Raw genomic sequence first — 288,358 nt, forward strand, 5'->3', positions numbered from 1 at the left:
TTCCTAGGATCCTGACCGTAACCAGCCATGGGAGCATAGGGGTAGTTGGCCCTTTGATAAGCTAGCTGTGTTTGATAAGATGCATTGCGGATTTGTTGGTTTTGTAAAGCATTTGACAGAGCTGGTGATCCCCCTGGACCATAACCAGGGGGCAATCTTGATCCTCTCCTTCGTAAGTGTGTTCGGTATGACGCATTTCGGATGTTTTGGTTTTGTAGAGCATTTGTGAGTTGAGGACCAGGACCTGGGTCCTCTATGTAATCATATTCTGTCATCACCTGTGAATATGGAGAAGGAGGCATCTGTAGTGGTGATGTGTATGAGGCATTACGAAGGTAAGGATTTTGAATAGCTGATGACAGCACTGGAGACACAGGCTGACCGGGAATTTGCTCAAAAGCCTCCATTTCGGGAGCATATGGGGATATGGGTGGTTGCAGTGGTGAAACAAATGAAGCACTACGAAGACTAGAGGTTTCTAAAGCATTTGAAAGCATTGGGGATGATGGCTGACCAGGAAGCTGTACGGCTTCTGCATATGGAGAGCCTGGTCTTTGCAGGGAAGAAGTGTATGAGGCTCCACGGACCTGAGGGTTTTGCAAAGCATTTGATAAAACAGGAGATGCAATCTGCTCTGGATACTGCTGTATTATAGGAATTTCTTGAGCTTGTGGAGCTAGTCCAGGTTGCAGTACTGAAGTATAGGAAGCCTCACGTAAAGCTTGATTTTGTAAAGCATTTGATAAATGTGGTGGAAGTGGCTGCCCAGGAAACTGCTCTATACCTGTGATCTCAGGAGGATATGATGCCATGGGCTGCTGGATTGGTGAGGTATAGCCTTGAGGCATCATTTGGTTTTGAAGAGTGTCTGTGAGCACAGGAGATTGTGGCACATTTATAAATTGGTCAGGTCCCACAAGTATTGGCTCCACCCCAACAGGGTAGGGAGATGAATATGGTACTCCAGACATCTGCAAATTTGGTAAACCACCTGAGAGGAGAGGGGAAGGTGGTGCGCGAGGAGATGGGGCACGCATTGGTAATGGTGAGCCATGTTTTATTGAGGGGTGAGGAGACGTTGGTCTAGAAAGATGCCTAACAGAAGGTTGGGGTGATGGAGGACCCATGCGTTTTAGAGAAGGTTGTCGTGATTGAGGTGCCTGCCTCATGGACTGTCTGGCCATAAGAGGACGGCCACGACCAACTGGTCTTTGTGGGTTCCTTGTGGGGCCTGGAGTACCTGGGGGAATAAAGCGCCTCTGCTCCCTCATTGCAAACCCAGGGTGTTGGCCTGAGAGCTGTGGGGAGGATGTAAAGTCCTGAGGCATGACTGACCTGTTGCTGCGTATGGAGGTTCTAAAAGGAGGTACATTTTGTGTTGGAGGACCACGCCGACTCATTCGACCAGGAGAGGGTTTTACAGCTCCCATAGGAATGTTGGGACGCCCCATTCCACGTAGTCGGCCACCAGGGGATCCAAAAGGAGGTGGATCCCTTGCAAGACGGGTAGACCTTCGAGACAGAGATGGAGAGGGTGGTCTACGTCCACTTGGAGATGGTGGTCGTGCAGATTCAGATTCCACTGCCAAGCTTCTTCTGTTAGCAGTAGGTGATGCTCTCTGAGCAACAAATGGGGATTGTGGCCTACCAGGATCCCTCTGCTGAAGACTGGCCAAAGGACGCATGCTCATCTGTGGGGAGGGTGGAGGACTTGCTCGCCTAGGAGGAGAGGGTGAACCCTGAAGCTTCCTGGCACCAAATGGTTGACGAGCCATTGTAGGGGAAGAAGGTGGACTGGTTCTCCTTGTTGAAGCACGTGGCGAAAGTGGTGGACTTCGTCTGCGGATGGAAGCACGGGGGGAAGCAGGAGGGCTAGCACGAGGAGATACTCCTCGTGGGGCCATATGGTGAGGCATAGGCTGGGGGGATGGTGTTGCCTCTATGAATGAACTTTGAGGTTGGAAACGTCTGGAGAGTGCTGGGGAGGCAGGTGGACTTCCTCTTTTTCGTCCAAAAGGAGAAGCGGGACGTTGAACTTGCGATGGCATTCCTCTGCTTAGTGTTGGAGAAGGGGGCATTCCACTAGCTCCAAATTGACGTATAGAGGGTTGTGGTGAGGGGCTTCGTCTTCCAGGAAATCCTCCAGAAGGGTGCATGGAGAGTTGTGGAGATCCAGGAGGGATTTGTCGTCGCATCGGTACAGGAGAAAGTCTTGCATCCATTAATGGCTCCCTAAATCCTCCGAGTGCTCCCATAGGGGACATAGGACCTGGTGCTGCCATTGGGGACATGGGCATTTGGGCTGCCATAGGGGACATGGGCATTTGGGCTGCCATAGGGGACATTGGCATTTGTGCTGCCATAGGGGACATGGGCATTTGTGCTGCCATAGGGGACATGGGCATTTGTGCTGCCATAGGGGACATGGGCATTTGTGCTCCCATAGGGGACATGGATCTATGTGCTGCCATAGGGGACATAGGCCTTTGTGCTGCCATAGGGTACATAGAACCTGGTGCCATCATAGAGGAAATGGGACCTGGATCTGCCATGGGAGGCATGGGGCCTTGAGCTGACATAAGGGACATTGGCCTCTGAGCAGTAGAGCCCATCATCCCCATGGACCTCCTGCTTGGTGTAGGAGATGGAGGATAAGCACCACTTTGAGCCATTGGTGACATATGTGGAGACCGTGCCATGGTAGGGCTCATCATTCCCTGAGGACTGTTAGCCTGCTTAATTAACATGGCAGTTGGTGTTGGGATCTGGGGCTCTCCTGGATAGAGCATGTCTTGTGGTTGCATTGTGGGAGGAAACCCCCCAACCATAGGACCTTGAGGTATATATGGATCATTTTCATACTGAATCTCTGACATCTCTTCAAACTCATATTGTGGGGGTGGTGGTGGCAGCTCCACATCTATCTTATCTTTACCAAAAAGCTTCACTTGAGGTCTTGGAACTCGAAACATGTCCCCTTGAAGTACAACTGGCTCCATGGGGACACCACCAAACTCATCACCATACAGCGCATCAACCCCCCCACTATCCATTATATCTTGCATACCATAACCATATGGTTGGTACATGTTATAGGCAGACTCAAGATGTGGGGGAACTCCTGATTCACTGTAATTAACCTGGAAGTCCTGTAGATATGGATCTTCATAATTCCTGTATGGATCCATGTATAAATCATCTGGGCCAACCACACCATATGGATCATCGTAGAAACCCTGAGAGTCGTCATAATAATCAAACTGACCATCGTCATAGAACTCCATTTCATTTCCGTAAGGGTCATACACATCCTCCATTAGATACTGGCTCTCATCATAGTATTCCATTCCATTATCATAATACGGGTCCATTGATTGCTGTTCCCCATAGTATCCCATCTCCTCTGGGTAATAGGCCATCTGATTTTGTGCAGAATATGGGTTATCATAACCCATACCATCGTCATAATACATATCCCCGTTCTGCATGCCCATTTGTGTTTGATAGTATCCATCTTCTTCTAAATCATAATAGCCTTGATCCTGAGATGGTATGTCATAATAGTCAGCTGTTTCTTCATACTGTTCATAGTGCTGTGCATGCCCCTGCACAGTAGCAAACTGAGCCTCATATCTGTTTGGTTGTCTATGGATTGACTGTCTGTTGAATGCACCTCTTTCTACTCTACCCTGGTTATTGTAGTCATATCCATCAAAATCTTGTTCGTACCCATAATTGTCAAACCCACGAGCTCCTCTCATGCTCGCCTGTTGACTACCCCCAGGAAATCGCTTGCTGTTCGACTGGCCCCAGCCGGCCTGACCCCTGCCAAGGGTTTTCTGTTTTCTTTTGGTTGAGAGGAACTTCTTTGTAAGCCAGTTTGTTGCCCCTGCAATTTTGCCCATTACTGTACTCCGGTACTTGAAATTACCCCCATCTCCTGCGTTCTTTTTCCCAAAAAGACCTTTAAAGAACCCCGTTTTCTTCTCTGCTTGTTTGTTTCCACCTATTCTAAGGATCATGTAGGTTGGCTTATTTCCTGACTTGTCTTTTTCTTTCTCCTTCTTCCTTTTTTTACTGGCTTTAAAGCGCATCAACAGCCTGGGGGCATTCTTTAAAACGGATTTCCTCCTCTTTTTTTTGGCTATGCGTGTCTTTCGTCTGCCAAGTCCAAGAAAAAGCCTAGAAGTACCTTTGAATTTTTTTTTGGAGTTCCTCCTCCTCTTAAATCCAGAGAAACGCATAAAAAGTTTGGAGGTGTTCTTTAGGCCTCTTTTCTTCTTCTCCTCTGGTGGTGGCTCAGCTGGGCCATCGTCCTTCTTTTTTGCTTTCTTCTTCTTTGCATCTTCTTCAGGTTTTGATTTGGATTTATGTGCGTCTTTTGGTTTCTTCTTTCCTCTTCTGTCCTCTTCTTCACTTTCTTCATCTTCATCCTCATCCTCTTCTTCGTCTTCATCTTCCTCATCCTCATCAGATACAGCATGTTTTGATTTGGACTTTCCCTTTGTTGCTTTGCTTTTAGCAGCTGCCTTTCCTTTTCCCCGTTTGCCAGCATCTCTCTCTGATTCTTCGTCCTCATCCTCTTCCTCGCTCAACTCTTCCTCATCCTCAAGTGGCTCTTCTTCCTCCTCTGACTCACTAACTACTTTCGCTCCCTTTCCTTTATCCTTTCCTTTCTTTCCATCATCTTTTCCTTTGCCTTTGGGAGGTTCCTCTTTCCCTTTCTTCTTGTCATCTTTTCCCCCCTTCTTGTCATCTTTACCTCCCTTCTTGTCATCTTTACCTCCTTTTTTGTCATCTTTGCCCTTTTTTTCTTCCTCCTTGCCTTTACTCTTTTCCGGCTCTGGTTTTGCTCCCTTTTTGGCCGCTGCTTTTAAGTCCTTTTTGCCTGGCATTTTGTCCTTGTCCTAGGACCATGCTATTTTGCAGACTCTCTGCCAGAAAAAAACAGAAGATTAGAAAATCTTCACAATTTGAGACAGAACAGTTAAAATGATGATGTGTTTTAAATAATAAAAAATAATTTGGGCTATGTTCAGACCACAGGCAAATCAGATTTGTTTCTCAAATCAGATCTGTTGAGTTGACTTTTCACACTGTTATTTCTAAGTGATGAGATTGGATGAACACCACAAACATACCTTCATGGGTTGCTGTGGCATCAGTAACTAAACTTTGGCACTCTTCTTGGACCCACACACTTCTCTCACTCTGGATTTGATGAGGTCATTGTTTGTCACATTGTGAAAGAGGCACATAACACATAGAAGTCTGAGGCTAATTTCAAATCAACTTCAAATGGATCCAATTTGGTTTCTGGCATCTACACATGCCACAAATTTTGGTTTGGTCAGATTTGGTGGTCTGAACATTGTCATTCAAAACTTATCAAAACTTGTCAAGACTAATAATATGAACAGTCACAACTTTTTCAACTTTTTACACATCATCAGCATCACTTCTTCAACATTGTTTCTTCTTACCTTATGGTGGGCTCTCACTCTTCAGGGTGACGTGATGTGTGCAGTCTGTAGCGTGCCTGTGTAAATCTCTGTCCTCATGGCTCCACTCCTCAGCGCACCAGAAGGAGTCCTGCAGGTCTGCTCTGCTGAGGGTAGTGCTCCTATTCCCACACTCATCCACACAGTTCTCCTTTCTCCTTCTATTATCCAGCGTCTGAAGCTTCTCTACTAAGTACGGAAACATTAAATGACTAGTAACTCAATTTTAGTAGAACCGGCAGCTAGGTTAGACCTGTCACGAGTAACCCAGCGAAGGCTTGAGTTTCTGTGTGAGTGAGAGGATGTGTGTCACTGGTTTACTGCTGTTCCAGGGCTGTAGAAGGAGCCTTAATTTGTCAGCTCTACTTGCCTTGATGTAACTTTAGCTCGAGTCTCATTCCAACATGAATAATGTAGGCATTGAGGCCTGTTACTGCGCACACACACGAACACAACAAATACACAGACACAATTAGAAAGACAGTGACAGGGCAAGGGAGAGTGAGAGATATAGGGGGTGGACACTCATCAAACCCAACATAAATTAAAACAAATGAAGACCTTCATACTTTATACAGCTTTAAATTATATTTCTTTACCCTGTGATCACTGATGTACCTTTCCTGACCTGAAAGGGCATAAAGGTTATAACCTGACATGCCAAATGTCAAAGGACAAGAACTAGTGCCATGTCCCATGACTTCTTAGTCGTATCCCATTAAAGCTAGAAAAAACTGGACCCCCTGTTGGATATACATAAGTAGCATCTCCTGCATTAAATGAAAAAGTGTTTTCAGCCAGAGTTGTTTGTGTGATTGCATGGACATTTCTTGTCAGACACCGCCGGTCACCATCATTATTGCCTAATATGTTGTCCACTGTGAGTGGTAATGCTTTCTATAACATCAACCTCAACAATAATTCATATTGCCTTACAATGAGCTTGTTGACCAGTTTTCAATCCCACTCACAAGATAATTCCTCACAACTTACACAGGTGTGGGTATTCCTCTTAAAAATGGAGGTGCTAGAAATGTTTCTGTGATAGCGCTTTTCCACCGACAGGAACCGGCACTGTTCTGGTTCGCGAACCTAATTTTCGACCGGTTTCCAGTAACAAAAGTAGGTTCTGGAACCAGGAACGTTTGCTTGCAGTGTGAACCAAAAAAGTAATAGGTTCTTCAGTGTGTACCATAGCTGCTTATGTTTACCGCCACTGTGCAATGCCCTCTGTTGATGCCATATGATATGATGTTTTGATGGTTCAACTAAAACATAGGCTGGTTCACTGAAAAGCTCTGATTCAAGAACTGATTCAAGAACCAGTGTTCTTTTGGTGGAAATGTGCTATGAGTCATAAGACATGAGACATAAAAGAACTTGTTTTCTTTCAATAAAAATAAAACTGAACTTTTGATATGGTAAAGAAACTTTAACCTAATCAAGTGAGGTTTCATTCTCACTAGGGTTCTCTAGGTTCTCCGTTTTGTAACTTTGTGTGTAATAATAGTGAAATAACAGTTGTTGGATGCTTGTCAGTGTCCGTGCGACACTTGTGGAGGAGTAATTAAAAATGCCGTAAAACGGATGTAACCATAGAAGTCTCAGGGTCAGAGCCAGGGACAGGTGTAACTTGCCATCTCAGAACTATTTAAGGTCAGGACTCCACGCTGACATGCTCCAGTTTCTGTAATTAAAAATGTAGCGGCTCCTTCTCCAATTGTACTAATTGTTCTAATGAGTGTGTGTTGGTGCGTGGGTGTGTGTCTGAGGCAGCCAAAGGTTAGAACTGTGTAAATATGAACTATAAGCAAACTTACACAAGTTACAAAAGTTTACAGACTATAAGAAAAATAACTAGAGAAACACACTTGAAATGTGCATTTCCTGAAGAAAGCGCAAGTGGTTCCTGCTTCCTTTTTAATTTTGGAAAATTTATATAAATACCAAAAAAAAAAAGAAAAAAATACAAGTACAAAATCCACATACTACAATTCATCTAGACCAGAAAATATAAGTTAAAGTCAATTTATGTATTTAATGCAGTCCATAGGTTAGAGTTTTTAAAGAGTATATGTCTTTTATCATTCCAGTTCAGTGATGATGCTTTTAAAAACATTTCTACTCGATACAAAAACATGAACGATATTCATTTTGCTTCTTGTTTTCCATAATTTCCTTTTACAAAACATATTATATACCACATAAAATCCCTTTCTTTCTTAGTTACCTTCTCTTTAAAAATACCATACAAAAAGTTTGCATTCATTTCTATTTTTAGACCTATGTTATGTTAAGTCCAATACTTCTCTCGACCTTTAACAATGCAATAAAAAATGATCTAAGGATTAAGTGGCGCTACAGTTAGACATAGGACATACAGTAGTCTTAAAGCAGCTCCATTTTACTACTGCTCTAACTGGCAGTTGCTTCATAGCTATTAACCAGGAAATGTCTTTAGTTTTTTTTTTTCACAAGAGGCTAGTAATGCATTCCTGACTTCCAGAATGCGTTATTTTTTTTTATTCAACTCTTTGCTCATAAGTTTTATTCATCATCTTATTATATAGATCTTTATACGATTCATTAGCCTTATCTTTATTTTTATATTTGCTTACAAAATCACTGTATGATAACGTTTAATATGGAACTGCAGATCTTGCTCTTTCTTTTTTTTCTTTCCAATTTCTGAAAATAGAAGCTTGAAAAGCAAGCAGTTAGAGAAATATAGAAGCAAAAAAAGCCCACTATTGTTTGTGGTTATTTTGTTTGGAACTTTGTAGAAATATTGCATATAAATTTAAGTAAAGTCAACTTATGGGGAATCTAATCTTAAGGGACCCCACGTTTTACAAAACACAGAAGAAAACTTCTATTAAGCCTTTAATATAATACCTCCTTTAACTAGTGGCTATCTAAACCGTCTTAAAGTGGGACTGCATGGGTATCAATCAATGACTGATTATTTTTGAGATATTTACAGTTGTGAGGTGCCTGTGTTTGAGTTGGTTTTAGAAACACGGCGCTACAGTGAACTGTGTTGGCTTACAGCCATTTCTTGTAAATAGGCAAGCGTCAAACCAAGAGAAATGGGAAACTAGCAATAGGAGCTAGCTAGCATATAGGCTAACCGACCTGGTGGCCAGGCACGGTACAGCACTAGACGCTTACACACCAGGCTGGGCCGTAATGCTAACACCATGTTAGCGACCTCTGTGAGAGGACCAGAGTCATTTCTTGGGCCTTATCTAAGCTAACAATCCACCTAACACTCCAACAGACACACACACACACACACACACGCACACACACTCTCACGCAAACATGATGGATATTTATTTGTTTACTCTAATGTTACTGTTTTTATGTTAAACAGATACACACCGTCCAGATAAGTACTGTAGAATTTCACACACTATGACCTACAAGTCAATGGAAATCTTCCATTAAGCCATGTTTTGTCTGTGTGTGTGCGTGTGTGTGTGTGTGTGGGAATCGCATGACCTGGGGCACTCGTCCCTGCATTTCCTTGGTTTCTGTTTGATGACTCAATGATATCTGTAAGGGTTCAGATATCCAGTTGCCAGATCCTCATCCAACTCCTCTTGCATGTAAGTCAATCCCATCATTACCATGCATGATGCACAGTTACAGAGTTCGTAGGCAGCAGTAGCTATGTCACAGATCATGGAAAATCCCCTTTCAGCCTCTGAGAAAACAATAAGGATGTAGAGAGAGATAGCTAGAGAGAGAAAGAGAGAGAGAAAGAAAGAGAGAAAGAGAGAGAGAAAGAAAGAGTGAAAGAGATATGGTAAGATATATGGTGTTCAGTGCTAGCCTTATGGATGTGTATCTGGTGTTTACATATATACTACTAGTGAAATTCAATATTTCTGAAAAAAAAAAAAAATACAGTGGTTTTGCTAAATGGTTGCTATGGTGATGTTTAGTGGTTACTATGGTGATGCTAAATGGTTGCAATGAGGCTGATAGGTGGCTGCTGTGGTGATGCTTAGTGGTTACTGGTTTTGGTAAGTGTCTGTAATGATGTTGGAAGGTGGTTTCTGTGGTGCTGCTAACTGGTTGAAATGGTGTTGGACAGGCAGGTGCAAATGTGGGGGCGGCGGAGGGTGCTTGAGCACCTGACTGTTTGGGTCTTAGTGCCCTTACTCCCCTCAAAATGCCCTTTTATTAAATGTATGTATTTTATGTGCCCTGGTGTTGGAAGGTGTTTGCAGTACTGTTGGTAAAATGTTGCTGTGGTGTTGCTAAGTGGCTGCAATGCTGTTGGTGGTGTTTGTAGGAGGTTGCTGCATTGTAGGCTGCATTGGTGAATGTCTTGCCACATGTTTTTTTTTTTTAACATATAAGAAACTACTCACTGCATCTGTTAGGTTTAAATAACCTTTTGCCATCTGAAACATAATCACAAATACAGTAATTATCCAATAGGAGGCTCTTACTTATTTGCTTAGTTAAATCCAGGTGGTGAGCTTTTTTGGTCAGGTAGTGTATAACAGTATTCCAATTCTCATTTATAAATCGTCAGCCAATGAGCAGAGCAGCCATAGAGGGGTTTTAACACAGCGCTACACTGCCATCTTCTGGTTGTATCATATAGTGCAGTAAAGAGTTTAAGACTATAGTACCATCCATCCATGCAATCTTTTTAATTAAAAAATGTAGAAAACGAATGAATAATGGATAATATAATAATAGGTGAAAGGAATATATACTTGTAAATGTGTTCTCCTCAGATATAGCTAACTTTACATTAGTGAATACAGGTAATTTTTTTTGTTCAGTTTTATATCACTTTATTTCATGTTGTTTTATATTGGAATCAGTTTCTTAAAGACACTCAGTGGCAAACTGGCCTTTTCATAATCTATATTTAACTAATAATAATAAAATATAAATAAAAATCCACCAAGCTAAAATTGATTTTGTAAAATGTAAACATAAGAATAAAGCTGCTTGTTAATTTGGTAACAACTGACTTTTATGGAGATGCGGATTTAATTTTTGATCTTATATATTATGCTAATTTTTGGGTTTCTATTTTAGCCATAATTATCAACAATAAAATAAATAAACGGTTAAAAAAGAAAGATCACTCTGTGTGGTGACACATCTATATAATATATGAATTTCATGTTGAACCGAATTACTGAAAAAGTAAGTTTTTTAATCATATTTAATTTTTTGAGATGTACTAGTATATCTGTGCGGCTCTCAGCGTCCTCCTCTCTTTACCGCGCACGCGCGCTGAGGGCTCGTGGCCGCGCAGGGCTGGTGTGTGCGCGCCCCCGCGCTGCGCTGTGCTCGCTCGCGCGCTGCTCGGCTCTGAGAGAAGCGGAGATGAACGGAACGGGCTCGTACGGCGCGGGCCGAGCCGGAGCCGGCCTCGACCCCCTCAGCTTCGCCAAGAGACCGCAGACCGTGCTCAGACTGCTGGCCTGGGTAAGAGCCGACACCGCCATCATTACTGTTATTATTACTGTTATTATTATTAATGTTACTGATGATGATAAAGAGGAGGAGGCTGCTGGAGGGTCTACAGCTCTGGGTCAGGTGGGCCTTCGCTCTGTGGGCATCATTTATATATATATTTTTTATGCAGGATGTGCTGTTGTGCTGCTAAATATTAAGTGTTTTATCTGTTATTTTTTAGTTTTTTTATTTTATTTATTATTATTATTATTATTATTATTATTATTATTGCTCATATTGTTGTATTGTCATTATTTGTTCTTGTAGTTTAATCTATTGTTTTAAATATATATATATATATATATATATATATATATATATATATATATATATATATATATATATATATAAATATTTCTGAACAATAACCATAATTATGTAAAGAGGGACTTTTATGCATAGAGGACTTTTATGTGTTTTTTCTTTATTGTGAGTAAACGGGGGCGTACGGGTGGATGATCTCAAAGCCGAGACGTCACACGTTGCCGTGGTAATGACGCAGACAGCACGTGCGTGCATACTGTCAGTGTGTCAGCACAAAGGTGCTTCCTCAAGGGTCGAGCGAGCATCACATCACATCTCTCTTTCTCTCTCTCTCTCTCTCTCTCTGTCTTTCTCTCTCTTTCCATCTCTCTCTGTATCTCTGCTGGTTAAGATCATCTTTACATTAGGAAGCTTTTGGGTGAATCTGGCTCCTGATACAGTAAATCAGTCTAAAAAGAAGATGAGATGAACAGAACAGACCCCCAACCCCCATCATCACCTCCCCCACCATCACTATCTCCACTGTAGAGCTGCTTCAGATCCCATTAGATAGTCCCATCTGACAGTGTGAATAGAATTAGTTACAGATTTGTTAGATGATTCGGGTTGTTTAGTTTGTGATATTAAAAATATAAAACAAAATATCATCACTTTGCTCTAAAACATTTCAAGGGTTCTTTAGTAAAGCCAGTTATTTCATATCTAACTATAACTCTGAGACCACTTTTTCACTGCAGAACCAATTCAAGTTCCCACATCATTTTCAGTTAAATTTTATATTAGCCTACATAGGGCTAGTGGTCCAGCAGGCTAAGCGCTGTTCATGCAGCTTGCCACCGGCTACCAGAGCCCTGAGGGAGCACATCTGGCCTTGCTCTCTCTGGGTGGGTAGATGCCGCTCTTTCTCCCCACATCACTACAAAAGAGTGATGTCACTCAGCACAAGGCGTCTGTGAGCTGATGTATAGGAACTGAGTCGCTGCGCTTTCCTCCGAGTGCTGTAATGCTACTTGGCAATGCTGCAGTAGCAGCAGTTCAAAAGGAGGCGGAGTCTGACTTTAAATGTATTGGAGGAGGCATGTGCTAGTCTTTACCCTCCTGGTGTTTGGGGCATTACTAGTGATAGGGGGAGTCCTAATGAGTGGATTGGGTAACTGGCTTTGCAAGTGAAGAAAAAGGGATAAAAGTTTTAAATAAAATTAAAATAAATATATTAGCCTACATATATAAGGTGTCAGGGCAATTTTAGACACAATCTTCTTCAGTGACTTAAAGAAAGTGATTGAATGTGTGATCTGCAGACTCCAACTTCATAAATGGCTAAATTATTTTACCCTAAATGTTTTAAACATAATGCCAGACAAGAAAGGTCTCTTCTGTCTGTAGCCATAGGCATAGTTTCCTGCTTCCGCTTGAAAGCATAGAAGGGCGTCCCAAATTTGACTGCAGGATTCATCCCCTCTCACTAAATTGGAAGCACCCTTGACAGTTACTCTGTAGTGGAGTGTTCGTGAGGAGGGATTGGTTTGGGAAAGCCATGTCGAACAAAGCTTGTAGCCAGTTTACTAATGCAGCGGTAGTGATATGAGGTGAGGCAAATAGTCAGCACGCTAATACATTGGCAATGATATACAATGAGGCTGGTAGCCAGCGTGCTAATACCGCAGTAGTGATGCTAAACAACTACCTGTAGCCGACGTTCTAGTGCTGCATTAGTGATGTTGGACGAGGCATGTAGCTGCTGAAAGCTCACGCTTGTCCATGTTGCATTTAGTTATTACGCTTTCACGTGTTAGCATGCTAGCTAATTCTGTGCAATCAGAGTAGAAACTTTCCAGAACTGATTTAGAAGCACTGAAATTGGAAAAAAGGAACTAAAACCAGTCTAATGGGTTTGCAATAATGTGGAATACTGAGAAGGCCTTATCCTTGAGTGACAATGTAAATGCAGATTTGTTCATTGCAGAGCCAGGCAGAAACCATATGGGCTCAGTGTTTTAGTGTTTCACTCGCTGCTCTCCAGAAAATTGCCAATCCCAGAATTGTTCATTGGATTCCCTGGCAGAGAAGTGTGATTCATTACTCTGAAGAACATGTCTCTATGCCTCTCTGATCTAGAGTACAGTGGTGATGTGCTTTACTGCACTGCATGGGAGTAACTGCATGGAAACCCATTCAGTTAATTGTTCTTGAGTTATTATGAGAAACACATGATTTCGTTTTGTAGAAATCTGAGCATTATGCTCCTCAGCATCCCACTGTCATTTTATGAGGCCTACAACTTTGTGGCTGAGTTGCTGTTGTCCCAATCGCTTTCAATTTGTTATAATATTATTATAGTTGATTGTTTAATATTTAGTAAATAGGAAATTTCATGGCAGGAGTTCTCTGATAGTCTGCATGCCTAGGTGCTTAGTTATATACTCATGTGGTTGTGGATGTCATTGGAACACCTGAATTCAATGATTTGTTCATATTTTCCATTTGTAAACAGTTTGTCCAAATTGTATACACACAAAATGTGGAACTATGCACACAAATCCAAAAAACATGAAGCTCATATGTGAACATTGTGACTCCAAACTGCTAAACTCTAAGCAAAACACAAATTGCATCATTTAGCACAGATCCTCTTGCCTGACCGAGATCAGAGGTCTAATGAACAGTGATCTGTTTCTTTGCATTTTGCAATTAATACATTTTTGTTACCTCTTTGTATGTGAACGGATTTTCCTTGTCATGTTTCTCACTGTACTTACGTAAGTGAAAATACTACATATACAGTAAAAACAGTCAAAAACATGACCAAATACTTCTGATAATAGTGCTTTGAATTTATCTTGTCAGTGTTTCAAGAATCAGTTTTGCTAGAGATTTGTGGAGTTTCAACAAAGCAGTTTATAATTTTCAGTTTGTGTTTAGAGTTTTGAGAAACTGAGCCAAATTTCTAAAAATGCGTATAAACATTTGGGAAAAACTGTAAGCTAGTTATGGCATGCCCTAGTGAAGCTGTGTTGGACTTAATAGTACAGTATTTGTACACTGACTTGTATTGAACTCCAAGCTCTTTATACTCTAGTTTGTCTAATAATCAATAATATTTGTTACAACCTTTCTATTGTCTGTCTGTACTCAGACTCGCCTTGGACTTATTAGTATGTGTATTTGGACTTAATTGGTAAACAAAAACAACCAAAAACTACTCGGTTACTAGACTCCTAGTAGAGTTTTTTGCTTGGATTTGGATTCAGTCTTCTTAAAGCAACAGTCTGTAAGTTTGGACCTCTGGTGAGAATGTGTAATTACACAGATAAAGTGGAAGAGCACTTTTAACGCAGTTTTGTGTAAATAAATTGCTGAGTGCAATTGTGTGTTTTTGAGTGTATATTGTTTAGTTTATATTGTTAATTTAGAAATTACTGTCAAAATGCAGAGAGCAGTTACAAAACATCCTACAAACCTACCAGACCACTCTGTTTTTAGAATGAATATACTGTATTAGATGGTGCAGGGATTGGTTGTGCCAGGACACTTGATACCATTATTTTGAATATTTTGTTCCCTCTCCATTCTGGGATACTACTGCTTTCATATCAAAGAAAAAAATCTTAAGGACTGATGCTTTAACTAATCAAACTCTTGGAACTGCAGGCCAGTCAGTCAGTAGTGTGCCTATGCTAGTGAGGTGTGTTTTAATGAACAAACCCGTTGCTGTTGTATACAGTAGGTGTTTATAATAAACTGTCAACTCACTGTTAGTGAATTGACCATGTTTTTTCATCTTTTAGAGTAGATTGCCATATGTCTGACTCAGAGAACTTTCTTGTTCATCCTCTCAGCATTTTGCTCTGTGTCCTGCCTTTCAGCTCAGCGCATCCGGTGCACCAATAGCCTCTGCAGCTGGGGCTGTTGCTATGGGAACGGCGTGATGTGAGCGTATGCTTCAGTATGGAGTGCCGTGGCCTAAAATAGCACAGGCCTCCTTTACCGTCTCCTTTTCAGCCACATACTCACTCGAGACTGGCTGAGTTCTGCTGTTTGATAGATGTCTATAGTGTTCGAGATCTGTATAGAAAACTGAAGTATAGGGTAAGGAGGGCTCTGCAGTGTGAGACTTTTAAAGGGTTCGAGTGTTGGTGAGATCTCTTGTATCAGTGCAAATGAACCACATTCCGAGTCTGAAGTGTAAATGACTCCACACATACATGTCGAGTCAGAGCTCAGCTGAAGGCCTCTCTGTGAAGGTGTGTGAGAGAAAAAAACAGACTAGTTCAAACAGACATTTCTTTCTGTCTCTCTCAGATTCTTTTTTAGAGGCATTTAAAGGAACAATGTTTAGGGATCTATTAAAGTCTGCTCTTCACAACACATATTTCTGTGTGTATCATGGCATGAACAAATGAGATGTCTGAGGATCTCAGAAAAGAGTTATTGATCCTCGTCAGGCTGGAAAAGGTTACAGAACCATCTCTAAATTGTTTGCACTTCACCAATCGAAAGTCAGACAGATTGTGTACAAATAGAGTGGTCAACCAACAAAGATCACTCCAGGAAAAAGGCGTGTAGTGGTCTCAAATCACCCCAGGGTAACTTCTAAGCAACTGAAGGCCTCTTTTACACTGGTTACTGTTAATATCCATGAGTCACCAATAAGGAGAAAACTAAACAACAACGGTGTACATGGCAGGGTTTGCATGGGGAAAGAACATTGCTGCTCATCTGCAGTTTGCTAAAGATCATGTGGACAAACTAGAAGGCTATTGGACGAATGTTTTTTATAGACAGATTAGACAGTACTTTGTAGGACCACATTTAGCAGCAACTACAGCTACAAGTCTTTTGGGCTGTGTCTGTACCAGCTTTGTGCATCTAGAGATTTTTGCTCATTCCTCTTTACAAAATAGCTGAAGCTCAGTCAGGTTGGATGGAGACCGTCTGTAAACAACAAATCGCATGTCTTTCCACAGAAGCTCAATGGGATTTAGTTTAGGACTTTGATTGGGACATTCTAACACATGAATATTTTCTGATTTAAACCATTCCACTGTAGCTCTGGCTGTATGTATAGGTTCATTGTTCTGCAGGAAGGGGAATCTCCTTTCCAGTCTCAAGTCCTTTGCAGCCTCCAACAGATTTCTGTCCCCTACATGACTTCTTATAGTTTTATTTCAATATTGGCTTTCTTTTCTTTTTACTCTTCCATAAAGCCCAGACTTGTGGTATTTAGCTGACCATCTTATCCAGAGTGACTTACAAGATTATTTCTATTACAGAGGTGGGTCAATGTAGTGTTAGGAGTCTTGCCCAAGGCTTCTTATTGGTGTAGCGCAGCATAGTTACCCAGACCGAGAATTGAACCCTAGTCTCCCATATGATGGCAGCGGCAGGGTTGTGGTGTTATCTACTGCGCCACACCAATGAGCCACACGACTAATAACTGTCCTGTGGACAGATTCACCCACATTAGCTGTAGGTCTCTGCAGATTCTCAGGAGTGACCATGGACCTCTTGGCTGCTTCTTTATTTAGTGCATTTCTTGTCTGGGCTGTTAGTTAGGTTTTCAGTTTTGTCATTCTTCTTTCATTTGGGATGATGGGAACAATGAATTGTGAGATGTTCATAACTTGGGATATTTTTTTATAAACTTCTTCTGCTTAACCTTTCTCCACAACTTTATCTCTGGCCTGTCTGGTCAGTTTCCTGGTCTTCATGATGCCATGATCACTATTGTTCACTAACAAACCACTGAGGTCTTCACAAAACAGCTGTAGTTATACTGAGTATAAATTACACACAAATAAACTCTGTTTACTAATTTGATGACTTCTGGAGGCAATTGGTCACAGTGCCTTGTATTTAGGAGTATAAGAGTGCAGGAGGCTTTGTGCAGGGATTTGAGTTGGATTTAATAGCATTTGTGCCTAGATTTGTATTGGATTCCAAACTCTTTATAATCAGAGCTGTCTAACTTTTGCAACTTTCTGCATTTGCTTTTTTTTAAGTCAATTTAATTTCATGTAACTTCAACTCGGTTTCAAGACTTAAATGTTACATAGAGTAAATAAGTGAACTGAACTTCAGTCAATCCTTTCTTTTATTAAACTTTACTTCATTTATTTTTACTGAATCAATCCTTTCTTTTATTAAACTTTGCTTAATTTTGATTTGCTTATGAAAAAAAAATGATTTGCTTAATCATTTATGATAAATAATATATTATAATTCCTGAAATGTAAATATTTTTAGTTAAAACACACATATTACACTGTCTCAACACATGGATGGCATGTAACACATTAGTAAACTAAAAAGAATTTATTACATGCCGTCCATGTGTTGAGGCAGTGAGACTTGGTCTGTTTACAAAATAAATATTTGAATGTGTGTTTTAACTTAAATTAAAGATAATAATATTGTATAAATGAAGTAATTGTAATTAGGTAATATTGTATGCAGAAATTATGTAAAGTTTAATAAAAGAAAGGATTGATTCAGTAAAAATAAATGAAGTAAAGTTTAATAAAAGAAAGGCTTGACTGAAGTTCAGTTCACTTATTTACTCTATGTAACATTTAAGTCTTGAAACCGAGTTGAAGTTACTTAAATTTACATGAAATTTAAATTTACTTAAAAAACGTGAATGCAGAAAGTTGCGAAACTTTTTTAAAGTACATTTTACGCATCATTTTTTTCAGTGTGAATATATTAGATATTGCACGGATAGTTGTGCAAGGACACTGATACCACTAATAAGAATATTATTCCCTTTCTATCTCAGAAACAGAAGTGCTGTTAAAAGAATTTAGAAGAAAAGATCTTATGGACTTCTGCTTTAAATCATTTTTTGTTGTATTAATATTTAAACAGGGATAAAAGCTAAAAGCTAACCTGTCACTTTTGCTCTCTCTCTTTCTCTCTACAGATATTCTCCATGGTGGTGTTTGGCTCTATAATAAATGAGGGCTACGTGAACATGGGCAGCGAGCGGCTGCACTGCGTGTATAATAAAAACGCAGACGCCTGCAACTACGCCATCACTATAGGACTGGTGGCCTTCCTGGCCTGCCTCTTCTTCTTGGGTCTGGACATCTACTTCCCTCAGATCAGCAGCGTCAAGGACCGAAAGAGAGTCGTGCTGTTTGAGATGGGCTTCTCAGGTAGTCTGTGAAATCCACCCCACTCATTACAATCACAGCCTTTTCATTGATTTCTCCTCAACCCTGAGATTGTAGTTATATTGTGTTGTAACTGAGACTCAGTTGAGCTTCACAAATGGACACCATTGTTATAGCCCAACATAGTCTCACATGGATTCCATCTAAACCCAATCTAGACCCCATGTGTAGCCTACAACCCAGATGGGGTCTACATTTACCTTTTGCCGCTTACATCACTCACTCCGGTGGGCTTCCATATACAGTGCCCTCCAAAAATATTGGAACAGAGACAACTGATCAACATTTCAGCTTTTATTTTCAAGTATTTACACAGTTCAGAAGATTCAGCACCTTCTGTCTGAACCCACCCATTTTTCTTATGAGCAAAAGTATTAGAAGTAAAAGTATTAGATGTATCTGCCCAGGTGTGTCCTGACACATTCATTATTAAAACAATAAACAACACTCAGTTACAGATTTGGGCTTTATCTGTGCAGACTGTGCATTTATAGTTAAGAGGAGTAACGAACATGAAAACCAGAGAGCTTTCTATAGCTGAAAAACAAGCAACTGTGAAGCTGAGAGAAAATAAAAAATTAATCAGAACCATTAGAGCACAAATATTGTCCATAGCCAGTACAACAGTTTGAAACGTCCTAAAGAAGAAAGTTGTCACTGGTGTATTAAACAGAAGTACTTAAAAAAGTACTTAAAAATGTAATTAAGTAAAAGTACCTTTACTTTGCTAAAATTCTACTCAAGTAAAAGTAAAAGTACCCATTTAAAAATCTACTTGAGTAAAAGTACAAAAAAAGTACTCAATTTAAAATGTACTTTGAGTAAAAGTTGTATAGTTACTTTTAATTATTTGATGTAAAAAAGTACAACAAATAATAAATTAAATCTTTTTAATTGAACTATTATTTAACATAATAATTTGGACCTTTCAGGCAGAATTTATTTACCCCATAAAACATTTTCTAAGAACAAGTGGTATAGGTTTCAATGATCCATTTTTTTCTTTACTGTTAAAAAGTTATGGTAATATAGATGACTATAAACCGTATTTTTATAGTTTTACAGTTCATTATTATTTTTTAACTTGCCATTGCTATGCTTTAACTGCTATTTACATGTTTTTAACAGTCAAGCAGATTGTTTAATGTTCCCAATAACTATAGGGACACACAGGGTCATTTTTACTTAAATTGAATAGTATTTGCTGGTATTTTATGTAATGATCACTGTAATGATTCTATAGTATTTATCACATATCTATACATATTGCATTTATAGATAAGTAAATAAATGTAATAGATTGTTGTCACTGACAAGAATATGTATGTCATGTTTGTAAGCTAGTTTAGTGTGAAATGTCAGAGTAGGCGTGGCATTACTGTACATTTCCACTAATTGATTTTCTGAATCGTTAGCCAAGATCAAAGACTGTAAAGTCTGGGTTGCCAGAGTGCAAGCACACAGATAATGGACCTGGTTTCAGGCCAACCACAGAGATGCGTTACTGTCTGCCCTCCTGCCAAAGTGGCCACACCCTACATTTTATGCGCTGGCGGCTGATATCCGTTTCAGACATCAATGGCAGCGTTTCCTTACAGGCTATTCCTGCCTCTTCCCTGCAGGCTTCTGGACCTTCCTCTGGTTTGTGGGTTTCTGCTTCCTGGCCAATCAGTGGAGCCGCACCTCCCCTGAAGAGCTGCCACTGGAGCAGGCCACAGATGCAGCACGAGCGGCCATCGCATTCTCATTCTTCTCCATTCTGACCTGGGTAATAAACACTTAAACACACATTTATTCATTATTCATTCAGCAGATGTTCTTATTTACAGCAAGCAGTACACAAATCATACAAACAAACCAATACAAAAAGTATCCATAGATTCAGCATTAATTAATCTGCTTAACTTACTTATTGTTTAGAATGTGGTGAAAGTACATACACATATGTGTTTTTCCAGACGTATTCTCTTGTTCTCAGTGTTATTGGTGTTTTGTGTTGCAGGGTTATCTTTGCTTAATAACTATTCAGAGATTTAAAAACATCTCCTTTATGGAAGATCAACAGAGACTGCCCTCTAACCCGCCTCCTAATCTCACACTATTGTAGATTCCAGCACATTCTAATTCACCCAGGACTTTACTAATGCAGTTAGTAATGCATTATTACTGAGCTAATTAAACACTAATTAAACACTGTTTTCTTAAATTCACTTAAATTCCAATTCACTGAGCTCCTGCGAGTGACCCCCTTTCACTAATGTTTGTAGAAGCAGTCTGCGTGCCTATGTGCTTGGTTTTATAGCTGCGCCTGTGGCCATGGAAATGTCAGTAAATACCTTTGGCAATATAGTTTATCAAGCCTACTCCAATTTTGGGAATCACTAAACTAAATATTTAAAGCTCACCTTCCGTCGTTTTTTCTTTCATTTTAAAATGTCTAGTTGTGGTCTCTAGTATGAATGAATGACATGTGAGCCGTTTTTGTAAAAAAAAAAAGTGCTCAGGTGTCTCTGTATAGCTCTTTTTTAATGGACTGTTTTAGGGGTGTGTCCAAAATGACCGGATTCCAGCTTTGCTCATGAATATTCATACATGCAAACAGCATGCAAATATCTCTCCTCTGATTGGCTAGGAGCACTGCGACGCCCCTCCACCGCTCTGCCGCTCACTGCCTCCCACCTCCTAACTGATGAGCGGTGATGTTGCGTCGCTTCAGCTCCGCCTCTGGGAGTTTCTCGAGCCAAGGTGGGCTGGTCTGTGAGTTTCTGCCTACGTAGGCAGAAAGATAATTCAAAATTCACCCGTTTTTCGGAGGGGGGGAGGGGGGATTTCTTTGCTTAGCTCCTGCAGACAATGGGGGCTGCAAAACAGTTTAATGTGCAGGTGTACACATTCAACTCGGAGAGACCTACTGTATTCCACAAAAAACAAGAAAAATCGGATTTTCGCGGAAGGTGAGCTTTAAAAAAATATATATATATCTTTGATTGCTTGATCACAGCTGTTGGGATCAATGTGGGAACTTGCAAGTATCTAGTGTGACAGTGATTTTAAAGTAAAACATAAATAAAAACAGCTTGAGTCAAGTGTGTAATTAAGGTATTAAGGAATGTAGCTTGCATGATGAAAACTAGGAGTGGGCAATATGGCCCTAAAATAAAATCACGATATTTCATGTTATTTTTGCGATAACGATATTCTTGGCAATATTGAAAAAAAAGTAAAAATACACTACACACTGCAAGAAAAAATAATAATTATTATTACATACAATATGCACATTCCTAAGTGAGATTTTAAAAATACAAGAATTGTATCAGATTTGTAGCAGAAGTCAATGATCCAGAATATCATGATGGTAATAATAATGCACTCCAAATATCTCCATATGTCCAGGATTAAAGTAAAATAAATAATACTGGACAGAGATAATCTGTCTCTAGTATATATATAATGGGAAATGGGATGGGTGATATAGCATGATATTTTAGGGTATAGTATCGTTCACGATATTAAACATTTTTGACGATATTATCGTGTACGATACGATATGGCACACCCCTAATGATAACTGGTGTACATAACCTTGCATTACTGTATTTTTCACACTGTAAGGCGCACTGGATTATAAGGCGCACTATCAATACACATCTATTTTATTTATTGTATATTTTCATACATAATGCGCACTGGATTATAAGGCACATTATGAGATACTAGTAAAGAACAGGGGTGTCCCCATGTTTCTCTTCTAATTCAGCAGGTCTCGTCGGCCAGTCTGTAAAGCTAAGCTAAGTAAATAAAACTGTAATTCTTCAAAAAACATTTTTATTAAGTCAAACAAGTGCTGGATGTTAATCTACACAGAATTATCTCCTGAAAACTGTTTATTTGGGTGAACAAAGCACTTCCGTTTATTTACAGTAAGCTTAGATTACTGTAGGTGATATTAGTCCCACTAAGCTTGTTTTAAATTGGTAAGTGCGCAGGCTACAGTCAGATATACTCACCTCTGAGCGGCGAAAGAGCTAGCGCTTAGTGCGGTTAGCAGGTAATGCTAATACTGCTCCAGCAGTGCTAGTCAGGGTTAGCAGTAGTCTACAGGCCGATAATACTCACTTCTGAATGACTAGCGCTTAGCAAATTAGCATTAACTAATGCTAATACTGCTCCAAACTCTGTACTTTAGCGGAGTGTCTTTACTGCTCCTAATACCTGACTGAAAAACAATACACAAAAGGCATATTTTTGGAAAATAAAAAGGATTTTAGGTGCGCCTTATAGTGCAAAAATACGATATTTATCAGCGACATTAGCAGTGTAGCATTATTGCTATTAGGTCTACACTTAGTTTACATAACTAAGTGAGATTCTCTTTCACACTGCAGTAATCAGTATTTTCTGCTGCATTACTGAATGTTCAGGCTATATTATTGCTAATGGTCATTAACGATTAATCTGACTAATATGGTTAACGTTGCTAGGCGGCTCTGACGGCGTGCGCTGTGCAGAAGTTCCTGATGGGAACGGACATGACGCTCTTCACCACAGTGCCGACACCGGGCCAGCCGGAGCCCAAACAGCCGTACCCACCCAACGACGTGACCGGCCAGACCACCATCCCCGTCAACAACGCGTACCAGAGCCCACCACTCATCGAAACAATGGAGACCACCACACCCGGCTACACGATCACGCCAGCTTCTTTTTAATTAAACCAGTGAGAGGAGGGATAATGCAGGAAACGAGGGGTGGGGGGGGGCGACTTCTTTAGTTAAATGTATTGTAATTAGGGGTGTAAATCTGTAATGACATCATCATCAAGAAACGATTCAGTGGTGTATGAAATCAGAAAATAATCAATTTGATCACAGTTGGATTGTTTTTGTTTGATTTATATACATTAAAAACATATAAATACACTAAATACACAAATTTGATCAAAATAATTATCTGCTTTATTTTTTGGTTAAAATAGTCCAAATTCCAATATATAAATGCATTTTTATACCCCTAATTGTAATATTTAGCTTTTTAGTAGGGGTGGGTAGGGGGGCTACTACGCATTCCTCATGTATGCACTGTAAATGTAAAATTAAATCAAATATTAATAATAATATTAATAAAGGAAAAATGTAGCCTGGCTGTACAGCAAATGCTGCCTTAATGGGGCGTTTGTTTAGTTGCTTTTCCAAATGTTTTAAGAGTTTATGAATCACAAAGGAATGAGGAACAGGTACTGCTGATCAGTGCTGAGCTATTCTCAGGTTTTGGTGCCCTTTAAAGTAAGACGTTTGGTTGATATTATGAATTAGGCATCAGGAAAGTTTTGGCATGCTCTAACTGAGATTAAAAATACTTAGCCTGTTCCATAAAATATGTTTTAAATTCGCTACAGCATTTTCAGATTAGACAGAAAGCTGTAAGAAGTGCAGCGTTACATTAAATGGTTGAGTTTACTTTTAAACAGATTTTTAAAATCAAATCTAATCTAATCTTCACTGTTATTGTACAAATATCACAGATCACAATGTCTACAGGGGTTGTTGTGGTAACAGTGTAGGTGTCGGTAGGACCCTATACTCCCATCATGCTGGATTTGACATCATCATTGTATTTTGTAACATGTTTTAAGTGACCAGAAAGTTGGGACTGAGACACATCTATACAAATCTGATTGTATTTACATTTAAAACCACTTTCGAATGTGGTTTAAATCTGATTTGCTCAATTTTAAAAGACTATCAAAAATCAATCTGTAAGCTTAGATTTCCAGTACTTTGTCTAAGGGTGAGTTTTCAGTGAAGTTTTTCCAGCACTAAGGCTGGGTGCAGCAGCATTAGCATTAGCTAGCATTAGCCTCTAACTGCAGCGCTGGTGGGATGTAAATGCCACCTGATAGTGCTAGACTGAGGAATCCTGAGTGTTTCAGTAACCCAGGGGTGATATTAGCTTGTGGTTTTTTCCCATGTTGCTTGTTTTAACATGGTAAACACGCAGACTACAGTCTGATATACTCGCCTCTGAATGACGAAAGTAAGCGGCTAATGCTAATGCTTATAATGCTGTATTTAGCGGAGTGACTTTACTGCTCATTATAACCCGATAATAAGGCGCATTGACAATTTTGCCTTATAATGCAAAAAATACGGTATATAAAATTGGATTTTAATAATCTTTTCCGTCTTCACAGAGGGCACCTATTCCTGAGAATGCTGTTTATTTATTCATGTTTCTTTATGTATGTTGTTATTTATTCAGAAATGCTCTTAACTTACAGAATTATACATAATGCCAACATTTTATTTGCAAAAAATTATTTATTTAGTTTTAAATTTTAAAGAGTGTCAGATTATATATTCAATAAAATGTAACATAAACAGTGACTTATGGACTTGCAGCCTGTTTTAATTAAGATTTTTTTATATTGTTTTTTGTTAAATTGAATTTATTAATTAGTGCTTAAAGTTTAAGTTCTTTAAACGAGAGAAGTGAAGTGAAGGAGAGCATATTAGCCAATGAAAGGAAAGGGGAGTAAGCTGGAGGGGCAAGACTGGGTGGGAATCTCTTTTTGTATGAACAGAGTGTAAACATCAGCCGCTGGTCAGAAACCATACATTCCTACTGAGAGTCCTGGTGAAAGCATCTCAACAATCTGTTTACTGTACAATGCTGTATTTGTGCATCTGTATGAATGCGTGTGCGTGTGTGAGAGAGAGAGAGAGAGAGAGAGAGAGAGAAAGAGAGACAGAGAGAGTGTGTATGTAAATAAGCACCGTGTCCTTAGTCTTACTGCATGATAAGACGAGTCTGCAGGGTTGTAGAAACTTTAAAATAAGGGTATTAGAATTAGCAGTGCTGAGACTCGGGGGGTGTTCATTATGATCTCAGTGAAATAAAGATTCTTTCAGAAAGCGCTTCATTCAGTGTGTTTTACTTCAAGCTCAACTTAAGCCCTATCCAGACGGGATTAGTCTGGGGTAATTTTTTCTTTTATAGGGAGTCCTCTGTGATTTTATTCCTGTCCGGAACGACCATGATTGTGTTTTTATCAGACGTCCTCTGAGAAAATTACAGGCTGAATTACCTACTGTTTTTTACTGAAATTTAATTTTTACTAAAATTTTATCTCGTTCGGACTCACGTTTTTTGAGTTTTGTTTCACTCATTTTTTTTTTTTTTGCTACACCGTAATTACACTTTGAGCCCGCGTTTCCACGGAGATCCTTGTTGTGAACACAATAGCAAGTGGAAATGGAGGAGCTACTGAACACGATGTCATGTGACCGAGAAAGCCTAAAAACTCACTGTTCCTTCTGTTTTTTCAATTGCAGTCCAGATGCAAGAGTTTTGTTACTGAGTAGAAGTGTGAAATATTTTTCACAGATGTCGAGATAGGACTTCAAATCATCTTAAACCCAAGCCAAAATGAATCTTTTACATGCTTGTGTTGTTTTTCTGCCTTTTGCAGGTAGTTTTCATGGCACTAATAAAGTATTAAAGCCTGTAATAAAAAATACATTCACGCTTTTAAAAGTCTGTAAATGAATCATGTACAATACCCTCCAAAGTACTGGAACAGTAAAACCAATTCCTGTATTTCCGATGTAGACTGAAAACATTAGGTTTTAATGTTAAAAGATTAAAAAAAAAAAAATCAACTCACTACATCTAAAACACAGTTTAGAAAATATCACCCTCTGTCTGAACCCACCTATTTTACCCATTTATTAGCAAAAGTATTAAAACAGATAAACTTTAAGTAAATCAAAGTAAATAAGATTTAATATTTAGTTGCAAATACTTTGCTTGCAGTAACTGCATCATGTCTGAGACCCACTGGCATCACCAACCCTCAGCATTCTTCTTCTGTGATGTTTGCGCCTCGTTCAGTTGGTCTTTGTTTTGGGGGGTTACTCCCTTCAGTCTCCTCTTTAGCAGGTAAAATGCAAGTCTGGAGATTGATGATTGGGCAGTCTAAAACCTTCCACTTCTTGCTCCAGATGGGAAAAACATCACATAAAAAGAAAGCAAACGTTTAGTAAAGTTAATGGATCACAGATGTGATGCAGTTACTGCACGCAAAGGATTTATATCTAAATATAAGTCTTTCTTGCTTAGAAGAAAAATGGGGTGGGGTCAGACAGAAGGTGCTATCTTCTAAACTGTAACTGGATTTTTTTTTTCTTGTGTTCATCTTTTAATATCAAACCTTAATGTTTCCAGCCTACAGCAGAAATTGCTGAGAACTCAGGTCTATTCTGCCACCCTGCTATTAAATTAATTTACATCACTTGACCTCACTCTCTCACCTTCTTTTCAGGTGTAATTTCTCCACAGAAAATTCATCTTTACCTTTAAACATGCTTTACAGGCCCTGCAACGGACGAGCATCCCCACAGCATGATGCTCCCACCACCATGCTTCACAGTGGATGGTGTTTGTGGTGATGTGCAGCGTTTATTGTACCTACCAAATGTAGCATATAGTCTGAAACTTCACTCTTTGTTTCTTTAGTTTTACTCTGGGTAAATGAGCTACTGAGCTCTCAGTTTCCTCTTCTGAAGTCTCCATTGCTCCACCAGCCGCTCACGTTCAGTAAAACTGAGCCGGATCCTCTTTTAGAGGCTGTACGTGTGACGTAAGTACGTAAAGACGCGTGACGTGGCCTGAAGAAGAAGAACTCCTGTGAAAAGCAACTTGACACCCCAGTTTTTAGAATGAATATGTTAGGCTTAGCCAGGGCCGCTGCTAAGGTTTTGGAGGCCCTAAGCATAACTGCCACTTTAAGACTTGAAGAGTTTCCCACATGACTGGTTTTGATCATAGATGTTACTGGTGTTCTCATTCACTATTCTCTAGACCCCTATTTTTAATTGTAAAATCTGGCAAAAACTGGCTTTTGAAAAAGTGCACTGGACATGTCCCCCCCAAATTACGTCCGTGAATATGCCTAAACATTTGCGTGATGCGTAAAATCTGATAAAAATCTATTTCAAACTGCCCTGAAGGTAAACTCACTGAGACCTAACTGTGGAACTTCTACCACCAGGTGGCAGCAAAGCACTAATATTGAGAGCACACACTGCACACTAACGGTAGACACACTGTACATACTGTACTCGTGCAGAAACAGAAGAGTTATAATGCTTTACAACCACAAAAAACAGACCTGTGTTCTGAGGAGAACGTTCTTGACAATTTACCTTTTAATACTGAGCTCCCAGGAACAAAAGAATGGAAAACCCCCACTGAGTGCATCTCAGTACTCGTATACTAGTGCAATGATAGTACTGTAGGCTATAATGTAAAATCTGACTTTCAATTACTCACTATTATCCAAAACAACAAAACAAACTATTTTATTAATAAAATGATGGAGAGCACTTGATGTAGATGCTTCTTATCTTATTATAGTCAAAAACTAGTCTAAAATGTGACTTGTTTTGCTGAGATGTGAAGGAGGGACATTTTGAATGGTCCCTTTCGTCTTTGGTCCAGAGCTAACAGTGTCCATTTCTTCCAAAAAAGATCTGGAATAGAAATTCGTCTGACCACAATTCACATTTCCACTGAATTCATTTAAGGTCAGTGTTAATGATTCAGTAAAAAGAAAGAGACTGAGTGAAAATGTTCTCCATCTCACATTTACCAACTAACATCTTTATGATCTCCAGAACTTTGGGTAAATATTCTTTGGACTGATGTGACAAAAGTGGAACATTTTGAAAGGTGTGTGTCTCATTACAACTGGTGCAAAACTAACACATCATTTTAGAAAAAGAAAACATCATACTGAACTGACCTCAAGCTCAGGTGTACTTGGGTTCTGTAGCAGGACAATGACCCAAAGCACACAAAGTCCACCTCTGAATGACTTAAAAAAAAACGGAATGAACGTTTTGGAGTGTCCTAGTCTGATTGAGATGTGGATGATCTTAAACAGGATGTTTATGCTGGAAAATCCTCCAATGTGTCTGAATTAAAACAATTCTGTAAAGAAGAGTGGAACAAAATTCCTCCACAGAGATGAGAAAGACTCATTATCAGTTATCGGTGAAGCTTAATTGCAGTTGTTGCCGCCAAGACTGACAAAAGCAGGTTATTAGGTGTTTCACACGGGTTAAAAAGATTGGTTTGAATAGTTTTTTTTCTTTTAACAAATAAAATTATCATTTAAAAAGTGTTTTTTTATATTTACTCAGGTTATCTTTGTCTGATATTAAAGTTAGTTTGATAATCAGAAAAATATCAGTTTGACAAAACAAAAGAAATCTGTAGGGGACACATACCTTTTTGCGCCACTATGTGTACAGATATAAATATATAAATGTAATAGTTATAGGAAATGTGCCAGAGAATCTATTAGGAAAGATGATCATTTTGCTGTATAGTAAAGGTAGATTCAGTAGCATATGGTGGTACAGCTGGATGCTGTGGACACAGTTGTTCTCCTGAGGGTCTGTGAAGCTTCTGCTGCTTCAGGTGCATTTTTTTGGCTTTTTCTTTGGTTACTGTACAGTGTACTCATTAAAAGTCCCAGACAGTTCCACAACTATAGGCTACGGCCAGTGGTGCAGTGCAGTGAGCTTTTTAGCAGAGCTTTTACAGAACCTGAACAATCTCACAATCTCTTTTGTGAGCAGCTTGTTGATGTACACAAATGCAAGAAAATGAATGTGTAATTCACATAAAAAATTCAAATAAAACGTAATATTGATTAGACACATTTATAATCAATGTTAAATTTGAATATAGACGAGAGCGGTGTAGCCATTTTTCTGCAAAGCCTCCTCATTTCAGGGGCTCAAAAGTAATTGGACAAATTAACTTTGTCATAAATAAAATGTAGATTTTTATACTTTGTTGAGAATCCTTTGCAGTCAATGACTGTCTGGAAGCCATGGACATCACCAAACACTGTATTTCGTCTTCAGTTTTAGCTAGTTGTGGGCTGCTCAACTGGTTCAGATCTGGTGACTGACTCGTCCACTGAAGAATATTCCACTTTGTTCACCTCAAAAAACTCCTGGATTGCTTTCTGATCCATCATTCTGATACAGGTTGATCTTAGTTTCACCTGCCCAAAGAATGCTGTTCAAAAATCGGAGTGGCTTCTTTAGATGTATTTTGGTAAAGTCTAATCTGGCCTTTCTATTGCACCTTATGGTAAACCCTCTGTATTGCTCTCATGGTAGAACCATATATGATATAGATACACACAATGTGATCTATTCCATGTTTATTTATTTAATTGTTGATGATTATGGCTTACAGCCAATAAAAACCCAAATATCAATATCTCAGAATATTATATAAAACAAATTTTGTCTTTTTTTGGCAGTGTGGGCAGTGTGCCAAGTCCTGCTGGAAAATGAAATCTCCAAATTTCCATAACACTTGTCAGCGGAGGGAAGCATGAAGTGCTGTAAGATTTTGTGGGAAAACAAAACTGCACTGACTTTAGACTTGATAATAAAACACAGTGGATCAACACCAGCAGATGACATGTCTCTCCAAACCATCACTGATCATCAGTAAATTTAACATTTCACTTGTAAATAAAGGAAGCAGAGTCTGGAGGAGGAGTGGAGAGACACACAGTCCAAGTTGCTTGTAGTGTGAGAACAAGCATTATGGACATGTAGATTTCATTTTCCTGCAGGACTTGGCACACTGCCAAACGTACCAATTGATCTCATATAATATTCTAATATTCTGAGATACTGACTGCCATACTTGTAATTGATCACACTGTGTAAATCAATGTATGAGTTTTACTTTGTGAATTGAATTACTGAAATAAATTAACTTTTAAATGATATTAAATTGTTTCAGATGCACCTGTAGATGTGAACTGAAAATGAATACACGCCCCCAGTTTTCTTCTCAGTGCTCATTTCTACTTCATGTTTGGAATTTCATGTTTATGCAGCATGTTTACATGTGAACGGCAGGTTGCTTAAAGGTCAGAGCTGCCTGTTGTGTTGCTGTTTTGATTTCAGCTTGACACGAGAAAACTGACCTTTTCCCACTACTTGAGTGTCTTAAATGAACTACTTACGTAGTTTATCTCAATATCATTTCATAAATCGTTCATGTTGTACAGTTTGGAGATCACTTCCATGACTGATATCTCACTTATCTCAGTTATTTCACATTGAACTTAAGTCAAGTAGACACATCTTATTTTACACTATTTGTTCAAATGCTTATGGACACCTCTAGAAATTAGTGCTTGGCTGGTTCCTTAAGAGAATTACTGTCAATGGAAAAGGACACTCTGGCATGGACTACCGGGATATATAAGGTCCCCAAGCAATGAGTGTGAAGCAGTGGAACTGTGTTCTTGGGAATGATGGTGGTGCTCCAACCAATATTTTTAGAATGAGTTTGGGGAGTTTTGGACATTAGCACATATTTGTGAAATGGAAAGAAAATGATACATGGTTTTTAACAGTTTAATCAAAAAAAAAAAAAAAAAAAGTATTTAGCCCCAAAATAAAATCCAGGGCAGTCAATTGTATTGAAAATACTTAATAAGTTCAGCTGTGTGTAAATTAGTCTCAGTATGAATACACCTCTTTTGTGAAGACCTCAAGTAAACAAGTAAACAAACAGCATCATGAATATACTAAGGAACTCACCAGACAGGTCAGAGATAAAGTTATGAAAAATTTTAAAGCAGGGTTTTGTTATAAAAAACATTTCCCAAGTTTTGAGCTTCCCAAGAAGCACAGTTCCAAGTATTCTACAACTGCAAACCTACCAAGACATGGCTGTCCACTCAAACTGACAGATCAATCAAAGAGAGCACTGGTCAGAGAGTCAGCCATGAGGCCCATGATCACTCTGGAGGAGCTGCAGAAATCCACAGCTCAGAAGGGAGAGTCTCTCGACAGGACAACAAGAAGTTTTGCACTCCACAAATCTATCCTTTAAGGAAGATTTTCTTTTGCTTTTGTTGAAATAAAGACATAAGAAGTGCTGTTTGCAGTTTTCCACAAGCCATGTAGAGGAGGACACAGCAACCATGTGGAAGAAGGTGCTTAATTGATTAAAATTTTGAAAACCATATATCTTTTCATACAAATCCACTTTACAAATATGTGCTTCTGCAATTATGTGGTTTATGACTTTAAATCTCAATAAAATAAACTTAAAGTTTTTGGTTGTAAGGGAACAAAATGTGAAAAAAGTTTAAGGGGTATGATTGCTTTCGTAAGCCAATGTAAAATATTTACTAACCTCACTGTCAATGCAGCATCAGCCTGATCTTAAAGGAAGTCACTAGATTCCAGGCTCTGATACATCAGCCAACCGGGGATCACAGGGGAGAAAGTGCCATGATTCATGATTCAAACTTATGTCCTCAGGCCACAGTGTTTAGCCTCTTGGTCTGCTGATCCACTTTGAGCCCCTTACCAATAGTCTTGTCACTAAATGCAATCAAAATCAAATCAAATGAAGTCTTCCCTGGACATTACACCATTACGAGACAGTTACGCCAACAAAAGCAGGATAAACTCTTTTTAATATCTTTGATTAACACTCTTAAAGAAGTGTCCTGATACCTTTGTACCTTTTCTCTCAGTGTTTTGTTTAAATACAGAGACAGATCTGACCGAGACAGAAAATTAGTTGACTGTTTCATGCTCTTCAGATCAAATTTATTGGCTTTAAAAAACAGTCATTTGACGTCCACCATCATTTTCAGTGACCTGAATAAAACAATCAGTGTCCGCTCTTGCCCTGAAATCACGTTGTAAAACAGTCCAAAGGCACCTCTCTGGGTCAAACCGCTGCATATCGCTCCGACAATACGAACACTGAGAACACAGCCTTGCCTCAGGACTTCATCAGACACTTCTTTCATCTTTTACATTTTTTTAAAGAAAAACACAGCTGGAAAATGCTCTGAATGAAGGTGATTGACTCATCATACACAACTTACAACATACTGATTTGTGTTTAAAAGCCCTTGAGTTTCCATGTCTTTCTCTTTCAACCGCAGGACATGACAGCAATCAACACATTAAAATGATGGTGCAAAGTACACGTCAGCACACTCAGATTAAAGGTACGCAACTTTGATTTTGAAACTAAGTGAAGACCCTGCCACTAGATTAAAGCTGAAGGAATGGAGTTGGAGGCATTTCGTTCATATTAGATTTACCACCATTTACCACTATTCAAATAAAACATTTTGAAGCTTCTGATTGCTTTGTAAACAATGGGATATGAAACCATATCATGTGACTGTGCTGCAAAAACCTTGTATCTCCTTGTTTCCTTTACTATGTATAATTTTACATTACTTGTATATGTACAGGGGCTGGAAAATGAAACAGAAACCTGGTTTTAGACCACAGTAATTTACTGTCCTGATGGACAGTTCTGGTGGAAACAGGAGAGTTGAGGTGCACATTGAATTCTGACGTGATTTGGGCAATCCGGGTTAGCCCCCGAACATCCCTTTCAGACAGCTTCCTCTTGCATCCACAGTTAATCCTGTTGGATGTGGTTGGTCCTTCTTGGTGGTATGCTGACATTACCCTGGATACCGTGGCTCCTGATGCATCACAAAGACTTGCTGTCTTGGTCACAGATGTGCAGCAAGACGTGCACCAACAATTTGTCCTCTTTTGAACTCTGGTATGTCACCCATAATGTTGTGTGCATTGCAATATGTTGAGTAAAACTGTGCTCTTACCCTGCTAATTAAACCTTCACACTCTGCTCTTACTGGTGAAATGCGCAATTAATGAGGATTGACCACCAGGTTGCTCCAATTTAGCCATGAATCCTCCCACACTAAAATGATAGGTGTTTCAGTTTCATTGTCCAATCCCTGTATATTTACTGATGAATCTGTGAATCTGTGAAAGTTAGATTTACTATAGCTTTGTTTGAAATGTCGAATGTCAACCTAATGACTGTAGATAAGCATGGACAGCACAAATGAAAATTTTTTCTCCTGTAAACATGATCACACCTAACATTTTCTAAAATGAGTAATAGGGCATCCAACTGTCCAACATTTCATATAGTAGTCATGTTTGTTTTGTTTATGTGACAGAATATAATTGTGACATACCAATGTTTTTTTTATTGAGAAACTGTTTAGAAACATAGTCTACAAAATATTTTACTTTTACTTAAGTCAGTTTACTATATTGTGAATAGTGAATCAGTTAATCAAATGCTTCAAAATGCTAAAATTAATGAAATCTTCTTGAACTTACTTTCTTTTTCCTGTCAAGCTTCTATTTTGGAGATGCAAGGTTTTTGTGTGACACTTACATAACTGACAATGGAGAAAGAGTGAGCCCCAAAATAAGTTAAGAATATATGATTTACACAACAAATCTTATGTAAACAAGAACACTATAAATTACAGAGTGTGGTTAAAAACTATGATTGTGGTTGCTGAAGAAATGTTTCATAACTTCACCCAAACGTGTATGTACACTTTCATCTGAGTGGTAAAAGTGACTGTATTAAGAGGACAACAGTGCTCTCTCATCATGTACATCATGTAAAAAACAGTGGAACAATGTAACAGCAACTAGGATGGCTTTGGGATGCATCCAAAAAAGTGCCAAAATAAGGTTGAATGGGATTCTGCACCCCACGTTTTACTCCTTGACTGGCAGAAGTGTTCATCGAAGCGGTAACTGAATTAGCATTTAAACCAGCATTCGCATGCTTCATCACAGCACTGGGAACCTCGCGGTTCTCCAGGCACCATGAACAGAAATCAGAAGTTTGCTCTAATTAAGATGTTCAAATAGTCAAAACGACTTTCTGATTTCATGTGCAAAACTCTGACCTTTTTATAAAAATACAACAGGCCAATCCCTGCATCCAATAAATATATTACTTCACTATATATTTCACCCACTCTGTGGCACAGTCCTGATATTGCTGCCATGCAGTGTGTGTTTAGACCTGTTCATCATAGTTTCATGAAAACCATGAAAACATGTCAGCAGCTCCCCTCCCTCTGAACAAACTGTAAAGAAAAAATAAGAAGCATACATCTTTCTTAGACACTGAAACACACACATCATAGTTCATAGTTCAGGTTTTAATACCATAAACTAAGCTAGCATTCGCCTTAGTTTCAGGACAGGGTTCTAGAACAACCATGTTAACCATAATATAGGGCTCTAACAGTAACTAAAATATATAGAAATGATTTAAGGGTTGCTATTAAATATCACAAGAGTTTGATGATCTCCTGCATCAGTTTGTGAGCTTCAAGAGGCTGAAACATCACTGACAAATCAGTTTTTAGATCAATATTACTACTCCCGATACTCCTAATCAATATGATTAGGAAGGATTTCAGTCAGTTCTGCTGGAAATTCATTGCATAACTCATGACTTGACCTCACTTTCCTGCTTTGAAGATTCCTACCTGATGGGTGCACTGCACTGTCGATGCCTTACGTTTTTGGTTGCTCAGGCAACAGAATCAGGGTCTGCGCAATCCCTAGAGCTACCCATTCTGACCAGCCCCTTCTTCCTGAACGAACTACGAGCCGCGGCGCTCCCGACAGACCCCGCGCTCTCTGATTGGGCCTCAAGAGGGAAGGAGTGCGAGGACTGGTCACTGTCTGACAGCAGTTCCGACAGACTGCTCAGGGAGCTGACGTCCGACTGGTCGAAGGAAAACTGGGGGAGGGGCAGACGGCCTGGCAAACAAGGCTTGGAGTGGGGCTCGGGATGAGGTTCTAGTTGCACAGGGGGTGATTTTGTGATGGGCGGAGATTCAGGACGATCCTGAGGTTCCAAGGTGATCAGTGTGAGGGCTGACTCGAACGACGGCGCCCGCCTCCTCAGGACTGTGCTGCTCTCCTGACTGGACACTGAAGACTGGATCTCAGTGGAGTCAGTGGGCGGGTCTATAGAAATGCAAGGCGGACTCATTTTCTCCTTCCTGGGCACCGGGGATACTGATCTGCCTCGAGTTTGACAGGACGACCTGCTTTGCTCCTGCTGTAGCTCCTCCCCGTGTGTGGAGTGGCGGCGGGGGCAGCCGACCGGCTGAGTGAGAAAGCCATGTACATCCATGCTGTAGTACTTCCGCAGGTGGCAACCCCGGGGACCCTCACTTTGCTCCGAGCTCTGTGATTGGCTAGCGGAACACGATGGGGCAGCAACGTAAGGGGATAACGTGTGGCTACGTCTAAGCTGCTGGGAGGAGTCTCTCCTTTGGCTGGAGCATATGATTTGCTGAACCTCCTCGTCCACCTCGTCCGTGTTAGGCAGATGTGCACGAGGATGTTTGTCTGTAATAGTTAGTGTGTGTGTTGGCTGGGTGAGTGCAGGCTTGCGGGAGGGAATGCTCCGCTGGCTGTACACATGCCTTCTTGTCTGCACGCTGGCTGTTCGGCTGCGAGGGAGAAGAGGGGGCGTGGCTTGAGGGGTGCAGGGGGCGGAGCCTCCGGTCAGAGGAACGCTGGGTACTTTGAGGTGCAAAATGTCGTCGGAGCAATGCAAAAGCAGGTTGTCTCGGGAGCCGGGGTGAGCTGAATCAACAGAATCGCTCTTGATTGCCTCCTATAGAACAACAAAACAATGTTCTGTCAGAATCTTGCAATCATGAACACGCAAGCTATACATATTCATACCCCTTTAACTTTTTCACGTCACCTCATAACAAATAAGCTTAAATGTATTTGATTGAGATGTTAAGTGATAGACCAACACAAGCAGCACATAATTGTGAAGTAAAATGAAAATGATACATGGCTTTCAAAATCTGAATCAAACAAAAATCTATAAAAAGTGTGACGTGCAAAAGTATTCATACCCCTATATCAATACTTAGTAGAGTCACCTTTTACTGCAATTACAGCTGCAAGTCTTTTAGGGTATGGCTCTACCAGTTTTGCACATCTAAAGACTGATATTTTTGACCATTCTTATTTACAAAACTGCTCAAGCTTAGCCAGGTTGGATAGAGAGCATCTGTGAAATGCAAATCTTATATCTTTCCACAGAAGTTCAATGGGATTTAAGTACTTTGTCTGGATCATTCTAACACATGAATATTCTTTGATCTTAATCCTTCCACTGTAACTCTGGCTGTATGTTTAGGGTCATTGTCTTGCTGGAAGGTGAATCTCATTCTCAAGTCTTTTGCAGCCTCCAAAAGAATTTACCTTAATTTAGCTCCACCCATCTTCCCATCAACTCTGACCAGCGTCCCTGTCTCTGCTGAAGAAAAGCATCCCTAAACAATGATGCTACCACCACCATGTTTCACAGTGGGGATGGTGTGTCCAGTGTTCTTCTTTCAACAATGGTTTTCTTCTTGCCACTCTTCCATTAAGGCCAGATTTGTGGAATGCGCGATCTACAGTTGTCCTATGGACAAATTCTCCCACCTGAGCTGTGGATTTCTGCAGCTTCTCCAGAGTGACCATGGTCCTCTTGGCGTATTCTTTGTCCAGTGCTCTCCTAGCATGATCTGTTATTTTAGGTGGACAATCATGTCTTATAGGTTTTCAGTTGTGGAATACTTTTTCCATTTTTTAACTGTGCTCCTTCGGATGCTCAAAGCTTGGTAGATGCTTTTATAACTTAACCCTTGGTATGTGCTTTAAACTTCTCCACAACTTTAACCCTTTCCTGTCTGGTGAGTTCCTTGGTCTTCATGATGCTGTTTGTTCTATTGTGTTCTCTAACAAACCACTGAGGCCTTTACAGAACATGTGTATTTATACTGAGACTAAATTACACACAGCTGCAGGACTCTATAAACTAATTAAGTGACTTCTGAAGGCAGCTGATTGCACTGGAGTTTATTTTGGGGTTTCAGAGTAAAAGGGCTGAATGCTTTTGAACATCACACTTTTAATTTTAAATTTCATTCCACACCACAATTATGTGCTATTTTGTGTTGGTCTATAACTTAAAATCTCAGTAAAACACATTTAAGTTTGTGGTTGTAAGGTGACAAAATGTGGAAAAGTTCAAGGGGTATGAACATTTTGCTAGCCACTGTTTATCACCACAAATGTACCTGTCTTTGAAGCATCCTGAGGGTACTGTTTCTTTGTGGGTGCTGCTGTGGTCGGGATTGTAAGTGGGTGACGGAGGGTGTCTGTGGCACTGCCACTGGAGCCTGCAGCAGGGATCCCCATTCACATGGCTGAGAACTGACTGAAAGAGAAGAACCTAAAGAATACACACCGATATAAACACTAATTACTAAACTGAGAATTGTAATTCTGTACATATGTTATTGAATACAACAGGGGTATTCAATTTCAGTCCTGACAGGTGCCAGTGTCAGTGCCCTGTTTACACACCTCTACTAAACCAAATGTTGAATCAGGTGTGTTTGAGTGGGAAAATCACCAAGCCAGCCCTGGAATTGAACACCCCTGGAGCACATAATGAGAGGAATGCTAGTCCTCAGTCAATGACTGCACATTAATCATTATGTCACCTGCTAGTGTATTCCAATCAACGGACTGCTGCTTGGAGATGGGCTGATCAGTAGGCCTGTGTCCAGATTTAATGGGGTAAAACATGTAACTGTCATTTGGCAAAGACAGCATCCTTGATATGGAAGGCTTCCCCACTGAGAGCAGGTTGCCATTCTGAGGGTCTTCATGCTGCAAAAAAATGTAAAGTTTTTGCATTAACACTAGGATGACTGAAATTTCAGGATCTCAAGGACATCGCCCCCCTTCTCAACAGAGCAATCAGTCAACTTTTGTTATGTAAATGCATGACAGAGAAGCCAGCACCGCTCTTCCACCTAACTCTCACTCTGTCTCTCACTCTCTCACTAAAAATACAAGGTACTTTTATTGGCATAACTGTAACGGCAACAAGATTGCCATCACATTCCAACATTAAAAACAACAAAACTTTCTCTCTCTCTGTATATCCTAAAGAGATATACACAATATTGCTACCATATAAATGTATAAATAAATATATTATATATTAAGTATATATAAGACACTTATGTTTATTCAAATCATGGAAAATAACACTTTGTGATGTCAAACCATCAGTAAAAATGGTTTGAAAGAAATTGGGCACCACTGATAACTTTCATGATATTCCTTTATAAATCAGCAATTTCAGTAAAGAGACTACCTGCTCAGGTGCCGGGCCCACGGCTTTATTCTCCAGCCCAGAAACTCCGCCCATAGAGGCATTGCTCTGTCGTCGGTTTGCCTGCAGCTCCAGCTGCAGAGCTGCCTCCATCTCTGCCTCCTCTAAGGCCTCCTTGTTGCTCTCCTCCAGATGCTTCATGAGAACGGCCACCACCACGTTCACCAGCACAAACTGAGCCACCAGAACGAATGTCACAAAGTACAGCGGGGACACCAGTGGCAGGTAGCTCAAACAGCGGTCTCCACTCTTACACTCCCGCAGAGTGTCCTAGAACACACATGACCATGTTGCATAATGAATTCATTAATCTCACAGCTGCAGAGTGTCCCTAATTATGCGGCGGATCTCATTGGTGTCAGAGGAGAGCTTTACTTTTCAGGAAACTGTCTGGTCTGTTAACAGCTAACTGGAATACTAAACAGGTTACAGAAGTGCCTAAGGGATGGAGATTTTTTGTGTGCACTGAAGTTTCTCACCAGGTAACTATTAAAATGTCACATTTATCGCTTTGTAGAAGAGCTTTCTCACCAAGGCAAGCTGTTAAGTTTCTAATTACAACCCAAAATCAGAAAACGACAGCACAATGCAAAAACATAAACACTCAGGGCTCTAAAACTGTTAACTGTGCACTGCACAGATCTACTGAAGGTGTGTCAGTGTGTCTTTGCTATAGTAATTACGGGAAAAGTACAAAAAAGTACTTAAAATGACTTTGGTATTTTAACAGCGCAATGCTTCTTTGCCTCTTAGTACGTAAACAGACCTACATGTTTATGCTGTGAAAGTGCGCCAGCAGGTCATTTATGGAAACAGCAATGTTTTTTTCAAATTATTTTTTTTGTCAATGTAAAAGTTGGGTTTTGCACGGCTGTGCATCCCTGCGTGTGTAATGAGTGGGTGTGTATGCCTACCTACATAGGTAAGTAGCAATGAACGTCTGACAGTTGACTGTTCTCTAGGCTTTTTTTAGTCAGTGGTGCACCTGTGTTTTCTGCTGCCAAGATAGCAATACGCAGAAGTGTACCTAAACACCTCACTTCCAGACCACTATGCCCACTGGTATAGATATATTCACTCATCGTTTCTTTTAAAACAACATGCAAGGCATGACAATATCGACGCACCTTGTGCAGGGTGTAAAATAGGACCCTTAGTGTTTCTTCTTCACTTTGACTGCAGACAGTCTAAACTCAAGATATTTCAGGTATTGTCTGCTCAACTTCATTTCATCATATTTTGTTATTATACATCTATTCCTGCATGTTAAGCCTGCAACACATTCCTAATAATTTGGGACTGGGCTGATTTAGGGCTGGGAATGAATGTCAGCAGGTAAACAAAATGTCTTTAAGTAGCAAAGATGTGAAGAAGATTTCCAGTTTGTAACAAAGGCGTTCAGAGTTACACTTATAAATGCCACTTAAAATTAGTGTGTAAAACAGAAGCATTAAATAAGCTATCCCCATAAGTGGTGTCAAATTTTCTCATGCATCTGAAATATGGATGGACCCTAACACAGTGAAAACATACACTGAGATGAATACTTCATTAAAAAATCTTTTGAATGGGACTTATGTGAACTGATAGGCAATCAAATGAAGTCAGTGTGTATGTTTTTGTATATGTCTATTATTCCGAATAGGGGTAGTAGAATCATTACATTTAATAAAGAGGCCTTAAAATCCCAGTTTTAAGAGTGAATTAAAGGGCTAGCACATTTTTACCTTCATGATTCCATTCCAGTTGTCTCCAGTAGACACTCTGAACAAGGTAAGAAATGCCATGCCAAAGTTCTCGAATGTGGCGTGTCTGCTTAAACCTTCACATGGATTCTCTTCTGAGCATTCTGGGGGGAAATGAGAATAAAAGTAATTACGCATTCCATTAAGTCTATCCTGTGTGACCTCGGTGTACACCTCTGGGAGAGAAGGCTTAGGAACTGACCGAGTTTTCCGAAGAGCTCCACTCCCAGAGCGGCATAAATGAAGAAAAGCAGCATAAAGAGGAGACCCAGATTCCCAACCTGAAAAAAAAAGCAGAAATAACTCTTGGAATATAAAATCAAGTCCATACATCTTTGGGCTGTGATTACTTCAGCAGCACCACAGGAATAAGAAATGAAGCATATTATACAACAATTACACACTCAAGTGCAGATTTTCAGTTTATAGTCAAAAGGGTTTAACAAAAATATTGCAGTAACTGTTTAAGAATTACAAGCATTTCTACACAGACCTTCCATTCTCACAGGCACAATGTAACTGGACAATGAACTGATAAGAAACACAATGGGCAGGTGTGGCATGTTTCCTGATTAATTTATATCAAATTAAGGAGATAAACGACCATGAGTTAATTCCAAGCGTTGCAGATAAAAAAAAAACAAACAAACACGAAAAATAAAAGGTTGAGTATATCAAACTGTAGTCTGTGTGTTTACCATGTTAAAACAAGCTACGCGCTAGCTGATAGCGCCCTGGCTTACCGGGATTTTCAGGGTTCCTCAGTGTAGCAGTACTATTGCTGCTAACCGAACTAAAATACTGGAAATCTAAGCTTACTGTAAGTAAATGGAAGTGCTTTATTCGCCCAAATAAATAGTTTTCAGGAAATAAATCTGTGAAAGAAAACTTTCTTTTTTTTTTAAGAACTACAGTTTTTTTTTACTTAGGCACCCCCAGCGGCAAGACCTGCTGAATTAGAGGGGAAACATGGTGACATCGCCCTTTCTTACTACTGTCGCTTAAATGAGCCTTATAATCTGTGGCACCTTATGTTTTTTGTAGACCAAAAAACATACGTTCATCGATAATGCGCCTTATAATATGGTGTGCCTTATATTCTGTAAAATACAGTACAGTGGCAAAATTAGAATCTAATAAATGTGTATATCCACACAAGCACCAACCTGGGGTAGAGCTTGCACCACTGTGTCCAGCAAAGATCTCATTCCTGTGGCCATCTTAAGCAGCTTCAGCACTGTGCAAAGAAAAGCAAAAGTTGTTACATGCAATTCCTTTATTCACTCACAGCCCTTCCCCCAACCCGCATACCCATCCTTTTTCCAATCCCTGAATAATTTAGCCAGTTATGTGTTTCAGTGTGGAGTCTGATTGTGTTTTCTTGCCACCCTGTACCTCTGGCAATGCGAAGTACTCTCATGATGCGAATGATGGTTGGGTTAATGGGTAATGAGGCATTCAGGTCAATCTCCTCAAGGGTAATGCCCATAACAGACAGCAGAACAATGGCCAAGTCCAGCTGATTCCACCTGAGAGAAAGAGAAACAAACAGACAGAAAGAGAGGCTTAAACAAGGGCTAACAGTTTAACATTCTGTGAGTAAGTTATACTATTATAAAGCTGTGTTTATTATATGTATCACAGATTAATGTAGATCAATAGTATATAGTTTACTCATTATATACAACCCCAAACAAGGATAAGCTGGAACAGTATGGAAAATGCAAATAAAAAGTGCGGTGTTTCTTACCTTTTATTTAAATATTTTAAAAACAGATTTCCCTCTATGTAATGTTGCCATTTCTTCTCACAACAATGGCACTGAAGATATTAAGCAATTAGGTGGTTCAGGTGTTATTTTGTTTAATTTTACCTGCAAACACGCCTTAAGTTGTGTAAAAATTAAACGTTGTGATGATCATTTTACTCTTTTTAAATTCTCCACACATTCAATGACAAGTCAGGACTGCAGGCCGGCCAATAATCTAGTAACTGTAACCTCTTCTTCCACAGCAACTCCTTTGTACTGTATACTGTGTTTTTCACTGTTCTGCTGAAAAATTAATGGACATCCTTGGACAAGATGTCATCTTAAAGGCAGCTTATGCTGCCCTGAGATCTCAATGTTCTTTTCTGCATTACTATCATCACAGAAATGTACTGATATAAACTCAGACCATGACAGGCCCTGGCTTTTGAACATGATGCTAATAAGATTCTGGAAGTTCCTTATCATCTTTGGTTTGGAACTCTCAGCATCCTTTTCTTCTGAAAGTGCCATTTGTGAATTTAACATTGTACAGCTTGATAAAAGCCAAACTAATTCCTTGCCCATGTGGTTTTATTAGCTATTGTTAAATTACTTGTTCTGATGCTTGAAGAACTAGAGATCCTGATTTATTGAATTGTTTAATTGTATTATGTACTGTTTTTATTTCCCATGTCCCAACTTTTTACAGGCCTAAAGTGATATAAAATGATGTAAAATGTATAATTAACGAATGAAATAAGGTTAAGCAGACAAAACATAAAAAAATATACTAAGTTCACACCATCTGCAAAGAAACCATTTTCTAAATCAAAAAATCATTGCATTTATTTTATTTGCATTTTCCATACTGTCCCAACCTTTTCTTATTTGTGGTAGTAAATTAATGTAAGTAATATACAGCTCTGGAAAAAAATAAGAGACTACAGTTTCTAAATCAGTTTCTCTGATTTTGCTATTTATAAGTATGTTTGAGTAAAATGATCATTGTTGTTTTATTTTATAAACTATGAACAACATTTTTCCCAAATTCCAAATAAAAATATTGTTATTTAGAGCATTTATTTGCTGAACATGAGAAATGGCTGAAATAACAAAAAAGATGCAGAACTTTCAGACTTCAAACATTTGGGGAAATAACCCTGGTTTTTAATCACAGTTTCATGCATCTTGGCTTGTTCTCCTCCAGCAGTCTTACACACTGCTTTTGGATAACTTTATGCCACTCCTTGTCATTTTTAAGAGTTCTGTTATTCTTTTCCAGACCTGTATATGAAACTAGTTACCCAGTGTTACTGTTGTTTTCATTGTCTATATCTACAATTATGAACTGATTTTAATCATTTAGAAAACTGTATGAAACAGTTGTATAATTAAATTGATTGAAGTTCAATTTAAATAAATTTCCACACCTTTTCACGTTTTATCTCATGCACCACGCAGCATCTCACCTTTCTTTGAAAAACCTCCTGAAGCCAAAGGCAACCAGTTTCAGCACAGACTCAATCACAAAGATCACAGTAAAGCCGTAGTTGAAGTACTTTAGGGCTTCCTCCAGACGCTGAAAACAGAGCATGAAAAGACATTAAATCTATATGTACATTTATTTGAAAGGGCAGTACCATGCTATTATATACTATGCTCCCTGGGCTTTTTATGAATACAGATTCTATACACAACATACCGTAGATCATCACAGCTACAGAGGCTTGCAAAAGTATTCATACCTTTTGAACCTTTTGTCACCTTACAACCACAAACTTTATTCACTCTTTATATAAGTTATATGAGCTATGTAAATTGGGATTGTTTAACAGTTTATGGCTAGCAACAACAACAAATGTTGCTAATAAATTTGCAATAGGGTAATAGGGTAAAACAAAGCAAATGTGTTTGTCCAAAAATTACCTTCCAGCATTATATATTTTATTTCTTTCATGCAGAAATCTAGTATGTCAATTTTTGCTCATTTAAAATTTTGACAAATGGACTAATAGATGTGCTCCAAAATGACTTAATAATGATTAGTAATAATTATTTTCAATTGAATATTCAACTGATTTCCATTTAAAATGTTTTTTTATTTCCTGCAAGGTGGCTGTATAAGTGATATAAGTTATGATTTTAAATAACATGTTTATTTGTTATTGCATAGACTTTAAAAATATCAGTAAAAGTCTGTCTTGTTATAACTTAGCTTTATTTATTGATGGGCTTACCTTCATACCTGTTCTTTATCTGATAAATACTCTTACAGGCCTCCTGTATTCATACTTACACTCAGCAACTAATAACACTGATTGTTGGTTTTACAGTGTTATGACCAAGATCATTCATTTTCAGTGTGAGTCAGGAACAGCTGTGTTCAGTGATGCGACCATAAAAATAGTGGGCGAATTCAGCGATGCACTCAAGTTGTGCTTCTCTCAACTTTATGCAAATGAATAGTGATGGGTGGTGTTAATTACTGATTAGAAAAAGTTTTTAGAAAACACATTTAAATGGTCAAAATGTTTTTGCTACGGAAGATTTGTTCTTTTTTTGTATTCTGCACTTTCAAAGGATGATTTTTCTCCAAAAGTAACTACTAACTCCTCCTCTTCCTGCACCTCCTCCCTATCTATACCTTCGTCTCTCACCTCATCCTGATATTGAACTATATCACACCCACCTCCACCACGTCTCCTCCTCTGACTATATTTACTTAAACCACAGGGGGACTCAGCTTCATGCTCTGAACTCTCAATCTTTTGATTGTGAACTTTGTACTATATTATTTGCACTATAAGGCGCACTTAAAATCCTTTAATTTTTCCCAAAAATCATCCAGTGCATCTTATGTATGAACTTTATCAGTCAGGTTGTAAGTAGCAGTAAAGTCACTCCGCTGAAGTACAGCGTTATACAGGAGTTGCAGTTTAGTTCTCCAGCACTGAGGCAGGAGCAGTATTAGCATTAGCTGTTAACCGCACAAGCTCTGTCTCCGTTCAGAGTTGAGTATTATCGGCCAGTTAGCCACTAATGCTAATGCTGCTGCACCCAGCCTTAGTGGAAATCTAAAAATCTAAGCTTACTGTATATAAACAAGAGCACTTTACTCACCCAAATAAACAGTTTTTCAGGTGAGAAATTTGTTTAAATTAACATCCAGCACTCGTTTGACATAAAAAGAAAATGTTTCTTTTTTTAAGAATTACAGTTCTTAAAAGCAAGACCTGGAGAATTAAGGCCTCGGCATACTTCATGCGGAGACGACATTTGCGTGGCTTCAGCGAATAATGTGACTTAATTGTGGAGACAACGAACAGCCACAGACGTCTCACAGCGACTTTTTTCGCCGTGTCGTGCACGTGGAAGTTGGGCGAACTCCACGGCCGAAGACACAACGTGACAACGTCTGTAATTGGTCGTTAAAACAGAGGCGTGCCAAGAAAACAAACATGGAAAAATTCTAAGAGAGGCTCGCTGAGCAGCGGTACCGTCACCTTTATGACTCTTCATTGAGAGATACATACCGGAGCTTGTCTAGACAGAGCACGATTGGTGATCGTTTTCCGATAGTCATGAAACTTAACTTTACTAATGTCACAGCACCAGCTGTGGTTGTGTGAAGCAGGCAAAGCATGTGTGAGGCAGGCAAAGCAAAGCCGCAGAAAGTATGCCAGATTGAAAGCTCGCGAAAGTGCGCTCAACTTTGGCAATAAGGACGAAATTCGCTTCGCTGGAAGTATGCCGAGGCCTTTAGAAAGAAAACTTGGCGACAACCCTGTTAACTACTAGTGTTGCATAATGCGCCCTATAATCCAGTGCACCTTATAGTGCGAAAAATACAGTAAATAAATAAAGCCTATATCAACTTTATTGTTTGCATTAATTTACTTGATGTCGTAATTTAGTCCAGCATGCTGTCTGCCTGTTTTCTGGTAGACACTCCTGCTGCATGGGCGATTTTATTACTTGAATTGTGCATACAGAGACTGTGCTTTCACGTGAATAAAAAAGTGACAATTAAGAGTGTGCTCACTCTAGGTGATCTGTGCCTTACCTGAGCATGTTTCTGCCTAAAGCATGGTTAGTTTGACTAGTGTAAGTGTCACATTCTGTGGCCAACCATTGCACTGAACCGTGTCCTGGCCTATATAAGAGGTGGGCTCAGTCATGGCTCAGCTGGATTTGTGTGACTGCAAACTGTGCGTGAAGTGTGTTTATTTACGATAACTTCACTCACGTTCATAATAACCGTGAGGGGAAAAAAATAAGAGACAAGAATAGTTAAATATGGAAAGCAAGTGATATTTCCATAATCCAGATTAGCAAAGCTTTTGATTATAAATTATATTTAGCATGAGTCGAGAAGTAATTAATTTGTAATTGCAATGCACTACACAAAGTACTTGGGACAGAAACGCAATACAGGAGAGTTAAGGGCTTCTCACTCACTTACTTAACACTCAGCTTGGTCACCAAAAGTGACAGACACAACAGATAAAAAATTCTCACTAAATCTTAAAGAACATTTCACATTGAAATGTGTCTCCTGGTCATTTAAAGGGCATTTCAATCACACATTCAGCTGTTTCTACTGTTTTGAAGTGATGAAGAAAGCTTGGAACAGGAGCCTTCCTTGATGGAGGGGCATGGCAGAAATTTTAATTGACCAACCAACTAATCAGGAAAGAAATGACACATCATGTAGCAACACTTTAACAATGAGAAAAGTAACATAATACAAGAGGATGATAAATTCTGCACCTAACAACTGAAGTTATGCATAGGGCTCAGCCTGGATGTATTATTATTTACCCAACTAACAAAAACAACCACAAACGCAACAATCTGATACTGGCTCGACAAGGATCCAGAAGCACAGCATAACACTTTGTTCACGGTCCATTGCCTCAACTGCCAAGTATCCAGACCTACAGAGAAAATTGAACAATACTGTTTAAGAAAATAAGTACACACTCATTTACACTTTAGGGTTGCGTGAGCAGAACACAGCAACAACTACAATCTAATACTGGCTTGACAAGAATGCAGAAACACTATGTTTATGGTCCATTGCCTCAACTGCCGAGTACTCAGACCTTCTGAGTCCACACCCAGCCAATCCCCTTTCATCTATATTCTAAACACCACCTTCAATGCAAGCTTATCACAGGGGTCATCAAGTAGGCACCTTAAGTAAAGTGTGGCCTCCTTTCCAAGCTCACTGTTGAAACACTTTCAAACCCACTCCCTTACCCAATTAACCTCAGCCTTTCTTAGTCACATCCATTGACTGGATCTTTCAGCTACTTCATTTACGACTGTCCTCAGCACACAACCTCTAAATACAAATTCAGCCAGCAATCTTGTGGAAGACTTTGCCACAAAACCCCTAGCACCTACCTCTACCAGTCTAACATATGCTTGCCACCCACCCACACTCTCTTATCTTAGCCACCAAGTCTGCATAAGTCATCCTTTCCCTTTCATACGCTCCATCTACTTCATCTTCAAATGTAACAGTTAGTTCTATAAAATACACTCTTTGTTTGCTCTTAAACAATGAGAAAAAAATATGCTGTGAACATAAGCATGTTCAGAACCATAAACCACAATGTTAGAGCAGCAGGGGTACAATTGTGACCAGGCACAGTACCAGAAACCAGGCTTATTGCAAGTACACCCTAAGATTAAGGTGACCCAATATTGTCTAAAATTGTAAATCTGAGAACCTTAATAATTGTTAAATGAAGAGGTCATCTGGGAAGTCGCACAGAAATATGGGGTTAAATGGGTACAGCAGTGAAAACGCCAATGTGGGTGTTTTTGTACATTTTTGCTTTTATGTAGTATTATGTGGGTGACTTTATGGGACTGTGTCTGTGTACTGAGGCTCACCTTGGGCTGGTTGTAGTGCTCCATGGACATGGTGAGGACGTTGATGCCAATGATGACGGTGATGAAGAGGTCCAGGTAGTGGTTCGTGCAGAGAGTGTGGATGTAGAGGCGAGCAGGAGAATAGTCTGCATAATACGGTCTCTGAAGGGCCTCTGAAACACACAAACATGCGCACACACAGCATCCTCATTACACAAGATGGTCATTAAGGTACAGGAGCTTCAAAAAGTCTGCAATAGTGCTACGTCAGTATCCAGAGGCTGCAGTGTCCTTCCTTTGTGTGTGTGTGTGCGGAAATGCAAGAAAAGTGTGTGTGTATGTGTGTTGCGGAGGTGTGCTTACAGCCTTGCCCAACATTTTCTCTTTAACTCTCTGACAGGCCAGTGCCTGCTGCCTGCTTTTTAAACGTCTAACTTCATAAATATTCTGATTGGGCGTCCTCGCTTCACTCTGAGGACATTGGTAAGAACGTGAAAGATGGAGGAAGTCTAAACAAGTATGTGTGTGTGTGTGTGTGTGTGTGATAAAGCACTTTGTGGTTGCTTTCAGACACAAGCTTACTGACCCAGTTTTTTTGACCGGTGAAAATGCCAGCATGGCACAGAGAAAAAGAGAGACTGTGTGTGTGTGTGTGTAAGTGTGTGTGTGTGTGTGTGTGTAGTCACAGTTGGGAAACGTACAAGTCATCTGTGAGATCATAAAACTGTCCAGCTGAGTGTCCCCCCACATCCATCACAACTCTGACCGCTCAAGGTGTCTTTGGGAGAAAAATGGCTTAGGGTGCATGTGTGTGAGACAGAGAGAGAGAGAGAGAGAGAGAGAGAGAGAGAGAGAGAGAGAGAGAGAGAGAGAGAGAGAGAGATTGAAAAATAGATAGTAAGAGAGAAAGGGAAAGGGGGAGGGAAAGAGATTGAGAAAGAGATAAAAAGAGAGATGTAGTGAGAAAAGGATAAAGAGAGTGAGAGAGAGAGCGAGGAAGAGAGTTATATAAAGAGAGACTGAAAAAGGAAGCAAAAAGATAGTAAAGAAAGATAGTAAAAAGATGGTAAAAAAGAGAGAAGGAGAGGGGGAGGTAGACAGATTGAGAACTAGACAGAAGAAAAAGGAGTAATGAGAATAGGATAGAGAGAGTGAGACTGAAGAAAGAGATAGAAAAGGAAAGAGACAGAAATTGAGGAGCAGATAGAAGAAGAGAGAGGTAGTAATAGAAGGACAAAGCGAGTTATATATATATAATATATAGTGATAAAGAGACAGAGAAAAGCATAGGAGAAAAAAATAAAGAAAAGAGTAAGAGAAAGAATGAGAGAAACAGAAAATGTGTGTGTATGAGTGACAGAGAGAGAGACTAAGGAAGAGAGAGTGTGTGTAAGAGAGAGAGAGTGGTCTAATGGACTAATGGTCTAGAGACACTAAAGCAGATTGAGGTTGAGTCTGTGCCCAGATCAGCAGAGAGATACAGCGCTGCCAGTGAGCGAGACAAGCTGTGTGTGCACGGGCGTGTGCGTGCGCGCGTGTGTGTGTGTATCAGGTCTTTTTAGGCGCTAAAATTCCATGATTAAGTGCTGCATCATTATGCTAGTAAGGAATATTCCACATGTTTATTCATGATTCTCATGTTTATTCATGATCTCATGCTCTTATTGCTAATTGCCAGTGACTTTAATGAGGGGCAACAGCATGGAACCTGTGATGCAGCTGATTTAAGTGAACTCACACTGAACTTTAAAAGAACCTGATGAAGATTAAAGTTCCCCAGTCATCTGCTGAACAAGCTGTGATCATTTTAAAAACCGACATGCCAGCGTTTCCTAAAGACTGTAAACCTGAAGCAGGTTTAAGAGTTCAGATCTTCTATTAATTAATAATTATTTAAACATACATTATGAGTAAAGCCATTCTTGTTTAACATTCTTACTCTAGTGGCTTCATAATTGTGGACAGTGCTTGGACCCAGATAATTGCCATATGATGACATTTTTGTAAAAGAAGTTATAACGGTCTATAGAAGTCAACATAGTGCTTGAACCCCGATGATCGCCACTTGATTTCCTTTATAAGTGTCACGAGTCAACATAGTGCTTGGACCCTGATGACTGCTACTTTATTTCTCTCATAACGGTAAGGACAGTAATTAGGAGTGAACATAGTGTTTGCACCCTGATGATTGCCACTTGATTTCTTTCATAACGGTTACAACAGTAAATTGAAGTCAGCATAGTGCTTGTACCCTGAGGATCGCTACTTAATTTCTCTCCTGTTACAACAGTCCACAGAAGTCAACATGTTGCTTAAACTCGGATATTCAGCACCTGATTTTTAACGATTACAAGTCTACAAAAAGCGGCATAGACTTCTTTATTAAAAACAAGATGTTACGGCTCATGCTTCAATATCTTTGTCAGATGTCCCATAGCGGTTCCGGCAGTACAACTGTAAAAAGAAGTAAAATGAGTGCTTGTACCCCAATGATCAATGCTTGATATCTTTCACACTGGTTACAACAGTAAATAGAATTTGACATAGTGCTTGAACCCTGATAAGCACTACTGGATTTCTATTACAACTGTTACAACAGTAAATTGTAGTCAACATAGTGTTTGAAGCACCACTTGATTTCACTCATAACAGTTACGACAGTAAACAGAAGTCAGAAAAGTGCTTGGACCCCATTGTGATGTAAGCTGAAAATGGAAACTCAGTTTCTACTAAGTTCACAAGAGTTTACAGAAATCAATGAGTTCTACATCAATATGAGTCAGAAACTAAATATTTGAAGATGCAAATAGCCATATGTTTAGCAGGCCACATATTTTCCACAATAGAGTATTTTTAATATTGAATTTGAAGCAGATTATGGTGCTTTCAATTAGCAATCCTTATTCTGAATTTATTTTATTAGAACTTATTTTTTAACATTATGCAATTTACGCAGTGTTCATCAGACGTCATTTTAAAAATATTATTCTGGTCACGATTTTATTTATCATATATAGCATGAATTTCTAGTTTAAAGTTAAAATAAACTGGGGGCGCCGAGTGGTCCAGCGGTCTAAAGCGCTGCCACTATGAGCAGAAGGTCACAGATTCGAACCTCCACTCACGCAGCTTTGCCATCAAGCTGCCAGCGCTCAGAGGGAGCACAATTGGCCCTGCTCCCTCCGAGTGGGTAGATGGCGCTCTCTCCCCACATCACTCCTACGGTGATGTCTGCAGCACAGGGCGTCTGTGAGCTGATGTACCGGAACCGAGCCGCTGTGCTGTCCTCCGAGCGCGCTGGCTGCTCGACAATGCATCAGCAGCTGATTCACATGTATCACAGGAGGCATGTGTTAGTCTTGACCCTCCTGGTATGTTGGGGCATTATTAGTGATAGGGGGAGTCCTAATGAGTGGGTTGGGTAATTGACCGTGTTAATTGCGGAGAAAATGGGAAAAAATTGAAATAAAATTATAAAGGTATAAATAAATAAATAAACTTACACGGAAGACAATTTAGGGCAGGAAAATTAACTTATTATTTACAAACTATTCATTGTTTTACCTACCATCTTCTTTATGACAAATACTAATTTCTTATATCTTTAAACAAACACACACACACACACACACACACACACACACACACAATAAACAGACACACTCACTCCTGCGCCTTTTCTCCAGGCGTCGCTGCCTCTTCTCCTCCCTCAGCCGGGCCTCCTCTTCCTCCTGGTCCTGCCGGCACTTGTGGAAGTTCTCCACCACCACGCCCACAAACATGTTCAGCACAAAAAAACTGACAATCAGCAGGAAGGAAATAAAGTATAGCAGCATCCAGGGGTTATGGTTCCTTATGGGCTGCAGAAGAGAAACAAACGAGGCGGGGAGGCAGAAACAAAACAAGAGCAAGAGAGCGTTAAGCAAACAGACAGGGTGCCAGACAGTTCCTCTGCTCTTCATTTATTCATTCTTCCAAGAACAAACGACAAAAATCTACATCAATTAATCAGATTCAGACAAAGACTGCATGTTAAACATCTTGCACCGGCCCAGGGTTATGGAACCATATGAAATCATATTTTATTGTTAAAGGACCCACATTTATGATTTTTCGTGTACAAAAACAGTCAGAATTCCTTTTTACATGACTATTTTTTCCTCGCTTTTTACATTCACTTATCCCTTAAAAATAAACAGACTATGACCAAGGGTTGCGTTCTGTCGGTTTAGGAGCTTGAATAAATGACTTTTTCCAGTCACAAGGAGATTACTCTAAACTTTAGCCCATGGCTGCCCCATTTACAAGTTGCTTCTAAACCCCTGACCCTTCATGACAAGTTTCCTGCATTGTGAGACAATGAGCTGCTATACAACTACAGCGTCCGATGCTGTCTAAAAGCATAGATCAAAGAACTCATTTCAGATGATGAAAGTGAGATATTTTATAATTTAATGAATAACATGAATTCATTTAGAACATGATGGCATCTCAACAAAGTAGCAAATCAGGAAATTCTCAACATTCTCAGAATTGTTTGATGATATTATGTGCTATAGACAGATAGATAGATAGATAGATAGATAGACAGATAGATAGATAGATAGACAGACAGACAGACAGCTAGATAGATAGATAGAAAGACAGACAGACAGACAGATAGATAGATAGAAAGACAGATAGATAGATAGATAGATAGATAGATAGATAGATAGATAGATAGATAGATAGATGACATTTGCACAACAACTGTACATCGGGAGCTCATACAATGGTTATCCATGGTCGAGGAACTGCACAGAAGTCTTACATCACCAACTACGATGCCAAACATCGCATGGAGTGGCACACTGCCACTGAACTTTTGAGCAGTGGAAAGTATTTTGTAGGGAGTGACACATCACAATTCAAAACACAAATCTGGCAGTCTACTAGATCAGTCTGAGGTAGGCGAAAAAAAAAACATTACCTGCCTGACTACACTGTGCCATCTGCAAATGTAGGTGGAGGAGGGATAATTCTATGTGGCTGTTTTTCAGTGATTGGTTAATGCCTTTTAGTTCCAGTGAAGGAAAATCTTAAGGCATACCAAAACATTTTTCACAACTTTGTGAAAACCCCATTTCTGTTCCAATATCACTGTGTCCCATCACATAAAGCAAGAGATTTCTCTTATTCAACACAAGTGTTTAAATAAAAAATTGAGCAAAGCATCCCACAGACACACTTCAATATCTTGTAAAGAAAAGACCAAATTCATATTAATGCCTTTAGATTTATAATGGTGTGTCAGATGCACATGTCCAAATATTTTTCTCTTTATACATCAGGTATTTAAAGTATAGAGGAACATAACATATGGCAAAATGTGTTAACATTGTGCCCCACTTCATCCCTACATCGAAAAAAGCAGGGGAAATTCAGTTTTCATGATACAGAGCGTTAAATAGAACAAAAGACAGCATTTTCTTCATTAAACTAATCAGACTCCCCAGTACTCTGCTTCCTTTGAGCCATCTTCAGAATACTCATTAAAGCATTTGGCTCAGTTTGCTCAAAGGTATGATGAAAGCACAGCCTTTAATCATGTGCTCCCTTACTGCGGTGAAAGAGGGAGGGAAGAGAATCCAGAGAACAAGAGGACAGATATGTTAGGAGGGAGTGACATTGTTCCAGTGAGGAGGTGGAACTTCCATAATGAACGTGAGGTGAATTTCCCCATCAACTCAAAAGGAAGAAATACTGTCAGAGAGAAGGGGAGGGAAGCAGGAGAGGAGCTTATCAGCAGGAGAACATGGAGAGGGTGAGAGAGAAAGAGAGAGGAAGGGAGAGAGAGAGAGAGAGAGAGGCAGGAAGTATTTATAGACTGTTGTCACTTTTTTCAGGCAAAGCAATTGATTCTTGTCCTCACGCAAATATGGGCCTCAGCTTGAGCAGCATAACACACCTATTGTTTTGAAGGCTATTGTTATTGGTGCCGTATAGCATTGTGTATGTGAATGTGTGAGTGTGTGTGGTTTGTGTGTGCGTGTGTATTATGCGTATGTGTATATATTTATATTTGGATTTTGAAAATAGTCTTTCCTCTGTGCCTTTGTTACTCAGCATTTGGAGGAAAGTAGAACACACTGCTAAAGAATCTTCAGACACACACCTGCTGGTCCACAGCCACCGCATCTAACCCATCATACATGATGCTGACCCAACCGTCCTTAGATGACAGGACAAACAGCGACATCAGAGCCTAAAGATAAAAAAAGAACATATATCACATAAAATAAATATATATGAGCCTAATCATCATGACGCAAAAACAATCTCACAAATGGAAGCTTTTCAGAAAAAGGAAAACCTAAACTTTTCATCTAAGAAGGTGTTACAAAGTTTTAAGAGCATATCTATTGGTTCTTTCAGTATGAAACTTTGACTGTAAAAAAAATATTGAGAACAGCTACTAGGTTCAGATTATATAAAAAGTAAGTGGAGATATGAATCTTGTAATTTACTAATACATTAAACAAACTTTAATTCAGTGTGGTGATATTACGTAATCACCTTTCTTTTACTTTGATTAAAAAACAGCCATTTTGATGTCTCCCACTCTAGTTCCAAGTTATTATCCAGGTTCAAAGCTAATTAACCTGCTGATTCTAAGCTAATTCACCAACCACAGGCAGTCAGCAGTCAGCTCTAGCCCTGCTTCCTTACAAACAACCAAGGTTAGACACTAATCACTAACTAAAGCCCTGTTATCAAGCTAATGCACTGATTTTATTTTAACATTACAGTCCCAAGCTATAGCATTAACTACAAGCTAACATCCTAGACTTAGAACAAAGTTACAAGAGGAAGGGGTGAAGATATATAGCAATGGAGTGCTAAACTTCATCAACCTAGCTGTTGGTTAAGTAACTAGTAAACTTTAAAACATTCTATGTCTTCAGAAAGGGGGCAGGTGGTGCAGCAATTAATTATTGATGTCCATTTCTTAATTAATCTGTGATGGGAAGCTGAAATGAGCTTTTATTAAGCTTTATTTTTCTGCTACACCCTAAATACTGCAGCCTCTGTTTGGTACACTAATAATTTGTTAATGCTTGTTATGAAGGAAATGGCAATAAAACATTGAAACTACACATATATATATATATATATATATATATATATATACATATACACACACATATATATATATATATATATATATATATATATATAGGGTAATATAGTGGTTATTGTAATTTTTAATAAGGCAAATATAAAAATTTGTGGGTTTCTTTGGTTGCTTGTGCCTCCATCTTGACTGTGATTCCCTGTGTTTTGAGTGTGCATCTAAAAAATCTCTTTTTGTAGGGTCATGCAGCCCTAACACTTCTCCCAACTCCTCCAGCCTAACAGGACTTGGGACACAATACTATTAGGCATGAACGTGCAAAACAGAGGGGTAGGGCTAAGTGGTAGGGCCAAGGGGTAAAATGGGATAAGACTCTCCCCTTGTTCATTTGACAGCTCTAATCACCAGCCAACTCAATCACTTTTAAAGGAGCACTTGGCAGAATACTATCTGCAAATTCTTAAAAAAATAATATAACACTGACTAATTTACTTAATGTACATGTACTAAGTTCTGAGCCATATTTATTCCTGTTTTTTATTTTTATAGACCTTGATTTGTTTATCTCTTGCCATGCATAATGTTTTTCAAATGATCCTCTTTGCTTGCTTTTGACACTTTTTCAAAGCTTGAACTCGTTTTTAAAGTGTTGGGAACTTGTACTTGAACTTGTGCTTGTACAATAAACCCGTCCACATTTGCATCCTGCTTCTGTCTCATCTATGGTGACATTAAGGCCCTTGTCTAAAGCTAACGCACTAACAACAAGTGGACACTCCAGTGCCGTGCTAACGCACTAAACATAAGCTAACACAACATAAAAGATATATTTTGGATGTTTCTGTGTTCTTAGGTTTTGGTGTATCTTACCTGGCCCAGGTTGTCAAAGTTGTACTTCCTGCGGACCCAGCGGTAGCGTGCGTGCAGACACTCTGACTTGTTGGTTATGTTTCTGGTGTCAAAGCCTTCACAGTGATAAAACTTCCCCTTAAAGAGCTGAGAGGAGGAAAAGACTTATCAACACAACATATGAGCACAAAATGAATAAATAACACACGGAATGTCTAAATGACTTCTAATAAATACATTTAGCTATTTTAAGTTGCAAAAATTGCTAACACAGACATAAACACAGCTTGTCTAGTCCCTGTAAAAAGACTAGATAAACCTGAAAGTATTGGTACCATGTCTAATGTTAGAGATCTACTAGAGGATTATATATATAGTAGACTGGGTTCTTTAGATTGATGGTGCTCCATTCAATACTTTTAGCATGAGTCAGGGTGGGTAACCATCAAACATCCTGAGCTCACTAATGCTGTTGAAGATAAATTAATAAAAAAGGATAAACTTAACCCCTTAATTTTTGTAGAAACACTGAATGAAAAACAGGTATGCCAACGCTTTTGTCCATATAATGTATGTTAATATAAACAGTAATTGGAAATTTTTCCTCCAGGCAAGAGCTGATTAGATACAGGCTGATTCAGCATGAATAGTTCACACAGAGCGATGTGGAATTAATGTTAAAAATTGAGCTGGAACTGAAAAAAGGTTATCAACGTGCCTAATTAGTAGGCAATTAGCCTTTGACAGAGTTAGCTGGTTGCACTGTAATTATCAACAATGAAATATTGGCCCACATCACATATTTCAATTTGTGTAATTAAAGATAATTTGGCTAACACACTGAAGACTTTCAGTGTAGTGAAATTATATGCAAAGGAACTCTTTGATTTTTTTGATGTTTAAACTTAATGCTTCAGTACTTTTGGGTGAAATTGAGATGGAGCTGTCATTTTAAATGTACAAAAAATTGTAATTTATGTTTATATTGTAATAAATGTTTTAATTAAGTTAATCAGGTCAAATCTAGTTAATTAATTAACAGTCAAATATAGTCCTTAACGATATGGTTCACCATAAAAAAAAAAAAAAAAAAAAATCAGAACTTTCCAAGCCTCTGACCTCTAAAACTTACTAGGGCTACGTTCACACAGCAGGTAAAAGTGGCCCAAATCTTTTTGTAATATGTGACACAGATGGGATCTCTGTGTGGCATTGGAAACAGCAGCAACACACAGAATCTGTCATTTCCATTATGGGAAACTTTTATAAGTGGTATTGAAATCTGATATATATTGTATTTTTCGCACTATAAGGCACACTGGATTATAAGGCACACTTTTAATGAACGTCTATTTTCTGGTCTATTTTCATACATAAGGTGCACTCGATTATAAGACGCATTTTAAGAGTCATTATAAGGAACTTGTAATTCAGCAGGTCTCACCGCTGGGTGGTGGTGGGGGGTGGCTAATTAAGTTAAGCAAAGCTAAGCTAAATTGTAATAAAAAAAGACTTTCTTTTAAAGTCAAGCAAGCGCTGGGTGTAAATCTACACAGCATTAGCATTATTGGCTAACCGCTAGCTAGGCTGAGTAACCCTGAGTGTTCTGGTAAGCCAGGGTGACATTAGTTAGCAGTTCATCCCACGTTGCTTGTTTTAACACTGTAAACGTGCAAGCTACAGTCTGATTTACTCCCCTCTGAATGAAATAGAGGTTAGCGGCTAATGCTACTCCAGCCACAATGCTGGAGAAACTCCTGTATAACGCTGCACTTCAGCGAAGTGGCTTTACTGCTCCTTATTATTTTTGGTAAATTAAAGTATTTTAAGTGTGCCTTATAATGCGAAAAAATACAATGTATTAGAGTAGATCGGGGCAAAAAAAGTCGAGTGAAAGCGAACATTATACGGATCACTGCTCTTTTAATTATGTGCATCAGCTTAGGAAAGTGAACTGAACAGACTGATGTCAGATATAGGTCACATTAAAAAGAATGTGTAAGCTAAACAAAAGAGTCAGTTTTAGTGAGAAAATTGGTTATCTGCTGTGAGCACATACACTAAGAGCCTTTTTAGCAATCTGTAAGTGAGCTGCCAATAGTGCAGCTTGATTTAGAGCATGTCAGTATGTCTTTGCTATCGTAACAACAAGAAAAGTATGCCTTGTGTGGCTCAAAACACGCAAAAGGCATGTACTAAATGACTTATAATAATCATGGGTGTGTTTTGGGCATAACATGAAATTAACCAATCAGTGTGTCATCTGCCATTCTCTTTAAGAACCAAATGAACTCTGACTTTGATGCATTGCTATTTTAGGGGCGAAGTGCTTCTGTGCTTCTCAGCAGAGGAAACTGACCTGCTCGTTCATTCTGTTTACTGTTTAGATAAATGTTTACTTAACTACCAACGGGCATGGGCTAAACGAAGGGTGTGTGCACGTGTGGGAAAGCGCCTGTTGACAATTCACTGCAAAGATAGCAATGAACGTCTGACGGTTGTCAGGATTAATTTAACCTAAATGAACTTAAATTAAACCTGTGTTTTACGTTGCCAAGATAACAATACAACACACATTTACCTAAACACACCTCACTCTGAGACCACCACAACTATCAGTATATATATATATATATATATATATATATATATTAAAGCCGTTTTTGTTATTTAAATAATGCAGACAGAATGCGAGTAAAAAAATTGACTGTTGGCAGGGTGCAAGATAGCAATGAGCATCACAACATGCCTTATTTAGAAGGTAAGATAGATCACATAGTGTATTATAAACCACACAGTATAAAGTATAAGTATCTGGAAACACTGTTATATACACTGTGTCCATGCATTCATACCTGGACTCCTAAAATACCAAATACAATGAAGAAAGCACAACAGATGAGCACAATATTCCCGATTGGTCGAAGAGACGTTATCAGCGTTTCAACCACCAGCTTTAGTCCTGGAGCTCTGCTTATAACCCTGATGAGAAAAACATACACAGACACACTTAATGATTACACCCAACCAGGGCTGAATTAGTAATTCACTGGTCTAGACATCACCAACCTGATATTAATTATAAGCAGTGCTGTTTCAGCACCATGGACAGCATTAACAGTGTGCTACTTGTTCTGTTAACTTAACTGGGTATATTTATCTGTGTTACGCTATTGTTTTATAGAGACCATGCAAATAGCTGAAGAGGAACAGTGTACATATGCATTTAAAGATGTTGTATACACACTGCTTTGTTTTAAAACATTTATCTAAGCAAGAAAAGAGTGTTTTTACTTCAGATTAAATTAAAACAGATGCAGGCACACATAAATACACACAAAAAAAGTACTTTTGAATAAAGATCTTGTGAGTTAGCTTGAAGAACAAAGTTTTGTTTCAGCTTTCAGATTTCTCATAGGTAGCCCCAACCAGTGCCCCCCAGTGAATATGTTCAATTGCATAAGAAGCTCACCTGATTTACTATAATTAAGCACTGATTTACCAAGCCAGGTGTAAGGTAGTGAGGATATAAGGATAACTATAAATTATAAACACTATACTCCCATAAGGAGAACTTTGGAGATGTATTAACAAAAACAGTCAATTACTTTTTGTACGCATGTTATTTGCATTTATTCTAATATCAGTGTTTTACTGCATAAAAGAACACTTACTTTTGAGATAAGCCGCTTAGCTAGAGCAGTCTATCTATGATGATAAGTGAAAATGGACAGATGTGTTGGCTGGCCAAGGTTCACCAATGCTCAAGGGTATGGACAAAACTGACAGGGGGGCTACTGTTATAAATAGAAATTTGTAATGAGGAGTACAGAAGTACTGTATTACAACACACAATGTATCACCCCCTGTTGAGAACACCTGTCCAGCTGTTTTGGAGGCCTGTAGAGGACTAACAGCATATTAAGTAGGTGGTGTGGCATGTCTCTTGGGGAAAAGACCATGGTGAGCCAACGGTTGAAAAAAATAACAGTCGGGACAACACAGGGAAGATTAGGGAAGAGGAAGATTAGGAGTTATTGATAGTGGCTTTATTTACATAAAACCTGTGCATAACAAACTCAAATAAACATGTATATTAGCCCAAGGACCTATGGGCTTGTTCTAGTGATTAAAAAAATAAAAGAATGCTATTATTTGCGTGTAATGGACTGAAAAACAGGATTCAGTTAATTTAACTTTTTTTATTCTACACATTTTAATATATATGTATATATAGAGCTCTTAGAAAAATAAGAGACCACTTAAAATGGCGAGTTTCTTTGATTTTACCAAATTGAAAATCTTTGTAATATAATCAAGAGGAAGATGGATGATCACAAAGCCATCAAAACAAGCTGAACTGTACAGGCATAAAGTTATCCAAAAGCAGTGTGTCAGACTGGTGAAGGAGAACATGCCAAGATGCATGAAAACCGTGATTAAAAACCAGGGTTATTCCACCAAATATTGAAACTTTATGAGCATAATCTTGTTTTCTTTGCATCATTTGAGGTCTAAAAGCTCTGCATCTTTTTTGTTATTCCATCCATTTCTCATTTTTGCAAATAAATGCTCTAAATGACAATATTTTTATTTGGACTTTGGGAAGAAATGTTGTCCGTAGTCCCCTGAGGTCTGTCTGAAGTTGTCTCTTAATTTTTTCCAGACCTGTATATATTCTCAAAGCAGTAAAAAAAACTCATAACATGATGGGAATGCAACCATGCAACCATGCTTTACTTCAGTGTGCAGATTTTTTGTTTTCCAATACAGTGTGTGGGACTAATCTGCTGTTTGATTGGCTAATACATGTCTATTCTGGTAAATAATAATAGGTCTCAATGTGTGTGAAGTGAAAGAATACACAAGAAAGAAGATAACACAACATGCAATGGATGCAGGGTCGGAAAGGGTTAAAACAACTCCCCCGATGTCTCTGCTCCTCTATCTCCTTGTGTGAGAAGTTGACCCTTTTATGCTTCACCTGTGGATCTTTATCCTAATTAACCTCAAGGACAAGGCATTAAGAAGGTGTGCCTGGTACTATGGAGCTGAACCCCAGATCCTACACCTCCTCACCCCTGCAGTGGTTATTAAATTAAATATTTACAATTTGTGACTATATTTGCACAGAATTAAACAGGTCAAATATGTTAAACATGTCAGCCACAGGTAACAGGGTGGAAAATCCACTTCATGTGCTACTTAAGATGTAATTATCTTCTGATTCTTACAAATGACCTCAGTGGAGTGCACTACAGCCCCACTTAATTATGCAGAAGTGGCTACTGTACAAGCTAGGACAGAGATTGTATTCACTATACAGGATCATCTTAACTAAGCTTGGTTCTTTAAACTAGCTCACAAGTAAAAACAGAGCTGCTGTTATAAACGGTTCTTAATGTAATAATGTTTATTTATTTTAGTCTGAAGTCATCCAGACTATAAAGGGAAACATAAGGAATCATATAGTAACTTAAAAGTGTTAAACAAACCCAAATACTCTGTGAAGCACAGAGAAACTTCACACTAGACCTCAAGCAGCTTGGATTGTGTACCTCTCTACTCTTCCTATGGTCATTTTAAACGTATTGATGGTCAAAGGTTTATATATATATATATATATACGTATGCAACGGTTCTCTGTATTTTATCGAACCGTTCGGTTGGACTTGTTTGGTTCGATACACCCGGAAGAACCGCGATATTTCGGTGCGCGAACGAACGCTCTCAGTAATGCACAGACCCGCAGTGAAGCAGCGCTCTAGGATAGCAGACTCGCCCACATGGCTGGGGGAGGGGCTGCTGAGCATGTGCGTGAGGACACGTGTTTTTGTCCTTCCCCGCCCTGCTCCTCCTATTAAATTTGCCTGTTTTTGATTAATGGTAAGAATAAGTGTTCCTTTTTTTATAATAAATGTTGTGATTTTAATTCATCTGCACACAACAAGCACACTGCATGTTGGAGCTAGATAATATTGATATATATCGAAACCGAAACCGTGGCCCAAGAACTGCAATACGAACCGAACCGTGGCCACACTGTACCGTTGCATCCCTAATATACACAGACACACACACACACATAAGAAAATGTGTCAAATACATATCCCAAGAAGTGACATGAACCCACAATTATTGAATGACTCACTGCTCATACTGTATTTACACATATCAGTTTATATGACTATATATAAACACAGACTGCTATGACTCATCTTTCTCATACACTCCTACCTGAGCGGCCTCAGTGTTCTGAGGAGACGCAGGACTCGTAAAATTCCCAGGATGCGGTTTCCGCCAGATGAAGCCAGTGACACCAGAATGTCCACTATAGACACAAACACCAGCAGGCCATCAAGAACGTTCCAGCTGCTCTGCAGATATGAGCCCGGACCCACATACATCCCCATAGCCACCACCTGCCACAGCAACACACACTGCATCATCACCACCACAGTCCTGACTTTGATGGATGGCTTTCATTTTACTGTTTTTACAGTTATACTGCTTTTATTTACCTTGACTGTCATTTCAGCTACAAAGATCACAGTGAAGATGTAGTTGGAGACACTGAGGAAGACACGCTCCTGTGATGGAATAGGAAGAAAACATGGAAGAACAGGAAGACTGAGTGAAATACTGTTTAATCCATTAAAAATGAAGATATTAGCAAAACACTCCACAGATGGGCTTGGTTTATTGTTTACTCCAGATGCAGCTGATCAAGCAAGACATTTGATATCTGATGTATGCTTTCTAGTTTACAAATAAGGGATGCAGGTCTAATATTGCTTGCTTATAAACTTGTGGGCCAATAACCTGGAAATGTAATTCCCATCACATCATTACATTTACAGTCCCTTGCAAAAGTATTAATACCTCTTGAATTTATTTATTTTTTTACATTTTATCACCTTAGAACCACAAACTCAAATCTATTTTATTAAAATTTTAAGTGATAGACCAACACAAAATAGCACAAAATTGTGAAGTGGAATAGTAAATTAAAATGTTAATTAAAAAAAATTACAAGTATTCAGCTCCTAATATCAATACTTTTGGTGCAACATTTCTATGGTCTTTTGCGGTTTGTCTCTACCAGCTTTGTGCATCTAGAGACTGAGATTTTTACAAAATATCTCAAGCTCAGCCAGGTTAGATGAAAAGCATCTGTAAATAACAATTTTCATGTCTTGCAACAGATCAGGCCATTCTAACCCATTCCACTATAGCACTGGATGTATTTTTAGGGTCGTTAGATTTGAAGAGTTGTAGAATCCTTTTTATTTGTGGAGGATGGAATAAACTGTGCTTATTGGGATCCTCAAATCTTGGGGGACATGTTTTCATAACCTAACCCTGCTTTAAACTTCTCCATAACTTTAACCCTGTCCTGTCTGGTGAGTTCCTTGGGCTTCATGATGCTGTTTGTTCACTAGTGTTCTCTAACAAACCAGTGAGGCCTTCACAGAACAGCTGTATTTATACTGAGACTAAATTACACACAGCTAGACTCTTTTAACTAATTAAGTGCAACTGATTACTTAAAAATACTTTATTTTATTTTGAAATTTTGAAAACCATTTGAATTTTTCCTGCTACTTTGTTCTATCACTTAAATACATTAAATACTTACATACTTAAAATACATTTGATTTTGTGGTTGTAAGGTGACAAAATAAGAACAAAAAAATGGGTATGAATACTTTTGCAAGTCACTGTATCTCATCTCAGTTGGACTACTGTAAAAAATGACTCTTGGGACCATTCAGTGTTCACCTGCATGATTACAGCATGCAGCATCTCGACTCCACACTGGTAGGGAAATATACACAAGAGTTCACACTAATACGAGCGTTCCTACATTAACTTCCATTTCACTTCATAATTCAAGTTAAAATTGTATTCTGGGTTTATAAAGAACTAAATGGGCTGACTCCCACTTATAGAGCTGAACTATTTCAGCTGCATGCACCATCAAGAGCCTTGAGATCTGCTGACCAGCTTTTTTCTGACAGTCCCCGGGATAAGAAAAAAGGAAAAAAACTAAAGGGTGACTGAGCCGTCTCAGTGGCGGCACCACGGATCTGGAAAAGTCTCCCTATTCAGATCACTCAAAATTCATGGAGCACTGCTAATACGATTTTAATCTACACTGCATTAGCTTTTACTGCATATAAAATAAGCCATAAAATGCTTATTAGGATAAAGGGTTTCCGAACATTTGACCGAAGTGTACCTTTCTAAATTAAAAATAAATTAAAATAAATTTATAAATAACATGGTAGTGTAAAATTAAAAATAAATAAATCAGATTATCCTGTCAGTGTAAAGCTACACACTATGTAACTATCAGCTCTGCAGCAGAAAATTTAAAGATGGGTTATTTCTATATGGCTTTCTACATCAGCTCCAGTTCCCTCCCAACACACACAAAAAACATCCAGCTGGTCCAAAAATTGGTGACTATCCAAAAAAATACAAATAAATAAATAAAATCATTTCCATCCAGCTGGTGATTAGTAGGATCTGGAGTGGCTGATTACTGCTAGAGCTATGCAGTAGGCTTAGGCCACTGACATACTGCTTAGACTGTAAGGGACATAACAATGTCGAAGAAGTCAGTGATTTTAACATGAAAATAATGGTGCGTTCTAGTGGCCTTTGAGATTCAACACCTAAAATAACTACCCAACATTTGTCTTTCAATTGCTCCATAATCCAGTACAGTGCTTAGACCTCAGAGACTGTCTCTCACAATGAAGTTTGAGGCTAAATCCTCACAGGTTTTTTTTGATGCATCGGTTGCGGACTATTCTGAATTTATTCACAAATGCCATACATCGATTTAGATCTGCCAAAATAACAGGAACGAATTTTGACCTTCTATGTTTCATGTTGAGAGTATGCTGTGTGCTATTGGCTGCCGCTTCTCACCGGTGTGTGGATGAGTGTTGATGTGTAATGTGCTTGTGTGTAAAATGCGTAAATTGTAAAGCGTCCTTGGGTTTCTAGAAAGGCGCTATATAAGTTGAACTTCATTCATTCATTCATTTATTCTCAGCACATGGACTACAATGACTCGGCTGAACACATGACACTGCAGTGTTCAGCCTCGCCCACATTCTGACTGTTCATTTCTTACACCTGTGTTCTCCTGTATAAATAGCCCTCTCTTTCCTTTGCTCCTCGCCGAGTATTATCTAGCTTTCTAGCTTTGTTACAACACGTTTTCCTTGCTTTCTTGATATTTAGTTACCGACCTTGATATCCTCTTTTGATTACTCTCTTGCCTTATCCCTTTACTCCTGATTGTTTACCCGTGTACCAACCCTGCTTCTGGCTCACTACGTTCTGGTATGTTGCTATTTATTGCTGCCCTGTTTTTTACTAGTTGTACATTGTACACCAATCCCTTTGGGATCTGAGTTAACAATAAACCTGTGTTTTTTAATCAGCACTTGTGTCACTTTGTCCTGGCCCTGCTGACATAGCCATACTATTATAATCAACTTCTTGTTCTGCTTTCCATGTAGCTGGTCTTAATATTATCATAAATCCTAGTTTTTGTATTAAGCATATTGTTATAGAAATAGTGTTAAAGAACTTATTAAATAGCGGTATTCAGTATGGATCAAGTAGTCATGGAATAACAAAAAGAAATCCTGTATATAAGAAAGAAAATGCATAGATACATTAATAATCGTTTTATAATCACATCGCAGACCTCTAAATCGCAATCGAATCGAATTGAATCATCTAGGGTGTCTAGGGATTCCCCCTCTAGTGGTTACAGCAGCCTATTTTCATCAACTTAAAATTAAAATGAAATGAATGCCAAAAAATAATATCTGGCTGCCATCGATTATCCAAATGATTCAGTTAACCAATTCCCACCCAGAGTAAAAAAACACAAACAAGAAAACACATTTGAGCTTTGTTTTCTCTTTTTTGGAGATGTTATCTTGGTGCCAAAAGTCAAGAAGTTTGCACTCATTGTAACGTGTTAAGAGTCTACAGTGACTGACAGGTGGGATCAGGAGCTTATGAGAACTGTTGTTTAGGACAGTGTTATAATAAGTAATTAAAATAAGAAAGAGTGGATGTTGTACTTTGAATTAATTAAATTTACCATGCTGTAAGGTTGGATGTCAGGTCTCTCTAGTGCAATGGTGATGCAATTGAGGAAGATGAAAACCAGGACAATATGATCAAACATCTTATGAGTGATGACCTTCTGGCAACGCAGCCGGAACCTGTGCAGAGAAAGAGAGGTGTAAATACAGAGAGTTTCAGTGTCAGTTTGAATGTGTGTGTGTGTGTGTGTGTGTGTGTGTGTGTGTGTGTGTGAGAGAGTGTTTTAGCTGTGTGTGCGAGTCTAAGTGCTTGTGGAGCTGCTTGCTTGTTGACCTGCTGTACAGTATCAGTGCGCAAAAGCACTTAAATGCACTCACTCATTTTGAGGAGCGAACAGATACAGAGACCATTCCTCGTGATCTCTGCACCACTGGGGTTTATATGGCTCCAGAACCCTCTTCAAGATAAGACACCAGCTCTGCAACACACACACATACACACCAATAGAAAAAGGAAAAATACACAGTGAAATAGACTTTAGCCTTTCAATTTTACAGTCATGCAGCAAAATACAAGCCAGGTATCTAAATAAACCATCAAATGAAAGGATTTTAGTACCTCCCTACAGAAAGAGGTAAAGAAGAACATGGTGTTGCTGAACATACATGGTGTCAATCAGAAAAGTAGTCTGTGTGCAGCTTACATTTTTTCTTTCCTCAAAATAACTCAATATACAGCTTGTGAATATATGTACGCTGATTGGGGGCATGGTGGACTCTAAATAAGGTGTGTTCTGGTAAATTTCTAGCAATGGAGAACTTAAGTGCACTACTGATTCTGATTCTGAATTTTCAACACAGACCAGGCGCATGCCCAACACACATAGAACCTTGCTTGTTACACAAACATTGGACAGGCAGCAGTGCACAAACCCATAGTGTGTGCCAGTTGGCAGCTTTGCGAACTTTACATTAACAATACACAGAATACAAAATAAACAAGCAGGTCATTACTGGACACGTCCAGGGAGCTGTACCCCTGAAAAGGCATTCAGAGTGCACCTGGCTCTTAAAGGAAATGCTAGTGAAATGCAGATTTGTTTATTACATGTTACACCTTAAACACACCTATGAAAAATTAAGATTAATTAATCAAGCTGCGTGGTTGATGGCTTACCTAAAGATAGCAAACATAAAGCCAACAATCTCTTCATTAAATGTATAGTTCAAGTTAACCCACTCTCCCAGTCTTTAGCTATTACAGTAACCCACGCGGAACTGGTCATGGCAGTATAGCCAAAAATCTATGATACACACATCACTCTAAAGCTGGGCTATGATTTTCTCTGAGTTTTAATTTTCACTACCGACTGTCCCGAGCTTAGCCCCGCCCCTCTCTCCCGCGTGCAACCCCGCCCCTCTCTCCCGCGAGCAGTCCCGCCCCTCCCTTTCTCCCCCCCTCCTTCCAGCCCCCCCCAAATTTGTCTATAATAGGTTTGAAAATAAAGAAAACTTAAGAAAGCTAAAAATAAATTTCATAAAATAAAATACTGCTCTTATAATTACATTTAACAACACAGCAAAAAACTGATTTATGTAATTTACGTAAAAATAAAGATATTTTGAGACGTGACTGCCTATTTAAAAAGCAACAGAAGTTGTTCATTTGTTAGAGATTTAGAGTGTTTTTTTACTCTTTTACTTTTTTCTCTCTCACAATGTTAATCCTTTGCAGCTTTAAAAACATGTATTATGCAAATTAGGCAATGTCATTTAGCGACTTCTAGCGACTTTTAGGAGATTTTAGTATGGGAAAAAAATCGATTTAAATCGAAAATCGGATTTTTAAAAAAAAATCAAAGATTTTTTTTTTTGGGCCATATCGCCCAGCTCTACATCACTCCAAACATAGGTTATGAAGCTAAATCTATTGAAGTGCTCAGCTTATAAGAGCAGGCTCATGTCCTGTTTCAAGAAGCCAGCAAACCTTCTGGCTTGTTACAGTTTATCATTCTCTAGGTTCCCATACAGATTTCCCTTTACAAAATATGCTGACTTACTTTCTTTCAGGCGTAGGTGTTTCTATAGATAAGACAGATGGTTAGATATTTTCATAATTACTTTGAAAATACTCCCAGTTCACCTAAAGTTGCTTTTAAATTTATTTTGGATGCACTGCGGTTCACTCAGAATGTTATAAGGCTCACAGTAGCAGTTTCTAGGGTTTAAAAGAGGTTTCTCATAGCCATTAATGTGAATGGCAGATCGCAAAACTAGACCATTATCCCCGGTGGGCATACGTTCCACAGTACCCCAGTGTAAGTCTGTCTAGAAACATCCCTGTAGAGTTATTATAGACAGCTACGTACAAAAAAGGTAAAAAACACAAAATAACTGATGATGAAGAGGTCATAGACAGAGAAATACAGTTGGAAAGAAAGACAGACAGAAGAGAGAGAGAGAGACAGAGAGAAGAGAGAAAGAGAGAAAGAGAGAGTGGGAGAGAGAGAGGCCCTAACCTCTTCAAATTCCTCATCGTCGTCAGTCTGTGTGTGTGAAGGCTGTCGCTGAGGTGTGTATGGAGTCGAAGGGTAGGACCCGTCCAGTCTGCCGTTGCACTCCACATAGGGGCGTGTCATGGGCGGAACCTGCAGCAGTTCTGGCATGTCGAACGATTCAAATCGAGACACTCCGCCCAGGCTTCCCGTCCTGCTGGACTTCCCCTCCTCTGATTGGTCATCATCCAAGCTGTCCCGCCCCTCGCCCGAAAGAAGTGACTCACGCTCCCCTGACTGACCACGTCTTTTCAGACTGGGGGCGTGGCCTAGACTGTTCCAGCTTGAACGGCGACTTCCCCACAGACTGGTCTGCACACACAGACACAAACAAATTTCATTGCATTCAAATTTGCATTTTATAATACACATTATATCTACTCTATATATCAAACTTATATATACAGTAAACAACAGGATGCTGTATATACTTTATAAATGATATACAGTACACCAGCTATATACACTGTTTATAAGCAACTAAGTACACTGATTTCAGTATTTATGCTACTTACTCTTTGTAAACTCTATACAGGATATAAGTTATATAGACTATTTCAATTGTACAGAGTTAAATAGGCTAAATACAGTATATTCAATAAACAATAACAGTCAAAGATTTGAAGAAAAAATATGAAGAAAAACATATGGAATTATTTGTAAACAAAAAAGACCTCTTGTTTAGATGACAGCTGTGCTGAACTCATCAAGAGTTAAAAACTTGAATTTCTTGCCTCTTAAGTTGTTTGAGAGCATTAGTTGTAAAGTCGTGAAGAGGTAGAGTTGGTATACGGCGAATAGCTCTATATGAGTAATATTCTAATACATATTATGACAAGAACTACTCAACTAAGTAAAGAAAAATATTACTTAAAAGTCAGTGAATCCAAAAACGAACGAAAAAAGAACTTTGAAAGTATCTTCAAGTACACTCACAAAGACCATCAAAAACGGTATGATGAAACTGGCACTCATCAGAACCGTCCCAGAAGGCCAAGAGTTACCTCTGTTGTACAGGATAAGTTCATCAGATTTATCAGCCTCAAAATCCGCAAGTTAACAGCTCCCCAGAAAAAAGCACCTAAACACCTCAAAGAGTATTTTGCTTTGTTTAACACTAATTTAAAATGTAGGAAAAAATGTCAAATCATTGAATGAGAAAGTGTGTCCAAACCTTTGACTGACATTGCATATACTACAAAAACTGTTTTCAACATATAAGTTATATATGCAGTACAATCTATATACAGTATATAAGCTTTATACACTATACAAACTAAATACTGTATAAAGGCCTTATACAGCATGGACTCTACATACACTGTGTACAATATATATACAGAATAAGCTATATACACTATATAAACTAGACACTGTAAATAGCCTATATACAGTGTAGACACGTCACACACTATATATAACCCACATACAGTATATAAGATACATATAAAACATTTAGAAAATATATGCAGTAAATAGGCAGAATACAACACATACAGTTGTGGTCAAAAGTTTACATACACTTGTAAAAAAACATAATGTTATGGCTGTCTTGAGTTTTCAATAAGTTCTACAACTCTTATTTTTCTGTGATAGAGTGATCGGAACACATACATGTTTGTCACAAAAAACAGTCATAAAATTTGGTTCTTTCATAAATTTATTATGGGTCTGCTGAAAATGTCACCAAATCTGCTGGGTCAAAAATATACATACAGCAACAAAATTTGTCAATTTTGGTGATGTAGCGAGTTGTGTCAATCAAATTAGCTTCATGTCATGGCCTCTTCACTTCTTGTAAGTGATTCTGATTGACTACAGCTGTTGACTTCTCATGAGCCCATTTAAATAGGGCTCATTTGACCCAGTGATTAGACTCAGCTACAAAAGCTACAATGGGAAAGTCAAAGGAACTCAGTGTGGATCTGAAAAAGCGAATTATTGACTTGAACAAGTCAGGGAAGTCACTTGGAACCATTTCAAAGCAGCTACAGGTCCCAAGAGCAACTGTGCAGACAATTATACGCAAGTATAAAGTGCATGGAACAGTTGTGTCACTGCCACGATCAGGAAGAAAACGCAAGCTATCACATGCTGCCAAGAGGAGATTGGTCAGGATGGTCAAGAGTCAACCAAGAATCACCAAGAAGCAGGTCTGCAAGGATTTGGAAGCTGATGGAACACAGGTGTCAGTCTCCACAGTCAAGCGTGTTTTACATCGCCATGGACTGAGAGGCTGCCGTGCAAGAAAGAAGCCCTTGCTCCAGAAAAGGCACCTTAAGACTCGGCTGAAGTTTGCTGCTGATCACATGGACAAAGATAAAACCTTCTGGAGGAAAGTTCTCTGGTCAGACGAAACAAAAATTGAGCTGTTTGGCCACAACACCCAGCAATATGTTTGGAGGAGAAAAGGTGAGGCCTTTAATCCCAGGAACACCATGCCTACTGTCAAGCATGGTGGTGGTAGTATTATGCTCTGGGGATGTTTTGCTGCCAGTGGAACTGGTTCTTTGCAGAAAGTAAATGGGATAATGAAGAAGGAGGATTACCTCCAAATTCTGCAGGAAAACTTAAAACCATCAGCCCGAAGGTTGGGTCTTGGGCGCAGTTGGGTGTTCCAACAAGACAATGACCCAAAACACACATCAAAAGTGGTAAAGGAATGGCTAAACCAGGCTAGAATTAAGGTTTTAGAATGGCCTTCCCAAAGTCCTGACTTAAACCCCATTGAGAACATGTGGACAGTGCTAAAGAAACGGGTTCATGCGAGAAAACCATCACATTTAGCTGAACTGCACCAATTCTGTCAAGAAGAGTGGTCAAACATTCGACCTGAAGCTTGCCAGGAGCTTGTGGATGGCTACCAAAAGCGCCTAGTTGCCGTGAAAATGGCCAAGGGACATGTAACCAAATACTAATGTTGCTGTATGTATATTTTTGACCCAGCAGATTTGGTGACATTTTCAGCAGACCCATAATAAATTTATGAAAGAACCAAATTTTATGACTGTTTTTTGTGACAAACATGTATGTGTTCCGATCACTCTATCACAGAAAAATAAGAGTTGTAGAACTTATTGAAAACTCAAGACAGCCATAACATTATGTTTTTTTACAAGTGTATGTAAACTTTTGACCACAACTGTATATGCTAAATAACCTATAGACACTATAACCTATATTATAGACACTACATAAAAAATCTAAAGTGAATATGTTTATTTTATATGATAATATCTACCAAATTAACAATTCTATCTATTCAATAACACATATTTTACACAAACGCATTATTAATATTGGATCACTGAAAATTATTATTATTTTTTTTATATAGCAGAACAACAAAATACTGCACTGTCATGCTGTTTTAATATCATGCTTCCCTATCACTGTATATACAATATATACATTATATAAGCTTTGTACAGTAAATAAACTACATACACTCTAAATGCTATATACCACATATAATCACGTCACACATACATGTGCCAGTTATTTATAGAAAAAGTGGCTAATTAAAAATGTGTTTCAAAACAACAAAATATAATTTTACTAGGGGTTATTTCATCATGTGTACTTTGATATAGCATAATAATAACAGGCTTCATGATTTCACCTACAGCCTCCCACATTAAAAACAGAAGATGTGAAAACTGGCTGTGAAAACATGTCCTTTTTCTGCTGCTGGTATCTCCTGTCCTGCAGCTCACTGACGATCTGTATTAGACACACTGTCTGTAAAGCAGAACTGTGCCATTTGGCTCCGACTGAACCCAGCTGGAAGTCTAGGGGAGTGCAACTGTGCGCACGCCAAGAGGTACTGAAATGCATCGAGAGGTCAGTCTCTATTTTTGAGAGTTGTGTACAGATTCAGTTGGGTGTTATATAGTAAGAGGTAAACAGAGTGCTCGTCCTTCTGCTGTAAGGGAATTGAGCTTTGCAGAGGCTAAAGGGCAGATGGCTTCAAAACTGTGTGGCAGAGGAAGCGTGTCTAGACTTCATTCTCCATGACTGGGGTGATTTTGAGTGCTTTGAGGAAAACATCTATGATTTGACACTTGAACACTTTAAACTGTGTAAATTCTCATCTTACACAGCACAGCAGCTCACCAGTTCTTTCCAATTTTAATGTCCTGTATATAAATATTTTGCATACATAAATTGTTATTACAATATCTGTATATTATTTTTTTATTCGATTTGTCCTGAAAACACGTCTTGAGGTGTGCAACAGTATAGGGCTGGGAGCTTAAGCAAATTAATTTGATTAAAAGAAATACAGTTTTAATGCTATTTTCAAAACTGGGATAATGGAGATTATGCATCTTTTGTTCATAAGTTCTAGAATTAGTTTTAGTTTTTTTCATACTGGGTTAATTGTGAGGTGCAGGATTTTGTGTAATAAAAACTCAACAAAAGAAACAAACAATTATTTAGTAAGTTTACTATTTTTATTTATTTTAGGTAACAAAAATGTTTTTAAACTTTCAGTTTTACTTATTTCAATCATTTTCATTCAAATTTAAAATGAAATTAGGTGTCTGCCATATTATATCTTACGTGATCATATTGCCAACATATTTATATATCATGAACGATATAATATTGTGACATATCTCCCCTAATTATCACATCAGGGTACAACTATTTTGCTGTTTTTAAAAAAATTCCCATTATATATCTACTAGAGACAGATTATATATGTCCAGTATCATTTATTTTACTTTAATCCTGAATATATGGAGATATTTGGAGTGCATTATTATTAATATCATGACATTCTAGATCATTCTTCTGTTACAAATCTGATCAAATTCTTGTATTTTTTAATATCTCAGTTAGCGAAGTGCCATATCATATGCAGTAATAAAAATGTCATTTTCATTTACATTTTGTTGCAGTAGTGTATTCTTAAAATATATATTTTTTAATATTCAGTGTTATGTCATATCACCAAGAGTATCGTTATCGTGAAAATGCCATAAAATATTGTGATATTATTTTAGGGCCATATTGCCCACCCCTAAATGAAATGTAAAGCAAATAATAGCAGTGGTGTCAATCTATTAAAATATTTAATCAGATTAATCACAAAAACATTGTGATCAACTGCGATTATTCACACTTGTTCTTCTTATAGTGGATATTTAAATGTAAATAAAAGGATGAATGCAAGAAATATAAAATGCAATTATATTTTTATTAGTGATGTTAATTAAAATACTAGTTTATACTTGTGTATTTGTGGGGAGATAAAACCAGCGTGGGGAGCATGATGAATTGGCTAGAGAAAACCTTTTTTTTTTCTACTTCATTATAAACATCTTAGTTTGGTTGTAAAGACTAAACTTAATTTCTTGCTAGTGCCAGACAGTTCTAACCAATCAGATGAGACAATGTGCTTGCATGGTGAGGATTTTGGTGTGTTTAGGTTTGTGCCTGTGTGAAACCAAACCAAACAGAGGAAAAAAACACAAGTAAACAAGTAAACAAACTCATCAACTGATCTATCTGGACCATAAAAACTACAGATGTGAAAATGGCCTAAATTGAAATGTAATTTTTGTTTGTGAAAAAAGGGGGTGGGGAGGTGTCTGTTGGTCTGTTTATCTGATCATTGCTTTGATCTCTTAATTACCCCTGTCCACAGTTATACACAGAGTGTAGAGAGAGTGATGAAAAGAAGCTACAGTGTGTCATATTTAACTACCACATATAATTTGAGTTCAAGTCACATATCTGAAACATATATGAGCCTTATGGCTCACTTTATTCATCAAGATTGGAATTTGTTCTCCAGTAAAAATTGTAGAAGACACAAGACACTTGAAGCTTTTGCCTATTCAGAATTTATACAGCTACAGTCCTATAGCGTTCCACTATTCAGAAAATAAAATATAATCCAGATTTTATTTTTGATCTACACTTGCTTATTCTCTTACTTTTGAGTAAAAAGGAAACTTGAATTATATTAAATTGTGACACATATCGATATTGACTGATATGAAAACAATGTCATGGTAAGCTTTTTTTGTTTTTCCATATCGCACAGCCCAATAGAAGATTGTGGTACTTTCAGTTTGAATTCCACTTCACAATTCAGACGCTCTGAGAGAAATGGAGAACACACTGAATAATGCCTCAAAATAAATACGGAGCAGTTTTGATCATAGCCAGTATGTCATAGCCATTCCCTAAAATCATTGCGGCAAAAGTAATCTTCACACAACTGATTTCCCAGAAGTGTACAACATGCCTCAAACTGTGTTTTATTGTGCAGTGTGATAAGCCGTTATGGGTTAGGATATGGCAAGCACTTAGAATTAATGTACCTTCATTGAGAATGAGTGTCTCCAGAGTTTAATTACTGTATAATACAGACTACCCAGCTGATGGATGTCGCCTTCGCTTGTGTGGTATCTGCAGTGCTTTAAACACAGTATTTTTCTTGCTTGTATATAGAGGCTGTTCTTTCATCACTGTGTAAGCAGGACAAAGCCTCTGGGTTTCTCCTAGCTATTGTATGGTAGACTATTATACAGCATTATCACAGCATGTATTATCAACAACAACTGCACACTCTGGAAAACCAATTACTTGTTTATTGCTTTAATAAAACAGAATTAAATTGAACTTGCTGATTCCATTTGTATTACATTCAGCGTTTTCCAGCAGCAGCTGTGTACTTGTGCCGTACCTGAGTGTGCACGTTTCATGCATTGTGTGAACATTGAGCATTTCAATTTGTTCTCACCAGTGATCTCTGGTCATGGTGCTCATTAGAGGCGTTGCTGCTGCGCCGGGACTGGCTGTCAATGTGGGAGACCTCAGTCCTAGGCGTGGCGGTGGCGTGGGTGTGTATGATGTGCGGTGGCATTGCTGCTCTGGGCTCCAAATGTCCGTTAGAGATTGGCATCAGTGTCTGCATTTTCACCTCAGACCCTGTGACCAAAAATAGGACACACAAAGACTGCATACACATTCATACAAAACCTGCTTACACAGGACAAAAACACTCACGGACACGCAGACGAGTACACACCAGAGTTTAAAAGCTCCCTCAGTTTGTCCTCTTCATCAAAGTCAGAGGAAAGCACATCATCTTCACTCTCTGACCTGCTGGCATCTCCCTAAAGGGAGAGAGGGGAAAAGGGAGAGAGAGAAAGAGAGACAGAGAGAGAACCATAAATACAGTGCTGTGAAAAAGTATCTCCACAAAAAAGTATCCCCCAATACAGATTTATATAGATTATTAAATATATTTTAATATCAAACAAATATTACCTGGGTACATATAAAAAGCATTTTTTTATCTTGTGATTTCATTTATTAAAGGTAAAAATCAATTCAAACCAACCTGGCCCCATGTAAAAAAGTATTTGCAGCCTTAAACCTAATAACTTGGTTGTGTACCTTGGCGGCAACAACTGCAATCAAGCTTTACATCTCTATGAAGGACTTTTAGTTCACTCTTTTTTGCGGAATTGTTTTAATTCAAACACACTGGGGCATAAGCGTCCTGTTTATCACGCCACAGCATCTCAATCAGACTTTTATTAGGCCACTCCAAAACCTTCATTTTGATTTTTTTAAGTCATTCAGAGCTGGACTTGATTGTGTGTTTTGGATCATTGTCCTGCTGCAGAACCCAAGCACACCTGAACTTGAGGTCACAAACAGATAACACTCTCCTTCAAGATTTTCTGTCAGAGAGCAGAGTTCATGGTTCCATCTATTACAGCAAGTTGTCCAGACCCTGAAGCAGCAAAGCAGTACCAGAACATCACACTACCACCACCATGTTTAAAGTTCAATATGATGATGTTCTTTTTCTGAAATTATGTGTTAGATTTATGCCGTATGTAATGGGACACACAACCATCTATTTCTTTAGAACGGGGCATTATGTGTTGCTTTTTGAGATATTTTATGTTGTCAGACAGGTTCTATTTAAGTGTGTTTTGATTCTACAGGTCTGGCAGTCATCAGGCCTGGTTGTGGCTAGGGACAAAGAGTGATTAATAACAGTTAATTAATTTGTGGACAAAATGGATTATTTTGCTTTTTCCATTGAAATCATCATTTAAAACAGATTTTTGTAGTTATATTATCTTTGTCTAATATTTAAGTTTGTTTGATAATCTTATAAATGTAAGTATGACAAAACAAATGAAAAATGTAATGGGCAAATCATTTATTTAAGGCACTGTAAATAAACTAAATCCAAACAGTTAATGACTTTTAAACCATTGTGAGTAAACAAAGACCTCTTAAACCACTTAACAAGCAGCCTCTGCTTTGTCTACATGCAACACGTTTATAAGTAATCATTTTTGTCGTCACTATTTTTTTTAATAAGAGCAGACAATAAAACCTATGAGCAGTGAAAATGTGATACACTCACAATCCCAGATGGCATAATTTCTAGAAAAGAACTAGGTGAACTGTGACACTAAAATATAATGTTGGGACAATACAACAGTTCATTAAGTTTAACAACTATGCAAATTCAAAATTCCAAAAGTGAGGCCAGTGTAAAACATGGCTTTTAATGGCTCCATAACGACACATAGCGCTTGGTTAATGCGACTGACACTACAGGGGTCGTACAGGTCCACAGAACAAAATCCACCTGCACATGAAGCCACAGCCACACCAGTCACCTCAACCCATCCTGAACTGTTTATCAGCTGCTAAAGTGCCCTCAATGTGCCCTACTGGCTAAACCTCTCGTGGGGAAAAAATACAGAAGGTCTCTTTTTGAGATTTTGAAATTGACACTGCATCATATTGAGTATCCTACTATGGTTGCCCTTTTAACAGAAAAGGGTGCTCTTATAAACTACCCTCTATTGCACCCCTACCTGTCAGTGTCCCAAGGGGCGCCCTTTCCAGTAGAGAAAATGGGATTTAGAGCTGTATAGGGGGTTCTCATGCAGGTGAAAGAACATAGTGAAGTGGTCGGTTAAATGCTCCTCTAATGGAGAAGTTCCCCTATAGAGCTGGAAAAGTTTCCTAATGGATGTCCCTTCATGAAAAAGTGACGTTGGACTTCACAAGTGCCCTCAAAATGGGATCAAATGGACAAAACTCCCAACAGGAACCTTTTTAAGGGAAACACCTTGAGGTGAACACTTTTAGATCCTTTTCCAAGTAAAAACTCAATGAGAAAAAAAATATATATTAATAAGATAGTAAAATTCCCCATAGTGTCCCTACAAGGTGGATGCTGTGGTTCATACAGTATGTAATAAAGTAATACAGCAAACTATTTCTAAAGTTTAAAGCAATCGTAATCACAATAAAGGATGGATCAGAGTGTTTTGTGTGCTGGTGGGGCCCCATGTTGTGCAGTAGATGGCCTTTTAATATTTTCATCCCTGCCCTTCAAACAGATGAACAAAACATTAGCGGGTGGTCTTGTTTGCTAACAATAAACAAATTGCAACACTGTTTGTCTGGACAACTTATTTGATCAGACCCGCACCCTTTCCTCAGACCTCCTTCATTTAGTTTATATTCATTTATTCATCACCAAATCTGCTTATTCCATTCCGGGTCGCGGGGGAGTTGGAGCCAATCCCGGCAGCCATCGGGTGGAAGGCAGGATACCCACTGAACAGGCCGACAATCCATCGCAAGGCAGACAGACACAGTCCCTCCCACACTGTAAGAGCAAATACAAACACATCTATGGACTATGGAAAGAATCTGGTGCACCTGGAGGAAACCCATGTAGACACTAAGTTTACAATACTGTCAAACAACCAGTAGCAAGGCCCAGCCACTGTGATCAGGAGATCGCTGGTTCGAATCCTGATCATGCCACTTGCCATCAGCAGCTAGAGAGCGAGATAGATCTCTTGGTGGGTAGATGGCGCTCTCTTCCCACATCACTACTAAGGTGTCTGTAAGCTGATGTATTGGAGTGGAGTCGCTGCATTTTCCTCCGAGCGTGCTTTAATGCTACTCAGTAATACTACATCAGCTGAAGTTCAAAAAAGGAGGAGTTTTTTGGCATGTGCTAGACTTTACCTTTCTGGTGTTGGGGCATTAGTAGTGATACGCGCAGTGCAGCTGAGAGGTTGGAATAATCAGCAAAGCTAAATTTCACTGGATACCCAGTTTAATCTGCAAGCTGCTGCCAGAGAGTCAGTAAACACTGATGATTGATGATGATGATGATGATTAAAAGAAGAAGAAATAATAATGTTTAAAAAGAAGTACATTTCTGTGTGAGACCATTTAGAAATGTAAAACCTATTCCAACCGGTCTAACTGCTAACAGCTAACTAGATCATGCAACTGTAAAGAACTCTGTACAGATTGTCTGTTAATGCAACCATCAGCACTAGCTACCTGTCTAACAGCTCGACTACAACTCAGCTTCTCCGTGTAAATCAATGGATGCCAATCAGTTCATTCAAGTGTAATCCCACCTTCTGACGATATTGCAGGATTATTTTATTAAAACAGATTTTTGGGTGTAAAAAAATGTGTAAATGTTAAAGCAGGGAGAACTAACTGCACTGGAAAAATTAGGAGATGCAATGGAAAATGTATGGGGATGGGAGGAGCTACACATCATACTGCAACCAGCCAGCAGAGGCACTAGACCGTCTGAGAGACTATGCAGTCATTAATCTGCCATATGTTTCGCACTATAAAGCTCACTTAAAATCCTTTAATTTTCCCAAACACCAACAGTGCGCCATTTAATCCAGTGAGTCTTATGTATGAATTCTATTAGTCAGGTTGTAAGGAGCAGTAAAGCCACTCCACCAAATTGCAGCGTTGTTTAGGAGTTTCAGTTTAGTTTTCCAGCACAGGGGCTGGAGCAGCATTAGCATTAACTGCTAACGGCTATTTCCCCGTTCAGAGGTGAGTATTATCTGACTGTAGCCTGCTCCTAACCTGGCTAGCACTGCTGGAGCAGCATTAGCATTACCTACTAACCGCCCTCGCTATTTCCTCAATCTGGGGGAAGTATTATCAGCCTGTAGTCCGCTCCTAACCTGGCTAGCACTGCTGGAGCGGTTTGCTGCTAATGCTAATGCTCCAGCCTAGTGCTGGAGAAATTCAGTAACCTAAGTTTTCTCACCCAAATAAACAGTTTTAAGAAGTTATAGTGTCTATCAAAACTGAGCAATATAATCCAGTGCACCTTATTTATAAAAATAGACTAGAAAATAGACGTTAATTGATAGTGTGCCTTTTAATGCAAAAAAAAAAAAAGGTAAACAATTTACATAAACCACAGGTTCTTCTCTCAAAACAGTCAGTTCCCAGTGAACGGCAATATGTTCATCAGTCTGTTCAGTAATTAATTTGATAAATAATCACTTTCAGCTCTCAGTCTCTAATGACATGCTAGACTTGAATCATGGAATGAAAAACTTTGCTTCAAGAACAGCTGGTATTGTCCTGTTTTCTAAAAAAAGGAGAGAAACAATCAGCTGAGTGGAATCTGAATCCTTGCCATTTCTTTGTGTGTGTGTTGGGGGGCTTGTGTGCATATGTATGCATGCAGGCAGGCAGATACATTGTTTGTGCGTGTGTGCATGTGCGCATCTATGATACCTTTCAACAAAGGTGCGGGAAAGATGAAAGACAGCGAGGGGGAAAAAAAAGACAACAAAGGGGTTTTTGGTGAAAGCGTTCAGGTATCAAACACGTACACACAGCAGCTGTGCCCAGCCGCAATAGTGCCATTACACACACACACACACACACACACATACACACACACACACACACACACACACACACACACACACACACACACAGATGGCAGCAATGATTCAAATACCTCTGATTCTGATCTACATGAAAATTAATCCCACAAACCACTGTGGACAGGATGCACCTCTTTGATGCGTCACCTGCTGATCTATCATGATGTGTGCGTCTAAGTGCAGAGCCTCCATTCACCCGTATCTCCTTCCTCACCTGTTTTAATGCAGCAGATCCAATTTACACCTTTCCCCTAAACCCAAAATCTAGTCCATCAGCCAAGACATGTTTGGTGTCTGAAGTTCAGAAGCTTCATTAGTTCTTTGCTGAAGCTGTGAGGCTAATAAATCTAACAAGTAATGAGCACTTATAGTCACTAGCAGAGTGATTCTGTATGTGATTCTCTTTTGGTTTGGGGTTGTACAGTTTACTTTGTAGCCACTGTCTCCACATATTTTTGTCATTACTTATTAGTAGGGGTGAGACAAAATATAGATATTGCAATATATCTTATTGTTACATTACCGATACATGGGGCCCTATTTTAGTGATCTACAAATGAGCCTTCAATCGTGCACTTTGCAGCTTGATTTAGGGCATGTCAGTGTGTGTTTGCTATCGTAACGATGGGAAAAGTACACCTTGCATGGCTCGAAATGCACAAAAGACGTATTAGTTCTCTTAGTTAATAATGGGTGTGTTTTGAACATAACGTGAAATAAACCAATCAGTGTGTCATTTGCCATTCCCTTTAAGAGCCAGGTGCACTTTGACTTTGGCATATTGGTATTTTATCGGTGCAGCGTTTATATGCGTCTCAGCAGAGAAAACTGACCTGCTTGTTCATGCTGTGAAAATGCATAAGCAAGTCATTTAAAGGGAACAGAAATGTTATTTCATTCAGTATTCTGTATTTTGTACTATTTTTGTAAGATGTAAAATTTTGTATGTAAAATGTAAAAGTTTGGAAAAAAGGTTTGTGCACTGCGGCATGTTGACCGCGTGTGTGTAACGAGCTCGGGTTTGACACATTGAGCACTCAGTGCACCTGCGATGCCAGGATAGCAATAAACTTATTACGGGTGACTGTTTACAGGGTTCTAATCAGGTGGTGCACCTCAGTTTTATGTTGCCAAGATAGCAATACGTCAGAAATTTACCTCAACCCTCCTCACTTGGTCCATGACCATCGGTGTAGATACATTCATAAACTCTGTTGCTATTTAAAGAACGCAGGCGAAAGGTGTAAAAAAGGCTGTTTATGGGGTGTAAAGTAGGGCCCCAGTGAGTAAAATATAGATATTTTTTACTATATATAACATAACTCCCTAAACTCCCTAAAAATTGCCCACCCTAAGTTTGACTTACTAAAGTTACTGCTTCATTATTCCAGGTGTTGGTACCAGATTTGGCTCCTTTCATCTATACAATGTGTTTTTCTTATTGTTTTTTTTTCTGACTATGACCCCTTTTGTGTTTCCAATATCAATACTGCCTTTCCATGTTTTGAACACCTTTGCTTATTGTTAGCCACGCCTGTCTCATCCTGGCCGACCTGTCCTGGCTCAATCGTAAGAGTTTCACTGTATACCTTCACACTTTATAAACATACTATTAATGTAATTTATATAACATCCTCAGTTCTCAATCTTTACAGAAAAATGTTTTTCTAGGAGATTTCCAGATATTTTTCATATGTAATTACAGGATGTGCTCTTCAATGTCTATTATAATCTGCAAAAAGTTGCCATATGATTCAAATGTCAATTACTAAGTGTGTTTATTGGGTTCTACTACCCTTGGAGATGTTATTTCAGGACAGAGTAAAAAATAGCTAAATAGAGAGTCAATAAATACAATAAAGTTTTGCATATATGAGTAATATATTTTACTTCTGATCAATCAGTGATAAATATAATGTTTTAAATCCTAATTACAAAATGCACATTTGTGACCAAACTGAGCACATCCAGTGCAGACATCTAGAAGGCTTTGTAAAATTTTAACATCTACTATAAAATATTCTGTAAATTTCCCATTTTAAGTTTGACAGGAACACACTTACGCACACACAAAAAAAACAGCCTGGATTGCTGCAGAACATAGAGCACATAATTATGTCTCATGCAGATGCAGCTTTGGACAAAAAGATAAGAGACCACTTAAAAATGATGACTTTGTTTGATTTTACCACATTTAAAACCTCTGAAATATAATCAAGAGGAAGAAGGATGATCACAAGCCATCAAACCAGCTGAACTGTTTGATATTTTGCACCAGGAGTGGCAAAAAGTTATCCAAAAGCAGTGTGTAAGACTGGTGGAGGAAAACATGCCAAGCTGCATGAAAACTGTGATTAGAAAACAGGGGTTTTCCACCAAATATTGATTTCTGAACTCTTAAAACTTTTTAAATATGAACTTGTTTCTTCTCATTATTTGAGGTCTGAAAAGCTCTGCATCTTTTTTGTTATTTCAGCCATTTCTCATTTTCTGCAAATAAATCTCTAAATGCTCTAAATGACAATATTTTTATTTGGAATTTGGGAGAAATGTTGTCTGTAGTTTATAGAATAAAACAACAATGTTCATTTTACTCAAACATATACCAACAAATAGCAAAATCAGAGAAACTGATTCAGAAACTGAGTGCTCTCTTAATTTTTTTCCAGAGATAAGACCCTGCCACACAAGGGAGTAGAATAATCCCCTCTACCTTTGGTTAGTGTGCTTCTTGGTGAGAGATAGCCGAATGTTAGACATGTCTCTACAACGCAATCTAAGACATGTAACCCTCTGAACAGAGTTTGACAGGGGCACATTATTGGACTGAGGATAGTCATTTCCACAAAGTCCCTGCCATCTGGACCATCTGTAAGTCAGCCACCATCGCAAACACTGTAAACCAGAAACCTGCCCCAACTCATGTTGTGAAGATCAGGAGAACCATCACTGATGGACACTAACAGCTTAGCGATGCATGCAGGACTTCCAGAGCCTCAAACTGGCATTTTTCAGCAGTATAAAGCTTCCTAGGAATATCTCTGCCAGATTGCAGTAGTTCTTTGGCCTGCCTTGTTAACAGATTTATTGCCAGTTGAGCGTTAATGGGACACACCCCGAACGCCAGCTTCGGCAACCTACGGCTGTGCAGGACCTATAAGCCAAGCTGTTGTGGGCAAATCTGTATCCAGACTAGAGGCCAAACAGGGTAGCAGAGCCTCCTCTCAATTATTTGGTTTTCCCCAATTAACTTGTCATTAAGCTGTAATACTCTTATCACTTACATCATTTACACATACAAAGTAGGACTGGGGGATTTTTGATTCTTAGATGCATCTCGATTCAGATGTGAACGATTCTGAATCGATTCACAAATGCCAAAAATCAATTCAGACCTTCCAGTATGTATGCATTTTGTGTAACGGGCACGCATTTTGATCTCCTAGTAAGCAAGTACGATTCCATGTTATAAAGTGTGCATATTGTCTGATCTCTCATTTTCCTCATGTTGTCCCAAGTTTGCTCCCAGTTAAACTAATAAAATTCTTTAATTTTCCCAAAAACCATCAGTGCGTCTTATGTATGAATTTTACCAGTCAGGTTGTAAGTTAAGCCACTCCGCTGAAGGACGTCATTATACAGGAGTCTCAGTTTAGTTCTCCAGCACTGAGGCTAAAGCAGTATTAGCACTATCTGCTAATCGCTAGCTATTTTGCTGTTCAGAGGTGAGTATTATCAGCCTGTAGCCTGCTGCTAACCCCTGTTAGTACTGCTGGAGCAGTATTACCAATAGCTGCTAACTGCGCTAAGCACTGGCTCTTTCGGTCTGTAGCTGGCTTGCAGCCTGCGCATTTAGGCTGTTAAAACAAGCTATGTGGGACAAATTGCTAGCTAATATCACTCTGGGTTACCGTAACACTTAGGGTCCCTCAGTGTAGCACTGTCGGGCAGCATTTACAGCATTTACATTTACTAGCGGTTAGCTGCTAATGCTAATACCGCTGCTAAATAAACTGAAGCGCTTTACTCGCCCAAATAAACAGTTTTCAGGAGGGAAATATGTGTAGATTAACATTCAGCACTCGTTTGACTTTAAAAGAAGTCAGTTTTTTCATATAGCTTAGCTTTACTTAACTTAGTTAGCTACCCCCACCACCACCTGGGACCTGCTGAATTAGAAGGGAAACCTGTTCCTTACTAGTGTCATATAATGCGACTTATAATCCGTTTTTTGTTTTTGTAAATAACTCAGAACGTCACACAATATTCTCATTTAAAAGGCATCAAAACTACTCTGAGATAAAAAACAAAAATCTTTACTATATAATTTGTGTAATATTTTATTCATATGCAGATCAAACAATATTAAAAACAGCTCTGTATATTCAATACACTGGTCAGACATGACATTTCAATCTCCATATTGTTTCTGCTTTCCTTGTAGCTGTTTTTTAATATTACTTATTTGTATTAGTCATTTGATTAACTCATTTAACTGTTTTTTTTAAGTACATAGAAATAGTGGATTCATTATGGATCATTACAGATACTTTAATTTATAAGTTACAAGTAGTCATGCAACGAGGAAAAAGAAAGTTTTATTATCGCATCAGAGACCTCTGAATAGAATTTTAATCAAACCTTAAGATGCCTAGTGATTCTCAACTCTAATATAAAGCTTCATTCCATTTCAACAGCTTCTTACTGGTCTGTATTATTTGTCAATGGTAAAAGGTATCAAGGTAAAAGGGTTAATACGCAGATGATTTTAAATCACTGGGTGAAATCAACTTAGGTTTACCTTAGAAAAGAAAGTAAAAAAAAAACATCCGGCAGATGAAAGCAAAGTGACAGCTCTCTTCTCACTTACCTGATCTGTCAAAAGAAATAATGGAGCAAACAAACAGTAAGAGCATCCTCAGGACAAAGAATCAGTGCCTGCACCAGGAACTGCCGCAGTTATCTTTCTTTCCCCTCCGGTATTGTGTTTTTTTTTTTACACTTTCACTCACACTAGACATGTTCACACATCTTTGCGCTGGGGTCTTCTGGGATCAGGGCAGGTGGAGGTAATACAAAGAAGCCTTGCTTCAGCACCTCCGGACCCGCAGGGATTACGTGCCTTAGCAAATGTGGCAAAAGCACAGTTTTAAAGGGGTTAATGGAGGACATCTAACTTGTCTTTCTGCCCTGCTGGCCTGAGAACTGAGATTAGTGGCAAAAAAATAAAGGCTGTAAGTGAATAAATGACCCCTTGTTAGCTGGATGATAGAAGCACAGCCTTTGATCTCTTACCTCAGCCTGGAAGCCCTCCACTAAAATGGCCACCAACAGGTTGAAGAGCACATAATTGCCGAAGGTCATCAGAGCCACGAAGTACAGGGCCGCCCACGGAGATGTGGAGGCCATGCCGTTATATAACACTGTGTTCCAGTCCTCCTGTGTCAATATCTGGAAAGAAAGAGATTGTGTGTGAGTATGTGTGTGAGATGCGGCAAGAGAGAAAGAAAAACGACAGGACAGAGCCGTTAGAGAAACTAATTCCTCTCTAAGGAGAAGTCCTGAACATGTGGTTTATGGCTTCCGATAGACACAGAATGACCTTAATATGCTTAGCGTAATGGAGCTCTTAGACTCTAGTCAATTTATGGTTCAAGGACACCCCATGGTTATTAAAGGTGGGCTCTTTCCTGCTGGTTCACTTAGAAACAAAACATGACATTTGAGGTGTATGTCTGCCCTCCGAACTTACAATGAATATGAATAACTGTAGAAAAGCATAGACAGAACAATGCATCTCAAAAGCGAAGTCACCACAATATACTTTTACTGTGGAAATACTACACTTACTGGGCAAACTGGGTATCCGTTAGAAAATCCTCTCTAATTATGGTCTTTTAGGCTGCACTGTAAACTCACTGAAGATGTTCGAGACACATTTTTTTGAAAGAAGCAGGCAGAGTCTACCAAATAAGTAGGCAAGTGTGGATCTGTTTTTGGTCTCTACTGCCCAGATTCTGGTTTCAATTATGTAGATCGCCACCTGTAACTATGATGGCCATGTTTGCTATAATCATTGGTTTTAACTGAGCTTTGACTTGATCATTAACAAACTTCCAACATCAGCCTTTGGTCTTCACTGGTTAACCTGAATGCCATTTCAAATAGCTTCCCATTGTATTAGTGTTCTATTTTTCATATGCCACTTCATTTGGGTGGTAGCGTGGCTTTATTTGCACTGCATGTCATAACCATGTCCCTCCCATCATCTCCATCTCCCCCAAGTCATTTAACGATGCCTCAGTAAAAATATTGACCTCTGCTCCTGAGGGAGGTGCAGTAATAAAAGCCAGGTGGGTGAGTGGACATGTCCTTTTTTGGGGTGAAGGGGTTCACCTGAGTTCAGCTGATGCTCCTCTAGTGTTGCTTTACTCTCCCTCCTCTAATTGCAAATAAATGGGCCCTTTAAAAGCCCTTTAAAATGCCTAGACCAGCATTAAATCTAGACTCAGCTAAACAAAAACCCCAGATGAGACTAGGTTACAGTATATGTTCAATAAAGGAGAAAATGAGACTTTTGTTGAATAGCCCACCTCTGTTTACCCCAGCATTCCAAAATACAGAACTTTTAGCCAATGCTCCCAACTGGCTTACTATGCTAGCAATAGGGGCATAGAGTTGCCCATACAAAGGAACTGCTAGTTTTACGTCATTAACTAGAACAAAGTAGCTCCACACATTTCATTGGTAGAATTTTAAGGGTCCTGACATTTAAAAGAAGGCACTAAAAATTGAGGTTAAAGTAAAAAACACTGTTTATACACATAGCATCTTAAGCTAGTTCTCCGGGTGCCGCCACCTTCAAATTCTTTAAAAGTCATGATTAATCAAATAGGTAGGATAGGGAAACAGATTGCAAAATGTCTGTGGAAATGTATGAATTTCGGCTGTTGTTGCAAATCTCTCTACAATATTCATGCATTTGTTTTAAAAGTCAGGGCCCTCAGAATTCTTCCAATCATGTGTGGAGCTACTTTGAGCTTATTAATACTGTAAAACTAGTGTTTTCATTGAATGGGCACTGGTATGCCTCTATCACTACAATTGTAAGCCTGTTGGTAGCATTGGCTAAAAGAGCTGTATTTTGGAATGCTCAGGGCAAATAGAGGTGGGCTATTCAACAAAGGTTTGTAGTCCATTTTACACAAGATTTCTTCTTTAAGTAAGTCTTAATAGATTTTTATAAACATCCAACATCAGTTTGTTTACCTCAGATGAAGTCTAATCCTTCATTCACACTAGCAGATGACAGAAAAACAACTAATCAATCACCTGTCATGTCATTTGATTTGTTGAAATGATCTAGCTAACAACAGAATGCATCACAAAGGAGAGCTTGACATGAAATTGTGGCAAAATTGATCAAAATGATTAATGAGAGGGCTCCAAGTGGTCCAGTGGACTAAGGTGCTATCACTATGATACTATGATAGGGAGATTGCCTGTTTTGAATCCTGGTCATGTAGTTTGCCATCAGCTGCCGGAGCCCTGGAGGGGGAATTGGTTTTGGAGTCGCTGCCTTTTCCTCCAAGCATGCTGTGATGCTACATGGCAATGCTGCATCAGCAGCTGTTCAAAAACAGGCAGAGTCTGAATTCACATGTATCGAAAGAGGCATGTGCTAGTCTTCACCCTCCTGGAGTTGGGGCATTACTAGTAAGTCCTAATGAGTGGGATGGGTAATTGGCCTTGTAAATTGGGGAGAAAATGGGAAGAAAAAAATTAAAATTAAAGATCTGGTAAAGCAACATGACTGGCTCCAACTATTTTTTAGGACCAATCGCTGACATGGTGAACCCAAGTTCCCAGATTCTGCTCTCAGATTCTTTTGGTTCCTACCAAACTGCCTAAATTCCAACCCAAAGTTCTCAGAGTGCCTAACAAAATATTATCCCACATTATCATATCTAAACGATATCACTGGTTTAGACAACCTTTTCCAGACTTCCAACATCACACTCTGGTTTTCACTGGTTAACCCAATTGTCTGTCCATTTGATATATCTCCCTTTGCTTCGTTTATTAGTTATTACTTTCATCTAACTCTTCAGGGACTCCAGTCGGTTACTTGTTTGCTATACAGTGTCAACCACAGTAGGAGGGCTTTCCCTTGCTACTCTCACCCATAACCTGCTCAATAGAGGCTTGGATTACTCAATAGAACCTCTATAAACCTGCTTAGTGACAACGGCAGCTGTAGAAAATGCTATGTGAACTTGACTACCCCTGCGTTAGCTGTGCTGGCTGGGAGCAAATTGTCTCAGCACAGCAGATTTAGCTGAAAGACTGTGAGGTAAATTGGTTTTGCATTCATAAGCTGAGCTCAGACACTGCAGGAGACTCCAGTGGGTGTCCCATTTGCATCGCAACTGCTGCAGGATTCTCCATCAGTTCCACAGTAAACTTTGGTTAAAAAATGAAAAAAGTCTTTCTGATCAGTCTAAAATCATTACTGTGACTGGTTCTGTGTTCCTATTTCAAGTTTACATTTACAGTGTTTATCTGAAGCTCTTTTTTGGCAATGGGCTGGAGAATATTTTAACATAAAAAGTATTGTGATAGACAAATAATTTATTAAGTGAAACGAAAAACAAAAAAGATTACAAATAAAGTAAACTTTGACCAATTTTTGACATCATTTGGTATTAAGACATATTTGAGTATCCTTCATCTCCTGAAAATAATATTTGGTATGTGTAACTGTCTCCTAAAAGTTCTTTGTCATTTTTATGTGAATTAGTCTACATAAAAGTATAACAAATTTGGTTTAAAGAGGTAAACCGTAATTACAGCATTTGTTACTGACTGATGTTACAGGGCGCTGCTGTCAGTTCACTGCATTCAAGCCAAGCATAAAGGGCAGAACAGCCCAGGCTTCTGTAGTCTGTTAATGCTAGTGTGGGATGATGTCGCTACACCACAGATGGTGACTTATACTGTTCATATCGATAAAATTTTTTTTAAAATCATCACCGTGGGGGGGAGGGGTAGAGATACAATTTCATTTTCCATTATATATATTTTAGAGACAGATTATATCTGTCCAGTATCATTTACTCTACTTTAATCCTGGTTATATGGAGATATCTGGAATGCATTATTAGTATCATGACATTCTGGATCATTGTCTTCTGTTACAAATCTAATAAAATTTCTGTATTTTTTTTTATATCTCAGTAGAGGTGTGCCATATCATATTTTAGAAATATTTTTTTAATTCAGTGTTTTATCATATCACCAAGAGTATAATAATCGAGAAAATATCATGAAATATCATGATATTATTATAGGGCCATATTGCATACCCCAAGTTTTTATACAATTTTACATTTTACATTAGAATAAACACTAAAATCTAGTTCAGTATTGTATTCAGGCCAACATTCTATTCAGTATTGTATTCTTCCATCTTTGGCTAAATATGTCCTGATGCCAAATATTCTATGCACCCCTAAAGAATATTCTTATGAACTTACATGCATTTATCTTAATACCCTTTGTAATGTTTTTTTTTTCTAACAGACTATGGAAGTCTAGTCCAAGTTTCCTCACTTTTAAGTCTGAAATGATCCTAACAAAAAAGAAATGTGTTGATACATTATGGCCCATCATGGCATTAAAAATAACCAAATTTACTGTCCCTCTTTCAGGCATAAAAACATCAATGACACAATGCAATATATCAGCTATAAAACCAATAAAGCTAAACCCAACAGCCAGAGACAGACTGACAGAAATATTCAAGTGATTTTCAGTTGTTCTGGTTAAACAGACTCCAAGCCAACATCAAATTCTCACATCAATAAACACCCAATTCTTTGTTTCAATAAAAACCTCATCTAACTACATGACTGACACTGAGATGTTGTGCAGCGGATGCTATAAAACTGCCACGTGGCTCCGAAACAAAACAAAACAGCTGACACCAGCAACACGAGAGCACACCCACGCTCTCTACTTCTTACACTGAGTGCTGCACTGAAATATCACTGTTTATAGTGAAATTCAAAAAAGAGAAACTGAGAGGAAGTGTGTCTGCTTCAATTCAACTTTATATCCTTACCCTGAAAAAAACATCCTTCTGCCTCGGGCTCATTGAGAATTCAGGTACAGATTTTTCCCCTCAGGATGATATTTTTACACACAGTCATCCTAATAAAATATGAAATCCAATAAAACCCTTGTTTTTTTTTTAAAACATATATTAACCCTCTGTGACATGGTGACGCCCTTAGACAGATTAGACAGGATTTGTGTTAAAAAGATGCTTAATTAGTTTTTCACTGGAACTATGAGGCTAATGTATGTAAGTATTAACACTCTATGGCAAGGCGGTGACCTCAGGGAACAAAATACTTTTTGAATAATTACTGTATTTTTTGCACTATAAGTCACACTTAAAATCCTTTCATTTTTTCAAAAAATGACAATGACCCTCATAATTCGATGCATCTTATGTATGAGTTTTACCAGTCAGGTTGTAAGGAGCAGTAAAGCCACTCCATTGAAGTACAGCATTATACAGGAGTTTCAGTTTAGTTTTTCAGCACCAAGACTGGAGCAGTATTAGCATTAGCCATTAACTATGCTAAGTGCTAGCTCTTTTGCTGTTCAGAGGTGAGTATTATCGGCCTGGAGCCTGCTGCTAACCCCGGCTAGCACTGCTGGAGCAGTATTAGCATTAGCTAATCACCAAATCATTAATATAATTACCTGTTCGATACACCCTCTGGTTGAAATGATCATCAATTAGTAAATTGTTATCTTATTACTAGCCCTAAATTGTCTTCATCCCAACGTTTCTAATGCAGGAATGGATGAATATTAAATAATTTAATAAAGCTGACCAGAAAAAACATTACATATCATGGGGATATACTGTCTGCATAGAAAAAGTAAATGTGAGAAACACATTACTTGTTTTTCATTTTGTGCTTTGCAAATTTTTCTACATTTTTCTGATTTCAGGATATAGATAAAAGTGTTAAAGTTGCTCATATCTGAAACATTTATATAAAAAAGCCAGATATTGGAGCCAGAGCAGTCGTTATTTCAGCTAGAGAACATGGAGTGATGTGTTTTGGCTTTGCAATGCTTCATCACATCCTGTTAATACAAAATGTTTTCTTTATTTTTTTTATTTTGTGTACTAATCTGCCAAAGCAGCTCTACTAACATTTGTATATAATATATATCCAATTAGTATTAATGTATAGGATTCAATACATGAGCAGTCCGGGTTTTCTCTAGGAGTTCTCTGGCCAACTTTATTTTATTTCAGCAGCCAGGATTTCCTTCTTGCACACCTCCCATGAAAAGTACACTTGTTCAGTCTCATTCTGATGGAAGATGCTGTACCTTCAAATCAATTGTGTTAAGGGCTACCTGTAGCTCTTGTGCTCTTCTCTTGGCCTGAATTTGCAAGAACAGCATGATCTGGTCCTGTTCAAAGTTGTTTTAAATGTTATAATGTAAATTAGTTTTTGGATTTGTATTTCTTTTTTTAAATCTTTCTCAGACTCCTCTGCATCTATAGTACCACTCAAAGGTTTGAACACACCTTCTAATTCAACGTTTTTGTAAATTGATACTGAAGTCATTTAGACTATGAAGGAACACATAAGGAATGTATTAGACCTAAAGGTGTTAAAAACACTGCACTTGACCTTCATTTCTTAATGTATTTTTTTATTTAATTAGGTGAGTAGTTCTTGTCATAATATGGATTAAAACATTACTCAAATATGTCTATTTACTGTATATCAACTCTACCTCTTTACAGACTCACAACTGATGCTCTCAAACACAATAAGAAAAGTAAAGTAAGAAATTCAAGTAATTATCTCTTGACGAGTTCAGCACAGCTGTTTACTGAAAGCTTTGAATTAGGTTGTAAACACGCTATAAACCATTAATTAACAGTTACAACATATACATATAATGGGCAACAGTGGTCTGTTATTTGCCACATAGTGATTTCACATGAATTTATACTGTTAAAGCTCAGATATTTCTGGACGCCTAACTTACTCTGTTTGTTCCTTCAGTCAGCATTAACATATCTGTTAATAACAAATCTTTTATTATATCTAACGACTATTAATTAACGAGATTAATAATTTGTCCAATGATCATAACATGTTGTATATTGACATGAAATCACATCAAATAACTAAACTGACTTTCTTAATATTTTATAAGATATTTTAATGATTGCTAATTGATGAAAAATAAGAAGGATATATTTTATATGTTTGTGTATACCTATTACTGGATTATAAAGTTTTTACAAATTAATTATTAACCATTAATAAACTCCCTCATAGACCATTTATAAACCATTTATATAGAAGCATATTCTGGTTTGTTTAACACTTTTTTGTTAACTAAATAATTTTGGTTGCGCATTGCTTTAGCAACCATTCCAACACCGTTCCAACTCCACATTGTGCGGCCTCATGGTGCGATGCGTGCTTGTATACAGGTTTTTGATCGTACATACAGTTTTCCTAAAAAAAAAAAAAACATTTTTCCCATTGGAAATGAATGGGGAGAAATTTGAAAGCCTGTGTACGTTACATTTTTGGAGATATGAAGATCGGACAGCCTATAGAACTTATCGTGTACGAAACGATACGATGTTTTTTATACGGATTTCGTACAATTGTCGTACGAAGTCGCCCCATAGAAAAGAATGGGGGGCCCAAAGTTCTAAGTCACACACCAGCAGCTCTGCGCACGGAACCCTTTCTGTCCCCTGCTCTTCAGTACTGTGTGTGTATGGAGGAACTATTAGATAAACCATCTCAACCTAGTGTCCATTGCCGAGCCACATTTTTAAATCTCATTTATGCAAATACATTGCCTAGTAACCACCTAGGAACACCTTAGCAACCACCTACCAACTACTTAGCAACACCATAGCAACCACTACAAATACCATAGCAACAGCTTAGCAACCACCTAGCAACTGTTTAGCAACATCATAGCAACCACCATGAATACCATAGCAATGCCTTTGCAACCACCCAGCAACTGCTTAGCAACACCATAGCAATCACTATGGATACTAGGGGTGTCACGATTCTCTAAATCCTCGATTCGATTTCATTTTCGATTTGAGGGTCACGATTCGATTCGATTCTCGATTTTCTTGTTTTTTTTTCTTGTTATTATTTTATGCCTCATAAAATTTAAATAATATATTTATTATTATTATTATTATTATTATTATTATTATAAATATTATAAATATTATTATTATTAGATATATATGGTAATGCCATCTAGTGACTTTTTTTGGTAGCAACAGTGTGCACTATTAAAACAAGCAGTTTATCAGAGCTGTGTGTGGATGGCTGGTGAAACTGCTCATTACATGAAGCTGCAGTTCTTCATCCAACCACTAGCAGCAGCAGCACAAGCCCCGCTCTCTTCACTCAGTCACTACTTCAGTACAGCCCAGCCACGGGCTACAGAGCTCAGCCAGTCCGTTTTTACTGTTTCTGTAAACAAATAAAGGTTTTAACCCCACTAACCGGATAATACAGCTCACTACAGTTCATCTTTCAGCCCAAGCAGCTAACAGCAGCAGGTTAGAACAGCCGACACGGAGGCACTGCTCGGATTACATTATAAACAGGTCAGTTAGCGCGCTGCTAACCTCAGGATGTTTATAACTACGGAGTTTAGTGGACACACCACGGCCGCCAGGTAAGCCTTTTAAAGGCTACTGAAGACTATTAAAGGCTATTAGAGTGTAACCCCTGGCTCCCAGGGGTTACAAGAGGTTATTGAAAGCATTATTGGGGGGCAGAAATCAGTACAGGCTGGTTAGATAAGTGATGTGGGTATTGTCTTATAAATATTTACACATAACTTATATCTCTCCTGAAAAGCTTTTATTTTAGTCAGAAACACGCTTGTGTTTACTTTATCTGAGAGAAAGATGTTTTTTTAATTCAATGGAAAGCAACAGGTGTAGTCAATTATAAGTTTAAGATTTTTAATCCACCTCACTGTGATCTATAGTCAGTGTTCTCAAGTCTCACTGACACACGCATTTCAGCGAGTTCACACGCTCTCACCTGCGCGCACCCACCCCTCCGTTAGATACAGATACAAAACCTGCGCGCCCAACCCCCGCCCCCCCTCCCCCGTTGGACAGATAAAAACAGTGATCACACTCCCGCCGACTGCGCTCATGCAGTGGCTATCTCTATTTAAATGAATAGGATGCGCTGTGTTGGTGCCGCGCCATTTGCGTAGCGCGCTGCGCTATTTGCGTAGCGCGCGCGGGAGGGATCGTCGATCCTCTTTTTGACTTCGATACTCGAGATCGTGACCTCATTTCGATTCGATTTCGATAAAATATCGAGATCGTGACACCCCTAATGGATACCATAGCAACGCCTTAGCAACCACCTTGCAACACCTTAGCAACCACCTAACAACTGCTTAGCAACACAATAGCAACCACTATGGATACCATAGCAACGCCTTAGCAACCACCACAGACATCATAGTAAGTACCTAGCAACATCATAGCAATGACCACAGCGAACGGTGGTGCGCAACCATCCTGCGTTTCCTTCAAGAAATGCACTTTTCTAGTTACATATGTGTTTCTTTTAGTTGGTAACTTGTACTGTACAACCATGAGGCCTCAGATAGCTCTTTGGATCTGGCCATTGTGATCCACACACTCCAATCAGGAGCAAACAAGACATATATGGTTTTAAATAACACAGACTCCTTTCAAATCAGGTTCTAATAATTTTATCAGGTGTATGTGTTCACTTATACTATACCACCTCTCAATACTGTTCAAATGAGGAGCTAATGTTCATATTTGTTGGATTTCCATTGGGTGTCCTAATATTTGTACATCAAAATCCTGCTTTTTTCTCTCTACCTCCAGCTCTAGTAAAGGCAAAAACAATATGTGCACTTTACCTTGTACATTTTGCCAACCAACACACACACACACACACACACACACACACACACACACACACACACACACAAACACTCCAACCCACAGAGAGAGATTAGGGAAATTAAAGTGCGTTCCCAGGGCAGGAGAAACCCTGACCTCTGCTGAGTCCCTTAGAGCCCAGAGTTAATACAGAACCATATCAGCATTTACACAACTGTCACCTCCCGCTGACCTCATCACGCTACCAATATTGCAGGCCTAGGGATGATGACCTCATCATGCCAGCAATAATGAGGACCAGGTTTTGATGACCTAAGCACTTTTTCTTCCAACCGAAGCCACATACGCCTAGATAACCCTTTAAAAACACAACTGGACATCTAGACAAGCACATACACACACACACCTTACCATGGAGTCTGTCTCCATGGTCGCCCAACAGATTGTGAAAAGATGTTGAGTAAACACTCGGTTCTGCTACAGCTTGAACTCTTGAGTTTCAGAGGGTGGATAGCAAGCTTGTAGGTGAAATTGCCATTTCAGTAAATTTCAAGGAACAAAGCACAACACACACACACTTTCTGTCCTGCAGAATGTACTTGATGGAAATGTGCCAATCTGGTCAACTTTTGATACTGTCAGAAAGCCGGTGGGCTTAAATTAACTTTCACAAACACCAGAGAACTCTAAGAGGATGCTGACCTGGAACACGGTGACAATGGCCCAGAGGAGAGAGTCAAAATTCTTCCTGTCAGAGACGGTGTCCCCGTTTTCCAAGCGCAGAGTGAACTTGCACCCAAACAGATGCATGCCCAGTATACTGCAGTGAGGAGACAGTGAAAAGGAGAGAGAGAGAGAGAGAGAGAGAGAGAGAGAGAGAACGAGAGACAAAAACAGAATATGGATTAGGTTTCATAATAAAACATTCAGTCCTCTTCTTTCAGCTGCAGTATCCCAGGACCTGGAAAGTACACGAAACACACCAGAACCTGATAAACAATGTCTAGGTTGTGGAGGACCTTGCTTGCACTCTTTTTCACAGTGAGAATGGAGTTGAATTAAGTTGTAATAATATGTATAAAAATAATAAAATTGAATCAGTTGAATAGTTTGTTTACTTGGAGCGTTTTCTCTCTTTGATTGGTCTGGTTTCAGACAGGCATAAACCTAAACGCACCAAAATGTGAACCAATAAACCACCCGAGCAGGCTGTCTCCTCTGATTGGTCAGAGCCAATCTGGCTGGAGTTTGGACGTGCAGCGCAGATGTAAACATAGTAAACTGAGTCATGCGGCTGTGAACAGTGAACGCAGCACAGACCGCGCGTGCATGGACACAGAGCTTGTTTATAGCTATAATAAACGGGCTATATTTGATAGCTGGGTCGGATTGAAACCGGATTACGTTCTCACCACAAGCGAACCGCTCCAGAGTTCGTTTGGGACCGGACCAAGTCTGGTTCTTTTGATCTGCACCCGAGTGCGATTACTGTTTTCACACCTGCTCAAACGAACCGCACTAAAGTCACAAACGGACCAGACAGTGGTTTGAAAAGTATTCATAACCCATAACTTTTTCACTTTTTGTCACCTTACAACCACAAATTTAAATGTATTTTACTGAGATTTTGAGTGATAGACCAACACAAAGTAGCACACAATTGTGAAGCAGAATGAAAATGTTATCCAATTGAAATATAAAAAGTATGATGTGCAAAATTCCCCTCTTTATAAAACCCCGAATAAAATTCAATTAATGACTTCAAGAATCCAGTTGTGTGTAATTTAGTCTCAGGATAAATACACCTGTTCTGTAAAGGCCTCAGTGGTTTGTTAGAAAACCCTAGTGATCAAACTGCATCGTCAAGACCGAGGAACTCACCAGACAGATCAGAGATAAAGTTGTGGAGAAGTTTAAAGTAGGGTTAGATTATAAAAACATGTCTCCCAAGCTTTAAGCATCCCAAGGATGACTGAACAATCAATCACCCAAATATGAAAAAGGAATTCTACGACTGCAAACCTACCAAGACATAACTGTCCACCCAAACTGACAGATCGAGCTAGGAGAGTCTTGGCCATTCTAGAGAAGCTACAGAAATCCACTTTTGCACATCACATTTTTGAAACTTTTCTTCTTTGAAAATTAAAAAATGAAAAGCATGTATGATTTCTGTTTCACTTCACAATTATGAGCTACTTTGTGTTGGTGTATCACTTAAAATCTTAATAAAATACATTTAATTGTGTGGTTGTAAGGTGACAAAATGTGAAAAATGTATGAATATTTTTGCAAGCCACTGTAGAGGAGAATTAAGGAGAATGGTAGAGGAGAATTAAGGAGAATGGAAGAGGAGAATTAAGTAATCTTCATATGTGTTCCTAAATCGGATACATATCTGATGCAAGGACATGCAACATGAATGTAAACGGTCAAATTCATGCGTATTTTTGCTTTTACGCATTAGCGCTACGTGCTTCTCTCTCGTACACACACATCTCTTAGTGCAGCTGTGCGGCTATAGCTACAAAAACAGCAAAAGCAAACCGCCTGGCCTTTTTTTCACCTCCTCGACCTGACCATGAACTTCCACTCCAGCAAAAGATGCTCCACATATACGAGTTGTTTCTCAAATATGTCGTTTTTTGTTGTTGGTAAAGAAGGCGAAGTTTATACACGTATCAATGTGTGCATGTGAGACGTTTCAGGGACAGATTTGTTCACCTTACACACAAATACAGGTCACTTACCGTCAAGATCTGATCTGATCTGAGCAAAAAATTGGATTTAAGCAATGTGGCATGTAATGTGAATGTAGCCTAAGAGCCAATGGTTAGTCCAAAAGTTTGTAGATTCTAAAAAAGGGTGTTAAAGGGCAGTTACAGACTTCTTTTTTTCTCTGGGAAGCCACTGGAACATTGATATCATTATTTATTTGCATTTGATGATGAGATCTGGTAGTCCAAATCACCCCAAAGTGATTGGATGGTGCTCTATCACCTTAGAGAACACAGCTGCACTGCTCCACAGCCCAGTGCTGGCTGGCTTTATCCCCTCTAGCTAATTGTGTGGCATCGGGCATGAGGATTTTGCTGTATGTACTGCTGCTTCAGTGCCCCATTCTATTGGTCAGTGCTTTTATATGGAGATTTTAATCTGCAATCTGTGTGTGAAACTAAACACCTGTGTCAGCAATGGCGAATCTTAAGTTAACAGTTACCATAAAGGAAAGGTAAAACAGCTTTTAATTATAAAACGATAAACAGAGGTACACAAATTCACACCTGAAGATGAATATGAAGAGCATAAGCAGCATGCAGAAAGTGGCCACGTTGTCCATGGTCTTCATTAGGACCACCAGCTGTCTGCGTAGGGCTGGCATGAACCGCACCAGTTTTAGAACCCTCAGAAGGCGAAACGTCCGCAGAACCGACAAACCTCCGTCCGCCTGCCCTATGATCTCCCACACACTACACAAAAAAAAAGACAGAAGCAGATTAGCAAAAATGTCCTTGGTGCTGATGAGCATAAAAATAGTGTCAGTGTTAAGTGTTAGTGTAATCATGTATTGCGATAGAAAATGCATAAAGCAATCCAATTTTTAAGGAGAATGGTCTCATTGTTCCTGTTCATTTTAATGCAAATGTTACATTTTAATGAAAATTTAGAGAGAAAAAATTGCTGCAGTTTCAATGACCCTACAGCAATTGTACAGCAGTGGAACAGAAGCTTATTGAATCTGCCAATACTGTTATATTAGGAAATATATCTCTGCATCGATAATAAGCCAGCTCTCTGCTTTAATGACTAACACCACTGAAAATAATTATAATGAATAGGACGCAATTAAATCGACTGGATTCAAATGTAATTAGAATGGAATGGAACAGAACGGAGCCGTGCCTGATGATAACAATGATCAAATCAAAGATGTTGTAGGGGTTGCTGATGTAGCCAAATAGACCGCAGGCCAGCAGCTTCAGCAGCATCTCTAGGGCAAACAGGCTGGTGAAGACTATATTACTGATCTCCAACACATCTGTCAGCTCGGCCGGCTAGAGACATGGTAGAGACAAAGGGTGGGGGGAGGGGGGTTGGGCAAGGGAGGGAAACAGGCAGATGGGGAAGACAAGAAAAAGAGATCTTAGATTAAAGAAGTTTTACTGACATGATTATTATAGACATATTACAAGTCATGTTATTATTATCATTAGCACAAGTGATAGTTATAGTTATAGTAACAGTAGTGTTTCCAAAAAACAGTAAAATGCTTTGCAGTCCATCTGAAAAAAAGAAAGTTACAGTGATTTCATTTATTTAATTCCAGGGCAAAACAAGCCATTAAATCAGGGACATGTTTCTGGTGAGAGCCTCCTGTAAAACCTGGTAGTCCCCCAAAACTGTCCCTGTCAAATCAAGAGAAGTTAAGAGTAGGAGGGGTTTAGAGTAAGAATATAATCTATAAAATCATCCTTCCTGCAAGACCTAGTAGACCCTCAAAATTGTTCTTTTCAGATCAAGAACAGTTAAGAATAGAACCCTTAACAACCTCTTTCCTGCAGGACCTGGTAGACCCCTAAAACTGTCCTTGTCAGATCAAGAGAAGTTAAGAGTAGGAGTGGTTTAGAGTAAGAATATAATCTATAAAATCCTCCTTCCTGCAAGACCTGGTAGACCCCTAAAACTGTCCTGGTAAGACCAAGAGCAGTTAAAGTAGGAGTGGATTAGAATATAAATACGGCCCCTAACAACCTGTGTCTATGTCAACCTGTTAAATAGTATTAATGGCCTTTACCTAGCACTCAGTGCTGTATCTTTACAACTAAGGCTGAATCTTTGAAAACATTTTGTCCTTGGAGTTTTAGGGCTGCAAAATTGAATGTTGGCAAAGGCAGGAAGCGTTCTCTGCTGCAGTGCTGTTAGCCAATCAGAGGCGATATGTTTGCATTTATGAATATTCATGAGCAAGAGCCGAAATCCTGTTGTTCTTTAAAGACCACTAATCCAGTGAATTAAAGCAAGGTTATAAAGAAACACTGGAGCACTTAAAAAAATGGCTCACATGGCATTCAATCATACGATTCATTTTAAAATGAATTAAAAAAACAATAGAATAAGACCTTTAGGAGTAGGATTAAAGTAGGAAAATAACCCCTAAAAACCTCCTGCAAGACCTGGTAGACCCCCAAAGCTGTCCTTGTCAGATCAAGAACAGTCAGAGTAGGAGTGGATTAGAGTAGAATCGCAGCCCCTAACAACCTCCTGCAAGGGTAAGGAAGGCCAAGTGTGGCTAAGGCCAACTAGAACCTTCATTTCAGTTAGAGGATACTACAATGTGGGAGTTAATATTATTACATTCAATTATCTAAATAAAAATGTCAGTCACTGTATTTTGTAATAAATGAGCACATTTATTGGGACATTTCATAAATTATTTTACAGCTCACAAAGTGTTTTTCAGTCAATCAGGGGTCAGACAGAGGAATTCGTCATTTGTCAGTCACTGTTCCACTAATGCCTTGTTCACACTATACAACTATTTGAGTCATCAGGTCACGGTTTTGTCACAAGGATGTCCCAGAACTAAACACACACAAGAACTAGCAATGCCATGCCAGAGAATCTCTAGAGGAGAAGGAGAAGGATAAACTACCCTTGACTACAAAATGTATAGATTCATAGGACGCAAATGAACTAAATCAGATTTTATAAAGGTCTGATCATTTTTATACTGAAATATGTACTCATCTCCTCAACACAGAATAATAACAAATGTTTTCATATTGCAAAAATAATTTTAAAATCTTTTAATCAGCTCACCAACCAGTAATCACATAGTAGGTGAACTGCTAGCATCTTTATTGCCTAAAACCGGTTTGCTCCAGAAATATGAAAACATAAAGGTATACTTTCTTTTCCCTTTTGGTACATTTAATACATTATTCTACTAAAATTAAAGGACTATTTTGTAGCAATTTTAGCTTTTCGCTCCAATCACCCCCATACATAAAGGACACCTTGTAGCGTTTAACACTCATTTCCTGATATAATAGGGGAAACAGAAAGTGATAAGACTCTCTATAATGGCTCCCGCACAAGATGCATTTTGGACCCGTATTTTAGGCACAATTCTATTGGCTGTAAACCCAGTCGCCGACTGGGTCAGATAATAAACATGCTAGATAATAAACATGCAAAACTTAATGTTTTATAAAACTTAATATTTTCAATATTGTTTCATTGTGATGCAGAACAAAGCCAACATAACATGTAGATTCCATAAGCTCTTTTGTTCCCTCCTGCACATAAAAAAAAGAGGAAATGGTCAATTAAATTGTAGTCATAATGTTTATAATACTAATACTACTACTAACACCATTGCTACTAATACTACTACTACTACTTCTACTACTAATAATAATAATATAAACAATATTAAAAGTATCTTCTCTATAAATAATTATCAATGTCCAATCATTATTATCTGATTTGGCCACATTTTTAAAAGTGGAGCCTGATAATAAACCACAAAAACTAAATTTGTAAAGCGTGCAGATTTTGGTTTGTACCCTCGGTAGGGTGGGAGGCCCCATTGACATTTACCATGCACAAAGGGGGTCTCCAACTGACACGTTCCAGAACCGCAGTTTATTCTTTGGCAAGACTTATTTAGACCTTCCTGTTATCTAGCTCGCCGCTAGTGTTTGTATGTTAGTTAGACCGCTGCTAACCTTAGTTATCTCATTGGTAACGTAGCTAACTTACTGCTAATGTTATCTAGCTCTCTGCTAACTATAGTTCTCTCCTTGGTAACGAAGCTAGCTCACCACTAATGTTAGCTAGCTCTCTGCTAACTTTAGTTCTCTCCTCGGTAATGTAGCTATCGGTAGCTCGGTAGTATCCCTATCATTAGATTAGATGTTTACAGTGGGCCATTGTGTTTTCCCATCTGTTTTAAACACGTTGTCTAAAAATGTTTATTACCAGGATTTTAATTTAAGACATTTTAAGATGTTTTAAGGACACACGGGAACCCTGAGCTAAAATCGCGTGTGAACTCGGCATAACAGCACACTTGCGTTAAAATTGGCTAACTTTATTTAATTCTCCATTAGCAAACGCAGACATTTTAAAAAGAAATGTGCGCAAAGTTGGATTTCCACATACAAAAAAAATCTGTCTGATCCCCTAGATACTGGACTCTGTGTAATGTAGCCAGTTACCTGAAATGTGTATAAGTACACCCCCTACAGTGCTTATCTTTGAGAAAAAGGGGGAAAACAAGCTCCACTCTACATCTAACTGTCTATATCTGTCTATCTACTGCATGTACCAATCTGTGTTCTTTTTGTAGCAATGGTGCAATAGAGACACATTAATTAACCCTAAGCCATTGACATGCATATGAACAACTGACACGTGTGAAGATATTGTACATCAGCCAACTCACATGGCTCAGTGTTATACACCACACAACACACACACACACTCCACCAGTGTGACGCATTCATGTTTTCTCTGCTTCTCTCTCCTTTGCACAAAGTGCAAGCAGACCCTGCTATTATGGGTGTCTACTGTAATGTAAATAATCATTTCCCCGGCAAGAGTGTGAATGCCCTGTGCTTCAAATGATCCATTCACACACACACACACACACACGATTCCCAGTTCCATTCAAGGACAATTTTGATTAGCTGGGATCGGCTGAAATAAACTAAATAGACTATTTATGCAACCTAATACTAATCAGCCTATCAGTAAGTGAAACAGCAACAGTACTTAAAATGCTCTCATTAAACGTAACCTTCTTCTTTAACGGATAAAGCTATAATTATCAGCTCATTTCCAAACAATGCTGCAACCTCGAGGCAGCACTTCAGCTGGAAAGGTAAGTGTATTTAGATGAGCAGATGATAAGACTCCTGAGATGCTGAGATTTCTTTCTTAAGGTTGAACTATGGGATAAGATAGAAATAGAAGCTTTAAAATGTTACCATTAACATATTGTGAACCCTAAGCCAAAATATGAACAGTTATGCTAATTTAGTACACATATTACATTAATTGCAGTCAGATAAATGATGTAGTTTACATACAAGTTTAAAGGAGAACTCCGGTGTAAAATTGACTTTTGGTGTAGTAAAACATGATAAAAAAAGAAAAGTTATTAGTTTATTATTAGATTAAAGTTATTAATGCCTTGATTAAAATGTCAGGGCGTAGAGCTATTTGGAGCCTGGATAACGGTGTAAAAAGCAATTTATAGGGGGAAAATATGCCCAAAGGTAAGTACTTTTTATCATTTTTTACTACACCCAAAGTCAATTTTACACCAGTTTTCCTTTAAGTATTTGGACAGTGATAATTTTGTAGTATGAAAATCAAAATGGTTTTACACACTTTGCTTTATGCAGTATAGCAGATAAACCATAAGCTAATTTTGGGAGAAAGCACTGCTTCCGAGTTTAACAACTTGTTCCAAAAAACTTCGCACCCTCCTTTAAATCCAGCTCCTGAACAACACAAGCTTTACAGTGCTAGGATAGTATTGTTAGCACTGGTAAATTAGACTTATTAGAATTTATTTATGGCTTATTATAATTAGTTTGGTGTGATCTATATGTAATATGGTTTCCTGTGGTCTTTAAATTGCTTTAATTTAACATCAAAATGATTTAGCGTTTATGCACAATGAGGAACAAAACAGTGCTCAGTGTCATGAAGCCACCGTGTGCATCAACAAACCGTCTATCATTAATTTTTTTTAGGATGTGGCACACTGCGTCAACATTAGCAAGTTTAATACACCTTTTTCTCTTCTCTCCCTGTTTTTCCTATTTCTCGCTTGGTCTTGTCAGGTGCATAGAGATAAGCTGCCCCCCAAAATCCTAGGCTGCAGCTGAGGTAGGGTGTGTTTATCAGCTGCTACATTATAGAAGGATGTTCCAAAGTGTATACTTTGGTGTGTGTATACAACCGAGACTTGCAGCTGACATACGGAGCAATTTCAAGTTTGCAACTATATAATATTCTTTATGGCCCTTGGTTAACCACAAGACCACAAGTCCTTGTGCATAAACAATGCAGGGGAAAAAAGCATCATGAAAATTTGATGAAAACTGTGAAAAAAAAAACCCTCTAAAACATTTTTTTAAATGTTACTTTCAGTAAGTATTTAAATGTTGAAACAACACTATTAAAACACGTAGGGCCCGATTTTAGCTATTTATAAGCAATAATCTGTGAATCATGCATTGTGCAACTTGATTTAGGGCGTGTCAGTGTGTGTTTGGTATCACAAGGGCACACAAAAGGGTCCATTGCTTTAAGAGCCAGGTGCGCTCTGACTTTGGCAGATTAGTATTTTAACAGCGTAACGTTTCTGCGCTTCTCAACAGAGGACACTGACCTGCGCGTTCACAGTGTGCTTGTGTGTGAGCAGCTAATTTAAGGGAAAAGCAATGCTATTTATTTCTATTTACTTGCTAAGGTTCAGTTTTGTGCAGTGTACTAATCAATAATAACATCTATTATTCTACGTAGACCTTCCACAGACTTCAGCCACTGTCGGAGACATAATCTTAGAGGTCTTTCCTCCGCATTACACCTATGCTTCTATTCCTTTCAGTCCTGCTAATATGAATTTCATCCACGTCTCCTCAACCGAAAGCTTCAGCTATCCTCGGCTGCCCAGACAGTGCCTGTTTTGAGTCTTGGCTCCTCTCGAGGCTTTTTCATTACACCAGCTCGCAGAGTTTTCCCACTGCCAGTGTTGCCTTCGGCTGGCTCATTAGAGGTCTGGGCACTGACCGCTGTAAAGCCGCTTTGTGACAACTGTCTATTGTGAGAATCTCTGCACAAATATATATTAGAGCTGAGCTGAATTATTTCATTCTAGATTAGGCACGACGCTGCAGCTTCCAGCAGGAGATTCAGCTTCTGAAAGCACAATATAAAAATTTATGCAGCTCAGGCTCGAGGATAACACTGTTGGCATTCCCTTGATTATGAAATGTTAGATCGATTCAATTTCCTCAGATCAAACATTCAGCTCCGTTCGGCGTAAGAGCAGTTGGATGTGATTCTGCTATTAGAGGATCGATGCAGTTAAACTGCCAGGAATTCAAATTGATGCATTGATTCAAAGAATGAGTCACTGCACTAGTAAAACATGACTAACAAGCACATGCAAAGGCACAGCGCACACCCACTCGGGCACTGCTGGAACCCGTGCGGTCATTAAACATCTAGTTTAACCACAAGTCTTTATCTAAATCAAATGGTTTCTAACTCCAGAAGCTGCTTTAGTTCACACCCTTGAACACAATGAAAGGTAACGTGTATATATGTATATATATATATACATTAGGGGTATTAGAAATCTACGAAAATAAACAGGAATCTACAGTCGTATTAAGAATATAAATATACAGCTCTGGAATTAAAAAATTAAAAAAACACTTCAGTTTCTGAATCAGTTTCTCTGATTTTGCTATTTATAGGTATATATTTGAGTAAAATGAGCAATCTTGTTTTATTCTATAAACTACAAACAACATTTCTCCCAAGTTCCAACTAAAAATATTGTCATTTAGAGCATTTATTTGCAGAAAATGAGAAATGGCTAAAATAACAAAAAACATGCAGATCTTTCAGACCTCAAATAATGCAAAGAAAACAAGTTCATATTCACAAAGTTCTTAAATCAATATTTGGTGGAATAACCCTGTTTTTTAATCACAGTTTTCATGCATCTTGGCATGTTCTCCTCCACTAGTCTTACACACTGCTTTTGGATAACTTTATGCCACTCCTGGTTGAAAATTCAAGCAGTCCAGCTTGGTTTGATGGCTTGTGATTTTTCCATTTTTTAATTTCTTTTCAAAAGAAACTCATCATTTTTACGTGGTCTCTTATTTTTTCCAGAGCTTAATATAAATATAAATATATATAAGGAACAGTTGTCACAGTTTAGCCTTTGTCTGTCTTCTGTTTCTCCCTCGTTTGGTCTCTTGTGCTCCTGCCCCTCTGTTTTCCTGTCAGTGTTCACAGCCATGTGCTATTGTTGTTGTTAGTATTTGTCTCCACCCTAGCTCCGCCCCAGCCCTGCCCTGTAGCATCAGTGTTCTCACCTGTGTCCTGTTTGTAACCCCGCCCCCTCGTCTTCCTAGCCCAGGTGTTTCTCACTCTCCTCTTGTATTTAAGCCCCTCTGTTAGAATGTTCAGTGTCGAGTCTTTTGTATTTTGTCTTTTGTATCTTGTATCCAGTATCCTTTGTATCCAGTATCCAGTATGTATCCTTGCTACCCGTATGTTTCCTTGTCTTAGTTTCTTAGTCTGTGTTTCTTGTTTATATCATCCAAGCCTTGTTTTTGCGTTACCCGCGTTTTGTTTATTTTGATTTATCTTGTCTGTTTAATTATAATAAATATCTTTGCACTTACGTCCTCCTCCTCCTTCACACCCCTCCGACTCCCTTGTAACATAAGACTCGACCTAAATATGGACGTAGCGAAGAGGAATGCCACGAGGAAGGCGGACCTGGCGTATCTCCGGTTCCTCGCGGAGCTAATTCGGGGGGATGAACCGCTCCCGGCGCCTCTCCGTGGGGTGGAGAGTGTCAGCCCAGCTCCAGCTAAGCTAGCTAGCCTGCTAACTCCACCGCGCTCTCAAGCCCGGCCGCCTTCCAGCTCTCAAGTCCGGCCGCCTTCCAGCTCTCAAGCCCGGCCGCCTTCCAGCTCTCAAGCCCGGCCGCCTTCCAGCTCTCAAGCCCGGCCGACTCCCAGCTCTCAAGCTCGGCCGGATCCCAGCTGTACAGCCCGGCTGGATTCCGGGTGTTCGACTCCTGCTCCGGAAGCAAGCTCCGGTCCGGTGTTTTCAGCCACGCCCACTGCTGAGTCTGCGGCTCCTGTCCGGATCTTGGCGGCAGCCGCACTCTCAGCTCCCGCTGAAGCGGCTTCTTCGCCAGCAGGACCCACCGCCTTTGACTCTGTGCCCGCGGCCCCGGCCGCCTCTGACCCAGTTCCCGCGGCCCCGGCCGCCTCTGACCCAGTTCCCGCGACCCCGGCCGCCTCTGACCCAGTTCCCGCGGCCCCGGCCGCCTCTGACCCAGTTCCCGCGGCCCCGGCCGCCTCTGACTCTGTGCCTGCTGTTACCCCAGTTCTTGTGCCTAGGGGTCCAGCCTCTGCTCCTGTGCCTACTCCCAGGTCACGAGCTCCTAGACCCGCCGCGCCTGCTCAAGCTGCACCCGCCGCGCCTGCTCAAGCTGCACCCGCCGCGCCTGCTCAAGCTGCACCCGCCGCGCCTGCTCAAGCTGCACCCGCCGCGCCTGCTCAAGCTGCACCCGCCGCGCCTGCTCAAGCTGCACCCGCCGCGCCTGCTCAAGCTGCACCCGCCGCGCCTGCTCAAGCTGCACCCGCCGCGCCTGCTCAAGCTGCACCCGCCGCGCCTGCTCAAGCTGCACCCGCCGCGCCTGCTCAAGCTGCACCCGCCGCGCCTGCTCAAGCTGCACCCGCCGCGCCTGCTCAAGCACCAGCAGCACCCGCCGCTCCAGCCTCAGCTCCAGCCCAAGCACCAGCAGCATCCGCCGCTCCAGCCCCAGCTCCAGCTCCAGCACCTGCTGCCACAGCTCCAGCTCCAGCACCTGCTGCCACAGCTCCAGCTCCAGCACCTGCTGCCACAGCTCCAGCTCCAGCACCTGCTGCCACAGCTCCAGCTCCAGCACCTGCTGCCACAGCTCCAGCTCCAGCACCTGCTGCCACAGCTCCAGCACCTGCTGCCACAGCTCCAGCACCTGCTGCCACAGCTCCAGCACCTGCTGCCACAGCTCCAGCACCTGCTGCCACAGCTCCAGCTCCAGCACCTGCTGCCACAGCTCCAGCTCCAGCACCTGCTGCCACAGCTCCAGCTCCAGCACCTGCTGCCACAGCTCCAGCTCCAGCACCTGCTGCCACAGCTCCAGCTCCAGCACCTGCTGCCACAGCTCCAGCTCCAGCACCTGCTGCCACAGCTCCAGCTCCAGCACCTGCTGCCACAGCTCCAGCTCCAGCACCTGCTGCCACAGCTCCAGCTCCAGCACCTGCTGCCACAGCTCCAGCTCCAGCACCTCCGGCCTCAGCCTCAGCTCCTGCAGCTCCCGCTGCTCCAGCCTCAGCTCCAGCACCAGCAGTGCCTGCCGCCCACGTGGTACCCACTGCTCCAGACCCTGTGCCCGCGGCTCCGGCCGCCTCTGACCCTGTGCCCGCGGCTCCGGCCGCCTCTGACCCTGTGCCCGCGGCTCCGGCCGCCTCTGACCCTGTGCCCGCGGCTCCGGCCGCCTCTGACCCTGTGCCCGCGGCTCCGGCCGTCTCTGACCCTGTGCCCGCGGCTCCGGCCGCCTCTGACCCTGTGCCCACTCCCAGAACTTTGTATACCCCCAGGCCTGCCCCAAGGCCCCCTGTCTTTGCCCCCAGAACTGTGCCCAGGCTGGCTCTTTGGACTTCCGTACAGACTTTCGCCAGTCCTGGGCACCCACCAATGTTTGTTCCCGTGTCTCTCCCTGTCCTGGTCCCGGTGTCTGTGTTTGTTCCCATTCCTGTCCCCGGTGGTTTTCCTGTTCCCGTCCCTGTCACTGTGTTTGTGTCCGTCCCTGTCCAGGTATTTGTTCCAGTTCCCCGGTCCAGTTTTGTCCAGCCCCCTGTCCAGTCTCAGCCCCGTGTCCAGCCTCCTGTCCAGCCCTGTGTCCTGTCCCCTGTCCAGTCTCAGTCTCCGTTCCCTGTCCAGTCTCCGTCTCCTGTTCGGTCCCCTGTCCAGTCTCTGTTTCCGTCCACAGTCCAGTCCCTACCCTCTGTCCAGTCTAAGCCCCTAGCCCAGTCTATGTTCTCCTCCACAGTCCAGTCTCTGTCCCAGTCTAATGTCCAGTCCTCTGTCCAGTCTCCCTTCGTGTCCCCTGTCCAGTCCCTGTTCCCTCTCTCTCGGCGCCTCTGGTAGTGGCGCCGTTGAGGGGGGGTAATGTCACAGTTTAGCCTTTGTCTGTCTTCTGTTTCTCCCTCGTTTGGTCTCTTGTGCTCCTGCCCCTCTGTTTTCCTGTCAGTGTTCACAGCCATGTGCTATTGTTGTTGTTAGTATTTGTCTCCACCCTAGCTCCGCCCCAGCCCTGCCCTGTAGCATCAGTGTTCTCACCTGTGTCCTGTTTGTAACCCCGCCCCCTCGTCTTCCTAGCCCAGGTGTTTCTCACTCTCCTCTTGTATTTAAGCCCCTCTGTTAGAATGTTCAGTGTCGAGTCTTTTGTATTTTGTCTTTTGTATCTTGTATCCAGTATCCTTTGTATCCAGTATCCAGTATGTATCCTTGCTACCCGTATGTTTCCTTGTCTTAGTTTCTTAGTCTGTGTTTCTTGTTTATATCATCCAAGCCTTGTTTTTGCGTTACCCGCGTTTTGTTTATTTTGATTTATCTTGTCTGTTTAATTATAATAAATATCTTTGCACTTACGTCCTCCTCCTCCTTCACACCCCTCCGACTCCCTTGTAACAACAGTATTGGGAGTATATGTATATACAGGAGTAGACAGGAGTACAAGGAGGAATATACTGAAGTATTTAGCAACATACAGACATAACAAGCAAGCATTATGTTCTTCACCTGTTCATGGTACTCCACTCCCATGCTGAGTGTATTGATGAGGATTGCAAACATGATCCCTCTATTGAAGTACTTGCTGTCCACAATCCTCCTCAGCACTGTCCTGACACACTGCACACACACGCTGAAGCAGTTCCCAGTCGGGTTCTCCCTCATCTGCTTCTCCATGTCCGAGCCACTGTCAGAGTTGTAGGTCACGCCGCTGCCCTCAGGGGCGCAAATCGGGCATGCTGAAAGCTCGCCGGGTGCCAGACCATCGCCGCCTTCTATGCACGCACTTGAGCACACATCTGGGTACACACCTGCACAAAGCCAAAAACAATGGAGATGGATAAACATTCATTGCATAAACTGCAACAAAGGCTTAGCATGTACCTTCAGTTTGTTTCAATAAACCTGCACTTAAAACTAAAAGCTGCACACTTCCTCTCACTCATGATTACATATCTTATATATTTAACTTTAAAAAATAAAAGTATACAAGGTGTTATGCAATAGAATAACAATAATGTGAGAATCATTGTTAAGGAACATTAATACTGACTTCTTTAAATTTGTACAAAAAAAAGCTCTAATATTTGTTTCAAATATATATTTCAGAGTGCGGTGCGATATGACAAATATTGTAGGGACGATAAAAAAAAGTGTCTGTCGTGCTACTTACCTTCTATCGTCCCTATCGTTTCTACAGTAATTTCATAAATTATTCATGCAAATATATAAAGTAGGCTACGCTGAAATGTATTGGCGTGGTCACTTTGCATAAACTCTGTTTATATAAATGATAAAAAGCTTTATAATGTGGTTTTGCGACATGACGCTGCTTTACGTTATTGCGTGGACATGGCGGTGTGCGACATGCTTTACGTTATTAAACTCATGAGAGCTGAACAATGGAGACGCATTGTTTAAAAAAAAAACAGCTACTGCATCTACCTCATCTGTTTTCATTTGATACATATATATTGCTGCACTAAAAGGTAGTAATTCTTATTTGTAAAAGTTGGGTTTAATTTTCGAAGAATAACTGAAAACATACTCAAATGTGGTATATCATGATATATATCGTTATCGTGATATAAAAAATTCCATATTGTGATATATGATTTTTCCCATATCGCCCAGCACTAGAGTGCAGTTTTACAATAATAACTTGCAGCCAAAATTGTTTACTATACCTGAGATATTGAACAGTATTTCTATTTATGAAGGCAATAGAAGATCTCCACAAGGCATACTGTTAATTTTAAAACTAAACACTCTAAACAAGATGAGTCTATTATTGTTTCTTTTATACAATTTAAGAGTAAAATGAAAAAAAGAAAGATGCCACATTCAAAAGTTTTGGCACCCCAACAGATCTGAGCTCTTTGGTAACTTTTACCAAGATTTCAAAGTTTTACAAATAATCTGACTCTTTAATCCTTGCCCCAAAAATCAATAGCATCCTTTAGCTTCCCTGTAAAAATAATGGGATACAATATTAGTTCCTGTACAATGACTTTGGCATGTCACTGGTCCTTAAATATCTCTATTTATTGTAATTTATTCTTAATATTTATATTTGTCTTTTTAAAGTCTAGCATTAAAAAAGTTGACTAATGACATAAAAAACACTAAAAACCACTGACTTATATCAGAAATTACACAGTGTTAAGAAAAAGGCACGTATTCTTTAAAATGAGTAACTTTAGGAATGTGAGTAACTATGTCTGTTTTCAAACTCTGTTTGGATCGGTACTTATTTGCAAAGTATTGCCAATCCTATCACTGCATATCAATAATTTATTCCTTGAACACATTTGGCAGGTATGACCTTTGTTTCGTTCTTTGACTCTCTCTTTGTTTTAGTTCTCATTTGTTAGGAGTTGGGTTTACTGATATTGGCTCTATTCTGTTTACTTTTATCCTGAAGTTTGTGCCTAGCTCATTTAAAAACTGCTAGCCTGAATATAATAAACTCTCTTTTGTATCCGTGAGTATTTGATCTATTACTCTGTGATCTGTTATTCATTGAATCAACTTTGAGTAATCGCAGCAGCCCTACTGTATACATACTGATACAATTCCGATACCTCTGTCATTCCTTAATAAAAATAAGCCTTAAAATAAATGACTCAATACATAACTTGCCCTGTATATAGTTAATTTAGCTATGCTCGATAAAATGCAATAATGAAAAGATTGTGCAGTAAATGGGCGCAATTAAGGGCAATTATCATACAGACTAGTAAAATATGAGAAAAGTAAAAGCGAAATAGCTTCTCCTCTCTTGCGAAACCAATGGGCTTGTGTGAGAATGTGTGAGAATGAAAAAAGGGTGTGTAGTGGTTCCTGTGGATTCAATTTAGAATTACTAGAGCATATGAAGTGTACTGTGTGGAAATGTCTTCATTATCTACATTATTAAGTTGAGTCTCAGGAGACACAGGCGCGTGCGCTTGGTGTCCATCATTAGGAATTGAAAGTGTCCACCTTGAAGGCTGAGGGCTGCTCTGGTTTAACAGTAACAGTAAAAAGCACAGGCATGCATGGATGTATAGGAATGCACAAATTCTCACCAGGCTGCGCTTTGTTGTAGCTATCGTGGAACCCTCTGTGGACTGTCCTGTCGTATTGCGAGTGGCTGGCTGCAGGGGTCTTGACCCTGCTCGCGCAGCCAGGATTTGTGCGTGAGTGTGTGAAAAGTGCGGAGGGCAGTATGGTTGGGTAGTTCAGACCCTTTATGTGGGGTAAAGCAAGGGGGAGAGGGGGAGTCTGTTTGAGAACCTGACCTTCACCACCCAAATGAAGGGCCTTCATTTCCAGTGTGCCCACATCCATACCATTGCAGTGACGCTGGCGATGATTGTGGAGGTGGTGGGGTTGATGGTGATGGTGGTGTATAAGGTGTCGAGTCAGATCAAATTTCTCCCTGCTGCTATAGGGCCTGTTAGTGCCCACCCCGGCCGTAGTGCCGTTTTCAGGGCTGGAGGCCTTGCCCCGCCGACAAGGTCGCACTTGGCCGTAGACATGGCTGACCTGCCGACCGAGCTTACGGCAGAGGTGTCTCAGGTATTTGATCATCTCTTCGTAGCAGGAGCCAGGCTCGGTCAAGCTAGCTAGCGTTGACTCGTTGCTGCGGAAACGAGCCCGCTGCTCCCGCATCAGCTGGTTCTCACGCTGCTTGGTTTCTGAAAATTGTGTTGCGATGACGACCAGGCACAGGTTGATCATGAAAAAGGAGCCCACCTAAAGGCAAATAAAGAAAGAACAACTCTTCTTACTAACTGTTGTCATAATAAATAGTCACAAAATTATATCTACAAACTGCCTGGAGCAGAAATGAGCTATACATCCTGTAGCTATACGACTTAGCTCTGAATATATAAGCCTCATATAAATTCAGCTAAACATGACACATTCCCCATTTACCCTCCATTTACAATCACCTCCTAAATCATCGGCTAGCTTATAATGTACAGTTCCAGGGTTAAATACAGGTGAGCTTCATATTTCAAATGAATGGCTTATTCTTCAGACCAAATTAATTATGACAAAGTAGAAATTACAGCACTTAGAGCCGCTACAAACCCTGGTGTACCTGTGTGTGCTATTAAGCACCGCAAGCCATGATTTTCCTTCATTGTGTCTCATATTTGTGAATAATATGATAAATACAAATTAGTAATATACTTCTATATATGGTCACATGTGGTTCTGAAGCTCTGAAGTTCAGTATTTGACAAATATTTTGATATCTATTAAATATAATCAAGAATGCAATGCATAAAAATTAGGTGTCCGCAATCATAAATATTTTATTGCTTTTATTAATACTTACATCAAAATAGTTACATTTCATTTTATCAAACCTTTTCAAAGACTTAATATAAACTTTACCAGTAATTTCATGAATTTAGGAGGTCTGAACAATTCCCCAAGCTCAACTGACCATGTATAGAATCACAGTAGCTAACCAGTCAGTTCTGAAGTTTGCTATTGCAAATACTGACTGTCATAATGCTTACTGCTATTTACTAATGCTTTAATCACTTTAATAAAGCTAATGGTATAGTATCTCAAATTGCTTACTTATTAAAACCATTATGAGGGCCCTATTTTTTGATGTATAGGAGAGCCTCAACTGTGTATCATGCAGCTTGATTTAGGGTATGTCAGTGTGTGTTTGGTATCGTAAGGATGCAAAAAATATGCTTGACAAAAGGCAGGTGTTAATTCTCTTAATTAATCATGGGTTTGTTTTTTGGGCGGATCATGAAATAAACCAATCAGTGTGTCACCTGTCATTCCCTTTAAGAGCCAGGTGAGCTCGGATTTTGGCAGATTGGTATTTTAACGGCACAGCACTTCTGCTCTTCTCAGCAGAGGAAACTGACCTGCACACTCACGCTGTGAAGGTACATGGGCAGGTCATTTACAGGAAGAGCAAAGTTATTTTATTGTTGGCTCAAAGGTTGGTTTTGTGCACTGCTGCAAGTTTCTTGTGTGTGTGTGTAATGAGTGAGGGTGTATGCATGCTGAATGTGCACGGTGTACCTGTGTTTTTCATTCCCAAGATAGCAATACACCAAAAATTTACCTCGACACACCTTACTTCAAGACCACCAAGCCCACTGATATATTTGTAAGAGCAGACACAAGGTGTAAAATAGACTGTTGTTGGGATGTAAGATAGATGTAACATGTGGCCCATTGTGTTAATCAGTAGTAAAAAGCATTAAACAGTACATACTGCACACCTAGCTTCATGACATGTAATATATGAAATAGAATAAACATGTTAATAAATAAAATGTTAAAATAAATATTTAATTAAAAAGAAATTAGAAACACACTCAGGGAAAGATTGCAATGTACTATAAAACTTGATACTCAATCTCGATTGAATCTAGATGATGCAGCAAACGGCAGTACTGTACCATCTATTTTTCCAATCTATATTCTGTTTCGAGCCCTTTCAGATGATGTACTGTGCAAAACGTTCTTGAATTAGAATATGCAGATTTTTATGCTAAAGCATTTGATGATGTATATGGAATTGAAAAAAATCTAATCACAGTTTTTGTAACAATTTCCACAATGAGGATCAAAGGCCACACTGGAATGGCGAACGGACTATGAAATGCCCCTCCGGGATCCCTTTGTCAGAGTCAGTAATCAAGAACAGAGGGGCAGAGAGGGAAAGCGATAGGAATGAGAATCTACAGGCGCCCAGTTTAGCCAAACAGACTGAACCTTCACCAAAGGCTCTGTACTAACGACCTGTGTGATTCTGACAGCACAAAGGAAAGCGAAATTCACCAAAACCATCAAAATGGTCCAACTGCAGAAATAACCACCTCTAATTTAATACAACATGAACAAGATGAGGGAACACAACAAGCCGACAACAAAGCATAGAAATCTGTGGAACTTCTTAGTGAGATGAAAGATGAGACCAGTTTGATGCAGATAAAAGAGTATGGAGGAAACAAGGGAGAACCTGAAGCTAAAGTTTGCCTGAGGTACACAGATCTTTACGTATGACAGCAAAGAAAAACTTCATTTAAAAAAGGCAGATTGGCCAAAATGCAAAATCAACAATCAGCCATTATTTATCTGATTTAGCCATCCGATTTGGGAGCTGCTGTGGGGATCACTCTTGGGGCAGTTTGGTCACAGGAAGCTGTAGTTTCTCGTCCAGCCGCTAAATGAAACTGGAGCACATGTGCCAATATTAGCTTAAGGAATCCCACATTCCTTTTGGCTGCAACAAGACTCTCGTCAGCTCAGTTTATTCTGGAGTTTTTGCAGTTTCTGTAATTCATGTGTGTAGGATTGATGCACCTTATAGTGGAATACAGAGAATACAGGTTATAACCTCCCTACCTGGATAATACCACTCTCTACAGTTCACCTTTAGCACCTCTATCAATGAGTAACAGAGCTAACTAGCTACTTAAGACCACTAAAAACACAGAGCACCAAGCACTGCAGAAGTACAGCAGTAGCAGTCAAAAATGTTATCATTAAAATATTAAGTTAGTTATATATATATATTTAAAAAATAAAATGTACTTCCCTATTTGTAATCGAACACACTTAAAACTCAGTTGAAAGAGCTGTAAAATTATATGCGAAGAAATAGGACTGCTTATCTATTATTTTTATTCTATCACACCATTTTTTATTTATCTAGTATTGTAGACATGATTCCTTTAGCTTTTCAATTGTTGCTGCTTTATATTTAAGCATGGCTAATTGTGCTCTGCGATACTGCTGTTTATTGTGTGGATAGCAGTGTTTGTTAAATTTGATGCGTTGCATTCTCTAGAGGGGTATCCAGTTAGTGATGTTAAAAGTCTATATTCTCTTTCCTTCACAAAGCACATTAATCTTGCACTATATTATATATTTGTAAAATGTATAATTTAAAAACGGCAATATATAAACAAACCCCACAGTAAAGTGGATTGAAGACTGCAACCATAGTGAGGAGTGCAACACTGTTAAGGAGTGAGAGTCTGCAGCCATGCTCCAGCTTTATAGTTCCAAGAAAACTATAAAGCTGACTGATCAGCTTTAGAAAAATATTGGCTGGTCGCTAAACACATAATTCTGTCTGAACATAAACAAATGCAGATACATAGCTGACTGATCTTTCCACTTCTAATGGAAACATCAATAAACCAGAACCGGTGTGTCAGCCCAGATGAGGAGCAATGAATTTGACAGTTTATTTATTAAATGTATTATTATTATAACTATAGATTTGGACCGTCATTTACCTCTGAACTTTACTTGGCTTCATGGGACTTGTCCCTGTCCTATGACTTTTGGCATGCCAGTATAGAAGTCAGTAGATTTAAATTAAAATCATGCTTGTGTTTTTTTATATATAGTTCCTTAAGTAAACGACAGCAAGCATTATATTGCAAGTATTTTGGAACTGACTCATTAGCTAATGTACTCTTTGCAAGACCATAGCAACCACCCAGTAACCACTTGCAACTTCATAGCAACCACCTGTCATACAATAGCAACCACTTACTAACAACATACCTATTACTGCACCCACAAAGCTTATTATTTTAGCTGCACAGCCATTCTGTGCCTAAGAAAGATCATTTTCATCATTTGTATGTGATACATTGATACACTGGTGAGTCACATCTCAAAAAGAATGAATATTAAACAAGGGGAAGAAAGATACTGTGAGAAAAATTAAAATAATAAATCCCATAGATAATTTTTTCACCCCTTCACCCTCAAGCAGCACTGTTCTCCTTTGACCTCAATAATTCCATCAACAGAAAGACAGAAATACACAATTACACACAGTTCAAACAAAACACTGACTCACACACAGACATATGAACTAAGACAGAATGCTGTGAACTGTAGGTAATTGTAAGACTTTTATCAAATGGGTTCATGTGAAGGTCTGAAAAACATTCCTGAATAGAAAAATGAGAATATTTAAAACAGAATCAATGCGGACATGTTTTCCTTTTTATTAAGAGATATTTTTATAAGGTATTAGCACCTAGAACCCAGTGCTTAGTAGCACCCGTCCAAGGAGAAAACATCTGTGAAATAAACATAAAAATCTTGTGCACTCAAAAGCTATAATTCAGATGTAATTGCTGTGAAATTATATATTACTTTGAGTTCAAAAACTATGCAGACTCACACCATGTCCAAAAATCTTTCGCAGCCATACAGCTATTAGAAATGTGGCCAGTCGGAAAACACACATAGTTCTCGGTTTCCAGTGGCTGGTGCTTGCAATACAATTTAAAGACAAGCATTTATCTCTTAAAGTGTTTGCAACAGACCTTTAAAATCAACATGTCTTTTATGATTTAATCTGTCTATCTTGTTATGGGGGTGTCAGTAAACTTCTGTAATGACAGAGTTAATAAAAAAAAAATACATTGTGACCACAGAGCAACATATGCAGCCTTTAAAACTACGTGCTTATTTTAACAAACTATAGGGAACCGTCAACCCAGCTGGATTTAGGGATTTAGGGATTCTGGACTTCCAGACCACCACACCCAACAGCGTCCATAAGGTTCTTTGCTTTTTAAATGATGCAGCCAGAAAGTGATGCTGAGTTTCCTTGATTTTACTTAATTGAAAACCTCTGGAATATAATCAAGAAGAAGACAAGTTATACAAAAGCAGCCAACATGCTAAGATGCATGAAATCTGTGATTAAAAAACAGGGTTATTCCACCAAACATTGATTTCTGAACCATTAAAACTTTATAAATATAAATACCGTATTTTTCGGACTATAAGGCGCACCGTATTATAAGACGCACTATCAAAGAACGCCTATTTTCTGCTATTTTTCCATACATAGGGCGCATCGCATTATAAGGCGCGTTAAGTGACACTAGAAAGGGTGCCTATATCAAAGTGAACAGGGGTGGCGCCATGTTTCCCTTCCCCCACCGGGGGTGGTCGCTTGCCGGTGGAGCGTCTCAGTATATATAAATCTAGCTCTTTCAAAGTCAAACGAGTGCTGGATATTAATCTACACAGATTCCTCTCCTGAAAACTGTTTATTTGGGTGAGTAACGTGCTTCAGTTATTTACAGTAAGCTTAGATTTCCAGATGTCCACTAAGGCTTGCTGCACCAGCGTTAGCATAGCTATCCGCTAGCATGCTAGCTAGTCACCTAAACTAGTAAAGTTAACCCAAACTTAAACGACAGCGTTACACTGAGTAATCCTGCGTGTTCTGGTAAGACAGTGAGATATTAGCTAGCGATTCGTCCCCCCTAGCTTGTTTTAACACTGTAAACAAGCAGATTACAGGCTGATAAAACTCACCTCTGAGAGAGTTAGCGCTTAGCATCTAGCTAATGCTAGCCAGGCAAAGCAGCACAGACTTACAGGCCGATAACTCACCTCTGAACGGTGAACGCTTAGCGATTAGCATCTAACTCTAATAATACTGCTCCAGCAGTATTAAAAGTGCTAAATTTAGAAAATACTGATCTCTGAACAGTGAAAAAGCTAGCTAGCTAAGCGGTTAGCATCTAGCTAATGCTATTGCTGCTCTGCACGGAGTGTGTGTTTACTGCTCCTTACACCTGACGGGTAAAATTTAGATAATACTGATCTCTGAACAGTGAATAAGCTAGCTAATGCTATTTGCTGCTCCAGCCTCGGAGCTGCACGGCTCTGGACTCTGTATAGCACTGAAACTCTGTATAACGCTGCACGGAGTGTGTGTTTACTGCTCCTTACAACCTGACGGGTAAAATTTAGATAATACTGATCTCTGAACAGTGAATAAGCTAGCTAATGCTATTTGCTGCTCCAGCCTCGGAGCTGCACGGCTCTGGACTCTGTATAGCACTGAAACTCTGTATAACGCTGCACGGAGTGTGTGTTTACTGCTCCTTACAACCTGACGAGTAAAATTTAGATAATACTGATCTCAGTGAATAAGCTAGCTAGCTTAGCGGTTAGCATCTAGCTAATGCTATTGCTGCTCAGCCTCGGAGCTGCACGGCTCTGGACTCTGTATAGCACTGAAACTCTCTATAACGCTGCACGGAGTGTGTGTTTACTGCTCCTTACAACCTGACGAGTAAAATCCATACAAAAGGCGCACCGTATTATAAGACGCACTGTCAATTTTTGTGAAAATTAAAAGTTTTTAAGTGCGCCTTATAGTCCGAAAAATACGGTAACTTGTTTCCTTTGCATTATTTGAGGTCTGAAAGCTCTGCATCTTTTTTGTTATTTCGGCCATTTCTCATTTTCTGCAAATAAATGCTCTAAATGACAATATTATGATTTGGAATTTGGGAGAAATGCTGGATGTAGTTTCTAGAATAAAATAACAACTGATTCAGAAACTGAAGTGGCCTCTAAATTTCTTTCTATGATAATTTATACAAATCCATCTTTTTTCATCCTACCATTAGAAATTGAAAAGACAAAATAAAACACTCATAAAATGTAGATTTTTTTTGATGAAGTTATCTTCATCAAAACACTATCTATGAGATGGGTGAGTGACGACATGAGCTGGTGTGCTGTTGTGGGGTGAATGTGGGGGTTGGGTGGGTGCTTCTTCATAATTATCTGCTGGCAGGAGCACTCCTGGCCTCGTTTTAAAATGAAAAACTCTTCAAATCTACATGAACCACATGAATCACACAAGACAGCAAATTCCACCGCCTGTATTTTGTAGAAAGATTTTCTAAATGTGGTTTTACATACCAATTCAATTGGTGTGCCTCAGTAGATTCCACTGCTCCAGGATCAGAACGTGACATGCAAGCAATTTTGCAAGCTTTTTTTTTTTAAATGGGGAACACACAGTTTACAAACTCTAACACCAACTACTATACAGTATATACTTACAATAATGAGGAAGATGAAATAGATGAAGTTGTAAAAGGAATGCGCATCCATGACATAGTACATGATATCCACCCATCCCTCCAAAGTGATGACCTAAAACAATAAAGAAAAGAAAGAAGGAGAGGAGGGTCAGGTTTTAAACATGTTTAAATTAATTTTTCTTTCATGTATATTTCAAGTATAGTTTTTCAACCATCAATTATCCATTTTTTAATATCTATCATTATATTTTTATAAAACAAGTTTTATTTGGGCAATAAAGGTTGGCAAAAATAAAGGGCTAAAAATAAAGGGCAACAATAGGGTTGGGTGTTATAACGTTAATACTGAATCTCCAATGGAGTATTTAGTTTATGCAAATTGTAATGTGTGAAATTTCTGCTCTGTGTTTGTCTAGTACACAGTAAAGATTCCTTATTGATTTATGTACATTTAATAGAGCCACAGGGTGAGGGCAGTGTGGGAACTCACATATAGGTGATGTCAATGCGGTGATACCATTTTTGCCAGAGTAGCACCAGTTTTTAATCTCATCTTAACACTTAGAAGTTGGACTTGAGCACATTCTAAGAAGAACCACATGTTATCATGTCTAAAAGAGAAGGCATATGCAAGGATAATGACAACCACTGTGAGCTAGTGACCTAACTAATTACTAGAAATCATTATAAATAAAAAGCCAAAATTCAGCTGCTCTTATACTATTTATTTTCAGAAATACAATATTATGGAAAAAAGATTGCATGATTGCTTCTTGCTTTGGGTTGTGCAGCTTTTTCTTTTGTGACAAGCCACCACCAACCCAGAGAATCATGGGACATATACAAGGCATCAAAAGTATACATCCTGTTTTCCTTCACAAATAGAGGTGAAGGTATCCTAGCAGGCAGCAATTTATACAAAAATTCAGTTTAGACATTAATCTAGTCTTCCTGCCTTTAAATGCTGTGTGCACAGTGTTCACTTAATTTCTGACTCTTTGAACAGAATGAACTTTGTATTTAATCATTTTTCCATTTTAAAATAATGAGTGATTTGCATGTAAATGTAGAACCATCTGGTTGACTTGTGCAGCTTACAAAACTCTCTGTACCAGTAATACCTTTCGCAATATTTTGAAATGATATGTCTGTATAAAAAGTGAATGCTGCCATGCATAATAAACTATATATTTTTGAGTGTATATAGTTAATATGGGGACAGACAATCCCAAGTTCTGTTACTATGAAACCTCATGCAGTTGCATTAATTAAACAGAGGTCAAAATTCCACTAATGCAGGCGGGAGAACCAGTGGGTGTAATCAAAGGGCGGAGGACATGTAAGTTCATTTAATCTAAAGCCAATCACACAAGTCTTAAGGTTAGCCACGCAGGCTTTACAAGCCAAAAGGAGCAATACATGTTGGATAATGTAGAGGAGTTAATAATTATAATTTAATTTAAAATGCAGATGAATTAAAGTAAATAAAAGTCTCCAAAAATTAATTAATACTTAAGTAAAAATACAAAAAAATCTGTCTATTTAAGTAGAGTATATTTACGTCATTACTGTTTACTGAGTACTTATAGTACTGATTACTACTTCTACAAACATCTATATATTTATATAGGGTGCATTTGGCATTGTTTATACCATTAAGAAACATAAAAAAGTTTGTATTCAATGTGTGTTTCAAATATCTGGAAAAAAATCGAAATAAATTAAATTAGAGCAGAGAGCATCGTTACAATCCTTCTGTTTACTCTTCACATCTGATTAATATATTGTGAAAATCGAATCGTGAACAGAGTGTATCAATACACACCCTAATGGATATTGGCAGCACTTTAGGAACACTGACCAACTGCATGAATATAGTGCTGAAAAGTTCGAATTAAAAACGAATTGTTCTAATCAAAGATCATTTTAAATACTGAACTAGTACTAAATGTTGTCATCAGTGATAAAATATCTGTGCCATGTTGTCCAGAGCTGCAAGCATCACTGTGTGATTTACGCAGAAAACAAATGACTTTCCTTTTTCCACAGACAGTCATTATTATAGGCTGGTGTCTTGTATCTTAGTGTTCCTTGTACTGCCCAGAGATGAAGGTTATCTTGGGCTGCTATAGATCATTGGAACAACACCAGCCAATCAGATTAATCTGGAGAATGACAAATGTCATGCTTTAGCCAATAAGATTACTCAGGACATGATGAATCACTTTCACTTGGGCAACCCAGAAACCCTGAAACATGATAAATATCTTTGCCACAACCAATCTGATTAGTGGCAAACATGACAAATACTTGATTTCCTGCAATAGGGGTGTTGCTTATTGATGCAAATTGATTTACTCACACTGCTGCCACCAGCAACTGCTCACTTCATTTCCCTACAATAAAAGGAAGTGTCTCTTGGCTCAAGTAAAGATATGTGGGAGAGACGAGGATGAGCACTGCCGACGACGGCTGCCAGGCTGAATTTCACACTCAGCAAAAAGAGAAATAACCTTAATAAATAGCATGAGGCAGAGTAAAGAGGGTCAGTTTTACTTATAAATCATTTTTTCAGCACTCTTGCCACCACTGCAAGCCTAGAATATACCACACCCACTGGTTCTTAAGAGCTAAAAATCCTGCAGTATGTTGGCTGGCACATAGTTTAAATGAATCACTACAACAGTAATACACATTAAATAACATTACAATACAATAATATTGAAACGTTGGACACAGACTACCTGATGGGTGATGTGGCAAAAATATATAAAATATCCCAAGGACAGAGATGGGAACTAGTATTATGTCCCGTGACTTTTGCCATGTCCCGTGGAAGCTAAAGAATTGCACACTGACCTATGGGATATATGTGTGGGGTCTCCTGCAGTCAATGTGTATGTCACTTTTCTGTTTGCATGGACAACCCTAGCCAAATGCTGCCGGTCACAATTATTACAAACCACTGCGCTGTCCACTGTGGGTGGTAATTAGTTCTATAAAATTATATGCTATGTATTACTGGTTCTGCACAGCCTCAGAAATGGAATATACCATTCATCTAACATCCACTATAAGGCTTCACTCAAACTCCAGTGATCAGTCTCACTCACAAGATAACATCTTGCAAGTTACACAGATGTGAGTGTTCCCAAGCCATCTTCTGAGCTAACACTTTTTGCATAAGCAATCTGCATACTGTTATCCCATTTCTTTGATAAAAAAAAACTCTTTAAAGGCTAAGCACTACCTAAAGGACCTCCCTGAATATTTCTTATTATTTTAGCTTCTAAAAATGTAAATTTAAAATCAAATCAATCACATACAGTGAGTCCAAGAAGTATTTGATCCCTTGCTGATTTTCTTCGTTGGCCCACTAATAAAGACATGATCATTCTATACTTTTAATGGTAGATGTATTCTTACATGGAGAGACAGAATATTAAAAAGAAAATCCAGAAAATAAATCTAAGGAATATATATTAATTGATTTGTATTTCATGGAGTGAAATAAGTATTTGATCCCTTAGTATTCATTAGCAGTTCTGGCTTTTACAGACCAGTTAGACACTCCCAATCAACTTGTTACCTGACCTGAAGCCACCTGTTCTCACTAATCACTTGTGTGAAAAACACCTGTCCACAGAATCAGACAGATCACACAGATTTCAAGTCTCCAACATGGGTAAAACCAAAGAGCTGTCACAGGACCTCAGAGTCAGAATTGTTGACCTTCACAAAGCTGGAATGGGCTACAAAAAGATTAGTAAGGTGTTGGATGTGAAAGTAACAACTATTGGTGCAATTATCAGAAAGTTTAAAGAGTATAACATGACAATCAACAGACCTCGGCCCGGTGCTCCAAAGAAGATTTCGCCTCGTGGGGTGGCAATGATGCTGAGAACGGTCAGAAATCGTCCTGCAACCACTCGGCAGGAGTTAGCAAATGACCTGAAGGCAGCTGGGACCACAGTTTGCAAGGAAACAATTGGCAACACTTTGCGCAACAATGGATTCACATCCTGCAGTGCCCGAAAGGTACCCCTGCTGAAGAGAGCACATGTGGAGGCGCGCCTCAAGTATGCCAATGATCATTTGAAAGATGAACCAAGTTATTGGGAGAAGGTTTTGTGGTCAGACGAGACCAAAATTGAACTTTTTGGCCTCAACTCCACCCGCCATGTGTGGAGGAAGAAAAATGCTGCCTATGACCCCAAGAACACTGTGCCCACCGTCAAGCATGGAGGTGGAAGCATAATGTTTTGGGGGTGTTTCTCTGCCAAGGGTACAGGGCTACTTCACCGCATCACTGGGAAGATGGATGGAGCCATGTACCGCACAATCCTGAGGGACAACCTCCTCCCCTCTGCCAGGGATCTGAAAATGGGCCGTGGCTGGGTCTTCCAACATGATAACGACCCTAAACATACAGCAAAGGCAACAAAGGATTGGCTCAAGAAAAATCACATTAAGGTCATGGAGTGGCCCAGCCAGTCGCCAGACCTCAATCCGATCGAAAATCTATGGAGGGAGCTGAAGGTCAGAGTTGCCAAGCGACAGCCCACCAACCTTCATGATTTAGAGAGGATCTGCAAAGAAGAGTGGGCCAAAATTCCCCCTGGTGTGTGTGCTAAACTTGTGGTTAACTACAACAAACGTCTCACCGCTGTGCTTGCAAACAAAGGCTTTGCCACTAAGTATTGAGTGTGTTTGGCAAGAGGGATCAAATACTTATTTTCCTCATTGAAATACAAATTAATTAAAATATATTCTTTAAAATTATATTCTGGATTTTTGTCTTGATATTCTGTCTCTCCATGTTAGAATATATCTACCATTAAAAGTGCAGAAGGATAGTGTCTTTATTAGTGGGCAAACAAAGAAAATCAGCAAGGGATCAAATACTTCTTGGACTCACTGTATTCATTTTCCTTTCAAATTAATAAATTATGTAAATTGACAGAAAAGTCGCTACGGAAATTCCAGAAAGATGTCAACTGATGTCACTGGGGCACACAGAATAGCACCGCTGTCAAACACCATTAGCTATGGCAGACTTGGGACTGATTGTAGGGGAGACTGTACAGGTTAATAACAATATCTAGTCTTGTGCAGATTGTATTAGAATCTGACTCTTTCAAAGACCTGCAAAGTAACAAAACAGACAACGATATTATTAGTTCCTGACATTTTAGTTAAACCACATGCACAGAAGCGAAGCAGAATATAAACCTATCACATATCTAGGTGAGCTAGTCAGGCATCTATGTTAGCTGACTAAGGCTAACGTAATAGTAAAGTAAATAATGAAGATTTTAACTTGAGCAGTGAGCTATTCAAGGCACCTGTTAGCTAGTATAGTTTAGATTGTGAATGTCAAATTTAAAACAATTCTCAATCAGTAGAATCATAGAATCATCATTAGACTCTTAATTTTAGAAACAGTTCATAATTATCTCAGAGTTACCATCAGGGTTACAAAGTTACTACATCAGGCCTTACTGTCACATACTGTTAAATATTAAGAACACACTTTATTGTGAAGCTGAACTTTGCCTTGTATTCAGCAGCTTGTGACAAACCCAAGTGTGTCTGTGTTTAGTGTATTAATGTGCAAATTTCTAATAAAAGCATGAAATCTCCAGCATTTAGCTTACATTTTGTTTTTAGTTTTAGTCATTTAATTACTACAGTATATAAATAGTAATGTCAAATTTCGTTCATTTTCATCACCAAAATAAATATCACACACAATTTCAGCAAGGTGGATTTCCAGAACTGCAGGGATATGCTGATACTTTTTGAAATCACACACCTGAAAGATGGCAATCCAGGCATATCCTATGTTGTCGAAGTTGATGGCTCCATTGTGTGGATTGTGCTCGCTCGCCCTGCAGTTGTTGTAATAGGCATTCCAATTGACACACCCACTATGGGTGGCCTCTTTAGGGGTGTGGTCAGTGATATTATCTGCACTGAGCTGGCAGTAGACTCCTCCCACTCTGCGCGGCGGGACGCTGGAGCAGCGCAGCATTCCGTTTTCCCGATTGGTCGAGCAGATGAAGGGGAAGTCGTCAGAGTCGTCGGGCCTGTAGTAAGGGCTGAGTGACTGAGTAAAATTGTACATCCTTCAAGAAATGAAGGGAGGGGGAGAGAGTGAGAGAGAGAGAGGAGGTATAAGAGAGAGAGAGAGAGAGAGATTAATAATCTAACTCCTTTTAAGCTCTTTACTTATTAGCTTTAACTGCACAATTTACTTTCTGCCTTGCTTTCAGTGTATTTCAGAGATGCATTTATAAGATATTCATCGCACAGCGTTCCTCGGCCTGAAGCCGACGCAATTAAGGTGAGCTTTACTGCTGGTAGGAGAACTGAGAAGAAGAGCGCTAGAGTGATAAAAAAATTCTCTTAAGAGAATGTGATAGAAAGTGGCAGGAAACCTCCCTGAGCAATATGCTCGATCCTCAAAAGCACTGATATTATGTGGCTTCAAGAAGAGGCTCTGTGGCCCCAAACAGTGTCCTGCTCATCTTTCTCACAAACTCTCTCAACATTCATTCTCAGACTAGCACACACACACACACACACACACACACACACACATATACACACAAGGTAATATGGGAGAGAAGTGACAAGTGGTTTGGTTCACTCTTAGTCATTCTTTGACCATATAACTTCCAATCCAAGTGCTGTAAACTCTTAGGGGCGGTTTCCCAGACAGGGTTTAATTTAAGCTAGGACTAGGCCTTAATCTGGAATAGTTAATCATGTCTTTAAAAAGGGCTTTCTGAAACACAGATTAACCACTGATTACTAACACCTGAACTAAAGTAATCTATCTTAATTCAAACCCACCTGTGTTAGTCTGAATTAGCTGGGGCACAGTTGCCTATAAAACATGGAATGGACCCAGAAATGCCTAAAACAACATTGAACTGCAGAGGCAAATACAAGTAAAACCATGGCTGCAGAGAAGAGGGTTCGATCAAAAAACTATACTGAGCATGAGAAAACTTTGTTGAAGCAAATAGTTTCAAGATACCTGGTTATTGAAGATAAACAACACACATCATCTGCAGAATCAAAGAAAAGGAATGCCTGGAAATCAATTTACAATGAATTCAATGCAAATGAACACACATCTACAAGAACATTACAACAACTCCAGGTATGAATAAATGGCTTTATTATGTTTCTCTTTTGTGAAACTTGACGTTGAGAATAGTTATTTAATACAGGTGTTGTGGAAAAATATAAAAATAAGCCTAAAAAAGACTGCTGCTGAAGCCCGAAGAGAGAGGTTTAAGACAGGTGGGGGACCTGCACATAAAGATCCTGACCAGGTGGATGAGTTGCTGACAGGAATAATGGAGAGTCAGCAACCTTTGGAGAATATACCAGATGATGACCATATAGACAGTTCAGATGATGGATCTCAGGCACCTACTTTAGGTAAATTCATTAATTTAATCAATTCATTTCATTCAATGCCTTTTATTTCTAAAGTTTAAACATGTATTTGTGTCAGTGCCATGTAATCTGCAATTATCTGAATTGTTGTGGTTTCAAGGAGAAGACCATGTGGGCAGAACTGAAGTGGAGCTGCAAAGCAGTTTACCCTCCACATCCTCAACAAGTGTAGCAGTGCCTGCCAGTAGGCCTACTGGTCAGTACAACAAAAGACTCAGTATTCATGAAAGGTTGTCAATTGAATTTCATGAACATAAGTTAAAGTATCTTAGAGAGGAGCATGAAATGAAAATGAAGATCCTGCAAGTAGACCTGGAAACGAAGATAAAGGAGAGAGATGCTCAAATGTCTCAAATGCCACAGCAGTACATAAATCTATAAAATAAATAATTATGTTGTGTTGGATATATTATTTCTATGACCCACCACACAAAATGTACACATTTACTTTAAAAATAAAACGTATTAAGTCATTACATGTGAAATGTACATGATTTGAACAGAACATAAAGAAAATGGATAATGTTGAAAATATCTACTTAAAGTGACACAGTGCAAAAGCATCTCTGTACGCAAGTCCTTCTCTGGCATCTGTTGTAAATGGTGGTGCAACCGGATTGTCATCCTCTTCAACTGGAGGATCAGGGCATCCATGCTGTTTCAGGTAGTTGTGTAGAACACCTGTCGCAATGATAACAATGCAGCATCTTCTTGGTTTGAACCTGAGTGTTTTTCGAAGGCACTGAAAACGACTCTTCCAAATGCCAAACATGTGCTCTACTAGACCCCTAGTGCGCATATGAGCCTGGTTGTAGCGCCACTGCTCAGCTGTTGTTGGATGCAAGTATGGTGTAAACAAAAAATTCTTCTGGGCGTAGTCACTGTCACCAAGCAAAATATTTTTTATACATTGTGAAACGATCTCGAAAACTAATGTCATCAAAATGTTGAAATGGGTCACTTTTGTCAGCAAGAACATGTCTAGCTGGTGGTACTCTTTGGTCTTCATTGACATAGTCCAAGTAATCCATGTGTCTTCTTTGACAAACAACTTTAATCTGAAGTTGAACCTACCTCCTGTCAGGTTTTATTTAAGCCTCAATTTACTCCTGCATTAGCACTAATCTACCTTCAAGAAATCAGATTAGATAATTCAGAATTACACTAACTGCAGGACTATTTAAAGCCATGACTGAGAAAGCAGATTTCTCTTAGTCTGAGTTAAAAGGCCATTTTAGTCTAGGACTAGGCTTAATCTCTGTCTGGGAAACCGCCCCTTAATGTCATTAATTTAAATCTCATCTTTTTGGCTCCACAGAATTTCCAACATGAACTGCCTTTTTAAAGACTTGCTACAACATCTCAACAAGACTCAAGTCAGAACTTGATAATCAAAACTTTAATTTTGTTTCTTTTGAGACATTCAGACATGGACATGCTTGTGTGCTTCAGATAATTGTCCTGCTGCCTAACCCAGCTGTGCTTAAGCTTTAGGTCACAAACTGATGGGTAAACATTCTCCTTCAGGAATTTCTGATAGAGAACAGAAATTATGATTCAATCAAGCATGAACTGCTGCAGATCGTGAAGAAAATCCCATAAATTACAGGACCTGTCTTTTCCAAATGTTCTATATTTGACTCTTTAGTCTACATTCTGAAATAATAATTGCTTTAAATATCAATCCAAGTGGGTAATAAGCGAGGTCTTGATTAGGTTATTTTCTTCCCTCATTCAATTTAAGTTCCAGCTGATATTGATCTGATCTGATCTTAAAGAAGATGTGCTGCAAATGAATACTAACAGTTTATACAATGAGTTGTCATGTGTATAACAGCAGCTGCTGTACAGAAAAATGTAAATGGCAAATTCTATTCTTTACTGCTGTTGTTATTATAATTATTCAATAGCACAGAAGACAACCGCACCCCTCTGGACCTTATCAAAATTTCCTTTTCAGAAGATGCTGTGAAAGTCCTCTTTAGGAATATGTAAACTAAACTGGGTCTTCTTTGCAGCATTTAAAATAAAATGTTAAAAAGGAATCTGTTGCCTCTTCCTTTCCTACACTACACAATTTACAAACTGACAGGCGTAGGGGATGCAGACTAATGGCCCATTAGCTTTGACAGTGGAAAGGGGAACTCTCACCTGTGCATTCACACCTACCTTATAAATATTCAATGTGCAAGCCAATGGCTTTCAACAAAGTAGTGCTACTTCAGAGTTGCGGCAAGTTACAAGTAAAATCACAAAAAATCCATGTGTACAAAGTTCAGAGGTCAAAAGTCTTAGCTAGAAATTGTACCAGAACTTCTGAAAAGAGTTATTATGTGAAGTTTATGTTTAGAGTAGTTAGTTAAAAAGAAATTAATAACATAAATCTTGCATAAAAGCATGCGTAAGGGCACATTAGGAACATATTATTTGAGGTAGGTGTAATTTTTTGTCAAAGCATATCAGAATACCATAGATGTCAGTATCAAAATAGCCTCAGACAATGTGGCTTTAAGGCCTAATCCCTTTTCACCCCTTGGCCCTCTCTTTCTGTTTTGGGTGTGCATGCCTAATGGTAGGATGCCCTGATTCTTGTTAGGCTGGAGGGTTGGGGAAGTGTTAGGACTACATGACGTTTTAAACAGAGGGCTATGAGAATCACTGGCAAGATGGCGGCACAAGCAAACAAAAAAAGAAAAACAGAAACGTGAGCATTTTTCTTGTTCAAAATTTACAATAACCATTATATTACCATAGTTTAATGTGTATTTGTAATATTTGTATGGCTTTTTTCTTTATTATAAGCATTAAACAATGACTAGTAGTTAGTTTCAGTAGCTAGCTAGCTAGTTAACTTTCTCATTCTACTTTAAATGGTACCATAGATAGCAGAGGCTGCAGCATTTAAGGTGCAACAGAAGAATAAAATAAAAGTCTAATAAATATAAAGTGGAATGAAAATGATTGTGGTTTTCACAGTTTAATTATTTAAACAGTATGTAATTTAGTCTCATTATGTAATTCTACAACTGCAAACCTACCAAGACATGGCCACCCACTCAAAATGACCAACTGACCGATTAAGGTTAGCACTGTTCAGAGAAGCAGCCAAGAGGCCCATGGTCACTCTGGAGGAGCTGCAGAAATCCACAGCTGGCTAGTATTGATAGTGATGACAGTGGGGTGAATATTTGTGCACGACAAACTTTTCACATTTTGTTTGAATAAATATTTGTATGAAACTATGTATAATTCTCGTTTCACACCACAATTATGTGCTACTTTGTTTTGGTCTATCAATTAAAATATCTATAAAACACACTTAAGGTTGCGGTTGTAGGGTGATAAAATGCAAACCACTGTACATATTCACTACCACTATATATTTAATGGCCATTTTCACTGGATATTATGAAAAGAGACTGACCTTAGTGCATAGTACTGCACATTAGGCACAGTCCATCCAAAAACATTATGTTGCATGACCACCTTAATGTTCTAGGTGCTAAAATGTATAACATTAGCTTATGCCCCTAAGGAGGACATTTTCACAGATAAGCTTGCCCTTGGACATTTATGAGGTTCTACTCTCTGAATGTCACTGTGCTACGTCTTGCACAGCTTGCTGTTCAGTTATGCAGACAAGGTAATTACTCGTAATGTGGAGGTTTCTGTCCTGGATTCATAGCTGTTTATCGCTTGCCAAAGCTTTATTTATATTCAATTTATACTTTAATCTAATGAGCACCACTGCGTCAGACCTGCCAAAACAGTCAGAAAAGTTTCGGTAGGAGTTTTAAAAGTTTAAAGATCCAGCTGATGTGGAAATATATTGATTGTAAGTCATACAAGGGCACCTGCCTCGTACGAATGCATGCATATGTGAGAACGTGCAATTACGTTGTATTATGTTGTTTTGTCTGCATTAATATAAATGTATGCCAAGCGCATCTACTTACGTCCTCACGTTGTCATCTAGGAAACAGCGGTTCCTGAGTAGCCCCGCCCACAGCTGTACACCAACAATCCCGAAGATAAAGAATACAAAGAAACATAGCAGCAAAACATTCCCCAGCATGGGCAATGTATCCAAAAGCAAGGTCACCAAGATGCGCATACCTAAAACAATAAAAAACACACAATAAAAAAAGTTAATAAGTTTATTAGGAAAGACATTTCACACACAAATATGAAGAGACATACATATATGTAATGCTGAATACAACTGGAACTGCATCTGCTTGTGACTATGCATGCCACAAAATGACAGATTCTAAACAGCATCATATAATTAAAAAATATATATTTACATTTATTAATATGTTAAAATCTGAAATATGGTGAAAGGGAGGCTTTTAAGATTCAGTCAGAAAACTCAGTAACTCCGGTTATTTAGACATTACATTCCTAGGACAGAAAAGGTAAATATAAATATTATAAGAGAATACAATATGTTAACATTTCTTTTCTTCTTCTTTTACAGGTCACCTGAAACCCCCCTGTACCAGACATTTCCCCAAGCCCACTCAAGGCTACAAAGCTGGGCGGCCCGCACGCTGCCACTCCCAAAGGGACACAGGTAAGTATAAGAAGTGTTTAAGAGTCTTTGTATGTTTAGGATAAAAATGTCTGTTATGTACTGGTGATGGGTAGGAGTAGCTTACCTTACCACACGGGCATTAAAAAAATCATTTTTACAGTTTTATGGGCTCTTTCTGATGGACAACCTTGAAATATGACTTTATTATTCAGCAAGGCATTGTTAAAGAAGTATTGGAGCTGTTTCAAGACTACAAATTTGAGGTGGTCTGTTCGCGAGTTTTGGAACTGTTGTGAAATGTGTTAAGACCTATGGAATACCAGTGAACTCATTCTTCTTTAGGTGGTGTCTCTTGCTGATGCTAAACTGGCAATCCAAAAGAATTGCTCAGATGTGCCGATCTAGTAGATCTTTGTAGATATTAACTCAAAATATACCTAATCTAAATTCCTTATTTTTCATATTAATATAAATAGTACTTATCCACTTTTCTTGCAAAGAAACACAAATGAAATATCTTTTAATAAGACAATGTTTATCCATTGTAGAATAGTGATAAGAGATCAGAAATCCAACAGTAGCAAAGTGATGTATGGTAGCCATTAAAAACTAAAGAAGGATTGGCAATATCCAGGTAGCCTCTTCGAGTTGTCTCATACAGTGCAACATGTATCGTTATGGCTATATGAACTCCACATTCAGATACAACAGTAATTTCATTATTCTGTCATGCTGTGGTAAAAGCAAAGTCTCAGTTTGGTCTGTCAGTTTCTCATTTAAAATAAATGTTTCAAGCACCAGAAAAAGCAATGGGCGGTTGGGACCATCCCTCATTTTTAAACCATTTTTGACAAAACTGTTATTAAACTGGTAAAGATAATAAACTAGGACCACTCCCATATCCTGTATTCAGAATAAGAACTATGCCTCTAGGGGAGGATTCCAATTTGAACAGATACAAAAACGCTTTCATCCCTCTATCAGTGAATCTTATAAACGCAGGAAATAAGGAGGATGAGAAATGAATGATTACACTACAAGCTTTGTTTTTGTTTCTGAAATTATTTTAATTTATTCTGTGCATGCTTTGTCTAGCGCATGTTATTATTTTTTCGTGAACGCACTGTGAATGTCAGTGATTGCTTTAATAGTCTGTGTAATTTATGTACCAACCTTTATGTCCAAAGCAAATTTCCCTATGGGACAAATAAAGTAATTTTGAGAGAACTGAGAGAAATATTCTGTGAATAAGGCCACTGCTGGGTAAGCAAAGCAATGTCATATATTCTAGTGAGTGTGCTTACCTAGAAAGCTAATAAATGTATGCCCACCAACATTTAAATTTAATTTTAATATATAAAAAATGTTTAAAAAAAAGGTTATTACAAAGTAATGTCAATTAAATGAAAAATACGTAACTACATGTCTATTCACCTCCTTTAAATTGACTGACCTAATTTAACAGAGGAACAGGCAGTTGATGGTAGTAGTCTAAATGCGAGCTGGTTATCGTCCACCATGCAGCTTGATTTAGAGCGTCAGTGGATCACTATAAATGTGCCTTGCAGACTCAAACCATGCAAAAGATGTGTACTAATTCTCTTAACTTTGGGTGTGTTTTGAGCGTAACATGAAATAAACCAATCAGTGTGTCACTTGCAATTCCCTTTAAGAGTCAGATGCACTCTGACTTTGGCAGTTTGCTATTTCAGGGGCACAGTTGCCTGTATTTTTCCAACAATCAGCAGAGGGAACTGACCTGCGCATTCAACAAATCATTCACAGGAACAGCAAGGTATTTTATTTAGAATTTTGTTTATTGTTGTTGTAAAAGTTGGGTTTGTGTGTAACAAATGGAGATGTACGATGTGCACATGGCGCACCTGCGTTGCCAAGATAGAAATAAACGTGTGACTGTTGACTGTTGTCAAGTTTTTAATCAGTCAGTTGCGCACCTGAGTTTTCTGCAGCCAAGATAGCAATACTCCTGAAATGTACCTGAACACACCTTCCAGACCACCACGTCCATCAGCATACATATATTCCTAAACTCTTTCGCTATTTTAACGACACAGTTGCAAGTCGTGAAAATAGACTGTTGACAGTGTGTGAAATAGCAATGAGCACTGCAACACACCTTGCGGAGGGTGTAAGATAGGGCCCCTCGTCTGAAAGCTTCAGTCACTGATTAATCAGTATTCCTGGCTACAAACAAATACACCATGAAGACTAAAGTGATGTACACACTATGCATAAAAAGGTTTATTGAAAAGTATGAATCAGGATATTAATGCAAAAAATATATATTTTAGCCATTTTCCTGACAGTAATTTTGTTACCCAAAGTCACAAACTACATTTAATGCTATAACTAGAGATACACTGACATTCTAAACATTTGACCAACATTTGACCATTTGACCAATTTTTTTTTCACCACATAATTGCAAAAAAACTAAAATGTAAAAAGGTAAAAAAGAGCACTTAGTTTCAACCCAGCAGACAAATCCACAAGCACAATACATAGCTCGGTAGTGTTATTTTAATTATGAATTTTCTCTGGCAGTGCTATTCTGGTCACATATTTATCTACATTAACAGCTCAATGCTGTTTAGTCATCAACAACTCAGTGCTATTTTAGTCATTAATTTAGCTCAACAGTGCTATTTTAGTCATAAATATACTTCCACAGTTCTGTTCTAATTATAAATGTCTATAAGTAGTGCTATTCAAGTCAAATACCAGAATGAAATTTAAACAGAGAAAAGCAGCCAATAGTATGGCAAATAAACTAGTTAGCTTGCTGCCCAACACTAGCTAGTTTTCTACACTAACTTGCTAGACAATGTTACTATTACAGCCCTGCACAGTTTGTATTAGCTAGAAAGTTTGTGAACAGATTGTAAACTGACACCAGGCTTGATAATGATGCTGAACACCTGCGTTTGCTGGCTGATGCCTCCCTCTCACTCCTGCACTGTAGTTACAGCTGTGCTCTGATACACAAAGCTCTTGGACTGAGGGAGAAGAAGGTGAAGTGTGAGTCTGACACTAATGCGGCAAAAAAATATTTTCAATTCTAACAAAAATTAGGCCCAATCCCATTTCAATCTTTGGTCCTACTACTTAGCTCCCTCCTTTGTCATGGCCATTCAAATTGATTTTTTTCAGAGGCACACTCAAAACAGAGGCCTACAAGTATCTCTTGCAACAAGGCAGCTCAAGCAACCAAATAAAAACACAAATTTTAATATTTTCCTTGTTAAAAATTATGATAACCACTATGTTACTATAGTTTTATGTGGAGTTTCAATGATTTAGCTCCATTTTCTTCATTCCAATCATAAAAAAAAATGATAGTAGTTTGTCTATAACTTTCTCGTTCAACCTTAAATGGTGCAATAGATTGCAGATTCTGCAGCACATTTAAAGTAGAAGAGAAAAAAATATATATTAAATATAATAAATGCATATTTCAGCTCCCCATCACAGAGGAATTTAGAAATGAACAATAATTATGAATTGCTGAGCCACCTGCCTCCTTTCTGAAGATATATACGATGCACTAAAGTTTACTTGTTAGGCAGTTGCTGAACTTTAGAGCTCCACTCCTATATATCTGTAACTCTGTTGTAAGGGGAAGGGTTGCACTTAAAAACAAAGGGTAGGGGTACAAAAGTGAATTGACATTGGGCCTTAGTCATTGTTAGGTTTAAATTATTTTGGTCCTTTCACTTATTTAAACAAACACAGGAATTGCTTTTTTGTCATTTTCAGACAAATCATTTTGGTTGCCAAATATTTAGTGCATCCCTACATATAACAATCTCAATCAGCATTAATGACCAACTGGCACTGTCTCCTGGTGTATGGTCAAAACTGCATATAAAGCTGGTGGTAGGAAGATGTGTGATTAGAATGAGTGCAGGAGGTTACGGCAGGATATCCCTGTAGGTTGGACGTAATCCAGACGTGCTGTTTGCATACAGAGCTGCTCATGGCCATTACTGCTTCTTTACTAAAGTAAATTACTCAGTCAAAGACTAATACACATGAAGTCACTGGATTAAACTGAGCACGTGCTGTGCCTTCACGTGTTGACAGTGAACGCACAGGGCAGAGGTTAATGCACATATGGACATGCCTTTCCTAGCACTGTCTGTGTCCTGTGCATCTAAAAACTACAACTACAAGCTACAAGCTTCTAAAAGAGGTACACATCCACATCTTTCCCCCCACACACACTTTCCAATACGCAAATCAAATCAAATCAATTGAACAGTCTTGTGAGGATGTGCAAAAGGACACACACACTGAAACATGCACACACTGAAAGTGTGCATAATCACACTCTCGTGGTGCTTGACTAACACCCTGTTCAGTGGTTTGAGAGTAATTGAATTGGAAACTTAACAGCCACAGGGTCTCTTTCCTCGCTGCATCCAAAATCTATTACTGCACTGCTGCACACACACACACACACACACACACACAAACACACAAGCAAATCATTTATCTATTTGCCTTCTCTAAACCAAATGTATTCTTTTGCGTCTTCTAAAGTGTTTTGTCATTTGGTGAACCATGACAAACGATTGCTGTTTTTTAGTTTGTGTACTTCTATGATCTATCTATATAATGCAGAATTATTTAATCTCTGTGATGTTTGAGGAGTTTCATGCATGTAGAGAGTGTTTCATATCAACCCACTGTATCTCGACAGGATTAAGATTCAGGATTTGACCTGTCCAATCCAGAACTGTCAACTTCTTTCTTTAGAGCCATTCTCTGGAGGATTATTAGAATGCTTTGGGTAACTGTCATGTTGCATGGCCCACCTCTTCTTCAGTTTTTGGACACACCATAGACTGTGTATAGCAGGACAGAACATCGTCTCTCAAAAGTGAAGCCACCACAGGTCGGGTGCCCCCTGCTGTTCGGATGCAGAAGTTTTTTTTTTTCTCATTTTCCACCTGGAGTGCCCACCTTTATTGAATTTTACAAAGGAGAGTGTGCCAAGACTTCCTGCAGCAAATTATGACATTTTCTTCCTTTCCGTTCCATGCTTCACAGCTGGGGTTCTTGAACTTTATGTTTTATAGTTTTGTGCAGATCTTCTCTTTGGCCAACTGTTTCCCTGTCCTGGTGTTTATTTCTTGACATCAACAGTTTAATATTTGTACACGTTCTATGTGAAACAAACTCTTTTGGTTTCTTTTTTATGGTAAATGCTGTACATTGATATCAACTGTGGCAAGAGCTACCTGTAGGGCCTGTGAAGAAATTTAAGTTTAAATTGTTGAAGATCTCTTTACACATCTTGCTTGGGTGGCATAACCTGGTTATGCTGGCAGTTGTTTTAAATGTGCTACACTCATTTTGTTGAAAGTGGAATGGGTGATTACAATAAAAAAAAATTGAATTTAATGTCTCTCCAGACTCATCTGTGTCTACAACTTTCTTTTCACTGACTTGAACAATTAAAGCTCCACTAGGTAGGATTGAGATTTTGTGCTTGTGGGCTCCCCCTACAGTTGTAGAGTGTAATAAATGTTTCAGGCGGATTAGTTTCTCTTTCTCGTTTTCTGGCTTTCACAGATATATGCGGTCGGAAAGCAGGTCGCAGTTCTCGCGAGCATTGGTTGCGGCCGCCTAGGAAAACTTACAGAGTCTGGTTTGAGCTCAGAGGAGCCCGGCACGGACAAAAGAGCACCGCTATTCCTCCTATTACACCTCAATGCAGTGCTGCAGTGAGTTTCAAACTGTAATTTTACTTCTTTTAAAAAGATCAAAAATCAAGGAAGTCTTACCTAGTGCTGCTTTAAAGCAAACCAAACTCTAATGTTTGAGGTTTAAAATAAGACAACCTCCTCCAATGTTCTTTATGTTTTATGAGTTTTATGTGTTTAGTTATTTTGCCTCCATCTTTCAGTATCGTTTAAAAGAAGCTTCATTGCATGTAAAAAAAAAAGACAAAGCTTGGAATGAGCTGTACTCCTATCTTCTAGTAAACTGTGTCACTATGTATGTGTGTTAGTGTTAGAAACACTTGTAAGAAGCCAAGATATGGTAGCAATAATTCTAGATGGTGAGCTGTAACATTCAGCCCCAGTGAGAAGCTTCTTGCAGCGTTTAGGAAGCTATAACCACGCTCCTGTTCATGACAGAGAGAGTGAGAGAGAATGCGTCTATAAATATGGAGTGCGTATCTCGTTCCATCTCAGTGCAGCCCAAATCATTTCGAATCAATTCACATGGAAGAGCCAAAGAGAGTGAGAGAGAGAGTAAGTCTTGCCCTCAGTGACTGGCTTCATTACATCACAAAAAAAGAAAACATACAGCTGTGTTTCTTCTACAGCCAGAGAGCCAACAGGATCACTAAAGGTGTTTCCATTAAGCAGATATGTCTGCTAATTAGTCTTCTCGCTAACTGTAATGCAGCCAGTTCAAAGTAAAATAAACATCAATTGATACTGTGTTCAATTTTGCCTCTCTATTAATGCTCCTGTAGCTAATCATCTTTCAAAATAGGTGAGTAAGCGGCTGATGAGCCATTAATGCCATTAGCACACTTTGTTCCTATCTACTACTAATAGGGAACAAATGAACAATTATAGGCTTCTCTAAGCAGCTCATCATATAATATTAGGCTCATTCATGTCTACACAGCAAGAAAGTTCTATTTTGATGGCAGCATTAATGCAGAAATGTGTATTTGTCACGGTCTCGCTCTGTTCCCCTGTTTCTCCTGTAATTTTCCGTCACGTGTGTCTAATTTGTAGCTCCGCCCCTCTCCGACCGGAGTCTATTAGTGCTGGAAACACAGAAGGAGAAACTGACTGGCAGAGCAGAACAACAGAAAAAACAGTCGCTGCCGGAGATGTATGAGCTAAGCTAACCGGGGCCTGGCTAGCGGGAGCTAAGCTAGCCGGGGTGGCTACGCTCAGCTGGGCTAACTGAGCTGAGATACCCTGGAGACTAGCGGTTATCTGGGCTAGCTGGGAGTGTTGCTCGGTTTGCTGGGCGGTGAGAGAGCTAACAGAGTGAGTTAGACCCTCAAACAGCTGGCTATGCTGCCCGAGCATTCTCCTCTGGTTATCAACAGCCTGCTGTAAATCCTTAAATTCGGCCATCACAGCTTTTGGCGAGGTATTATGAAACACCAGACAGATAGGGGTGACGCTTGCCGAATAAAAGGTAAAGACTGGTTTATTTACAGAGCCGTAAACAGGATAACACAACCAGATAACAGATTGAACAGAACTCACAGGAAACAGTCCAAGAATCGAAGCCAGAGAGACAGTCCGATAATACAACAAATCCGATAAGGGCAAAGACAAAAGGCAAAATCCGTAATACAGGAAAAAGGGTCATAACAAAAGGGCAGTCGGAAAAGGGTTTGGAAAAACGCTCAGTACGCAACATGAGTCGGCAATACCTCGCAAGGAACCTATGCTAACAGAACCCTATATATACAAAACATAGAATTACTATGAACCGGAACAACTTAGAACACAGGTGAGTCTGAACGAGGGAGCGTGACGCGATTGGGTGAAGGTGAGCGGCTGACAGTGACGTCATCACCAGTGGGTTCATGGGAAATGGAGTTCGGGAGTGTGAAAGGAGAGACTGGAGACGTAACAGTATTGAGATCTTGGAGCAAGATATGCATGCATTTCTCAACAAGGCAATGCAAAACCACAAACTGCAGAAATGACAAAGTGTTGGAAAGGGGTTGGAAGAAAACAATATGGGTATTAAACTGATGTGGCTGCACTCCTGACCTGTCCCCAATAGCTTGAAAACTAGAGTTTTATTTGACAAAATCATATAACGGACACTTAACAGACTGGTTTCTCTTACACACTGATTCTATAAGAAATAGAAATAAGAATAAAAAATAGAAATAAAACTTTTCTAGGTCTTATATAGTGCAAAAAATAAGTGCAAAACCACAACCAGTCATATTAAGCCTATTGTTCGTGATTTTTCTCCTAAATCTCTTGTAATTTAACTATGCATACTTGTGTATGCATATTTATGCAAATAACACATCAGTGTTACTTTCTGGACATGTACTACCCACCTCTGTGTGTAAGTAACTAGGTTTACATAGGATCTCCGGTGGATTTTGCGTTTTACAGAGACTCTACATGTAGATCAGTGGCTAAACTGCACTGAGCAGGGTATTATTACACATGTTGTAAACTAATATGTATGAATATTCATGAGCAAAAGCCAAAATCCTATTGTTTCTTCCCACTCACTCCTCCACCGGACTAAAGCAGCCTTACATCGGATCACCGGAGCACATTTTTTTTCTTCACAAAAACAGCTCACATGGCATTCATTCATACTAGACACCACAATTAGACATTTTAAATAAATGAAAAAAGGATGGAAATATAAGAAACACTGCATTCTAATTAGCATTTATCATACAGTCCTAACTTATAATGATTTAGAGTTAAACAATAAATAAATAAGTCCCACCAATATTGCAGAAGCAATATCGCAGAACTAAAAGTGCTTTGCAGGGACGAGTTTGTGGAAAATGACTGAAACAAAAATAAATAAATTCCAAATTGTAAGACTTGTCAAAGGGAGCATTACAAGGTACTGTACACATTACTTTTTCTCTGATTGACGTGCATCATGCATATGCAATAACATTTGCATCTTTATAGCTTGCATGTGTATTTAGTTTTAACAAGCTGTTTGACTATTTTATAAGTAGATTGCCAAATCTTCAGGTCTTCAAATGTAGGTCTTCAGCCAAACAGGTAGGGATGCCAAATGTATTGTTACAAATGCATCTGCACATGCTGAAACAAATGCTGATATATAAAAATTCAGAAAATATAGAAATTGGGAGTAGATCTAAACATCTGTCCAATGCTGATATTTTGCTTAAGCCAATAATTTGTTCATTATAATTAAATCATGATATTTTATTATTATGACTATTATTATAACTCTAGTTTGCATCTGTGTTTGGATGCTTTTATGCTCTTTATAAGCTTAAATTTTATACAAAGGTGGCTAAATCTTAGAAGTGTTCAACTGCTTGAAACCACCAGTGGTTCTTGGTATTTTAGCCCCACAGTTTGAATAGATTTGCATGTATTTACCAATTAGCATTCCTTATGTTGTAATAAAAAATTCATGGATATAAGAGGTTAAGAACTGTAAGTTTGTTAGACTGATTGGTTGGTTAATGTTTAAAGGTGAGGAAATATAATTGTTTATGTCTAAGAAAGTTGTTTCACTCTATTCAATACTTCTTATATCAACCAAAAACAAAGTATCATTCTGAATGTTTGAGGAAAGCTTTATTTGTGTTGTCTGCATCATTTCATATGCTAAGCTGTTATCCAGTAATTATTAACTGCCCAGGGGAACCGGCACCTAAAGCTTAGACAGACGCTCAATGAGTAACGCTGCACTAGAGCGTGTGAGTATGTGATAGCTGGGAGGCAGAGAGAGTGAAAGAGAGAAAAAGAGAGATACTCACTGGGCACTCTGTTGATGGCCCGAAGAGGTCTGAGAACTCGGACAGTTCTGATTGCAGAGAAGCTAACGTTGTGTCCATCTAGAGAGTACTCCAACATCCTGTGTGCGAATAAATAAAATATGATTAATGTCAATTACCATTTATTAAAAAAACAATTTCATGTTCATTCACTGTGTTGTCACGACAATAACAAACCTGCTTCTAGGTAGATAACTATATGTACACATGTTTGAGAACACCCCTTCTATGTTTGCATTTAGTTAGCATATTTTTCGCAATATAAGGCGCACTTAAAATCCATTTATTTTCCCAAAATCGTCAGTGCGCCTTATAATCCAGCGGCCCTTATGTATGAATTCTAAAAGTCAGGTTGTAAAGAGCAGTAAAGCCACTCTGCTGAAGTACAGTGTTATACACAAATTTTAGGCTAGAGCAGTATTAGCATTCCGCGACGCTAGCTCTTTCGTCTTTCAAAGGTGAGTATATTGGACTGTAGTCTGCATGTTTACCATGTTAAAACAAGCTACATGGGATGAACCACTAGCTGATAGCATCCTAGCCTACCAAACCACTCAGGGTTTCTCAGTGTAGCGCTGTTGGGCGGCGTTTACTAGCGCTAAGCATTTTAGCAGTGTTGCTGCTAACTAAGGCTAGCACTGCTGCTCACCGCATTAGTGGAAATACTGGAAATATAAGCTTACTGTAAATAACAGAGAGAGAAATCTGTGTAGATTAACATCCAGCAATGTTTTTTAATCATTTTATTTTACAGCTTTATTTACTTAGGCGCCCCCAGCGGTGAGAACTGCTGAATTACAAGGGAAACATTGCGACACCCTTGTTCCCTACTATTGTTGCTTAAAATGTGCTTTATAATCCGATGCACCTTATGTATGGAAATAGACTAAAACATTGACATTTATTGATAGCCTTAAAATACAATACAGTGTGCCTTATAGTCCGTAAAATACGGTACTTTATGTTGCACTTTGATGATACTACAAGTCTGTGCCTACTCCAGTCCATGTAGTGAAGTATGGTCAATAGAATAGGGCTCTCTGGAGTAGATAAACATAAATCTATAGGCACCAGGCCTAATGCCAAGCATGCGCTGGACTAGAGAGGTATAAAACATCCTAGCATTGAGCTGTGGATCAGTGAAACTGTATTCTCTGGAATGGTGGTGCTAAATCCAATGTTTTTAAGGATGATTAAGGGGGTTGGGGATATGTTAAGGTGTGGATCATCCAACATTCTAACCTCAATTAGTCACTGAATACAATCAAATCTTCACAGCAATGATCCAAAATCTAGTAGAAAGCCTATTCTAGACAGCAGAGACAGTAACTCAAAGACTCAACATGCAATTTAGAAAAAGATTAAAACTTTTATAATAACCTTGGTTTCAGAAAACCAACAAATGTGCTTCAAAGTCTGGGTAGACAGAGATTGTGTTGTTAAACAAATATTATTGTCCATCGTTTAGAAACAGCACAGCAACCACCTTAGATACCATAGCAACTAGCTAGCAGTCACTTAGCAGCACCCTAGCGGCCACCTGGAGCACCATGGCAACCATTTTGGAACTTCAAGGTAACCTCTTTGAATACCAAAGCAACCACTTATAAATACAACAGCAATCACATGGGACACCATAACAAACACTTAGCAATACCATGGCAACCAGCTAGCACCATCATGTAAACCACCTGGAATACCACAGCAACCTTATAGCAATAGCCTTGCAACTGCCTGGAAATGAAATCCGCTTCAACTGTTTAACCATTTTGTATTTTCTTTCTTTTATTTTGTCCACATCGCACAACTACTTAGCAGCTTCTATAGCAACCACTTGGGATACCAAAGCAACCACTTATTAACACTTTAGAAACTACCTTTGACACCATAGTAATCACAGCAACACAGTAGCAACCAGCTAGCAAAAGAAGGAAACCACCTCGAACACCACAACGACCTCATAACCACAACCTAGCAACAACCAAATCAATCACTTACCAACACTATAGAAACTACCATTGCAATCACTTAGCAGTACTGTGTACGGTCCCAGTACTGCAACATAACGACAACAACACACTTAAGATTGTGCTGTACCAAAAAAAACTGACACAAGTGGCAACATCACTCACTAAAGCAATATCACTTGTGTATTAATGTCTGTTTAAAAAGGTTACTAATACTCCAAAATCTGAAACAACACTTAGTGTTGCAACTGATTTTACGGTTCATTGAGACTGAGACGTTTATTCTTTTCATTTAAAGAATTCAGAAACGGATTTGAAAAAGGTCCGTTTGAAAAGATATGCGGAGAACAAAAGGACTGGTTAAGCAGAGATAAAAAACTGCATATTACTGAGAGATGTAGAGAGAAACAGTGAAGTGAGCTGGAGTGACGGGGTGATCTTTGGGAGTGCCTAGTAGTAATTGTCATTCATGAGCATATCTGTGACACATCGACTTGACATTAGGACTGGAACTGACATTAAAACTGGAACTGACATTAAACACACACACACACACACACACACACACACTCTCTCTCTCTCTCTCTCTCTCTCTCTCTCTTAAGACAGGGAGAAAAAGAAAAAGAGGTAATAGGGTCTTTCTTTCTATCTCTTTTGCACTGCTACTTTATGATTGGTTACTTACCCTGCCATGACGATAAAGAGGTCCAGTCGGTTCCACGTGTCACCAAGGTAACACCTCGGTCCAAACACCCCCAGGGCCACCATCTTCACTACCATCTCCACAGCAAAGAACGCAAAGATGAAGTCATCAAATGCCTGTAGAGAAACAAACTTGTTTTCAAAGATTAGACAAAAAAGATATGCACCAGCATATGTAGTGCTGTGTAAAAGTACTGTCCCCCTTAACAATTCATTAGAATATTGCTATTTTTACAGAATTGTTTTACACTGCCATACCAAAACTCATGGGAGAAAAACAACTAGTATCGTGTCCCATTCCATATAAGCAAAAGAATGCCGTGGGGTCTCCTGCAGTAACTGGGGATGTAAATTCTGTCACATTTTGCTTGCCTGTTTACAAAGAAAATTCTAATCAAATTAATTACTGATCACTGTACTGTCTACTGTGGGCTGTAATGTCCATTTTATGACGTGTTCCCAGTGTATACACGAATGTTAAATGGACGCACAATGTCAAAAATGGAATGTCTTGTTCAAAACTAAATTTTTTGATGCCTGGTTACCTTTTATAATATATTTTGGGGGATTGCAAATATATGATTGGAATGGAACTTTTTGCAACATATATTTTGTACAGAAAACAGGCCCAGAAAAGGTTTTGTCTAAAGATTCTTTTTTGGCGTATTCAATGTATTTAATGTAGAAATTTAAGTACAAATATTATTTTAATGTTATTTTTATGTTATTTTTTGTTTATTTATTTTAGCTAACAATTTATGCTCTGAACTGAAGGGAGAGGCTCAAATTTGCCTTGAGATAGAAGGCCTGGGAAAGCATTAAAGCTATATTATATATTGTATATTGTAACTGTGTAATGTTTGAAGTTTAAACTTCAAGAAATACACAGAAATACACAGAATATACAAGACACCCACTATAAGGCCTCCCTCCAACTCTGATAATTGACTTTACCTTGCCATGAGAACGCTGGCCAGTATTCAACCTTACTCACAAGGTAACACCTCACAACTTATACAGCTGTGGTCTTTCTTAAGCCAGAACTGATCTCAAGTGTCACATGAACTGGTTTATTTCATAGCAAACGGCTTCACATGAGTGATAATTGTATGTGTCAGCACATTTTAAAATGCTAGTTATGCTAGAAGATTGATAATGAGAATTATAAGGCAGGGCTTAATGAAGCCTGGGCAGGGCATAAAGCAGCCAATTAGAGACATTTCTTTAAGGTCTTTGTCAGTGGAAGTATCAGCATTTGAAATTTCACCACCAGCATTATGTAAGGAATCTCTCATTTTTCAACTGAGCTGGAGTTACACTCACAATAGAACAAACAATACAGTTAGGCTATTTAATATTTTTGCGAATTGGCAAGATTAATGAAAACCTGCAAAAAATGTGTTAGGAATTCTGTTAAATGTTTATCTTGCAATTTTGCATAAAATACAAAGAGCTGGTGGTGTTTTTAAATGATGCAAATTTACTGAATATATATATATATATATATATATATATATATGCATTGTATGTCCACACACAAAAAGTATTTCACGAAAAACAAAGCCAGTAAAGCCAATATGATTACTATTTCTTACTGTACCTGCAGTATGCTGCACTTCTCCGAGTGGCACTCCAGGTCCTGGCACGGCTGGAACATGCCGAGGGTGACGCAATTGAGCAGAATCACCAACATGCTGACTCGCTCAAACCAGGTAGAGCTGGGGTTAAGGCTAATAACACTCCCATTGCACACACAGATGTACAGGGCATTACTTTTACAAATGCTGTAGCATTACTGTACAATAGAGCTATCTATAGCAGGATATACATACAATTTTTGATAGTGATATACATGGCTTAAAAATACAATAACAAACCAGAGTATTGAGTATTTCCCCAAATACTCATGAGTACTATTGATTCACATGCAAAAAAAAAAAAAAATATTATGCACTTGATAAAATATATATTGCTTACTGTTAAAACACAAACAATATAAATACAGACAGCAAGACTTTTTGTTTGTCCACTTTAAAAGCTCTCCTTAAAGTAGCCCAAAAGTTATGTCCAGTCTACAGGCTACTGGAGGTGGAATTAAATCTCGGCAACATCTTAGAACATTTAGAAAATTGGAAACCCAACCCTGTCTTCTAACTAGATCAAAAACACATCACCTAAAACTAGTTATAACTGACATTTTGGGATCTATATTATAATGCAATAATTTACTGATGTCACTTTTCTTGTTGCTTTTCATTTTCAGTGAAGTATTTGTGTACATGGATATAGTGTGTAGAATATATATTACACATTTCACATATTTGTGTTTGTAAATGTGTTTTTTAATTATAGACAATTTATAGACAAACAGAGACAGAAAGAGAAATAGATAGTATATAATAGATACACCGACACACACACACAAAAAGAGAGAGAGAGAGAGAGAGAGAGAGAGAGAGAAATGTATTGATACCCAGATACAGAAAAAGAAAGGAAAAGAGAGAGAAACAGGTATTGAAAAAGAAAAATGGGTAATAAGAGAGATAAGTATTAAAAGAGAAAGATACAGAAATAAGTATTGACAGAGTAAAAAGGTCGTAGATATAGTCATTCTTGTGTAAATGCATTCGTATCTGAGTTTATTGTAACGTAACATGATGTATTTACACGCTCCAAATCACACCTAATGCCAACATAAATGATTTTAAATGGATTGCTTAGGGGATAAAAACTCAGCATCAACACAATAGCTGTCTTTGAGGTTACCTGGGCAGTCATTGTGTTGATATAACATAATTAACTCCTCTGGAACCAAAGCACACATTTTAGCCACAGAAATTCAAAGATTGCATTGTCTAGGGTGCTGGGGGTGTCAGTTTGATCCAAGCTAAAGCTAACCTAATGCAGCTCAATGACAGGGGGCTTAATAGCCCCTCTAGACCACACCTCAATGGTATTCTATTACAGCACAACACTGGAGTTCAGTGAGCTAAATGTGTCTCACAGTATTAATACCCAATGCAAGTTGTGATAGTGGGTGCCAGATAGATAGTGCAGGCATTTAACATTTCTCGTCTCACATGTCTACTAAGCATAGTGCTGGACGATATGGCCAAAATTAATATAACGATATATTCCTTAAATTTCGGTCGATACGATATAATTTCGATATCTATGTATCGGAAATCTGTACCTACTACTGTCTGAAAATTTAATTTAAGCCTTTGAAACCTCCTTTCACAAAAACTTTAATACTTTAGAAATAAAAGTAGTCAAAATAAATCAATGCTCAATCAATATTATTTGCATATAGCAAAATAATAACATGACATCCCTGTCAAACATAAGCCTATATAACTATTACCAATAAAAATAACTTTAAATTACAACAGAGGCAGAGCTTCTTATTCTTTGTGAACAAATTTAACAGATTAAAACAAAAGTGTTTCAACTAGGATATAGAATACAAGAAGCCTTTATACACATAAAAGCAACAAGGTTTTCCCGTCAAATAAACAAACCTACAGGCTTTATCAACTATGAATAACTTAGATACAACATAAGCTATAAAAGTGCTTCAGTCAGTAACGTTATAAGAAAAATATTGTATGTAGTGGAGTTGCTTGAAGTGGTGGAACAGATTAGATGTATTAACATTACCGCTGCTGGTCGGCTGCACTCTCCGGCACAATTTGCAGCAAAGCGGCAAGGGAGCGGACCCGCGGCCGAGCGAGCGGACCCGCGGCCGGCCTCGAGGACCGGGGCCTACCGAACCGAGTCTACCTTAGCCTTGGATCCGCTCGTCCCGGCTCCGTTTGGCTCCAGCGCGAGACATTTTTGCTGCGTAGCGAAGCTACGAACCCGAGCCTAGCCATTTTAACCTAGCCTTGCCTAGCCTAGCCTAGCCTATTTGGCTACGTGCCTGTGTGGTTACGTCATCACGCACTGACGTAGCCCAGCTACGGGGGCTGAATGTGTTGAGCTCTGGGGCGAGCTAACGCCAGTAAAAAACGCCTGTCCGTGATTCTAATACATATCGATATACCACAAAACTGATATCACCGTTATTGAAACATTTCTTATCGCGATAAATACCGATATCGAATTATTGTCCAGGCCTAACTAAGCATATGTTATAGAAGGCATTACAACCCACAGTAGACAGCGCAGTGGGTTGTAATGATTGTAACTTGCACTGTGTGGCTTGTACTGTCTGTGTGATCAGACAAACAACTATAACATAAATCACATACACATCAGTACAGTAGACCATACACACATATCCTGCAAGTCAGTGCAGCATTTTAGCTTGTCCAATGACATGTCAGTGTATCAGTATATAAGTATACCATATATTTTACACTTTACACTTATACACTTCAGCTGTTTTTGACCTTCGCATATGAAATTTCATGTGTAACTGATCAATAATTTTTTTTTTTGGGGCAGAGTTTGATCGGCATTTGTCTTTCAGCTGGGGCATCTGATTGCCGATATTGGACAGGGCCAAATGCCACATTAATACCACACAAATGCCAATCACAGACTTGGCACAGCTCTGCCTAATTACACCCACCTCTATGCAAACACTCAAAATCTAAGTGTAAATAAACAGAAGAGCTTTAATCACCAAAATAAACTGATTTCAGAAGAGATAAAGGTGTAAATAGTGTTATTTTTGTTTTAAGTATGTTTTTTTTTTTTACTAAGACTCATTGCTTAAAATAGCCTGTATTTACTGTTAAATATATAACTAAGTTATTTTATTAATAACAACAATAATCTAATACTCCAGCACAGCTCCAGCTGAGACAGTCTGTCACTTCCTGTAGAGTGGAAACAACTGAAAATCATTGCATATCCAGCACTAAAACCAGTCTGAACGTGATTCCTTTAGCTTTGTGAAGAGCGTCATTACCCAGTTAGTGGGGTTAAACTACACTATTACACTGTTATATAATGCTTCTGATTATAAGAAGATATCGGTATCAGTATTAGCTAATACAAAAACACACACACATGTACTCATACTCATTTGGAAAAAAATGGTATCCATGCATCCCTAGTTAAAAAGGTTACTTCCTTCTGCTGAAAAGTTGCCACTTTGGGTTTTTTTCCAGTTTTTTTTTTTTTTTTACCATAGATGACATATTGTCCTCTGTTACAAAGACAGAATATAAATGATGGATAGAAGTGCAGAGCTAAAATGTGGAAATGAGTGGAACTACGTATAAAAAATGAATAGTGATGACTGTACACTTTAATTATTGACATCATTCACATGAGGATTACGAGCTGAAACAATATGAGCTGAAATGTTTAAAGAGATCCATGGTATACAGCAGGTTCTACTAAAATATCTATAATTTAAATTTTATGGCATTTATGGATGCAACCACAGCTCCATCAATATCCAGCCTAACATTCTGCTCAAAAACAAATTCAAGCCATCTTTTGTCTCCAGGAACAGCAAACACATTAAAGCTCCAATCAAGAATCGGCAGGCGGGCAAAGATTTGGCAGTGGAGCAGCCAAGCCTGTTTTCAAACTGTGCTTCAAGACTGCATGTGCTAAAAAGCTCAATATGGTTGACGCATGTTCTAATGGACTTTGTTAGTAAACTGAGAACTGGTCCTGGGGTGGCTGTGGGGGCGTCCAGGCAGTTAATTATCCAAATTACTTAGCTACAGTGATCTACATAAAACAGCTAGTACTGTTATTACCTCCTCGTACAAACATGACTCACTTATCGCCTGACAATATTTCATCAGTCAGATATGAAGATTATTAGTACACACATATAAGAGAACATAGTGCTGGACAATATGGCCTAAATTTATATTGCGATATATTTCTTAATTTCGGTCGATACAATATGATTTTGATATCAATATAAATACTTTGAAGGCCTCAGAAAAGCTGCTAAGGATCCCTACAGTAGAAATCTCTTTATTTAATTTAAGGCTTTGAAACCTCCTCTTACAAAAACTGCTTACTTTTATTTGCATATAGCAAAATAAAATCATGACATCCCTGTCAAACATAAACCTCTAACCTATATACATATTACCAATTTAAAAAAACTTTAAATTAAAACAGAGGCAGAGCTTCTTATTCTTTTGTAAACAAATTTAACAGATCAAAACAAAAGTGCTTCAACCAGGTTAAAAAATACAAGAAGCCTCCATATACATAAAAGGAACATGAAATCCCTGTCAAATAATCAAACCTATAGGCCTTAACCTATAGGACTTAAAATAACTGCGTTACAACATAAGCTACAAAAGTGCTTTAGCCAGAATGAGGAAAATATTGTACGTAGTAAAACTGCTTGAGGTGGTGGAACAGATTAGATGTATTACCGCTGCTAGTCGGCACCACTTTCCGGCACAATCTGCAGCAAGCTTAAGTCTGAAGTTTATCAGACCTTCGAAAGCCGAACCAAATCCTCACCACTGAATCAGTCCTCCCTCCCTCAATAATCACTTGTGGAAGTGTCAGATGCACTTATTTTGCATTTAAAATGTCCCACACTGGAGCCTAGACGACCCGAGGCTAACCAAGCAGACCCGAGTCTAGGCAAGGCTAGGCTCAGCTCGGCTCCAGCACGGGACATTTTAGATGCGGAGCCCAACCTAGCCTTGGATCGCCTATCTGGCTACGTGTAAGTGTGATTGTGTCATCATGCACTGACGTAGCCCGGCTACAGAGGCTGAGTGTGTTTAGCTGTGCAGTGAAATGATGGCAGCAAAATGCCTGTCCCTGACAGATTCTGTAAATAATATACATATCGATATACCACAAAAATGATATCATTGTTATTGAAACATTTCTTATCGCAATAAATACCGATATCTGATTATTGTCCAGGCCTAAAAGAACATGTAAAACGTAATATTATGTCGGGTCTTTGTCAGACAGCTGTAGTTATAATGCTGTCTCTTCATTTTGCTTTAAACTGGGGCAACTTTTCCTTCATCAAACATTTATTAAAAGCCCACATTAACGCATGCAGTCATCTGCAGCTCCCCCAACATGCGGTAAACATCGTGCTAACTATACACAGTAGCATCAACAGTGGCAGTGATGAAGATGGTTTTTGTCAGTAACCCGTCCCCATATGAAAATAGTCTACTAGAGACAGGATCTCACAAGCTAAGTTATTTTCTTTTTGTCAACTTTCATCAGTTTGCGAATGCAAACAATCGCTGAAAAGAAGGCAAGGCTGTAACCACACACAAAGACACACACACACACACACAAATATCTGTCTGTCATATAGCTTCAAAACTGCCAAACCAACTACCCGTTGGCTTCTGTCACAACGTATTTCAAAAACGGAAACTTGTCCTCTGGTTACAACTCTGGTTGTGAACACACCAAGAAAATCGGTCCAACTCCACTTTCAAAAACTAATCCAATCCTTAAATCAGGCTTTTAGAGCTTGGGGAGCTTTGAAATAATTTTGTCTGACCAGATCTAGTCACCATTCTGTTGCAGTTGGGTTTTACTGACAGATTATAATTAGGCTACTCTCTGTTTTAATTAATATCACAACCTGAATGCAGAAAAAATCCAAACTTACTGGCGTAAATAGGCATTCTTACTGGTGGAAAACTCTTTGTACTCACTTCCAGTTAAATCCTTACCCACCTACCCAGATTAACCAATAGACATGTGTCCTCTTTTCAAACATTACTGGAAGCACGCACATCCAGGGGGCAAAATATGTTTGGTAACATACCCAGTCACAAGACTGCAATATTTGTCTGCCGATAAAGAGTCCCGATCTGATACTTTGGCAATCCAGTAAAAAAAAGAACCCATGCAAGTTTTTTTTTTTGTTAATTAAATGGAATTATTGTTAACTTAAAATTGTATAAATACATACCATTTTATCACAACAATTAGTTTATGAAATATTAATATTTTAAAGCATAAAAAATGCTTACTAAATATATTAATGGAAACCAACTATTTAAGGCCTTTCCATTTATTTGAAACAAACAAAAATATTTAAAATTACTAGTGCAAATATTAAACAGTGCAAACCATGTGACCTTTCAGATTTTAAGCTTTTAATGATGGGTATTTTAATATAAATAAAAGAATCATGGTTAAATTAATGCAAAAGATTTAATTTTTATTTTATATTTATTATTTAAAATAATTTTATATTAGTGGATTCACATGAATATGATACATCAGAGATCCAGATATTTTTCACCTGATCTATTTCCAATTCACTTGCGTGATTAGCCGTGATTTACGCTCACATGACCAGATCGGGGACCTACAATTTGTAAATTATTGTTTACAATACTGTTTACAATATTGTAAACAAAACTGTAACGAAAAAGACCTTCTTTCAAAGTCAGATGAGCACTGGATATAAATCTACACAGATTTCTCTCATGAAAACGCTTTCGTTTATTTACAGTAAGCTTAGATTACTGACTTTTTCCAGCAATGCTGCTCCAGCAATGCTAGCTGAGGTTAGAAGGCATTGGCTGACACAAATAGGAAGAGGCATGTGCTTAACCTAACACTACTGGTGTTGGGAGCATTGCAAATAAAGTCTGCTATTTATTAAAAATGTTATAACTTGCTGACATGTCATAGCAATGTAGCTCCATTTGTCTGGTTCTGTTTATTCTGTTATCCTCTCTTCATTCAGCATGTTGAACATGAGAACATACAAAAAAAGATCTATTATATATCTAAGACCTTGACATGCACCATGTTTTAAGCCAGTGTAATTCTCTTCATAATGCTATGGCTCATTGGTGTATACACCACAAGGAGATTACAATACATAGGAGGAACCCTGCAGCTTAACACAAAAAGCTGAACAAGCTGATATGTCAGCAAGTTCTGTTGTTGAAACTAATGTAATCAGGAGCATGCAACGCCGGTTACACACTTTCAATCTATTGATCTTGCATCTTTCTCATGAAAGCTTTCACACCTTGCATATTAGACAAGGTTGAAAAGCTCTGCTGAAGACTGAACCAGTGTTTTGGGGGGGCAGATAAAAAAGTGAAGATGAGGAAGAAGAGAGAGAGAGAGAGAGAGAGAGAGAGAGAAAGGCGGTGGCTCAGTCCAAAGCAGGTTTCTACCAGCTCTGCAGCATCCAGACAAGCAGCAGGCTCCAGTCGGTGAACAGCAGGTCTTCTTTAGAACATTTAACAGCCATGTCTTGCACACGCTACTTACATAACAGCCTCCTCCCTGTTTGAAGCACAGCAAGACAATCTTACGTTTTATGTACATTCAGTACAGTAGAAAGTATTAACTTCTGCATTACATAACCCATGAAGTTATATGTATTGTTATATAAGTGGATATTATTTACATGCATTTACCTTAATTGCAATTACATTTCAATTAATTGTGGAGCTTTTCTGTTGAGTCATTCATTGTTAAATGATAAGACAAAACATTATTCAAAGAATAAGTGAATAGCTTTTCATCTCATAACAATGGTGAATGTAAATGTCTAGTTCTTATAGGATCTGGGCAATCTTAAAGACCTGTGTAACTCTGACAAGGACAAATCTGCTATGTCTGCATTATTCTGTTTGAAAACCCTTCTTGTTGAGGCTTACCAGTTAGCTGTGATGAGTATCTACCAACAGTGCTGCCAAGAGGAAAAAACATGAATGCGAAACAGAGAAACATCTTTGTAGACCCAATGCGCATCCATTGTCTACAACTACAAAGCCAAATTGTAAAAGGAGCTACTGTTTCCATCAAAACATTTTTCAAACGTTATGTGAAATTAAGTTTTGGCAGATTTTTTTTTTTTTTTTAAGAAACAAATATTTTTCCATCCACTACAATTATGCAAATGTAGACTACCGAGGGCAGAACCATCTTTACAGCCATTTGCACAGTATTTTTTTATTGCTGTCACCAGGCAGGACCAGCAGTGACCGATAATGAGGGCTGAAATCCACAAACATCTGGGAGCGCAGCTGCACCAGAAATTTCAGTATGTCTAAAGCAACCTTTGAAAAGTTATGTGTTATGTTTGGACCACCAACAGGGCCACTCGTTATCAGTCACCTGGCACCTGTGACAACTGGTATAAGCATCCGGTATAAGAGTACTGGAACACAGGGCTGGGAAGTATATTGTAAATATTTATATCCATATCAATATAACATTTAAAAATCAAGTATTTTAAACAATTCTATACAAAATATAAAAAAACAAACATATTGTAGTATAATGCTTGCTATGCAGTTTTCCATCTTCCAAAATAGACAATAGGGCCTATCTTACACCCCACGCAATTGCTTACGCTCATTGCTATCTTACACCCCACAAACAACCTATTTTCACACCTTGCACTTGCGTTGTTTAAATAACAAAGATGCTTACATATACATCTACACCGATAGGCATGGTAGTCTGGAAGAGAGATGTGTTCAGATACATGTCTGGCCTATTCTACCTTGGCAAAGAAAAACACAGGTGCGCCACTTACTGATTAGAACCTACATTACAGTCAACTGTCAGGCATTCATTGCGACGTAAAGGCAATGCAGGTGCACCCCCTCCCGTTACACACACACAAGAACACATTGTAGTGCACAAACCCAAGTTATACATCAACAATACAGAGAATCCAGAATAAAATAACATTGCTGTCCCAGTAACTGACCTGCTTGAACACCTTAACAGCATGAACGAGCAGGTCAAAGAGCAGAAGCGCTGCACTGTTAAAATACCCATCCGCCAAAGTCAGAGGAATGGCAAGTGACATGCTGCTTGCCCATTTTGAGCCAAGATATATTTTTTGCATCCTCACAGTACCAAAGACACACAGAAACGCCCCAAATCATGCTGCATGATGTACAGTTGACAGCTCATCTTATAGATCGCTAAATCGAGGTCCAATGTCTAGTGCAAACTATGTTGTAGAAACTTTGCAAATATGCCCAACCACCAAGGGGGAAAACCTTTGTGTAAGCGTGTCAATTGTTCATCATTATATATTTGGGACATAATGTTATGGGACACGCAGAAGGCCCTTACAGCTTGATAAATCATTGTCTATTCATTTACTTAATTATTGTCTATTCATTTTTCCATCACTTTTTTGTATTTTTTTTTATATTGTCCAAAATTCACAAAAACTTTGTAGGTGGAAAACCAACTCAGATGGAAGAAACACCAGCGGAACTATTTAAGGGTTAGTAGAGGAATGTATAAACACACAGTTCAGCACACCAGCCTCCATATATGGATCTGTCTAGACCAGTTTGGGATTACAAGCTGACTACTAAGGCTGCACAATGTATAATTTTAGCATTATTGTATACAAAATTTTATACAAAAATGTACAGTGTTCTCATTCTACATGACAATATCTGCCAGATCATTGAGTATATCTACCTTACACCATTTATTTTACTCCAAACACTGATCTGGCAAAATTTGGTAAAAAATAATCCAAAATTTTATATCACAATATGTACTGCAGATAAAATATATTGCAGATAAATAAAAACAATAAAATATCAGTGTAAGTTTTTAAGATTAGTGCAGCTGCAAACTCATATATTAGATATGCAGAGCTGGACACTTGACCTCATATTGGCACATTATGCATATGCATATTACTCCTGCAACCAGTACTGTCAAGGTTTGTCTGTAAAGATGCAGAAGTATGTATGGAACTCTGAGTAGATCCAACTGATTCAGACTAAATCAAGAGATATTGTAGAAAATATCTTAATTACTAAATAAAACAAAAGTTCATCACCAGTACACCAATGGCAGGAGACTCGCATCTAGTGAGGTTGATGTTTGTGCATTATGTGTTCCTCATGTGACTGAGAACATGATCAAGACATGATCAGACGAACAGCAAGAACAGTCCATCCACAACCTAATGTAAAGACTACAGAGCACAAACTCTCATAAAAAAAAAATGAATCTGAGGGACAGTGTAAAAACTCCAGGCGGTCTACAGTGACGTGGAAAAAAGTCACATGGTCAGATGAGTCATTCTTTACCACATTCCCCACAAGTGAGTGAGTGCATGTGTTGCCTACACCAAGAGAGCAGTCAAGGTGCAAATTCTTTAATAAAATCGTGGTGGCCATGTAGGTAGTGTGAGAGTTGCACAGCTCTAGGAGCCTGGGGTTGTTAGTTTGAAGTTTGGTCTATTCTAACGTATGCATACATGCGAGAATGTGAGGTTTCCAGCAGTTAACTGACAAGGGGGTATTCCTGCCTTGCACTAAATGATTCTGCGTTCTATACCCACTGTAACCCAGACCACAATGAAGCATATACAAATATAAATAAATCTACAATACGCTAGTGCCTTCTTAACAACTAGATCTAAACCCAGTTAAACGTTTTAACTACTACAGTAGCTTAATAATGCATGTTAAGTTTGTATAGCAGGATTGTACATTTAGAGTCGGCCAGCAGCAGGCATCTATTTAGGGATATTTACTCAGAGTCCACCTCTTTCACAATTTTCAGTTTGGTTCTATAAAGGCATTGCACCTGGCTCTTAAAGAGAATGGCAAGCGACACACTGATTGGTTTATTTCACATTATGGCCAAAAAAGAGATTAATTAAGAGAATTAGTACACGCCTTGAGTGTTTTGAGCCGTGCAATATTTTCTTTGCATCCTCAAACTAGAAAAGACACACAGTTGATGGCTCACCTACAGATTGCTAAAATAGGGCCCAAAGTCTTTTTTTTTTATTCTTTGTATAAATATACAGATCTGGAAAGAAACAAGAGACCACTTAAAAAAGATGAGTTTATTTGATTTGAAATAATTGAAAACCTCTGGAATATAATTAGGAGGAAGATGGATGATCACAAGCCAATTAAACCAAGCTGAACAGCTTGAATTTTTGCACCAGGAGAGAAATAAAGTAATCAAAAGCAGTGTGTAAAACTGGTGGGGAAGAACATGCCAAGATGCATGAAAACTGTGATTAAAAAACAGGGTTGTTCTACCAAATATTGATACCTGGACTCTTAAAACTTTATGAATATATTTTAAGGTCTAAAAGCTTTGAATCTTTTTTGTTATTTTAGCCATTTCTCACTTTCTGCAAATAAATGCTCTAAATGATTGTTATGTGGAATTTCTGAGAAATGTTGTCTGTAGTTTATAGAGTACAACAACAATGTTCATTTTACTCAAACATATACCTATAAAAATACCTATAAATAACAGAAACTGAAGTGGTCTATTGATGTTTTTTTTCAGAGCTGTACATATATATTTTTTCTTCTGTAAATTTACTGTTATGGACATACAGGGATTTTTTGTGTGGCTGCTATAAAATGTATTGACTGCTATAATATGTCTCTTTAAATGCACATGGGGTTTAGCTTTCCTATTCTGGGAAATGGCCGACGTTTTTTAAACAACTTAATATTTCTGCACGACCGAGATTCCTGGGAAAGATTTACAGCTCTGAGTCACGCCGTTCGCAGTCTTACACGCTTCTCACAAACAATGAGATTAGATCAGCTCCACCAATGACACTGTACCACAGCCAGCGGGTTAAACACGAGTAGAGGGAGGCACTCTGTGATATAGAACAGAACATGCTGTGAAAGACGTACCACTGTTGTTATGCACTCAGTCTCCACCAATCTCTCTCTCTTTCAAAAACACCCAGTCACTCTTTGAGCATGAACAGACCTGGTACATGTCATATCTCTTTTGTGTATAATGTGTATACACTGTGCGCAAACATTGGTGCTTGACTACTGACGCTGTGAACAGCTCACTGGAAGACATAGGCAACCCCACACACACACAGCCACACACACATGCATGTGTATCCATCATCTGTCACCCAATATCAGTAATCCCCTCTAGTGTGTGTCAAAAGAGGGCTTTTCCTGCATTGTGTGTGTGTGGCTGTGTGTGTTTGTCTATCAATCTAAACACAAACAGAACAAACTTGCAGACCTACACACCCCTGCACAAGCTGGCTAATATATGTGTATGTGCCATGCAAGGACCTATTAAAGCAGGTTTGGTGAAAATATTGGTGAACCAAGCAATGGTGTGAAGCATAGCATGGATCCTGGATCTGCTTTTTACATTGATTATGACAGACAAGGCATTTTTCTTTTCTACAAGCTGCTCAAGTTGCTCAGTTGACTCAGGATTTGAGTTTTCCATTGTGTTTGTACTTTTGCGTAATAGATTGAATGTGGCAGTCAGTAGGTAGTGTGTATGTAATGGAACAGCACTTGACCAACACATTGTGGAAAGTATTAACATTTTTAAAAATAAAGAATAACCTAGAAAGGGTAATAAACTGACCAACTGCACATTTCATTACAGAAATTAGTATTTAAATAACTGTAGTTTTTAAGTAGGAAAAGGAAATTTTGTGAATGGACGTTTAGTTGGCTTGAAAAAGAGCTAACAACATTGAAAAACTAAAATAGTTGCAAGGTTGCTTTGCTGTGGTATGGTTTATCATGTGGTTGTTAATGTGCTGTTAGATGGTCGCTGTGGTAATCCAGGGGTTGCTAAAGTGTTGTTTAGTGGTATCTCGGATAGTTTTTTTAAGGTATTACTAAGAAGTGGCCAAATAGCTGGTTTATCCAGCAGCTCCTCCATACACAGACAGTACTGGAGAGAAATGGAGAGAAGGGGTTCCATACACACACTGATCTGGTGTGTGGAATAGAATGCTGGGCCCCCATACATTTCTATGGGGAGAAGAGTACGTTATTGTTACAAAAAATGTAAATCATATCAATACTTGAAGCAACAATTTTGTGGGTAAAGCAAAAAATTTGTGACCTGTAGAGCTGACAAGAGCCAAAAAACATCCACTGTTTGAAAAACGTATGATATATTGCTCTTAAAAGCACAAGCAACGTAATCGGATATAGCTGTGGGATGAGAAACATTTTAAATTTGTGGAAAAAATCTGAATAATAATAAGAAGATTATGGACAACAGTAATTGGACGTTTCCAAGCCAACTTTACTTAGCAGTTTCAAAGAATCTGCCGCTACTAAAGCATTGCCTGCATGTCAAAATATGATGATAAACATAATATAATGTAAAAAAAATAATTAAATATCGTGATACTACATTTTACCATATCGCACATCCACAGAACACATACAAACACAATATGAAATCACCCAGGCCGTATATATCAGTTAACAGTAACTGTTTTTACAGTGTAAACATTTATGTTTCTCTTTCAGAATACAATCTCACCCTTCACATGAGACAGCATTCTCAAAAGACTGTTTGTCTCTCTGCAACATATCATTTCCAGGGACTACACATTTACATAGAAAAGTGTTAAGTATTAAGACAAGGTAAGCCTAAGATCCGATTTTCTCACCAAACCGAATGTTCTTTTTTATTTTAGGCTGTTCACACCATCTTTTTAATGTGACCCATATCTAACATTGGTGTACACAGTTCTCACTGTGCACAGTTTGCTAGCTCTTTAAACATTGTTGCTGGTGTAGTGCTCAGGAAAAGGGTTTTTAATCTCCTCTATATTAGTCTTATCTCATTTTAAAAAATGCCCTCTGGCTTTTATGTCACTGTGAGACAAACAGAGAAAGAGAGCATGAGAGAAAGGAGGAAGATGAGTTTATCTAAAGGGCTGATATAAATGAGAGGGTGAAAGAGAAGACAGGGTGACAAAAGGAAGAGAGAGGGGTGATGAGACAGTAGAAAGAGAAAGAGAAAAAGAGAGAGAGAGAGAGAGAGAGAGAGTTTGTTTAAGGGAGAGATATGAAAGACAAAGAGAGAGAATGATATGGGTGGGGGGTGGGGAAAGAGAGGAAAAGAGAGATAAAGTGACTGAGATCAAGAGCCAGACAAAACAGAGATGGGAAAAAAAGGGGGAAACCAATTACGGTAGCTTCCGATTCTTGCGTTACCATGGGAACCTCCCACTGGAACTCCGTGGGAAAGAGCAGCTTCAGTCCCTTAGGACACACACACACATGCACACACACACTCACACACACATGCACACACACACACAGTAATGTGACCCAATCACGTTGAGTTTATTCAATCTAAGCAGACTTCTATTCCATCTATTTCACCAGTCCAATCTTCTGTGATGATGATTTGGGAATTCTAGATTTATTATGAACACAGTTCTTCATTAGAACTGGATTTACCGGATTTACAGTAAAAATTGATTTGAGCTATCCAAGAAAAGCTAAGAGCATCAGCAAGAGGTGTGCTATGATTAACACTTAGAAGTCAATAGTTATTCTGGTGAACCTTTCAGAAATTCCATTTGGCAGGAATTGTATCCAAGTATTTTAATTAATACCAACCATACCCATTAAAAGGTGCTAAAAGTGAACAAAATCAAGAGCATCACAATAAAAAACTCAGTTGAAAAAATGGGACAACTTAGGCCTTTTCTACATATGTCTGGATATTTGAGTTTTTGGTACTTGAAAACTGAGCTTTTTTTTAAACTCTGTTTTTAGTGCTGTTTTGTGGGTATTATGAAAACGCTGATGTCAGAACACATGCTTTTGTTTTTGGCTGAATTTAAAAAAACTCCTTACTACCTATATAATGAATTACATAAGGCAAAAAACTACAGACATCTAAAAAATTTCTAACTTTTCTGTCTAAGAACATTTTTATTTTACATTCTTAAACATTCTGGTAATGTTGCTGCACGAGTCACGAGTCAGTGTTTAAAGTTTTAGTCTCAGAAATTATACTTTTAATGTTTGCATAATGTTAGTATTCGTCTAGCTGGGAACTTTATCTGAGAAACATTCCAATAACATTGTGATTAAAGCCATTATTACACCACACATTTTCAGAACGTTCCTGGAACATTATTTCTGTAATGTTACATGCTAACCTTTCTGTAAACGTTCTTACAACCCTCTCTGTTAGATGTAAAGTACCGGCCAAAAGTTTGGACACACCTTCTCATTCAATGCGTTTTCTTTTATTTTCATGACTATTTACATTGTAGATTCTCTCTGAAGGCATCAAAACTATGAATGAACACATGTGGAGTTTTATGTACTTAACAAAAAATGACCTGGCCTCCACAGTCACTCCACACGTGTTCATTCATAGTTCTGATGCCTTCAGTGAGAATCTACAATGTAAATAGTCATGAAAATAAAGAAAACGCATTGAAAAAGAGAAGGTGTGTCAAAACTTTTGGCCTGTACTGACTAAATATACAATAGGCCTGGCCAGGCCTGACTTAATAAACCATAGACGTTTCATCCAAATGCTCCATTAATGTTACAGAGGCTAAATTTGTAGGTTTTCATTGCAACTCCTTGTCGAATATGGAGGGAATTAGGACTGCAAAAACAACAGCACCAGTAAAACACATGATAATGGATAAACTTTGGTGATTTATTTAATGATAATAATAATTTTTACTCTGTGTTTCATGCCTGTTTTGCTTTGTATGTAAAGTGCCTTTGAGGATCTTGAAAAGCGCTATATAAATAAAATGAATTATTAATATCATTATTTGTGGTTCTCATGCATCCCTACCCAATCAGTTTCCCGTAGTTACTGAATATTCAGAGTATATAATCAGAGTAATAATATAATACAGTATAATAATCAGAATAATAAGAGTTTTAAGATTCAAACTGAAAATAAGCCTTAGTTATGAGCTTTGAAATTCTAGGGTTTTACTTATTTAGTTAAAAAAAAATTAAAAATCACACAAAGAACACAGACTGTTTGTTCAGTTACGTCAAATAAATGTTGGTGCTGAAATTTGAGAAAGTGCAGCACAATGTTTCTAGAGAGTCAAAGTAAGTACAACTACAACTATAAAACAGTGACTTACGCTACATTTTACTTTCTTACGCAAAGTCTCTGAGGTTGACAGTGCCACTCACAAGAATATCCCATTCAGCTTCTGTTTTGTTATCCACAGTGTTCAGCATTCTGTAAACACACTGTTTCAGTGTGCTTTCCTTGAAGATGCTTTCTCCTCAGGCTATCATCTTCCATTAAGGGATTATTTGCTTACAAGCAAGCAAGCACAAACACCTTGATTCTCACAGCCTGCGAGGCATTCTCCTTCGTTAAATGTGGCACTGCAATCTTTTCTTCAGTATCAAAGAATATGGTTGTACATTCTTGTTTATAGCAATACTTACAGTAAAGTCAAAGTGCTTTATTTGTGTGAAAAAAAATGGTGTTAATTAGAAAGGTAACATTTTAAGAGCAGAAACATGCCTGACGCTCCTCCTCCCAATGAAACGGTATCAATACATACCATTTTATCACCAAAAAATAGTAAATGTCTTATATTGTACTAGCCTGCACTTTATAAAGGATAATAACAGCTTACTAAATATATTAATGGAAATAATATATTTAAGGCATTTTTTATATACTTGAAACAAACAAAAACTGTCACGGAGACCCAGGCAGGGAGACGAGAAGGCGGACACAAATGCAGGTAGGGACGAAACGAATAATTTAATAAATATATATATATATATATATATAAATAACAAAGATAAACAAATAACAAAGAACACGTAATAATAAAGTAACCCAAAACAAACGAGAGGAACTAGTGAACATAAACTAAACAAACAAGAAGTACTAAATATATTTATATACAAACAGGGAGTAAATAAACAAAGAAACAAACAAAGCTAAGAACATAAACAAGGAATAAACAAGAAACTAGAAACTACCAAAAATAACCAATAAATAACCAAAACTAAACAGGGCAGGGATGTATATACAAGGGAAACAACAAGAAGCAAAACACTAAGAAATAAACAAGGAAATAGACTATATATATAAATGGCAAAAACAGAGAACAGAGAAAAACGCTAAGAGGACTGATAACACTGAGAGAGACAAAACAACATAGGAAGATGCAAAGACCGACGGAGACAAAGTGGCAGAGGAGGGCTATTTAAAGAAACAGGAAACACACTATAATTAGAAAAACCTGGGGAAGGGGCGGAGCTACAAATGAGAAACAGGTGGAAAAGTACTGAGACGGGAGACACAGGGGAGCACAGGTCACGTGGGGAAGACACACAGAGACACGACCAGACGAGACCAGGATGTGACAAAAACTTTAAAATCATATGTGCATATATCAAACAATGTGGCCCACCACCAGGTATTTAGTTATAAATAAAAGAATCAGTGTTAGATTGGCAGAACTGTTTACCCAACCACCATCCTACGTATTTGATCTCAGCACTTCAAATGGAATCCTTTGAGTTTAATTTGGGTTAGTAACAACTGAGTCAAGCCCTATCAGCTAATGCTCTCTAATCCTCTGTTTCACTAGATTTTTTACTCCTGAACCCCACAGGCTCAAACTCTCTTGTCAAATTCTCATCCTAGCGGACAGAATTTTCATTGTACTCAGACAAATCAATATGTCTTACAGCCTAAGAAGATTTGAATCACAGTTTACCCACGTGTCAGACCTTAGAACTCTTTCTTATTCACTTCAAGGGCCCTATTTTAGTGCACCGGTCAAATGTGCACCTAGCAGCTTGATTTAGGGCATGCCAGTGTATCTTTGGTATCGTAAGGGGGAGCAAAAAGCCTGCCTTTCTTGGCCTCAATCAGTGTGTCACTTGTCGTTCCCTTTAAGAGCCAGGTGTTCTCTGACTTTGTCGCGTTAACAGCACTTGCAGCACTTTTGTGTGTCTTATTTAAGAGAACAGCACAGAGATAGAATTGGATGACTGACTGTTGACTGTTGTCAGGGTTTTAATCAGTCAGTGGCACACCTGTATTTGTCGCTGTCAAGATAGAAACACACCAGAAATTGACCTGATCACACCTCATTTCTTGACCACCACGGCCATTGGCGTAAACATATTCACAGACTGCTGACAGGGTGTAAGACAGCAACAAGCACTGCAACACACCTTGCGCAGGGTTTACGATAGGGCCCCAAGTATTTTACAGTCTTCTCATAAATCATTATAAATAGAAAATATGGCTAAACTAGCAAATAATGACTTATGTTAACTGACAGCCGCTACACTTCTCCAGATAAAGCCGCCTAGCTTAGCAAAACATTCACCCAAAGCAATCCAGACAGTTCTCCTACCTACTTCTCTGGTGAAACATGCTACCTACCACTACCAGAGCAGGAGCTTCCCTCGCTACCTTCAATAAACTCCTAAAGACGGAACTCTGCAAAGAGCACTTACTCTCCTAACACCTCTAACAAACAAATTACTTCTAAACTAATTTCCTGCTCCCTCTTCTGTTTTGTTTTGTTCTGTTTTTTCTGTTTTTCTTTGAACTTTTATGTCCTCCACTGCTTACGTACCACGTAATGTGTAAGTCACTTCGGATACAAATCTCCATTAAATGCAATGTAATGTAATTGAAAAATGGCAGTTAACAGGAACAATGGAGGTCAACAAGCAGTCTGAAAGATGAAGAAACATTTGATAATTGTAAAATAGAAAGTCAAATAAAAAAACTTGCTCAATTGACGGAAGAGCCATTAGAAGAGAACAATTTCTCACCACAAAATCCAACATCAATTTACCTGGCAATAATTTTGTGCTGCATGTATAGTTTAATAAAATAAAAATCAGAAGGTGGAATTAAAATTCAAATTCTGTCATAAAACAAACATCTAAACAATCTTGGTGTTAAAATGTGATGGACGTTTTTTCACATCTTTAGCTTTGTATATGCTGAACAATGGGCTACTGAGTCAGAGCAGTCCATGCAGTTGTTTTCCTGTACATTGAACATATACTAAAGCAATGCAGCACATACTGCATTGCTGGCCAAGCCTGGACAGAGTTTTTTCAAAGTGCTTACCACTGCACTAAAACTCACACTGCAGTAAATTAAGAATGACACATTTCCAGGGTTCTAGTCGTTTTTTTTTTACAAGAATCCTGTAGTAATACTGAAATACTGCAAACAGAACTGAATGGTCGGATAGCCAAACACACAAATCTCACTATCGCTCACACTGTCTTATATACATTAAACAATGGGCAAGCACAGCACAGAACGTAAAGGACAGAGAAAAATACAACACGTACAAATACACAGTGCACACAGTGCATACACAGTGTATTGTTACAAAGTCAGGTGGGGAAATTGTAAACAACATCTTTCCAAATATAGTTATTTTCTAATATAAATGCTGTAATAAACTGAACACAGAAAAAAAAATGTGAACTGTATGGCCATACCTATCGCATTTGGCCACCTAGGGGTGCACTTCACATTGGTACAGATAAATATGGTACATGTTGCAGCTATTGACGAACCCGCATACTCATGCACCACATTGGCTTTTTCTATATATATTCAAATGGTATTGAAACACTGAGTGTTTGTGGTAAGTGGCTTCTAATTTAGTTAGAACAGGGACATCACCCCAAATATGAGGTATATATATATATATATATATATATATATATATATATATATATATATATACACACACACACACACACACACATATATATATATGGAGAACTTTTAGACTCTGCTGGTCACTCTGGTAACTGGTAACTCTGGTAACTTTGGCAATGTACATGAAAGCACACACAAACCTCCAAATACCCTTTTTCTTCAGAGGACACTCTGAAAAAGCAATGCCCCTCAACACACATTCACCCTATGTTCAGCGTCACAGGAGCTCTAAGGTCAGAGTGGGACAAACTGATGGATGAGGCAGGGCTGAAATACTGCCAGCAACTACACAAACACACACACACACACAAATTAATTAATGCGGCTAAAGTAGAAATCATATTGTCTTTTCCTTGTGATTAAAACCATACATAATACACATCTATATGAGTCATTTGATGTGTAATGCATCTGAGGAACTTTTGTTATTATGCTGCAGGCTAAACACAAAATGAAAAGCCTTAATTGCGTCTGTCCGCTTTGAGCGGAGGGTAAAAGTCAGTGTTTCATTTAATACATGGTTACCTAAGCAGCTACTGAGAAGTGTGCAGCTCAGAAAGATGCAGTAGTTTTACTGTACACCATACTGACAAAAATATTTACTCATCTATTCAAATTATTGAATTTAGGTGTTTTATTCACTTTATAAACCTGACCATAAACCTGTGTATAAAATCAGGTACCTAGGTATGCAAACTGCTTTAGAAACATTATTGAAAGCACAGTGTGTAGAGAACTTTATAGAATGGGATTATATGGCTGAGCAGCTGCATCCAAGCCTTACACCACCAAGAGCAATGCAACATGCCAAAATCTACACAAACTGGTGTAAAGCATGCCGTCACTGGACTCTGGAGCATTGGAGACATGTTCTCTGGAGTGACGTATTATGCTTCTCCATCTGGCAATATTATGGATGAGACTGGGTTCAGTGGTTGCCAGGAGAATGGTACTTGTCTGACTGCAATCTGCCAAGTGTAAAGTTTGGTTAAGGGGAAGATTATAGTGTGCAGTAGTTTTTAAAGCGTTTGTGCTCGGCCCCTTAGTTTCAGTTAAAAAAGCTCCTAACGCTTTAGCATATTAAACTGATTTTGGACAATTTCATGCTCTTAAATATGTGAGAACACTTTGTTCCACCAGTGCACAAACAAACATGATCTATAAAGACATGGATGAGTTAGTTTGGTACATGACTGGCATGCATATAGTCCAGACCGCAACCCAGCAGAACACCTTTGAGATGAATTAGAGCAAAAATGCAAGCAAGGTCTTCTCATCCAACATCAGTGTCGGGCGTCAAAAATGTGCTTTTGGATAAATAATAATAAATTAACCCCAAACCTTTCGGAACCCTCCCAGAAGAGTTGAAGGCAGACGAGCAAATAACTTTTTTGTACTATTGTTAGGGACTGACAGGCATAGTTGCATTGTATTTGAATTAGCACAGATTTGCTTAAGAAATACAAATACAAATACAAATTTCAGGTAGTTATCTATTAAATCTGTTATGCCATTACAGATTACAAATTAGCTGCTGGATCTGGATCAAAAATCTCAATGAAAATCTCAAAAAATCTCAAAAAAATGTCAAATTTTACTGTAATTAGCTATTATTTGTAGAGCATACTATAATAATGGGTGATAATTTGTGTGAAGTCTTGAGTAGCCTGTCTCTAAATATTATGGAACAGTGCATGAACTACACCCAGTACTCAAGTGAGAACAGTGTTTTCCTAAATCAAACACATCATATTCAGCTCATGAAAGGCTTGATAATTAGCTGATACACTGAATTAGGTTCTAAAGGACTAAATGCTCTGGGGATTGGGTGCTAGCAATGAAATAACGAATTATTTTAATTAGTCATTAAAAAAAGACCATCCAACAATACACTCAAAAGATCTAAAAGCAGTTAGTCAATGGCTGTGAACACAGAACTATCTCTGGCTCAGGGCTTTATCCCTATTTTGGTTCATTTAACCCATGACTGACCAACCCTCCCCTGTCCAGCAGAAGGCTTTAGTGCCCTTGATCCGAGCTAAGCTTTTAAAATATTAGCAAGCTCCACTTAACCAGAAACTTGAAGGTCACACAAACTTGGTTTCTGTAATGAATCTGATTCTCACATTAACAGAGTCAGTTGCTGATCTCAACCTAGAGACAGATACATTTCATCAGTTACAAATCTGCAGCCTTTTTCAATTCACTCTCATACAACATACTGTACTATACATTTATGTAAAAAGTTTAGGACAAAAAATGGACCATTAAACACGTTTCTAGCAAATTATATGGATCATATGGACATTTGATCTTTAAGGTGCAAATGGCTAGGGAATGGAGAGCAATGATTTTAATGGGGCCCTATCCTATTTTAACCTAAAACATTACTTTTTTTGTTCTTGTGTTAAAATATGTGGCTAACAATGGCCAGATCCATAGAACTCTCTGAGGTCTTCAGAAAGAAGGCTATAGATGCCGATGAGGGGTAAACAATTCAATATCAGCCATTGCACATATTGAGATAGCTGCCAATATTGGCAGATCAGACCGTCCTAGGAAGTTCAGCCTGAGAGCAGACTCAAAATATGTAAATAAGTCTTTAATCATCCAAAAATGTCACCATTAACTATCACTGCCACAGCTGATGTTAAAGTACAGCATCTATCATCAGAAATAATATGATTTTCAAGAGAGATATGGAAGGACAAAACCATTAACCGTTCAAAAAAGTGGCAAGCATCAGGGAATGCCAATGAAAAAAACAAAACAAGATCAAGCAAAGGTGGACCATGCAACATGACAATGACCCAAACCAGTAAATCCACAAAGAAACGATTTAAAAAAGGAAGATGGAAATGTGCATTTATTTCAGACAAAGTATAAAATCCCAGCTATTAGGGCATAGGGTGCCCCCATGTGTGCTGGGCATTAAGACTTTAAATCAAAATAAAAAAATATATAATTTTACCATGATTTTGATGAATGTTTATTTTAATGAACGAGTATTTACATTTCTGTTAAATCTGTGTTTAAGTTAACTTCATTTTACTTTCATGACACAGACAGGAGAGGGCACAGTCATATGACTACAGTTTCAGAAGTATGTTTTTAAAGGACAGTACACTAAATAAACAGTGTTTATTTAATCATTTCTACAGCTTAAAGGTCTTGTTTCATCGTCTTTTCAATCATTTTAAAATGTCTAGTTGTTGTTTTTAGTATGAATGAATGCCATGTGAGTTGTTTTTTGTGGAAGTGCTCAGATGATCCGTTATAATGCTGCTTTAGTCAGTTGTAGTGGGGGGGAGAAACGATAGGATATCAGCTCTTGCTCATAAATATTTATACATGCAACCATATCACCTCTGATTAGTTAAAACAGCACTGCGAGGGTGAGACGGACAAAAGTTAAAAAACTTTTTATAAAAAAGACATTTGTCATGTGTAATATAATGCTTAGTGCAGTTCAGCCACTTACCTAGTCTTAGAGACTCTGTAAGCCACAAAATCCACCGGAGATCCTATGTAAACCTATGTAAACCAAGAGTTGGGTAGTCCAGGTCCAGACCGTAAAAATCCACCCCGGGGTTGGCTGAGCTGCAGCACCCCACAGCGGGGTTTTTACTTTTAACTAGCATAAACAGAACTGTTTTAAACATACACCTACCTTTAAAATCTCAATTGTACTTTGCTGGTGGTGTTCCATTCTAACCATTTTGTTCAAATTCTAACCATTTGTTCCTTAGGTCTGATTTACTGGGCAAAGCATATAACACTGTTGTGTTATTTGCACAAATAACACAGGAACAAAGTTGCCATGCTGTTCCTAGTGTTGTGAGCTCCTATCTGACGAGGCAGCATCTTTTCTGAATATTTTCTTTTACTAGCTACTGCAGACAATGGCAGTTAAGGAACAGTTTCATGTGCATAATGCATCGGCATATTTCACAAAAAAACAAGAAAAAGTAGATTTTAGCAGAAGATTTTACCAGAAACATGGTAGTCAATATAAATATTGTGTCCCCTATATTTTTATTTACAAACTGTTTAACAACAGATAAGCTTATGATTCTGACTATTGTCAACATAGTGGACCAACTAGATAGGATTATCTAACGAAGTGAACAGTGGACACACTTAAAAATCTTGGCACCATAGCACCACATGCAATACCAGCTAACAAAACAACATTTCTAGTATGTTCTCTGGTCCCACAGATGGTATAAAGAATGTCTTTTCTGACATCATCACAACATTTAAAGAACACTCCCATATTTGGACTTCATGGACTCAAAGGCACATAGCTGCTTCCTATGCTTTGCTTATTGGGCCAGAAATAGTGTGTAAACCATAAATAGTATTAAACCAGCCTCACTACCTCTGCTTGACCAAACTCTCACATCCTGGTGGCAGTGGTGAAACGTGTCCAGTGTAGAGGTCTTAAGGTCTTAAAGATGCTTGTCAAGGTATCACTGACACAACATGACCTCAAAGAAACCCTTGTGTGCAGACCTGCCAGCCAAGACAGGGCCACATAAAGATGAAAGGAGTTGCATGAAGCCAACTGCTGAGCTGGGGTAGAAAGAAAAGAACTATAAGGAGAACAAAACTATTAGCAGGAAACCGATGCCTGTCAAGAACAGGAAATCTTCAGGCAAGAGACAAGCTGGTATTTACAGCACCAGTTTAAAAGACTTCAAGGAGAGGTGAACCAGTGTCCTTCTTTGGAGGACATCCAGCTGTGAGAGGCGGAGCAGTCTTCCAGAACTTCTGTCAGTTTCCTCTTATTGCCATTAAAATAGCGTATTAGTTTAGGAATAAGTCTACACTGATGGGCGTGGTGATCTGGAAGTGATGTGGGTTCAGGTACATTTCTGGCGTGTTGCTATTTTGGCGGCGGTAAACACAGTTTACACACACGAACATGCTATAAGAGCGCAAACGCAATTTTTAACTCAACAATGAACAGAATAATAAATAAAATAACGTTGCTGTTCCCTTAAATGAGCTGCTAATGTACCTTCACAGCGGCAACGCACAGGTCAATATCTGCTGAGATGCACAAAGCATTGCGCTGTTAAGATACGAATGTGCCAAATTCAGAGCGCACCTGCCTCTTAAAGGGAATGGCAAATGACACTGATTGGCCCTTACAATACCAAATACACAGACATGCCCTAAATCCAGATGCGCTATCCGTAATTAACTGCTGCGCTACAGATCATTAAAATAAGTCTCTGTGTAGCAATGGATGTGGATGAGTGAAACAAGGATGCGTTAGTGAAAGGAGCCATATTGAAAACGCACTCTATCAATGCCAAAACTATTGTCAGCAGTTTCGTTCCCTTGAAGTGCCAGCAGAAAAGCTTCATAAGAACTGTATGCTCAGCCGAGGGACATCTGTCAAAAAATCCTACTAAAAACTGTAAAATCTGTTAAGCAGACAGAAGAAATTCTCATTCTAGAATATTATTCAAGAATCGTATTATTATATATGACAATGCTGTATCCAGAACTTTGGAAGTTTGGATAAAAAAACACATGATCCACAGTCAGGCATCACTTTGTGCTGATTTTTTTTTGTGGCTTTCAGGCAGAAATAAACAGCCTACATTAAGATTAAAACCACTGACAGGTAAACACTCTCATCACAGTAGAACCTGTCAAGTGATGGTATAGTGGGTATGCATGTGACGTCACAGTTGGTGGGAATCACTGCAGTTCCGGCCACTGAGTGCCAAAAAGACAAACTGAGTGGCAGCATTAGAGTTCAGTGTGAAAACAAATACAAAAAAATCAGAGCAATCCTTCAGTAGACACTAAAAAGTAAGAAGTAAATTCACAGATTTTTTTTTGCTTAGTGCTTAGTGTTCTTTAACCTGGTCTTGTAGCGCTGCACAATACTGTAAAAAAAATGCTATATTTTTTGGTCTGCAGTACATTTTTTCAATATTAGAATTGCTTTGAACAGAACTGATTAGAACAGATTGGACTGTTGGACATGTGTAGATTGAGCTTTTTACAATTGATGTTGACGAAAGCAAGTTTTACAGAAATGTGGGATCAGAACAGAGAATGAGACAAACATTGAACGTACAACATAGAACCCCCAGTGTGCGACAGAGGCGAAGGAAAACTCCCTCAGAGCTCAAACTATCACATATACAATCAAGGCTAATATATAAGGGGGGACCCATCCTCCTTTGGTCAGACAGGTTTTAAAGGTTATACTAATTACAGCATACCTGATCCAACTAATAAACTAACTGGTGAGCCTTGGCTGAGACAGCAGAAAACCTCTAAAACAAAAAGGATATAGTCCAGGACCAGCACTGACTGACAACCACTGGTATAATACAGTACTTTGCAAAAGTTTTAGGCACCTAAGCAAAGCAAATTACACTAATTTGTTTATCTTAGCAATACAAGTGTTTTTGCCTAAAAAAAAGCACCACATATTATTTAAACAGATGCAAATAAACATGAATACAGTAAAAAGTAAGAAGAATCATTTTTAAGTAGGTTGTATCCTGAGCCAGACTCTAGAACAAAGTTCAGCATGTGCATGTTTAGTTCTATCAGCAGCTCACCTGATTTAACATTAGTAAGATTTGGTTTACCAAAACAGGTGCTGATATGATGAGAAATAACACTACTCAACTTGGATAAGGAGAGATTCGGAGATGTGTTAAGGAAAACAGTGCTGTAAAATTTCTGTTTGTATTTATTGCAATGCTTTTGTTTTACTGAGCTAATAAACACTTACTGCCCAGATAAGAAGCTTTTTCTTTACTTAAAATTCCCACAGGTGCCTAAAACTTTTGTACAGTACTGTATATTTCCCTGGCATTAAAATCAGTTACATTACAATGTCAAGAATCCTATTTCTCTACACAGACACAGTTATTATTTTTAAATTCACTGATTTAAGCTCATTTTACTATTTTAAATCTAGAACTTCATGCCAGGGTCTCTAGTCTCTAGTGATGTGTATTTTGGGTTAAGTGCCTTGACTATCTTGCTAGACACAATATAGCAATGGTGTACAAGAAAACAAAAATCATACTAACTTTTTTAGACTCTACCAACTAAAAGGATGGTGACTCAACAACTGAGAAAGGGTTATCACAGAAGCAGTTACCTTTCTGTGACACCTCTTCCTTTCACTGTTAAAGTGAAAGAGGTATCAGTGTCATGCTGGTCCCCTTTTTCTCTCACAAAGTGAAGACAATTTTTTATCTGTCTTGCACTAAGAATATAGAGGAGGATATAAAAATATGGGTCCTGTAAGATAGATGGCTCCTTACAGACATATTTTACACTATTCGTGGTCCTGTATTTCAAGTAGACATTTCTCGATAGTAGGAACTGGAAATGTGGAACCAAAATTCTGTATTATTACAGAGTATTCGTGTTGCAATACTCAACCCTGGTCAGGAACGATGAACAGGTTGTGTAATGTGAGGTAATTGAAAAAGAATGATTTGACACGAATCCCTGACAAAACGAACAGCAATCAAAATGTGGTGTATTTTTTCTCCGCGTTTGACTTGTCTCATTAAGTTTTTCTTGCTCCTTTATGTACATTAATGCTAGGGACAGTGCTGGGCCATTTGATTGAACATCTTAACTCAATTACAAATAATAGATACTTATTTTAATTTGTTCATGTTGCTTCTAAAAATAAATAATTAATTTATTAAATACATAAGTAACTGGCATGGGCAAGAGTATGCTGGTTAGGTTCTGAGACAGTATTTAAGAGTGTATTGTGAGAGTATGTAAGAAGAGTATATAACGTTCTGAATGTTGGATTTGAATAATTGCTCAGCCCCAGGTGAAGAAAAAAAGGAATGATGCCTCTGCAGCTCTCAGATAGAATATTGAAACTGAGAAAGGTTTGTAGAGCTGTAGCTCTGCCAGTGCCTCTGCCTTTTTAACCTTTCATTGAAGGAGTACCATGACCAAGTACAGAAAGATAAAAGTGTTTTAAGCATTTTTTCCTACATAAGCTGGATAGACAGCCCATACTATATGGCTATAGTAATTTTTATGACTATGTTTTTCACATTTTTGACAACAATATCTCCAGCAACATCTGCAGCCATGATTAAGGAGCTACAAACTGACAACTTTATAGACAAACTAAGACCCAACATTCAATTACGGCACAACTGTAAAAGATAAAAACATAATTTAGTCTGAGCTTGGCATTAGATTTGATTTATCTGCCATTTTAATACACAATAGTGTAAAAATATCAGCACAATCTATTATGACTTGACATTTTAGTTTTAGATTTTTTTAATAATAAGACATATTAGCAATATTAGACAATTAGGTAAAGACCTAGATGATAAGCCATTTATATGCATACTTGCTACTTACTGAGCTTGGAATGAAATATCAGAATATAGAAAAATATATAGATATTTTACAGTATTTTACACTTTTTTCAGATGCCACTTTTCTGACTGAGCAAAAAGTATACTTTCCTTTTGCTTACAATAAGTACTTACAATAACTAAACTTTTTTATTTTCACGACCTTGTTTACACATGTTCACAATTAGGGATGGGCATAGTTTTGAAGGTTAAACAAAGGCATTTTGACGAATTTGATACGAATAACCTTTTAATTGAACTTGCACAGCTATTTTACAAACATGGTTCCTTATTAAACTTTAAGTGGTTCTTCTACAGCATTCCTTTAAAGAAAATTTAAAGCACATTTTTAGTAGTGAAGGAGAAATAATCCCCAGACGTTTACCTTCTTTCTGGTCACTTGAACATCGTATGTGTGTGTGTATATTTGTGACACACAATCAACAAGAACACACCTGCCTTCTGGACCACTGAGCCGGAAGAGTCTGAAAGTGACCTGAGGTCTGTATGTGTGTGTGTATATGTGACTTTGAGAGAGGAATGGCAAAATTTGAACGATATTGGGGAGTTAATTAAATGGGTAAATGTCACACAGTATTAGAGACAACCTGCTCCCTCTCTGTAACACACACACACACACACACACATGCACACACACACACACACACACACACACAATTAAATATGAGCTCCAGGAGGTTTATTACAGCAGGGGAGAGAAGCAGGTAGACAAGTTGACAACTGCACATGCATACACGCGCACAGTCAGCAGACAGGCTGAAACCATAAAACACCAATAGAGAAATCAGGAGTAAATCCAACACTATTGCTAAGCAAATACGCAAATGTATAATACTATATAAATAATTAATAATTAATATAATATAATATATTATAATGTATATTATAATAATATAATATAATAAATAATTCATCAGGCATTGTCCTGCATTGGCCTACATTCAACCAAGTGGAAAAAGCAAGGGAAACTGTCCTTTGCACTTACACAGTGAAGGTACATTAAGAGGCAATTTACAGGAACAGCAATGTTATTTTATTCTGTATTATATTTATTGTTGATGTAAAAGTTGGATTTGCACACTGTGGCCAATCCATGTGTGTGTGTAATGAGCAGGAGTGTATGCACGCTAAGTGCACACAGCACACCTTCTTATCTAATATAGGTATGGACATCTGATGTATGTATGTTGTCAGAGTTTGAATCAGTCAGTGGTGCATCTGTGTTTTCCATTACCAAGATAGCAGCACTTCCATACCACCATGCCCACCACTGCTATTTAATGCTGCAGGCTCAAGGCATGAAAATAAGACTGTTTGTGGGGTGTAAGATAGCAATGAGCATCGTGAAGGTGTATTATTAGAATGATAAAACTGTGTACAACAAACACTATTTTATTATTATTCTCTATTTTATACTTTGTGTAGAGGAGTACACAAAGTAATTTTATTTCATTGCCCTACAATAATATTCCTTTTTCTTCGCGAGGATGATGAAGGGTTACAGCAGATTGTGCTTTATTGTGCACACTATAATTCCTAATTTGAGCTTCACTAGCATTTATCGTCCTCTGACCCTGAAATAAAATGCAACATTTAACCTGATTTCAGCTTTAATAATTATGCAATATATTACCATTTGGAGATGGAGAAAGAGAGAGGGAGAGAGACGTGTGAGGGGGCTTATTAGGGCAGCATTTGGAGTGGATGGAAAGTGCATGAGAGAGAGGTGCGTTTAAAGTGTTTATTCAATAAGAAAAAGTAGCACTTTTCATAAAGAATAGAACACAGCACTGATGAATGACTAAAACACTGTCATTCAGTCAAACTTGGATGAATCACAAGGACATCGCTATGGAAACTCCAACACACTTCCCCTTAACTCCCATCTATGTGCTGCTATTGTGTGTCTGTTCAGGTTGATCTGCAAAACTGGCCATTTCCAAAATTACAAAACTCTTACATTCTTAACATTATCTTTACATATACAAACACAGATCACTGGAGAAAGTCTTTCCAAAACACAGCTATTTTTTGAGAATATGGACGTGAGGCTTAAAGGATAAAAGCTAATGCTAACTTTTCTTACTTGTGCCAAACAGCAAAGCTCTTGCTTTTCTCTGCATCTCTGCATTTTCGAAGCATACTTAAAACAACTGTGACCACACCCTGTCGCACACAAACGGAGAGCATGCACAGAAACGCGGATCATTCAAATTGTCGATACGCCACCAATGCGCTAAAACTCTCTTTCTCTCACTCACGCTGTCTTCCTTTCTCTCTCTCTCTACTCTGAGATATTATAATACAGTACAAAATTATATGGTCTGCCAGACACACTACACTTTTATTACCGCCCCCGGATTTAGAGTAATTAATACAAAGCCCTTGCTAAAGCTACTTGAGTACTAATAGCACCAGCCCACCACCCTCAAGTGTGACTGAATACACACAAAAAAGAACCCCTTTATTTATTTTTATATATGACTGATCACCTTTCCAGTTTTATTGATTTTAACACATTTAATCATTTAGGTATTGAATCTAAATGGGGGCAAGTCTGTCATAGCAACAGCTGATACATCACTAGCTAAAGATTTATCAATAAAATACTTATGTTCATGGCTGTTTTTATGACAGTATATTTTATGGATTGTAATCCATTTTTGGACTTTATCCTGAAGACACTCTAAAATATATTCACCATCATTCCTTTACTATTTTTATCCTTCCTGGGATGATGGGATGGACACTGTTAGTCTCAATCCACACCGTTTCATAATTCACCTGCTTCTTCAAATTGGCATTAACCTAAATACACTGCTTCTCTCTCCTATAAGACACTCACCCTAACATTACCTTTACTGGACTGACATTAGCCACAGGCTATTTAGTAATGAGCACTATTCTATTCTAGTTATTTTCTTCTAGTTAAGTTCTATCTGTATTTCATAAAATTCATATTCATATTCATTCATATTAAAATGCACATTAATACAACAGAAGCCACACTGCCCTGCCCATGTTTAGAATATTGTCACAATTTTATGTATATATAAATACACAACTCCTAGAGGTGAACTACAGTTTAGTATCAGCCAATATGTGAAATTGTAAATTATTTCTCTTATTATTCAAACCCGAGAGCCAATCAGATCATTTACAGAGGTTAAGAATTACAGAAGCTCTTTGTGAAGTTCATTGTTAGGTATCTGCGGACACATGACACTGCAGTTTCTTATTTAATCTCTAGATCAGGGGTGTCAAATCTGTTTACCTATAAACAGAAGTCAATAATCCTACCTATACATCTAGTTACCGTATCCTTTATAGTTTCAGATTCAGTGCAGAACATTGATGAAACATGATGACATTTACGGTCATTTAGTATCATCTAAAATGTGTGTACAAACTTGCACAACAGATCAGATGACATTTAAGAGCTTTAAATTCCATTAATAGATCCTGACACTGGCACTGAAATACAGAATCTGTAAATAATTTTTGGCATTATCAATATTGTGTGATTAAAACAAGCAATAGTACAACTGCAAAATCTGTAATTTTACTGACAATTCTGTAAGAAGCTAAAAGAACTGAACGTCTTGCAAGGTTAAAATTCTGCTTGAATAAAACCAGCCTTTGTTGAAGTTTTAATAAGTTAAAAACAACTTACAAAACTTTGAACTAAGATACTTTTTATTTTCTTCACTGCTCTAAAATGAGGCTGTTAATTCAACCTTAGTTATGCTTAACCTTAGTTATACCATCGACTACTATGTTGTGCAAACCCCTTAACCCCCACATCTCGGCGCAATCACTCTCGCAAAATCACGGTGTGTCTTCTCAAAATGTACTCGCTAGTGTATATGTGTGTGTGTTCACTGCATAGATGAATTAAATGCTCTATGATACTTTAGGTTGCACCTACTCTCATATCCATCTAGAGCAAATAAACATGACCCTATTGGCACCATGTCTAACACCATGGCATGGAACAGAGTAGTGCTGTGCGATACAACCTCATTTACCACAACACATATGAGTATGCTTTTAAGTGGACATCACAATTACACATACATAACTGTTTGGTTATTCTGATCATGCAATATATAAGAAAATCAGTTCAATGAATATTATTAGGTAAAGGTTTAAAATGTTGGTTTCAATGAATATCCAATTAACTAACTAGCCCTTTGCTAGAGTGGTATATAGTTCCCTAGTATTGAGCTATGGATCTGTGTTCTGTGCAATGATGATGCTCTATATGCGGAGCTGGGTAAAATGAGGTTGGGTGGTGATCATTATCCAACATCCTGACCTCCGACCTCTGACTTGAATTCAATTAAATCTTGAAAATCATGCAAAGATGCATGACAACTGTGGGTCTGCATAAAACCCAGGGTTATTCCACCAAATACGTATTTATAAAAAACTTTATGAATATGAACTTGTTTTCTTTGCATGATTTAAGATCAGAAAGTTCTGCATCTTTTTTGTTAATTCAGTAATTTCTCATTTTCTGGAAATAAATGCTCTAAATGACAAAATATTTATTTGGAATTTAGGAGAAATGTTGTCTGTAGTTTATAGAATAAAACAACAATGTTCATTTTACTCAAACATAAACCTAGAAATAGCAAAATCAGAGAAACTGATTTAGAAACTAAAGTGGTCTCTTAATTTTTTCCAGAGCTGTATATACACCTTGTTCAAATTTTATATATATGATATATGTTAATGTATGTGAATGTTTGAACAAGGTATAGAAATGGTGGACACTGAGTAATTACCAGAGACTACAAACAACAAAGAATGTGTGTCATTCAACGATTAATCTCTACAAAAGCAACTGACACATACTGGCAGCTAATGGTTGCTGGAGAGCAAGTGGCAGTTTGTCTAATGAGGTCAGACAAAGCAAAAGCCTAGGTGTGTGGAGTTATTGATCCGAGACAAGTCCAGAGAAACTGACTGATCGATCTGAACGAGGCAGAGAGAAAAGAGGAAGAAAAAGGAGGAAGAGGTGCAGGACGGAATCACGGAAAGGCATGCAGTCTTAACGGAAGAAATAAATGGATAAGTGGATTCTCTCAAAATCCTCCCAGTAAGCTTCAGAAAAGCCTGTAAGGAAAGCAGAACGATAGCATATTGGATGCAACTTAATTATTTCAGATGAGAATGATGAGCAAGCTCTGAGTCAACTGAGTGCATTGCATTACTCTGCTGTGTTTATTAAACAGACACAAGCACACACACTCACACACACTACATCAGTTTTATGGCAAAACATTTCGGGCATAGCAGCAAATGAGATGCTTCTAATCAAACATTATTCAATTAAACTGCGGCTACGACAATCACATAGCCTATTAGATTAAACACCCCATATTAGCTATTAGGACTGTAATGCCTTCCTGTGATGAATTCATTTTAGACTGAAGGAGAGAGAGGAGAGAGGGAGACAAATAGAGAGCGAGAGAGAGAGAGAGAGAGAGAGAGAGAGAGAGAGAGAGGAGCAGAGGGAGAGAAAACAGTGCAGGGAGTGTGCCGCACCACGAGGTGTTTGACGTAATGTAAGGTGAAAGAAACAGAACACAGTGAAATGAAAGCCAGCGTCACCAACCTCAGACAAACTGCAGTCCTCAAAACTCCAGACAACTAAGACAATCCCTTTGAAAGCTCTGGACAAACAACAAAGACAGAGCAAAATCCCAGAAATAAATTCGGAAAAGGTACAGGCCATAAATCCGAGCTTTACAGCCAGTCTAGCAACACAGAAGACCCAGCAAGCCATTCATTCTAACCTGAATGAACAGCACGTAATGCAAAAAGCCCAACCGCTGTCAATTTGGATCAATTCAGTTGTATTTGTTTGCAGTGTTTCATAGTAGATGGTCATAAATAAGCGTCACAAAGAACTGGGCTTGATGGGCCAACTAAGCAAAGCAAATATGCTGCAGTAAGATTCAGGTAACCCGGACAGTCCAGCCAGTATAGATACAACGGCACTGTGATATTTTAATGGAGTGGTGTCAGGACCTACAGGATTTGCACAGGGTTTTGTAACACTGCACCATTTTAGACACTAATTGCAACCTTTTATTATATTCTGGTAATGATTAAATAAAAAAAAATTAAATTAGTGCCAAATTAAGATTCAAATTTATGAAGTTAGTGCCAAATTGAAAAGCAAACACTACCACAGAAAAATATAACAATTTTAGAAGTGGGTTCTGATTGGACCAGGATTACATTTCATTGTGGCACGAATTATACGCTGTTCCGAGATGGAATGCAATCCCTATGCATTGTGATTTGCTTTTGAACATTTGCAGTGCCACACAGTGAAATACAATGCAGTTGAGCTGACTGCATTCAGTTCTGACACAAATTCAGCATTTAGTTTTGAAAATGTAAATTCTTGTATATTGTGTAAATTGTAAATTGTGTATTGTTTTTTGGTGCTCCGCGCTGAGGCATACGCTTGGCCCACAGCATTGATAACATTTCTCGGCCGTTCGATGCTGAGTCTGATGCTAAGCAAAGGTTACGGGTTAACTTTACCTAGCACTCAGTGATGTATCTTTATAACTAAGCTGTGTCTCTGAAAACATTTGTTCCTTTGAGTTTTAGAGCTGTGTCAAAAACCGACTGTGGGGGAAGACAGGTAGGCATTCTCTGCTGCAGTGCTGTTAGACGATCAGAGGCGATCTGTTTGCATGTATGTATATACATGAGCAAGAGCCGAAACCTGTCTTTCTTCAGAGACCAGTAATTCAGTGATCTAAAGTTTTTTTTCACAAAAAACGGTTCACATGGCATTCATTTATACTAAAGACCACAAAAAGACATTATAAAATAAATGAAAAAACGATGGAATAAGACATTTAACTGCAGAAACTGTGAAACTCCAGACTGACTGAGTTGAGTCTGTAGCTGAGCTGAGTTCCAGAATCGATATGGCTATATCAAAGAAATATTGGCGTATAACGATATTGATACATAGCCGCTCAATTTTCCCATCTTTAATGAATGCTGCATTGTTCAGTACAGTATATACCAAAGAGCCTAATTTTTTAACAAATTACAAATTAAGTGATGACATTGAGATTAAGATATTGGCGACATTTTAAGTTCTGAATTGGGCCACTTTTATTTGTGGTCATGTCAAAAAATCATATTTGGGCTCCTTTTTCCTGCAGCGGGAATGTAGATATAGTCAAGATGTTGGATGCACAATAAATGGGCAGGCATGAATTTAACAAAAGTCCATGATGTGTCCATGATGACTGGGTCTGCAGCAAGTATTGCATGGTGCTTCAGGTCAGCAGTGGTGAGAACATTAGAGGTCTGTGGGACCCACCACAATATACTGTAATTTTCTGTGTTGTAGAAGGAGTGGGTGGTTATACAACCAAGTGAGGGCGAAACAACACGTCTGTGTATTACTTCAAGACTAGTTATTACATCAAGGCAACACTACTGCAAAACACTACTGCCAGGATGTTCCAACAAGAACCTCAACAACAAAAAAAAACTCAACTAACCCAAAATGCTGCAGCCATGATCTTTACTAAAACTGGACAACCTTAAAAAAACATAAAATTTTAAGACTGAAGCGTTTTACTGTCATGTGCACAGTAAACACGAAGTTATAATGCACTGTGGAATTGTTACATTGCTCATTCACTAACATCAATTAGACATCAAAAAGTCACAAACAGCACAATTTTAAAGTGCACTGTGCATTATGCAAACAGTAGTTAGACAACAGCAATAAATGTATAAAATAGTTCTCAGTTCAATCAGACAGACTGGTGGGAACGGGCAGTGTGCTGAAGAAGATGTTTACAAGCATAATGTAACACAAGATAACACCTTGCAACTTACTGATGTGGGTGTTCCCAAGTCATCTCCTGAGATAACATTTCATGATCAAAGGCAATTGCAGTTCTCCCTTAAGCAACACTGAAGCCCCATTAATCCTGCATTAACAGCAGTACAGAAGATGCAGTGGTGCTGCATGTATTTTAGAGGGAGGCTTCACCCTCTCTAAGCAACTGATTAAATTGTGGAGAACTGTGTTATCAATATTATCACAATGATAAAAATGTGCTAAAATTCTACTAATCATTTTAGTTGCATCACTGGGTGTGTCTACTGAATGTCCAAACTTTAAAACAAGTAATTAATGCTGTGGTGGTGCTGTAACATAAACAATAAAACAGAAACATGGAAAAAATCACTTTTTAGTGAAGTGAAGTTTTGTTTGTTTTAAAATTACTATGTAAAGAATAAAGAGAGAGTACTGATAGTCTCTTCTAATCAAGACATTGCAAACATTGTGAGCTAGAGGTAGAATGAGAGGAGAATGCAGTGCTGTGCTGAGGAGTGCTCCTGTTCAGAGCTTTTGATACCTTAGTTAGAGCTGATTTTAGACACAAAGCTCCAAAGTTAAAAAGCTCTTGTTTTAGTTCACAGTTGTTGTATCTATAGTACACTGCATAATTTATTGATCTTAATCTTAATATGAAACTTACACAATGAAAAATCTAAGGGCAAACATTACTGTTAAATTAAGCCATTCTGATTTTAATTGATTTGGGATTCACTTATTACCATTTAATCACCAAGTGCATGTGTGTGTATAGCTGTGTCTTTCCTTGACTTGTGGTCCAGTAAGCCCAGCCCCAAAACTGCTGACTCAGCCAATCAAACGTGGCTCTGTCTTACAGGACAGACAGGGGTCTTAGCTCATTTGTTGCCTGGCAACCAGGTGCTCCCTCAGTAAGGGTTGGTCCCTGGGAGAATCCATAGCAAGTGCTTTAATATGGAGAGAAAACCCCCCTCATTGTAAATGAACACACACACACATATACAGACACACACAAAATACACATATAAGCAGATCTGACCTCACATGACCCTGAAGGTCCACTCATCCTTAAAACCTCCCCATCAGGTCGATATGTGTGTGAAGGCTTGTGTGTGTAGGGGAAGACGGTGAAGACTTCTCAAGAGGGGCAAACCCATGGTGATGTTACCGTAGCAACCAGCCCTTTCCCGCTGACAAAAGAAGTTCAACTATGTGTGTGTGTATGTGTGTGTGTGCTAAGTGTTTCACTATGTAAGATTTATTTATTTAGCCATTATGTATTTATATTTCATGGAGAACACAAAGTACAACAACTGACAGATTAAACACAAACGAACACACACACACAAACACACACACACACACACACATCAAGACACATAACCCTGGATGCAGGGTCTCTTCCACTAGCAGGTCTGGATCTGTACAGGCTGAACTGATGTTAGGTGACAAGGGCGTTGCACCATCAAACATCACGTCTGTTTGTCAAAAGACACATGCATAGAGTGCATCAAACCCCCGTGGCCTGCCGGGTGAAATCAAGGTTTAACACTGAATAATCCACAAACCGCACCTCCAGACCTCCACAGTAAGTATATCTAAAACTCTGGCCTCCAAACCTGATTTCCTGATCGCTATTTAGATCTGCTTTTTCAAGTAAAATTTTGGCATGTGATTTTTAATGCAGTGGAACTTTTAAAAAAGTCAGATTTTCTGGCTTCTACAATTTATTTTTTTCTGCTCTCTGTGCATTTTGTCTGTTTCCCTTTTCCAAATGAGAACACACCAATGAGGAAAACTATAGTTTACTGTTCTTTGTGGACATGAAAAAACAAACAAACAAAGCAAAAAAAAAAAGGCTATGTAAAGAACTTACTGCCATTTCCCATCCATTCGGCTCTGCTTTTACAAATATCTTCTTTAACCTTCACATTTTTAGCCCAACATATAAGCTATATATATATATAAGCTAGCTGTTTGGCTGCTCTTTTAATGCTTATATGATTGGTCTACAACTTTGCCAGCAAAGCTCTAATCGGTGAATCTAAGTTTAACACATCTGTAATAGAGAAATTTGCCTCAACATAAATACAATAAAATAGTAATTGTGGCCTTCCACTTGTAAAGTAACAGGTCAGACCTTAATTATTTGTTACAATTGGTACTCCTCTAAACATCTACTAAAAATATATATATATATATATATATAAAAATATTTTTTTTTCTATACTTTTTCTATAAGGTCCCTTTAAAATGACAATATTACGTTTATCGCTATGATTTCTGGGACAATATATCGTTCTGACAGGCCTACCAATCAGAGGCGATATGTTTGCATGTCTTAATGTTTCTTCTTCTTAGTGTTTCTTCTGTCTTTCTTAAGAGATCAGTAATTCAGTGAAATAACGCAGGCTTATACAGAAACACCAGAGCACTTTTTTACACAAAAAACAGCTCGCATGGCATTCATTCATACTAGAGACCACAACTAGACATTTTAAAATAAATGAAAAACAGATGGAATGAGACCTTAAAGACCACCAACATTCACTACTATTAGAGGAATTCTGAAAACACTGCCCTTTTGTGTTGTACTGGGTCTATAATGGTGCACTGCGCTTAGAACCCACAACTGCCACTTGCAATAGAATTTGTCATAGACCACATAGTCATAGACATTTCATTGTTTGTTGCAAAGTAGTACTACATTAACAGCAAAGGCCCAGTGTTACATTGGTAAGGTAAGCCATTACTTAATTAAACAAGTTCTTACATTTTTGACGAAATAAACAACTGTCTTACATTTTTGAGAAATCAAAAAATACAGTCTATCTATGTGAGCACAAAGTATAACACAATTTGCACAATTATTTATTTATTTCACATAATTTGAAGTTATTTAAGATAATAAAAATTTTAGCCCCACTAACCGGATAATACTGTTCTCCACAGTTCATCTTTCAGCACAATCAGTGAGGAACAGAGCTAACTAGCAAACAGCAGCAGCAGTAGAAGGAGAAAGCTAAAGAAATAAAGCTCAGACTTCAGAAGTAAAAGTTTTTGGTGCTAAATGAGCAGCGATTTTCTGTTGTTTTCACCTTGAGCTTTACAGCCCACAAGCAAGCTCCTCCACTCATCCGCATTGGTTTATGCTTGACGTGTTGCACAAGCCATAGATTTATATTAGCTTTATATCGGAATCAGATCGGAGCTGAAAAAAGTGTATCGTTCTATCATTAGTTATTCTACCAAATATTGATTTCTGAACTCTTCCTTTAAACATAAGTATTGTTGTTACTAAATGAACTCTGCAATATTTTAGGTCCAAAGGCACCTTTTTTTTCCATTTCTAATTTTCTGCACATAAATGCTCCTAAATGACAATATTTTTATTTGGAACTTAGGAGAAATGCTGGCAGTAGTTTAGAGAAATAAAACACCAATATTCATTTAACATTTTACAATATATACATATCAATAGTAAAACCAGAGAAACTAATAATTTTAAAGTTGTCTAAATTTTTTGCTCTATCCCTATATATATATATATATATATACATAAATATATACACACACACACACAGAAAAATATATATATTTGTGCATGCTGTACTGGTGAACGAACATCATATCAGACATTTCCTCCATTCCACTCGTTTCACTCCCCTTTTTAGAGCTTCTCTCCTTCTAGCTCTTTCTGTACACCCCCTCCCAATCTCCCTCTCTCCTGGTCTCCCCTCTGCGCTTCTTCTCTCAAGGTTACGTGGTTGAACTCCATGCTCACATTAGTGACTCCCGTTGTCACGGAAACGATACTGTTACTGTGACAGCGATGACAAGCATCCGTAACCCCGGAGATTCATTAGTGACAGTAGCCATGGAAATCGCCAGCCAGTGAAGTTTTTTAGCCATTCGGAAAGTCATTAGGACTTTCTCCAGAGACCATGCATGTGTGTGTGCGTGTGTGTGTGCATGCCTCTTTCATATATTGACACCATTGTGTCACTACAACAGCTATATACACACACGTACATCCACGCCCATACTTTTAGCACTGGCACTTCCAGGACACACGCATGCACAGAAATAGCTTCAATTAACACATGGATCTCCCTGAACATGTGCAAAACAATTAACACTGCTGTACATAAACATATGTGCTCACACAGTCTTGGGGCTAGGGGGCTTCACACAAGGAACACGTGTTATATAAATACACTGCAGCCATTTCAGCAAGTATTATTTATGTTACATTAAAAAGATTACATGGCTTTAATTACAATATATTACATACACGGCTGGTGTGAAAGTGTGTGAAGGTTTGCTCATTTGTAGTCAGTTTTACATGCACAGGAGTACATTATATGTCCAACTGTCTGTGTAAAGAGTTGGAGAGTTGGGTATACAATCAATCTTTACTGCAGTGCTTCAAAATCTAATTAAAAGGCACCCCTGGATGCAAGATTTAACCGTTTTAATGATATACTTTCTACAACAACAACAATGTGCACACCTTAAAAAGAGTCAGTCTAAACAGTCTAAAATCACAGTTGGCAAAATTTCTAAACATGCAAACGGTATTGGCCGAATAATGTTTGATGAAATAACTACAAAATTTGTAAATGCTGCTTTTACAGGCTAAATGATATAAATCCTATACTTCTATGAAAATGCACAGTCACAGCAGCCACTTTGTGACTAATGTCAGTGGTGGTCAATAATGAAGGGGTTGTGGTTATCTCCTGGTTATCTCTGTTTTGTTTTATTTTGGAATATATTTTCTACATTTTAAATCCTAAACATTCTATTTAAAAAAATATAAAGCTCATTAGCAGAATTGTATCCACACTAATTAACAATATGTTATCACTAGTCCTCTTCTCATTTTCATTAGCTAGCGAAATTGTTCTCTTACTTAACTGTGACCTAGTCTTCTCTGTGTTTGATTTTTTTTTACCAGTTCAGTCCCATATCCTCTAGCCCTTTATCAGCAGTCATTTATCATTATAATTTTTTGGACAAAAGAATATATATCTTGAATCTTAAATCAAAAACACTAACAGTAAACTATTAAACACATTTTATGTCCATATACTGTACTACTAAGATCACAGCTTAAAAAAAGGCACTTACTCTCCTCACATCTCTAACAAACTAACTACCTCTAACCTATCCCCCTACATTCCTCCTCTATTCCACTATTCCTCTTTGGCCTTCTGTTAAAAAATGACTTCTATGTCCTCTATTACTCATGTTAATCATTATTTGTAAGACGCTTTGGTTAAAAGTGGATAAAATGCAATATAATGTAATTTAATATACTAGTACAATTTTTAATTTACAAATTTTCCCAGAGCATAATTGTTACAAAATGGTAAAGATGTTAAATGAACATTTATTTAATTGGTTTATTTTCTGTCATGGTATCAACATTTGTATTAAGAATTATAGAATTACAGTGGTATCAGTTTTGACTACCTGATTTATAATACTGTAACATCCCTACTGCAATGTGAAAATGGTTAAATGTGCATTGGTTGAAATGTTGAACCATTTAACCAGTTGATGCTAAATCATCATACTGACATTAAAACTGTAATAAAAAAAACTACAAAGTACTCCTTTTGAATTAAAACTTAAAGATGTTTAATAAGAAAAGAGCTCTATCCAACACAAAAGATAAAAAGCACAAATCAATGTCCACAATTTAGAAATAAAGTAAAATCCCAATATAACATTGACATTCAGTATGTAGTTTCATGTCTCATGACTTTTGTCATGTTCCATGAAAGCTAAATAGCTCCTGCACTGATTTCTATCAGTCACTTTAACACTGTTAACAATTCTAGCCGATCATGGTCACGGTCATTACCACCCACTGTCCTGTCCACATATGTGGCCATTTGTACGTTTTTACATAAATAATAATTCACACTTCAAAAACTTAACTAATCCTTTAACAGATTTCAAAGCTGTATAGCCTCTCTGGTCCCTGCCAGCAGTCTTTCTTCCATTGTACTACAAAGTGTACTAAATCGATGTACTCCTACAAATACTACCAATTCAGCTTAACTGATTCTTTGAAAAAAGTTTGTTCAGCAGCCCAGAGTGATGTGAAACAATCTTAAAATACATTACTCTTATACAACAAGAAGACCAGAATCATTTTTTCATAATAACGTCCATGTTAATATGCCAGTCAGGATCACTGTGCCATTACACCAACAGCCCACATCTTCATCATGTGATGACTACTGTGCATAATCAACCTGACACACATGCTCTTATCAGATCGTAGTTCTCACACAACTGTTCTGCTTGGCTAAGTGGCTTCTATCAGCTCCCATCAGAGGGTTTAGCACTGTGAAGTGGAAGTCACAAAAATATTGTGGGACATAAAGTTGCATATGCATTTCAGATGAATAAGAAATTAATGTGAATGAACATGAGAGACGTGCACAGGCTTAATACACAAGCTGTTATTGCAAATTTAGCACTTCCATTGCTTGTACAGCTCGGAACTTGTCAGCACTATTTTGACCCCAATCATAAAAAATTACTTGGTGGAAATTTTAGTGAATAGTTGCTCTTGCTTAAAATGCAAACATATTTAAAAACTTGGAAGTGGCAGTCCAGCCAATATAAAATGTACATCATTTTCCCTTTCCACAAATGCAGTCAATCAGCCAAGACATGATTGGTGCATAAATGCATTAATCAGAAACTTGTGAGCAGTGGAAAAGGTGAAAAGAAGTCAATCCCCTGTAAGCGGGCAGGACTGTTCCTAGAAAGGAAAATAACATTCATATTTTGTTACATTCTGATGCACCTTAAGACTAAATTACAGCAGAAATTATTAGACATAGAAATATAGTTAGGCTATGTATCCATGTCGATAGTTCAGACTGTATTATCAGAAATTACATTTGATTTTTTCCTAATACATTTTATGTGTCAGTGCTGTCTAATATGTCAACTTGTTATCTAACCTGTACTTGTTTTTGTGTAATAGTTGCACATCGGAGCCTGGAGAAACACAATCTTATTCAGCTGTTCACTTTTTGTTATGTATTTTGAATTATAATAAAGTTCATTATGACAAAATTCAGAGGCGACTATGGGCTTGAGTCCAGTTGGTTTTTGCTTGTGGTAGGAAACCAGTCCCCCATCTCTGATAAGCAGAGTAAGGAAAGACTGTTGTGAATACTTGTCATAAACATGTGAACAAGATTGGGGTGGTACACAGCTCTGGAAAAAAAAACACGTTAAAAGTAAAAGAGTCATTGATTTTACTGTTTTTAAGTATACGCATGAGAAAAATGAACATTGTTGTTTTATTCTATTCTAAACTTCTGACAACCTTTGGCAACCCAAGCAGAATGTGCACGGGTAGGGTTGTAATTGTAAAATGTGTACAAAATGTGCATTGCAGAGGAAGCAAAGAAAATATGTTTAACACCACTAACCAAATACACTCTCAACCAAATAATCACTCAGATCAATCAGTACAGCATGTATCAGAACACAGCATAGCTAGCCATGTCGATACTGTCAACAAACACGACGCTGTTTTCTAAATGTTTTTGACTTTGTCCATTAGTTATGTGTAAGTTTGACTATGATGTTTTGAAGCTAAATGATGGGCAAAATGAAAGCTGTCATCTGAGTTCCTGCAGAAGAGGATTGCAGGAGTTAAAAGCTGTACAGCAGCCAACCACCAGAGAGCATACAATACGTTTTGGTTGACTTTTTATCTTCTCCATTTCAGTTCAGTGTTACATACAAGCTGCATCCCGTAGCCTGTCCACTATGTCACAGAAGGCCATTCCAAAATGCAGGACCTTTAAATCCAATTGTTCAACAGAATTCTCTGCATAAGTATCACACAAAGGAAAATCAAGAAAAAAGACACCACGGAAATTAGCACTTTGAAACAGAGTTTTAAAAAAGCATAGTTTTATGCTGCAAAGCCTCATTAGATTGTTTGTTGTAGATATGTAACCAAAATGCATATGAAAAGGACCTTCATAGGACAGTCATACCAATGACCCTCCTTACTCCACTCCATACTAGGCTTCAGAATACAGCTACAGTCAGTTTGGGGACTAAGTTCTCCTATTAGTCCCCAAAAGCTGCTAAAAATAAATTATCAGACTTAATGTTAAATCTGGCCGACTTCTCCGTCACACCTGGTTCAGCAGCTAATAATCTTGCTGTTATCATAGATTCAGATCTAGCATTCGATAAACACATATCTAATGTTACTAGAGCAGCTTTTCTACACCTCCGTAACATTGCCAGGCTAAGAAATGACTTATCCCTGCATGATGCAGAAAAATGAGTACATGCCTTCATTACCTCAAGGCAAGACTACTGTAATGCGCTACTGTCAGGATGTTCCTGCAGTAACTGCAGCCAGGGTCCTTACTAAAACTAGAAAATTTGACCATATTAGCCCAGTCCTATCAGCACTGCACTGGCTTCCAGTCAAATTCCATATAGACTATAAAATTCTCCTGTTAACGTATAAAGTCCTACAAAGGTTTGCTCCTGAGTATTTGCAAGACCTCATCTCCCATTATGAATCACAGCGATTACTTAGATCTAAGTGCTGGTTTCTTAGTAGTTCCCAGAATTCTAAGGAGTTCTGCAGTAGGAAGAGCTTTCTCAGTGTTTTAGGGTGTCTCCGTGTCTATGTTACCTTCTGGCTCTCTCTCTTTAGTTAGGCTGTTTTATTCAGATCACATTAGCCACACTCTGATAATGTTTTATATTCTTTGTTTCACATTAATCTAGTCAAAACTAATTCCATCTCTCTGCCTTTCTGTGTTCTCTATCTATCTCTTTTACACGTATAGAGATGCCCTGTTTCTGATGTTGCCCCGCCTGGCTCTCCTCCGCCTGCTGTGTCATAAATTAGTACCTGTTACATTAGATATAGCTCACATTATATCTCTGTACTGTTGTTTTGTTCTGTTATTTGTTTGTTTGTACTGAGCGGGTCGATGTGGGATGGGTTGGTTTCTCCTAAAGTTTCTTCCTCTTAATGTCAGGAAGTTTTTCCTTTCCACTGTTGTCACCACAATAATTATCATCTCTGTGGTGCTGCTCATAAGAGGCGTGGACCTGGGTATCAGCAATCAATTTTTTTTTTTTTTTTTTTTTTTTTACAAGAAACCGATACCTGCTGATGCATTTATTGTATGCCAGAAAAATGCCAAGCACTGGCCACTCTAAGACTACAGTTCTGGTAAATGGGGCCATTGCAATGCAATGAAGACCAGAGTATTGTACAGACATCATACACATATCATATCAAACACTAGAACTGACCATATCTAGCCAGCAAATGGATATCATTCTGATTTTTAAAAATCAGCTATTAATTAATCTCTGAAAACATTTATCATTGGTGTTAACAAGTACTATTTGTAAAGCCTAGAATCTTCTGAAAATAATTTCTGGCATTTGTTATTTTTGGCGAATGGAGGTGCATCAAATATAAAATTTGACGTACAGCATCTGTTACTGACTGATGTTCATTACAGGGAACTTTTAAGTCTATACCAGTTATTTATTTATTCATTTGCTCCTCAGCTAAAGTTTAACTGAACTGTATGATTTAAAATACTCTGATCATGAATCCAATTAAATGCAATTAATTTAGATTTAGTCTAGTCTCTGTGTATAAATGTGTATATTGGCATTAGCAGATACATACATGTGTAATATTGGATATCAGTATCAGCCCAGAATTCCCACATTGGTTCATCCCTACGGATTGGACTCCAGTAATCCCCAGACCACTCATCTTAAAAGAATGGTCCACAGAAAATGAAATGGAAGATGATGATCTTGGTTGCTCACATTAATAATTGTCCAAGTTTATAACTAACAGTATTTTCCAGATTATTCATAAGCAAAATCACAAACAGATTGGTGCAAAAGTATAGTTAAAGATCTCAAAGCCATAACATGTGAGAAATATGCAGCTATCATGTCATAATTACTGTGAAACCCATCTGAGTGTAATTTGTGCATGTCTGTACAGGCACAGGCCAGTTAGTCACTGAAGATTCTTGGCTGTATTTAAGATATCCCGTTCAATGCGACTCTGTCAGACTCATTAACGTGGCCTTTCAAGTGGAAAGCCTTAGCCTACGGCGTAAGTATAAATTTGAGGAAATATATTCTACAAAGTCTTTCTGGGTCTTCTTTAATCCAAAAGCTCTTTTATGGATTTGAAGAAGTAAGCTAGTGTTTTACTTTATAGATATTTATACTTTAATATTGATAAGTATATATATTTTAATTTTTTTAAATATGAGTCATTCACTTTAATAAAACTGATGAAACACTACTACTTAAACAGTATACAAATAAAAAATAAAAAAAATCACTGAACACTAAACAATTTAATAGTGTGTGATGTAAAATATTGATATTTTATATTTCAAAGGAAACCAAAGTTCCTAATTGCTTGCCGCCTTAAAAAAACATATAATTCTTGGTATTTTAGGAGTATTTAGGAGAATTTTGTCCTCTTCAAGTGAACCGATGCCAGTACATATCATTAGGAACTATCTTTCTATATATAAAGTATCACAGAATCAATCTTGATATCATCAATATGACAATATTTTGTGAGATGCACGTAAAATCTATCTTGGATCGCCTTCAGGTCACCACTTATTCCTAAATCTCAAAATGAGAAAAGTATGGTCTGATCTTCCAAATCATGGTACTATTGTAGTGGGTCACCTTGACATCAGTGTGTGGAGGAAGTGCCATCTTGCTTCTTATGCTGGATAACATAATCTGATATTATCTGAGAATGGGTTGCGGGATAATGAGTTTAGGATCTATGGCACCTGTTCAAGCCAGATGCTTCCACTCAGTTATCATTTCACTAGAGGGCACCAGGGTGCAGGGCTCCAGACAAAAAAAATGTTTAAGGAGCCAGTGGCTCCTAAAATAAATAATTTGGGTGCCAATATTTTTTTCCAAGTGCCAAACAATAATGCTGAGTCTTTACTGCAGAAGGTGTGCTTATGGTACACTCCAACTCCACACCAATTGCTTTCAGCTTAGGCTTGCTTTTGGGGCTAATTGGAAGGGATTTTTGAGTGTTCAGGATTGCCAGTTCCAGTCTTTGAGGCAAACAATGAAATGAGAGAATATGTTTTCCTATCTCACTTCTAAAGAGTGCCCCTTGTTCTGTCGAGTTGTGCTACCTTGTCAAACCGTGCTACCCTAGTGTATATTTAACGATAAAAACTCAAAAGAAGCTCAATGTTAGACCATGTTTGCAGTAGAAGTCCCCAGTAGATGTAGTGTTAGTATATTTTTATAACATAAATCACTGTTTCATGGTAAATTTAAGGCAATGTTACAAACTGCTTTTGCTTTTTTGTATTTAAATTATAATTAATAAATTATTGTATTTATTATTATTATTATTATTATTATTATTATTATTATTAATTTGTATTTACACTCTTGTGCAATGACAGTTAGTCCAGGTTGTTTTATGCACAAAAAATAGATTTGTTATAAAAAAACACAAGAAATTATCAAAACGTGTAGGTTTGCACTTGCGCAGTGCCTTTAGGAAGCACGTATTGATGGGTAGCATAACTTGACAAAACACCGGTACACCGGTAGACCACCAGAAACGTGTCTTCAATAAGCGATTACGTAAAACTGCCGGGCACATCAGTCCCACAGTCAGTGATTACAGAGATATACTTAGCTTTCTGGGCTTCTGTCACGGTCTGCGCTTTGACGTTGTCTGCTATAACGTTACATCCTACAAACTCGGCACAAGCTGAGTCATTATCATACGTTTTCGACACATCCAGTCCATTTTTTTCTTATTAACAAGACGGGGTAGTTTCTCACGTGCATGTAGGCTCTATTAAATTTCATTTTTCAGTTTTATCACATGTGCGAGCTAAGGGAGGTTTTGTCGGAGCACACTAAAAACAGTTGCGTGCGTTTTTATGCTTTCGACTCTCTCCGTGTTTTTTCTTTTTTTTAAACGATGCGTTCCTGGTACAAAATACGTGTTTCCAGCGATATCTTTGCTTACTTTCAAACTGAATTCGCAGTACATTGTCTGCTTTATGTTGTCATACCTGAGCCACGCAAACTCCTGCAGCCAAGAAGTTTTGAAATGTCTGTGGTTGTACTTTTCTTGGATGGTCATCTTCGTCTGCATTTTCCAGTGCAAACTGCGCGCCAATGGATAAAAGCTCAGCTTAGCTACGCTGCTGTGGTAGTTACGTTTTAGGTAAAGCAAGGCTTTTTTTTTGAGGTAGGCAAAAAGGTCCATATGATTGGGCGCCGTAGTATAGTTACGCCAATAAACACAACCAAAAAAAAGCAAAAAAAATAATAATAATAATAAATAAACGCAAAAAACCCTACTTTGCCACCTGTCGCCACTGGCGACTTATTTAATTTTATAAATCGCAAAAAAATATTTTTGTTGCAGTCTGGAGCCCTGGGGTGGACAGCTTTCTTCCTGTGGTTGTTTCTTCTACTGGACTACTGGATTCTTCCATTAGAATGAATTAGTTATCAGTCCTATCGTTCAACATTGGCACCAAAAAGCTGCCTTAAAGGAAAATTCCTCACATTGACTGAATCTGCCTTAAAAACAATAATGACACAAACTACTGATATGGTGTGACTGCCATAGACCATAAATGTGCCATGTGTGCATTTTTCTCTCATTGCATTCAAAGTTACATCATAAACATACAAATGTTTGCATCATCTGTTATTTGCTTTATCATTTATCCTTTTTATTTCAGAGAGATATGAGATAAAAGGCTAGGGTTGTAAAATAAATATATCACATGGTAGCATGCTTTATTAAAGTAGCACAAATCAACAGAACATAGTTTTATACCATTCTAAATGTTAATAAGGGTTAGTCTTAAATAAAAAAAAAAACAGTATTTAATATTCAACCTTCATCAAAAAGAAATGTACCTACAAAGGCTACATCCCTGAACTTCCATGTTGTCCCCAGACAGTCTAGTGTCATCCCATCTTGTCAAGCAGTAAAAGAGCACAGGAGTTAACAGGAACCAGATGTGAGAACTGGTAATGTAATATGTTCTTTTAGAAGAACAGGAACAAGTAATGTGGACAGTGTCACCCACACACCATCATTTCTGGATGTCACCCAAAAATGTCACTCATTTTTGCAAAGAATACACAGTGGACTAGCCGGTGACATCCTGTTTTGCATGAAAATGGGAGACTGTTGCATGACCATTATTCTCAATTAGGTTGTTTTGAATTTATTGTCAAAAAAGGAGGTACACTTAAAGCATGTTGCTAATTCTTCACTAACAGTAAGATCAATGAATTAATAAAGAAACATTGTTAGTTTTAAATCCATAATTAACTAATTAGTCATACTTTTAATTATGTGTTTTTGGTCCACAGCAAAATGTCTCACATTATAGGCAACAGGTCATATTAGGGTGGACCCACACAAAGCACAAAATGCAGGTTTTACTGTTTAGGAACTGTCCCGTCCCCCAGGTGAAATTCTTATTTTAATTGATTCTGCCAATGTTGCTCTCCAACCCAAAACAAATAGCAAAAATCTTGGGAAGTGAAAATCTTTTAAAACATACTTTAAATGTATATAATTTCTCATTATAACATTGTTTTAAAATATTTATTTAAAAATAGAATAGAAAATTGCATCATTATTTAATAATGATAACTCAACTATATTCAACCTGTCAATCCTTTTAACCAACACCTGGCCCTTGTTAAAGCAGTGTCTTCACAGCTGCCTTAAAAAATTAATGCCATACCTGACTTGACAGAGCTTTACACAAATACGGCTCAAGCCTGTTCCTTCTAGATGGCCAAGGTACTTAGCTGGATGATTCTGAAATAAGCATAGCCCATGAGAGTACTTGTGTTAGGCATATTTCTACACATTCCAGATTAAGGGAAACCTAAACATACATGGTTTATGCTGAAACTATAAATACAGGTTTAGCCACGTTCATCAAACAGTGTTTAGAAGAGTTAGCGAGTACGGCTGTTTTGAAGCTGAGCACGTCCGTCTCTTCTCCTTGGGAGGGTCGATGAGTCCAACAATATGGACTGTGGAAGTATTATGTAATGAGTGTTATTGTGGGTTGAAGACCCTTAAGGTATGTCTAGAAGTTCTTGATGCTACTGGGATCAGTGTCGCACGGAGGTTCTTGTGGATGACTCACCAAAACAACACACTGTATGAAATGAATGAATAAAAATAAGAAATAACAAGCAAATAAAATTAGGTGGAATGTCACATTTCATTATGATAACAGCGTAAGAGCTGGGTCTCGAATAACACGGCTGAACGAAGAATTACAGTCCACTGTGTATGTGGGTTGGATGATTAAGCTTAAAAATAGGAACCAAAATGTAAAAAGTAATTTCTCTGAATTTACATTAAAACTAATTTTAAAGACTAACATGCTTGAATTGGAATTGACTGACATGATGTGTCTGTACATTAAAGAGATAGCAAGCAAGAGAGAGTGAGACAGAGAAGGAGAGAGACTCTGTTTAGGTGAAAGCTGCCCTGTGGACAGTGTTTACTCTGCCAGTAAACATTTACTGAGGGCAGAGAGACGCGATGAACAGAGCCATGCATCAGTTTTAGATGTACGGGTGTAAAGCTCCAAGAAAGTCTTCAGTATTTTCATTATCTTTCTATCTTTTATAAATATTAAACCTTTACTATTTATTGTTCCTCAAACTATAGGTATCCTAAAGCCTGTAAAAAGTCCTACACTCGTTCATTCATACATTCCAACCACTGTTTACTCAGGAGGTGTTTGGTAATGTAAACGCGTGCAGCACAGGAAACAGACAAAGCTCTAAAACCTACACCCTCACGCACACCTCCTAAAAACGCCATCTCAGCAGCTGCTCAGTCTCACGCTAAACTATGAACAATATGACAGGTAGCATTAAACACACACAGGGTTCTGAAACTGCGTTACATAACGCCACTATGCCGTTCTGATCCACTGCTTCCAGTCAACCTGAGAGAGGAATTTCCTATGATCTGAATAAACTGAGCACACATGAATAACAAACTCATCGCTTATAACATTCAGTGTTATATGGAAGCAGTGAAGGGAACCTCTTCATGTCTTTACACCTTCATGTCTACCTCACACAGCCTCAAAGTTAATGTTAAACTGCTACAGTAATTATCAAAACGTGTTTGCTGTAAATTGCCGGACACCAGGGCTTCTAACAAGGAATGATTGGTTTCTAAATCATGTGTCAATCACAGAAGCAGAAGCATTTCTTGGGTGCCAAATAAGGAAAATCTGTCTCGGAAAAAGAAAAAAGAGGTAAAGTATTTCCAAGCAAAACCTTAGAGCTCACAGACAGGGACAAGCATACTCAACCAGGCTGTTTTTTATATATAAAAAAAGCTCTGAACATGACCAAAGTACTAAATTTACACCTCCCAGACCAGTTCAAAAAGCTCCTGCCTCTTGATACAATCGCCATCTGGAAACTACTTGTCTCCAAAGCCAGTGTGTGAAAAGAAAAAAACTCAGATACCTACATGTAATCAGCCCAAAACCTGAGCCTTAGAGATGTGGAACAAAGTAATGAGATATGACAAGCTGTCCTCTTTTCTCTGTCTGGACAGCTTAGTTTCAGAAAAAGCTAAAAGAACCTTTCAAACCCACACTGCCAACTGTTAAACATGATTATAGGCACATCCAAGCCTGTGAGTTAAGCTTATCTAGAGTTTCTGATATGTATTCTTTTTCAAAATATGACAAATACATCAGACACTTGCTGTATTGTTAACCATAGACGTTTTCTACACCTGTTCTGCAGAAACCATATAGTATCTCCACTTTTTGTTTGCCACTTTTTCAACATAATATGAAGGGGGTATCAAAATTGTATAGTGAATAGACCAATAGAAATTGACTTCTACTAAAAGTTAAGACGGGTTTTTTTCTTTTTCTGTAAAGCTGATATTTCTGTAGATAGAAGATTCTATGTGACTATGTGATAATGTACAGTTAATTAATTCACTTGTCACTCTTCCACACTCAGCTCTACCAGCAATCTCCAATCTCCAGAATACGATACCCAAGATGCATCACACACTGACTCTCACGATCACATGACACAATCTACTGAATTCTACCTATCCCTCATACTGTAGCTTTTGTTATTAAACCTGTTTTATTGTATCTGTGCATGTCTTAATTCTGCCTCATCAAGACATCACTTGAGGGTCACAGAGAATTACGTTGGTTACATTCAAATTTTGGTATTTATTTGCATTGTGTTTTAAAAAAAAAAGAACCATATGAATTGGCAGAACCTTTGGAGAGCCACAAAGCAGTGTCCGAGGACTGTCAGATGAAATAACACGATTCAGGACGCACAGCAAGATGAGTACATAATTATTCAGCAGCAATGAGGCAAGCAGAGAGAGGAACAGAGAGAGCGAGAGTGAGGGAGAGAAAGAGTGTTTGAAACACAGGAAGAACAAAAGAAACAGAATTCAGAGGCAGGGTTTAGAATGCCCCCTTCACATGAAAGATAGCTGCTCAGTCTGTATGTTTTCACCAGGTTCATGCCAAAATTATTACCAGAGGAAATTATTACTGTAAAAAAGAACAGAGACTATTGAGCTGTATTTAGCATTGTTATTGTTAAACATTTAAAATGATTTTTAAACATTTGGTTAATGTGTGTACCGAAATGTGTGGGGAAGTCTACACATGTGATATGGACCTGGATCAGAGATGATTTTTTTTATTTTACATAAATGCAGGCACGGTTACATTCAGAGTAAAAGTAAATAAATCCAAACTTTTTAATAATAAATTTAAAGCCTTTTTCAAAGTATTTTCTGACTCAGCAAAGTGTATTTATACACACTACATACAATGTTGATGTATTATTATTAGTGGTGTCAATCAAGTAAGACATGTAATTTGATTAATCACTACAACATTCTGTGATTAACTGCAATTAATCGCACTTAATACGTTCTTAATATGCAAGTTTTTTTACAGTGGATAATTAAATGTAAATAAAAAAATGAATGTAAGAAATGTAAAATACAATTATATTTATATTAGTCGTGTCAATTAAAATACTAGTATATACTTGTATGTTTGAGGGGAGATAAAAGAAATTCAGCTTGGAATTTTTGAATTAGAACTTCATTAGCTGAGTATAAAAGGGGGTTTCCACACCTGTAGTTGTTTTTTATGATCCAGATCAGTTACTGAGTTTGATTAATTTAAGCATTTAAGGTTGGGGTCAAACTTGTTTTTGTAATTAACTTAAGTAAAACAAAATAATAGCACGTTACTGATTTCAAATTAATCACAAGCGTTAACGCTTTAATGTTGACAGCCCTAATTATTAAATATTGATCATTATAAAATGTAACTGTAAAATCTACCAAAAAGGGATGTGCTGAGTGGATCCAATTGTCTGTGATCAAAGCAAATCCAGCCATATTTTAATGGATCAGAAATTTCAGAGGAGAGTTCTCAGAATGTAAATTAAAAAGTTTTTGGAAGTAACTGTATTTAACAAATCTGAAACGATTAGGTGAAACCAAGCTCCTGCCAATACACGGCTCTAACATGCACATGCACACACACAAATCAAATATAAGTTATTTCGCCTTATTTTCAATTAGCAGCACATCTTCACATATTTTCTAAACTGTATGGCTGTATTATTTACAAACACAAAGATTATTTACAAACACAAAATTTGGATTGAACAGGGGACAAATAACCTGATTGTGACCATGCCTACCTTTAAAGGTACAGATTTGGCCTGTATTTATAGGCAATATCGTACAAATGATCATTTTTCTGCACATAATATACAAGCACCTAAATTACAATTACTGATGATAAAGAACAACAGACTGAAAGAAGAATGAGGGGGTACTAAATATAAGAGAAACAGAGAGTGAGATCAAGAAGGAAAGACAGAGAAGAACAAGGGGACAACAGAAAAAAGAGAGATAGAGGATGCAAATAAAGGGAGAACTATAAAATGGGTTGCAGTAAAAAGCAGACAAAGAAAAGAAAAGAACGGAGAAAATGAAGAGAGGATTAATAAATTGATAAACTAGTGAGAAATTAAGAGAAGAAAAAAGAAAGACAGAGCAAGGGAAAGGGAGAAAGGCATGGTAAAATAAGATATCAGCAGAAAGTGAAAGACAAAAAGAGAAGCAAGAATAAAGAGAGATGAAGGAAGAAACAGAGAATTAATAGAAGATTAGAAAGTGGCCAAATGAGTGAGGTATCACAAGAGCAAGAAAAAAGAGTGACAGAGCAGGAAAAGGGTGGAAAGAAAGGGAGAATATAAGTGTGATATAAAATACAAAGATACAGAAAAGAGAGAGAGAGAGAGAGAGAGAGAGAGAGAGAGAACGGAGCATAGACAAGAGAAAGGAGAATACATTGAAAAAGAAAGAAAGGGTGAGAGAGACTGAGACAGAGACAATAATACAGTTAAAGAGATTGAGAGGGGAGTGTCAGAAAGAGAAGACAGAAGCAGACAAAGAGACCGGCAGACAGAAATGAAGAGATTGTATTAATGTATGTTCGGAGTGAGTATCAGCGTGGTGAGGAAGAGAATGGTCTGTTGATGAAGGATATGGACTGCACACAAGTGCGAGGCACCAGCTGCGGGGTCTTGTGCTCTGTTGCAGACAGAAAAGCACCACCGGGGCGAGGGATGGGTACGGCAGAGTTGCTCCGTGATCTTCCTCACTCACCACCTCTCCTCCTCCTCCACTGCAGCTGAAGTCCCGCGGCGTTTCCGGAGCTCCGGAGAGCCCGGCAGCCTCCTGCTCGGCCTCCCCCTGAGGCGGGGCGTGGAGCTCCGGCCACGGGGCTGGCGGGGCTCCCTCACCGGAGCTCATGACAGTGAGGCAGGCAGAAGCGCGACCCTGCTGGAGGGAGGCATGGCGGCGCTCACTCACACACTCAAACACACCACAACTGTCAGATCCGCTAAAGCTAAAACACAACTGAGTTCCTACAACATGTACAGGGTCCGCAGTGCCCTCTCCGATGGGCCCATTTCTGACTAGTACACTGACAACTTCAGATATCTGCAGTGAAATACAGTTAAAACACTGGATAACATCTAAGTACAATCAGCATCAAATCATCTGTGGCTAATCAGTTTATCAGATTGCATAAAAAGTATAAAATTGCTATTGAAAAAATTAACTTGCAGTTAATTGCAGTTTAATCTGCAGGTTGAAATTGAAGATTAAGATAAACTCTTTAATAATGTTTTACTTAAAATCCCTCATTAAAATACACTGTAAACGGCTGTAAATGTCCATATCACTAAAACTAAATAAAGAAAATTAGTATGATATTCACTAACCTGTCATATAAGCTGTAAAAAGTGCCTGATTTAAATAAAAATTTAGTCAAAAAGATATGCTTTAGTCTGGACTGCTTTTTTTAAAAGAGTTTAAAAGAGAAAATATATATCTTAAGCCCTATTCAGGGTGAATTACCCAAAGAGTGGCGTGAATTGTCCAGGAAAAGAGCGTGGGCAAAATGATGAAGTGATATATTTTGTAAACGTGACACACACAATACTTGTGAGTATACTGTTAATATTATTGGTGCTTAAAGAACACAGAACCGCATATTTGATTACAAAGAGTGTTAACTGTCCTGTTTAACTGGAAGAAGGGCAGCAAATTTGAGGTGTTCACACAAATTTTCAAGGTTAATATGTTCGTTACATTGTGTAAATGGTCTGGTTCATTTTGGTTATACACTGCAGTTCAGCAAGTACTACACTTAATGACTGCTACATACTGTCATCATAAACTACATGGACAGCATCGAATTCTGTCTTTACATGCATAAAAGGTGACCGTAGGTTTCCTTTTATTTCTGCTCATAGAGGGTTAATCTACAGTTACAGCAGATAAAGAAATAACTTGTATAATCTGTTGTGCCCATTCTGTGGCGTTAAGAGGAGTCAGATTTCAGTACAACAACAAATGTAAGTACACCCCTATGTGAAAATGGCCAACAGCATGGGTTATTGGAATCATGTCCTATGGTCTAAGATGATCAAGGTAAACTTGTTTGGCTCAGATGATGTCCAGCATGTAAAGAGGATTCCTCGTAAGAAGTACCAAGGCAACTGCCCCCTGCTTACAGCCAAGCATGGTGGTGGTAGCATCATGGTCTGGGGCTGTATGAATGTTTCCAGCACTGGAGGGCCGAATTACATAATGTACTGTGACATTCTAAAGCAGAGCATAGTCACCGACCTCCAGGAACTGGGCCACATAGCAGTTTTCCAACAGAATAATGACTCCAAATACACCTTCAAGATGACAACTGCTTTGCAGAAGAAGCTAAAGGAAAAAGTGATGTACTGGCCAAGCATTTTTCCAGACCTAAAGCCTAATAAGCATCTTTGGGGCATTCTCAAACATAAGGTGGAGGAGCAACAACCAACTCCATGATGTGGTCGTGAAGGAGTGTAAAAGTGTTTCCAGAGGTAAGCTGTGAAGCACTAGTGAACCCCTTGCTCAAAAGATTTTAGCCAGTGGTGGGAAATAATGGTGGCCACACAAGATACTCACACTTTGGACACTTATTTGGTAATTTTCACTTAGGGTGTCCAGTGGTTTACACATTAATGGCTGTGTGTTAAATTATTTTGAGGGCACAGCGAATTTACAATGCACATAGATTTATTTGCATTGTATTAAAGAGTCACTTCACTGTTCTCCAATGAAAAGGTATATGAAAATATTTACAAAAATATGAGGAGTGTACTTACTTTTGTGAAATACTGTATATAAAAAACAACAAATATCTGTCTTTTCAAAGGAGTAATGGGGAAAACACACACAACTGAAAAAAGAGGGAATCATACCAAGAGCTCATGTCCATTTATTGCTGTCTGAATATAGCTTAATTGTTTTTTAACAAAAAGAGGTTTGAGATAAGGTCAACTGAAAAATAAAATTATGGGCCCTTAAAAAGTAACACACATCTGATCATCTAGTCTGTTTTATTGTAGTTTCTCCGCATGCAACTACAGTAAAAATCCTCACATTAAATAAAAGTATAACCGGCAACATATAAAATTGTTGCTTTAACTAATAATGAATTCTGTAAAAATTTTTGATTGGGTGGTAAATGGTACAGCTCATAAACATTTTAAAGCTATAACATAACAGCTGATGGGTCCTGAGGCCTCTCTTTAATGGGAAACATTACCTTTTTTGAGTGGTAAAATAATTTGGAATCCTGACTAAATGCAGTTTAAATGCTAAAATTGTGCAATTTACAACATGAACAAACACCATAGTTTTCTCTCAAGCCATGTTTGAGTGCTAATGGTCCTGTAAACTAAGAAAGGCAAGTTCAATTTAAATTCAATTAAAATGGCAGGAGACGTAATAGGTGCTTGGTGCAATCTCTAGGAGAACTTAATGTTCAACAAAAGAAAGACCTATCATTCAGTTACAATGATAAATGGCTCAGAAATAACAAGATATAAGGATCTCAAAACAAAATATAAGATCATGACTTTTACTGAAATTATTAGTTTTACTGGAAATAACAAATTCTGTAGACATTTCTGACAAATTAAAACATTAGGAACTGACGGGCCCTCTTTAATGGCCATGATACTATCTTTGAGTGGTATTATAATTAAATGTGTAAAGCACTACATCTACAAAGACCAATATGGTCTATAAAGCCATATTTGAGGATTAAATCCTTATTAAATGCAATGAAAATGTCTTAAATATTCAACATCAGAAGTAAGACATCACTGGTTCCCTCTTAGTTCTTTCTGTAGGGGAACCATTTCACTTAAAATGAGAACTAAATGGCTTCCAAATGACTTTTAATAACACATAAAATCATCAGTTTTACTGGGAATACAAACTGTGAAATTTCTTACAAATAAGACTAGAGCATAAGAGCTGATGGGTCCTCAAGCAGTGAGAGGTGAGTGGTAAACACAAATAAAATATATAGTGAGCTAATTATATGCAATTAAAATTAGACCTCTTTAGTTTTCTCTAACCCATGGTAATGGCTGTAAATTTAACCAAAAACAACTCTACTAATTAAAACTGCAAATGTGTTTGAGGTAATTTGTTCATTTTTTTTATGGAAATACCTAAATGTACAACAAAAGAAAACCATAAATTTTAAATAAAGTGAGAAATGGCTCACATCTGTTTTAAAACACAAGACACAAGACATAAGAACTACACTTCAACTGAAAATAGTTGGTAGTCATTTCTATCAGTTAGTTAGATAACTAAAATAATCTTATTAGAAGAGGTCACAGGCTGCCTTTTAGTCCCTTCTCTGTGGGAACTGAATGTACAGACACTCTAAAGAAAATGCTCACATTCATTTAAAAAATGATAAATGGCTCACACATCACTTTAAACAACACAAAAAACATTATTTTGTTTGGAAATAACAACATCAGTAGACACTGCTGTCAAATAATATCATATTAAAACATTAAACCTGAGCTGGGTCTTTGGTAAGTGATGATGAACGCTGATAAAATGCACAGGTTAATTAGCTAAATGCAATGAAAACAGTGCAAATATTGTGTGTAACTAGGACATGTAGAGACATAAAATTTCCTCAAGCCAATTTTGACTGTTAATATTTTGCTTAATCTAAAAATTAAACATTAAAATTCATTTTAATTAGTTTAAACTGCTGCGTGACAACCCGAGTGGACAAACGTCGTTCACTCAGCCATTAGCCTTTATATCAAACTGGGACCAAATAGCCCGGAGTGGCCCTTTATGGAGCTCTTCTGTGAGGAAAAAAATAGGTTATTTTACATATTTAGCTATTAAAAAATATATATCTCTTAATAACTGAGATAATAACCTCAGTGTGTGTTCTATAAGCTTAATTTTCTACTCTTAGCTAACCTACAGGTCTGAGGAAATGAGGAAATGTTAAAATTAGAATGTGAGATTTAAATAAACAGACGTTATGCTAAGCTAACCTGAGGAAAAATCACCAAACCCATTAACGTTATCTGCCGCCAAAAGTGTCAAACGCTGAAACAGAGAGTAAAAACACAGGCAGCTCTTAGTGTGTCACTCTGTTCTGTTTTTTAAACGCGAGTCTAAAGCTGTTCGGCGCTGTTGGGAGCCCTGCCCGGGGGTCTCCGGTAAGTTTAACGGAGGTGTGTGGGGGGAGTTGAGAGCCTACCTGCGGGCTGAAGGCTTCCTCTGGAGCATCGCCTCAGACCGCGACTCGCCTCCAGCCACCCAATCCCACACCGAGAGGATTAAAAATCAGTTAAAAACGGGGAAAATTAGTCCTCCGCTCCGGTAACCGAGTCATCCATCCTGGTGGAAACTCCCGTCCGCCGGCCAGTAAAACTTACATTTTCACAATTTCACAGCGTTTTCCGCGCCGCCCGTCCGCCTGCGAAACTCCCCGTCGGTTAGAGAGAGGAGAGCCGTTACAGAGGGGAGGGGGAGGGGGGAGAGAGGCGGGGGGGCTGCACGAGCGAAGTTTGGGGCTCGCGCGGAGCTCCGCACAGCACGTGACGTGTTTGGTCAGAACAGGAGGAAAGAGAGTGACAGAGAGAGAGAGAGAGAGAGAGAAAAATACCTCGTTTCGTATGGGATTCCTCACATATCCCACACATCATGTCTTTCCCTCTTTCTTTTCTGTCTCTCTCTCTCTTATTCTTTCTATTTTACAATTCTTCTCTCTCTCTCCCTCTCTCTCCATCTCTCTCTCTCTTACTATATATATATATATATATATATATATATATATATATATATATATATATATATATATATATATATATATATATATAGTAAGAGAGAGAGAGATGGAGAGAGAGGGAGAGAGAGATATATATATGTATATATATATATACATATATATATACATATGTGTGTGTGTGTGTGTCCGTGTGAAATATTGTATATTCACTGTCCTCTAATACCCCTCTGACACCCCTACCTACTATACAGCTCATTATTTCACTCTCTTGCTCTCTCTCTCCACATGTGTGTCTATATATATATATATATATATATATATATATATATATATATATATATATATATGTGTGTGTGTGTGTGTGTGTGTAGGTGTGTGTGTGTGTATATAAAATTTAAAACCTCTGGAATGTAATCAAGAAAAAGATTGATGAACACAAGCCATCAAACCAAGCTGAAATGCTTGAATTTTTGCACCAGGAGTGGCATAAAACTATCCAAAAGCAGAGTGTAAGACGTGGTGGAGGAGAACATGCCAAGATGCATGGTTACTGTGATTAAACAACAGGGTTATTCCACCAAATATTGATTTATAAACTCTTCAAACGTTATGAATATGAACTTGTTTTCCTTGCATTATTTAAGATCTGAAAGCTCTGCATCTTTTTTGTTATTTTAGCCATTTCTCATTTTCTGCAAATATTTGATCACACCTTCTCATACAATGTTTTCATTCATTTCTGTATTCAATTAATTTTCTACATTATAGATTAATATTAAAAACAGTGACACATATGGAATTCCATAGTAAACTAAAAAAAAAGTGTTTGGCCTCCGCAATCCCCTGACCTAAATCCATCTGAGATGGGTGATTTGCAGAGGTGTCAAGCAACAAAGTACAAATACTTCATTATCTATACTTAAGTAGAAATTTTGGTTATCTATGCTTTACTGGAGTAATTTTCAGTAATTTCTTTTTACTTTTATTCTTTACGTTTTGTTTTACGTTTACCTATCTGTAATTTCTACTGCTTACATTTTAAAAATGGCCTTGTTAGTGCTATTTCATTTTAGCTTGTTTTTATTCCATCTTGATGTTAAAAAAAAATGCGACTCATCACATCAGCACGTCACGTCACACTCCATCAAGGACATAGCAGATGTATGTAGCCTAGTATGAAGATAATTCGTGCAGAGACTCAAGAGAGCTGAAGTGAAAAGTCTCACCATGTGCTTCATCATGGAGATGCTAAGCAACCGCAGCTTTTGACTACACACCAGCAATGGCCAAAGCAGTAGGATGAGAAGGCTCAGGAACGGCGTCCCACAGGGTTCAGTGCTGGCCCCAATGCTGTTTAACATCTACATCCATGACCTACCCGTAACAACATCCCGGAAGTACAGCTACACAGATGGCCTGGCCATCTTACTCAGCAATCGATCCTGGGAAGCAGTAGAGGAGGGCCTCTCCAAGGACATGGAGATCTTGTGCTCCTACTTTAAGAACCGGCGCCTCAAGCTCAGTGTCAATAAAACTGTAGCAACAATATTCCACCTCTACAACAAGGATGCAACCCGTAAGATCAACATCACGGCTGATGATGTGCAACTACATTTCAAACCCGCCCCGAAGTACCTAGGAGTGAAGCTAGACAGAACACTGTCCTTTAAGCAACACCTGGACTGTGTCAAGGCAAAAACCACCGCTCCGGCTGCACTGATACGGCGTCTCGCTGGCACTACGCGGGGAGCTGACACAAAGACACTGTGCCTCTCCCATGAGGCCCTGGTTTTCCCCACCGCTGAGTACTGCGCCCCGGTCTGGTGTTGTAGCACCCGTGTAACGAAGCTGGACGCAGCCCTTAACACTGCCCTGCGGACTATCTCTATGCCTACGAGCCACTTCAACCTATCAACTGCCTATCCTTGGAATTGCCCCAGCAGAGGTCAGAAGAGAAGCACCATGCCGGTTCTAGCTCGGAAGGCACAGATGAGTGAATCCCACCTCCTCCACAAGACCGTCACATAGACTTCACAGAGCATGCGCCTCAAGTGAAGCCCAATGCCCCTTTGCCACACATGCCAAGGAAATGCTCTGTACAGCACCAGCTGACATCTCCAAGGCTTCCTGGGTAAGGGCAAGATGGAAGGACCAGAGGACGGCAGCAGGACCATCTACACTTCATCAATTCATCAATAACCTTTAATTGCCTGATAACAGGATAAGGGCGCTTTGGTGCAATGATGCAGAAGAGGGGTCTCACAGACAGTGCCCACTGTAAACGTGGGGACCTATTACAAACTCTGGAACACGTGATAACTACCTGCCCCAAATTCCGGCCACCAAATGGCTCAAGGTCTAATAGACCTGGATAATGAAACACTGGACTGGCTTGCAGCAACAGAACTGAGGGTCTAAGGACATATGCCAGAGAGAGACAGAGAGCAGTGAAAAGTCTCAGCTTCTTTAATATATATACATTGTACTAAAATACATTGCAGTAAATACAAATGTTTTAATATGATATGTATATATTTTTTTCCTTTCGTTCTGAACAGTCTATAATTTTAAGGGTAGATTAATTTTAACAGTGAAATATAGAATATCAAAAATAAAATACAAAAAAATCACATTGTATAAATTTATTTGGATTTTGCAATAAATAAATACAAAATTCTGGCTCCTACAGACTAGTTAAAAACTTCTAATTAACCTATTAAAGACAACTGACTTACATAGTCAACTGTATAAAAGACTCCTGCCAACAGACTTATCTGTTGATTAATCTGCCTGACTCTAATTTCTACAACATGGGCAAGACCAAAGAGCTTTCTAAGGATGTCAGGAACAAAATCATAGACCTGCACAAGGCTGGAATTGGATGCTGGTGAGAAAGAGACAGCTGATGGTGCAATAGAAAGAAAATGGAAAAAATACAAAATTAGCATTGATCAATCGACATTGATCTGGTGCTCAATGCATAATCTCACTTGGTGGGGTATCCTTGATCATGAGGAAGGTGAGAGATCAGCCTTAAAACTACATGGGGGGAACTTGAAAATAATCTTAAGGCAGCTTGGACCACAGTTACCAAGAAAGAGAAATGCTGACTATGACACAAAGAACACCAACCCCCCCTATCAAGCATGGAGGTGTGAACATTATGTTATAGGGGATGTTTTTCTGCTAAGGGCACAGGACTACTTCACTGCATCAATGGGAGAATGGATAAAGCCATGTACAGTAAAATCCTGAGTGACAGCCTTCTTCGCTTCGCCAGGACAGCAAAATAGGTCGTGGCTGGTTCTTCCAGCACGACAATGACCCAAAACATACAGCCAAGGCAACAAAAAAGTGGCTACAAAACAAGCACATTAAGGTCATGGAGTGGCCTAGCCAGTCTTCAGACCTTAATCCCATAAAAAAAAAATTATGGAGGGAGCCAAAGCTTCAAGTTTCAAGCGACAGCCTCAAAATCTTAATGATTTAGAGATGATCTGCAAAGAGGACTGGACCAAAATTCCTCCTGAAATGTACACAAACCTCATCATCAACTACAAAAATCATCTGACTGTGTGCCAACAAGGGTTTTGCCACCAACTATTAAGTCTTCTTTGCCAGATTGATCAAATAATTATTTCTCTCTATAAAATAAATGTATATTTTATACAATGTGATTTTCTAGATTTTATTTTTGATCTCTTTCACTGTTAAAATAAACCTACCTTTAAAATGATAGACTCTTCATATATACAAAATCAGCAAGGAATCAAATAATTATTTTCTTCACTGTATATACATAATGCAGTTACATATAGTTATACTGCATTGCTTATCATTGTGTCACTACACTGCCAGTACAGCAGGTAAAGCAGTAAACTGAAACTGAAACTGGGAGTGAGAGTCAGAGACAGAGAGACTTCAATAGTCTTTATTTAACCATTATCTTGCATAAGATTATGCAACGAAATAGGAACAATTTGCTCACCTTGGATGGACAAGAGGTCCAACTACACTAGCAGTTTGATAAAAGACCCACTGTAGTCTCAGACTTGAATTAACTAAAGCTTTGAACAGGCTCAAAGCGTTACTGAAGCCTTTCCAAATGGTTAATTCTGCTTAGCCAACTAAAACATTTGCCAAAACACATTTAGCCCACTAGGCCCAGGGAATACCCTCAGCCAAAAAACAGCAAACCTTTTTAAAAAATGAATTGCGTGATAACCCAGCCAAAAAGCACAAGAACCAAACAGGGTATTTAAAGCACAATGTGGTGAAACAGTTGAGTTGTTTAGACCTATGATTGTAGAAAGCAAGCAAACCATGGTCCCATTTCCTTCTGTTCTGTAGACATAAAGCCCAAGTTGACCGCATTGTCGTCAACTTTGCAACCAATTCCGTGTAGACCAGTATCCAGTAAAAAAAGAAAAGTCATGCACATCTAATTACACTAACATTAGCTGGCAGGATAAGTACAAATTAAAACATCAGCCATTTTACACTTTAGATTTACCAAAAAACATTTTGTCCTGAATCCTGCCTGGATTCACAAGTAAGCAGGTTTTTACAGTACATGGAACAAACTAAAGTACCCAGTTCCAGGTACCATATACCTAATTTGTCTTAAGTACACTCGAGTAGAGTAGGTACCAAGCTATGGAAAACTGCCACATGAGTGAGCTACCATTTTAACTGTTGCTGATTGCGATGTAACACCGGATGGAAACTGCAGTGACCATGGACATTGAAAGCTACATACATCATTTAGCAAGACTGTTAAAAGCAGATTAACTGTAGAACAAATAAACTTAGATAAAAAATATTCCTCACGTAGAATCCGTGAACTATAATGAGTTGAGCTAGGTTGAGTTGAGTGTGGGTTGAACCGACTTTGTACAATCTCTGGCCCTCTCATAGTGAAGTATCATCCACTGGGAATCTCCACAGTGTTAGGATAAAAGGTCTTCATTCAGCCGCCTACATGAAGGCAGAAGTCCCTAAGGGAAAGAAAGATAAATCCTTCGTTTTGTAGCACATCTTCATTTCAGTACAGATTTCATGGGTACCTGACACAAAGCCTTCTTTCCAGCTGCTGACAAAGGCATCCTCTGCAAAGCCTTAAAAGAGAGAAGGCTCCCCAACTTTCATCTTCAGAAACAATTAAAGTAACATAAACTCTGAGAAAGGACAGGGAATCAGTCCAGCAAAGCAGAAGCTTCAAAAACACTAAAGATCCTTTTAACATCCTAGATACATTTGAGGAACATGGAGAGATGATGCGAGTAACGTTCATACTGTCCAACCTTTTTCCCTATAGGCCTACAGTCAGCCTCTCTAAGAATTCCGCTTTGTTTTCATCAATGCCTGCATAATTCAGTGGTTGAGATGGAATTCACTGAGAGTGGTTAAGTGTAGAATAGAAAATGGGCTCACCATGACTATAATACCAATAAAATAATTTACTGCCCAAAGCCACCAGTAAAGTTGCACATACAGTACATTCTAAGTTTTACCCTCACTGACAAAAAAATATTTAACGCACCAAGACAGAATTACTGGAATCAAACAAAACTTTGTCTTTGTTGATATAATGATGATTCTGTATACAGTATACGTTATTACAATGTTAGAGTGAAAGGATAAGTTTCCTGGAGAAAACTGTACAATTTAAAGGAGGCTCTAGTACCCTGTTGGGCCTCCTTTGGTTTAAGACAAGATTAGATATGGTTGGGTATGGCGGCACACAGGTTCCACATGTGCAGATGTTGCAGCTGGGCCTGTAAATCCTGCCCAATAGTAGGTTGCAGAAACTGGCATTCCAGCTAGGCCCATAAATGCTTGATTTACGATGAAGTTGCTGACTGAGAAGGCCTGAGAAGTAAGAGTCTGGTGAAAACAGTCCTGGGAAATACTTGCTGTGTTTAGGTGAGCATTATCCTGCTGAAAAATGTCAGTTGAAATCCCTGTCATCAAGAGAGAAACACATGTCCTTCAAACTAACAGCTGAGATGTTAAGGTCAATTTATGCTTCTGCATCGACCCTACACCATAGCTAGGGTTGCCACCCGTCCAGGGTGCCAATCGTCCTTTATTTGGCAACTAAATGCTGCGTCTCATATTGAACCAATAAGGGACGCAATTTGTTCCGTATTTCCATAAATGCCCAATCCACATGTCTGTTACTCACACATCAACACTTAACCCTCCTCCCTACACAGTGCTCCTCTGTTTGCTGCTTCAGCGCTCACCTAAAGACTCCACCCCACACACACACACCCTGCGGTGGCACGCAGTGAGCTGTCTGATGGATCAGGAGAGCGACACTGCCCACACATAAAACACAGAAGACCCCAGTAAGCATCAGTCTCATAGTTCTTCATCCCCCACTTATCTCCTGAGACTGATCTGTTGATCTGTGGGTAATTTTATTATCTGGCTGTGATTTTGCCAGAAGATATCAGTGCATGGGCCATGGTAAAGGATTCACAGTTAATGAAGAAATACATTTGTTGAGAGAAAGCTTTCATTTTGAATATTTTTTATTAATTTTAATGTAAACATGAGGCGTGGCAGCCAATCACAGCTGCGGCTGTCCGCGTCAGGTACGCATAGTTACATGTCGAGGGAGGTGCGCGTCAAGCTACAGTGTAGAATACGGCATAGGGTATGTGGCGACGCGTAGACTACTGCGTAGGTTTGCCGTAGAAGTATTAATTGGCCTTTATTGTCCCTCATATCACTATTCTGGGACTGACTGTCATTTGTGATGGTTCCCCACGTCATCAATTCAGTTAAAAAAATTATGTATTATACAGAACTTTTTACAACTAATATTGACACCAAGCAGCTTTACAAGGATCGCGGTCCAACTTTATTTAGAATAAAATAAAGGCAACAGCAAGAAAAAAGTCCTATAAACTGAGAGTAAGAAATTTTGGTAGGAACCACATCACATCACATCTCTGGCCCAAACATTGTCAGATCCAAAACAGAACCTGGATTACTTAAAATCTTAAAGTCCTATCTGGACGAGATTAGCTTCTCAGGGGGTCCTGGGGTGATTTTCTCTTATATGGGGGATCCTCTGTGATTTTATTCCTGTCTGAAAAGACCAGATGTGTTTTTCTCAGACGTCCTCTGAGAAAATTACAGGCTGAATTACCTATTGTTTTTCGCTGAACTCCGTGGTCCTCCGGTAATTTTATTCCTGTCCAGACTCATGCACCGTAATTATACTTTGGGTGCACATTTCCACAGAGATCTACGTAAACACAACAGCGAGTGGAAATGGAGGAGCTACTGAACACAATGTCACAAAATATTCTTCACAGACATCCCCCTGAGAAACTAATCTCATCCGGATATGGCTTTAGAGAACATTGTACATGCATGTCTAGCAGTCAAAAACCTCTCACCAAGAGATACACCACCTAAAAGTGGCATCTGAGCGCTTTTTTTATAGGGCAGCAGTGAAAGCATTTTAATGCCCGTGAGATTGAAGACCCAGTGTCTAATCAGACCACACCTGCAATCATTTACATATCTGCCTGAATCATTACTGAATACAGAATTTTCCAGTTCATCAGTTCAGGGTTTATTTTTGTCCATTTTTTTTGTCTGGTGGGCAAAAGCTGAAACGTGTCAGACGAATCACTATTCCAGATCTTTTTGGAAGAAATGGATGCTTTTAGCTCTGAACCAAAGATGAAAAGAACTGTCCAGATTGTTATCAGCAACAGGTACAAATAGCATAGTCTGTCATGATATGGGGTTGTACTCAGTTCACTTCGGTGGTGGTGGCATAAAAGCAGAAAAATACACTAAGATTTTAGCGCAACACATGCTACCTTCAAGACGATGTTTTATCAAAGAGACTTTCATGCATTTTCAACAAGACAATGTAAAACCACATTCAGCACACATTATAAATGCATGGCTGTGAATGAAGAAGGTATGGGTACTGGACTGGCCTAAATTGCTTTCTAACCAGTCCCCATTAGAGAATGTGTAGAATGGGGAAAAAATCTTGTTTTCAGGAGGAATGGGATAAAATATCACTCGAAATACATCATGGCTGAGTATCGTCTGTGCAATAACATCTTTTAAGGGTTGAGAGTGGTCAGTTCTTGACTCTTCCGATTTCTTTGGACTGGGTTGCAGGCCTGAAATGCATGAATAGATGTATATTAATAAATGAAATGAAAACATTACATTTCAATAAAGTAAAAGTCAAACTAAATGTAAGAAACTCTGATTTTCCTTTACAATTTGCATTTTTCTATACTGTGTTACTTTTCTAGTTTGTGGTTGTATGTAATGTGCATACACATGTTGGCATTGCATGCTTTAGTAACCACTGTAATCCTGACCAGGGTGACCGGGGCAGGCTGAGGATGCACTGAATCTGAGTATTTACCTGAATCACATCATATCACTAAAGCTCAAGGCCTGTAAATAGCAGCAGGGCAGCATGCTCTCTAGAGCTGACTCTAATCCCTGAGATGATTCTATATCCTTGTGCTGGGGAAAAACATCCGCTTCATACACACCACAGCGAGCCAACCCACTCCCACCTCCTCTTATTGAGGTTAGTGAGGTCAAGTGGAACAGATCAAATGGCAATGGGTGAAGAAACAAGGAGATGGTGTTAATGAAGTGGCTGGTTGGCGTATCAGTATAGGACATATATGTGATATGTTGAGTGAGCGGTCAGTAATTAAGTTAATTAAGTGTTGTGTTAAAAGCACAAAAAATGGGCAAACATAAGAATCTGAAATAATTTAACAAGTGTGTAGTACCGCTGAGATCAATTTTAAAATAAGTTAACATGTACAATATTGTCATATACAGCTCTGAAAAAATTAAGAGACCACTTCAGTTTCTGAATCAGTTTCTCTGATTTTGCTAATTATATGTATATGTTTGAGTAAAATGAACATTGTTGATTTATTCTATAAACTACAGACAACATTTCTCCCAAATTCCAAATACAAAAATTGTCATTTAGAGAATTTATTTGCAGAAACTGGGAAATGGCTAAATAACAAAAAGATGACCTCAAATAATGGAAGAAAAAGATTTAAGAGTTCAAAAATCAATGTTTGGTGGAATAACCCTGGTTTTTAATCCCAGTTTTCATGCATCTTGGCATGTTCTCCTCCACCAGTCTTACACACTACTTTTGGATAACTGTATGCCTTTACTCCTGGTGCAAAAATTCAAGCAGTTCAGCTTGGTTTGATGGCTTGTGATCAACCATCTTCCTCTTGATTATATTCCAGAGGTTTTCAATTTGGTAAAATCAAAGAATCATTTTAAGTGCTCTCTTAATACACTTTTCCAGAGTATTATTTTAGGACATAAGGAGGGCTCAGAAATGCCCACACCTGTGTAAGAAATAAGGTGCTATAAGGTGTTGATAACAAGCTGCATAAATGGGATTCGAACCAGCAATCTCTCGATCATAGTGGCAGTGCTTAGTCCGTGGGACCCCTCAGAGCCGAACTAAAAATCTTTTGACTAAACTAAAGCTATGTTTACATTACACACCTTAATAATCAAGCCAGATTTTTTGCTTTAAGTTTAGCCTTCCTGTCGGTTCCTATCCACATATGTAAGTGTACTGTACACACATTCATATGTTTATGCCTGTTGGTTCTAATGTTAAGCCATGCTGCTGGTGTTGTGCTGATTTCTGCCTCAGTCCAAAATCCAATTCCCCTTAAGCAATGTTCTGTTGTTTGTTGTGAAGGAAAATTTAAAGATAATAGTTATTCATAAAGACAAATAGCAATTATGCACATATGCTCAAAGGGATAGTCAGAAATCAGCACAACACTGAAGCTGGCCAATGAGGACTGCTCGAAAAATGCTCTGTAATCATTTTAAGTTGGCCTGCATTTATATATTTTTTACAATGTATAGAAAACTGCCTTGAAGAAACTCCTTTTTCAGAGTGTAGTTTCTGCAGGAGAAATGTGTGTGTGTGTGTGTGTCTTTGTGTGCATTCTTATGTGTATTTGCAATAAGGCAGACAGAAATAATTGATTTTGTTGTTGGTTTTGATGGAAAAAAAGCATTCATGTTTCTCTCCAATACTTCAGTCTCTCTCTCTCTTTCTCTCTCGTCCTCTTTTACACACACACACACACACACACACACACACACACAAAAACACACACACAAACACACACACACACACACACACACACACACACACATCCCTCTCAGCTGAGATATTGTATGGACAAATCAGTGAGACATGACTTGTAGGAAGTCAATTTCTGTCCAAAACAAAAGAACTGTGCAAAATGTGTGCATGTGTGTGTGTAAACGCTTACTCTGAAGTGTGTGTGTGTGTATGTGTGTATGTTTGTGAGTTTGTTTATAAGACTGAGAGCACTACTATATTATATTTTTAAAATGCTATGTTTCAATAGTGCTGTATCTTGTGCGAACAAACTGGGAAACAGAGAGAAATCCAAAAGCAAGCTTGGGTATAAAGTTTAAAATACAGCTATTATTATAACTTTATACCCAAGTTCCTCCAATTAGAAGCAAGCTTACTCACTACAGAACAAATACATGTTTTAGTTTATTTTGGGTAGTGTACCTATTGGTGAGACACTGTTGACTCTACAACACACTGGAAGATATTTTGCCCAGTTGACAGATTTAGAGAGGGGGCAAATCATTGAACTGCCTGCAAAAAAAATAGCCTGCAATCTTGGCCGTCAGTCAGCTGGACAAAGCAGATGATTTGGGGAGCCGTTGCATATGACCGACAGTGGGCTTCCTCTAATAGTGATAAAAGGGACATTTACAGGTCAGCAATATGTGCAGGACATCCAGCTGCCACGGTGTTCGTGCTCTGTCCACAGGATCATACCCTGTGTGCGGGGGACACCAAAAAATTATGTAAAATATGCTGATAGATATTAGAAATATAAAAGTAACATATTTACTCGAGAAAACGATGGGTCTGTGCGAAAGTGAGTGCATTTTAAAACTGTATTTTGGAAGCTTTGTGAACAGCAGAGCTGCTCACACTTCTCATGCCAATATAAAAAATGGAACATAAACAAGTTTTACAACTCAATAAACATCATTTAAGCAGGTCTTATTAACAAATAGAAATTTCCCAGACCTTTTTCTTACTAAAAATAAAATACATCTATTTGACATCTTATTAAAGAAGAAAATCAATCTTATTAAATGTTTTATCAGTCGTATCAAAGTCTTATCAAATGACACCACTGGTGTCTTTGTAAAACACTTTCCATAGTATTAATCATATGAATTTCAAATGATATTACTGTAGGAATTTGCTGTAATGGGATGAATAAAATAGAAAAAAAAAACAGTTTGGTTGTAGATAGCCAGGAATTTAGACTTCTATAAAATAGAAAACTAAAGGATTATCAAATAGCACCCATGATGTTTTGAAGAACACTTCTATTCCCATATTTTTCGCACAGTAAGGCACACCTAAAATATAATTGTCCCAAAAATGCTCCTTATGTACAGTACAGGCCAAAAGTTTGAACACATCCTTCTCTTTTTCAATGCGTTTTCTTTATTTCCATGACTATTTACATTGTAGATTCTCACTGAAGGCATCAACACTATGAATGAACACATGTGGAGTTTTATGGACTTAACAAAAAAAAGTGAAATAACAAAAAAAAAATATCCACCCTTTGCTCTGATTACTGCTTTGCACACTCTTGGCATCATTCTCCCAATGAGCTTCAACAGGTGGCCACCTGAAATGATGGTTTTCCAACAGTCTTAAAGTGACTGTGGAGGTCAGGTTATTTTTTGTTATGTACATAAAACTCCACATGTGTTCATTCATAGTTTTGATGCTTCAGTGAGAATCTACAGTGTAAATAGTCATGAAAAAAAAAAGAAAACGCATTGAAAGAAAAGATGTGTCTAAACTTTTGGCCTGCACTGTGTAAAAAATATATTTTAATACAAACAAAAAGGCTTGAATTATATTAAGAAAAATGATTCTTCAGCTATATCTACAAATGTTTTTTTTTCTATATGGTATATTCTTACATTTCTAGCAATTATTTTCACAACTTTCTTATTCAAAACTTTAGAACAGACTGATTAATGTGAATGCACAGTTTACAGTCAGTTTGAAGATAATGAGTATGTTTTATTGGTGTATTGTGTGTAATATTTTATATTTCATATTGGCCTTCTTTTCATGATCTATCCAATTAAACTAAATGTGTATTTTGCTTATTTTGTGAATGTGCCGTTTTGGAGATACACGGTTTTGCAGTGACAGAAAGAAATAATGGCTTACAATAAGTTATGTAGAATTAAATGATAAACATTTTATTACATTTCTTAAAGCCAGGAAAGAAACAGTAAATAAACAGGAAACAAAATGTGAAGTGACACTTGTTTTCCATTGTTGATCTCTTTCCGGAGAAACAATTAGTGGGGATTTAATTTTTTAAAAGCTTAAAGCTGAAGTTACTAAAAGCACAGTATCACGTTTTACATAAATTCAGCATTTCCTTCTTAAAAAGCAAATCCCTGCTAATTGTTTCCCAGTAAAGAGAAAGAAAAGCTTTCTAATTTCTAAAGTGTTTTGTCCCACGTGTAACAAATGGAAATTAATGTCATTTATGGATTATTATTCTCTTCATGCTGAGGTATAGAATATTAACGCTTAAACATTCATACAGCATGTGCAAACATACAAAAAAAGCAATTAGAAAGGTAACTGAGTTTAAATCAGAAGCGTTTTCATGATAATCCCTAAAGCTCTCCCACTAACTAAAGCAGTGAAGAGAATAACCCTTTGAAAACCCAGCTTATATAATGTCCATTCACAGCTTCAATGACAGCTGCTGTCTGTTCCTCCTCTCCACTGGTAGAACATGCTGAATGATTGCTACAGCTTCACCATTTCATAGCAGTCCGGGTTGTCTATCCTTTAGACTATTTCAAATATTGAGACATTTAGTCAATATTTCCTTTCTTTCTATTTCTTTATCATGTTTGCACTAGTCAGCAATGCAGATCTAACATGTTACAAATTTCTGGACATCACAACTGGAAACACTTTATAATAGGAGTAGCCAATCGATTTATTATCCATATTTCACTCCAAATTGTAGATTAAATCATATAATGAAGCAAAAATGTGATTTAAAAACACTATTAATAGAGGTGTCATGTAATAAAGTACAAATACTTTGTTAGCGTACTTAAGTAGAATTGTTGGAATCTATACTTTAGTGCAGTAATTATTTTTCAGGCAACTTTTTGCTTCTACTCCTTACATTTTGACATAATTATCTGAACTTTTTACTGCTTACATTTTAAAAAATAGCCACATTACTCCTATTTCATTTAAGCCTGTTTTTATTTCGCTTTCTATCACCCTATCCAAATAAATCTCTCCATCCAGATAGAGTGAATCTGATTGTGGTTGGATGTATAGAAGTATAAACATATACCATTTGTAGCCTAGTATGAGGATGGTCCGTGCAGAGGCTCAAGAGAACTCGAGACAAACGTCCAACTAAGCTTCTTTAATATATTTACATTCTACTAAAATACATTCAAGAGGGAATAGGGAAGAGCCTAGTGCATCCCAAATTAATCAACATTAACATTTTAATAGAACTTTATAGTCATTATTGCTTTTGCTTAAATGTGTTTTAGGGAGGGGGGGGGGGGTTGTGCACTATAGTTTTTTTTTCCTTAATTTTATCATTCTTTCTCCTTACATTACTTTTACTCGTATGCTTTAAGTAGTTTTGAAAAAAGTACTTTTATACTTTTACTAGAGTAAAAATCTTGAGTTGATACTTCAACTACTACAGTATTTTAAACCCTAGTATCTATACTTCTATGTAAATAATTAAATAATCAATACTTTTCACACCTTTGATCATTGACCATATTAAAAGGATATTGGTGAGTAGTAGTAGTTTATGTAGTATTTCCGTCCTAAGTGGAATATTAGTAACGTAAATACAGCTCTGGAAAAAATAGACCACTTTAGTTTCTGAATCAGTTTCTCTGATTTTGCTATTTATAGATATATGTTTGAGTAAAATGAATATTGTTGTTTTATTCTATAAACTACGGACAACATTTTTAACATCACAAATTCCAAATCAAAATATTGTCATTTAGAGCATTTATTTACAGAAAATGAGAAATGATGCAGAGCTTTCAGACCTATAATAAAATAATGCAAAGAAAACAAGTTCATATTCCTAAAGTTTTAAAAGTTCAGAAATCAATATTTGGTGGAATAACCCTGGTTTTTAATCACATATTTCATTTCAGTTCTCTTCCACCAGTCTTACACACTGCTTTTGGATAAATGTATGCCTCTTCTGGTGCAAACATTCAGGCAGTTCACCTTGGTTTCAATAAATAAATATAAACTAAAAAATAAACTAAATAATCAGAACTTGTATCACTTCTGACCAATCTGAATAATTTCTACTTTCCTGAATAAATAAAATGCAGTGTTAATATAGTTTTATTGTTATTATGGTTTTTATAGATTTTAGGCTTTTTGGGTAACATGGATGCATTGATGATACTTAAGCTATTGGTGGTGTGTGTGTGAGGCCATGATGATAGATGAATTTTGAAGTGGTAGAGAGGTGTGGGGGAGGCAGTGGCATTTGGCAGGTCCCCAGGTGTTGTTTTTCCTGAATGAAACAGGTTTCTTTTTGAAAGGACTTCCGTTCTGCAGCAAGGTTACAGCTGGGTTAAATGGTATATTTTAACTTGGAGTACTTTGGTGTACTTTGGAAAGTTTTAAGTAAATATACAACTTTATCTAAAAGCTGTAGCTACATACTTCAATCTTTTCACAGTATTGCAACTAAATACTTGATATCTGCACAATAATTTAGCTACATCACATTTTCCACAGTACTTTAGCTATAGGCTTCTATTGCACAATATAAACTCTAACTATGGGGCACAATACTGTAAATAAATGTTAACCATTTGTATAAGTTAGTGGCTATATTATTCTTATATACTATATTGTGCACAACATAGTAGCCATATACTTCAGTTAACTTTTGCATAATAAAGTAGCTCAAATACTCAAATTTTACCCAATTCTGTAGCTATAAATAACTTTTGCACAATAATATAACTAAATATTTTAAATGTTGTAAAATACTTTAGCCACATGTTTAAAATTTGCACACTATTGTAGATACATATTAAACTTTTACACAGTTCCATAGCGGCATATTCAACTTTTGCACAATAATGTAGCTTCATACTCAAACGTAACCCAATATTGTAGCTAATTATTTACTTTTACACAATAATATAACTAAACACTTAACATTTTGTATTATGTTTAATATTTGTGCAATATTATAGATACATATTAAATTTTTGCACAGTTCTATAGCTGCTTTTACATAATACTGTTATTACATATTTAATTTTTATACAATACTGTAACTACAAATACAATTTCTGCACAATACCCTAGCTCAATATTAAACTTGTGTAAAATATTGCGGATACATGTAACATTTTTGCACAATACTGTATCTGTATATTAAACTTTTGCGTAATATTGTAGCTACATTTCTTAATGTTTGTATTTGAAGAACAAACATTGATGTTAGCACAATACTGTAGCTGTAAACATCAACCTTTGCATAGTTTTGTAGCTGCAGATGATTATTTTACTTATCCTACTACTCTGCAAAACTATTGCTCATCAATCAAGACCCCATTTTAGGGTTGCATAATATTATAATAACTAAATAAACATTTTGCACAACACATTAGCTACAGTAGATTAAGTGATTTAACTTGAGAAAATTAATTCATTACATAAGTGAAAAAAACATAAAATATTAAGCCCTATCCGGACGGGATTAGTTTCTCAGGGGGTCCTTAGGGGTCCTCTGGGATTTTATTCCCGTCCGGAGTGACCATGTATGTGTTTTTCTCAGAGAAAATTACAGGCTGAATTACCTACTGTTTTTGCTGAACTCTGTGGTCCTCCAGTAATTTTAGTCCCGTCAGGTCGCACATCTCTGAGTCGCATGTCACCTCGCGTTTAATAAAATAGCTATTTGTCCACTCCGTTTCTACGGAGATATACGTAACCACAACAGGGAGTGGAAATGGAGGAGCTACTGAACGCCATGTCACCGAAAAACGCCTAAAAAACTCACTGGTCCTCCTGTTTTTTTCCATTTTTCAAGTTTTTTTCAAGTGTGAAATGTTTTTCACAGACGTCCCCCTGAGAAACAAAGGGCTTTATTTGACTGGGTCAGAGAATGTTCAAAACCGGTCTTGAGGGGTGTTGCCTGAATGCAGTAGATAGCCCCTATCACATGTAGCCTGGGTCTTAAATACAAAAGAACGCCCACTGTTGTGGAGGTCTTTTGGAGTCCACAAGTCTCGACAGATTAGAGCTGTTTTGGCAACATTATTAGGTTTCAATGTGTTATAATGTCTGATTAATGCACATTAAACAAATACACACACACACACAAACACACACACACAAATCTCTGTCTACTGGAAGCTTAGCTTGCTAAATGGTCCTAAAGCGCAAGTAAGGTTGCTTGGCAACCTTTGGCCTTGATGAGACAAATCTGTCTACACACTATCTGAACCACACAAACACACACACACACACACACATGCAAAATCCATAAGGAAACTCTATGTGTTACCAATATGCTTGGAAAGATTGGAATTCACTTCAATTTTTCTAATAGCATTTCATAGCAGTGCCATATTGAGTATATGCTAAGTGGGTAGAAAAAAGGAGAAAAAATTGAAAATTGAAAGAGAGAGAGAGCGAGTGAGCAAAAGGAAGAAAGAAAGAGAGAGAGAGAGAGAGAGAGAGAGAGAGAGAGAGAGAACAAATGGCTTGCAGAATGAAATTAGCTGATAAGGGACTTTCTAGCCAAACGGCAGAATCAGCAGATTTACTACACTATTGTTCTAAAGGAGACGTCATAGAGGAGAGATATGTAGAAGATCATACCCCCTACCACCACTCACATACATGTGCTCTCTCTCTCTCTCTCTCTCTTCCACACACTCACACAGAATGTAGGAATAAAGACATTTCATGTAATTATGTAGTAGTATATATAATATATAATACATACAAACATACATTACAACCCAAAATCAGAACAAGTAATAATCCAATATATATATATATATATATTGCCAAGTAGCCAGCGAGCTTGGAGAAAAGCGCAGCGACTCGGTTCCGATACATCAGCTCACAGATGCCTTGTGCTGATTGACCTCCCCCTATGGAGTGCTGAGGGGAAAAAGCGCCATCTACCCTCCCAGAGAGAGCAAGACCAATTGTGCTCTCTTTGGACTCCGGTAGCTGATGGCAAGCTGCATAAAAAGGATTCGAACCATCTCCTGATCATAGTGGTAGAGCATTGCCCACTGGAGAACTTTGGTCCAATCCAAAATATATTGTTTTATCTCCTGAACTTCAACTAGCACTAGGACTAGCACATGCCTTCAATACATGTAAAGTCAGTCACCGCCTCTTTTCCAACTGCTGATGATGCAGCATCGCTGAGTAGCATCACACCGCACTCGGTTCCGATACATCAGCTCACAGATGCCTTGTGCCGAATATCATCACCCTTTCACAAATAGTTTCAGAAACTTTTTAACTATCCTTAAATGCAGTCCATCAAAAACATTATAATGAAACTGGCTCTCATCAGGACATCCCCATGAAAAGAAGAGTTATCTCTGTTGCACTGGATAAGTTCATCAGAGTTACCAGCTTTAGAAACCACAAGTTAACAGCTCCCCAGATAAGAGACACAAAATACAGGGTATTTTGGTTTGTTTAACACTTTTTTAGTAACTACATGATTCCTTATGTGTTTCCGCATAGTATGGATGATTTTAGTATTCATTTATAATGTAGGAAAAAAAGAAAAACGTGATCAGACAGCATTGCATCAAGAATTTTTATTTATTGATAGCTGATGAAACCAAATGTGAAACGGGATGCTTTTACTTCTGTGTAAAATGATAGATGAATCTATGGTAAGCATGTCCATTATGTCTGTTGTCTGAACTTACCTGGGTTTAGAATAATCTGGAATTAACTATACATGCTTATATATATGGAAACATATTACGGTTAGACAAATTATTTTCTCAGATCTTTTTTGGAAGAAATGGAAAAAAGAGCCGCCTAGACTGTTATTAACAACAATTCCAAATAGTCCAACCATATACCATAACAGCCAGGGTCTATAATAATAAAACTGAGATCTTAGAGCAATATATGCTATCTTTAAAATGACTTATTTTCCAGGGACGTCCATGTATTTTTCAACAAGGCCATGCAAAATCACATTACAAAGTCCTTACACATTTAAAGTCATGGTTGTGGGAGAAGAGAGTATGAGTACTAGCCTGGCCTACACAAGCCAATCATGCATGGACGACATGAAGGAAAAAGAGAAAGAGGATAGCCAGCAAAAAGATGGATGGACACAGTCAGAGATATCATTAACAAACCATTAAAAACCCCCAAAGACCCAACCTGAAATCAATATGTTCTAGAGAAACACCATGCATATGGCTGCTAGTAGTCAGAACAAGCTTAGGGCCCTATTGTATACCCTGCACAAGGCGAGTTGTTATGCTCGTTGCTATCTTACACCCCAACAACAGGCTATTATCGCGCCTTGAGCACAAGTCCTTAAAATATTGTTGGAGTTTAGGAATATATTAATGCAGATTGGTGCATGGTGGTCTGAAAGTGACGTGTGTTCAAATAAATATCTTTTTTAAATAGCGTCTTTCTATCATGGCAGCGGGAAACACAGGTGCGCAACTGACTGATTAAAACCAGGAAAACAGTCAACAGTCAGCCGACCAATCATGTCTGGATCACCGATCACTGTGAGCACTGCGCTCCCCATTCACTTTACCACACACACCATCACTTCTTTACCACAGCAAAAAAACACCTCACCCAGAGACTTCAGAACTCAACTATAAAATAAAATATACCTAAAAAATTTGCACAGTAACTATTAGTTATTATTAGTTATATTTATTTCTGACATTTAGAAGGATTTATATTTATGTTCAGTGCACAGACTTAATAACTGCAGCTTAATATAGCAGATATAGATATTCTGCAGTTTGAGAATTCAACAGAAGCTCATTCCTGCAGTTTTGGAAATAAAACGAATGAAAATAAAAAAGCACTTTGATTGCAAATACATTTATCTTATTTTATTTTGCTATTATTTAACTGAAATTTGCTTTAATATATTTTTTTTTAGATTTGAAAAACATCAAAGCACATTGCCACTGCGCTCTTACATCTCGTGCTGTCCGTCAATTTTTCAAAACGTTAAAAAATGTGAAATACACAGATTTGTGAAGCTACATTTATTAAAATATAAAATCTATTAATTCATGAATTAAAATCTTACCCAGCGCTCTAAAATGCCGCACACGTTTTGGGGTAGTGCTGAATAATTCTAAATTCTTTATTATTCCATTTCCAATGTATAAGTGAAACAGCCCCAGAGCATTGTGCTACCACCACCATGCTTAACAGAGTTCTTTTCTTCTTCCTTTTACTTCTCCAAAAATGCTTCTGTTCAAAGAGGATGAACAACTAAACCTTTGTCCTATCTGACTATAAAGACATTTCTTAAAGGCTTTTCGTGGTTCATATTGTCAGATGTAAACTTTAGTTGCAGGCCTGTGCTGGTTTTTTTTGGGTTGCCTCTGACAATCTGGACCAATCTCCTTTCAGCTTAGGATAATAGTTTGGGTTTTTCTTTATATCTAATGTGACCACATTTTCCAATAACTTGTTCTTATCTGCAATTGTTTCAACTGATTCTGATCCCAGAATCTGATAACCTTGACTAATATCTATTGCCATCTGTTTTAGATCTGCACTAGACTCCTTGGACTAAATGTTCTCTCGGACTCTGGCTGCTGATTGGAACTGGCAATCCCCATACCAAAATCCAAGAGGTTACAAGGAATCACAAGGTAACTTCTAAGCAACTTAAGGCCTTTCTCACATTGGTTAATGAGTTCATCATCATGAGAACACTGATCAACAATGGTGTTGATGCTCATCTCAGACATCCCAAGTTGCAAAAGTTGATTTCAGGGAGGTTACCCCCCCCCCCCCCCTTTTTTGGAAAAAAAAGCCTTTATTTGACAAAAATTGACAGTTACAATATCACAAAAAAATGCACAACATCAAAAACATTTCATATCATATTACAAAAATTATTAATATTGCCTCCGCCATGATCTGCTCTCTCGCTCTCACTGAACAAATCCCGTCCGGGAGAGGGGAAACACTGCCCGCCCACACTAAAAACTGATTGGCTGTCTCACAGACTCTTTGCAGAGAACAGGCCAATCAGAACCCTCTCTGTTTTCTCTCTCTCCGTCCCACACGTGATTAGAGAATAGAAGTCTGTTGCCTTTTTGAATTCAATTTGTACAAAGTTTTGCGACCAAAATCTATATGTCATGTTTGAATTAAAAGCAATATGTTTGGAGAAAGGAATGCACAGAATTCCAGTATGAAACCTTATCTCATCTATCATGGTGGTAGCATCATGATGGATTCAACAAGAAAATGACAGGAGCTGAATCTCAAGAGAACGTGGGTCATGCACAAAGACAATGACCCTAAGCACACAAGTTGTTATACCAAAGAATGGTTAAAAAGAATGAAGATAATATTTTGAATGGTCAAATTCCTGGCCTGAATCTAATAGAAATATCATGGAATGAGCTGAAGTTACAGTTCATGGGAAAGAATCTACCAACATAACAGAGCTGAAGCTGTTTTGTAATAAGGAATGTGTTAAATTTCTTTCAAGAGCTGCACAAGTGGGTCACACTATATACTGAAAGAAATCAAATGTTAAGATACCCTTTACTACTCAGAGATGTGTAATATAGAAATATTTTCCCCAAGAAAAACAAGATATTTCTTCATTTGTTTGATTTAGTTTTAGTATCTACATGATAAAACATACCTACAGATCTATAGACATCAGAACCTTTACTGTGAGCTATCCCACTTATACAGCTACAGTGTAATAACCAGGAATATTATGCCCACAAAGAACCTGTATCAGACTCCACACACACACACATACACACATTTCAATGGCAATGCACATTCTTCTCATTGATTCTGATGAAAAATGGGAGAAATTACACGGGTAGCCTTGAACAAGCAGCAGCACAGAAGATAAGAAAGGTAAGCATATTTCTCCTGATTATGAACTGAGATTTAAATGTCACATTGACTGCATCACCCAGGCTGCTGTTTCTTCATCTTACAAATAGCATGGGGCGAGATGCCAGAAAGTTGACACATGGGTTTTGTTTTTGGTCCGCTTGACTATGTAATGCACTTCTGCTGGTGGTGCCAAAAAACCCAGTTGATTGACTGCAACTTGCGGCTGAGTCAAGATTTTTAACAAGACCATGACAATGTGACACCTACTTGAATCTATTAGGGCTGGTTTTATAACCCTGTTATTCACCCACAGAAGCTGTAAACCATTTATTTATTTCAAAGATTTCTGCTGATTGCCTGTTTGTGTACCTTGAATGGATGAATATGTGAAAATTGTCCATATGTTTTAATACACACAGTAATTTACTTCAGGTACGTTTCACTATAAATGTGTAGGAAATCTCTACTACACTCATTGACAAAAAAAATACTCAATTTATACAGCCAATTACCCAATCCACTCATTAGGACTCCCCCTATCACTGATGCCCCAACACACCAGGAGGGTGAAGACTAACACATGCTTCCTCTGATACATGTGAAGTCAGCCACCGCTTCTTTTCGAGCTGCTGCTGATGCAGCAGTGCGCTCGGTTCCAATACATCAGCTCACAGACGCCCTGTGCTGTGGACATCACCCTATGTGGGGAGAGAGCGCCATCTACCCACCAGTTTTGCTCCCTCTGAGCGCCGGCAGCTTGATGGCAAAGCTGAATGAGCGGAGGTTCGAACCGGCGACCTCCTGCTCATAGTGGCAGCGCTTTAGACCGCTAGACCACTCGATGCCCCTCACCACCATGTTTTACATTTAGTATGACCTCCTAAATGTTCCACTTTTGTGACATCAGTCCACATAAGTTTTTCCCAAAGTCCTGAGGATTATTAAGATGCTTTTTTTGTCAAATGTGAGACTGGCCGTTTTATTCTTTTAGGTCAGCAGTTGTCACCCCAAAGAAGGATAGAGACTGGATGCAATTGCAGGTCAACTTTAATCCACAAAGAATAAACAGAATCAGGTCGCAGGCAAGAGTCGGTAGATCAGGCAAACAGAAATATCGCAGGAGTAATCAGAAAGCATAGTCAGTCAAATAGCAGGCAGATGTCGGTAGCAAACAAGCGGAGAGATAAAGATAAAGAAAGCTCAGAACCTAGGCTGAGTTCGGCAACTAAGACTTCGCCAAAAAGAGTACTGTGGAAGTCTCTTAAATATTGAGTGAAATTGCCATTAGTTTGAGTGGGCGGGCCGGTGATCAGAACTCATGCGACGTCAAACGCTGCTGTGATTGCAAGGGAGGAACCTCTGGGCTGACAGCTGTAGTTTTTACCTTGGAACCCCTTGAAGGGGTAACATTACCCCTTGAAGGGGTAACATCTAGGAACTCTAGGAATTGAGACAACCCTTCAAGAACCAGATACAGATATACACACAGCAGTGGAGTGCTAATGTTCAGCAACCTAGCTGCTGGAAAACTAGTTACTTCAGGACATTGTATGTTTTCAGAAAAAGGGGCAGGTGGTGAAGCAATGAATTATCATTGTCTTTTATTTATTCCTTTTGGATAGGGAGCTACAATGTGCTTTTATTAATGTTTTTTTTTTGTCCTTAATTTTCTGTTCCACCTTAAATGCTGCAGCCTCTGCCATCTGAAGAACTGTCTATCTCTATATTTTTTCTGCCTTCCTGACTGTTTATTTTCCTTTTTTCTTATCACATGGCCCCTCTCTATGTTCTCCTTGTCTTCAGTGCTACCACTTGCATTCATCTGTAGTTCCGCCCCCTCGTTACCTTTCCCCAGGTGTTCCCTGTTTTCTTCCCGCCTTGTGTGTGTACTGTATTTAAAGCCCTGTGTTTCCTGTTTTCTTTTGTTGCTTCTTGCATGTGTTTGTTTTAGGTTTGTTTTATCAGTTTCTATGTACTTAATTTTTTTGTTTATTTAGTTCTTTTTTATTTGTTTGTTCATTTTGTATTTTCAATGAATTTGTTCGCATTTGCGTCCGCTGTTCATGTTCTCTTCCTGCTCCAAGCTTGACACTTCTAACATTTTTTGTGTTTGTTGTGAAGAAATTGGCCATAAAGCATTGACTTTTCACATTAAACTACAATAATGTCATTGTTATCATGATTTTTAACAAGGAAAACATTGAAATTTGTGGGTTTCTTTGGTCGCTTTAGCCGCCGTGTTGCCAGTAACTTCTGTAACCCTCTGTTTTAAGTGTGCCTCTGTAAAATCTCAGTTTGAAGGGTCATGTAGCCCTAATACTTCATCCTACCTCTAAAGCCAAACAAGAATTGGGACACTCTACCACTAGACAGAAACAGAGGGATGGGACCAAGAGGTGAAATGGGATTGGGCCTATATATACCCTTGCACTTCACTCACTCCCTGTTGAGTATTTAAATGGGTGTAAAGCATTCACAAAGCATTTCTCTTGTCTGTGTTTTGTTTATTTCTGTGTATAACCTTTTTCGTACTTATGACCTTTTTGTATTTATTTTGCCTTGCCCACTGATACTGCCCTGCTGCATGTGTAACTGGACTGTCTCACTCTCCCTTGATATGTTTACTGCCCATCGTATTGGACGTTTGGTTTTGACCTTGCCTGTTTTTGAGTATGATTTTAGATTACACATTTTCAATAAAGCTTTGCTGTTCATTGTGGCCAAACAACTCAAATATATTTTGTTATCTTGTGAAAGATCAACACTGGTGAGTGTCTTTTTCCAATGCTCACTGCTGACTTCTGTTGGTGTTAGCATGATTTAGCAACATTTATGTGTCAGTTGTGGTGTAGCATTATTAAGAATGCTGGCCTTCAGTAAAGTGTTACTCATCAATTCACTGCATCACTTACTGAAGAAGTGAAGTACAGCATCCAGCATAAACATGACATTTACTTCCTGTTCAGACTAGCTGTGATGATAAACAGTGACTGAGTTATAGTGTCTCTTCTGGCATATGCTGTCATCAACTATGACCACAGCTCAGAACCTGCAGCACTTTCCAGCATGCAGCAGTCATCTCCACTGGCCTAATGCCATCTACTCTCACTTCAGAGTAGTGACGTCTTATCTTTCGCTGGAAACACTGAACTGTTATTTACATCACGTCATATGGCGTCTAGCTGTGATTCATATGAGATTTAGGTGGGCTGCAATGATGGGGCCCATTAAAGAAACCCAACCGGGTCCTAGTAACCTAGCCCAGGTTCTAACCATTTATGGTAATAGTAATATGCAATTTTGACAATGGATAATGTCTTAATTTTTTCCATTTTACAATTCACATCATTTTTTGTATTAATTAAGATATTTAAACCATTTTTTAGATTATTTTGTAAGTTAAACATACTTTTGTATTCATGTATTTAATTCTATATTCTACATAAGGAGGACCTTATGTTTGGAACCCCTTTAGGGCTCTCAGTTACCCACAATTCTCTGTGCATACAGAATGCTGAGGGAAACAAAGGGGAAAAGGGAAACACTATATCACAGCCTCATTAGACTGTTTCACATGTGTGACCAGTAGAGTACTGAAAAATACTCTTCATAGGACTGTCTTCTAGAATACCTTTCCTACTCTGACTGCAAAAATAGATTCAATACCGGGCAACCAGGGAAAGAAAGCAGGGGCTATCTATACCAGGGAAAACAGGTGTGAGCAATCTCAGAAGCATGGCGAGTCGGAGGGCTGAAGCGTCACATGATCCGGCATGTCCGGGAGGTTGACTGCAGGTGTATCCTGGGAACTGGAGTCTTAATTGAGAGAACTAGAGTCTGTGGCTGGCAGACAGACGGTGACAGGACTGACATACTGTTTTCGCTATGCGTTTTATTCGCACAGGACCTTAATATATTTAAGCAGACTTGGTTATCACAAGCCTGGAAGCAAACACCTTAATCCTTTATTGACAATCCTCGTGCATTACACATAAAACTGTAAATATAAAACAATATAAAATGGACAAACTCTTAGGGTCCTATTTTAGTGATCTATAGGGGAGCTATCAACTGTGCAGCTTGATTTAGGGATGTGTCAGTATGTGTTTGCTGTCTTATAGACAGGAAAAGTTCACCTTGTGCAGCTCCAAATGCAAAAGGCATGTACTAAATCTCTCCATTAATTATGAGTGTGTTTTGGGCTTAACATGAAATAAACCAATCAGCGTGTCACATGTCATTATCTTTAATAGTCTCTGATTGGTATTTTAACGGCCTTGTTTTAATGGAAGGTGGGTGAGCAGGTCATTTTTTTTATTCTATTTTGTTTTTTGTAACAAGCAACGGTGAACATGCTTTGAGGATGCCCAGCACATCTGCATTGCCAAGATAGCAATGAACGTCTGATGGTTGACTGTAGTGTAGGTTGTTTTCAGCCAGCAGCGCACCTGTATTTTCTTTTGCCAAGATTGTAATACTCCAAAAATTTACCTGAACACACCTCAAATCTAGACCACCACAACCATCCACGTAGATATATATTTACAAAAACGTCTTTGCTATTTAAGCGGCGTAGGGGCAAGGTGTAAAAATAGACTATTGGCGGGGTGTAAGAATTTTTTTTTTTAATTATGTGTATTATCAATGCATTGTATCGAAAGCAGCATACTGCCCTATTTTTTGTTGATCTATGCAAATCATATTTTGGATTTTGCCAACAATGATCCGAAGCTTGGTAGATGTGATAAAGCTGTGGTTTGATTCAGAAAGCTCCTAGTGTATTTCCAGAGACGGTTATAAATCAAGGCATATGGAGCTCCCCAAGGTTCAGTCTTAGCCCCTGTATTGTTCTCTGTTGTCTTCTTTCTCTCTCTTCTTTGTGAAGGATTGCAATTTAACTTGTCATATGTCTCCAGTTTGGTTCTGCCCTGTGTATGAACTATTTCTGTTTACTGTTTGCACTTTGGATATTCTCTTTATGCTTTGGTTCTTTTGTTTGTTTGTTCTCGACTCTACTTATGGCTAAGCCCTACTTACTAACTGTTTTGCTATTGGTTTAGACTTTGCTTGTCCCCTCGACTGGCCAACTATATGAAACAGTGGCTTACAAAATATTTATAGCCCTTTAATTTTTTTCCCATCTTCTCACCTTAAAACCACAAACTTAAATGTATTTGATTGATTAAGTGATAGACAAACACAAAGTAACACATAACTGTGAAGTGAACAAAAATGATACATGGTTTTCCAAATTTTATCAAATCAAAATCTGAAAAGTGTGACTTGCAAAAATATTCAGCCCCCCTATATCAATAGTCACTGAAATTACAGCTGCAAGTCCTTTGGGCTTTATCTCGACCAGCTTTGTGCTTCTCGAGACTTTTTGTCCATTCTTCTTTACAAAACAGCTCAAGTTCAGTCAGGTTGGATGGAGAGCATCTGTGAACAGCATTTTTCATGTCTTACCACACAAGCTCAGTGGGATTTACTGTATGTCAGGACTTTGACTGCGTCATTCTAACACATGAATATTCTTTGATTTAAACCATTCAATGGTAGCACTGGCTGTATGTTTTTGATTTATTTTTTCCAGTTTCAAGTCTTTTGCAGCCTCCAACATTTTTTCTTCCAGGATTTCAGCCCTGTATTTAAGTCCATCCATCTTCCCATCAGCTCTGACCAGCTTCTCTGTGCCTGCTGAAGAAAAGTATCCGCACAGCACGAAGCTGCCACCACCACGTTTCACAGTGGAGATGGTGTGTTCAGGGTGATAAGCAGTGTTACTTTTTTACCACACATATTGCTTTGCATTTATTCTACTATTTATTCTATAAAATCTGATCACAGCACACATGTTTGCTGTGTCATCTACAGGGCTTGTGGTAAACTGCAAATGGTACTACTTAGGTCTTTCTTACAAAAAAGGTTTTCTTTTTACCATTCTTAAATGGTAAAAGTCCACAGCACAGCACAGCTTATAGTTGAGCTGTGGATTTCTGCAGCTCCTCCAGAGTGACCATGGGCCTCTAGGCTGCTTTTCTGGCAAGTACTCTTCTTGCTCTATCTGTCTGTTTCATTGGACGGCCATGTCATGAGATATGTTTTTATAACCTAACCCTGCTTTAAACTTCTCCACAACTTTATCTCTGACCTGTCTGGTGAGTCCCTTGGTCTTTATGATGCTGTTTGTTCACTAGTGTTCTCTAACAAACCACTGAGTCCTTCACAGAACAGGTGTTTATATTTATACTGAGACTAAATTACACACAGCTGCACTCTATTAAATAATTAAGTGACTTCTGAAGGCAATTGATTGCACTGGATTTTTTTAGGGGTTTTCACACAATAGTTTTGCACATCACACTTTTCAGAATTTTATTTGAATAACATTTTCAAAACCATGTATTATGCTACTTTGTGTTTGTCTTTTATTTAAAATCTCAGTCAAATACATTTAAGTTTGTGGCTGTAAGGTGCCAAAATGTGAAAAAGTTCAAGGGGTATGAATACTATCACAAGCCACTGTAACGGACTATAATAAACTGTATCATAATCCACTTTCTAAAGGATTTTCACCTTCACACTTCGCATTGATAAAACTATTGTAGTTCTCTAAAGAACCATCCACTGAAAGTTTTTTTTCAGGAATTCAGAGCAGATTATTTCATGGTAACCCTCAACAAACCTTTTTAGCACATTTAGTTTTAGGAGCTCAGTAGGAGAACAGTTGTTTAACTAAAATGTCATTAAGTCCTGGATAATCCGCAGCTTACAGACGAATACAGCTGACATGCTATTAAGCATTACTGAAGAGTTAATCCTTTTATTTCTCAAAAAAAAGTCAACAAACCGAAAAATATGAGGCAAACGAAAAGTGTGCGCCGTGCAAGAATGTACAGAAAAGTTCAACAAGTTCAATATTAATATCTAGAGTTTTTGTCCCAAATGTTCCTAGGACACTGCTGCCATCTTATGGTCCTCCTAAATTAGCACTGACTTTTTAGGTGTGTGTTGGTCTGTATATCATCGCAGTTATGCAAAAATATATCTCCATTTGTGACTTTTTAACAAAATATCAGAATTAATATTCAGGATGAACAGACCAATATATGCAGCTCTGGAAAAAAATAAGAGACCACTTCAGTTTCTGAATCAGTTTCTCAGATTTTGCTATCTATAGGTATATGTTTGAGTAAAATGCACATTGTTGTTCTATTCTATAAACTACAGACAACATTTCTCCTAAATTCCAAATAAAAATATTGTCATTTAGAGATTTATTTGCAGAAAATGAGAAATGGATGAAATGACAAAAAAGACGCAGAGCTTTCAGACCTCAAATAATGCAAAGAAAACAAGTTCATATTCATAAAGTTTTAAAAGTTCAGAAATCAATATTTGGTGGAATAACCCTGGTTTTTAATCACAGTGTTCATGCATTTTGGCATGTTCTCCTCCACCAGTCTTACACACTGCTTTTGGATAACTTTATTCTTCTCACTCCTGGTGCAAAAATTCAAGACGTTCAGTTTGGTTTGATGGCTTGTGATCATCCATCTTCCTCTTGATTAAATTCCAGAGGTTTTCAATTTGGTAAAATCAAAGAAACTCACCATCTTCAAGTGGTCTTTTATTTTTCTCCAGAGCTGTATGATCCAGAATGACTTGGAATTCAAATCTCCACACATTGATGTCCATTGAAAGCCATTAAGATATAGTATATATATATATATATATATTGTTGTCAAATAGAGAGGATACTGTAGGTCTGGCTGTAGATCAGAAAGGGGAATTCATTCCAAGTTTTGTATCAAACTGCAGCTTCTGTCTCTTCTGGTATCTTACTCTCATCCTGTAAAACACACAAAAAAAACACACACACTGAGTCCATTTTTCTTACAAAAACAACTTAACTAACATCACACTACAGTGCATCACAGAATCATGTATATTAACAATATATATTTCATTTGTAGGTTGATTTGTACATTATGGTACAAAAGTCTGTGAACATTCACACCAATAACTATAATTCATACATTTTACATTTTTACTGAAATTTTGTAATTGTGTAATGGTAGTACTTTCTGCAGAAATGCAACAACATTTGCTGCAACTTTGCTGCCTGAAACTTAAATTTGTAATTCTTTACATAACTTGTTTTAATACTGTCCCATATCAGAACAGTTGGGACAGTATGAAGATGCTGATAAAAACATTTTTTTTATTGGATAGCGGAAAGTATGAACTCAGTATATTTCATGTGTCTGGTCAACTTAATTTAATTTTTTCATTTATATGCATTCATACATTTCAGGCCTGAAATACTTCACATAAAAGTTGGAGCAGTTAAACTGTTTTTTGAGAAAAACCCACAGCCCTTTGTTAGTGTTTTATTATAGGCGAGCCATCAACCAACCAACGCGCAGCTTAATTTAGGAGTGTCAGTGTGTGTTTGGTATTGTAAGGGCGCAGAAAATACACCTTGCATGACTCAAAACATGCAAAAGACAGGTACTAATTCTTTTAATTAATCATGGGTATGTTTTTGGGTGTAATATGCAATAAACGAATCAGCATAACACTTGTCATTCCCTTTAAGAGCCAGGTGTGATCTGACTTTGGCAGAGTGGTATTATAATGGTGCAGCACTTCTGCTCCTCTCAGCAGAGGAAACTGACCTCCTCATTCATGCTGCGAAGGTGCGTGAACAGGTCATTTACAGGAACAGCAGTGTTATTTAATTCTTTATTTTCTATATTGTTTATGTAAAAGTTGGTGTTGTGCACGGCTGCATGTCTGTGTGTGTGTGTAAAGAGTGGGGGTGTACAGCACGCATGGTGTGCAGAGCACCTGCATAGCCAAGATAAGAAAATCAATCCAAACCTTTTTTTTTATAGTAATATTAATGTAACTCAGGTTAATTCTTCAGATTTTTAATAACTGTAGGTTGTGTGTTATAATTACAATATTAGTTACAATACAATATTACAATATTAGACGTTAAGAAGGTTCTGATCTGAACAATATCAGGTCAAATATTTGAAATATATATTAAATAAATTATATTAATAAATACAGCTCTGAAAAAAAGACCACTTAAAAATGATGATTTTACCAATTTGAAAACCTCTGGAATATAATCAAGAGGAAGATGGATGATCACAAGCCATCAAACCAAACTGAACGGCTTGAATTTTTGCACCAGGAGTGAGTAGCATAAAGTTATCTAAAAGCAGTGTGTAAGACTGGTGGAGGAGAACATGCCAAGATGCATGAAAACTGTGATTAAAAACCAGGGTTATTCCACCAAATATAGATTTTTTTAACTCTTAAAACTTTAGAAATTTGTACTTGTTTTCTTTGCATTATCTGAGGTCTGAAAGCTCTTCATCTTTCTTTTTTTCGGCAAGTCAATGTTTTTAATGTGATTGACAGATTTAACAAATATAAAAATAATCATTAACTGTAGTCCAATAAAAACAATACAGTTCCAGATGAATGTTAAAATCCATTTACTTTTTATGGAAGTTAAGAAGGTTTTTTTCCTTTCACATGAAAAGTTTTTGTCCTATTTGCAATTAATACATGAGATAAAAATGTATTCTAAATATAATTATCATTTCTTACATTTACATTTAGGGTATTTAGCAGACAGCCTTATCCAGAGCAACTTACAAAAGTGTTTTGTAGTTTGCTTCAAAATACCCATAGCTAGTTTGTTGAGACTAGGATCAAGAGATACATTCAGATTTAAAATGTTTTGAACCCTATGATTTTTTAAAGGTATTTTTTTATTTTAGATTAGTTTAGGAACTCTAAGAGAAAAGAGGAGTCTTCAGTCTGCACGTGAAAACCGCCTTAAAGTCTGGATGTTTCTAAATCATTCCTGAAAAATGAGTAAAAGTTAGAAGCGTCATTGCGTAACATGTAAATCTAGGTTGTGTAAAGCAGATGAAATAATAAATAATGGTTGGTGCTTTGTCTGCGTGTAGAACAGTATGATATCAGGATGAAGCACATAATGCTCATTTGGGGACATCTGGACAGTAAGTCCTCCATTATCCCTGAGTCCAGCCCTATACTGGCTCTGTAGGTCAGATAAGCCCTGAAACCACACAACATACAGAGGACAGGGATTACAGCCTACAGGATCCACACGCACATCTGCCCGCACATTTACGTAACTCACTGTCTCCTCGCACAAGCACAGGTCATATTTTAGCTTCCATGCTCAATGTCACCTCATCTAACGTTCAGATTACCAGCACAAACGTGATATAATAAACACTGCTGCTACACATACTGCTACACATACCTTTATACAGCTTTAATTTGTATCCTATTTTCTCTCAAATTTACACAGACAATTACCCAACCCACTTATTAGGACTCCCCCTCTCACTGGTGATGTCCCAACACTAGCACTAGCACATGCCTCCTCCGATACATGTGAAGTCAGACTCCACGTCTTTACAAACTGCTGCTGATGCGCACTTGGAGGAAAACACAGAGACTCGGTTCTGATACATCAGCTCACAGACGCCTTGTGCTTTTCGACATCACCCTTTAGAGTGATGTTAGAAGAGAGCACCATCTTTCCCCACCCAGAGAGAGCAAGGCTAATTGTGCTCTCTTAGGGCTCTGGCAGCAGATGGCAAGCTACATGAATGGGATTCGAACCGCCAATCTCCCGATACATAGTGGCAGCGCTTAGCCCGCTGGATGATCTTGATGTTTCTGAGAGCCAGATTTGGATGTTGTAGTTTATTTATTCATATTTTTACGTAGCTTTATTGGGTGAGATGTTGATGTTAATGTTGTCAACAGTCAATACTTCAGGGTAAACACTCACCCTAAACTTATCCTGTGCTACAGAGATAACTCTTACGGCACTATTTTAGCGATCTATAAGTGAGCCGTCAGCCGTGCACCATGCAGCTTGATTTAGGGCAAGTCAGTGTGTGTTTTGTATGGTGCGGATGCAAAAATATGCCTTCCATGTACTAATTCTTTTAATTAATCATGGGTGTGTTTTGGGTGTAACGTGAAATAAATCAATCAGGTTATTTATAGTGGTATGAAAAAGTTTGGGCACCCCTGATCATTTTCATGATTTTTCTTTATAAATCATTGGTTGTTCAGACCAGCAATTTCAGCTATTTTGTTAAAAAAAAATATTGGACACTTTCTGTAAATCCTATAAACTTTATTTCACTTCTCAAATATCACTGTGTTCATCTGCTATATGATATATTCAACTGAAATTGCTGATCTGAACAACCAATGATTTATAAAGGAAAATCATGAAAATAATCAGGGGTGCCCAATCTTTTTATACCTCTGGATGGGAACAGAAATGTTATTTTATTTTACAATTCTCTTTACTGACCATGTAAAAGTTGTATTTGTGCACTGCTGTGTGTACACGTTTGTACGATTACTGAGTGTGCATGGAAGATGCATAGTGCGACACCAGATTGACTTTTGTCAGGGTCCAAATCAGTCAGTGGCGCAACTGTGTTTTCTGCCACCAAGATAGCAATACTCCAAAAATTTACCAAAACACACCTCACTTCCAGACCACCAAGCCCATCAGTTTAGATACATTCCTTAACTTTGTCGCCAATAGACTGTTGCCAGCTCAGGCAATCAGCTCTCCCTCCTGCCCTGCCTCTAAATACCTGCCTCTACCATACATCACCCAGTGCCCCTCCCAAACGGCCTCTCCCATTTTTTAGCCTTTTTTACATTTAAGCTGAGGGTGGAGTCAGCTAAAATCAGGGGGTTTAGTGCTCCTTTAAATTTCACAGTTTCCTACGAATAACTAAAATCCGTATCAGAATCATGTCTTAATCTTATCTGCACATGGTTTTATATTTCTGAAAGCATTGATTCCAAGCACATGAATGAAGCAATATAATAAGAAGAGCTGGAGACATTGCTTTGGGTCATTACCCGTACTTAATGGAGGCTATTACCTGATCTCGTGGAGCTTTATCCCCTCGTTGATGAACACGAGAGGGATTAGCCAGAATATACCCAGCAGCCATGTGGCCACAGGTATGTCGCTGATGTAGAAATGGTGGGGGGATGTCGGGGAATTCAATAGTAGCTGAGATCCTATCGCCATGGAAACATTAAGTATCGGCCTGAAAGATGAAGATGGCAAGTTAATGGTGACTAGTTTTATATTTTCAGGTAATGTATACTCTATTCAAATGCTTTTAGAGAATAAAGGACACTTTATTCAGTTTTAAAATTTCAGACTGTAGTCGGACAGCAGTGACACTGGTTTGGTGGTGTTGTGTTAGTGCACTCGAAACCCACAATTAGTTTGAATTCAAACAAATGAAGTCTGTTTAATGTAAAAATGGATATCTTCAAACATTACTCTGTTTTAAATTCGCTGAAATTCGTGGATTGAGTTGAATCCACTTTTAATAACTGAATTTAGTCTGTTGTCATTAACACAATCTATTTTCATACAGGGTGTGTCCAACAGTTTCTGACACACACTCACCATCAGTGTGTAGTGATTGCTCCCTGGACTACTTTAGGTAAACTTGTAGATCATATATTATGATGAACTGTTTTGTCTATGTGTTGTTCTAGGCTGTAAGAACAAGCATTGTTTTCTGAGCTGCTGCTGTAACTCTGTGTTGGCTGTGCTCTCAATACTCTTCACTCTATAGCATTTCCTTTATTCATCTAATTTAGATGAACTGTAAACCCATAAACTGTTCAAACTCAAATTAATTAAGTCTGTTTTATATAAAATTGGACATTTTTAAACATTACTTAACTATTTTGAGATAGCTGAACATTTGTGGGCACATATATGTGCTGGTCAACGAATTAGAATAATTTGAAATAGTGCAATCATGAAATTCTTTGAATGCATTTTTTGTGCAGAAAGCAAATCAGGTGTTCACCGCACCTGTCCTACTCGTTAGACTAATCACAGAACTCGTTACCTGGAAAAAAATTTGCTCAGGTGAGCTTTCCAAAAGTCCCATTTAGGCCATTTAACTGTGACACTGTTGTTTTATTGAATTAGAATAATGGAGAAACCGTTTCATTGAATTAGAATAATTTTTATTATAATTACAATCATCACTTTCTCAGTATTTTGTGGCTGCCCCCTTGGCTTGTATGACTGCCTGAAGTCTCCGCGGCATCGATTTGACCAGCTTGTCGCAAGTTTCCGCACTCACAGCTTCCCAGGCAGTGGCGATGTTCTGCTTCAGTTGGTCCAGCGTAGTAGGCTTTCTGTCACGAATTTTCCGCTTGACGATGGCCCAAAGGTTTTCAATGACATTGAGGTCAGGCGAGTTGGCCGGCCATGCCAAAACTTCAAGCTGTTTTTTAGTGAACCAATCTTTGGTCGACTTTGCCGCATGAGCCGGTGCAAGATCCTGTTGAAATATGAAGTCTTCTTCGCCGAACTGTTCCTCAACAGTCGGAATCAGGAACGTTTCCAGAACATCTTGATATACGGCAGCATTGACAGTCTTCTTGAGGAAGCAGAGTTTCCCTACACCTCGAGCGGACATGCATCCCCAGACCATAACGCTCTGGGGAAACTTGACGGATCTTTTCACGCACTCGTGGTTGTAGGTTTCGCCACCACGATGCCAGACACGAGGACCTTGGTCACCGAAGGAGATGCAGAAGCGTGATTCGTCACTGAAGACCACTTTCTGCCAGTCTTCAGCAGTCCACTCGCCGTATTCTTTGGCCCACTTCAGCCGTTTCTCCATTTGTTTCTTGTTCAGCATCGGTTTTACTGCTGGAACGCGAGATTTGAAGCCGAGTTCGCGCAGACGACGGTAAGTGGTTGATCTGGAGACGTCAGCGCCGGTCTGCTTGTTCCACAAGTCGGTGAGCTCGGAAGTGGACTTGAACCGGTTGCTGACTGCGATCTTTCTCAGCTGCTTGTTGTCGCGAGCAGAAGTTTTTCGGACGCCGGAACAGTTGGTGCGCTTGCTGCAGTTTTTCTTGAGAGCTTTGCAGATGGAAGACTGGCTGATGCCGAGCTGCTCAGCAATTTTAGTTTGGGTCAAGCCTTGTTGGCGAAGGGCTTGAATTTGAGCCACTATTCCGGTTGAGAGGTCGCGCTGCTTACCCATGATTGATTTTACAACTTAGAAATTCTACTCAACCCTGACTTTATACTGCACAGTGAACACTCTTCACAGAAAACAAAAATTCGAGCATTTATTCTAATTCAATGAAACGGTTTCTCCATTATTCTAATTCAATAAAACAACAGTGTCACAGTTAAATGGCCTAAATGGGCCTTTTGGAAAGCTCAGCTGAGCAAATTTTTTTCCAGGTAACGAGTTCTGTGATTAGTCTAACGAGTAGGACAGGTGCGGTGAACACCTGATTTGCTTTCTGCACAAAAAATGCATTCAAAAAATTTCATGATAGCACTATTTCAAATTATTCTAATTCGTTGACCAGCACCTACAATTTTAGAACTTTGAGTTAAATCAACTTACATTAACTGAATTTAGTATGTTGCCATTGGCAGATTCTTTTCTATTGGCTTCCGGCACAATCTATTTGCATATTGGGTGTGTTAATTTAGCTTAACTTTAATGTTACTGTTTATTTTAATTTTTTTGCGGTGCCCCTTTAATTTAGAATATTTGGCAATAAAACAGCTACAATATGCATATGTTATACATAAAACAACTTAATGTAATCAGTGTAGTAAGCTTAAATAAATAAGATAGACCAGTTGTGCAATAGTTACTTTAACTTAAAAAGTTACGTTTGTTCAACTCCATAAAGTATTATAAATTACAAAAAAAAAATAAAATTGAAATCTTAATTCATATGAGGCAACACATTTCCTCTAATGATTTGAGTAGAACTAACTTATTAGGGTTTACAGTGTAGAGTATATCAAATCTGTATTTCAATTAAATGAAATCAAAGAAAAGACTGAATATAAATCTATTTTATTCAACTGACCACTAACTAAGGTAAAAAAAGCTAAGCTGAGTAAACAAAGCTGTAATTCTTAAAAAGAAAAAAAATCCTTTTAAGGTCAAATGAGCGCTGGATGTTAATCTACATAGATTTCTCTCCTGGGGTGAGTAAAGCACTTCTGTTTATTTACAGTAAGCTTAGATTTCCAGATTTTTCACTAAGGCTGGGCGCAGCAGGGTAGCATTAGCGGCTAACTGCTAGCGCTAGCTGTGGTTAAAGCTATTATATGACACCTGACAGAGCCACACTGCGGAACCCTGAGTCTTCCGATAATAAACCAGTATGATATTAGCTAGCGGTTCAACTTACTTAGTTTTTTTAACACGGTAAACACATAGGCTACAGAATGATATACTCACCTCTGAATGGTGAAAGAACTAGCGCTTAGCGAGTTTAGCAGCTAATGCTAATGCTGCTTCAGCCTTAGTGCTGGAGAAACTGCACTGAAACTCCTGTATAACGCTGTACTTCAGCAGAGAGGCTTTACTGCTCCTTACAACCTGACTGGTAAAATTCATACATAAGGTTCACCAGATTATAAGGCGCACTGACGATTTTTGGGAAAATTTAAGGAATTTTAAGAGCGTCTTATAGTGCAAAAAATACAGTACTCTACTAGTGTACCAGTACTAGTGTCACTGCAGTACTGAGAATAACCCATCCCCCGAATAATACCTGACAAGTGAAGAACAGAGTGGAAGGAGGATAATAAAGTATGCAGAGAAACAGATACGAGACTACAGTCTGTAATTATTGAAGTACTCTGTTACTGAAACTCTGTTACTGCCTAATGATGAATACATGAACAACTTAACTTGACCATCATGCGTCACAGCTCTGTGCTGAACATCAGTAAATGTTCTCTCAGCAGTATTAACACTCACACAGTGCAGACGACCGCACACCAGCTGTGATTACTCAGTGGGCTTTGCTTCCACATGGGGGCTGAGCGATGGACATGACTGACAGATGTGCACACTATTACACACATCCACACACACGCAGACATAAACACACACGCACAGAGAGAGAGAGGAAGTGACATTAGCGATTTACATTCTCACAGTGTTTAAAAACGGTACTATACAGTTTCAATAAACAACAAATCAACAAAAAAGTAATAATAAAATGTTTTTAAATTCTATTAAATCCATCACTGTTAATGTTTTATTTAATTAGTTTACTATAGAGGAGTACATGAGAGAGATAACCATGGAAAAAAACTTAATTAAAAAATAATTTAACTTAGTATGTTATTTTTGAAGCATTTTTAAATTACAAATTATTTTTGCAGTAAAACGTAAATGCTCTAATAAGCAGACCTGATCCACCTGAGGTTTGTTTGAACATGAGCTTTAATGAAGAATCAGATTTGGAATACTGTACTTCTGGCCTCTTTGTTTAAAGGTGATAACATAGACATTGTTACCACATTTGCTTGTATTTTAATACTTTAATACTTCATCGACATTTTTTTTTATTATTTGCAATTTAAATACCTGTCACAGAAATCTTTTTTAAATGAGAAGACATCATTATGGTCAGTGGTTGAAATAAGACCGGTAATGTTCAAAATGGCCTTTGGTTATGATTAAAGAGTCAATTAGCTTGTGAGACATACCTTTGTTGATGTGGAGATCTGTGCTGGCTCAGCAGCCAACACATTATTTGTTTGTTAATTATTAAACTAAATGTTACAGATTATTCATAATTTTTTAATTAGATTTTAATAACTATTTAACCTTCAGTTTTAAGTGTTTTGGTTTCTCTCTCCTCATTTATAGTAGTGCGGGACGGTATGACCAAAATTTATATCATGTTTTTTTTTAAAGATTCTGGTGTTTTCATGGTATATCATGGTATATATTTATTTATTTATTTATTTTTTGCATGACTGGGTTTTTATATGACTTTGTGACTTACTGTTAGGAGTACTAACTGTAAAAAACTAAGGCTTTAAATTAAGGCTTTGATTAGTATTGGGTTTGGTTTGTCCAAAAAATTACATACAATTTGAAGAAATCAGACTTTATTAGCTGAAAAAAAAACAGCTGAAGAATGTAAACAATACACCTTAAAAAGAGATAAACCAACAACTTTACCACAGCTTCCTTTTTAAATAGTTCCATAAACACTATAAATGGACCTAAAATACTCCTTAATGTTTAAGGATCCAAATAGATATTTCTCAAACGATCTATTGCACAAGTATGACACAAGTTTAACATCAAATTATAAATTATAATGTTATTGTTGAAGCCATTAGATGCATTACAGTATTACAATTCCCTTCTTTCTCCAGTTAACACATAAATTCAAGCTTAAAATTAAGCTTTTTGCACCTTGTATCGAGAGGTTTAAGGAATTTTATCACTTGTGTTGAATAAATGATTCTGTACCTAGGACAGATTCTGGGCTCGTCTGGGGGCCGAAAGGATTTTTTCACTGAGCTGTAGATTGATTGCACAAATTAATTTGTCTCTTCCTAAGGGAATAATTGCTGTTTGCTCTTGTTTTTTTATTTTACTCTGATAAAAACACGCATACGGCAAGGAGAAACAACAACAGGAGCTCCTCAGATAAAGTACTGTTCTCATTTTTATCCAGGCAGGACAGAGCATGCAACAATTACTCCAGTGTGTTAGCTTGTTATGCTAACTGGCTAGTGTTAGCTAGCAAGCTGTACCAGTGTGCTTCTTTGGCGGTGCTGTTCTCTCTAGTGGTATGGCAGTATGTGAAAAATGCATACTGGTTTTAATTTCCCCTCCGATATATTGGATGAACCAGTATACCGCCCAGCACTTAATTTATAGAGATCAGACTCTGGTCCTGCATGATGGGAAATACAGTAACGTTAACTGGCTGATGGCATTGTAAAGATGGACCACAGAGTCTCCAAATGATTTTGGCTTCTCCCACCAACAGCATTAAGTGCATGCATCCATAAAATCCAATCTGACTGCTCATATTTATGTTGCAAACCCAAGAATCCTAAACAGATATGATCTAGGACCACTTATTACATATTAGGGCTGTACAAAATCTGATTTGAGTCACATGCTGAGTGTATCTATAATCTGTGCTTCCACTATTGCTACATATCATTTCAGACCTGTGGTTAATTTGAGTTGAATTCTACTCACTAGCGTAGAGCAGCACGAGGAATGCGATGACTTTCTGCGCGAGAGAAAGACCGTCTGAATGTTTACCGTACCAGTCTGGAGACCACACAGTTGAATTCCTTAAAAACACATTCATTAATAAATCAATTAGTATACTTAATGAAGTATGTTACAATTAAAGCAGCATTGTGTGAAAACTGGTTTCTTTTTATTTTTATTTTTTTATAATTTTATTAAAACATTTTTCCATTTTCTCCCCAATTCACACGGCCAATTCTGCTCCCTCTGAGCGCCGGCAGCTTGAGGGCAAAGCTGTGTGTGCGGGGGCTTGAACCTGCGACCTTCCGCTCATAGTGGCAGCGCTGTGGACTGCTGGACCACTCGGCGCCCCCAAAACTAGTGTTTGTTCAGACGTCAATAAAGGACATGCTTTAAACATGCCTTTCTGGACAAGCTGAGAGATACAGAATCGTCAATGAAATGGCAGGGGTGGCACCAGACTTTACTTTGCTGGCACTACAGCAAGGGTGCTCTATAATTTAGGGTTTCCTATGAATGTGCTAGTCAATACAGTTCATTTGATTACTACTGCAACAGTCCTGGTGCATATTCATACGCACTACCCGCTCCACAACATTTACAATGCCAGTTTGTGTTGAACTAGAGTCTTTTGTGGAGCTTATGAGATGCACACATATGGTTTACAAGCATAATGCAATGCTTTTAGGTCACAATCTGAATTATTATTATTTAAATTTCATTAAATTTAATAAGTACAGTATAAACAGTGCAGTAAAAGTAAGGTTTAAGACAAACCATGAATCTACAAACTCTGAGTCAATGTTAATTCAATGTGCACAAATAAATCGATGTAGTTTCAATGCATTAGTCACGGAAAAATGAAAGTTGATTTAATGTCTTTTTGCTCTCTGGGAAGCATCTCTGTCCCCTGAGTGAACTGACTTGCCTATAAGGACTTTGACACACACACACACACACACACACACACACACACACACACACACACATTTGCACTTACATGAGCAGTGCTGTTGGGTAGCAAAGCTTCTCATCTTCATGATTAATTTCCAGGCAGAAGCCGTGCAGTACGAGGCCGAAGCACGTTAAGTAGATGCAGACGGTCAAACCAAACTTCACCAGGAAACACAGCATGAAGAAGCGCAGCGTCTGCAAACAGACAAAAACAGCATTTATAATTCCTTTATAATAGAGAATATTCAGTCCAAAACATGAAACTATAACATAACATAACATAACATAACCCAATCAAAACCAAACTAATCTAAAACTAATGTCTCCTCCAGTAATGTAAGATAATAATAAAGATTCATTCAATTATTCATCATTTTTACATTTAATTCAATCAATTTAAATAAAAGCACTAATATTTCTACAATTTAACCAAATACAAAAACCAGAGCAAAACAACTCTAGGATTCTATATGAGGTATTGCATTTTACATCTTTACTGCTATAATGCCATCTTGTGGTTAACCCCTGATTATTTTCTTGATTTTTCTTTATAAATCATTGGTTGTTCAGATCAGCTATTTTAGTTAAAAATATCATGTATATTTAACTATATATATATCATATTTTTTACACCTGTGGACATGGAGGTGATTGGAATTCTATGATCTGAATGAATGAGCAAATACTTTTGGCCAAATTATGTATTTTGTATATTTATATATACTATATATATAGTGACAATTTTAACTGGTCTGTACTACATAAGGTACTACATATTTTAAAATGTGTATATGTGCTTGTAGTTATTAAGATAGCTTACAAAAAATAATATTATTTTTAAAAACTTTGTTTTTACCTTTTTAGGTAGGAATCTCAGATTTTTCCCAGTTGGAACCTTCATGATAGAACTGTCAGATGGCTTTCCCAGCAACGACACACTGCACACATTTAAAATAATGAAACAGAGGTCAAACAGCTCTGCAGCAAAGTCACTTCTTAATACATCAAGTGTTCCACTCACTATACTAAGGGTCTTTTTTTTTCTAAAAATAAAAAAAAATCTGACTCTGTTGAGATTCAAAGTTATTCAAATCAATTATTATTTGATTTGTCATATTTGTACAGTATTGTAAGTATTAATAGCATGTGCAATACCAGTCAAAAATTGGACACACCGCTTTTAATTGTAATTTCATTATTTTCTACATTGTAGCCTAATACTGAAAACATCAAAACTATGTAGGAATGCATATGAAATTATGACAAAAAAAACTAAAAAGTGTTAAATAAGACAAAATATGTTTTGTACTTCAGATTCTTCAAAGTAGCATCTTTGTAGCATCTTTTTTGCACATAATTTAAAAATATAATTGAAATTGAAATTCAAAATAGTATATAGAAAAGAGAAAATAGAGAAAAAAACACTTTTATTTAAATAGCAGACAGTATGAACCCAAGTTTTCATGATCTGTCCACGAAACTGTATTTTATTAATTATTATACCACAGTTAGTTCCAACCCTGCAATGTGATTGGCTGAGAGGAGTTGTATGAGTGACATTATCAGCTGGTAATGCACAGTAAACTAAACTCTCCATGTATTACTCTGCCACGTACAGGTAACCTAGCAATGATGCAGCGCCTACAAACCAAACAGAGCAGCTACAAACCAAGCAGCAATGGAACTATTTTAACTGGTGGAGTGTTTATAACCAAACAGATCGTATTTTCTCATCCTCTTTAACTCATAATCTTTAATAAACAGTGATAATAGAACTGTGGTATAATCGCAATAATACACTTGAGGTTTGTGCTATAATGTGTAATATTGGCATAGCTGTGCTGATCTACAGTACTCAGCCTGTGGTCTTGTGTCTACAACAGCAGTGCCAATATTACACATTATATCACTCCCTCTTGTGTGTTGTTATTTAATTATAAATCTAGAATGTAGAAAAAAAAGGACATGGAGCTCTTAGATCAACATACACTGCCATAAAGACCATATCTTTTTCAGGAATGTCCATGCATTTTTCAACATGACACTGCAAAGCTACATGCTGCACAGAGGCATGACTGCAGAAGAACAGGGTACGAATACTGGACGGGCCTGCCTGATAGAGAAAATGTAGAGGATTTTGGATATGAAAATGCAAATGAATAAATAAATGCTTTACTCTTCCAACATTTTTTTGGGATGTGTATAAAGGCAAAGTAGATGTAAATTTTTTTTTTTTTTTCTAATTTAGGGTTATATTACCATTCTGTAATGTTGATATTCGAGGCAATACACTCTTTAAACATCTTAAAAAGGATCCATTCAGCCTTAGTTCACTTACATTTTTACAATTTAATTACAGTACATAATTTAAATACATCATCACTGACACTTTATTTTCAGAAGATAATCAATAGTCTTTGCTAAAGCTTTTTATCACCAACATGCTAAAAATGGTAAAACACAAACTGCCTACTGTCAAAACAAACGACGCATATCTAACAAACTGTACATAACCAATGTCATCTTTCTTTTACACTGTCTAAACAAATCTGTGTGTGTGTGAGTAGGTTTGTATTTAGCGCTTTGTGAGGAACAATACCATTGTAAGGGGACATTGTGGGGACACATGCTTGATTGGATCAAATGAAAGGTTAATAATCTTAAGGAAAAGCTAATGTAGCACAACAGCATTCAGTTACAATTAAACAGAAGCAAAAAAACAATTCTCACAAAGACATGAATACAAAACAGCATATACAGTATGTGTAAGGGTGTGTGTGTGTGTGTGTGTGTGTGTGTGTTCACCTGAGCATAGGGAAATAAAAGCATGAGAGAAATAGGACATCACTCGTAGCCAGAGGAGGAGGCAGCTGGCATACACACGCCAGAATCTGTAGCAACACACACACACACACACACACACACTGAATTTATGTTATTAAGAAATAATAAGGAAAATTTCATCGTTTATTGTAAGATTTCAGACTCCACAAAGATCATATTTTCTCAGTTTAATCAATTTATATTTTCACTTTTTATTTCCTGTCATGCACCCTGACATGGAAAAAAACATGGCAGTGTGGACAATTATAATGAGAAATCCAGTGTGAAATAGACTTGGGTTGTAGTGAATCATGATAACGAATACAGACTTTTGTCAAATAGCCCACCTCCATTCACAGCACTTTTATCCAATGTTTCCAACATAGTGTTGCTTGTGTGTACTGTGTGTATAAACACTGTATTTTAATAAACTATCTGTGCATTTTCTACATTCTCAGTGCCTTATTTTAAATGTCAGGACCCTCAGAAATCTACCAATGAAATGTGGAGCTACTTTGAGCTTGTTAATGGTGTAAAAATAGTGATTCATTTGTATGGGTAACATTACGCCTCTATAATTAGCATTGTAAGCCTGTTGGGAGCATCAGCTAAAAAACGATGTGTTTCAGAATTAAACAGAGGAGGACTATTCACTACAACCATATTAATACTTGCTGAACATGCAGCAAGTGTCTTCATTCCTTAAAAAAAGTCTGAAGGTTGTGATGTCACTGATGTAAAACATTACTTTCTTAAAGAGGCAGTTATCTCAAGATGACGGGGTGGACAGTAAATTCTTGGACATGTTTAAATAGTATAATATTTTTGTAAAAATAACTCATGAATAACTGGAATACCTTAATAATAATAAAAAAAAAAGCTTCTAAAAATATATTTTTCAAAGGTTATTTTTTACCCATTTAAAAGAATTGTTCAACTTAACCAGGTAGCACTGCGGACCTGGCAAAAGTAAGCCCCACATTAAAGAAATTGCATAGAGAACTTTATAAAATGGGCACAAAATGCTTTAAAGGGAAGGTTAATAACATGTTTACTCCGACTAAATCTTGAAAAATTGGCTCCGGACATTAAAGGCATATTGATATTGACCCATTTAAAAATGCTTTCACCATGTTGATTCTAACCACAGAAGTGAAGAGTGAAGAGAACTGCAAAATTATCTCAATAAACATTCATAAGGAATGTAAATTTAATTAATTCTTCAGTTTTAGAGGAAGGAAAAACAAGCCTTTACACAGGATGCACTGAACTGTGAATACATACACTTCCAGTCAAAATTTTGCCCACACCTTAAGTTCAGTGTTTTTCCATTATTTCAAAATGTTCTGCATTGTAGAATAATACTACAGTCATCCAAACTATGAAGAAAAACATACTGATTTATTTAGCGAAAAAAGTGTTAAACAAACTAGAATCTGTTTTATATTTTAGATTCTTCAAAGAAGCACCTCTTGTTTAGATTATGATAGCTTGGCACATCTTGTCTGGATTTTCTCAGTCAGTTTTATGATGTAGAGTCACCTGGAATTCAGGCTTTCAGTTAACAGCTGTGCTGAACTCATCAAGAGTTATTTACTTGAATTTCTTGCCTCTTAATGTGTTTGAGAGCATCAGTTGTAAAGTTGTGAAGAGGTAGAGTTGGTATACAATGAATACCATATTATGGTAAGAACTACTCAACTAAGTAAAGAAAACTGGATTAGATTTTGGTTTGTTTAACACTTTAAAGTTACTACATGATTCATTATGTGTTCTGTTATAGTCTGGGTTTAGAACAAACTGATCTGGTAAATTGTATATTCTAACACATACTCTATATTGATCTGGTGTATATGTGTAAGTGTGTGGTATGTATGTAAGTTTGTGTGTGTGTGTGTGTGTGTGTGTAAATGTATGTATAACTGTGTGCCCAGATACGGATTGGCACTCTGTCCTAGGTAAATGCTGTAGTGCCCGATGCAGTCCTTCAGGTGGACGGGGTTGTTTCCTGTTGAGAGTAAGCTGTGCACAATTCGCTGTCACTTCTCACCGGTGTGTGTGGATTAGTGTTGATGTGTAATGTGCTTGTGTGTAAAACGTGTAAATTCTAAAGCGTCCTTGGGTTTCTAGAAAGGCGCTATATAAGTTAGGTGTCTTCAGCATTACTTTAAAATAAAGGAAAAAAAGAAAAACATTGCATGAGAAGATGTGTCCAAACTTTTTACCGTACTAGAACGAACAAAAGATGTTTACCCGGATTAGATGAAAAAAGCTCCAGCCTGCTTCAAAACACTGATCAACCATATAGGCTACTGTACATATGACAGATTAATATGGTAAATTGAGTAAAAATGAGGTACCTGGATCAGAACAAGTGAGAGCTGACACTGTAGCAGAAACAGAAAGCATTTTCGGATGCCAGCTGTAATGTGTCGTGCCTGAAAACGAGAATCTTTTATTAGCACAAAATATATAAGAAATATTTTTAAATGTTTTTGTATGTAGTTTAAGCATATAAGCATTACAGTGTTTAATAAGATAGTCCTGTAAAACTGCAAATAATAACATAATCAAATAATAATAATAATAATAATAATAATAATAATAATAATAATGATAATCAGTAGAAAGATGATAAATTAAAATAAAATAAAAAAATGAATGAGAAATGAGAAAATAACAACTTCAAAAATCTTTGCTAAAAATGTATATTTATTACAGCCTGTTATAAAAAAAATAAAATGAATACAAGACGAATACATTTTAAAAGTACATCATTTAAATTAATAACTTTGATGTAAAGATACCAAATTTAAATAGATCAAGAAAGTTCCTTCACACTCCAAAAATCTATTGTCTATTTGTTTTTATCTAAGCCCAACTGTCTGGATGCACCTGCTTGATGAGTTTGATGACTTTGCTGTTGTCCTGGTGGTGGAGCTGCACTGTGCAGGCCAGCCCACAGATGGCACTGGAGATCTGGGTCAGGCTCACAGAATCTCTGGACTCTGGAAGCCTCTGAGGCACATCTGAACAGGACTGACCACAGGTAGGAGCCAGCGGCTCTAAAGCAATACTGCTCACAGTGAGGACAGAACGATTACAACAGATTAAAATACACATTAGATCTCTTATCAGATTATCTGACCAATCAGAAGAAAGATCACCTGATGTCACTCTGCAGAAAGATGCCATTGTTGTTGATGTTCTGACTGCTGCCCAGACAGCACACCACTTCTCCATACTCCTGCATAATACATACCATCTCACACTCAGCTACAAAACACACACATACACACAAACACACACACATATTTGCATATATTTTAGAGGCACCACTCATGAGGTAGGGAAGTATCTAACAGTTCAGTTGTGTGCTTTCATTCATCATGTCTGTTTATGTCAGTTGATGCAAATAAACTTATTAATGAAAAAAAAACACACACACACACACCAATTACAAGTTATAGAATGGAATGAAACAGTACAGAAACAGTACGAGTGATTCAAAGCCTAGTTTAGGGAGCATAGCTTAGTATAGGGTAGTATAGGGAGTAAAGCTTAGTGCTGGTTAGTATGGGGGTATAGGTTAGAATTAGGAGTATAGCTTATTATTAGATAGTATGGGATATAGATTAATATCGAAAGTATAGCTTAGTATTGGGTAGTATAGGTGGTATAGGGAAGTAGCAGGAGCATAGCAGGAGTATAGCTTAGTATTGGGTAGGTGGTATAGGGTAGTAGCAGGAGTATAGCTTAGTATTGGGTAGTGTAGGTGGTATAGGGAAGTAGCAGGAGCATAGCAGGAGTATAGCTTAGTATTGGGTAGGTGGTATAGGGTAGTAGCAGGAGTATAGCTTAGTATTGGGTAGTATAGGTGGTATAGGGTAGTAGCAGGAGTATAGCTTAGTATTGGGTAGTATAGGTGGTATAGGGTAGTAGCAGGAGTATAGCTTAGTATTGGGTAGTATAGGTGGTATAGGTTAGTAGCAGGAGTATAGCTTAGTATTGGGCAGTATAGGTGGTATAGGGTAGTAGCAGGAGAATAGCTTGTTATAGGGTAGTACAGGCTGTATAGGTTATACTTGGGGGTATAGCTTAGTACTGGGTAGCATAGGTGGTATAGGGTAGTAGCAGGAGTATAGCTTAGTATTGGGTAGTATAGGTGGTATAGGGTAGTAGAAGGAGAATAGCTTGTTATAGGGTAGTACGGGCTTTATATGTTATCCTTGGGGGTATAGCTTAGTATTGGGTAGCATAGGTGGTATAGGGTAGTAGCAGGAGTATAGCTTAGTATTGGGTGGTATGGGGGTATAGGGTAGTATCGGAAGTATAGCTTTGTATATGGTAGTATAAGAATTAAAGGGTAGTTTTGGGTACTGGGTAGCTTCGGGACTATAGCTTAGTATGTGGTAGTATAGGGAATATAGAGAAGTATAAAAAGTATAGCTTAGTATAGGGTAGTATCGGGAATATAGCTTAGTATAGTGTATTATAGGGGTATAGGGTAGTATCGGGAGTATAGCTTAGTATAGTGTATTATAGGGGGTAAAGGGTAGTATCAGGAGTATAGCTTAGTATAAGGTATTATAGGGGGTAAAGGGTAGTATCAGGAGTATAGCTTAGTATAGGGTATTATAGGGGGTATAGGGTAGTATCGGGAGTATAGCTTAGTATAAGGTATTATAGGGGATATAGGGTAGAATTGGGAGTATAGCTTAGTATAATGTATTATAGGGGGTATAGGGTAGTATCGGGAGTATAGCTTAGTATAGGGTATTATGGGGGTATAGGGTAGTATCAGGAGTATAGCTTAGTATAGTGTATTATAGGGGGTAAAGGGTAGTATCAGGAGTATAGCTTAGTATAAGGTATTATAGGGGGTATAGGGTAGTATCGGGAGTATAGCTTAGTATAGGGTATTATAGGGGGTATAGGGTAGTATCGGGAGTATAGCTTAGTATAGGGTATTATAGGGGGTATGGGGTAGTTTCGAGAGTATAGCTTAGTATAGCGTAGTATAGGAGGTATAAGGTAGTATCGGGAGTATATTTCAGAATAGCATTATATATGGGGTATAGGGTGGTAAAGGGAGTATGGTATAGTGTAGGGTAGTATAGGGAGTATAGCTTAGTATATGGTAATATGAGGGTATAGGGTAGTATCAGGAGTATAGCTTAGTATAGTGTATTATAGGGGGTAAAGGGTAGTATCAGGAGTATAGCTTAGTATAGTGTATTATAGGGGGTAAAGGGTAGTATCAGGAGTATAGCTTAGTATAAGGTATTATAGGGGGTATAGGGTAGTATCGGTAGTATAGCTTAGTATAGGGTATTATAGGGGGTATGGGGTAGTTTCGAGAATATAGCTTAGTATAGCGTAGTATAGGAGGTATAAGGTAGTATCAGGAGTTTAGCTCAGAATAGCGTTATATATGGGGTATAGGGTGATAAAGGGAGTATGGTATAGTGTAGGGTAGTATAGGGAGTATAGCTTAGTATATGGTAATATGAGGTGTATAGGGGAGTATAGGAAGTATTGTTTGGTATAGGGTAGTATAGGAAGTAAAGCTTAGTATAGAGTAGTACAGAATTTGGGGAAGTATAGAGACTACAGCTTAGTATAGGGTAGTATAGGCAGTATAGGTTATTATATGCAGTATAGGGTTGTATAGGGTAGTATAGAGTAGTCTGAGCTCGTATAGGGTAGTATGGGTAGTATAGGGAGTACAGAGTAGTATGTAGAGTAAAGGGGGTATAGGGGTGTATAGGCAGTGTAGGGTAGTATAAGAAGAATAGAGTAGTAAAGGGTAGTATGGGGTAGTTTGGTGTAGTATATGGTAGAATAGGGTAGTATGAGGTAGTTTGTAAAGGGAAGTATCAGTAGTATATAGTACTAGGAGATATTGTCTCTCACCAGGAGGTACACTACCCAAATGTATCCTCTGAGAACCTTTTTATAGGCCCTCTTGTGGCGAGATCCAGTGTCTAATCAGACCACACCTCTAATCATTTACTGTAAATACAGTATTTTCCTTAGACATAACTGTGGGGGTTACAGCAATCTGAGTGCATTACTATATATATTTTTGTCAGTGAGTGTATATTAATGATTAAAATGTCTAAATAGCTCTTTATAAAGGCTGTGAGAGTGTGACACCTACTCTGAGACGTGCAGTCTGTGAAGAGAGGCACCAATAATGGAACGTTATCAATGTTCTCCAGGTGAGGCCGGACGTTCTCAATGCCTTTAGGAAGCTTGGCCTGTAAACATAGTGCACTTGGTTAGTTTTGAGTTAATTCATGGTGGATTCAAGGTTGGGCCTTGGCTTAGGTGTAAAGTTGAGTTCTACCAAAAATCAGTTGAAGGAAAACTTCGGTGTAAAATGGATTTTGGGTGTATTAAATCATGATAAAAAGGCCTTACCTTTGTTAAAGAGCCCACCTCCATTCTCCTGCAGCTTTCTGAGCTCCTGTATTTTGTGCACTTTGCCCAAACAGGCTTTAGAACTGATGATACAGGGCATCTTGCGTCTTGCGCCTGCATATAAATGTCTTTTTCTACCATTATCCAGGCTCAAAGTAGCTCCACAATTCACTTCACTTCAAATTTAAAAGGAGGCATTTTTTTAGAACTTTAAAACTGTACAAGAAGTTTATTAAAAGCTACTGTTTACATCATATTGCGTAGCATAGCATCGTTGAGCAGATTGCAAGAGTAATTCCTTGGAAATGCATGAATTCCAGCTGTTGCTGAAAATATCTGGTTTCTGACGATATTAGAATGCAAAGAACCAACAACAAATAACATAAACATTGCTCAAATTTTTTTACTATTTGTGCTCTAAGGTTGACTTATTATGACTTAAATTTCAGATGGCAGCGCCTGGACATTTACCTACACTATGGTATGAAAACAGTGGCTTTTAATAAAATTCCTTATTTTAAAGGTCACGTCTTTCCAGATTCTACCAATGAAGTGCAGAGCCTGAATAACGGTGGAAAAAGCGATTTATCTGCAGGGGAAAAATATGCCCCATATCATCCGTTCTAAAAGCCTGTTTGGGCAAAGTGCACAGAATGCTGGATTTTAGAAAGCTGTGGGAGAGCGGAGGTGGGCTATGGAACAAAGGTGAGTACTTTTTTATCACGTTTTAATACACCCAACCACTGCAACCAGCCTGCAGAGAAGCTGGTCCTGGAGTGGCTTCACTTCTGAGAAACGTAGTGCTCTCTCTCTCTCCATGTTTTTCTACAGTCATGCTATAAAAGCAAATGTATCCTACATACAAACAGCTCTACCATTACCAACATATAGCTCAATAGATAGCATCTGGTACCATCCCACAGGAACCATGGAAGTATCATCTCCAGAAACTGCATTACATAGCAGCTCTGAGATCTCCAGCACCATCTCCACTGTATAATAACACATCATCAGTTCCGCTGGATTGGCCATATTATATGACCGCCTGAGGACCACTTGCTACGCCAAGTCCTATATGGACAGTTACATCTGGGGCAGCGTTTAGCTGGGGGGCTGATACATGGATCAGTTCTTATGAGTCTAAAGGAAATGATTGAATTCTATGGTATATCTCAGCCTGAAGCATGTGGATCTGGATCGATCTGGCTGGATACAGTACTGTACTAAAATAATGATCATATGTACCATTTCTCTAGGAAACCCTAGTTTAGTCTAGTTCCCACATCTACAGACTCTACAATCACACAAAACATTACAACAGACATCAAATATGTATTCATAATACATGATGATCTATACATAGGAACTTATAGTATATGTATGTGGGTCAATATTAAAGTGGTAGTCCGTATTATTTGGTTTCTAAACTGAAAGCCACATTTCCACATTTCTGAGTGGAGAAGAGATTAAATATTGTGTTTAATGGTACCAGTTTGCTGAAACGACCACCCCTGCTAAGCCTAATATATTCATTCTAAAAACTGGGGTGTCGGTCGTTTTTCGCAGGAGTTCTTCTTCTGGCCACGTCCCGCGTCTTTATGTACTTACGTCACACGTACAGCCTCTAAAAGAGGATCCGGCTTAGTTTTACTCAACGTGAGCGGCTGGTGGAGCAACGGAGACTTCAGAAGGGGAAACTCAGAGCTCAGTAGCTCATTCACTCATAGTAAAAACAAAGAAACGAAGGAGTGAAGTTTCTGACTGAGCGCTCTCTCTCTCTCTCTCTCTCTCTCTCTTTCTCTCTCTCTTTTTCTCTGACTGAACATAACCTGGAATCGGATTCATCCGCTCTGAAAGGAGACCGCATCACACCCTCCCAGTTTAAAATGATTTTTCTGCATCCTCTGTGCAATTACCCTTTTAGAATAAGTAATATACATTATTCATTTAGCTATTTTCATAAAAAAATATCAAGCTATTTAAAGGGTAACTAAACCTACAAATTTTAGGGTGGGGTAGTTACAGAGGGGCACTGGATGATGTACTGGTTTAGGGGTGGGGCAGGAGGTAGAGCTGATTGGCTGAGCTGCAGCAGCAGCAGTGTGCCTCTGATAGCAGTAAGACCTAGAAGGTTGGATGTCAGCAGGGGGGCGGTATTATTAGTTGATTGATTGATTTGCATATTGTGAGTATCTGCGTATCCACAAGTACACAGAAACATCATCCTCGCCTTAAGTCATCATATTGCCTCCATATAAGGCTGAGGTAAAGTTTAAGATGGTAAAATATAAAGATAATTAAAAAATCTAAATATAATTACAACTCTAGGTCAACCATGTTTTCTTCAAATGGTAATTTCTGCTGAAATTGTGTGCAATGTAATTGGTGCAGCTTGCCATATCAATGATGCATGCAAGTGAAAATGAAAGGTGATTAAGCTGGATGAAATCTGATTTCTTATCAATATTATACATTATACATACATCTTTTTCAGACTATAAGACAATAATCCTTTGACTTTCCCAGAAATCGACAGTGAGCTTTAAAATGCAGTGTATGAATTCTACTAGTCAGGTATTAAGGAGCAGTAATGTTAACTATAAAGGTGAGTTTTCAGTGGTGTTTCTCCAGCACTAAGGCTGGGTGCAGCAGAATTAGCGCTCTGGGTATCCGGAACACTCAGGGCTCCTCAGTCCGCTAATGGATCACATTTATGTCCTGCTAGCATTGAGGTTAGCGGCTAATACTAATGCTGCTGAACCCAGCCTTAGTGCTGGAGAAACTTCACTGAAAACTCATCCTTAGACAAAGTATTGGAAATCTAAGCTCACTGTAAATAAACGAAAGCACTTTACTCACCCAAAAAAACAGTTTTCATGAGAGAAATCTGTGAAGATTAACATCCAGTGCTACAGTTTCGTTTAAGTAGGCTCTTTCCCCAGATTCCCCATTAGAAGGGAAACATGGAGACACACTTGCTCACTTTGATGTAGGCTTCCTTACCAGTGTCGCTTAATGTGCCTTATAATCCTGAGCACCTTATTTGGTTTATTTGTTGATGATCACATTAATGAAAGAAGTAAAACACCCACTCAGATATCCTGTCATAAGCTGAACTGTATTTAATAAAATATACTGTAGAGTAGCTCAGTTACAGTCTACACTAGGTACACATGGTAGAATCTCCTAGTGGTATTTATGTGTTTTGGCCTGTCTTACCCTGTTTAAATCCTCTATCAGACATGCTCCGTCATGCTCCATAGCTCTTGATTCCACCTCATCGCTGCCCCGATCTCCAAGCAGACATGAGTCTTCTAAGGCAGATTGAAATATATGAACCAAAATGCTAAACCAATCCAATCCAAACTATCTCTGTAGAGCACACCAGGGTTTAGGCCCCACCTTCAGCCCTTTCTGGCATTTCAATGTTTTCTGGATCAAGAGGGAAGCATTCCGACTGCAGGGAGATGTGGCAATTCCATCCTGTTTCAAGACCCATCTTTTCAGCAAACACCTAAACAAAGGACATTGAATTTATCACAATGAGATAAATTTGACAACCTCAAATCAGAAAAAGATGGAACAGTATAGAAAGTAATATTAATTGCAGACTGGATAAATCCTAGATATTTTATATTTTAGATATATCAGACCTGCAGCCATTCCAAGACAAGTTGGAATAATAAAGCATTTAATACTTTGTAATGTTGCCATTCTTTCTCACAACACTGCAAAGACCTTTGGCACTGAGGATACGAAGCAATAAAGTGTTTCAGGTAGTTTTTGGACCATTTTTCCTGCAGACATGTCCAAGTGTTATGGTGGCGTGGTAGCTTAATGGCCTCCCTGCACTGATGTGTTGGGCTCAAGTCCCTATCTGACCGCAGTTTCCATGTTCTCCCCGTATCTGCATTGGTTTCCTACATGGACTTTGATTTTCCTCATTTTTAAAGACTGCACCTTCCATTGACAAAGTTTTGTTTTGTACTAAATGATGCTTACACTAACCTGTTGACATCAACATGAACAACATCATGTTTGAAATCACATAATTATACTCTCCTTATTACCATCCCTACATTGTTCCTGCCCAAACCTATTTTGGAATGTATAGCAGGCCTATTATATTATTAAATGTATATTAACAAATTAAATGAAGTTGAGCACACAGTGATTTTTTCATACTGGTCCAACTTTTTTCAGATTTGAGGTTGCACCCCTGACACCTCCAGGTGTGTTTATGGCTGTTTAGAGCATTTTCATGTCCTCACTTTGCTCCGAACCTCCTCCTCGTTGGAGAAATAAACGAAGCGAATGCATGCGCTGTCCAGTCCAGAGATAAGCCTGATCATATCGGGTCGTGCCTGATACTGAGAAGAGACCAGTCCTAGAAATACCTGCTGCCTGAGGGGAGATAAAGAAATGTCCCCTACAAAAACACAACACACAGACACAAACACAAAAACAGGCATTATTCATATGGATGATTTCAGGTAAATGTCTACCTTTTGTTTATATACACATTGACAAAAACATGTGCAGCAAGAATGAGTTGTTCAGTGGAATAAATCTTTATACAATGCCTGGCCAGAAAAAGTTCACACACTCTAATAATTGGTTTGACTGCCTCTAGCTTTGATTATGGTTTACACATTAGCTGTAGCATTGTTTCCAGAAGCTTTTACAATGCCACAACATTCATTTCTGTCCATAGTTGCATACATTTTCCCCCCAAGATCTTGTATGGATGACAGGAGATTAGAACCACTGTGCAATGGGCTTTAGGTCTGGACTCTGTGGTGACCAATTTCATAAATTCTAGCAATATGGCCGTACCATCAGGGAAGAAAAAAATCAATTGATGGAATAAGCTGGTCTATATTCAGTATATTCAGGTAGTCAGCTGACCTCATTCTTTCAGCTAGAACCTAGACCTGACCAGCTGCAGCAACCCTCAATGGCAGTTGCCCTACAGGCTTGTACAGTAGGCACTAGGCATGATGGGTAGATCATTTTAGGCAGCTCTTTTCTTACCTTGATGCTCCATCAGTCTGGAATAGGGTAAATTTGACCTTCTTCCATTGATCCAGAGTACAAACTTTATGCTCTCTAGCTAATGTTGTTGGTTAGCCTCACAGCTATTTGCCTTGCTTTTGTTTCAACATGGGCACAGAGTGAATAAGGTGCATTAAAGGTGCATATTCCTGAGTTCTAGTGGTGTCTCAGTCCAGCAGCTGACAGCTGGGCAAAATGTCTTCAAGTGCTTTGTAAAAGCATGTCTATCAGTTACCGATCTCTCACCAAGAGGTACACTATGCAAAAGTAGCCTCTGAGCTTTTTTATAGAGCAGTCAATGAGGCATTTTTTATGCCCTCTTGTGTCAAGACCCAGTGTCTGTAGTCGTTGACTTACAGTTTTTGCCTAAGACAGAACTTTCCCATATTTTAAAGCAATCCAGGATCTGGTACTTTGTTTTTGTCAATAAGTGAATTCTACATTTGTGGATAGAACTTATCAACAAGATCTATCTAAGAATCTATACACCAAGACAACAAAAATAGGCATGCCTTCAGAGGTCTGCTGTTAAACAACAAAAAAAGAGGGTACCACTTTATAATAAGACTACCTTTCTAAAGGGTTTATAAATGGTTTACAACTAGTTTATTAATGGTTACTAATTAGGTTGTAAATGCCTTAAAACTCATTAATAATCAGTTATAACACACACGTAGAAAGGGCAACAATATAGATGGCTGTGGGTTCACTATTTGGCAAACAACAGGTCATTGTTGCTTCATCTACGTATGTGTTATAACTGATTATTAATGCTTTTTAAGGCATTTACAACCTAATTAGTAACCATTAATAAACTAATTGTAAACCATTTATAAACCTTTTATAAAGGTAGTCTTATTATAAAGTAGTACCAAAAAGAGTTTGTACCTGATGTTTCATCACTGTGACTGAGGGGCAGTTCCACACACATTCCATCTATCTCAGGCTCGTAAGGTTGGAGCAGGGGCTTAAACGACACGGCTACACACTGACCCGCCATGCAGGAGCGCTGGTAAAAATCCACCACCTTCTTCCTGTGCACGCACACACACGTTATGCATGCATCAGTAACAAGCATTTATCTCCACTAACACTACTACTCATGCACTCTATTTTTACCCAAACAGAGTATCTGACCTGTCAGAATCAGTCAGAAGCTGAAGATCCTCTCCGTCCCAGAATTCCGTACACGTTCCCAGGACGACATCAGCAGATCCATAAGAGAAAAGGTGTAGGTCACCTGGAGGCCAAAATAGTTTTAACATAACTATCACATGATCTCAGATCTGAAGAGCGATGTGAGGATAATAAAAAGCCTGTATTCTAAATTGTTCTTGTATTTTACTGCAGCATGTTTCATCACGTCCATGTCCACGTGTTTGCATGTTTATTTAGCAAAAACAGTCATAACTGACCTTCTTTTAGTCTCTGTAAATGCATTAGAAATAAATATGAAGTATTCATTACTGTAATGTTGATACTGATTTACAGCTCTGGAAAAAATTAAAAGACCACTTCAGTTTCTGAATCACTTTCTCTGATTTTGCTATTTATAAAGACTACATTTTCCAATATGCACCTGTGCTCTTCCCTCCACATCACATGACTGTTCCAATTGCCATTTCCTGTTTCTCCTTGCATAAATACCCCTCTGTTTCTGTTCTGTTAAATCTATTTTCATAGCTCTTCTACCCAGTGTTTCTTTTGTACTTTAAACTTTTTTGTTGCCGACCTGTTTTTTACATTTTGTCTCCTCTTTAGCCTAGATTTTTTTTTATAAGCTTCTCTTAGTGTAGACGATGCTTTGTTTTTTGACTATTTCTTTGCCTTGCCCTCTTGCTCTGTTTTGGATCTCCTGTGTTTGACCTCTAGCCTGCTTTCTCTGATACGTTGTTTATTGCTGCTCTATTGACCATGCCTGTCCCACGCAACTCTTGTAGGTTTTACCATTTTACTAATAAACTTACCTTAGGTACCTGCGCATGTCTACATCTCGCCTAATATAGAGCTTAGATTCTCTGCCTCAAACCTGACCCAAACTCGAGCCAGGTCGGGTTCCAGAAAATAGTGATGATCACAATATAGCTATGTAACCAATTATTATTATTTTACTTTCAGTATTAAAACCGAAAGTAAAAAAACATTTTTGTTAACTGAAACTAATAAAAACGGTAATTAAAAGAAAAAACTTAACTAACTGGAACTGTATTGTGTGTTTATAAAACTAACTAAAACAAACTGAAACTACCCATAGAATAATCTTCGTTTTCGTGTTTGTTCATGTATTTATAAGCACTGTTTGCACTTCAGCGGTTTTACAGCGGGCAGTGTTGTGCCGATTCTGCTCGTGATGGGGAACCGGATTCTACGGGGGTCAGATTTCGGCTCAACAGCGGCAGCGCGCGGCACCACGCAGTTCATGGCATTACTTCATTTTCTTGTTTGTAGCGCTCGCGCTAGCCACGAAATAATGACAGAAAACATTGAAGAAGCTGCATAATTCTGTGAGGGATTAGAATATGAGAGCGAGGGAAATAAAAGCCTGTGTTTTGCAGCGAAACAGGAGATACTAAATAATAACTCAACACAGCTATAAGTCCATTAGAAAAGCAGCTGAGAGAAGCTTTACCTGTGAGTAGCTCATACACCAGAACACCCCACGTGGAGGATAATAATTGATAATTGATAATTTTGGTAAAAATTAGTGAAACCTGTAGAGTTTATTACGTTTTTGAGTTTGTTTCTCAGATTGATCTCCTGATATGATGTGTACAAACAAATAAAAACTAGCAAACCCACTATAAAAATTAAAATAAGAGTACTGGAGGAGAAAAAGTGAAAACAAAGTAAAATTAAACTGTAATGAAAAATTCCGAACTATTATAACCTTGTAAGTAACAAATCAAACTGTCTCAAAAAAGTTGCATGAGTTAGGATGTTATAATCACGCAGCTCTAGGGCTCACGCACACGTGAATTCCTCTACTTGTCCACATTTGACTTGCAGTGCTGTGTGTAGCTGTTCTTAATAAACATTGTTATTAAATAATAGGTCTATGCTTCTTCAGTGTTGCAATGCTCATTAACATTCGGAATAGATTTTGCTGGGGCTGGTTGGGCATGAGCTCAGGCTCATAATGACAGTGTATGGGTCTGGTTGGGCTCGAGCAGAACGTGCACGGGCTCGGGCCGGGTCGGGTCGGATTTTTCGGGCCCTCTCTAAGCTGTAGTCTTGCACGCGTGACATTAATAGCTTAATAGCACAAGTAGAAACATTTACTCTAACAAAAGCAGGACAAACTCTTTTTAATAAAAGCATTGTTTGGCAACTTTCCATCCCTAGATATTCTAAGAAGACTACAGACTGGTATGTGCTTATTTTTGGGTACCAGCGTACAAGTTCAGCCGACTGAATGAAGGAGAAAGAGAAGGTGACGTCAGCTGAACTGAACTATAAAAAGCTCTTCAGTGAGTGTAATGGCATTTTGCACTGAAAAGATTTGGGGTGGATTCATGCATCAGGACAATGGTGTCGCAGAGGGGCAGTGAGTAGTTAGCATGGGCTGATGCAGTTTGACACTGGGGTCTGCTGCGGGGATGACTCACAGAGATGAGTTTAAAGAGGTCAGTCTGAATCTGTGTGTGTGTTCCCCCGCGGTGGTGGAGGGTCGTGACCCGATGTGTGAGTAGCATTGCCGATGAGAACTGAACTGAATCTTTGGTCAAAAATCTAATTCTCATTGTTCTCCTATTAGCCCTTAATGCAGCCGATCAGACGAGGCTCGTCTGGAGTCTGACGTTTGCTTCTATGCACTGTTAGAAAAAGAGTTCTTCAAGGCTTTCTTAGTAAAGGAATGGATTTATACAAAACCATGAGATTTCAGAAAACTTCAGTGGTGTTTTTACATTATTACAGGTGCATCTAAAAAAAAATGAATATCATTGAAAAGATACTTTATTTCAATAATTCAGTTCAAAATGTAAAACCCATATATTATATAGATGTATTACACACAGAATGATCTACTTTAAATGTTTATGTATTTTATTGTTGATGATTATGGCTTACAGCCAATGAAAAACAAAAATCAGTGTCTCCGAAAATTGGAACATTATATAAGACGAATTGGTGCCAAGTGTGCAAAGTCCTGCTGGAAAATGAAATCCTCATCTCCAGAAAAGATTTGTCAGCAGAGTGAAGCATAGAGCGCTGTAAGATTTTCCGGGAAAACACTGCACTGACTTTGGACTTGACAGAACACAGTGGACCAACACCAGCAGATGGCATGTCTCTCCAAACCATCACTGATCATTAGTAAAATTTGCATTTCATTTGTAAATCAAGGGAGTCTGGAGGAAGAGTGGAGAGACACACAGTCCAAACTGCTTGAGGTCAGTGATGGTTAACAAGGGCATGGTTGTCGTTAGACCACAGGACATGTGGACTGCATGGGTTACTCTGTGTTTACAGGCTTTCTTGTGCACCAGCTTCAGAAGAGGCCTCCTTCTAGCACAGTTTCATGCAGGCAGAGTTGATGCAGTGTGTGGGTGTATGGTCTGTGCACTGCAGGCTAACCTCACACTTCTTAAAGCTCTGCAGCAATACTGGCAGCACTCATGCCTTCATGTTTTAAATCCACCCTCCGGATATTATGCTGAACATGTGGACTCATGTTCTTTGGTGGACCCTGGCAAGGCCTGTTCTGAGTGGAACCCATTCTGGAAACTACAGTATGACCTTGGCCATCTTGCTGTATCTCAGTTTTATGGTGTTTTCCTATATTTTTCTATAGCCTTTAGCATTTATGGCAGTTGTCTTGATATTGCTTAGTGGTTGCCAGGGTGTCGCTAGGTGGTTGCTAGGAAGCTGCTTTGCACGAAAAGATAACTGCAGTTATGAGTTTACGAACCTTTTTCCAGTCTTGTGCTGTGAGTAAAAACATTTACATACTTGTATATTTTTGGTGAAGAGGTGGACATGCTAATGAATTATACAGTGTGTATATGTGAGGGTGAATGAGTGTGTGTGTGTGTGTGTGTGTGTGCGCTCACCAGTGTGCGAGTGGTGCGCCAGCAGAGCGATGAGATGTGAGAACGGGAGCCGTCGCATGGACACAGGAGGGGGTGCCAACATCCCTGGCTCACCAGAGCAAGGGATTGTGGGAAGGGTGTAAGCAGCCATGCTCAGCCTCTGCTGGAATGAGTCCTGAGCAGTAGGAGAGAAGCCTTCCAACACACACACACACACGCACACACGCACACACACACACACACACACACACACACACACACACACACACACACACACACACACACACACACACACACATCAATCAAGTTTAGTGTGAACTAAGTGAATATGTGGAGGTGATTTGACTGATGGGGCTTTGATGGTTTTCAGGTTAATGAAGAATTAGAGTGAGCTTATGCTCTAAATGGCACTTCAGATCGATTGAGCAAAGGTGGAACGTGTTTACACACACACACACACACACACACACACACACACACACACACACACACACACACACAAACACACACACCACAAAAAAAAATGTTTTTCACTCTCATTTTGTAATTTTTTCTTTCCCAGTACTAGGAAACCATTCTAAGAAGGATTTGTCCTCCACAATTACCCCCAGTGGAACCATCCACCCCCTACATACCCCAGACAATAAACAATAAACACCTTTAAATACTCAACACACAGTGGTGCTTGTGAACCCTTTAGAATTTCAGATTTTCACACAAGCCCTAAAAGTAGATAAAGAGAACCCAGTTAAATAAATGAGACCAAAATATTTGGTAACACTTTACTTGAATGGTCACTTTTTATGGCCTTGTTGATGCTCATCTGACATTCAACTAACACTGAATTGAATGTCCATTAAGTTTAACTTAACCCTATGTTGAATGTAAATGATTCAAAATAGAACCTAACCCTACACCTAACCCTAACCTTAACCCTTAATCAACCATAAAATCAAACCCTACACCTAACCCTAACCTTAACCCTTAATCAACCCTAAAATCAAACCCTACACCTAACCCTAACCTTAACCCTTAATCAACCTTAAAATCGAACCCTACACCAAACCCTAACCTTAACCCTTAATCAACCCTAAAATCAAACCCTACACCTAACCCTAACCTTAACCCTTAATCAACCCTAAAATCAAACCCTACACCTAACCCTAACCTTAACCCTTAATCAACCCTAAAATCAAACCCAACACCTAACCCTAACCTTAACCCTTAATCAACCCTAAAATCAAACCCTACACCTAACCCTAACCTTAACCCTTAATCAACCATAAAATCAAACCCTACACCTAACCCTAACCTTAACCCTTAATCAACCCTAAAATCAAACCCTACACTTAACCCTAACCTTAACCCTTAATCAACCCTAAAATCAAACCCTACACCTAACCCTAACCTTAACCCTTAATCAACCTTAAAATCGAACCCTACACCAAACCCTAACCTTAACCCTTAATCAACCCTAAAATCAAACCCAACACCTAACCCTAACCTTAACCCTTAATCAACCCTAAAATCAAACCCTACACCTAACCCTAACCTTAACCCTTAATCAACCATAAAATCAAACCCTACACCTAACCCTAACCTTAACCCTTAATCAACCATAAAATCAAACCCTACACCTAACCCTAACCTTAACCCTTAATCAACCATAAAATCAAACCCTACACTTAACCCTTACCCTAACCTTAACCTTAGCTTAAAATCTAACCCTAAACCCAATCCGACAATATTAAGATGAGCGTTTGGATTAGAGTTGAATGTAGGATTTTATTCAATAGAGAATCATTAACTCTCACCTTTTAGTTCATTTGCATTTAATAGACATGTTGTTGAATGTTAGCTGAATGTCAGTTGAGCATCAAAGAGGCCATCAAATGGACCATCCAAGTAAAGTGTTACCAAATATTATACTTGCTTATTTGTTTATTGAGGAAAATGATCCAATATTACATATCTGTAAGTAGCAAAAATATGTGAACCTTTGCTTTCAGTATCTTGTGTGATTTCCCCTTTTTTCCACTAAAGGATTCCAGTAACTGTTGATCAGTCCTAAACGCCGACTTGGACGAGTTTTAGCCCTTCCCTCCATACAGAACAGCTTTAATTCAGGGACATTGATGGATTTTTCACATGAACTGCTCACTTCAGATCCTTCCACAACATTTCCACTGGATTACGATCAGAACTTAAGACCAAGATACTACCACCACCATGTTTCACACATAGAATAAGGTTCTTATGCTGGAGTGCAGTGTTTTCTTTTCTCCAAACATAATGCTTTTCATTTACACCAAAACATTCTATTTTAGTCTCATTCAGTCACAAAACATTCTTCCAACAGCCCTTTGGCATGTCCATGTGATTTTTAGCAAACTGCAGAAGAGCAGCAATGTTTTTTTTTGGAGAGCAGTGGCTTTCTCTTGGCAACCCTGCCATGCACACCATAGTTAAGTGTTCTCCTGATGGTCGACTGTGTTTGTCTATTGTTGTGACTTAAATGAAGATCAGAACACATTTAGTGACCAATTTATGCAGAAATCCAAGAAATCCCAAAGAGTTCACATACTTTTTCTTGCAAATGTAACTGTTGTGAAATGCCTAGGCTTTGCAGCACATGTGAGCAGAACACAAAATGAATGGAGGCCTTTTAGCTAATGAGTTGTATTGAGTGTCTTGGGTCTGGAAACCTGAGAACCATCAATCCAGACAACCCCCGACTCACCCAGTATCCTCGGAAGCTGATAGAGGCCCCAGGGTGGGCGTACCGGTTGGCACGGGGGGCGTGTGCGAAGCAGGGCGGCGTGAGTGAGGTGATCAGAAAGCCGGAGCACTCTGGCCGCCACCACCGGGTCACAGAGCAGCAGCTGCACGGCCAATCCCAGCGGCCGCAGAGACGGGGCGTGGCGCTCCCACTGCATGTCGTCAAACTGCACCTGAGTGTTATTAAAGTGAGCCTGTCTCACTGACAGACTCAGCATCTCCAGACTGCAGGGGGGGCGTGTCTGAGAAAAGATTGTGGGTTACTGATTTAAAATATCATGCACAGTTTTCGATATGATACTTTCATGGTCTTCTTGTTACCACAACATATGGGATTTCAGATAATCTAAACTGGTCTTTAAAGAAGAAATCTGGTGTGAAATGGACTTGGGGTGTAGTAACACATGATTATGCTCATGCACAGAAATCACTATTTTTAGACTATTACAATCTTAAAGTAGCTCCACACTTCATTTGTAGAATTCTAAATCACAAAAAGTAAATTGATAAGCAATCGAATAGGTAGGACACGGGAAACAGATTGTAAAATTAATTCAGTGCAAATACATAAATATTATAGAGATATTTTTTAGCAACAGCATGCTGTGCCTCGTTTTAAATGTCAGGTCACTCAAAATTCTACCAATGAAGTGTGGAGCTACTTAAGAGCTTGTTAAGAGTATAAAAATAGTGATTTCTTTGCATAGGCAATGCTATATGCCCCTATCACTAGCATTGTAAGGCTGTTGGGAGCACTGATTAAAAGTTCTGTAAATTTAATTTCATGTAAATTTAAGTAACTTCAACTCGGTTTCAAGACTTAAATGTTACACAGAGTAAATAAGTGAACTGAGCTTCAGTCAATCCTTTCTTTTAGTAAACTTTACTTCATTTATTTTTACTGAATCAATCCTTTCTTTTAGTAATCTTTCCTTAATTTCTGCATACAATATTACTTAATTACAATTACTTAATTTTTAATACACATATTACACTGTCTCAACACATGGATGGCATGTAACACATTCTTTTTAGTATACCATGTGTTGAGACAGTGAGTCTTGAGATTATGTAAATATTATGTAAATATTTGAGATTATGTAAATATTATGTAAATCTTTGAGATTATGTAAATATTTGAATGTGTGTTTTAACTAAAATTATATATAATAATATTGTATAAATTAAGTAATTGTAATTAGGTAATATTGTATGCAGAAATTAAGTAAAGTTTAATAAAAGAAAGGATTGATTCAGTAAAAATAAATGAAGTAAAGTTTAATAAAAGAAAGGATTGACTGAAGTTCAGTTCACTTATTTACTCTATGTAACATTTAAGTCTTGAAAGTTGAAGTTACTTTTTTTGAGTAACTTTTATGCATAATTTTTTTCAGTGTAGTAAAGAACACATTACCTTCTTCCGAACATTATTCGGAGGAAGGTGATGTCTATGTCTATTGACATACACATCAACTCTGCCCTTTATTAACCAAAGTGCCCTTTTATTATTTTTACGATTTTACTGAGGCCGGTTTGTAATGATCTTTTGAAAACCTTAGCGAATAAAAACGAGTGAAAACAGAATGCCCTGAAATCAGCTCGCACATACCTGACCTCTCTCTTCCTCTGTCACGTGACCCTGCGCGGCACACTAGATGCGCTGCAGCAGCAGTTCAGTTCAGCGAGTCTTCAGCACAGTACGCACGGCACACATAGGCTTCTTCTCCCCACGTGTCCCACCAGCCACGTAACATACACATCAAGTAAAATCCTACCGTTTGCCCTCTAAGCCCAACCTGAAATTTTTCATTTTGTTGTGCAGTAAAATGTCTCATACAGCACCAAACTACTAAGCATCTTTAGCCGACTGGTCACCAGATAAACTAGCCGCTCTAGCCCAAATCAATGATAGATAACGTGAGGATGACCACATACAGCCCCGGTTCTGGACTGATTTGCTTTGGGGGGCAGTAAAATTAAGTGGGCATGTTGATATTCATGTTGAAGCCAGAAATATATTCAGGGCTTGATTTGTACATATGGTATTGATAAAAAGTGCCCTTTTTCCCCCCTGAGCACTTGCCCTCCGAAATGTCTGTGCACGCCACTGGGTGTGAATATGTCCTTAATTACCTCAAGCAGCTCTTTGGAGCCATTTTCTTCACTGTCTTTCTCCTTTTGTTTCCCTCTTTCTGCTTCGTGAGATTTGTTGATTTGTGTTTTGCTGAAGAACAGAATCTTCTCTGGGTTTGGACTGGGCCAAGACAGGATACCCTGCTTATCAACACAGCACAGCACCTAAAGCACACACACACACACACACACACACACGTGTAAACCCTCCAACTGCCATGCCACATAATTACACATTCACAGTCACTATTGCACTATTGTCTTGTGTCTCTTTGAAAAGGTACATACCTTTTTAAATTAAAATATATACTTAAATACATACTAAATGTACTATTTTGGAACAAATTATGGCAACTTAACTATATTCCAGTTTTAATTAAGCTAGATAACACAACATAAAAGTATTAAATTGTGCTTTTGATTGTGCTTTTTTCGTACATCTTCTGTGAACTTAAGTAGATTTATGTATGTGTTTTTAAACACTTTATTTAATACACTTGAAGCATATTGTAAATATACTACTTTGTGTATTGATACCCATATTATGTACACCTTAATGCTGCTGGAAAAAAATACACTAAAATGCACATTAAGCAGAATTTGATGCCATTACAAATATTTTCTATCAATACAAAATATCATTTAAAGCATGACTCAAAAAAAAACATTTATGGAAATACAAAGAAAGTATATTTAATTTGTATTTTCGTAAAGTATATTAAATTGAAAATGCCATTTTAGTATTCTTTATCTAATTTGAACATACTTTAAATGCTCTTAAGCATACTTCCTTTTCACAAGGGTTGTCTCCTGTATGTCTATTTGTTTCCTTGTTGTATTGTACATTTAAAGTTTCTTATTCTATTTATTTTTATATTTTTATGTTGCTGTACTTGCTGCAACTCTGGGAAGAAGAGACATTCTCTGTATGTCCTGTACATATATGGTATTGACAATAAAACTACTTGACTTGACTTGAAATTAGATCAAATAGCTCAAATAAATAAAAATAAAGTAAAAAACTAGGTTGATAATGACTGGTAATAAACTGAAAACAACAACAAACAGTGTGAGCTTCCCTTTAAATTCTGTGACATTCAAAGTACACAAGAAAGTACAATGAACATGTTATTTTTTCCCTCTTAAGAAGGTCCCTCCCACTAGTTGCTGACAGTAGCCAGCCAGCGAGGTTTGTGATTCCTGCAGTCTGCAAAATATGAAACTTTATCATGAAGTAGGGTTATCCATCATGAAGCCAAAAAGAAAGGAGGGAAAGGAAGAGGAAGAAAAAAACAAGACAGATGTAAGTGATAATGTACACTGGATAAATTAGGCCTATGTGTCTTTTTCAAATTTGGATCTGGGACAATTTTAGGAGGGCGGAGACGGGGGTAGCATTTTGCTTGGAGCCCCCTGTAGCCTGGAAAGTGATGCTGTTGAGCAGAATATTATGGGTTTTGCCTTGTTTATTTCGGGAATCATCCATTTCCTGTAGTGTTTCTGTTCACATCTCATGTGAATAGAGAGATTTTTGGAATCTAAACCATAGCTGTGTTAATCTTGTCTATATCTGTTTGAGTGTTTAAATGTTTAGATGTAGCCATTGCATGACCGGGATTCAAACCAGTGATCTCCCAGTCATAGTGGCAGCACTTTACCACTGGACCACTGGGCCACTTAAAGGATCCCTTAAAAAAAAAGTGTTGGCACATGACTTTGCACAGACCCACCCTAACGTGCCATAGATCCCTCCTTCAGACAAAGTCTAATGGCTAATCCTGCTGTGTACCGTTTGAGGTTCTTAAGCAGATGAACAAAATGGTGGATCTTCAACTAATCTAGTGGGTGGGGCTCTAGTAAGGGTTGACAGGTTATGGGTGGTGCCACGGTGGTTCTATGCAGGTTTCCTTATTGTGATGTCACAATAAGTGAGCCATCCAAACAGTTCATAGAAACAAATGATGCCTGACAGCAAACTCTTTCAACTGATTCGCAAAATAAAGGATGTATGGATGAAAAAAAAATACAAAAGCATGCAAAAAGTGAGTTTTACATAAAATCCCCTTTTTAATAAATAGATGTACCAATAGTTTTGTCCATGTAGTGTAGATATGTGACTAAAAAAAGAGTCTTCGTCCAGAATATATACAATAAGTGGATCAAATCTGTGGACGGTGGTCCACTCTCAGCACAGCAGGAGTGATCACATGACATCTGGTATCGGACACAGCGGTGCCACCCAAAAATATCCAGCCAAGACTCGACTCTGCAGCCAAAAACTGGCCACTGATGAAGGGCAAGAGGATGACTAACACAAACTGGGCACCAACAGATGGGCTGTAGTCTCTACTGTACACCAGAAAGCTGGGTTTCTGATAAAGTGGCTGCAGTTTTTCCAGTTTTTGTACTCAAATTCTTTATTAGACTCCAGAAAAAAAAATTTAATTGTAGTGCACTGAAATACAAGACGGTGTGCAGCAGCTGGAAAGCAGTGGTCCAATGATATTAGATATTAACACACACACACACTCACACACACACACAGACACACACACACACACACTCTTACTGTGACGGAGCCCAGGCTGTGCAGTAGACTGGCTGTGTGACACAGGCTCACAGACTGACCTCCAAGCACAGTGAGAAACGTTCTGCAGGTCAGCTTCCACATTTCCTGTTCATCAAAATCAAATTTGACTGGTTTAAAGGGTCATTGCATTTGGTAACACTTTACATTAAGTGTTGACTAACTAACATGAATGAATGCATTAGTTACCATGAATAATACATGAGGTAATACATTAACAATGCTTAGATAATGTTAATTAAACACAGAACTACAGCATTAAATAATGTTACATTCACATTACAAGTGAAACATTAGTAAAGATGAACAATAAATCATACACTTTACTACCATTTACTTTACTAATGTTAAGTAAGCAAGTAACAACTGTGTTAGTGTGTGTGAGTGTGTGCTGGCATTTTTGTTGGAGATCAACTTACATGTAGAAATTGTAAATATAAACTACGATTAACCAATAACGCGGACTCCGGTTTCCTCCCACAGTCCAAAAACATGGAGATCAGGTAAATTGGATACTCTAAATTGCCCAGAAAAATTTATCTGGTGTGTATGTGTAAAGTGTGTGGTATGTATGTAAGTTTGTGTGTGTGTGTGTGTAAATGTATGTATGACTGTGCCCAGATATGGATTGGCTCTGTCCTGGGTAAATGCTGTAGTGCCCGATGCAGTCCTCCAGGTGGACGGTCGTTTCCGGTTGAGAGTACGCTGTGCACTATTGGCTGCCGCTTCTCACCGGTGTGTGGATGAGAGTTAATGTGTAGTGTGCTTGTGGGTAAAATTTGTAAAGCGTCCTTGGGTTTCAAGAAAGGCGCTGTATAAGTTGAACTTTATTCATTTATTCATTTATAATGCCTTTGTTAAGCATTATTAACATTTGTTAAACATTACTAAGCACTTATACAGACAGCTCTGTTCAGTAAAACAAATATACACCTGATGTGAAGTAAAATTAAAATAATTCAAATTCATGAGGAGGTGTATTTCCAATAGAAATAAAAATGTAAAATATATAATATTATATTAGTTAAAAAATAAAATAAAAGAAATGCTGTTCTAATGTGTTTAATTAACATTACCCAGGAATTGTTAATGTATTACCTCATGTCATATTCATGGTAACTAATGCCTTAATTCATGGTAGTTAGTCAACACTTAATATAAAATGTTACCAAATATTTATATATCAAAGTATCGCAATATTATGTTTTAAAGTACAATTTAAAAACAATTCTTATAAATATAAACTATCGATTTTTAATTAAACATAGCACACAAATAAGGAAATTTGTGTTTTATAGATTTATTTATTGTAAAAATGCTTCTTGGCAGTACATCTTATACTGGATGTTGGAAAGCTAATGTTAATTCTCCTTTTAAATGGAGCTACAATAGTAAGGAACATGCATTTGTGAAATGAGCAACATAAAAAGCCCATACATACATTTGCCAAATCCTCTCTGCTATTGTCAAACAGCTTTTCTTCAATTGACTTGTTTGATGTTTGATGATTTTATTGTGGGTATTGTCAGTTTTCTTAAAATCCGATGTTAAAAAATATTGCAATTTTGAATTTAACCCCTGTATCGTGATACATTTTGTATTGCCAAGTTCTTACCAGTACACATCCCAGCATGACCAGCAAGACCAAATTGTTTCCAAATTCAAATATACCATCTGGACACAGCTCAAATTTAGTGTTTTTCCATTATTTTAAAATGTTCTGAATTGTAGATTAATACTAACGTCATCTAAACTATGAATAAAAACATATGGAATTATTTAATAAACCAAAAGCGTTAAACAAACCGGAATATGTTTTTGATTTTAGATTCTTCAAAGTAGCTCCTCTTGCTTAGATGACAATCAAAGTCTCAGTCAGTTTTATGAGGTAGAGTCACCTGGAGTTCAGGCTTTCAGTTAACAGCTGTGCTGAACTTATCAAGAGTTAATTACTTGAATTTTTTGCTTCTCTTAATGTGTTTGAGAGCATCAGTTGTAAAGTTGTGAAGAGGTAGAGTTGGTATACAGTGAAAAGCTCTATTTGAGTAATATTCTAATCCAGATTATGGCAAGAACTACTTAACTAAGTAAAGATAAAAACATACTTTGGGAAATTAGGGCCAGTCAATATGAAAAAAAAAAATCAAGAACTTTGAGAGTATCCTCAAGTTCAGTGGCAAAGACCATTAAAAATTATTTAATGAAACTGGCTCTCATCAGGATCGCCCCAGGAAAGGAAGGGCAAGAGTTTCCTCTGTTGCACAGGATAAGTTTATCTGAGTTACCAGCCTCAGAAACCACAAGTTAACAGCTCCTTAGATAAGAGCACCTAAATGCTTCTTCACAGAATATTTTGTATTTGCTTAACATTTTAAGTTTCTACATGATTCCTTACGTGTTCCTTCATAGTCTGGAGGACTTTAGTATTCATTTTCAATGTAGGAAAAAAAGAACAAAATTATGAATTTACAGGTCCAAACTTTTGACTGGTACTGTATAGGCTGTATATGTTTTCACACCAGATTAAACCATCTGAAACCAGCTACCAGCAGAAGCTGGCCAAGAATTGTATTTTTCAACAGGGACCGAATCCAAATCCGTGCAAAATTCAATATTTCATACACACAAACATGCCTACTGATGTGTGATCTCCATGGTAACGCACATACCCACCAGTCCATTGGCTGCGGGCCCATCTGGAGAAACACGCGCACCTCCCCGTAAATGCCCACCAGTAACCATAGTGACGGGAAGGTCAAGGGCAGCAGGGGCAGGATGCCATTGACCTGCAGCACCGAAAGAAGATGAGCTAATGTGATCATGCTAGAACATTTACACTGAGAGACGGGGTAAATAATTTACATAAACTCATACATTCAATCAGAAAATATCCAGTACATTAATCACATCAATCAATACATTTAATTTAGATTACAATTTATTATATTTTGCAGACAGTATAAACTGAAAATGCATTTCAGCCCTTCTATGCATTTCGGAAAAAAAAAAGGAAATAGTGAGGTAAAAAGAAAAAACAATTTTAAATAATTTAACAGATTAAACTAATTAAACTTAAAATCCTTACATTTCCCCCAAAAATCTACAGTGTGCCTTATAATCTGGTGCGCTTTATGTATGAATTTTTCCCAGTCAGGTTTTAAGAAGCAGTAAAGCCACTCTGCTGAAGTACAGCATTATACTGGAGTTTCAGTGAAGTTTCTTAGCATTAGCCGCTAACTGCGCTAAGCTCTAGCTCTTTTCCTGTTCAGAGGTGAGTATATTGGACGTATCTGTGTTTTTACTGTGTTAAAACAAGCTATGTGGGATGAACCAATAGCTGATAGCACCCTGGCTTACCAGAAACACTCAGGGTTCCTCAGTAAAGCTCTGTCGTTGCTAGCGCTGCTGCTAACAGCCCTAAATTACTGGAAATCTAAGCTCACTGTGAATTAAAGGAAGTGCTTTACTCACCCAAATAAACAGTTTTCAGGAGAGAAATCTGTGTAGATTAACATCCAGCACTCATTCAACTTGTTTTTTTTTAAGTAAACAGTTTTGTTTACCTGCTGAATTAGAAAGGAAACATGGCGACACCCCTGTTCCTCACTATTCTCGCTTAAAATGTGGCTTATAATTTGGTGCACCTTGTGTATGAAACTAGACCAGAAAATATATGTTCATTGATAGTGCGCCTTATAATACGCGTCTTATAGTCACAAAATACGATAATTAAACAGTCATGCCACTGTATGTATTTATGCAGCTTGTGCCCTGTAAAAGATGTGGTCTTAAAGGCATAATATGATGCTCTAAGATCTTATTGTACACTTTTAACTCTGTATAAGGTATACAAACAATCATGCCTTGCCCTGCCTTGACTTCTGAGCAACTTCAAATGTGTAATGGCATAATTCATCAATTTTAGCGAAGTTTTTTGTGTTTTGTGAAGTTTAAAAAATACTTGTACATTGTGCCCCAGGAAAAAAATGACAAAAAAACAATAAAAAAATCACTAAACCCAATACTGATGAGTGTATGTAAACTGTATATATATGAGTAATGTTATGTGGATGTGTGGAACTAACCGGTATCTGCAGTAGCGTAACTGGCCATGGTCCAACACCAGGAGCCCCCAGGATGTAACGCAGCAAATTCAGCAACAGCATCAGCAGCTGGATTCAGTGAAGAGGAGAACAGTAAGGCCCAATCCCATTTCACCCCTTTTTCTCTAGCACTCAGATCTACCCTTGGTTTCGAGTGTTTATGCCTAGGAGTAGGGTGTCATGATTCTTGTTGGGATAGAGGGGTGGGGAAACTATTAGTGCTACAAGGAGAGGGTTATGAGGAATCATGTTGTCTAAGTTGTCTAAATAAAGACACAAATTGAGAGTTTTCTTTTTTAGGAATTAAGCTAACCACTGTCTGAATTAATTTCTGGCATATAAAAGTTGTACAGTTGTACATTTCAGTATTTATCAATATGTTTATGTCCACACTGTAAAACTGAGCAGAGTATTACACAGAGTGTGATGGAACCTCACCAGTGTGAGGGGTACAGGACCCCGCTCCAGTAAACTCTGTACAGTGAAGCGCTCGTTATCTATCACAGAGATGGGCCTGTGTTGAGACAACTCCAAACACCTCCTACAAAAATACACAGTTCACACAGATATATCAGTATATATGCTTAGTCAATAGTCAATATGCTTAACAAAGGCCAGTATGGTTTGCCTTAGGTTAATTAAGGCGTTTTCACACCTGTAGTTGGTTTCTATGTTCCGGATCAGTTGATGAGTTCTTTAATTGGAGCACTCTCTCCCTCAGTTTGGTTTGTTTTCACACAGGCATAAACCTAAACGCATCAAATCACGCACCAATAAACCACACAAGCATGTTGTCTCCTCTGATTGGTCACAATGTTTTCAATGGGAAACGCGATGCAAATGTAGTAAACGGAGTTGTGTGGCTGTTGTGTGAGCAGTGAATGCAGCACAGACTGTACGTGTAAACAGCATGGAACAAAGACAGCATTGTTCATAGCTGTAGTAATTAGCATTATCTGGCTAATATATCAGATTAAACTGTGCCTTATCAGCAGTTTAGCTCAAATAAATGGCCTATATTTAATAGCTGGGTCAAATTGAGACAGGATCACGTTCTCACCACAAGCAAACTGCTCCAGAGTTCACTTGGGACCGGACCAAGACCACCTCCTCTAGCTAGTCTTGGTGCAGTTGTTCTAATCTGAACCTGAGTGTGATTACAGTTTTCACACCTGCTCAATCAAACCGCACTAAGGGTGAGAAGGCCACAACACAAGACTATACCTAAACAGGACTAAGTACAAAAAGCTTTTTTTTTTATATATATTATTAGCTTATTATGTTTTTTATGAACCTCTTTTATTTGAATCTCTTTCTTGGTGACTGTAGTAGAGCAGCATTTAAACCATATCTAAACTCATAGTGAGAGCTAGCCAGGCAGTAGTACAGTCTAATATATATGTATTCACAATAAGATTTGTGGGCACCCCTTCCAGTAAATGCATGAACAGACTTTATGTTGCACCCATTGCGGTGTCCAACAACCTCTGTGTGTATTGTGTAGCTGTATAATCAGACATTAGAGCTAATCTTTTTTATTTTACTTACTGAACAACTTCCACTGCTGGAGTCTTAGTCACTCTGAAGAGCTGCGGCTGGACCAAGCGGTGTGGGCGGGGCCTCCCGTTGTCCAATGGGGAAGGAGGGGAGGACATGTGACTGAACACATCACAGCGAGATAGGATAACATGCTCCTCCTCCTGTGTTTACCAGCCAATCAGAAGCAGAAAAATGGTGAGCGAAAGATTTAATCATGCTCTCATGTCTCTGATAGTCAATGCTTTTGAAAAGCCGCCCTTGTAAAAGAAAAGTGTATTAAAGTATACTCAACATGGAAAAGTACATACTTTTAACATTAAAATGAATGTGTACTTAAATACATACTAAAATCAGTTTAGTGTATTCCTATAAAAATATATCGTTGGAGGTGTGTGCTTCAGTTGAAATATTTATAAATAGCCATATGTGAGCAAAAATGAGAAAAAAAATACATACAAAAATTTTTTTTTTTTTTAGACATGGCAACCCTGACCTGAATGCCCCTTAGCTCAGTGGGGGCCTCGTTTCCTGGACGCAGAGAGATTATGTCACCTTCCACCAGCAGACTGACAGGCAGGTTGACCAATCGGCCGTCCCGGTAGGTCCACTGCAGGGACATAGCTGGGGAGGACGGTGCAAACAGGTCTTCTGTGCCTCCCAGCCAATCAGAGGGAGGATGATGCAAGATCTCTGTGCCCAATAAGAACATTACACTTGACTCAGTATGTATACATCAATTATCTATTCAAATCTCTTCAAGCATGAGATCAATTAATAAAATTAAGAATTAATAAAAACATAATGTACACTTAATGCTGCCACCACCGTGTTTTACAGTGGAGACACTATGTTCCGAGTGATGGGCAGTATTACTTTTCTGTCACAAATAGCACTTTCAATCTGACCACAGCACCTTCTTCCACATGTTTTGCTGAGTCCTCCTCTGTGGATTTCTCTGTGGAGCTGTGGATTTCTGCAGCTCCTCCAGAGTGACCATGGGCCTCATTGCTGCTTCTCTAATCAGTGCTCTCCTAGGCAGGTTTAAATACTTTCCTAATTGAGCAATATAGTACAGCAGGAAAAGTGAATATGTTGGTTGCACTGGTATTGTAAGTGGTTGCTATCATGTCTCAGGTGGTTGCTGATGTGATGAAATGTGGGTGCTAAGGTGTTTCTTGATGATTGCTACTGTGGTTGCTGTGGTATTTCAGGTGGTTACTAGTGTGTTGCTCTAGTGGTTGCTGTGGTACCCCATTGTAGTAGGCTGGGTATTACTGTATTTGTATCAGTCTGACATTAGAATAGTAGTGTGTTTGTGAAGTGTTTGTGAAGAATATTACTCTGCAACGAGTTCAGCAGTCTTTCCACTCGCCGGGGCATCTCACAACTCCTCAGCCGCTGGAGAGCTGCCATGGAAACCATGCCAGTCAGAAGGAGGAGCAAAACAGCACAGCCGCCAATCAGTGCCGTGCTGTCACTATGACAACCACGAGGAAAGACCAAATATGGGTAATAGGACTATAAACTGAGAAGAATATTATTATCAGACTTTTAATAGACAGACATTATTGTTAGACTTTTATTAGACAGACATTATTATTAGATAGCCTATTTTTCGAATATTAAAGCACTACCAAAACATATTCTGTCTTTATTTCTTTATCTGAGAGCACTAGTGAAAATGATTGCTTGAGAACACTTGTATTTTAAAAACAAAAGTGAATATATTTTGTCTGAGAGCAAAAGTAAAATGAATTCTGCCTAAAAGGACTAGTGAAAAAACAACCCCTCTTTTGTCCAATAGCATTAATAAAAATGATTCTGTCTAAGAACATTAGTGAAAATGATTCTGTCTGAGAGCACTAATAAAATTAAATGTCTGACAGCACAAGTGAAACTGAGTCCACCTTTCTTGAGAGCACTAGAGAAAGTGATTCTACTTTTTCTGAGAGCACTAAAAGAAATTATTCATTCTGATGTTGGTTCAATATTGAGAACAATAGTGTGAATGGTTCTGTGTGAAAGCAGTAGTGTAAATAGTTCTGTGTAAGAGCAATAGTGAAAATGGTCCACTATGAGAGGAGTTGTGAAAATGTTTCTGTGTTAGAGCAATTATTTAAATGATTCACTATGAGAGGAGTGGTGAAAATGTTTCTGTTAGAGTAATAGTGAAAATTGTTCTGTGGGAGAGCACTAGTGAAATGGCTTCTAATTTGTCTCACAGCGCTATAAAAAATTCTTCTGTTTTATCTAAGCGTGTTAGTGAAAATGAGCTGATGCTCGTCTGAAAGCTTGTGTGAATATGCGTGTACTTGATCTGAAAGCACTATTTTCACGTGCGTGTGAGTGTGTGTGTACAGTACCTGTCTGGGTTAATGGTGTGGCAGGTTAGTAAGCTTGCTGCACACAGTGCTGTGAGTAGAGCTTCTGGCCAGTGGAGGCTGGACCAGCGCAGAGAGCGGTGCAGAAAACATCTACTCCAAACCGCCTAAAACGTTATTTAATAAAGAAAGATTTTCATCATTTAGAGAATGAACATAATCTCAGAATTCACTTACAATAACATTTATATATTCAATTAAAATGCAGTACAATCAGTTTAAACTGATTCTGGATTTAAACTTGGCTTTAAACCACAAGGCTCTATGTTTGGTCCACTGATTTTAATACTCTTTTGAAATTTTAGATGGGCCATTCCACCGAATGAGGGCAATTTGCTTGTTGTAACGTTTCTAAATTATACTTATTTTTATCTTTTTTCAACTCTGAATCTAATAACACATATATTGAACTACTGAAAACATGTCTTGATCAAACTCAGGCAGCTTTACTTATTTACTATTTTTCTAATTCTCAGTCCTGTTACCAAAACTCATGTGAGATTTAAAAATCATGTTTAAAAGCAAGTCCACTAATTCCTTTGATTTTCTCTTAAGAAAGTCTTTATTTTAAATAAATGGTTGACTGCATTTTCAAATTATTAATATTTATGACAAAAAAACAAACAAAAAAAAAACACTCCTGTTACTGGCACTCGTTCCTGTTGCTGGAACTCACTCCTGTTCTGTGCTACTGACACAAATTCCTGTTACTGGGACTCACTCCTGTTCTGTGTTACTGGCACTTACCCCTTTTACTGGAACTCACTCCTGTTTTGTGTTACTGGCTAAATAGCTAAAAGGTGGCTATGCTAATAGCATGAGTACACTGAGCACATTCTAGTGAATTACCCGAAATGTGTATTTAAAAATAATCAAATAATATTTAAGCTTTAATTTAGTTAACAGGGATGAGTGTTGATCAAATATACAGAAAAACTAATAAAGGAACTTAATTTTGGTCTTCCCATGATCTTCAGAAGAACCAGCTGATGTCACTTCCTGTTGTAGATGTGACTTGTTGTAGAATGTTCTAGATGTTTCAGATAATGTGGGTAATGTTTTATGGTAACAGGGCTGAGTGAAACCCAAGGACACAACTAAAATGTGTATTTTAAACTTAAATATTATGGATTTAATATGAAAAATGTGGAGTCACACAACAATGCAAAAAACAAAACAAAAACAAAAACATGATTTTAATAATTATATTTAATGGTAAAGTTTTTAGTCAGTGAGTGGGGACAGGTGACAAATGCTATTTTTTCAGTGTTCTAATTAGATGTTATTATTGTTTTTAATTACATATTTTATGTTTGCAATTAGGTCAATGTACAAGAAAGACACTATGCTTAATAATAAAAAGTATTTTTAAGTTATTTTGTGTGCACATTTGTACATGTAATTTCCAGTGGACATAAATGGCACCCATTTGACGATGCCAGATTAATTTCTTCATATGAATATGTTGTAAAAATCAATACTTTCCTGCCAGTGCTGATCTTGCTTTGGGTTTTGTTGGTGTTGCTGTAGAACACTGAGGAGTTCAGAGTGGAGCTGAGACAGAGCCACCACTGAAGACAAACCCAGCGGCTGCTGAAGAACAAAAACACACATTTATTATAATACCAGCAATAGCAGCCTGTACAGAATCAATTTACCCCAATCACAAACCAAAACGGCTGCTTTTACAGTAAACAGGGCGCCGTGTTGGTATGTGTGTGTGTTGAAATATGGTAAAAATAAAACAAAATGTAATTTCTATTGTCAGTGCATTTCAACATAACCATTAGTACAACTTGCAGAGGCAATAGGTATAATGTATTTAGATTTTTTACAAAATGAACAAATGATTGATATAATCCAATTACTAAATTCACTTTATTTTTTATGACAAAATTATGTTAACTGGTATGAAAATGAAAGGTGTTTCTTTCTTTCTCAGTTTATCGGTTAAATGCTCCTGCTAAGCAACCATATATACATAATATAAACTGTACATCACTGTAACTAATATTATTTTTATTAAAATAAATAGATAAGGTCTCAATAATGCCAATAATGTTATTATTTAGTTTCAAGTTTCAAGCAACATTCTGCTCTATAGCAATATTCCAGTCAGAGCATTTTAGGAAGCAACAATAACAATAATCAGTATTTTACAGTAAATACAAGAATGTCTTATTCTTTTTGAAAACCATTTCAAACATTCAAAATTCAGTCCTATATTTTAAACTGATTTTTAAAATCATTTTTATTAATTCTATATTGAGTTATATAATAAAATATTATATATTATTTCTTTTAATTAAAGTTTTTATTTTCTTGAAAAAAAAACCCTAACACTATTCAATTCTACATTGTATTTTTTTCTTATTAAATCTTATGTTTAAAATATTTGAAAATTATTTTTATTTTTATCTTTCCATAAAATGTAAAGCATATTATGTCTCATATGACACCTTAAAATGTTTCTTATTCTTATTCTTTGTACTAACAATTGAAATTAATATACATTTTTACATTGTCTGAACCTGTGGTTCTATCAGCCAACAATGATAAATAATATTCAGTATTTCTTTGTCAATGTAAATGCTATAAATTCTTATTTTTATTCATTATAAATATTATTAAATATTTTCTATTTTGAGTACTTACAGGCTCACAGGTGTGGTCCAATAGAACTTTCATTCTGCATAATACTTTTCACCACAGCTCACAAGATCTACACAATTTATCTAAAGAGAGAGACAGAGAGAGAGAGAGGAAAGAGAGAGAGGAAAGAGAGGGAGAGACAGAGAGAGAGACAGGGAGGAGAGGTCAGCTGTCAGTTGCACATGTTTAGTTAAGGAGAAAATGTCTGTTAGATGTCAAATACAGAGGAAGTAACACACACACACACACACACACACACACACGCACACACACACGCACACACTCACACACACACACGCACACACACACACACACATTCTTGGAGTTTAGATTTCTTCGAGGTTTTAATCTTTTTAACAAGCAGGAGTGCAGTGTGTGAGAATGACTGGAAAATGAACTGCTCTCATTAAAATGAATTAATCAAGCTGCACCGAGGCAAAGACTGCAAGTGTGTGTGTGTGTGTGTGTGTGTGTGTGTGTGTTTGTGTGTGTGTATGTGTGTGTTTGCACTTATTAAATGTCACGTGTCGACTGAATCACTGGGAGTTTAATGAACATGTGCAATGTAGAGGAAAAAAGCGGAACCCCACCCCCTCTGCTGCCACACACACACACTCATACACATTCACGTATACTCTCTCTCTATTTCTCCCTCTTTTTCTCTCTCTATATCTATATTTCTCCTTACCTTACTCTTTCTCTCTCTATAAGGCTGTGTATTTAATGATAATCTAAGTGATAATCAAACATGTGTCTGTCAGGTTAGTCTATATGAACATACAGGACATACTCTGGAAATAAGAGAGCACTTAAAAATGACGAGTTTCTTTGATTTTACCAAATTGAAAACCTCTGGAATATAATCAAGAGGAAGATGGATGAACACAAGCCATCAAACCAAACTGAACTGCTTGAATTTTTACACCAGGAGTGACGGCATAAAGTTATCCAAAAGCAGTGTGTAAGACTGGTGGAGGAGAACATGCCAAGATGCATGAAAACTGTGATTAAAAAACAGGGTTATCCCACCAAATATTGATTTCTGATCTCTTTTAGCCATTTCTCATTTTCTGCGAATAAATGCTCTAAATGACAATATATTTATTTGGAATTTGGGAGTAATGGTATATCGCAGAATTATATAGCAGATAAATATATAGCAGATGAACACAGTGATATTTGAGAAGTGGAATGAAGTTTATAGGATTCACAAAAAAAGTTTTAAATAATGCTTTAAACAAAATTAGACAGGTGAATACATTTTGACACCTTGTCATTTTATTAATTTGAATAACTTTAGCTCTAATTATTGAAACACAAAATTAGTTTGGTAAGCTCATTGACCCTTGGTCTACAATCCAATACAATCCTACTACAAACACTTGCTTCCCCAGTAAAATTAGGTGGTGGTTCCATCATGCTGTGGAGCTGTGGGGTCAGTGCAGGTACTGGGAATCTTGTTAAAGTTGAGGTCACATGGATAAAAGTCAATATCAGCAGATTCTTGAGAACAATGTTTAAGAATCAGTGATAAAGTTGAAGTTAAAGCGCCGGGGCTGGATACTTTAACAAGACAACGACCCTAAACACTAAACAATAAACACTGCTCAAAATCTACTAATGCATTCAGGTACAAAGTTCTGAACAAGTACAAAGTCCTGGAATGATCATCTCAGTCCTCAGACCTGAATATTACTGAAAATCTGTGGTGTGGGCGTCTATATTGTCACGTGTGTACATGAAATACGCCATAATAGATGGAATTACCACCCACAGAGTAGACAGCTCAGTGCAGTGGGTGGTAATGATCATGACCGGCGACTTCTGACTAGAACTGTCCACCCAACAGACAATAGGCTCCAGCAGAAATCACGCCCACATTCAATGCAGAAGCCCCTACACTCATATCCCACAGGTCAGTGCTGTATTCTTTAGTTTACATGGAACATGACAAAAGTCATGGGACATGATGACACATAGTTTGTATATATAAACATACATTACTGATTTCTATTAATTAAATGATGTAGGCATGTAACATTCCCAAAATCCACAGTTTTACATGGGTAAAATCTGTGATTTACGATAAACGGCATTACTACTCACAGTGGACAGTTCACAGTGACTGCAATCATCACTGATAATTGAGAGCACTTCAGTTTCTGAATCAGTTTCTCTGATTTTGCTTTTTATAGGTTTATGTTTGAGTAAAATGAACATTGTAGTTTTATTCTATAAACTACAGACAACATTTCTCCCAAATTCCAAATAAAAATATTGTCATTTAGAGCATTTATTTGCAGAAAATGAGAAATGGCTAAAATAACAAAAAACATGCAGATCTTTAAGACCTCAAATAATGCAAAGAAAACAAGTTCATATTCATAAAGTTTCAGAAATCAATATTTGGTGCAATAACCCTGTTTTTTAATCACAGTTTTCATGCATCTTGGCATGTTCTCCTCCACCAGTCTTACACACTGCTTTTGGATAACTTTATGCCTTTACTCCTGGTGCAAAAATTCAAGCAGTTCAGTTTGGTTTGACGACTTGTGATCATCCATCTTCCTCTTGATTATATTCCAGAGGTTTTCAATTTAGTAAAATCAAAGAAACTCATCATTTTTAAGTGGTCTCATTTTTTTCCAGAGCTGTATGTTTAGCTGTTATAGACATATAGAGCTGTTTGCTATATATGTCTGTGTCGATGTATCTATCCATTTACACCCTCCCCCCTCTCTCTCCCTCTCTCCATATTTCATTCTCTCTCTCTCTCTCTCTCTCTCTCTCTCTCTCTCTCTCTCTCTCAGTGAACAGCTGTACTACAGTGTAGTGGAGTCAGACACATTTTCATGCTTTCTTCAGCAGCACCAGCTCCACTTTTCACTCCTTCCCTCCTCCATCCGCAGATCCTCTCACTCTCATTCTCTCATTTGTGTATCTCTTCTTTACTTCATCCCTCTTTCCCTGTAACCTCTCACTCTTCCTCCTCCTTTCTCCCTTTCTTCTTTTTTCCTGTGTGTGTGTGTGTGTGAGCACACTCCATCATTCTTCTCTCTCTGTGTGTGTCTGATGGAGGCTGAGGCGCTGTACAGCTTCAGAGCCACAGAATGTGACGAGCTAAGTTTCCAGAAGGGCGACATCCTGAAGGTGAGTGAGCGTGTGTGTGTGTGTGTGTGTGTGTGTGTGTGTTTGTGTGTGTGAGGATGATTTTGGGTTTGTGGTGGTCATTATTCTGCTGTGACAGGTTGTGAGAGCTTCTTAGATAGATAGATAGATAGATAGATAGATAGATAGATAGATAGATAGATAGATAGATAGATAGATAGATAGATAGATAGATAGATTCTATTGGCAGCAGGCAGGAATGTTACCTATTCATGTCCTAAAGCACTTTTTCTGTTTCTATTTCTGTTTTTCCACATGATTTAAACACAGCTGCTCTTCACATCGTTTCAACAGTTCACAATAAACCAAAATGCTCTACAATGTGTAGAAATGCATCTTAAATTCTGTGTTTTTGCATGTTTTTAAAATGTGCTGCATTGTAGATTAGTATACTATAAGGAAAGCATACTAAATTATTTAGTGTTAAATATGTTTAAATGTGTTTTAGATTTTAGATTCTTCAAAGTAGCACCTCTTGCTTAGATGACAGCTTTGCACATCTTGGCTGGATTTTCTCAGTCAGTTTTATGAGGTAGAGTCACCTCATAAAGCTTTCAGTTAACAGCTGTGCTGAACTTATCAAGAGTTACTTGAATTTCTTGTCTCTTAATGTGTTTGAGAGCATCAGTTGTAAAGTAGTGAAGAGTTAGAGTTGGTATACAGTAAATAGCTCTATTTGAGTCATGTTTTAATCCATATTATGACAAGAACTAATCAATAAAAGTAAGAAAAAAAAATACTTTAAGAAATGAAGGTCAGTCAATTCTGAAGCATTTCAAGAACTTTGAAAGTATCCTCAAGTGCAGTCACAAAGACCATCAAAAAAGTTATGATGATGAAACTGGTTCTAATCAGGACATATCCAGGAAAGGAAGACTTACAGTTTCTTCTGTTGTACAGGATAAGTACTTCAGAGCTTCAGACCATTAGATTTGTAGCTGTTCAGTTACACTCATTGACAAAAACTGTTACGCACCAGGATTACTGCAAAACCCAGCATTTACATTAACAGTGTGTCTCTGGCAGTTGCAACATGTATGAAATGTGTAATAATTATAGGTGTGGTTTAATTAGACACTAGGGACCCTGTTTTAGTGATCTATAGGCGAGCGATCAACCGCGCAGCTTGATTATGGGAGTGTCAGTGTGTCATTGCTTTTGTAATGGCACAAATAGTACACCTTGCGTGGCTCAAAACACGATAAAGTTATGTACTAATTCTTTTAATTACTCATAAGTGTGTTTT

General features: G+C 38.1%; 4 protein-coding genes across 6 annotated transcripts in view; 2 read left to right on the forward strand and 2 right to left on the reverse strand.

Annotated features, from left to right (window-relative positions):
- The first annotated feature begins 10,800 nt into the window (after positions 1–10,800).
- Positions 10,801–25,347, forward strand: syngr3b (synaptogyrin 3b). The gene is made up of 4 exons (XM_007260281.4): positions 10,801–10,964; positions 18,181–18,415; positions 20,056–20,201; positions 22,918–25,347. Exons 1-4 carry the CDS (start codon positions 10,863–10,865, stop codon positions 23,143–23,145), a joined length of 711 nt encoding a protein of 236 aa, XP_007260343.2. The 5' UTR covers positions 10,801–10,862; the 3' UTR covers positions 23,146–25,347.
- Positions 25,348–31,969: 6,622 nt separating this feature from the next.
- Positions 31,970–205,769, reverse strand: cacna1hb (calcium channel, voltage-dependent, T type, alpha 1H subunit b). Of its 2 annotated transcripts, none has more exons than XM_049470121.1 (35): positions 205,509–205,769; positions 200,910–201,202; positions 146,081–146,192; positions 144,464–144,597; positions 141,794–141,891; positions 131,699–131,858; positions 126,085–126,397; positions 120,289–120,381; positions 112,476–113,145; positions 109,915–110,216; positions 99,196–99,347; positions 98,577–98,762; positions 95,995–96,112; positions 85,590–85,745; positions 75,602–75,689; positions 75,314–75,501; positions 68,518–68,865; positions 66,377–66,477; positions 66,055–66,178; positions 62,441–62,509; positions 62,157–62,341; positions 58,775–58,901; positions 55,941–56,066; positions 54,111–54,200; positions 51,624–51,816; positions 47,978–48,129; positions 43,543–43,652; positions 41,719–41,852; positions 41,490–41,560; positions 40,526–40,604; positions 40,306–40,427; positions 38,561–38,848; positions 37,899–38,067; positions 37,470–37,624; positions 31,970–36,001 (listed from the first exon to the last, which is right to left on the reverse strand). In XM_049470121.1, exons 2-35 carry the CDS (start codon positions 201,173–201,175, stop codon positions 34,901–34,903), a joined length of 6,780 nt encoding a protein of 2,259 aa, XP_049326078.1. In that variant the 5' UTR covers positions 201,176–201,202; positions 205,509–205,769; the 3' UTR covers positions 31,970–34,900. The 2 variants fall into 2 exon arrangements, with proteins under 2 accessions (XP_049326078.1, XP_022530611.2); XM_022674890.2 differs by having other exon boundaries at positions 200,910–201,205.
- A 28,877-nt stretch (positions 205,770–234,646) lies between these two features.
- Positions 234,647–268,990, reverse strand: LOC103046939 (transmembrane protein 94-like). Its single transcript, XM_049469477.1, has 16 exons — positions 268,512–268,990; positions 265,793–265,966; positions 261,879–261,981; positions 261,630–261,775; positions 259,958–260,115; positions 259,089–259,200; positions 258,906–259,000; positions 252,156–252,536; positions 251,621–251,698; positions 249,243–249,328; positions 247,294–247,375; positions 246,484–246,632; positions 245,466–245,563; positions 243,207–243,300; positions 239,301–239,471; positions 234,647–235,171 (listed from the first exon to the last, which is right to left on the reverse strand). Exons 1-16 carry the CDS (start codon positions 268,765–268,767, stop codon positions 235,099–235,101), a joined length of 2,256 nt encoding a protein of 751 aa, XP_049325434.1. The 5' UTR covers positions 268,768–268,990; the 3' UTR covers positions 234,647–235,098.
- A 17,810-nt stretch (positions 268,991–286,800) lies between these two features.
- The window catches only part of grapb (GRB2 related adaptor protein b), a 37,584-nt gene continuing 36,026 nt past the window's right edge, over positions 286,801–288,358 (forward strand). Inside the window, exon 1 of one of the 2 annotated variants that reach the window (XM_022686395.2) lies at positions 286,801–287,094. In XM_022686395.2, the coding sequence (XP_022542116.1) occupies positions 287,017–287,094 (78 nt within the window). In that variant the 5' untranslated portion in view covers positions 286,801–287,016. The remainder of the gene's footprint in view (positions 287,095–288,358) is intronic. The other variant, XM_022686396.2, reaches the window with a different exon arrangement.

Source organism: Astyanax mexicanus, chromosome 21 (genome assembly GCF_023375975.1).
Source record: "Astyanax mexicanus isolate ESR-SI-001 chromosome 21, AstMex3_surface, whole genome shotgun sequence".
Taxonomy (NCBI): domain Eukaryota; kingdom Metazoa; phylum Chordata; class Actinopteri; order Characiformes; family Acestrorhamphidae; genus Astyanax; species Astyanax mexicanus.

Bases quoted from the DNA above. Each gene is read 5' to 3' on its own strand.
- syngr3b (XM_007260281.4), top strand. From the start codon at position 10,863: ATGAACGGAACGGGCTCGTACGGCGCGGGCCGAGCCGGAGCCGGCCTC. The intron at 18,416-20,055 runs GTAGTCTGTGAA...TCTTCCCTGCAG, and splicing joins GTTTGAGATGGGCTTCTCAG to GCTTCTGGACCTTCCTCTGG. The intron at 20,202-22,917 runs GTAATAAACACT...TAACGTTGCTAG, and splicing joins TCTTCTCCATTCTGACCTGG to GCGGCTCTGACGGCGTGCGC.
- cacna1hb (XM_049470121.1), bottom strand. From the start codon at position 201,175: ATGAGCTCCGGTGAGGGAGCCCCGCCAGCCCCGTGGCCGGAGCTCCAC. The intron at 99,348-109,914 runs GTGAAGAACATA...CCATGTCTCTAG, and splicing joins GAGTGGAGTACCATGAACAG to CCGGCCGAGCTGACAGATGT. The intron at 66,179-66,376 runs GTGAGTGCATTT...TTCTCTGCACAG, and splicing joins CTGTTCGCTCCTCAAAATGA to GTTCCGGCTGCGTTGCCAGA.
- LOC103046939 (XM_049469477.1), bottom strand. From the start codon at position 268,767: ATGCTGAGTCTGTCAGTGAGACAGGCTCACTTTAATAACACTCAGGTG. The intron at 249,329-251,620 runs GTACCTCATTTT...GTGTTGCTACAG, and splicing joins TCTCACTTGTTCTGATCCAG to ATTCTGGCGTGTGTATGCCA. The intron at 235,172-239,300 runs GTAATAGCCTCC...TGTGTTTTACAG, and splicing joins ATAAAGCTCCACGAGATCAG to GATGAGAGTAAGATACCAGA.